We start from the raw sequence: 288,358 nt of genomic DNA on the forward strand, positions 1-288,358 counted from the left end.
ACTTCTAGATATGTGACTATTTTTTCTACTTTGTATATGCTATCTGCAGTGCTGCCATAGAAACAGAATGAACGGGCAAGGGCCCCAAGAAATGAAGGGCTAAAGGAGAAGAGCCTCAAAATATGAAGCTCAGATGGGAATCTATCTCTACGTTGGAGACTTGACTAGGGAATGCTAGTTTGGTGCCTTTGCTATGCTACCTCCTTACAGATGAGGTCCTTTTGGAATTAAGCCACTTTATGCCCCAATACTGAACATACTAGGTACATGTCATTTCCCTCCAATAAGATGTGGTAAATCCTCTGAGGACAGAGACTGTTTAGTTTTTTTTTTTATTGTGAATGCCTAATGTACCAGATAAGTTGCTCCAAGTGTTGAAGGAAGGCTTTGACTATCATGAATATAGCAGTTTTTGAGATAAGCAGTACATGAATCCTGAATACAAATATAAACTCTTTCCCTCTCTGCATTTGTGTTTAACTAAAATATTGTAATTCTCTGCATTTCTTCTACAGATCAACTAGAATTTCAAACAACATAGATAAGGGGAACAAAGTATATAATCTAGTATATGATGTGTGCACTCTATGCCACAAAAAAATTAAAAACCAAACCCAAAGAATTACTTAAGAATCACCAGTTAGATGTGCTGATGACAAAGACAAGAGATAAAACATGCAATAGATTAACTAGGATCTTTTATTGTCAGACTTCCTTTGAGCAAATATGTAATATTTCTTAAAGGCTGTGGTTTGTTGCAAAGGCCCACAATGGCTTCCATTCATTCTTGTAATGCACAGATTAATGTTGATGTAAGTTTGTCTTATATTACAACTTTTCCATACAAAAATAAACGTCCTTAACCAGATTTTCTTTCTGGTTATAATTGCTTATTTATTTACAGGTGCTTGTCAAGACCACTATTAAGAACCTGGTATAATGTATTTTAAAAAATTAAAACAACACAATATAATTTCATGCTCCTTTAAAAGATCTCTTCCATTTTATAAGAGTTTGATCTTTGCCCCAACCCCAACAGGGTGCTTTATGTAATTGCTAGCCGGAATTTTATAAGATAGTGCCCTTTAGAATACCATTTAATATTTAAAACTTTTAAACTAAAGATCCACACATATTGCATAGGGTACTGAAAATCATTTTTCTGTATGAGGGTAGTGTATAAATACAATTTTATCTTATCAGCCACCTATCTGTATATAATACAGCAGATACAGAATGCAGACTTGCTACATATAAAATAAAACTGTCAAAATGTGGTTTAGAAATACAGTCAAGACAGGAAAATCTGGAACTTTGATTTATTAATAAAACAGCCTTATAAAGTAACCATAAAATTGAAACAACTATAACTCTGAAGAACTATTAAAATGTACAGAAGGACTGTTTACACCATTGCACATCATTATTCCCTTTGCTTTTAATGCTCAGAAATGAAATAAAATTAAGAGTTTCTATAACATGCATATATATGCAAGTACATCTCCTTAGAAGAATAAACAAAACAGCTAAATGTCTGTGAAGAAGGCTGCCAGCAGCACTCCAAGCAGAATAGACGGGTCTGGTTCCCTCCCTCTCCCTCTCCCTCATCCCCCAGATTCCTCATTGTACCACTAGCAAAGGAAGTCTGGCTGGGAGGTTAGTGCAGAATTAGATTAACTTCCCCTCTTCCATGTTTTCTTAACTTTTCTGAATGGAAAGAGAGGTTTTCTCATCAGGAGCACAGTTAAGGTCAATTAGTATTGGTTTACAAGGTGAAGGCACTTTTCGCCATCTCAGTGGCAGCTCGCTCGCTCTCTCTCTCTCTCTCTCTCTCTCTCTCTCTCTCTCTCTCTCTCTCTCTCTCTCACACACACACACACACACACACCTCTCTCTCTCTTTCACGCAAGTACACATTGCTTATACACATATTTAAGGCAAGTATCATCTAAAGTAATAAAGCTTTGGAAATTTTGCAGGCTGTGAAGCTGACAGTTTAATACAGGATTTTTCAAGTTGGCATTGGTAAGGACTTGTGGAGAAACCTTCCCCTGCAAGGGTCTTCTACAATGTTCCGTGTTGCTTTGCTGATGGTGGGAATCAATCAGCATGGCGGAGCCTCTGGGACAGAAGGTGATATGTTCAGATGCGAAGGTCCTGGTGAGGGGCCGGCTCCTTATCGGGAGCTCCCCTGACTCCCATGGCTGCTCACCGACCGTGAGGTACTGTAGCGCTTCTTCACAATCATGCTAATGTAGGCCTTCATCAGTTTGGCCACGTCTACTACCTGTCCAATGACACAAAGGGAGTCCCGACCCGATGGTGAGTTTTCCATAATGCACCAACTCAACAAACTATTCAATGATTTTCCAACCAAATGGACATTCCAATGCTCGTCACTGAACAAGAAACACTAAGGTGTTCAAGACCTGAAATCACTGATTCTGACTTAGCTCAAACTTTGGATGGATTGTTGGCAAAACCTTAGTTTTTGTTGTCCTAAGCTGAGCTGAAGGGAAAATCATGGTCATGCAGGAAACATTCTCCCCACTTGGCACTATCATATTTAAACTAACCATTAAGCACATTCAAAAGAATTGAAATAGAGATATTATAGCTCCAATGATATTAAAATACATGGGAAATACTACATGTTCAGGTTCAGTTAATATACTATTTAACTGAGCAATCATGTTCTAGGGACATGAACATATAGATTTCTTTATATTATTTTCCTGTTTTTTGCATTGCTCTTTCTACTCACCAACTTGAATAATAATGTTTGCTCTTTAGAGTACATACTAAAACAAAGATCTTAATGACTTTTTTTTAAAAGATGAAATATATTTAAGTTCAATGATTTGGTCAATGCTAATGCAATGAATTAATTGTAAATGTTTTATTTCATCAAAAACATTTATGATTTTAATACTTATTGTCATTTCTTACCTCACTGGTTTCAAAAAGCAGTTCCCTCTCATCTACCACGATCTTGTATGTGTTTGCCAGCGGTGCCCCAAAGGACAGGATATGTTCATATTGGAATACCTCCAGAGGTCTTCCCTCCCCACGCTTGTATACAGATACGGCTTCAGCACTGACTCCCAACCAGAGCTCTTGTGGAAAGCCACCTTCTTTGCACTATCATAAAGAGAATAATAAGGGAGTTATAGAGTCATGATTATTTAAATATTGTGATTCCCTCTGAAGAATTTATAAATGTTTTATATACATTAATGAGCTTGTTGGAACCTTATTCTCTTAGGGAAAACTGGGAGATGAAAGGGAGACTTTTACAAGAGTTGTTGAATCAATCATTTTGATGGCATATTAACATTAATTCAGTCAAATAGTCAACTAATTCAAATGATTTTTTAATTTTGGTGGTGAGGGAGTAGTTTTGTTTTACTGAATCTAATAGTTGTTTGATTAAAACTAAGCAATTATTTTGGCAACACAATATGATTTGCCAAGATTCCCCCAGTGAACCAAGGAACAGGGATTAGAAGGCAGAGTTTCTGGCAGAATTCACTGCATAGATCCTTGCTTAACAGATTGTTCCTCAAACATAAAATCTACAGGAAGAAGAGCACCAAAGGACACTTCCCCAAATAATTTTGTAATTCAATATTTGAACTTTTCTTGAAATAAGTAGGTCTAAGTGATCTTTGTGCATCATATTTGGGATGATGCTTATTCAAAATATTTTCCATGTCAAATTAATAACATGCTCAGCTTGTAGTTTACTTCGCCATAACTCCCTTATACAGATGTTAAGGATAACTAGTTTCATCTGAAATGTATTGGATATATTGCAAAATGGATGTGCACTAATGAGACCTGACTATGACCAGTAAGTTTTAAAAAATTGTTTTAAAAATAAATTAGCAGTTAACTCACTTTTATATGCTATTTTTTTAGAGACTGTGATTAAAAGCCTAAGATTCTTACTTAGATAAATCAGATGATCTAGGACATTATTAAGATCCATCGATTACTTTAAGATATTAAATGCTATTGGATTAATGGTAATAACGAATTACAAAGCTAATAAAAAAAGAAGTATAAAATTCAGGTATACAATTTGTGGAAACATTCAGAGGTAGGGTTTGGCTTCTAAAAACTATGACTACATTGGAACTACTTGAAACTTCTAAGAGAAAAAAATCAAATATTATTTTAGAAAATATTTCTTTCCTCACGAATTTATTAGAACTAAAGAATTCTTTTATCCAGATCCACTTAGTATTGGCAGAACAAACTGTTACACATTGCTGTTTTTTTAATCTACTCAACTATCTTCCTTTATTAGATGAATGTATTCTATTAACCTTGAATTACTCTTACCATGTTTCAAGTCCTTAGCTGTACATGATCCTATCTTATGCTCTCAATTGTCATCTGTCATTTGTACTTCCTGAATAGTATCTAGAATCCTACTGTTTCACCACTCCCAGCCCCCTTACCTCCACATCAAAGAGTGTAGATCCATATCCTGGCCACTCTTTAATCAGGGCCATGTATTTAGCCATGGCCTGTTCTTGATTCATGCCCTGTAATTTTTTCCACTTATCAATGACACTGGCTCGAGCAGATGAGACTTCTTCCTTAATCCACATATCCAACATCTGTTCTTCTTCAATCTTTTGTCGGCTGACAGAGCCTGTCCGGAAGCTTCTTCTCAGTGTACCTTCTAAAAAGCTAGTGCGTCTTTTCTCCATCCTTTCCAAAGGTGAGAAGGTTTTAGTGGACTGTGTAATGCGAGACTTAAGTTTTTGTAATGGATAGACTTCCTCTAAGGCTGGGACAGCTGTATGCATTGTATAATCTCCTTGAAGGTATTGAAGTCTCAAGGCAGCAAGAACTTGGAGGTTTTCTTCAGGAGCTGGATAATGTCCTCGGATAACTGCTTCATGAGCCTAAAAGGAATGAGAGCAATGCAAGAGGCCCTATATTGAACACTGAAACATATTTAACATCTTTCACTTGATCCTTCTTGCCCTGAGACCAAGCTCTAGAGAACCTCTCCCTGGGGTCAGGTTGGCTTTAACTTTAACTGGTAAGTATCTTTTATGTTCCACTATATTCCAAATATCCGAAGTCACCTTGCCTTCTATCTCACATGCTCATATACATGTAATTCTCTCCAGCTTTCAATCTCTGGAACTATAATGAAGTTAACAGTATCATTCCTTTTTTTTAATTAAATTTTTTTTTAAATTCAATACTTTATTTTTACAACTACATGCAATAGTAATTTTCAACAATCATTTTTTTGGCAAGGTTTTGAGTTTTACACCCCCCCCCCCGACAGAAAGCCAATCTAATGTAAGCTATACATATATAACTAAGCTAAACATAAATCCATAGAAATCATGTTGCCACTACCATTCTTATTGGAAATGTTTGTGTTAAGACAATATTCTAAGGTTCTCCTTTCTACTCTTATGAAGTCCTTGGTCAAAGCATCTCTCCCTGCCTGTAACTTCCTTACATGTAGTGACTTCTATTAGAATCTAAGTTCCTAGAGGCAGGGTTCACCTCACTTCTGAGTTCTTAATCCTGTCCTTTACATTTAATGGGTTTTCTTTCATTCAGCTAAGCCACTAGGTAGCAGAGTGGATCAGAGCACTGCACCTGAAGAAGACTTGAGTTCAAATTCAGCCTCAGACTAGCAGTGAGTTTGACAAGTCACTTAAGGTATTTGCCTCAGTTTCCTCAACTGTAAAATGGGGACAACAATAGCACTAATTGTTGGCACTATAGAAATGCTTATTACCTCTCATTATTCACCTATTGATTAGTAGTTTATTAGATCTATCTCTCTATGGGATAAATTAGCAAGGTTTCCCATTCTTTGCTAAGGGATGAAAACTATCTGAAAACAAACAAACACTCTCTCTCTCTCTCTCTCTCTCTCTCTCTCTCACCTGTTCAAACATAAATGCAAATTCCACACTGTCTTTTGGGACGTTATCTGTGTCCAAGAAGCAGTAAAGTTTGAAGTAGAACTTCCAGGGTAGGTCGCCGACCTCTGAAGTGGCGGTAAGTCTGCAAGTACAAATGAGGATATGCTTTTAGAGATCAAAATAACAGTCAATAGCTCTCATAAATATTTTTACATAACAATTATCTCCTTATATGCCTTTATCAGAATCATCTTTTATTAAAAATAATTGTCCAGTAAAACTGACCAATATAGCAACAAGCTATAATGTACTCCCACCAGGCAAATTAAGAATCTGACAGGGAAAGGAGAATGAGATGTACAAGTGAAGATGAACATTTTTAAGCCCACTGCCCCCCATCCCTGCCTTAGAGGAGTTTTTTCTATTAGCTGTTTTCTAGAATCAATATTTGATTTCTTTACTTTTAAATCAACTTTACATGGTTATCATTTCACACAGTAAAATTTTAATACACACATATCTTCATGAGATAAATTACACACACACACACACACACACACACACACACACACACACACACACACACAAAAATGGTACAGTAAAGAAGATCATTGTGTCTAGAGTTAGGGAAACAGATTCTAATCTTTCCTTGGATACTTCCTAGGTGTATGACCCTAAGTAGGTCTCTGCTTGCCTGAGATTCATCAAATGTAATATGGTGATCATATTAGTACCTAGCTTGTAGGGTCAACTCTGAGGAGCAAATGAAATTTGAATGAAATGAAATCAAATGAAAATTGAAAAATTGCTCAATGGGGTTGGATATCTAGTAGGTGCTATGTAAATATATATTCTCTTCCCCTTCCTTCTCCTTTCTAAGACTTTTGTGACCCCCTATCTATCTATGTATCTATCTACCTATGTATCTATGTATCTATCTATCTATATCTTAACAGACATTATCTTCTCATGCATTTAATATAAAATAATTTTTATTGTTATCAGTTTTCAAAAAATAATACTTAAAAAATTTAAATAAGTATTTCTTGAATACATACTATGTATTTAGCATTCTGTTAGCTATTGGGTCTATAAAGGGAGCAATTAAATGGCACAAGAAAACTAAGAATGCTTCTCTTTTATTCCTTTCCAGTTTCTTTTAAAAAATAAAACACCTCAATCATGTACCCTAGTACATTAGCATAGGGTTTGTATTTTGGTAGTTTATGTTTATTTGCTCTGAATAAAGAACTTATGGTAAGTTATAAATCTGATTTGAAGTTATCTAAAATTCAAGCAGAGGGACAGGGGCAGCAATTAGCATATTAAGTATAGCTTCAAATCTAATTAATACAGAAAAACCAAAATGAGATCAAAAGAATTTTGAAAAATTAAAAGAAGCATCTGGATGTTAATAGAGTGCTGAGAGAAGTATGTCTGGAGGAGGGACAGGGAAAGGAGAATGAGATGTACAGATGAAGATGAACATTTTCAAGCCAGAAAGACAGTTAAGTTATGACCACTTAAGACCAAAGACTGCTTAATTTCTGTCCTTTGTATTTCTAAACCCTAGCAATGTAAGGCACATAGTATCTTCTAATAGATCACCAATTATTAATAATAGGAAACAGGGTAGCATTAATGGTCAAAAAGGTAAATAAGATATTCAAGTTATTTGATGTTCTGAAGGTCATAGATGCATACAAAGTTCAAATTATTGAGTTTTTTTTGGCAAGGCAAATGGGGTTAAGTGACTTGCCCAAGATCACACAGCTAGATAATTATTATCTGTCTGAGGCTGGATTTGAATTCAGGTCCTCCTGACTCCAGGGCCAGTGCTCTATTCATTGTGCCACCTAGCTGCCCAAAATAGGTGACTTTTAATCACAACTACAAAACCCTTATAATATAAGATATGACACTGTATATTTGGGATACATTCAATTTCATAAAAACCGTATCTCCACCCCCAACTCTTCTCCTACAGATCTTTCATATAAAATATTAAAGGTATATAGTTGGTTATTAAATTACCCCATTTAATATTTATATGATTTAGAAAATTTATATTACAGCATGTATGAGTATATCATGAGAATTGATTAGATGACAGAAGTATGATTTTAGTGTCATTTGTGAAGAAAATTAGTCAGCATCTCTTGGTTAGGAAAATAACTTCCTATGATAATATATGGAAAAATCTGAGTTGGTACAGATTGGAAAACTTGATTATTAAGGAAAAATTAAGAAGGCAGGAAAGAGTTATAATGTCACAATAAAAATGTCAGTAAATAAATATTTTCAGAATAAAGCAAAATATTTACTATTCTATTTAATTTCTATATGATACCAGTGTATGTAGCTGTATTTTATTTAATGGCTATGCAATTGGACTACAACCAACTAACAATGAACCAGAAAAAGTAACATAATTAGATTACTACATGCCAGTTCATTTTAGATTTGCTATTGTGAAATTTTTAAGGAAACTTACTTTTCAAATTTGGCTAAGACATCAGCTACTATAGTTCTGCTTTCAATTGCTTTATCAGCAGTCCCATTGTACTCAAACAGAGCAAACATGTTTCTGCTATCCTCCATGGCCAAACCTCTAATTAATTTTTCAACAACCTGAAATACAAAAATTTGACTTGTTAGTGTCTTTAAGTTCTCCAAGTTGTTATTTAAAAACTGTAATAAGCATACCTTTAACTGAAATTCAAATTAATTGGTACCTCAATTTAGAAGCCATAACACTTTTAATTTTTTGTTATAAGGCATCTTTGTTGGATATGGGAAAGGAAAGGAATATTTTCAGAAATTAAGATGTTTTTAGTTATATCTAAATCTTGACCCTATGAACCATTGCACACCAGGACCTTAAATCCTTCACTTTATCTTAAAAGTCTGTCTAAACTCACATTCACTGTTTCCACGAAACTATCAATTAATCTCATTCTCTGTTGTTCCCTTTTTCTTTTGTCTTGTTTTGTCTGGGTCTTTTCCTGTCTTCTCAATATGTGTCCAAAGTATTTGTTTCAGCACCTTCAGTACCTTCCAGTGAATAGTCTGAACTAATTTCTTTAAATACTCTCCTCGCTGTCCAAGGGACTCTCAAAAGTCTTCTCCACAATTTGAAAGAGTTGATTCTATGGTTCTCAGTTTTTCTTCTAGTCTATTGGGAAAAAACCAAAGCTTATGCTACCTGGACCATTGTCAGCAAGGTGATTAGTTATATTTTTTAGTATGGCATTCCTATTTGCCAAGGGGCAAGTGTCTTTTAATTTCATGGTTGTAGCTTACAGTGATTTTTAAGCCTCAAAAGAGAAAATCTTACAGTGCTTTCATTCCTTCTCCCTGTATTTACAATAATTGATGGGACCAATTGCAAAAATCTTAGGGTTTTATTTATGTTGTTTCGATCCAGTTTTTACACTTGCCTCTTTCACCTTTATCAAGAAGCTTAATTGTTCTTTACTTTCTGCCATCATAGTGGTATATTCTATATGAAGGAGATGGTTGATATTTCATCTGACAACCTTAATTTCAGCTTTTGTTTCATCCATACTTGCAGCTGCATATAAGTTAAATGAATAAGGTGATAATATATAGCTTTTTAATATTCCTTTTTTTCAATCTTAAACGATAAGTTGTTCCAGGTTTGTTTTTAACTAATGCTTCTTGATCTGCACACAGGATCCTTGTAGACAACTAAGATAATCTTTACCCCTATCTCCTTGAGGTCTGCCACATTTTATTTAATCCACACAAAGGCTTTGGTGTGACAATGAAGCTTAAGCAGATGTTTTTTCTGGAACTCCTGTTTTTCATAATCCAGTGAATGTTGGCAATTTGGTATCTAGTTCCTCTGCTTCTTTGAAAACCAGCCTGCTCTTCTGGTAATTCTCAGGTGACATTTTGCTAAAGCCTAGCTTACAGAATCTTAACTCACTAGCATGTGAAATAAGTGAAATTCTTTGGTAATTTGACCTACGGTAATACTCTTCTTTTGAGTGCAGAATCATCACTTAGAGCTCAGGTGGAATTCTAAGACTTCTACTAATCTTACTGTAAACAACTAAGGCCCACTTCTCTTCATTTTTCCAGGATATATGGCTCTAGATCAGTAACCATGTCATTGAGATTACTTAAGACCTTTCTTGTTTGGTTCTTCTCTAATAAGTTTTGCTGTCATTTTTTAATCACTTCAATTTCTTTTAAGACCTTACCATTTTTGTCTTTTATTATGTCTACTTTTTCATGAAACATTCCCATGACATCTTTCACTTTCTTCAAGAGATTTCTTGTCAATTCCATTTTGTTTTCTTTTGCATTTCTTTGAATTGCTCATTCAAGAAAACATTTTTATTTCTCCTTGCTATTAGGAATTCTGCATTCAATTGGGTATTCTTTATATTTCACTTTCCTTTTTTCCTCAGCTACTTAAAAAGCCTCATTAGACAGATAGCATTTTGCTTCCTAGCTCTTCTTTTTCTTTGGAATTTTTTTGGTTGCTTCCTCCTGTACAATTTTGTAACCATTTTTCAGACACCTTATCTATTTTCTCCAATCCCTTAAATCTATTCTTCATTTCCACTTATATTCTTAAAGGATATTATTGAAGTAATACCAACACAGTCTGATGGTTTCCCCCTATTTTCTTCAATTTCAGTCTGAATTTAGCCTGATCTGAGCAGAGTTAGTTCTTGGTCTTGTTTTAACTTACTCTATAAAGCTTCTCCTGCTTTGGCTGAAAAAATATATAATTGATTGAATTTCTATATGGATCATCTGGTAATATCCATGTGTTCAACAACCTTTTGGGTTGTTGAAAAAAATTGTTATGATCATCAAGTTATCTTGACAAAACTCTTATTATTCTCTGTCCTGCTCCATTTTGTACTCCATGGCCAAAACTGCCTGTTATTATAATTATCCCTCCTTTAGCATTCCAATCCCCTATGACGAATGATGTCTTTTTTTTTTTTTGGTTTTATTTCCTTGATGTTGTAGGTCTTTGTAGAAGAGATCAACTTTGGCCTCTTTGGTGTCAGTAGTTGTAACTGTATTATTGTGATGCTAAATGATTTGCGTTGGATTAGAACAAATGCTCTGCTTATCATTTTTGAGACTATACCCCAGGACTGCATTTCTTTCTCTTTTATTGACTATGAGGGATACTCTATTTCTTTGGAGGAATTCTCCATCCCCTCCCCACACCTTGCCTGCTTTCTAAGTTCTGAAACCATAATGAATCAATAAAGCCAAATCCTCGAAAAACCACATCAATCTATCCCCCTATGTCTCTTATTCACTAAAACTGTAACTTTCTAAGCCAAAATTCTTCTCCTTGGCCATGTTCCCTGTTTTAGAATGCATGTTCCTTAAGGGATGGGACAGTCTCTTCTTTTAAATTTGTATTTCCAGTGCTTAGCAAAAAGTAAGCACTTAAAATTTTTGTTCCTTCCCTTCTCTTCCTTCCTCCTCCCTTCCTTCTGAGACTGTTGATGTCATAGTGGGTAGAACACTGGGACCTAGAGTCAAGAAGATTACAAATTCAATGAGGGAATCTGGAGGGCTGTCTTCTATCCACTAAATTTATTAATTTTAAGGAATTTTAGTAGCAACTTCAGTGAGTTCTTTGTGAAACATTTCCTGTATATTGGAAACCATTATGGATTTTCTATTGCTCCTTTGCTTACTTTTAAGATTAAATGGAAAATGTGGTTATTGGCCCGCACATCCCATAGCTGTGGTCACTGAGATGACAAGCAAATATTTATATTTCTATGCAGATATGATATAATGAAGTTGGGCTACATTGTACCATTTGTCAGTACTATTTGGTTCCTTTGTAATTATAGAAATTCAAATATTCTAAGTTATTTATTGACTTGGCACATTAATTTTGAGAACATAGTTTGCCATTCTTTCTACATTATCCTTAGAGTTTTCTCCTTCTATCTCTAATAAGTATCTGACTTTTGTTTACATTTGGTTAACTTCAGGCACTCATTTCTAAATCCATTAAAATTAGCATCTTCTATGGATGTATGATAATTTAATACTATAGACCTGCATATGTTAAAATAACACTGTAAAAGGAGAAAACAACACAGAAGAATGTCTCACCTCTCCAGCTGTAGTGTGAGAGTTGATTGTGATCTTGCAGGATCCTCCACCATGGCAATAAACGGTAGACGTCATTTCCTGCCTATTAATGAGGGCTTCTATTTCATCCCGGGAAGGCACAAACTCTCTACATTTGGTTTTTTTAAGAGATTCATAAACAAAGGCAGCATACTTTTCCATTTCTGTTCCTGGAAACTGTTCTCGTATCCTAGGAGACAAACACTGGCCTTTAATTATAAGTTTTAAGGAAAAATCTTGATGGAAGAATTGGTATCCTGTGTTCCTGAGGACTTCTCTTAAGATCCAAAAAATGCCAAAGGGCGCCAGAGGCCACCAAGGCCAGCACAGGGACTCTGGCATGCTGTCTGTGACCATTTTATATGAAATTAATTTAAACAAGAGAAAAAAGCCAGAATGTTTAAAGGAGTACAATTTTTATTTCAGCTCACCTTTGAATCATGGTACTTGCCCTTTAACACCTGATGCTCTCATTTAAACACAAACACATGGGGAAAAGATAAATACCGACAACCTTCACTCACAGTAATATAAAGTAAATAAAAACAAGAATCAGATCTTTCTCTGTGCATTATGAAATGCCAAATCATTTTTCTTATTAAGTGGCACAAGTATAGGCTACACTCACTGATATGATATACTGCCAGAAGACAATGTGAAAATGAAAATTACAAAAGTATTTCTAAGACTGTTTTTTCTTCTGCATTCTTCATATTCTTGTACTGAGGTCCTGAATACCCTTAACTCCCCTCCAAATTCTTATGCTTTGACTTGCCATTGCTGGAACTTCCCAATCCAAAATACATCTCCCCTGGTCACCCACCCATTATTAGAAAGTATAAACTCATTGAGAGAGAGGGCTCTTTTTTTTTTTTGGCATTTTGTGCTCTTAGCACCTCACAAATTGCTTGCCAGAATCCTTAATAAATGTGGATGATTTTTCTTTTTTTAAAAACTTTTAAAAAACATTTTATTTATTTAAGGCAATGGGGTTAAGTGACTTGCCCAAGGGTCACACAGCCAGGCAATTATCAAGTGTCTGAGGGCCACATTTGGACTGAGGTCCTCCTGACTCCAGGGCTGGTGCTCTATCCACTGCATCTCCTAGATGCCCCCAGACTTGTTTTTTCATTCATTAAGGGGGCCTCAGAACCTGAGGGGAGCTTAGGCATCTTCTTCAGGGCTCTCCATCTCTTTGGAATACCCTGCTGCCTAAATGAACTGATACCTGCATTCAACTCTTATTTGGGTGGGGCAATACAGAGATAAAATGAAAAACCACCTAATAATACAACTCTCTTCACCCCCCCCCCCCACAATCACTCTAAATAAAGACTTTTTCTGCCTTTACCTTTTCAGATGGAACTTTAGATACTTAAGAATCCCACGACTGGGCAGGAAGGTGCAGCTAAGACAAGTCAGAATCTGCCAGCTGTACAGATTCCCAACACTGCCCGGGTGGGGTACTTTGTTGGTCTGTTTAATAAGTTGACAATAAAGCTCATCTCGGAGAGGTCGGAGGTCATGTCCAGTCTGAAGGATGCCTTGAATAATAGGGATAGGATCTGACATGGACTCAAGTTGTTGGAGGGAATTGAATATCTTGATAGCTTCATCCTGAAGAGTTGTATAGCCTTTGTCTTTCAGCACTGGAAAAACAAAACAAAAATTACGAATAGTTTTTAAAAAGTTTTTAGTGAATATATAAATTGAGCAGTAGACAAATTATGTGGAAGCTGACAAGATTAGGCAAGGTAGTTGCAGTGAAAAGCATGTTGAATTTGACAGCTTTGGGTTAGGGTTCAAAACCTGCCTCTGATTATTACCTGTGTGACCCTGGGCAAGATGCTTATTTTTTCTAAGATTCATTTCCTCATATATGATTTCTCTCTCATCACATTCAATCTGGATCAATGCATACCATGGAAACAATGTAAAGACTAATAGAATGCCTTCTGTGGGAGTGGGGGGGGGAGGTAAGATTAGGGGAAAAATTGTAAAACTCAAAATAAATAAAATCTCATCTATAAAATGGGGGAATGAGACTAGAAGACCTTTTGAATCCTATCAAGTCCCAAAATCTAAGAAGATAGGTTAGATTAATTTTTAGGAAAAATGTCATGTCAGGAATAAATAATATTAAGAATAAATATTAAAGATGTAGATAAATAACTTGTGGATTGTGTAATAAATTCAATTATAAAGAAATGATGTATCTAATCTCAGTACCATATAGCTTTATGTAATTCATCTATTTTTCACAGTATCAGAAGATTAAGTGATAGAAGGTCATCTTAGAGGTCATCTAGTTCAACACCTTCATTTTACAAATATAGAAACAAAGGCCCAGGGATGGTAAATGACATAGGGTCACAAAAGTAGGAATTAGCTTATATTTAGTATTTGGCTTTTCAATCTGCTTTTAATAGTTTTTGGTGTGTCCTTTCAACTCTAAAAGTACCCTAGTCTAGCACTGGGAATCTTTTTTTTTTTTGCAAGGCAGTGGAGTAAAGTGACTTTCTCAAGATCACACTGCTAGGTATTAAGTGTCTGAGGCCAGAATTGAACTCAGGTCCTCCTGACTCCATCTAGCTGCCCCAAGGTTTGTAAACTTATTTTTAAAAATATTTTTGATAGTCACTTCAATATTTTGATAACTGTATTATAAAAAAACTTTGTTTCTTTTGTAAATCAATCTTTGTGACTTTGTATGAAGAAAGATGTAAGAATGCAGCAGACAGCAATATCACAAGTGCATTCTAAGCTATATAAGAAATAAGTATGACCCTGTATAAGTGAAGTCTATAAATATCATATCAGTTCTGATGAGTGGACCAGTCAGTTGAACGAAAGATGATTCTTATAATGTAATGTTCTTAGAACAACACAACAATTGAGTATGCTGCCATACCTTGCATCATATAAATCTAAAAACCACATGAGATCACACTCAATTTAAGATCTGGCTCTAGTTTCTTTCAGATTATCATTTTTAATAAGGGAAGCATTATAAATTCTGATGTCCAGGCATCTAGATTTACATTCCCATTTTTCTTTTCATTATTGAAACTGGCCTCCTTGCTGATCCTTGAAACAGATACTCCATCTCTTAATGATGAGGGTTTTCATAGGTATCCTCCCAGACCTGAAATGTTCTCCTTCTGCTAGGTGATTTTCCCTGGCTCCCTTCAAGTCCCATCTTACCCAGAAAACCTTTCCTAATGCTCAGCTCAGTATTTCTAATTCAGCCTAAGTATCTTGTTTGTACGTAGTTGCTGTAAGCTCCTTGATAGTAGGGATGGTTTCTGATTTTCTATGTATCCACAAGACTTAGCCCAGTGTCCAAAAGTTAGTAACTGTTTAAGTTAGTCTTAAAAATACACAAAAAATGTCTTTGAATATTCTATATTTAAGTCTCTACTTACAGTTCAGATTTATGTCCCCATATGGCAAGGGTAGAAGTGGTGAGTGCAATGGATGATGAGTATAACGTAGAATGGGGTTTCTCTTGTAAATTTGCTCTACTACATCCGAATTCAGGCAGTTCTCCTTGAAAAATTTTTAAAAAATCATTTGCATTTTATTACAAAGAAATTACTAAAGAGTACAATGTATGTACTTAAAAAAAAGGATTCATTGCTTATTAAGTCTTTGATCACAAAAAAAGACTTTAAGAAAATCAACATTTAAAAACACGAAGAGAGAAATTATTTGCCTTGGAAAACCAATTCTCAATATGAATTTTTTTAATACCTCTAATACTATTCCATATTTATATATTACATACTTTCCTTTCTCCTACAGTGTAAAAATATATTGGCAGAACAACACATATAAGTATTTTAACCATGCATTTATGTAATAATATACTGTATTTCCATTGGAATGATGGAAATCCAGTTATTTTTCCCTGCTTCAGTTTTCAAAAGTGGTGAAAAAAAGCCAATGAATCACTTCATCACAGTCATTTTAATATTTTAGGAGGGTTTTCTATTAGTATTCCTTTGTCAAATGTTATTCTTTTTATCTAAAAAAAGTAAAATGAAAAGAAAATCATCATCATTTCTTAAATTCTTTCAAATTTGAAAAAAATTTAACTTCTTTATAAATCTGTTTATTGAAGAAAAAGGATAAATGGTGACCAATATTTAAAATTAAATTCAACAGCTCATTTTATTTTCATTGCTCATAGTCAAAGATCTTCAAAAATAATGAAGACTACCACTGAAATTAGCAAATCAGAAGTTCTAATAACAATTCCTGGTCCACAGATAACTACAAAGTTTCACAGAATGTTTCCAAAATTCCTGGCATTTGGCCATCAAAACCCTTAGACCATTTTGTTATCTTAGAGTGCACCCACAAGAAAGTAAAATATGGATATAGTAGAAAATTCTTTTAATTAACCCTCTTTAGGTTCATTGGAATGAAAAGTAGTTTTAGGAAATAAGGGACAAGTCCCAAAGGTTAAGTTTCACTAAGGTTCCTGTTAAGCCACCAGCACATCCTCTTGATTTTGCTTTAATAAAGCAATCAGGCCAGAAATTTTGTTTTTATTTACTATTATTTTCACATTTTCCTTTTAATATTTTCCAAATGCATGAAAGTCAATAAAAATATCCTGTTATTAAAAACAAAGAAATTTAATTAATGTTCAGCTTTGGTTCAGAAACAGGTAAGCAAATCATCTTATACCTTCCTTCTGTGGCTGGATTTCTATGTCTGAGAAACATGGATAGTGCTGCTTCCATCCTTTTGATTTCACAAAAATGTCAGGAAAAAAGATTTGACTTAACACACCCATGAAAACTTGCTTTTGGCCTGATAGGTACCAGAGGTACAGAGGGATTCTTGCATATTTTAAGTAACTGCCCATGGATCAAAAGGTTCTGTATTCAGTTGGGAAAAAATACCAGTAATGAAATATCACCAGTGCTTGATATTTCAGAATACAAGTGCAACCGATAAGTTACAGCTGAAACTAAAAGGCCTTCCAAACACCCAATGTGGACTTCTATCCTTAAGAAGTCCAGAGAGTCGGGACCTACAGAACAATAATGGAAAATTTCACACATCTTAGAGAAGATGGGCTTAGCAGATCTCACAATTTTATATATCTCTGATATCAAAGGTCATTTCAGTCAGCATGATAATGTTCAAATTGCCAATGAAAGTCTTATAGTCAACTTTGTCCAATCTTGTCTAAAGTGTATATTTTTGGCTGAAAGATGGAAATTCAGATAAAAAGTAATTTCATTTTCTTCTTTAATCAATCAACTTATCTATCCTAAGGTTTCTGATCAAAGACTAGTAACTGAGCACCATGTGTAGATACAGAGTCTTTAAGCCAAAGATAAGAATATAAATAAAATTCCTACTGTGTGTTTATCTTACCTTGATATCCTGTATAAGCTGCTGGGTAGGAGTGTCAATGGGAGCTTTGGTCTCAGTCACATTTTGTATGGCACTGGACCACCGGGTGGCCTCATTGAGCAATTTGGTGTAGAGCCGGTAACAGTGTTTTCGTCCATACACAGTAACATTCCAGTAGCCTGAAGTATCAGTGAATGAACAATTATAAACCTCTCTGAACTAAGGAGTCTGAAGTCTGTCTTGAATTAATACTTCTGTGGGAAAGCTATCCTCACAAACGTGAATAAGGGTCCTAATCCTCCCTCTAAAATTAAGACTAATACTCTTGGGACCACTGATAGCTGGGAGTGGAAGATGGACTTTTCCTTCAATTTCTCATTCTATTCCATTAGACCCACTTTAATAAACGAATATGCCAGGCAAGTTTGTATGGGTAGATGCTGCTTAAGTCTATTTTCTTTCTATTCCCTCCCCACTCTCTTCAAACTCTTATGAATTTAAGACAAAAAGAATGAAAAGAAAAAAAGATGACCACCAAAATTAAAAATAAACAAAACAAGAAAGGTTACTAACCCTCTTCCTCAAACCCAAAGAAAAAAGTTTCTTCTGTATATCCTTATACATCTTGCTTTTCTACTAGATAAATCTCACTGACAGTTGGGACTTTGTTTGCTTCATGCTGCATGTACCACTGATAATTATGCTATATATTTTTTAACGAAGATGAATGAATAAACACAAGAATAGATGATTTAATCTCATTGCATTTGTAAGAGAATTTGCAAACTGTGCCGTGTCAATTATTCCTTCTCCCACTAAAAACTAGAGCATCTTTAACTGACTGCTTTCTGAAGATAGGCAATACTGATGCATACTTTGTTCTCTAGTGGAAAAAAGACAACTGCAAATTTTTAAATTAAATAATTATTCTTTGGCCACAGAAACGGATAAAACTCAATGTAATCCTTACATAAAATAGTATGTAAGAAGCTGTATGTAAAGGGACACACAGGTATGATACATGATATAAAGAAAACCTGTCAAAATTTGCTTCTATACTACACAATCTTTACATCAATCTGTTAACTTAAAATTAATTATAACTTAGCTACATCTAATGGCATGTATCATTAACAGGTATAATAAATAAAACTGATGCTTATGGACAGTGTTTAGAATTTAAATCTCAGAAAAACTTTATCCACTCCTTTTCTTGTCTTTTCTACAACTCAGATAAATAAAAAAAGTATTTTGCATCAAACCCACAGAAATAGTCTAAGAAAATGCAAAAGGTAGTAAAGAAATTTCTGAAGAGAAAGACGAGACCACAGTCCAATGGTAGTTTTAATAAGAGGTTATAATGTAAATGAATCAGTTACCTGTTTCTTTGAAAATTTTTTCATCAGGTGGGACAACAGAACAAAGGCTATTTAGGACCAGGGTGCCCAATTTCAGAGCATTCTTCTCTGAACTTTTGTAATAATCCAAGGAGTTGTGTGTTAGAACAAACCAGCGCTTCTTTAGCTTGAGTGAAGACACCTTGGGGCTGTTTTTTACTTCCTTGTGTAGCCATCCTTGGGAGGAAAAATTATTTATATGATAAGCATTAGATGTCTTGACAATCAAACATAACAGTTTGAAATTATTTTTATACTTTCTTGTGTTAAGAAGAAAACTTTGAAAGACAAGAAAATGAGTGTCAAATTAACTTTTAGACAATGCCACAAATCAAAACACTATTAAAGAACACTTTTATAATACGTGTATGCTTTGAGAAATATTTTTCCAATCCATGATCATTACCTCTCACAATAAATTCTTGCCCCTCGACACGAGTATCTCCTTTTGACCTCTGCAGCAGAGTTATCCAGTGGTGCATCTCCTCTGGTGTGTCGGCATTACAGTGGAGGACCCGGTTAGCAGTGATGATCACGAATGAATTAGGCCTATGCCCAGGGAAGAGAAAGTGGAAAAATCTTTTAGTTTGACTGTCAACATAACCTTTGTTTGAACCACAACTGAAATGACTTTTTCCTGTCTTACCAATCATAGGTATAAACATTGCAATGCTATTTGTATTTTATATTAAAGCAAACACTGCTCACTTTTGGAGCATTTATTTTAAGCTTGATTAACCTTTCCACTTGGAGCAACATATTCTGAAGATTCTGGGAAGGGAAAACATTTTTTAATTCAGAATTTTCCAAATGAAAACTTGGCTAGTTCTGGGAAAGCTAAATAAAGTGACTTCTTTTGGGGGGGGGGATGATGATTTTTACAAAGTCAACTTTTTCTCTGCTTCTTTTGGATTATATTAGTGTGCATTGGTAATTAATAACAGGCTAGTAGTACCACTGATATAAGTAGATAAGGAAAAAAAGGTAAAAGAAGTGAAATGTCTTGACAGATTTTTCTAGTCTTCTGTGAAATATATTTCATATTAGCAGTGGGATGAGGTCAGGAAGAGGGGTCACAATGACAGATTGTTTCTCTTGTACTTTTCTGTTCTAGAATATTCTGATTACTACAAGCCTGTGTTACTACTGATGGACTTAGTTTAATCTACTCATTATGCTAGCAAATGAGTCTACACTCAAATTGCTTTTATGTTTTCAAAAAGAAGAAAATTATTGCTTGAAAGACATTACTGTGTAAAGAGGTAGAAAATGAGATGCTGTTTTGTATACATACTTAATATACTCCATTATTACTAAATTATTGTAATATATAATTTGTTATATTACTTTTTATTATTATTGTTTTTTCAAACAGGATCACTATCTTAATAGCAATATTCAATTAATATAGAAGCAGCCAAAAAGAGAAGGAAACACGTTATTTTTAGATTTTTTTTGAAGTGAAGAAATAAGAAATAATAAGGAAATGAATTCCAGAAAACAATCTGCAATACAAAATTGTTTTAGATATCAGGACTAATATTAAAAAAAATAAAATACTTTGATTAAATAAATACTCTGAATGGTTAAAATAATTGACTGAAACTTCCCTAGTAAACAGTTTTATACACAGTCAATATACAATGAGTATTTGCTGAATATGAGTAAAAGATTTCACAGATTAAGTCTTGTGAATTTAATTTGGTTGGTTGCTATGGAGCACTAAGAACCATGCTGGATCCTTTCCTTTAATTATAATCTAATTGGGGAACTAACATTTATAGATGTCAAACTTATAACATTAAAAAAAGTGGATCATGCATTATAATGTAATAAATGCTACAAAATTTAAAGGAGGAAGAGAAATGTGAACAATGGGAAATGATTTCATGAAAGTGTGAAACTACTAAGCACTATATTCAGAAAACAGCATCACTAAATGCTGTCTGAATTTGAAACTCAAAGCCAGGAAGACCTGGGTTCTAGTACTGTGTTCAAGACACATACACAGGTTAGGTGACTGAGCAAGACCAGTTCTCAGAGCTCAAGACAACACTCTAAGGGAATAAATTGCAGAGATGGTATCTTTACTAGTAAAGTCATCCCTGACTCCCTACCCTGAATGCTACTGGGGGACGGATGAAAGGTAGAAGGAGCAAGGGAATGTTCTACAATGAGCAACTGTACAAAACTGTTGAGAAAACTGTGAGATGGGTGGCATGAGTAAACACATCTTACTGGGAAGCAGCAAAAAAAGAGATAAGGTTGGATGGGTAGAATAGCCCACATTTTGGAGGTTGCCGGGTTGACAGTCCTCATACCTCAAAAAGGGTATTCCAATCTAAATCTTAAAACTTCTCCAAAAATATCCTGACTGGGAATAAATTATAAGATAAATTCCATTCCCTGAAAGATCTATTATTAGAAAAACTAATTTCACTTTATCTTATTTTATTAAAGTTTCATTTTCTGAAATTTTATCTATATACCCTCAAAGAAAATTTCTAGGCAGTAGGGGAAAAAAAGATGGCCATAATTTAAAAATCTATAGAATATCTCTCTAGGGAATAAACAAAGTTTATTCCAATTACATAAAGAAAGTTATTTTTCCAAAGAAACTTTTTCTTTAAAGGAACTAGAAGATTAAAAAGGTTAATGTCCTATGTTATATAAACCTCGCTATTTGTTCATTAAAAGTAAAACTTATTAAGGGAATGGATAGATGGAAAGGTGGGTCAGGGAAGTCCAAAGTAGTACTTGTTCCAGAATGGTTTTAAATAATTTATAAATCCAAATTCAGTTTTACTCATGCCCAAAAGGAGATAGTAAAAAAACAGAAAAAAAGAACACTATATTTTCAAGTTTATTAAGATAAGAAAAAAAGATTAAAAAAGAAAATGGTTTAAATTACCTATCTGGATTGTCAGAAGCACATACAGAATCAATCAAGCCTACGTCCAAAGTTCCCTGCAAGGGAGTATGAGAGAGGGAATTAGTCAAAAAAAAAAAAAGCATTAAAGTACTCATGTACAGTAGTTTGCATATTTTAAATAAAAAGATATCCCATCCAAGAGGTATTTAAGCTTTCAGAACTCACCCATAACCTCTATTTATGCTTCACTTCTGAAGTCCTCCCAAGGAAAGAAATTCTGAAATTTTTATAAGTTCATCCTTTCATTCTAATCTTGGTGATGAAGAGGAATTTCCTGATTAGCTTAAACTGGATGCCTCCTCTATGAACATCCAAAGTAATACCTAATGGGTTATAACTGATTTTAGGTAAGGTGATAAGTCATTAATTCAGCTCTTTGGGAAAAAAAAAATTACTGTATCTTTTTCTAGTTCATTCTTTTTTGTTTTCTGCATGATTTTCTGGTCATCAGTTCTACTCATTATCTGTTAAAATTACAGATCCATCATTAAAGATAATGGGAAAGCAGTTATTATCTTTGGCACAGCCCAGCATCATTTTTATCATGTTATCATCCTTTTATGTTCATTAAGTAAGAGACAATTGTTTTCTTTTATTTCCTTCCTGTTTACCTCAGCACTGTGAATTTCCTCCATCTATGTTAGCTGCTAAGACAAACTTTTCACTCACCACTGCATTTTGGGGATTTGCTTGCTCATCATGCATTTCCCGAATCTCCTGGTCTGTGGATGCGTGGACCTGACTCAGCACACTGAACCAGTGACTGTAAGAAGGAAAGAGTGGGTGTCATTTTTTTAAAAAGAAAGGTCAAACTCTGAATTTATAAAAAGGTTGAACTAGAAGCAACTTCTTGGAAGGGGCCTCTGATTTTTATTTCTATTTCTATGTAACATAGAAAATCACCAGCAACAATTTATGTTTTATGGCTTGTTTTTGTGTTCAGGAGCACTAAAAAATATAATCAATGGCTTTTAGGCCCCCATAGCCACAATTGCAGGAGGTTGAGACTTCCCTCTTCCCACTCCCCCACCCATCCAATAGAGATTATTCAATATAGCAGGAAATACACAGCAAAACAAAACCAAACCACATGATAATCTTACATAATTAGTAAACTTGGTAAAACATTTTCTTAGTCATTCCACTGAAAATTTTTTTTATCAAATATATTTATTGGATTTTCTTTAAAAATGAGTAATAAAAAAGAAAATGAGTACAAAAATATAGCAACACAAATGAATATCTTTGTAATATGTAAGGATGGAATGGGGATACCGAGTATCTTTTAAGTGTTCAGAAATATTCCCTCAGGATAACTATTTAGCAAAATTGTATCACTCCCAGGCCATGAGTTATCCTGACAAGATATATTTTAGTCAAGTGAGTCAAATTACTTTACCCTAATACTGTTAGAAATATAAAATTATTGGGTTGGTTGAAAGCACATCTCTAATGTTATGTTATAACACAAAAGTTCCTTAGAACAGGTTCAGCTTTAAAATGTTTTTCTGCTTAAATTATCATCAAAAGCAAAAAGGGATCTGAGCCTTACAATCAGTTTGTTCCATTGAGTTAAGAGGCTGTGGGGGTGTTTAAAGGTGTTTGATGGGCACTATCTGTTCTGTCAAAATAAAAGGTTATCAGTACCTTAAAAACAAAACAAACAAAAAAATCCAGGAATATAAATATGGGACCCTTTACCAAAGTGCTATCTAGTTTAATTTACTTGGGGGGTGGGTGGTGAGAGGGTAAAAGAGAAATTATGATAAAACAAGCCAGTAAATGCGTAGTGTCATCCAAGTGATGCAGAAAGTCAATGCTAAAAGAATTTAAGGGAGTATTATAGAATACGTACATTTATATTTTTATGTAAAAATATCAACAAATATGTAAAGAAATGAAAAATATTAGCGATAAACAGACACAAAGGGATAAAATGAAAGAATCTTCACTGATATTTCCTAAAGGAAAGATACTTGACTAGGAGCATGAAGTCTCAGAAGACATAAGCTTGTAACAATAATTAACTCAATGAATTTCTGAACTAACCAAGGGACAAAATTTCCAAATAATTTATTTACAATGCTCCAAATGCTTTTACACAAATGTAGGAAAACACATATGCATTTCAGTTTTAAGCAATTAGATGAATATTTTCAAAAATTCAAGATGACAAGGGAACGTATTGTTCTTTCATAGCCTCTGGAGAAGACACTGTTCAAATTACCCATATATTTTTTTTTTTACTCTTAATCAAATATAATTTGGGACTTGAAAAGTGCTGAACAACAACTATTCTATGCACTGGTCAGTGGGAGAAAGAAAGCACTTGGATGAAACATCCACAAGGTTAAATTTAGCTGATTCAATATGGTACAAAGCAAACAAGGGAAAGTTGCCAAGGGCAGGGGCTATAATTCCACTGAGGAGTTGTGGTCATTTTTGTTATCCACAAGAAACCACATGCAGTCTCCAGGGCCATGAAATGGAATTACAGGACCATAATTCCAAGTTGGTTTGCTTTTCTGTTTTATGTATAATTTATGGATCTAACTGAAGTTAGAGTCTATTCCCATGGGAAGACTTCCCCCCCTTCTGTCCTTTCCCTTCATGGCTGCTGCCATGGTGCTATGTCAACTCAAGATTTTTTAAAAGGGCAAGTGGTAGGATGAGACTCTGAGAACTTGTCACACTTACTGAAATCATTTTCAAGTAAAAGGGAGGAAAAATGTAGGCCAGGGGATGTTATCCTTAGGAATTATAAGCATGACAATTTTGGATCTTTATTTATCAGGACCATATTTATTTTTAATGTAATTCAGAAAACACCTTGAAAGGACAATTCATTTCTAAATAGCAGCACTCATACTATCTTATTCTTTGTTTTTAGAAAACTTTTATTTTGAAATGATCAAAACTTTTTTTACAGAAATTATCTAGCTGGTTAAAAACAAAAGTCTTTGAAGTTGTCAGGAGTCTATGTCATGGACCCTTTTGGCAGTTGGGTCAGAATGTTTAAAATGCACAAAATAAAAGACAAAATATTCCTAAGAAAATAAAATTATATTGAAATACAATTTTAAAAAGAATAAGGAAAAAACCAAGTTCACAGGTTGACCCCTTTGGCATATGCTAAATCAGTCAATGGTGAAGCCCAGCCTTTCAAAGGTGCCTCCTAAAAGTCTAAGTGTGAAGGTTTCTACTACTGTGGTTGTTGTAACACACTACCAATAACACCTAACTTTTTCCCACCTTCTCTAACTGTTGCAATAACATGAAAATAAGATGTTAAAATTCACCTTAGTTATCATAATTTATATGTACTGTGTAAATCTATCCCTTTATAGTAACCCTTATCTTCCTCATCTGAAAGCAAGTAAAAGTTGCCCCCTTGTTTCATACCAAGATAGAGAAGGGGTAGCTTGCTTTCTTGCATACCTTTGCCCAGTGTTGACTTTCCCAGACGTGAAAATTCATGTCTTTTGTCTCGTGTTCAATTTCCTCAAGTCCAATTAAACATTGACTCAACTAAACACTTTTCTATGACTATTAGAAAAAGTAATCCATATGACAACAATGATTCCAAATTATCAGGGATCTCATAGAAACAAAGCAATAATTCAGACTTCTCACCTGGCATCTTCTGGGGATTCAGCAATCAGATGGAATACTCTGTCAGTCATAATAATATCTATTCCATTCTCTTTGCTGGTGTTATCTATGATCTCTCTGAAATGAAAACATGAAACTGATTTTAAATCAGGAGCACTGCAATGTTAATAATATTTAATGAAAGTATGAGTTGGAAATGATCATTTCAAGACATTTTATAGTTAGTCATGCTTATTTCTGATGTCTTAGAAATAAAAATAACAAATTCACAATTCATACTATGGTATGTACATGATAATTTTCGGGTACTGATTTGTTCCAATATAGTGAGTGAAAGACATATACAATCCCACTCTGCTCCTATGGAAGGTGTAGATGTTGAGGATTAGGGGCTGTGATAAGGTGGCAAAATTTTTTATTTCATCTTAAGGAGATTCCCTCCCAAAAGAGCTCACTCCTACTCCATGATTTCTAAGGACATATTCCTTACCTTAGCAAAGGCAATAGTGATAATATGATCTCATTTGATCCTTGCAACACCTCTGGAGCTATGGCCTATAATTACCATTTTACAAATGGGGCAAATGAGCCCAAGGGAGGATACATGAATTGTCCAAGGTCTCAATGCTAGCAAATTCCTAGGGCATGATTCAAATACAGATTTTGCTCCAGATCCAATCCTCTGTCTACAGTTCCATGCTGTTTCAGGGTTGAACTAGGACAATGTAGTAAGATCATTCTGGTAGCCCAGGAAACAAAAGCAGTCACAGGCAAGTCCTAAGCAAAACTGGGAAGTTGGTGTAATCTGTCTCTGGTGCTTTTCCAGCTCTCCTCAGTGACTATTTCTTTGGTGTCTTAGGCTCCCCTCAAGTGGAGAGGTCTCTTTTCTACCCCTGCTTCCCCTCTATAGAAACACTTTTCTCTATCTTATTCCTTAGGAACCAACTCTCTATAGGATGGTTTGCTAATTAATATGATCATGGTAAAAACCTGATGAGTTAATAGATACTGGTTGCCTAAGTAACAATATATGCATTTCAATAAAGGTTTTTCTGGAAGCAATGACTGTATCAGAAATAGTTACTTATGGTGAGACTTTAAGATATCATGGAAGGCTGGAAAAAGAAACATTTTTTTAAAGTAGGCTGAACCATGCTGCACTCCAGGCAACCTACTCTGAATAAAACTAGTGCTTATTAAATGGAAAAAAAAAACTTTTCTCAATCTGTAAAACTTTTTCTTGGGAAGGATCCTTTGCGGTAGAAATAGGGGGTCCAATTATCTTTCCTTCAGGGAGAAAGATGGAAGGTGATAGAACAAGGTGGTGAAGCAGTCAAAGGACTACTGATTTCATATGGGAAGCCGAGTAAGAAAATGGATTTATTCTGAAAATATCTTCAGGTGGTCCAGTTCCCTCTCAATTTAGCAATCAGTAGTCAAGCTTTTGTCAGCCTGGAGGTTCTGAAAGTGATATGCTGAAGGATGAAATTGTTAAAAAGATCCTCAACCCAATTGATCCACTTATTCACACCATTATTTCTGAGTGCAACTAATTCTATTTCAAGTTGGCTAATTACAAGTCCAACTGACTAGTCTTTGTCTTTTAATTGAGAGTCAAATGGCTAATTGTGACTACAAAAAGTCTATTAAATATAGTTATGCACAGATGATAACTTCTTTCCAAGGCTATCCATGAAAGCATAATCTGCTAATAAGAACAGCAGGGGTCCTTAAATAAAGATCTAGTCCATTGAATTAAGTTCAGTTTAAAAAAATCATGCCCAAGTTTCCATGGAAATTTTAGAAGAATATTAGAAGTCAGAATCACATGCATGTCAGAGACCTCTATTGTTATTACTATTTATTGATGCCCACCATGTGTAAATGGTTAAGAACTTATAAAAAATAATAAAAGACTGTACTCATTAATGGTATACATAATTTAAACACTGGTTTATGAAAAGATTATGTTCAATAACATACTTGGCAGTACGGACTTCAATTGTGCCCTTTAACTTCTCCTCACTGTCATTTTCAAAGTACATTAGTTTAGACTGCCGGAGGACAAACCAGCGCTTCTTCCAGTTCCTCCTGGACAGCGTGGATGATCCGCCACCTTTTTTGTGCAGCCAGCCCTGTTTAAGGGCCTCTTGCTTGGAGCGGAACCACAAAAAGGTCTCATCCTTGAGGACACACCATCGACGTTTCCATGAGTTCATCAAGCCTCCTGTTCCCCAAAGGGCAGAGACAAGTTAAGAAAAAAGTAGAGTAAAATAAAGCTGGATTGTAAACATACTAGGTTGTGCCTTAAAAATAATAAGAGCATCTTGTTTCAGCCCAAGTTTGTTTGTTTTTTTAATCATATATATAACTCTTCCCAAACAAACCTGTGGTGAATCAAATAATAGCCTAGGGATGGGCAATCACAAAACAATATTTAGTTGAATTTTACAGGATACCAGGATTTCTGGTGAACTCAGACTGTTTTATTAAATAGGTTAGACTATACAATGAGACTTCAAATCTTTCTTTCCTGTGACGTGATGATAATGATGATGTTTACATGTCTTAAGTTCTTGTGTCTCCGATAGGGGTTTTCTTGGCAAAGATACTGGAGTGGTTTTCCATTTCATTCCTCCAGCTCATTTGACAGATAAGGAAACTGAGGCAAACAGGGTTAAGTGACTTTTCCATAGCTAGTAAATGTCTGAGGCTAGACTGAACTCAGGAAGATGTCTTTCTGAATCCAGACCCAGCATTTCTACCCATTGTACCTCCTAGCTGTTCTATCTGCCCTATCAGTTTTGCTATAAACACAAAGCATGGTGTGGAAGAGGAGCTGAACTGTGTCACAGATGCTGTTCTGTATGTCGAAGAAAAATCTTTGAATGTTACATGGATTTCTGCATTAGTTCATGCTTTTTTGCAATTTCCACAGATTTTACAGATTTTCCCCAGAACGACAATTTAAGATATTTTTCCAGTCCCCTCTACTTCTTTTCTTTTTAGGTTTTTGCAAGGCAAATGGAGTTAAGTGGCCAAGGCCACACAGCTAGGTAATTATTAAGTATCTGAGGCTGGATTTGAACTCAGGTACTCCTGACTCCAGGGCCGGTGCTCTATCCACTGGGCAACCTAGCCACCCCACTTTTTTCTTAAAAGAAGTTACTTTCTGAGGAAGTTGGAATCAATATTGAAATTTGGTAAAAACTTATATAAACAAAACATACATCTGCATAGCTTTTGAAAAAAAAAGACAAATGTTTCTCTCAGAAATTTCTTCTTATTTGTTAGGTAAATGATTTATGTTACAAAATACAGCTTTTAGCAAAATCCAAGGGCAGGTTTAATCAGTATTGATACTAATTATAACTCAATTATAGTTTGGTTAGTGGGAATAAAACATAGAGCTAAGATAAATTTGCTGAAATGTCTTTCAAATTTACATTTACATTTCAATTTAAGATTCATAAAACCCTTTACATTTTTTGCCTCTATCCAAAGTGCCTAGTAAAGTAAATATTGTTTTAATATTGCTTTAAAAAAAGCTTATTTATGTTGGTGGGGCTGTGAACTCATCCAACCTTCCTAGAGAGCAACTTGGAATTATGCCCAAAGAGTAACAAAACTGTGCCTACCCTTTGAACCAGCAATACTACTACTGGGCCTATATCCTGAAGAGATTATGAAAAAGGGTAAAAACATCACTTGTACAAAAATATTCATAGCAGCCCCATTTGTGGTGGCAAAGAATTGGAAATTGAGTGAATGTCCATAAATTGGAGAATGGCTGAACAAATTGTGGTGTATGTGCCTTATGGAACACTATTAGAAATCAGGAAGGATGGGAATTTGGGAAAGCCTGGAAGGATCTGCATGAACTGATGCTGAGCAGGACCAGAAGAACATTGTACACCCTCTAACAGCAACATGGGGTTGATGAACAATCTTAATGGACTTGTTCATTCCATCAGTGCAACAGTCAGGCACAATTTAGGGATATGTGCAATGGAGAATAGCATCTGTAGCTAGAGAAAGAAGCGTGAGTTTGAACAAAGACCAAACTGTTACCTTTAATTTAAAAAAAAGAACAATATCTTATTATATAATTTTGCTATCTCTCATACTTTATTTTTTTTCCTTAAGGATATGATTTCTCTCTCATCATATTCAAATTAGATAAATGTATACCATGTAAACAATGCAAAGACTAACAGACTACCTTCTGTGGGAGGTGGAGGGGAGGGAAGTGAGATTAGGGGGAAAATTATAAAATTCAAAATAAATAATTTTTTTAAAAAAGCTTATTTGATTGAATTAGTAACACTAAGAAACTTCTTCTATCCTAAAGAAATAATTCTCTCTCAGCTCTATAAATTCTTAAATCAACAAGGGTAAAAGCTTTATGGTCATTTTTCCTGATTTATTAGTTTATTTTTTTTAGGTTTTTTACAAGGCAAATGGGGTTAAGTGGCTTGCCCAAGGCCACACAGCCTTATTATTAAGTGTCTGAGGCAGGATTTGAACTCAGCTACTCCTGACTCCAGGGCCAGCATGCTGGCGCTCTGTCCACTGCACCACCTAGCTGCCCCTTCCTGATTTATTTTATTGAATATATTGAAGAACACAGCCCAATGATTAAATATAAGATAGGTACACTTGTTTTTCTGATAATGAATGAAAATAAAATAAATTCCCTTCTTTCTCACTTAAAACTTTTTAAAGATACATAAAAATGAGATGTAAAATGTAAAAATATAAAAATGTAAAATACATATAAAATTTGGATTTTCTACAGTTAATTAACTATTGGTTGGCCATTTTTAAAGAGAATTCCATAATGGAAAAGGGGGAAGAGTATCTCCCAGTTGTGTTTGGGTGATAACTATAGGAAGACACTGTTCAAATTAAGGCCCACGACAAACTAACTAAATGGCAACTCAATCAAAGTATCTTGTACTTATCTAAAAGAGGAATCTAGGAAAATGCCAAGCTAAAGAACTGTTTCCTACCAAAAGCAAATAAGTGGTATTAGAAATAAATATGAGACTCATTTTTCTTATGGAATAACTATAGCTATCTCAGATGTAGATCCAGAAGTAATTGTATTAAGTAGATAATAAAATTTATCATTTTTTAAAATAGAAGTATAAAGGTTATTATGAACTAACATAAAATTTAAAGTACCTAATACAACTTCCTCCTAAATGGAATGCAAAGTGGCTTTCAGATTAAGTAATAACACTAAATTATTAGTGCTTCTGATGTTAATGTATTTCCCATCTCTAGGAATTCTTTCTCCCTTGATATTTAATATGTACACATATGACATAAAACAAAGGTGAAGTCATAATTATTCTCCTAATTGGACACATTTTCTTTTCTTTTTTCCTTTTTTGGTTTTTGTAAGGCAGTGGGGTTAAGTGACATGCCCAAGGTCACACAGCTAGGTAATTATTAAGTGTCTGAAGTCACATTTGAACTCAGGTCCTCCTGACTCCAGGCCTGGATGCTCTATCCACTGTACCACCTAGCTGCTCATGGATACATTTTCAATAAGTAACTTTGCTGATAAAATTTAATGTCAAAAGAGAGTAGGATTGAAGCACTGTGATTTTGTTATCAACTGTTTCTTTAAAACATTTTTTTCCTTTTCTCTTTTAAAGAATTGATGTACTGAAGAAATATCACTGCTTCACTGTGAAAGGAGATCAGATTTCCAAGTGTTCTTTTCTTGATTACTGATAGTTTTAAAGCTTTATTTATCTTGCCTTCTCTTTGCTTCCAATTATTTTAACTTGACTATGCAAAATAAAAAATTATATCATGGGCAATCTAGTCTCATTGACAAACACATAAAAGCTGCATACTATATTCTCAGTCATGCTGATTCTATTTTGTAAAATGGGAATAATCAGAACCACAACTAGAGAATCTCCAGGTGCCTTTAGAATGGCATAGAGCCCTGACAAGGATTTTTTAGGCTTGCTATAATACTGTTAGTCATTTTTAATTATAGCTGTCCTTCAGAGAGTTTGTGACTTATTAGGTCAGTTGGTTAGCAGAGCTTTCCAATTTTTTTCATTCTGTGACACACCTCTAAAGTTCTAAATTTTCCATGACATATGATACCAGGGTTGGAAGGGATAGGAAGGTATCTCCTTGAATCAAATCTGGTATGAGGTTAGTTGTGCCCATGCTAGTGTGACGGGATAAAATTAGGAATGAAAGACTTTGAAGAGCACATACTTATCTGAAGTGTTAGTGTGAAAATTAAAGTGAATAAAGGAAATATAATCAAAGAGAGGAATTAAAAAAGAGAGATCAAAGAATAGGGAAATGGCAGGTTCTATACTGGAGTAGAAAAGAGAAAAGTGGAAAGTAGAAGTAAAGAGAAAAAAGATGAAGGAGAGAGATGAAAAAAGAAGCCCCCCCCCAAAAAAAACAAAAGAGAATCAATAATAAAAATTGAAGAGAAAAAAGGAAGAGAAGGAAAGAAGAAAAGGGGAAGAAAGGGAAAGAGAAATAGGAAGAGAGAGCAAAATAAAAAAATGAATGGGGAAAATGATAAATGAAAAGTAAGTGGGGGAAAAAAAGGAGAATAGCGAATGAGGGAAAACAAGTGGAAGAAATACAACAGATAGACAAGAGAAATTAATAAACAGTTTGTTTTCTCTTTTAAAGAGAAGACTAAATACTTTAAAGCTTTAGGCCCTGGAAAATTATACTGATAGAGGACCAATTCTGCAATGCCACCACATTTTAAACTTACTTTCACCTATCAAAGGCAGCTAGGTGGCACAGTAGAAACTGTGCAAGTTTGGAATCAGAACGACTCCACCTCCTGAGTTCAAATCTAGCCTTAAGACATACTAGCTGTGAGCTCCTGGGCATGTCACTGAACCCTCTTTGCCTTGTCTTCACATTTCTAAAACGAGCTGAAAAAAGAAATGGCAAGTTACTTCAGTATCTTTGCCAAGAAACCCCCAAAGGGGCTTATGACTGAAATAACTGAACAACAGGTCTTTTAACTTGATAAGTTTCACTCCAATTAGATTCTGAAGGACAGTACTCTGATTGGGGTGAAGTCTAAGTGAGGTTTCTTTTCATACTGTGTCTTCTTCCTAGTTCTTTTAGGCCTCAGCCCCCACCCTCTGCTTCCTAGTGATTCTGTGACAGCGCAAGGAGTTCACCTCACCTTTCTTGTCCTTTTAGTACACTTTTCTAAAAGTATTTCTGTTTTACTTCTATTTAAGAGAGAAGTGATCTCTGCAAATGACCTCCCACCTTGTAGCAAACATTCATAAAAAATGTGAGCAAAAATATTTGGTAATTCCTTAACAGTGAATTCAAAAAACTGTCTGTAAGGCATCCTCAAGACCAAAATCCCACCAGGGCCTCACAAAGGTGACTGATATGGGTGCAGCAAAGTCATTTAAGTAATCAGGGCATGCCCTTTCTACTACCCACAGCTGCCACACCCAGCTCTTTACTCCTTTGTCCACCTGTGAGAAAAAGGAAAATACTAATAATCAATGCACCTGGCCTCCAAGAAATTTTGTGTGTGTGTGTGTGTGTGTGTGTGTGTGTGTGTGTCTGTCTGTCTGTCTGTCTGTCTCTGAGACTGATGAGAAAGATTTCAGTATTGACCTGAGTAGAAGACTCTAGAAACCACCTCCTGACAGGGAGAAGGGAGAATTCAGGTCTTATACAATGAAGGCAAGTCACCATCCCAGCTGGGCAATCTACTGCTCTATTCTAAATCATAGAATTTGGGTGACCCGAAACATACCTTTCATATACAGAAAGCTGTGGAAGTATGGCAGGCTGACACAACTATAGACCGAGTCTCTTCTATAAGAAAGTTCATCATCTGTATCAAATCTAGAATCAAAGTCTTCTTCACTGTCTTCAAACTGCAGAAAGATGGAAGGTATCAAAACTCAAGCATAAAAGTATGCGTGAACAAAATCATGATGATAGGTCCATGTGAAGGACAACTTTTTTTTTTTGACATTCATCAATGTACACATATTAAGTAGGGACAAGTGTTTATAATAAAGTTAAAATGGGTATCAACATTCTGAATTCAGGTAATTTGTTGAACTATTCTAGAACATACAGACTGATTTCATATAATCTGGAGGTTGTCTATCTTAATATAAACATAATACAATCTTGCTGTTTAAAGGATAAAATGATACTTAAATTAATTTAAAAGTTAATTTATCTTAAGTTACTATGCTAAAAACATTTAAAGATCTTTAAGAGATGAATATATTTAAGACAGGCAATAAAATGTAGGAGGAACTTAATTCATGAACTTAGTATAAGATGAGGACTAAGGGAAGGGGAAGAAATCATATTATTAACCAATCTAATTAAGAAAAGAAGTTGACAAAGCAATAAAAACTAGAGTAGTTACAGCCCATTTCTTGTCTTTTTAACATTAGAAATATTATTCTATTGAGTGAAATGTGAAGTAACTCTTCCAAACTTTTCCCTATGTGCCATTGGCAATTCTGGTGCTGAATGAAGGTATCTCATTTCCTAACTTACTACAAAAGCCCTGGCTGACATTGCTCAAGCTCCAAGTAAACATATGTGCCAGTTTTATTAGGCTTCAGGCAAAATTTAGTAATAGATGTGCATGTAGCTACATACAGAAGTCATTATCAAAGGCTTCTATTTGCTAATGAACATCCTCTTTGAAAAATTAAAGGCTTTAAGAACTTATTATTGTTAGGTAAATAATGAATTTTGAATCTTTGTCAATTTTGTATTATTTGACCTAAAGAAATTGGTGCATGGGTGGGTTGAGAAAGTGGAAAAATTTCAAAACTCTGCACTTAGTAATTACAAAACAGAAGCAAGAGGGACTCACTGAGGACTGGGCTCCCTCTGAACTAAAACGATAGGCTCCAGAACTATTGTATGTCCCCACAGAGCAGCGATAATCAGGGGACCACTGGCTACTGTGAGAGTTGGAAAAGGTCACACTGCTGCCTGAAGTGATGGCCCCGTCTTCATAGTCATCCTGGTCGTAGTCGTAGTCACCATCTGGGGCAATAAGGTCCCCAGAGTTCTGGGGCATGCAGTAGGTAGACTCCCCACTTGACGAGTTGTGGAGACTCGCAGAGTCATGGACAGAGGGGGTCAACAGGACAGTGCTGTCGGCGCTAGGGCTTGTAGGCACCACTGTTTCATTCATGTATGGATCCTCCTCTGAGGAATCATCGCTGGTGCGGATGCCGCTGGTTCTCTGGTCAGAATGGCCATGCTCACTTGGGTTGGGCGAATCTTTAAAGGCATCATCATCAGCCTCGAAGCCCTCATCCACCTCCTCTTCAGGGTACGGCTGGCTGAAGTTGAAACTGGGCTTTTCCCCGCAGGCATTGTCGGCCAGTTCACTGAGCCCAGCAGAAAAGCTGCTGCCCACAGAGAGGGACCTCTCAATATTCCTGACACATTCATCGATCTCATCGAAGTTGAGGGACTCCAGGAACTCCTGGGCTGCTCGGCAGGCTTCATCTTCCAGCCTCCGGAGCTCCTGGTCCCGCAGCTGCTGCAGTCTTTGCAAGGAAGCCTCTGTCAAAGAGAGCTCCTGCCGCTCCTTCACCCGCTGGAGATCCTCTATCTCCTTCTCCAGGCGTAAGATCTCTTCCACTTGCTTGTTTTCCTTCTGCTTCTCCATCTCCATTTTCAGCTGTTCTTCCTTCTGAAGGGCTTCTAGTTCTCTCAGTCTCCTTGCCTCTTCAGCCTATTCAGAAGGGAAATGCAAGACTTCAGTATAGTTCAATATCATGAAGTGATGAGGTGCCGTTACATTTTATCATATGCAGTGAGGATCTAAAGTGAAACATTTCATTGAATGGTGTAAATTAAATGAAATTCATAATGAGAAACTCAAAAATACAAAGTTTTTCCTGATTTAAAAAAAACCTGGAGGAAAGTCCCATGTAACATTTTTATTGACGTCACTTTCTTCTATTTGTTGACTGATTTCAATTCTAAGAATTGAGCACATTATCAATTCAGTGCTCACTTCATATAAGGATACAAAGATGCCTGATGATTGCGATCCCTGTCTCCAAAAGAGCTTACAGTAAGGCAGAGACACAATGAAAAATAAGCAAATAACCAGTGCAAATTATAATAATATAAGCAAAGGAACAGAGAAGTTAGGATAGATTTAGGTGAGGAAAGATAATCTATACTTAGTGATAATCAGAACTAATTTTATATGTGTTAGGCTAATTGAAGTCCTTGAATAAAGGTGGCAGGTTTCCAAGGTTCCTTTTAACTCTCAAGGGCATTCACCATCCTTCTATTCCCCAGGCTGTGAAATCAGTTCAACTTTGACTCCTCACTGTCTCTGGCTACCACCACCTCCATTTGTCCAATTGGACACAAAGACCTGCTAGTTTAACCTTTGTATCTCTCAAATATATCTCATGAATAACCCTTCCACCCAACTCCCCATTTCCCTGATGCTGCCACTACCCTGTTGCACGTGCTCATTTCCTACATCTAAACTATGACAATAGACTGATAGTGGAGTCTACATGTTACAAATCTCTCCCTATTCCAGACCATCCCATGCTCAATGTCAAAGTGGTTTTTCTTAAGCATGAACATGACCATGTCAAACATGGAAATCTGTCCCTAGTCAAACAGCAGTGGCTTCACATCATCTCCAGGATCAAATATAAAATTCTGTTTGCTGTTCAAAGTATTTCAAAACCTGTGCTTTTTCCCCATCTTTCTACTAAAACTCAACATGTTCTTCCCCTGCACATACTCTTCAATCCAGGCTTTAACAAAGCATTCCATCTCTTGGCTGAAGGATATTTTTATTGGTCGTCTTCCATATTTGGAATATTCATTTTCCTAGTTTTCTTGATCTCAACTAAAAGCCCATTGCTAGAGGAAGCAGGTCCTAATTCCTTTATAGCCATTCCTCTGTAGGAAATTTATCTTGCATTAAGCTAATATGTATATAGTTGTTTTCATATGTTGTCTCTCCCATAAGATAGTGAGCTCCAAGTACAGGGCTGTCTTTCCTTTTTTTTCTAGCCACCAGCCCTTAGCAATGTGGAGTATATAGTAGGATCTTCATAAATGCTTATGAATTCCATAATGTATCTTTGAAGGCATGTAATATATATCCCTGGAAGAAATGAAGAAACAAGGGACTAGGGGTGTTTTAAGGTAAGAACAGGAATGCAAGACTATTCACAAAAGGAGTTTTAAAAAAAGGTAGAATAAGATTAAAGAATAGACACTTTTCCATTTTGGCTATCTGTGCACACTGTTTTGAATGCTAGGCCAAGGGATCTATGGTTTATAAAGTCAGCAATGAGGAATTATTGAAAATTTCTGTTCAGAGATACAATGTGTAAGACCTGTATTTTGCAAAGAATAATACCGTACTGGTGCAAAGAACAGGTTGGAAAGAGGACACACTGGAGACAAGGGGATTAGGCAGAGATTATTCCAACACTTTAGGTAATGAGGGCCTTAACTAGGATCACAGCAGTAGAATTAAAAAGGAGTGGGGAGATGGAAGATAGATTGCTGAGGTAGAATCCAAAGTATTTGGCAATAATTTTTATGACAGAAGAAATGAATATAAGTTGACTCCAATATTTCAAGTCTAAGGAATGTGAGGATATTGGTGGTACCATAAACAAAAGCACAGAAGTTAGGAGAAGGGCATTTTGAAGAAGAATAATGACCTCATTTGGACAAGTTACCTTTTAAAACAATTCAATAGATTAGTTGTTAGGAGTGAAAAAACAAAACACAAGAAAAGAGATAAACAGGGAAGTTGTCAAATCATTCTTTACCTTCTGGGCAAGAAGCTCAGCTTCCTGTCTCTTCCTTTCTCTTTCCCTAGAAAGTTAAGAAAAAAGAATGTGAACATAACAAATATAACTTCCCAGACAACTGGGGCAGCTAGGTGGCGCCCAGTGTATAGTGCACAGGCCCTGGAGTCAGATCTGGGCTCAAATGAAGTCTCAGACAAAGTGAAACTAGCTATGTGACCCTGGGCAACTCAACTTAACCCTCATTGCCTCCCCACCCCCAGATACCATAATGTAATAATTATCAAAATTTTTTTTAAAAGAATGAAGGTTATAACTTTTATCTTGAAATGCCCTGACCTCCCTCATGTCAAGCCCTGACCTAACCCCATGATCATGGGTCAGCTTCTTTCCCTCCAGTGGGTCCAGCAGCACTCTAGGTTATTGATTGTGACAAGCATCACTGAGGGAAATTTTTTCTATCAAAAATACTCCACTTGGAAGAAATTATAGAAACTGATTCCAACCCATCAAAAAAGAAATAAATAAAAACAGGCCTACTGCTCCAAGGCAGGACTAAGCTTACTCTAGTCTAAGAAATTTACATACTGACCCACATTCAGAGAGGAATGATTTATAATTGTTGTTTTTAAAAAGATCTGAAACATTTACTCTGAATGTATGCTCCAAAGGATGTTCAGAACGAAATCTAAAATATGATTTTTAGTTAAATCAAAGTCCTAAAGCCCATGGCACCTTTCTTGCTCCTCCTTTCTCCTCTTCTCTTCTTGAATCCGTTTCTCTTCTAGCATCTGTCTGTAAATTCGTCGAGCGATTTGGCCCCTCAGTTGTTTCTGCAGAACCACAGCTGCTTTCTTCAGGCCCAGGAACCTTCTCCTCACAAGGAAGGCTCTGTAGTTCTTTTGTATTATAACTACATGATAAAGGACCTTTCTGTATTGCTTCCTGAAGGAAGAACAACCAATATGGTAAAGAGGGTCAGATGAGTCATGGAAATGGAGGTTTCCTTGAGAATTGTTTGCTTTTGATTTCAGGATGGCCAAAGAATAGAAGAAGCACCTAGCTTTGCAACAATCTTTCCATTAATAGTGATGCCTTCTCCATTGCTCCTCTACTCCAGCCCAGAGTACAAGGCCCATTTTGTGAGGAAACTAACATTATCTTGACAAAATAAGGGTACGCCACCTAGTGCTACATTTTTTATGACTCAACAAGAAGATACTCTGAAATGAAAGGAGGTTTGATGTATCTCCTGCTTCTATAAAAGAAATTACCACAGCAGGATAGCTTTGTCCTACGGAAAAAGGAATGCATGGTGTTTCATGTGACATATTGTTCTGTATATGTGGACAGAACTAATATACACATGAAAAGAAACAGCCTCATTATGCAAACTGCTCCAGAACAGGCCTCTATTGAGTTACCAAGCAAATACAAAAGTAAACAGATGGGTTGTACTACTAGGACTTTAATCCATAATGCATGAACCTAGGTAAGCAAATTAAAACATTTCAGCAGTCACTTAATGTCATTTTTTTTTCTTTTTTAATATCAGCGATGGGCTCTTTTCCCTTGTTTTCATCAAGACTGCACTCACATGACTCATTAGAGCAGTGGTTGGAATTACTTGGGGCTTGGGGGAGGAGGACAGCAGCAGGAACAAAGTTCACTTTGCTCAACCGTTTCTTTCAGAGTCCCAAAGCAATTTTAAATTGAATTCACATAATTATTCAATAACGTTATACAAAAGCAGGAAAAGCATTTATTGTGTATTATGGTTTAACAGGTTACACACACCGTGCCAGATAGCCAAGGATATGAGCACGGATCACCATGGCTGCTCGAAAGACCTCCTCTTCCCGCTGTTTCTCCAGCTTCTGTTCCAAGGACTCCCGAAGGAAGACCTGCTCAAAGAAAAGTCAGATGTCAGGACCTACTAAAGACTAAACTGCCAGAAAAACAGGTTATAATTCAAGGAATAACTCAGAATCAGAGAAGAGAACCTATTGGAATAGAATGAGTTATATTTTGGTTCCACATACACAATATGAAATTTCTGAATCCTTAATAAGAAGCAAAAGATACATTTTTTAATGTAAGGAAATAAAAGGAAATGATCCTCTCACAAAGTCATTTTCCCAAATGTCACTAATGTTTAGCTAAACATTTGTTTTGATGTTGTTCCATTCATTAATGATTATTAAATGATAATGACTAACTCTGGTTCATATCTATTTTTCTAAGAGCATGCATTCACATAATGATTTAAGATTAAGAATTTAATCCTAGAAAAGAGACTTTTGGAGCAAACACCTAAGTGGTTTATGAATTCCTGGTAAGTGATCGAAAGAGAGAAAACACTTTTGATACATCACACTTCTTGGGAAGACTCCTGAAGATAATTCCTAAGTATGTTGCCTACTCTGTGGGGACAAGAACACAAATCCTCCATTGACAACAAGTATTATGTATACTTATCAAATAAAAAATAATATTCTTTAACTAGTAGAAGAAATTAGGCATCATGGATAGTTTAGTGTAAATTTTACACTGTGAATCCTAACTTTTCTAAAGAAGAACAAATATTATGGCTGCAAATAAATGTCATTTTCCTCTTTATTTCTTTTTTCAAAATGAAGGCATAACTCATAGGTCCTAAATTTCTCTCCTAAAAAAAGAGGAGAAATATATCCCTACCTTTTGATTTAGGGGTTAATTTGTAGCCTTTAGAAAAAATTTTGATTAAGTTCTAAACTTCCTCACACAGGACCTTAATTTGAGTGCCTCCCATGAGTCACATAGTGAGGTACACTAAGCCCTAAAATACATTTTCTTCCTGCTTTCAATAGCTTTCAAGTAAAAATATAAACAAACCTCAAAAATCACACTAAGTCCCTAAATTTTCTCCTGAAACATTAAAAATAATACATTATATGAGAAGTTTTTAATATTCTAACATTGGGATGCTGTTTCATTTCATATATAATTGGATTAAATATCTAGTATATTTAAGTAAAAGACACACGACAAAATCTTAAGTAAAATAAATAGGTCCGTTTAATTGTTTGTATTTCCCCAAAGAGTAGTCTCTTTATTACAATTTTAGACTAAAATTAGATTTCTTCATAATGTGACAGCATGCCAACTTATTTTCTTGGTCAATATACCCAGCCCCTGAATCTTTAAGCCTGATTTCCATTGCTTTGTTCTAGAAGTTGTTTAAAAGAAACTTAAAGTACATTCTTTCAGGGGACATAAATTAAATATAAGTATGCACACAAGTAAGCTTTAGCTTTGTTAAGCATGGAGATAACAATCTGGCCAGTCTATTTCCTTTTAAGTGGCATTCATCCATTATCAGAACAAACTCCTCCCCAATACCTCTTTTTTCATTTAAAAGGTTTTTTTTGAGAATACAGAAAATTTGTAAAAAATAAAAGGTTTTTACTTAGAACGTCCTACAGTTTATTGGAGAAGAATATATGCCATATACAGATTTGAAAATTACAATTGAAAACAAGAAATACAAAAAATCTACAGGAAAAAAAAAGGATTATCTCCATTAAGGATCACACACTATATTTGATATTTGTCATGGTTCTGATTTCAATGAGTTTTCTTTTTTAAAATTTCTTTTAATTTTAGTAAAACAAAACAAAAACCTTATTTTAAACAAAGCACTGAAAACTTTATAAAATGAAATTAAGTTTTAGGTAAGAGACTTAATCATGAATTAATGTAACTATAAATGTTATATCAGACATTTCCAAAACTCTGCCCCAGATTGGGGATGATGTGACATTCTCCATGAGAATAAAACCAAAATAATCTGAAGATATGATGTTTCTCCACAGTCCCCAGAGAAATGAAGCCTGAACAAATTTTGGTTAAATAGCTTGGATTCCTCTGGATTTATTGTCAAATGGGTATAACAGCCCCTATATTAACAAAGAGGATGCTTTCCATCTATCCCAAACTGATACAATAGGTATAAGTACTATAGTATGTCAAAGAATAGAGAACTGGAAGAGACCTGAGAGAATCTTAAACCCTCATTTTACAGATGAATAAACTGAGGCTCAGAAAGGTGAATAGACTCCCTCAAGAATAGAAAAATCAGAATTAAAACTCAGTTCTTTGACTAAATAGTCAGATCTTCCTAGTAGAAGAGGTTAAGTATATTTATTTCTCGAAGATCAGAAAACAAATATGACAAGTAACCCCTTCAAAAAACTAAGATATGATCACATCATCAGTAAGGTTCCATTAAACTCTAAAATACTTTTATTCTATAGAAATATTAGAGCAGGGGAATAGGTGGCAGAAGAGAATTATAGATCTTGAAGGAATTTGGTTATATGATTACCATGATCCAAAAAGAGATTTCAATAGACTAAAATAATAGGTCATATCTAATAAAATTTGACTTGATAAAGACAAATGTAAAATCCTATATTTGTGTTAAAAAAGTCAAGAAAGTACAAGATGGGGATGGTGTACTCTAAGTTAATAGTTTGTGTAAAGAAAGATCAAAGGATTTTGTTGAGACTTCTAGCGTTATGAAAATACAACTGTATCAAATTGCAGCATTAAAAGGCAACCTCCAAATCTAACAGCCCCATTAAAAAGAGGCAGCGTCCAGAAAAAAGCAGGTTGATTACCCTACTAGCCTTAGACTCTGACAGATCAAATATGGAATATTTCGGATTGAGAGATGACACATTTTAGAAAAGAAATGAAGAAGTTGAAGTTCATCCAGAAGAGGGTATAAAACTAAAGTACAACTCTGAAGAGGGTGACCGGGTTGATGAAGGGACTAGAGAATGTATGGAAAGGGGATCATTTGAAGAAAATGGAAGCATTTGACCTGGAGGAGATCTAGATGAAATATAGAATTTGATGGGTTTTTGTATAGAAGAGAGATTGGACTATTTTGCTTGTTATCAAGAGGGAAGAACTAGGAATGGATAGAAATTGCAGAGAGATATATTTAGATTTAATCTGATAAAAACTTCCAATAATCAAAGTGTTCACAAATTAATCTAGTACCTTATGAGTGACCAGTATTTATATAGATGTTTCCCATCCCTTGTTTCTCTCCTGAGTACCAGTTCCACATTTCTAATTGCCCTTTGGATGGATGGTAAGTAAGTTGCAAATCTTGTCATTTCTATATTCACAATGTCCATGATATTGTCTCTACTCACATAGCTATGAGCCTGGTTCAATTACTTTTTACCCAGATTATTGAAAAAGCATACTACCAGGTATCCCAGTCTCAAAATTCTTCCCTCTCAAATCCATCTTCCACACAGATACCAAAGAGCATTTCCTAAAGTAACAACTCTGACAGTGTACCCCTCCACCAGCTCATCACTGCCTCTAGAATTAAATATCAAACTTTTGGGCATTAAAGTTCTTCGTGGCCCGTTTCCTTCCTACCTTTTTTCATCACTCATGAATCTTCAGACCAGTCATACTGGCTAACTTGCTGTGCTCTACATGTTCCTGTTTCTGACTCTTACTGTTTCTGCAGTAAGAGTATAACTTGTTGTTACTACAACTTAATGTTCTGAAGCTTGGAGGGTTAATTTACTTCTAGAAGGTAGAGGGCTATAGAAGAAAGAGAACTAGATTAAGAACCAGGAAAACTAGGGACTAGTCTAATTTGTGCCCCTAACTAGATGAATGTCACTCTACAGATGTCATTTCACTTCTTTGTCTTCTGTTTCTATAATTGTTAAATAAAGAAATAGTTTGAGATGATCTCTAAGATCCCTTTGGTGACAATAGTTTTGGAGGAAAATGAATGCTTCTATTATTTCTTAGGAAAATAGTAACTTAGTATATCAGGTGGGAAAGAATTTAGTTATTTTATTTTAGAAACTATGGGTGGAGTGGTGGAGAATGAAAAGAATGAATTAGAAAACAGATATCTGAATAGTCACTATGTGCAGAATGGTTCCGTTGAGGGGAATGGGTTTGGAGACTGAAGACCTGGCAACTTCTAACACTGTCAGTCTGATCCCAAGCAAGTCACTTAAACTCTCTGATCTCAGTTTCCTCATCCATGATGTTGAAATATATAATCTGAAGTCCTTTTCTACTTCTAAATCTATGAAACTACCTACAACTCTCTGTAAAACTATGCAACTCCTTGGGAAGAATTATTTAAAACAATTTTTATAATTTGGAAGCCCTTTTTTAAACTCACTCATCACTCCTCAGTGTATGCCCACTCTTCTATGTAAATAGTCTCCCTTATTATACCCAAAACATAATTCACCCATTAGATGGGACATGATAGCCATGTTTAGTTTTTGAAGAACTTTCATATAGAAGAGAGATTATTTTACTTGTTCCCAAAAAGAAAGAACTAGGAATGGGTAGAAATTGAAGAGACATATTTAGATTGAATGTGATAAAAACTTCCAAATAATGAAAGCTGTACAAAAATTAATCTTGTACCACTGTGACTTTGCTAATATTATTGTCCTACTTTCTCCCTGAACTCTGCCAAATTTTGTATTTGTCATAATCTAGCCACAGAGTTACTTTATTTTTACTAACTTTCCAGATTTAATATACTTAACAATGGCCCTTTTACTTAGCCTGAAATTCTTAAAACTATATAATCACTATAATGCTATTAATACTTGCCTAAATCTTGTCTCTAAAAGGAATTTATAAACTTCTCAAGACAAAGCAAGGACTGTGACCAATATCGTTTTTTTGGCTCCTTAGTATTTTGTACTATAGTTGACTGAAAAATGCCTTCCATTGATTTGTGTCAAACAAACTACAGATATAATATTTCTTTCTGAAAAAGTGACCTAGGAACTCACTTGGGTAATGACAGACAATCTGAAAATAATATGAGTTAGTCAATCTTTTCATACCTCTTGTAGCTAAGGGGATTCTTTGTCTTCCAATATTTTAAGCATGTTAGTCTACTCATTCATCCAGATTAGTGCTTACATGACACAATGAAAACATAGGATTCAATCTGAAGTACATGAAGAGTTATGAGGGAATAGATTGGGAAAAAAATGTAATAAATAAAGAGAAAGAAGATTTGGGGTTACCTAGTATTTGATTTCTAAATAGCCTGCACACTCCAATATACATATTTCTCTTTTCCATTATGGTAAAAGCTCTTTGAGAACAGGGACTATTCTATTTTTGTTACAAATAAAATATGATTATTCTAATATTCTATAACTCATTCTTTTCTTGTTTTGGTAACAGGGAGAAGACTGGAGAGCAGAAAGACATAGGTATCTGAGGGGTGCTGTGTTGTCAGGGAGACTGGGGGGGGGGAATGGAAAACAGAGAGAAAATGAAAGCTGCTGAAGACATTCAAATATCCAAATACAACATCAAATTTTTTTTGGGGGGGGTTGGTCCTGTTTAAATTCAACTTGTTGGCAAAGAAAAGTTATCACAGTTATTTCTATCCTGCATAACTCTATAAATACAGAGGTCATCAGAAACCATGTTGTATCACATCCCAATATTGCTTTTCACAAGTCATTTTTGTTTAACATAGACTCCATCATGAAATAATTTCAATTCCCTGAGTATTCACAATCAGTGTATCATGGTATCTACACAGATTCAGTCTTTATTTGATACTATAATTCAATTCAACTTTTCAACAGACAAGAAATGATTTAACTTTTAGTTTATACATAATGATTTACAATGTCCATAGTGACTTATAAATATAATTTTTATTAGCTGTTTATTTTTTGAGACGAAATGATTAATGCAAAAGCTTCAATAAGCTCTGCAGGCTCTTTTTAGTATAGTCTAGTTTCAAAGTAATGGATAAGCTTCAAAATTGACAACAAAAGAAAAATCACCTTAATAGGTCAACTGAATTTACCTAAGTATTACAAACCATTTCTTTGCTAGTGTTCTTTTAGCATGCAGAGTTGGGTCTAGTAGTACTCAGTTTACAGATATAGAAATGAAAATGCAGAGATAAAATAAAATGGCATGAATAAGAAATCATGTATAGAAAAAACAGGGTGAGTTTTCTTTTTTAGGTGTGTTTAATAAAAGCAACCATTTCAACAAACAGAATAGCAGAACGCTAGGCTGGGTGGTGGGGAAGATATATAGCTTAGATAAGTAACAATGTCTGTTCTCATGAAGCTTAAGAGTAAACATTTAGAGAAAAGAATAATGGAATCTTCATGGATTTTAATTAACAGAACACTGACTTTGAAGATGTGAAAGATGTTATAAGCATAAGGCACAACCAGAATAACTCTTACCTTCGTTTTTCCAAGCTGCCATTCACTATTAGTGTCATCATAATGATGAAGCAGAACAGTGCATTTTCCTTTGACATCTTCAGGAAGAGTCAAATTTTTCATCAGTACTTTATACCTATGAGGCAAATCTCATGTTTAGGTAGTATAATGAATTTCCAATAACTTTCCATTCTCCAAAATCCACTGTAAATAATAGGATACAATGTACTTCAAAAGTCCACAGAACCCTTATTTACCTTTTGCAAAAATCCTGAAAGGGTCTTCGGACAGGAAAGCCAGCTTTTCTTATCCTCACAGTCTCTAGCATCCCAGAATATTTAAGCTGGTTAAGCACTAATGCTTGATCAAACTGATCTGGCATCTAAAGAGAAATGAGTAAACTTTAAATAAGGTTGACACCATTAGACTATTTTACAAAGCATTTTCCTCAAGAACCTCAGAGGCTATCAGGATACCACCTAATTTTTTTGTACCTGCAACCTAATATTAACCTTGTCACTATAGACAAGGAAATTGGGGCCCAATTGAATCATCTATCTTGCATGGCTAGGGTCACAGCAGTGATCTGTTGGAGGGCCAGAAAGAGGAAAAAAAGGACATTCAAATATTTCTCAATTTCCGGCCTGGTGACCAACCTACCTATTAATCTCAAGTTAATTACAGTTATCTATACAGAGAAGAAAGTAACATGTTTATTTAATTAAAGGCCTAAGAAATCAAGCCAAAAGACTTAAAATTAAAACTTAAGGCCTTAAAAATTTTTCCCCATATCTTTTCAGTTACTAAAATACATCCTAAATTCTGACCAAATAGCAATATTTCTACAGCATGAAGCAGACTAGGCAGCCAAGCAAGTTAAGTGCCACATTTACAGTGTATTAGTCAATGGTTTTGTTTGTTTAATCAGCCTTTCCCTTTCATTCCTTTGGTATCTTGCCACCATCATTAACTCTCTCTCTAAAGAGAACTATGGGGCAGCCTCAAAAAACAGCATTAAAAAGTATGAAAAAAGCAGAAACTTATTCTGACTTTGTCTTAAACTAGACAACTAGACGAACAACTTTTTCCAGAGACAATGAAAATAAATAAAAAAATAAAACCTCGAGTCTTGGTGTTTCAGATAAAATAATTGTAAGTTCTTCAATCAGTAGAATATTACATTTCCAAGAAAAGTTATTATCTTACAAAAACAACAAACATAATTCATTTTAACCAGAACAGTCATGTAACTGGCAAAATCTTGAAAATAGTCCTGGTCCTACAATTTTCACTATAAATTATTTAAAATAGACTTAATAAACCAAAGAAAGAAGTAGAAACATAATTATCATTATAACTTAGGAGTCTAAATAGATTTTTCAAACTCAGTTTTTTAAAAGAATCTTATTTTGTGATGCCAAATATCACATATCAAATCATAATGTCTAACAAACTCTTCTTCTTAAGATAGCTATAAAATGTTTAATTGGTTATATATTTCTAATGTTTTCACTAGAAAATTTAATTTGACCAGAAAATTATTTATATAGAAAATTAAATTGGCTATTTACCTAAATAAAAACTATTTAATAACAAAAATAGTACAATTTTTAAAAGACTAAATGATGCAGAAACATAAAGCTCATAATTTTATTAACTTTAATTTCAAACAAACCTTTCAAAAATAAAGATAATAAATCTGATATCCAAATTCTTTGGGAATAAAGTATCATGCTTGGAAAAGGCTCTACACCTGACTCATACCAAGAAAAAAGGCATATACCACTCACTAATTCTCTTTTCTTTCATTCTACTTTTTGTACTCTACAAAGTAGTTCTGCAATTATCTGGCTGCAGAACCAAGAAACCCAACTAAAACAAATTACTCTTACCAACTTCTAATGTAAGGCTCAGAAACACTTACCATCTTACCTTCTTCTAGGTAGTCTCTATTGCCTTCCCTTTGGCTTTCTGGCCAAAATTCATATGGAAAACAACAGCTACACACTGACCTTTTCCCCAGGGCTAAAGACACTGAACAATAATGAACACCATTCCTGTGCTTTAAAAAGTGCTCAGTCACCATGGCAACCCCTCCCATTCTGGGGATAATTAGTGTGGTGTGGTTGTAGGATTTGATACAGGAGAGAGAAAGAACAAGGCAGTGAGATTCCGCCACCAAACACTATTGCTACTTCCAATCTCCCATTGAGAATGTGTTTCTGTCCCCTTTCATAATAATTTAACTGGAGGAAAGGGGAGAAAGGTCTATACTGTATAGGCTGATTGCCACTGTGGGCAACATATATTACAATCATGGCAGAAATATTGCATTTTTAATAGCAGTGTTCTTTCTGCTCTCAACTTTTTTTTTCTCTAGTGAACTTCATGCTGAAAGAAAACACAGTTGGAGTCAGAACAAGAAGCAACTTAAAGGCACTTGGTCTTTCAAAACTTCTCAGCTATGCATTGGTCTTGACTAGTAACTAGTTTTTTTTTTCAGAACAGAAGGCTCAACTAAAGAAAAGTCTCCAGCAGGGAAGAAAAGTGGAGTTTTAGATAGGGACAAATGGGTTAGTTTCTGAGGGGATGGTTGCACGGGAAGCCTATATTCACTAGCTTCAAGTTTCAAGGGTACATAATAAATATCCTCTAGTGCTGATTTACTTCTCTGGTAGCCTGAATTTCAAGTTGCACTTTCAGCCCAAAGGCAGCCTACAAAAATATGTATGAAGCTCACAGGGTAATATAGAGTGAATCAGACCCAAATTTCAGGTTCAATCAAGTCATGACCTAGGCCTATGAAACCTTTTTCTGTTTTTCTTTTGAAAGATTTGATTTCAGTCAAATTTCCATTAGACAAAGGAGTACTTATTAGGACTATGCTTCTATGAACAAGGTTCAAATTTTGAGAATGATTTAAAGGAAAAGGGTTAAGTCAAATTATTGTTTGCTTTGAAATTTTACCTTTATATATACTGATTTAATAATTTAGAGGAATTCATTCAAGTCTTATATAAGATGTGTGCCTGTCTCCGTGCAAGATCCACGGTGAAGCAAGTAAGATCAAGAAATATTGCATTTAGTTAAAAAAAAAAAAAGAACTGATACCTGCATCTTTTATGTTTCAAACTGAGGGGGTGGAGGAGGTAGAATTAATGATAACTGAGAAACTAACCTTAGGATGAAATAATACTTTTGTTTCCTGATAACATGCAACTGTCCCCCAAATTCGTCCTTTCACAATTCTTCAACTTCAATAAGGTAAATGGTACATTCTTATGTTACTGGCTAGTCATTCTGGAGAAAATTATTTATCCCAAGTATATAACAGTTTCTAAGTCTAAGCTTTTAAAAACAAAGTTTCATAGAAAAGTGCTTCCACCATTAATCAACTGAGACTGCTTTCAATGCCTACATTTTCCCCCCTGGCTCTAATATAGCAACTATCAGACATCTTCAAGTACCTCTGTACTGGGCTCAGTTTTATCAGGGCAGTTATTAAATTTAATCAGACGAACCTAGTACCTTAAATGGTTTTCAGTCCTGCCCATTAAGGAAGTTGTGCCATTTTTTTGACCTTCAAAGCACTGGACAGAATAATTAGGCCAGCAAAAGAGTTCATCCCATACTCACAGAACACACCTTCCATGTGCTCCAGACAAGGAGCACTTGGGGGTCTTGAGGCACTTGTGGAAAGGAGGCAGAAATGAACACTCTACTTTCTCTGTCTCAGGAGGATAGAAAGTGAGGAGGAGGAGGGTCACATGACTCTCAGGGAAAGAGCACAGGGTTTCAGACCCCAGTCCTTTTTACATCAAATAAGGCCTTTAGACTGAGCAAATCATCAAGTGATCAATTCACAAGCACTCATTAACAGCCTTCTGTGTACCAGGGTTACCAGAGCAGAGAATAAAGCAATAGTTCTCACAATTAATTGATCTGAGGGGCAAAGGGGAGGAAATGGAAGAGAAGAGAAGAGGAAGAAGAAATACAGATGGCCAAAATATAAAGGGAATGAATACAACTACATACAATGTAGTTAAATTCAAGGTGGTTTAGAAGGGAGGACACCAGCAGCTGCAAGAGTCAGGAAGCCCTTCCAACATAAGATGGTACTTGAGCAGCAGCTTCCGTGTGATTCTGAGGGTCCCTAAAACCCTTTCAAGGAATCCTAAAAAATCAAAATTATTTTCATAATTAAGAAAGCAGCTCAGTGGTTTACTTTAAGTCCCAACTAAATTCCCAACTTTTGGAATCCTTCCTTAAACCCTCTTAATTCAATGTTTTCCCTCTTAATTATTTCCTACTTATCCTGTACTGAACTTGCTTTGTATATTTCTGCTTGCATGTTGTCTCCCCTATTAGACTGTAAGATGCTTGATGGCAAAGACTCCCTCCTTTTGCTTTTTGTATCCCCAGGGCTTAGCAGTATTGCTGGGACCTATGAGGTGCTTAATAAAGGTTTACTGAAATGAAGGATCAAGTTGCATTGGTACAATAGATTGAACAATAGGTCTGGATTAAGGAAGACCTGAGTTCAAATCTAGCTTCAGGTAGTTATTCACTGTATGACCCTGGCAAGTCACTTAACCCTCTGTTTGCTTCAGTTTCCTCATCTGTAAAATAAGGATGCTAATAATTTCACCTATCACAGGTTGCTGTGAAGATCAAATGATTATAGTATTTATAAAGTGCTTTGCACAGATACTTAAAAAAAAGTGATTGTTTCCTTCCAAGAGAGTTATTTTCCTATTAAAATACTCCTTTCTTTTTCAACTATATACATATATATACGTGTGTATTTTATATACACAAAACAATGTATTACTGCAGATTGACTATGTAAAGCAGATGAAAATCCAGTTCTCTTAAGTCAGTCACTAAAGAAATATGCAAAATATTTTTTAAAATGCCATTTCTCATTGCATTTTGGTTTTGGAAAATACTCAAGGTTTAAAGGAAAGGGGATTCCATGGAGTAGAAAGAAGGAGGTAGTGTATTCTAGGTATTAGAGGAAATGGTTAGTAAAAGGCAAATAGATGAATGAAGAAATGTTTTGAGTGAGGAACAGAAAAGGACTCATGTTCAGTGAGGATGGAAATATAGGATGGGGTCAGTTTGCATAAGACATTAAAAGCTAAACTGAGTTTACAGTTTATAACAAGATATGATTGGATATATGGCAAGAAGTCACTGAAGTGATATAATACAAAGTCATTGGAGTAAAATAAGTAGGGGAGATATACAGTCAGGTCTTCACTTATGGAAAATGAGAGGGGAGAAATTGGGGAGAAATTTGAGACAGAGATAAATTAGGAACTGATGCAATAATTTAGAGAAGAAAAGAATCTTTGGCAATTTTTTTTGAGAGGAAAGGAGTCAAATGGTGTCATGAAGGTGACAAAATTTGGCAACTGGCTGACCATAAGAGATGAAAGTAGTGAGGAGTCAAAACTAATGCTGAAGAAACAAGACCTTGGACAGAATGCAAGATAGTGGTACTCTTGGCAGAAATAAAGGGAGGGTTTGGGAATGTGGGTAGGAAGGAAGATAAGGGGGGACATGTTGGGACACGTTGAGATTTAGATTTCTTCTGGACATCTGATGGTGAGGTGAGAATAGACAGTGAAGTTGAGTGTGACACTGATGAATATACTTGTGACTATTTTATTGACTATTATTTATTATAGATTACATATACATACATATATATGCCATATTTACTACAGACCTGAGGAATATAATTGGAAACTTCAAATGATGTCTAATAAAAAGAAAAACTTTACATCTCTATATGTAATAAAATCTGAGGAACTTTGCTATTGCACACAGAGCACCTGTTTGCAAGTTCTACCTCTGATACATAGTATCTGTGTGATTTTGAGCAAGTCACTTAGTCTCATTAAGCCTCAGGTTATTCAACTGAAAAGAATCTGGAGCCAGACTAGATGGTTTAAATAGGTCCCTTCCAAACTCTACATCTATAATCTATTATATAAATTAACCATTTTAAAGACATTGGTTTTTTTCATTCCTGGTTCCAACATGAGACAGTTAATAAAATATTTTTTATAGTTACAAGTCCTCAGCAATTTAAGTGTATTTGAAAGTAAGACTCATTACAATCTAAACTCACCTTGCTGCTAACTTAAGCTTTGACCAACATCAGCTTCCTTACCCTCCTTTCCCCTAAGTCCCCACACTGTGGACCCCTCCTTTGTCTCCCTACTCACCCGCTATTCTGCCTCCTTTTTTGGATTATCTCCCTCCATTATTTCTTTTTATTAATTACTCATTTAGCAATGTAACTGGCTAACAGGCACTCAAAAAATGTTGACTGAATTGGACTGAAATTACATAAATTCTTCAAATGGGAGTCATATGAACTCAAAAGATAAATGCTGCATTCAAGTTAATTTACCAACTGTCCTACCTGGCTATATACTAATACTGACACTGATACTTTGATGTGGTCCGTGTAATCTTGATATACCCTCGAAACAACAGAATACATTAATACTAAAATACAGATCTTAATATATTAGTGTTTTTGCTAATGAAAATTAGAAAATTTTGGCTTTGGAATAATCCTTAGGGAATTAAAAGTTTCAGACAACTATAAAGCAATAAGAAAAATGCTACAGACAGCTATCTATCTACATATGCATAGATATAGAGAGGTATATTTATATAGAAACACATTGCCCAAGTGATTTTTCTTAAAGTGTAGATCTGACCAATAAACTCACCTATTACCTCTAAGATCAAATATAAACTCCTCTGTTTGGCATGTAAAGCCCTTGCCAATATAGCCCCATCCTACCTTTCTAGTCTATATTATATTGCATTCTACATGGAGAGCAACCAAAGTAGCCTTCTTAAAGGCTCATGACACAGTTGCCCCTATAGTAAATGTAACAAATTCCTCTCTTATCTCTCATCTCAAAACACTTTCATCTCTATCTCTGGTCTCTTTCAAAACACAATGCAAACATCATCTTTGACATTAAAAGTATTTCTTGACTCCTCTAGTTTACTAGAACTTTGTCCCTGTCAAATAACCTCATAATTATCTTGTATACCTTTGTGATATGCTTATGTGCATATGTGCATGGGTATATATTTGTGGGCCCCCAATAAAGTTTAAAGTTTAAGCTCCTTGAAGGCAAGGACTAACATTTGGATCTTTTTTTCTCTTCACCCCTGGCACTGTGTTTAAGTGCATGTGAACACTATGGATGTGTTATGACTCATGAAATATCCTGTCTGCAAAAAGGTGTTTTTACCCCTTAATTGAACAGATATATTTTTATACAGTCTTTTCCCAAATTATGAGCTTCATAAATCTTTAAAGATAAATTTAACTTCTCAACCAGTCAATCCAATGAGCATTTACTAAGCACTATATTATCTATCTACATAACTATATGTTTGGGAGCATAAGATAACAGCTCTGGTCTCAGGAATCTTATACTTAGGAATCTTTAATCGACATAGTTAGATTACAAAGTAATCTGGGTTCAGTGTGGATTTATCAAAGTGGACATAATACAAATTATAAAGGAAAGTTATCTTTTAAGATCAAATTTCAGAGTAAAAGTAAAATATTACTGAATATATTCCCCAAATGCTCAATATTTGTGCTTAAACGCTTTTTTGAGGCAACCTACCTAGATTTATCAAAATATTTACCAAGGCAGCAAGTTCCCTGAAGAGAAACCAACTTTGAATCCCTCTCCAATATAATAAATTCAAACAAATAATACTGAACCAAATGAGTACCTAAAACAATTAAAAATAAAAGTAACTGGACAAAGTAAACACAGCTATGATATGAAAATGAGTGGTTCAAATAGGACATGGAGAAACTTTACTAATATTCATAGAGGGATATGCAGAGCAAGGTCTTGCTGTGTTTCCTGCAAGTACTCACATGTAGGGAGTGTTTAATAATTTACAAAGAACTATGCTCACAACAACTGGTTATAAATAAAGTTGGCAGGGTGTATATTAGGATTCCCATTTTTCAGATAAGCAAACAGGCCCAGAGGGATTAAATGATTTATCCGTGATTGCATTGTTAATAAGTGGCAGAACCAAGACATGAACAGTTCTGATTTCAAGTACAATATCTTTTAAAAATCACAATTCTGAGGTGGCTAGGTGGCGCAGTGGATAGAGCACTGGCCCTGGAGTCAGGAGTATCTGAGTTCAAATCTGGCCTCAGACACTTAATAATTACCTAGCTATGTGGCCTTGGGCAAGCCACTTAACCCCACTGCCTTACAAAAAACTAAAAAAAAAAAAAATCACAATCATCCTTTTCAAGGCACTTAGGGTGATGAAATAGAGCACTGGACTGGGAGTCAGGAACACCTGACTTCAAATCTTGTCTCTGACTTAATCATATAATCTTTTTCTACCTCAGTTTCCTAATATGTAAAATAGGGATGCTGATAGTACCTCCCTCCCAAAGCTGTTGTGAAGGGTAAAATGAGACAATATTTATAAAGCATGCTGCAAAATGCAAAGTACTATATAAATGCTAGGTGCTGTGGCAGAAACTGAAGAACATATAAAGTTATTCACTGTTCAACTTTTTTTTTCATGTTACAAAATAATTACATATCTGATCAAAGTCAAATCTCAAAAATAGGCACAGGTTTCTGACCTAGAAGGCAAGGAAATAATGGAACAATAGGGTACAAAATGATTATCAAACATGTAGATTAAAAAAAGAACAGAATAAAAAGAATCATTGCCAAATGATTGTTTCCTAGATATTTAGACTCTCTAATCTACTGTCATGAGTGATCAGCTACCTTTTTTCTAAAACTTCTACAAAGATGTCATTCAATTTCCTTCAGTTTTTGATGTGAAAACTTAGGCCTAGAGAAGAAGCAAAATAAATTCCCAAATATCACATACTTAAATAGCAACACAGGAGCACTCACTGTTCATGCTATGAGATCACATTATAGTTGAGTGGATGCTAGGGTCAGAGATTTAGAGATGTAAGGAAGCTTAAAGGGCATAAAGTTCAAATCTCTCCTTTTAGAGATGATGGAGCTGAAGCCAAGCAAGGGGAAATGATTTTTCTCAAAGTCTTATAATACATATTAAGAGTTGATATGTGAATGAATTCTACTGATGCTATGGCATCCCTACTACATCTCATTTCCAAATTCCAGACTAACAAGCTTTCTTCTGTTCCATGTACATATTTAAGTCTAACAAAAAATAATAACTAGTCACTCATCAAAGAAAAAAAAGAAAATATAAAATGATGAGCAGTTAGTTAATAGGTACTATTCATTTGGCACGTAACTCTGGACATGTTACAACCTTTTCTATACTCAGTTTCTTCAACTTAAAATGGTAAGGGATTAAACTAATCATCTCTGTAATTCCTGCTAGCAATAAAATTCTAAGAGTCCTTGGTCTCTGATTCATAGAATTAAAGATTTAGAGTGGGAAAAGGCATCAGTGGCATTCTAGTCTAACTCTATCATTTTACACATGAGGAAACTGAGGTCCAGGAAAGCTAAATGGCATGAACACAGTCTATGAATTAGAATTAGATATGGGAATTCTAATCATTTCAATGAAAAGTCTAAATATTTATAGAGAAAAGATATAATTCGTCCTATATACGAGATATTCATTCCATAATCACCTATGAATTTACAAAGATGACAACAGCCAATGTTACATGAATAGAAGAAATAGAAGGAACAAATTGGAGATGAAAGCTTGTTCTATTCTTCTTTTGTTTTAATTCATTTGCTCATTTTTTATAGGACCACTGTAAAGTCAAGAAAAAGACTTAGAGTTGAGACTTAAATATTATCTGTTCCAATCTCCTTATATTAGATCTGAGTCAGAAAGATGATATAGCAATGTCCAGCAAACATAAAAGAATATTATGAAGAATTTAGAATAAATTTATAATATAAAGTTAAAACATAAAGTACACTCACAGATATCTATTTCCTCCCCTCCTTCCTCTTGATATACGAAAATATTAGAAGAAGGAAACTTTTTGAGGGCAGGAGGTAGAGGATGGAGACGAAGAGATGGAAAAGGAAGATAGAGATAAAAACAAGAGTTCACTGTCACACAAATTAAGACAGCAAAGATTTTCAAGGAGGAAAGAATATCTGACAAGTTCAAATACTGCAGACAGTTGGGAAGGAAATGCCTTGAGAAAAAACTCTGGTGATTATGAATGGTTATGCTGTTCTTACAATTTAGAGCATATATTGTTAAAAGTCTAATGATGTTAAATTTCCCACCATAAAATTTCTTAGACCACCCAGGGGTCAGGAATTCCATTCCTAAATAAGAATGTGAAATTCAATTGACTAACAGATGAACTGAATAAGATGCTTTAGGTTTCTCCTTATAATATAACAAATGCTAATGGAAAACATAAATGGACAGTAAAATCACCAGGGTACCACCAACCCTGGATCAGCAATTATCTAAGTAAGAGTTCTATTGAGAATTCAACTCCTCAAAGCAGAAATTTCCTATTTTTTTGGTAGGAAACAATACTGGGAAGACATCCTTTGGTTTTTTATTGAATTGACATTACCTGAAAAGATTTTGTGCCTATTTTGTAATTAAAGGGTTAACTAGTGGATTCAATGCTGAGTCAGGAAATTATCTGTTGTAATCCTGTCTCAGATAACTCACTTGGTCTCTCCAAGCCTCAGTTTTCTTCTCTGTAAAATGGAATGTCAGCACTTACCTCATAAGGTTGTAGAGAAGATCAAATGGGAATGTAGTAAAGTATATAGAATCCTTAAATCTTACAGAAATTATTAGTATTAATTATATGGTACATAATACACTAATGGAATGAAGATGTTATAAGGTGATATGGCATATGAGAAGGAATAATTTACCACTTATAATTTCAGAGTTTGAGTACAGTCTCTGCTATTACACAGCTGTGATTTGTGATTGGGCTAACTTATTTTCCTTGTCTACTTTATTTAAAAAATAAAAATGTCAGAACCCCAAAGTTCCATAACACAATAACATTTCATGAATTCTAAATTCAGGATGGGTGAAGTATGGCTAGAGCACATTTTTATAAAGGGGCATGTAGGATAAGTTTTAGTGGTATGTAATTTTAGTTAATAGTGAGACACTGCAGCCAAAAAAAAAAATGTATTCTTGGGTTGAATTAAAAGGATGGTATCCAGAACAAGGGGAAGTGACATTTCTATTATACTCCACAGCTAGAGCATTTTGCTCCATTCTGGGCATCACATTTTAGGGAAGGTACTGAGAAGACAGAGTCTGTCAATATGATGAGCAAACTCAATTCTATCTTTTGATGAAGACTTGAGAGGAGTAAAAGTGAGGAAGAGGAGAGGGACTGGACACACAACTTTCTTCAAGTATTTGAAGGACGGTCATAATGAACAAGAATCAGACTTAAACTACACAATCTATTGATGTTTGATCTTCACTTTAAAATAAGAGGGCTAGACTAATGATCACTGAAGACCCTTCTAAATCTGTAACCTTTTGGATTCTATGATTTACTAAATCAAAGTTGCATTCTCACCAATATTGGGGGTTCTGTATAGTGATGAAATCACAGATGATTTAATTTCAGTTCTGAGCATATCATATTTGTTGGTCATCCACATATACCAGGGATGCATGCCTCCTTCAACAGAATGTAAGCTCCTGGAGAAGATGGACTGTTTTGTTTCTGTCTTGCTTAATAAATGCTTGACTGATTGTATATAGATAAATATATTTATAATACACAGAAAGTTATAACAAACTCAGTGATATCAAAATATAGGGGCTTATGAATTATATGAATTATAAATTAAACTACAATATAATTATTAATAGTTACTATGTAACACTGAATCAGACAACTTTTCTAACATGATTTTTTTTCTTTATAAAGTACAGTCAGACTTGTGACAAGTAAACAACAATGTTCTTCAAAGTAAAAAACCCATACAAGCTTAACAACAATATGAGGGAAGAAGGTGGTCTTAGAAATGACCATGGGGGAAATATAGCGAAATTTGGATGGATTCAGTATTCAGTTTTGGGGGTAAATGAATCATTATGCATATTTTATGAAGGAGGAAAAACATCATCTACAGAAAAGAATAAAAGCTTAATGAGTAAGCTTTCACAGGAGATGCACTTTAAAGATTTTTTATGAATAGAGAAAATAGGCAGGGAGACAGTGAGTTGAATAGTAGTTTGGTCTGGCAAGACTGGGCTGAAATGCAGTCAACCAAATTTTCTTCCAGGGACTGAAACCAAATTTCAGCCAAACACTATCCACACCTTTTCCTCATCCTTTGCAAACCTCTTTGTACTTTACTGGACTCAACAAATAAAAAATGTGATAGTGAATTATGCATATTAGAAATCACAAAATGAGAACTTGAAAGTTCATTGTCTTATACAGTCCCTTTGATTCATTTGCCCTTTGATAAACCTGAAATGCTTTGCTAATGAACTCTTATAGCAGGAAATATTTTAAACAGTGGCAATGAGACAGGCTACATAATTCTAAAGACATGTATCTTTAAATAAAATTCAATTTTACATTACAATATATGCAACTGTTATTATGTAGATGATGACATGTAACAATTTAGTTTTATAGAATCTTATGCTTGAAACTAAAAGAAATCTATAGGCTGAGGTATACATTGTGATAGATGTTTGAGAACTATACATCATACCCACTCAATAGTCTTACACCTTAAGTAGGTTTTCAATTAATACTTTTCAAGTGAATGAATGAATAACAATCAAGACCTACCATTTAAAATATAATATTGAAGATCAGTGTTATTATCCCTGGGAAATATGTAGTCAAAATGAAGGGTGAAGGTTCCAAAAGTTGCAAACACTGACGAAAGGATTTTCCAAGCATAGAAGAAGTTATTGTGACCTGAGAAATGCCAATATGGCAGCAAGAAGATATCTGGGTTTGTGACACTTTTCTCCAACTCTAAAAGGACTAAGCACTGGGCAGCCTGACCTCATCAAATCTTAGGAGGATTTTTCTCATGGGAAATTTTTCTAAAGCTATACCTCTACAATTTGACAGAGGTTACTGGAAAACTAGGGTTTCTTTTATGGTCAACTTTTCTCAGGTACTAAAAAAAGAGGAAGAAATCCAAAAAGAAATTTCTCTGATTTTCTTATCCAAAAGTAATTATTACAAAGATGACTATTACTTAAATATTCATTCACAAAGGAAAAATGAGGACTTCCCCTCCTTCTTTACAGATATGAAGGATTATGCAGACCTAGAAAACTGTAAATATTGTCAAACTTTTTAAATATTAGCTTTACTGAACTATGTTTTCCTTTCTTTTTGTCCTTTGTTAAAATAGATGGTTCTTTAGGAGTGGGAGAAGAAAGAAATATTTTGGTAAATATAGACTATTTAAAAAGGAAGATAGCAGTAAAAATTTATTAAAAGAATTTTCCCCCAATGTAATCTTCATTAGGATCACAGATATAATAATGATGAGGAGGAGGAATATTTATATAGCACATCTAATCACCAGGTACTATGCTAGAGTTTTACAAATATTATCTCATTTAATCTTTATAATAACTCTGGGACATAGAAGATAAGGTAGATCAAAGTTACATTTTTTTAGATAGTTATTACTTGAAGACATATCTCTCTCTCTCTCTCTCTCTCTCTCTCTCTCTCTCAATAAACAAATAAATAAATCAATCAATCAATCCACTGGAAGCACTGAAAAGCCAAAGTGACATCACATTGATTAAGTGGTTTTCAAAAGTTCAACGAAATATAAAAGGGTTCGACTGATTTAGGACATATTCAAATCTCTTTTGAGACTCACTTAAAATGTTTTTTAAAGAGAAAGGTTATAGAGTGGAGATATAAAAGAGAAAGGTATAGAGTAGGCTAAACAAATAGTCTTCTCTGGAAAAGGTGACAGAAGGTTAGACTCAGCACAGCTCCCATCTGGAAATCTCCACAGAACCTCCCCTTTCCCAGTTGTATAGATGTAGTCTGTTGCATTTTTTTTCCTAAGGAAGTTAATTAAAGCTTTTAATCTCATCAAAATAAAATTTAATCTGGCTTCTCTGTCCCTTACTGTTTCCCTCTGTCCACCACATTGTTAAGTGGTCAGCTGTATTCACTTGTACTATAGTTCCAGACAGTATGAAAAGTCATGCTGTGAAATACTAATTAAAAGGACAGCTGTCGTTTGAAAACTGTCACAAGAATGCCCAAATCAAAGTCACTAAGGCCTTATTTTAAGCACTCTGCCAGATGCATAATCATTCTGGTTAAAAGACAACAAGTCCCATAAACTTAATTTTTCTCTATAATGATAGTTATTTATAATATATACTTATATATATGTATGTATGTCTATACACACACATTCTCTCTCTTTTCTCTCTTTCTCACTTATATTTTTTGAGAATTTTTTTCCAATTCAGGTAAAATGAACACAGAAGAATTTAAAAATCATCATAATAGGAACAAGTAGAACTTGCAGTAAGAGTTTAAATCTGGGGGGGGGGAGAAGGAGGGAAGAAAAGAGAAAGATGAAGAAATGAACAAGATGATTTCAAAGAAGGGAAGAAATTAAAAAGTAGCCCCTTCAGTATTTAAGAAAGTTTTTTCTTGAGAAAAATGTAACTTAAGATGTCAACCTGTCATTGCTACATTTGCTTTAAGTCATGTTATTAGATATCTAAATCTAGTAGTGATAACATACATGCACATATGTGATAAAATACATATACATATATGAGTTAATACATTTAATTTTCTTTAAGGTCCTCAAGTCTTCTTTATAGATTCTGCCTAAATAATCTGAAGATAATCTGTAAAATTGTGAGAGCATACCTACTTTGCTAAAATTCAAAAACTAGGCATCCTAAACCATAGGAGAAATATGCAACTGGGGGGCACCAGAGACCCCTTTCTGTTCAAACTCTGAGATATGAGGGTACTGATATGTATTTGGTGAAAACCAGCTACTACAACAACAAGTATTTTATTCTTTATTTATCAAATAGATATTGAGTGGTATTTTGGTTTAAAAGGCATTGTGATTGGTGACTGTTGGATTGAAAAGAGAAGTAACATTCAGTGCCTCCTCTCAAGACTCTTATAACTTGGCAAGGATCATCTCAGTTTGGTACTCAGTTGTGCTAAGCTTTATATTCATCTATTTGAATATTCATGGGGAGTGGAGGGAGAGACAAGATCAACAAAAAAGATTTAGTAAGCAGATAGGAGGGGACAGACAACAGAGGACAGATACACTGAGTTATTCAGAAAAAAAATCTCAACTATGATCATTCTAGGTGTCACCAAAGAGCTGACAAAGATTTGAAAGAGTAATCCTGAATTTATTAAAATTTACAATTATATTTTTTCACAAAATATAATTTAAATCATTAGAGTTTTAAAAATACAATTTTGGAAATCATCTAGTCCCACACTAAGCTAAATACAAAGGAAAAAAATAGGTCCAGAAGAATTAGGTGCTTACTCTTCATTTAAGCCTATTAAAAGGTAATGAATGCCATTTATAAATAGGTTGCAATCTGAACATTTTAAAATATGGTACAATTTTTTACAAAATTTGTGGGTCTACATATTAAGTCTACAGTAAGAGAATAAAGTAGATTAAAGTTAAATTACTGATAAATTCTACTTTAAAACAAGGGGAGCAGAGATTTGGAAGGCAGAATGCAGCTTCCTAGGAATCCTTTTTCCCCCTTTTTCATGTATTAAAGTGACTGCCCACAAGCCACAAGGGGAAATTAGTCAATTTTAGATCACAGCCAATATCTGATAAGTATAAATTAGGAACACCACAAAATATTCTACTGAGCAGCTCTGGGTTGCTAGGAAACGGGAGGGTAGGCAACATTCAAAGGCCGGATTATTCCCATCCTCTAGTACACTTATAGAACTCTATTCATTCTAAATTCCCAACTCTGTGGGTGCAGGGCTGCAAAGACTGTGACCCAGCACTCACGGACCCTAATTGTGATTCTGGTCTTCTGAGTTCCATGACACTGTCCTCACTGAACTCTGAACAAATCTGAATTTCTTTTCTTTCCCCTTCTCTCCCCAATCCCCCTGTCCCAATGTTCCAGTTCTATGATTCCATGATACTTTTATTTGTTACTTGGCAACTTTTCACCAAGTTAATAGCTCTTATGAGTCCATAAGAAAGAATAGTTTTTAAGGTGCATAGCAACTCATGACATGATTGCCAAAGATTTTAAGAACATATTTAAAAATTTTTTCTTAAATGAAAAAGAAAAATGCTGATTATTTGTGATAAAAAAGGAACAGGATTTAAAGGAAACAAAAGAAGTCAATCACCTGGCTAGCTTATAATGAAAAGCTATACGTCAGTTACTATTATGATTTCTATTATTGTATGAAACAACAAGCCATTCTTAAATATGTATCTGGCCAATCTGCTGATATATTTTAAATGCCATTTCCCCCCTGTGGCTCATCCAGTTGAGCCCGTTTAAATTCTTTATTTTCTTGTATGTAAAGAGGAATTTGACAACACTTGAACGACGTGGCCTCCAATTCTCCCATATTTCAAAGCAAATTCTAAAGAATATACTTTAGGATGAACCATTTTCTTTTGTGAAATGAAGGACCTTGTTTATAAATATTTACTAAGAACTTACTCAGTTATCTTATGAAATGAACGCATCCCAGCATACCCACATGACTAGGAATTTTCTGAGTTACATATTAAATCTCTTTACTGTATCTTTATTAATTTTTCAACCAAGTTGAATTCTAAATAGCTTGGGGTCATTTATAAGTCATAATAGTTCTGTTTTAAGGAAACTAAATTATTTAACCTGGAGAAGAGAAAACCTATGAGGAACATAACTATCTAAGTATTTAAATGACTGTCATCCTATGGGATCCAAGAGGATTAGATTTATTCTCTTAGATCCCATAGGACAGAACTAGAAGATGACTGGAAGAAAAAAAGCTTTTAAGAGTTATATATAAATATTCAACTAACTACTTGCAAAGAGGATTTTAAAAATATTCTTTTTCAGTGACTAGATGGTTACTAAAGTCTATCTTAATTCTAAAATGCTATACTATTAGACAAAAATTACATAATTCCATAATAAATTTATTATTTAGAGGATCATTAGATGCCATCTTCAGAACAGGTAGAAGGACATATATACACACAAACATACATACAGAGTAGGTAATGATTTTATGGTAACATAGTAAATCAGAATAGATTTAGAATTAGAAAGGGACATTCCACTCCCTTGAGTTCTAATGCTACCAGTCAAACCAAGAGTATTACAGAATATGTAATGAACATGATTAAGAGATAAGATTATGATACCCAATTTGATTGTTGTCCTTTGTAATCAAAGAAAACTATGACATCAAATGAATGATGGCAGAACACAGTATAGTGATTTTTTGGCAACAACCCTGAGACAACACAGTATAATTTGTTTCTCAATGATCTAATCAACAGTATGGTACATTTACAGTTTTGTGACAATGCAGTACAGCTAGCCTGTCCCTTGTCGGTCTAATCATTATTAAAACTGAATTGTTGGGGTGGCTAGGTGGTGTAGTGGATAAAGCACTGGCTCTGGAGTCGGGAGTACCTGAGTTCAAATCCAGTCTCAGACACTTAATAATTACCTAGCTGTGTGGCCTTGGGCAAGCCACTTAACCCCGTTTGCCTTGCAAAAACCTAAAAAACAAAATAACCCCTGAATTGTTCTAGTTAGCTCTGCAACCATACTCCCCCAGGGGAAACCTAAAGACTGGTTTCCTGGAAGATGCCTGGCAGGTCATGGGAATAACATCACTGGATTGCTAGTCAGTATCCTTTGTGGTCCGAACTAGAAGGTATCTGATCATCTTCGAACCTACAACTTTTTTTCTTGATAAATGAAACTGCTCTGGTCCACCTTGCATCAATTCAAGAATTTCACAATATAATCATGGTTCCAGTTCTGAAAACCAACAAGATAGAATCGGGGGTCCAAATCCAGTCATTCTCTGCTTTGCTTTTCCCTCACTACTTTTAAATAAATCTATTTCTAACTTTCAGAGTGGTTATGAGGATCACATTTGTCAAGTACTTAGACTGGCAGAAAGCAGGCACTTCCTTCTTCTTTCTCTTAACTGATCTATTGTAGCAGGGATTCTTGGTTGGATGAGATGATCCCAGAGGTCTCTCTATCTCTGATATTCTGCAGTCCTTCCCACTGCTGAATGACATAATGCTCAACATAGTGAATAAACCTTAACTGGGATCCTGAATGGCTACTCAAGTAAAGAAAGGATAGAAGAAGCTTCTGGTGGCAGAGCTTCCACATGCTTTAGGAAAAGGAAAAAAAAAATAGGTGAAACTACTCTGGGGCAAATCATGATGGTCTTCTGAAAACAATCTCATCTCTACTTTAACTTGCTACAACGTCATAACAATATAATTCCACCATCAGATAAGGATTTCCTTCCTTCCTTCTTTCCTTCCTTATGGAACTTGAATGCCTATTTTATATCAGCTATTGTTTTATTTGAACAGGAGAAGGGGAAGAATTTTAATAATATAACTGTTGGGGGATGTTATTTGTGTTAAAACAGGAAATACTCCCAGCACAGCTTCAGAGCCAAGGTTAGTTTTTTTCAAAAGGGCTGACAAAAGGTAAGGTCTACAAATACAATGGCTATAGATCCAGTTAATATGAGATAGATTCTATATGGAAATGTTAAATATATAGGATCACAGAAATTAAATCTTGGGTGTTCATCAGATCTACCCCTTAATTTGATAGAAGAAATGGAGACTCAGAAATCAAGTGACTTTGCTAAGTCACACAGGCAAAGTATTTCAATGCCTGTCCTGACTCCAAATCTTTCTGAATTTGCTCCCACAGTGTCCAACAGGGACACCAAGCATGAAATTGCTAAATCAAAGCTGTGTTTCCTTAATCTCCCTACATGTGAAGCATGTGAAAATTGTTTTTGTAATCAGTATTTTATAAACATCAGAGACATTTATTGATATCACAGTGATATGTATTAGATTGTATAAAATGCTTTATAAATATTAACTCATTTGATCACCATAACATCCCTAGGAGATACATGCTATTATTATCATCCCCATTTATAGTTGAGGAAACTGGGGCAAACAAAGTTGAGTGATTTGTCCAAGGTTACAAAACTACTAAGTGTACAAGGCCAGATTTGAACTCAAAACTTCCTGACATCAGACTCAGAGCTTGCTTCATCTACTGAGTCACCTCACAGTCTAATATTCTTTAATGAAAATAATGGAGTGTATTAAAAATAAAATACATCATTATCAGGCAAAAAGAGTCCAAGAAAGTGAAGGGCCATGCAGCTGTATTTTATAGTAAAACTGCTTAAAGATGTCTGAAACAACTCTAAAAATGGTCATAAAAAATGTTTTCACCCTTACTAGCATGTTTTTATAAATTCAAAACTTGAACTTTTCCAAGTCCTATTACATAGTATATAAAACAAACTGCTCAGAAATATTCATTTCTACTCTAAAGACTGTAAGATTAACTGGTAAGATTCAACAGATGAACTCTGACAATTTTTTAAATTGATCGTGGATGTTTTTTGTCTTTCCCTCACTTCACTCTCCATGTTAAAACCAAGACTGTTTTTTAAATGAGCATTTAAGTAAAACTATCAACACAATCACTACCCTGCAATGACATATCTAAAAACTTCTTCTAAAATAGGTTATTTTGACACATTTCTTTGAAAAACCATATTTTAGATTTCAAAATAAACTGCAACCTTACTCATGAGAGCAACATTCTTCTACAACTTCTCATTCTTTAATGTTTTACTTAGGATTTTTATAACACTATAACCTAAGGTCTAGACAGTATTGTCTTGTAGATAAAACAGGGATGAATGAGATATGTAACATACCAAAAATAGTAGGGATGGAGAATGACAGCAGATAGTTTGTTCTTTCAAAGAGGCTGAATCTGGGACAACTATTCATCTGAGAAAGGGGATCTCACTAGAAAAGCCTTTCTTTCCATCATTTCTACTAAATGCATAAAATAATTACAACAATAACCTGTAATTATGGCATTGTAAGGTTTAAAAGTGATTTTCCCAATAGTGCTATGAGAATTTGTAATTTCATAAATGCAGTCTTTCAACTATTCAATGGTGTAATAATGATGATGATGATGATGATGATAATAAAAGCATTTCTATAGCTTTTTAAGTTTTACAAAGCACTTTCTAAATATTGGCTCAATTGATCTTCACAACAACTCTGGAAGGTAGGAGATCTTATCCCCATCGTGTATATGAGGAAACTAAGGTAAACAGAGGTTAAGTGACTTGCACAGGCCACACAGCTAGGGCAAATCATTTACTACTGTTTCTGTTTTCTTATCTTCAAATTCCTTGACAATACATATAATGTGGTTGATGTGAAGATAAATAAAGCAGTTTGTAAACAATAATAGATTATATATCAGTTTGTGGTAGTAGAAGCAGAATCAACAGTAGCATAGCAGCAGTAGGGGTGGTTTTGCAATGATGATGTTTGTCATTTGTTCTCAAAGAAGACCATGGTATCAGGGAAGTGATACCTTGACAAGCACATGAATTGGATTTGAGTGAGGGGCTGTACTAAGCCACTAGCCTCACTTTCTCCTCCAGGGTCATCTGGGTCCAGCAGCCAGATATGAATCAGGAAAACTGGAGGTCGCCCTGGATGCGAGGCAGTCAGGGTGAAGTGACTTGCCCAAGTCACACAGCTAATAAGTCTCAAGTGTCTGAGGCCAAATTTGAACTCAGGTCCTCCTGACTCCAGGGTCTGTGCTCTATCCACAGCAACACTTAGCTGCCCTACTGATTTACCCTTTTGCAATATTATGGTACTGTCTACCCAAAACTGTTGAGGAAAAACTACTACTATCTGAATCTGAATGGGAGGAAACTGATAATTGTCCACCTAAAAGCTGATAATAGTTTAACAAATACTAGTACTAAAACTGAAATATTTTATTTTAAATATTTAGACTAGAGTTGTATTTATACTGCTTTATTTATGAATAAAAATATACATTTAATATGAAAGGGGATTGTTTCTTCTATTCAAAGCAAGTATATTAAATGCCTACAAGCAATGTAATAGAAAGGATACAAATAAAACAGTGTCAACCCTTAAGGAATTTCTAATTTAGTTGGGGAGAGAATTCCTCTAAAGTTTAATGCATGGTTAAAAATTACTTTGGAAAGTTTGAAGAGAGAGAGAGAGAGGGCACTTCTTGGAGATTGATGGACTTGGATGGAGTGAGAAAAGGTTAGTTTGATAAGGAAAGTATTCACCAGACAGGAAGTATCTGATCTCATGGGGTACACATCATGAACAAAGGTAGTAAGACAGAAAGTAGAGGCAGCAAGAATTCAGGGCACATTCAAACAGAAAACAGTTCAATTCAGAGTGTAGGTAGTTAAGAAGGTAGTTGGGCAGCTAGATGGTACAATGGATAGAGCCTTGGAGTAGATAGGTGCCTTGGAGTCAGGAGGACTGGAACTCAAATTCAGTCTCAGATATTAACATTTACTAGCTATGTGACAATAAGGCAAGTCACTTAACCCTGATTACCTCACATTCAGGGCAATCTCCAATCATCCTGATTCAAATCTGGCCACTGGACCCAGATGGCTCTGGAGAAGATGGTGAGGCTGGTGACTTGGCACAGCCCCACCACTCAAATCCAATTCATGGATTTGTCATGGCATCACCTCCCTGATTGTCATGGTCTTCTTCGAGAACAAAGGACAATTGAGAAGGCAAATCAGCTGAAATGATACCAGAGAGAAAATAGGACCAAATCATGGCAAACATTAAATACCATGCTAGAGTTTTATAAGGAACAAAAAGTCATTAAAAGTTTGTGTTTTTTTTAAGCAAGTGCTACTGAAGAAGAGTGATAGAGATGTAGGAGAACAAAGTAAGAAATTATATATATATATATGTATATATATATATATATATATATATATATACATACACATATATATATATGTATATGAGAAAGCCAAAGAAGATAAGTTTCAAGAAGGGATCAATAAATTAAGTGCTAGAGAGGTCAAGGAGGAAAAAAGACTGGGGCAGAGCAATCAGAATGACACTGGTAATCTTTTAAAATATAATTTCAACTGATAGCTAGTAGAAATTGGATTATAAGATGGCAAAATCTGAGTATTGAAGGGAGGGGGGCTAGATGGCTCAGTAGATAAGAGAACTGGGCCTAGGGAAATCCTGAATTAAAAGATGGCCTCAGACATTTCCTAGTTGTGTGGCCTTGGACCAGTCACATAACCTCTGTATGCCTATGAGGCAATCTACTGGAGAAGGAAATGGCAAACCACTCCCAGTATCTTTAACAGAAAAATTCAATGGGCTGTATGGTCCATGGGGTCATCAAGAGTTAGACGTGATTGAACAATTGAACAACCACAACAAGGTTTGAGGAGATGGCTCATCAAAGACTCCATTTTTGAGACTTCTGGTAATAAAAAGGGAGACAGGGTAATACATTGACATAAGATTTTTATTTTAAACAAGGAAATCTTGGACAAATCTAAAGATGGAGGAAAAGGAGCTAGTGAAAATGGAGAAACAGAATTTAAGAAAGTGAAAGGTGCTGACTGAGGAGTAGAATGGGATCAAAAGCATATGGCTACCTCTTCAAAAGAGGAAGGATGAGAAATTCTGAGGCAGAATGGAATGCTTAGCCCCAAGCCAAAGAGCCCCAGTTTCATCCCTTATTTCACCCATAAGCCTGACCCTCAACTCCCTGGACCACAAAGAATTACTGTTAAGGGGTTGGGATTAGAAGAACTCTCAAGTTAGTCCATCAATCGGTGAGTATCAAAATAATATAAAGCAATATTGGGGATCTGGAATCAAGAAGCCTTGGGTTGGATTTCTGTCTCTGTTCCAACATTTAGCTAAGAGACTACTGAACTTCAATGTGATTCTGAACCTTAGTTTCTTCATTTATCAAAAAGGGATAAGATCTAGAGTATAATTATCTTACAAGGTTACAGGGAGGATCAAATGAATAGTAGGTTAAGAAAACATACTGTAAAGCCTCAAAGTGCTATGTAATTAAACTATGAGTGAATATTAGATAGGAGTACAGAGCTGGGGGCCCAAGGAGCCCAGGCAAAGCTACAGCAATGGAGCTGTAAAGTGTAAAAGACTGTAAAACAATTTTTGTTTGTTTGATTTTTGGTAAATCATTTTTCTCCATTACTATTTCATTACACTGTTTTACACATTTAAAATTGATCAATTAGACTTAAGGAATAAAAACTATACTGCTGAGCAAAGAAGAAATACAAAAATAAATAAAATGGTATATAAATACTCTAATGACTTGTTCAAATATATAGATTTAGTCATGTGGTAATCTAAATGTGATACTATATTTAATCCCAACAGCCAATTTCAAATTCTGATGAGAATAAATTTTAACTATATTCAGATGTCAGGTTTGTATAGAATCTTGTTTTATGTTTAATGTAAAAAATCTGCACATTTAAACCACCTATTATTTGTAAGGGTGAAGTTAGTAATTGAACAGAAGGCAGTGATAACCCCTCAAGCTATATTCATTCACATGTCCATCTATAAATTGAGATTTCACACACTCCTTATTATATGTTTTCTTTAACAAAAATTCTCTTTATGATTCTTACTGAACTGGAACAAGTGAATCTCAACAAAATGTGCCTCATCAGGTTTCTCCAGTAGGATTGCAAAATTCAGGCATGTATATGCATGTGTTAAGTAGGCATATGACATGTAACAGATGATTGTTCAACTAAAATCCTTTCCATATTTCAACCTATGAAAAATCTTTCATTAAAATAGATTTTAATAAAAGAACATTAATGTTATTTTTTTAAGTGTGATTCTAGTTTCTTTAAAAGTTCACATAATGTAAAAAGCTCACATAAAGTACTAAACAAGTCAAAAGAAATTGCATGGTACTCTATATTGGCTTAAAAATTGAGAAGGATTTCTTTGAAGTTAAAAGATTCAAATAAAATATTCTCATCAAAAATTATCTATTTTTTCCCCATACTGTCAGTATCAGGCACTGTTCTGTTGAATTAGCAAAACGATTTGCTTCAGATTCAAACACAACTTGAATATTTGAAAAGGGTTTTCCAGTAGAGTAAACTTCTGCAGGCAATTCAAATCTTCACCAACCACTCTGGAGGAAACAGCGAGATTAGAAACATTTCCAGTTCACTTTGAAACAGCAACTCCGCTTCACATCCACTCACTTTCACAATTCCATTGCAAGTAGTTCCCACAAGTCAGATAAAAATCTTTCAAGTCCAGAAATGAAACAAAGCCCTTACCTTTGGATTTCTTTTGCTCCTCTTTCAGTTCAGATTCCCTATGAAGGGCTGCATCGCTAGAAGGGGAAGCTGCTATGTCGTCTGCACTGACAGAGGCACAAAAACGGGCTGTCTTGAGCCTGCTGGTATTTCAAGCCTTTCATGTGGTATCTTAAGCTGCGCCTGTTTAATTCATTCCTGCTTCTACTCAGAGGAAGTCATGCCTGCTGAGGGCTGGCTCAGCAGAACATGCTGAAGATATTTGTGACTGGCTCAGAGAAGGCAAATAGCCTTTTATGCAGCCGAAATGCAAATATTTTAAAGCCAGTGAATTCTAAAATTTCAATAGATCAACTACACATATGTATGTATGTATATATGTATGTATATATGTATATGGACCAGGATAAAAATAAAGTTATTCAGTTTCAATATCAGAAAATTAACCAGAGTTCTAGACTCCTCATTTCAGCTGCACTCTCTGAGCTGCATTTGTGCCTATTTATCAGGGTCTGTGTCTGTACATAGCTTTGCTGAATAGTTACCATGACAACTTAGTAAACAGGATTCAAGTGACCATTGAGAGAGGCTTGGGGGGGATTGTTCTATTTAGTAAGTAGAATGGTCTCTCTTCAATGCCTTCTTTACTGAAACTGCCTGAAAAGGTAAAATTGTCTCTGTGTTTGAGATGTTCTCAAAAGGCAAAGAATAAAATGTTGGCAGCTGATGCACCTTTGACTGGGCACAAACCCACTTCCACTGTGCTAAGTCTAAGAGCCCAACAAAAACTAATAGCAACGATAGAATGAGGGTGGAATGCTTAAAGGTTCCTGAACGGACTTTTTCCTCTTCCATATTAGTGCCAGGTGGGTATTTTTTCAGTAGGAAAAAAAAGGTGGAAATAAACTAATTCTCATAAAGATAGAACGATCTCAAAGACAGAATGGAAAATGAGCCAGGAGGCTGAACTTCTGGGTAGTACCAAGTAAGTTCTAGTTCTCTCTCAGTTTTTTTTCTTTCTTTTTCAAACTTTCTTCTGTAGAGAAGAATAAAATTCACATTCTCTAACATCCACATATGAATTTTGATGTTTTCCCTTTAGAAGTTCTCTGATATGAAGTTTTATTGACCAACATTATTAATACGATAATAAACAGAGATAGTTCTCAATTTATGTAAATGGATTCTTTATGTAAGTGGACACAGACTTCTATGGAAAGTGATTTTTGCGTAATTTGAATTTGGCCAAGGATATGGGAAAGAGAGAGATGTAGGAAGAAAGGGGTGGGTACATGGATCCAGGACATGGTAGGTTGAGACAGAGGAGGAAAATGTGGGTTAGGGAGTCATCTGGGGGTCTGGTCAAAATCCTTGAGGAGGAGTCTTGTGAGGGGAGGAAGATGAAGAGCAGCACAGAGGGGTCTGGACACAAATACATTTAAGAGAGAACAGTGAAAAGTAAGGGTGGGGACAGACATGGTACCTAAAACAGAAGCCAGATAGGTGAGGGTCTGACATGTGGGTGGGTAGACAGAGTGAGACAAAAGTCTCTATCTCCACCTGAGATCTCAAGCCAAGTCCCCAATTATGGGCAGGGATGGGGTGGTATTTCTATCTCTATGCCTCCTTTTGAGAGTGTGGGAGGTTAGTGAATGCTGAATGGAGAGGCAGGAGGAAAGAAAGAACAAGTGTTGCACGGTTAACATAGGTGAGTTTTTTGGGAAATGAAGATTTCTTTAAGAATTTTTTATGTTGGGGCAGTTAAGTGGCACAGTGGATAGAGCACTGGCCCTGGAGTCAGGAGGACCTGAATTCAATTCCGGCCTCAGACACTTAATAATTACCTAGCTGTGTGGCCTTGGGCAAGCCACTTAACCCCACTGCCTTAAATAAATAAAAAAATTTTTAAAAAGAATTTTTTATATAAAGCTGAATTTGCACTGTGAAAATTCACATGAAGTGAGAACTGTAAATATAAGAAAATAGAGGTTCTAAAAAGAAAACTAAGCAGTTAAGTGATCAAGGACAATAATGAGAGACCTGTTATGGAAAAATGTCACCCAAGTCTAGAGAAAAACTTCTGGAATCTGAATGCAGAGCAAAACATACTGAGAGACAGTTGTGATCAAGTCCCAAGATTTCTTGCCACTGGCTTTTAGTTCTAGCCCCTGCAACTGTGATAGAATTAATCTCCAACTTCTGGTTAAGGTGACAAGGGGAAGAAACATTCAAGGAGTCTAGCTCTCATTCACATTCTGCTCTGAAGAAGACTTCAGAAGAAAGTACGCCAATGAATGAATCCCATCTCTCCCATAAAAAGAAGCAAGATGACTAGAAGCCAGCAATGACTGTGATAAGGATCTGACCAGAAAAAGTCTGTCTATACTCTGTTGAACTAACCTGAAGCTTTTGATCTTGGGGAAGGCACTTAACTAAAAAATATTGAAACAACTACTGTACACAGTGAAAACTGTGAATTAAGAAGGTCAAGAGGGAAAGTCAGATTAAGAAAGCAACAACAAAACAAATATTAGCCACCATAACAAATAGTAAAGCCAGTATTTTCTGGGTTGGTCACAAGTACAATAAGAATCGTGGAAGAAATGAAGCAAGAGGTCTTAAATAATGAAATTATAATTGGAACAAGAGCTCCAGAGGGGAAAACTGGAAGAAAACAATTATAAAAGAAAGTAACCTATAGGCTCCCCAAAACTCAATGTATCCATGAGAAAACAATTAGGCTGAAGATCAAAATAGCAGAAGTTTCAAGGAAAAGAAAAAATAATGCAAATAACTATAAAGAAAGAAAGTTCAAAAACAATGGATCATAGAAGATTATACTTTAGATAGAAGAGAGAAAATCTTGGAATAAACTCTTACAATAGGCAAAAGATAAAGGATTATAGCCAAAAACAGTTGCCTATAAAACTGGACAAAATCCTATAGGGTAAAAATGAACCTTTAACAGAATAGAGGATCTGCACAAAGTCCTGATGAAAAACTAAAAACCATAGCTGAATAGAAACAGTAAAATGCAAAGATAGAAAATTATGAGAAATCTAGAAATATCTGTGAAGAATTAAAATGAACTAAATGATGTATATTTTAATAGGGGGAAATGGGACAAGAATTCCTTCAGAATCTCACTGTCCAAGAGAAACAGAGAATGTAAAATAAAATATAAATTACAGGGAGATTGGACAAATCAAGATTTCTTCAAATAAAGATCTAGTATGGATCACTCTTCTCTTTTACCAAAGTCTTAATAAAGAGCATAAAGGAGGGCAAGCAGGAAACAAAATAAAGCAATGGAATGACATACTCAGCTAATACATAATTGTCAGTTGGGAAGTTGGTCAAAAATAGAACAGGATAGTAGGATAAATCGAAATCTAATTCATATGAAAAACTTACACTTGGATCATTAAATATATGGATAATGCCTGAGAGAATTTGTTGGAAAAGAAGGACATATAGGTGGTATATTTGCTTCCTATTTCTTTTGCTACATTCAAACAAGGAAAGATATTCATCAGCAATGTTTAATTTTCTTGGGGAGGACAAAAATATAGTTTACTTAATTGTACATTAAAAACTCAAGATTAAATAATACCTTCACCAATGTAGTACAAATGTTTAGCAGCCTAATGAAGCAAAATAAATCTAAGTGGATTAAAAAAAAAAGAGGAAGCCAAATCTTTTACTACACCCCAACCACAACAGGTTATTGGGTCATATGTTCCCACTACATTTTTCTTAAGAATTTATTAATCCTTTCAGAATACAGCTTTCCTGAGATCCTATTTTTAAAGGTCATGTGTGTGTTTAGAATCTAATTTCTTCTTCATCATATAATTACTCGGATACAAAATCAGAGTGAAGTATGGTGAAAGACATCAGCAGTCTAGCCAATAACACTTCCCAATAATGCAAATTCGTCTTTCAAAAGGTAAGTAAAATTCATCAGTAAAAGGCAATAGTAGCATTGTTTCCCTAGGGAGAGAAAAGAGCTCTGATAAAACATAAAATTATATGTTCTGGAAACTCTGAGAGACTAGTTAGTTCTTGAGCTTATAGAGATTTTGTGATAGTCACCTCTATGTTCCCTTATTTAAATCCATCTTAAAACCCTTATAACCCCTTAGGCGATTTTGTTGAGGAATGTTAATGAGAACCTTTTCTGTCCAAAACTCATTTGCTTAGATACTTTATAAGAAAAGATTGTATATGCCTGACTTTCCTTAGGAAACTGTTCTAAAGAGTTTGCTAAAGCCTGTTTTGAAGGATAAATCTCCTGTGGTTTTATTATATATGGTAGATTATTCTTAGCTGTTAATGCAGCGCATGCCAAAATTATAAATTAAAATACAAAACGATCACTTTTCCATTCCCAAGCCATCTAAGAGCAACAATAAGTGAGGTCTTGTACTTCATTTCTCATCAAATTCTACAGAAATCTTTATATTTCAAACCAGCATTTTTTAAAGTACTTATCCATAGTGTAGGGCACTGGGGAGTGATACAGAAATAAAATGAATCATGGTGTCTACCTTAATGGACTTTACTACTTCCTAGTATAGAACAGGTACACAAATCGTTATGATGAATACTAAGTACATTAGAGAGGCACAAATCCAGTGTGGCCAAAGTATTAAGGAATGAGGGTACATGGAAGGGATGGATCATTCAGGGTTCATTACTAACCAGAAATCAGGAAGAAATTCATACAACAGAAGGAATTGGGACTAAGGAGAGGCAGGATTTCAGCAAGTTAAGATGGAACATTATGTGAAGGTATTGGGGAAGGACAGGATGAAATTGAGAAGTGCACCAGATGACAAGTTGTTCAGGTCAGTTTGGATGGCTTATAGCCATGAGGGAGACAGAACAGGAAAAGTAGGATGATTCTTGGTGACTAAATCCCTGAGTGCCAAGCTAAGGCGTTTGTACTTTATGTTAAGAAACAGGAAGTCACTGAAGAGTTCTGAACAATAGAATACAATCAGATCTGTGTCACAAGGAAAACTAATCTGAAAACATTATGGGAAAAAAATTAGAAGAAGAAAGGTTAAGAAGACTAACCCATCATGGCAAAGGACTAAAAGTAGTAGCCATGATAAGGAAAATTTAAAAAATAGTCATTACCTAACAGCTAGGAAGAAATCTAATATGGGTTTAGAAAGCACACTCTATTCATAAAAGTGGGAAAGTATTCTCTCTCTCTCTCTCTCTCTCTCTCTCCACACACACACACACAAACGGAAAATATCCTATCTATCTATTTGTAGCTATATAAATATATATATGAAAATAATTCAATGACTATGTAAGGAAGAAACCTGTCATTTCCAATATGCTCTTTCTCTACACTTAGAAATAAATACTCTCAATTATATTAATTAGATCAAACCCTCACTCCAAAAACAAAATCAAACTATCTTCCTCCAGGCTCTCTTCATCAAAATCCAAGTAAACTTTAAGAAAGGCAAGTTCATTTTCCCATAGAGAAATCAATCAATATCACCCCCCCCCCCCCAATGGAAACTCTGGATTTGGTCACTGTTCTCAATAACTGGGAACACTTACCAACATTTATCTGTGAGCATAACTTTGTACTTGCTCTGACTTTTTAAGTCTGTTGATTCTAAGGGAATTGAGAAAATAGTACTACCATTCTCTTTTCTCCATATTCAATAAATATAAATTCTTCATAGAATCACAGAGTCAGAAAGGAGCTCAACAATAAGAATTCTTAACCTGAGGTCCATAGATCCCTAGATTTCAGAGGGTCTATAAACTTGGAAACAAATTTTTTCAACTCTAACCTTAGTTTCTTTGAAATCAAAATTATTTTATTTTTCATTTAAAAACATTATTGTAGGGGCGGCTAGGTGGCACAGTGGATAGAGCACTGGCCCTGGAGTCAGGAGTACCTGAGTTCGAATCCAGTCTCAGACACTTAATAATTACCTAGCTGTCTAGCCTTGGGCAAGTCACTTAACCCCATCTGCCCTGCAAAAACCTAAAAAAAAAAAATCCTCTTAAAAAACCCCTTAATTGTTAGAAGGAATCCATAGATTTTTCCAGATTGCTGAACTGATATTGACTCTGCTTCTTTCCCACTTCAAGGAATACATTTCAATTTGGATTATTCTAATTTATTATAAGATTTTCCTTAAATCAAGCTGAAATCTTCCAGCTCCCAAAAATGCTTCTCATTCTACCCTTTAAGGTTAAAAAGTGAAGAATGGGGCAGCTAAGGTGGCAAAGTTAATAGAGCACCAACTCTGGAGTCAGAAGGACATGAGTTCAAATCTAGCCTCTGACACTTAATACATACTTAGCTGTGTGACCTTGGACAAGTAACTTAAATCCATTGCCTTGCAAAAATAAAAAAAAAAAGAAGTGTAGATTCTCTTCTACGTGAAATCCTCTGAAATACTTATATGATCACAGATTCAGAGCCAAAAAGATCCTTAGACTCCTATTACCTAGTCTAGGGTCCTTGCTTTACTAGGAAGATCAGGCAAATTAAGTAATGAAAATTTAGAGTCACACAAGTAATAAACAGCAGAACTACTTAGCAGTCTGTGGAAGTTCAATCTTTTCTAGGTTAAACATCTTTATTTCTTTAACTCTTCCCTGTATGGCAAGATTCTGAGGTTCCTGCCCTGGTAAATAGCGGTTCTCCTAATCTTTCAGTATGTTTTCTAAAGTGTGGCTTCAAGAACGGAACACAATACTGCAACTTAGCATCAAATAGCTTTGGAAACAGGCAACAACTTATTTTTTTTTCCTCTTTAAAGTTTTATCTTTCACATTAAGATAAATGATGAAACATTCATTCATAAAAGACAATTCTGAGAGATTCTTAAATGCAGAGATTGTTTTTGCTTTTCTTTGTATCTACAATAATCAGCATAATGCCTGGCATTAATAAGTATTTAATAAATACTTATCGATGGATTCAAAGTGAACCAAAGGGGAAGTTGCTATACAACTTACAATAATTTATCAACTTTTTTACAGTTTTAAGTAAGAGGCATAAATTACTTTCTGATTTTTACCATCCTGATACTCAAAATTTTACTCACACACTGGACTTTACAAATTGCTAATATACACTTCTTTATACAAATCTGAAATATGTGCTTGTACTTGTAGTTTGTGAGAACCTTAAAAATACAACAAAATTATTTATAAATTCTTCCACTATCTATAATTCTTCATAGAATTAATAACTGACTACAACAAATGAGAAACCCATGAGTTAATGAGATAATTACTGGAAATTATGGAATAACCCTGGATATGTTTTTTTTAAAGAAAATGCAAAACAGTGGCAATTTTTGGAGAAATAAAAATAAGCATAGAAAAATAAGCTAAAACTGAAAAAGGTCACTGCTTTTTACATTGCTGAGATAGAAATACTTTCAACAAATTTCAAGGCTTTCAAACTACTATTTGCATCAGCTATAATAAAATATTTAGAAATATTTTAAGGATTACTGCAGTTTGAAAAACTATATGAAGGAAGTTTAGGCTCCATGATTGAATATTTTCAAATCTGGCACTTTATTTTAACATTAGAAACTATGCTGAGATATCAATTTCTGTATGGATGATTCTGCTAGAATTTGAGGTATTTATAGCTGATCCCAATTACAGGAACCAAAAGAAACTATATCTAAAAGGAAAATGTTCTAATTACAAAAGAGAAATACTGATTGCTTAGTAGTAGTAGTAGTAGTAGTAGTAGTAGTAATAATGATAATAGTTAATTTTTACAAATGCAGTTGTCCTTGAACCTTTGGTCAGTCCCTTTTCTCTACAGGCTTATGGCTCCCTTTCCCACTTCCAATGGCAAATTTTCATTACATAAAAAAATTACTTTACAAAGAGTTTTGCAGAATGGTCTACTTACATAAAGAGAACTATTTATTGCTTACTTCATGTGAGCACTGAGCTAGGCATTCTACAATTATTATCTCATTTGATCCTCAAAATAGCCCTGGGAAGTAGGTACAATTATCACCCCCCATTTCACAGATAAGGAAACTGAGGAGGATAAGAGTTAAGAAATTTGGTCAGAATCACACAGGTTAATCATCACCCCCATGTTGTTATTGGGGTATACTATGTTCTTTTGGTTCTGCTCAAGCTAGATTTGAACTTGGGTCTTCCTGACTCCAAGGCCAGGGTTCTATACACTGGGTCACATGGACAAGAAATTGCTCTTGATGAGCTAATATTCGGAACTGAATTTTAAAGAGTTAATTTCTACAAGTTAATGATCCCTGGGACAGTTAGGTGACTGAAATGGATAGAATTCCACCCTGGAGTCAGGAGGAGGACCTGAGTTCAAACCCAGTCTTAAACACTTAATACTCACATTTACTGTGAGACCTTGGGCAGTCACTTAAATCTTGAAAAAAACAAACAAAAACGTTAAAGATCCCCAAGTGAAGCATAATAGTGGGACTGTCTGGCATAAATTATTCTACTTCAAAGTATTACTAAAAGGACAAAAAGCTTCATTTCATCATAGGTCACTGTTAGGTTCCAAGAAAATATAGTCAGAATATCTTGATGTTATGTGAAAACCCAATTGAAATAATAGTATCACATAATCAGTATCAAGTAATACAAAATATCCTAATCAAGGTTTAATGGTAATTTTCAAAAAAGTTTTTTGTTTGAGCAATAAGGAAACGCTTTACATGATTGTACATATATTACCTATATTTGCCTGCTTGTTGCCTCTGAGAGAGGGAGGGGAAGGAAAGACAGAATTATCAAGTAATTGGGGAAAAATAAAATATATATATATTTAAAATTTTTTTTAAAGGTATTTGTTTGATACTTGGAAAATTTAGCATGGTTGGGCAAGGGAAGACCATGCCCACAATCAAAACTTCATTTTATTAAGTATCTGAGGCAGGATTTGAATTCAGGTCCTCCTGACTCCACAGCTCTCCTATCTGCTGCGTCACCCATAAAACTTCATTTTAACATGGAATGGAAAGTTATATGGAAACATTAAATCATTACAAAGAATGTTAGCTTTGTGACCTATGTAGAAAAACTTTTCAAAAAATGCTGATGCCTTTAAAAATATTTATTTACATACCAAAAATATTATAGAAAACCTCAATGTTTTTTATATTATGTATTGTACAAACACTAAAAAGGGGCAATACAAGACAATATTTTTTAAGAAGCTACATATCTTAGATCCAAATTTTAAAAAACCTCCATAAACACCTTAAAGAGGTATATCTGCTTAATTTATCAAACACAGAAATATTACACATGTGCACGCATACATAAAAATTTAAGATTTTATACTTATATGACTATAACAAGATCCTATGAAAAACTTGTTTATAGGTAAAATTGGGAATATTATGTTTTCTCTTTTAAACTAAATTCTTTCTCCCCATTTTAGTTGCCACCCAGTTGTCAAGTTCTATCCAGGAATTTTTAGTTATAAGTCAACAAACTGAACAGAATATTCTTTTGCGCTGTCAACAAACTGAACAGAATATTCTTTTTGCGCTAACACATTTCTTTAGAGTATACAAAGAATATAGTAAAACTTACTCTACCTTCTTTTTCAACCCATATGAACATCTAGAATTTACTGGAAAAGGTGCCTTCCAGCCACAAAAAGGGGACTTCCAAAAATCAGTTTTCCCAAATCAAACTAACCTCCAAAAATACCAAAACAGAACTCTCTGATCACTTTGAAAAGCATCTCACCCACAACTTTAAATTTCTCTAGTTAGCTTCTGCTTTTCTTTCTGAGCATTTCCCTTCATAGTTACTAACAAAGTAATTATTTTGGACAACTAAAATCATAGGATCCAGATGAATATCAAGCTGATCAAACTGTCTGAAGGTGTTCTATAAAAACACAGATTCAGGTTTGATTTATGAACAAAACAAACATTTCTATGGTACATACAAATCCAGAGGTAATACAAAGGAGGCTGATTAAGAAATTTAAAAAAACCTTTAAAATTGTTCATTTTATTACAACTGAAAAACTTCTCTGAAATATAATGACATTTTCCCAAAAGGAAAATGGAGTTTTGCTTCTATTTTCAGAATAAAAGTTTCCACTTAAGATTTGAATAACACAGACTGAGTATAGGACAAGCATATAATACATTTAAATACATTCCAAGTGACTTAATAGAAACTAAAATCCACCCTCCCACTTTTACCTCCTTCAGAGACTCTCATTCCAAATAAGTCATCTAGATCTGAGAGTACCTTAAATCTTACCTTCTGCATGTTTGGCTTGATACATCGAACAAAGAAAGGATTAGATGTGCTCAATGTGGCCATTAAGGAATGCAGAGAATCCTATTGAAAAAGGTAAAAAAAGAAAAATCTCTTTTATTTAAGTTTCCTATTATTTTATCCTTTTGGTGTCTAAGCACCCCAGGCATTTCTAATAGCAACCTTAAGTTGACAGAGACTAAACTTTTTTTAAAGGATTTTCATTTTAAAAGTCTAAATGAAAAAGAAATCTAAGAGATATCATTATATTATGAGGCAGAGAGAAAGTCTCATAGAAGAAGTCTCATACTATAAAAAAGTATATTACCAGTACCAGTCCAAATAATTATTCTACCTATATACAAAACTAATTAATTTCTTTTTTTTTTTTAACAAAGGAAAGTAGTAAAAGCAAAGCATTTTTTTTTAAAAAAAAGGACAATTGGGGCAGCTAGGTGGTGTAGTAGATAAAGCACCAGCCTTGGAGTCAGGAGTACCTGGGTTTAAATCCAGTCTCAGACACTTAACAATTATCTAGCTGTGTGGCCTTGGGCAAGCCACTTAACCCCATTTGCCTTGTAAAAATAAAAAAGGACAATTTTCCCATTTTAGCAATGTTTTCTAATTTAGTATTTTTCTTCAGAAACATAACTTTATTCTACTTATGAGGAATATGAATAGGAATCTCTGGGAAGAGGATGACCTTTTCAATTGCTCTTTTAATTTTCAGGAAATGGGTATTTTGTTTATAGTGTAAAGCCCATTAACACCTTAGCCATCACAAATTAGTCTGCTCTCTCTCTCTACAGCTTTTTAATTATATTTGCAACTCAACACTTGGCTTTAGTCATACTAGACCATTCCTCATACATTAACTACCCTCCCGACTCTGCTTTTGTTCCTGTTATTTCATCTGCCTAGAATGTACCTTTCACCACTTAACCCTGATTGCTTCACATTCAGAGCCATCTCCAGTCCTTCTGATTCTTATCTGGGCATTGGACCCAGGTGACTCTGCAGAAGAAAGTGAGGCTGGTGATTTAGCCCAGCCCCACTCACTCAAAACTCATTCATACTTGTCATGGCATCACCTCCTCGATATTGTGGTCTTCTTTAAGAATGAAGGACAAACAATAACCTTTGACCACTTAATCAATAGAATTTACTCCTTCTTAAAGGTCAGCTCAACTTTTGTCTCTTGCTAGAAAATTCCCCTGACCACCATAGCCTATGGTACACCTCTACATTTTCTGAATTGCTATGAGTGGGTCACTCATTTGGGACTCAACATATGTTGTCTTGTTAATACTGAATAAAGGTTTGTTGACTGTGTGTGTGTGTGTGTGTGTGTGTGTGTGTGTGTGTCTTCTACCTCCAATAAGAATTTCAGTTCTCTAAGAAAGGACAACTAGCCTTTTATATCTATAAATCTTCAACTGGTAGAAATCATAGGACCATAGATTTAGAACAAAAATGGATGTCAGAGGTTATCTAATCTTACACCCTTTCTTCAGATAAAGAAACTGAAGCCTATGGAACTGAAAGGACTTTCTAAGATCACAAAGGAAATAAGCATCAGGGGTAGAATTTGAACTCGGGTTCTCTGATTCCATGCTCAGGTTTATAAATGAGCTCATAAAACCAGAGCCAAAAAAAGTATACAATAACGCTATTCCACATTTAACTTGTATAATTTTTTTAACCTATTGTTTATGTTCCACATTGCTATTTCTACCATCACTAACATTTGCCCTATTATCACTATGAACAACTTGTTTTCTATGAGGTTCATGCCATTTTCTCCTATTTTTGGTTACTGTCATCTATCAAAATCTTGATTACTTTCTCATGGTTCTCTGTGATTTTTGGCAGCTGACTCACCTATAACCCCTTTTCATCCCATTAGTCATAGAAATTTCTATACAATTTTTTTTTTCTAATACCCTTCTTCAGTTTTCTGAGGTCAGCTATGATGAACTCCATACATGAAACAAAATCTTAAAATTATGCTTCCTCTGAGCCCCTGAACTTTCTCTACCAATGATCTTTGTCTTCCTTCCTTTTTGTTATCTTGTGGGCATGTGCAGGTTTTTTTTATTCTCTCAAAATATTTTTTTTTATTTCTCTATTACTTTAGGAAGAAAGAATCATGGAATCTCACAACAAAAAGGAAATTTGATGCCAGAGTTTAGTCAATAAAGGAATAAGAATAGTTTCTTTTTTTTAAAGGAGAATTATTTTTTATTTTGAATTTTACAATTTTCCCCCCATTCTTGCTTCCCTCCTCCCCCACCCCCCACAGAAGGCAATTTGCCAGTCTTTACATTGTTTCCATGGTATACATTGATCCAAATAGAATGTGATGAGAGAAATTATATTCTTAAGGGAAAAAAAATAAAGTATAAAAGATAACAAAATTACATAGTAAGATAACTTTTTTTTTTTTAATTAAAGGTAATAGTCTTTGGTCTTTGTTCAAACTCCACAATTCTTTCTCTGGATACAGATGGATACTCGATTGCACATATCCCAAATTGTGCCTGACTGTTACACTGATGGAATGAGCAAATCCATTTTAAGGTTAATCATCACCCCCATGTTGCTATTAGGGTATACTATGTTCTTTTGGTTCTGCTCATCTCACTCAGCATCAGTTCATGCAAATCCTTCTAGGCTTCCCTAAATTCCCATCCCTCTGGTTTCTAATAGAACAATAGTGTTCCATAAGGTGCATATACCACAATTTGTTCAGCCATTCCCCAACTGATGGACATTCACTCCATTTCCAATTCTTTGCCACCACAAATGGTGCTACTATGAATATTTTTGTACAAGTGATGATTTTATTCTTTTTCATTATTTTTTCTGGGTACAGACCCAGTAGTGGTATTGCTGGATCAAAGGGTATGCACATTTTTGCTGCCCTTTGGGCATAATTCCAAATTGCTCTCCAGAAAGGCTGGATGAGTTCACAGCTCCATCAACAATATATTAGTGTTCCAGATTTCCCACATCCTGATCATTGTCCTTTCTGGTCATTTGGCCAGTCTGAAAGGTGTGAAGAATAGCTTCTACAACATGAACTGGTCATTCAATATCTAATGAGTATCAAAGATTACTGATTTCCCTCTAGTACAACTCTACTTATTTGTAAGTTTTTGTTTTTTCTTTTTCAGAAAACCTAAATACAATCCACCCACTTAAAACCATGGCTCTTGGTCCTGCTCTTAAGGGTTGTCTTCTGTTCCCTTCCCTTTTACTTTTTGAATGTACTAGAAAAAAAAAACAGTCAATACCCCACTGCCTCACCTTCCAATTCATTCCTTTATCCTTTGAAGTCTGACATTTATCCCTATAATTCCATTGTCCTTGAAAGCAAGGACTTTTTTTTTTCCTTGAAGAGATTGGGGTGGGATTTCTTTGTGTTCCCAGAACTTGATTAATGCAGAATCTTTTGTTTTTCAATTGAATTTTGTTATTATTTTTTTTGGCACAAGGTAGATACTTAAATATATCCTGGTTAACTAAAAACTCTTCAAAGTCACTAACTGGCTTAGAATGGTTTTTCTCTCTCTTCATCCTTCTTGACCTTTCTATAATATCTGACATTATGGAACATATAGATATCCATCTTCCTTTCTCTGGTAACAAAATACTACATTATTTTTATTCTCCTCCAGTCTCTTTCACTAATCCTTCCTGGCCAACCATCTACTGTCTCCACAGAGCTTAAAGAACCCCACTGTCAACAGACTGTTGGAACCTCAAAAACAAACAACAAAAAAAATTGAGTCCATCATTTTCTCCCCTAAATTTTCTTTTCCTCCTATCCTTCTGACTTTCTGTTAATCCTTTCAGGCTACTAAGTTCACAGGATTTTATTAACTTACTACCTTTTCCTTCACTCTACACATTCAAATGATCAAAATCTATTGATTTTACATTTGTAGCAGATTTAGCATTGATTCCCCTCCTTTTAATATCCATGGAAGCTATCATAGTCCATGTCTTCATTTCTTCTCACCTAGACTATTATAATAGCTTCCTAAATCAGTTATCTGCCTCTAGTCTTTCCCTACTCCAATTACTATCATCCAAGTAATTTTCGTGATGCACTCCTATTATGATCAAAGACTTTCAGGGAATCCCATTATTTACTCCATAAAGTATAAACTACTGAAATTGTCATTTTAAGTTCCTCTTTAACTTTGATTTTGAGTTACTTGTACAAACAACCTTGGCTTCAATTTATCTATCCCCTTCACCAGTGAAGTTCCAGAGTGAAATATTATTTGATCCCCATTCTTCCTCCCCCCTTCCCTATCCTGGCTTTCATGACTAAAACAGATAACCAGAAATGGCAACAGGAACTCTTCCCTTTGCACATAACATCCCCCCAACTTGAAAAAATATCCACTGAAATTCCTCTATTCTACTCCAGTTGAAGACAGTCTAGCTTTTCCCCTTCTCCTACACTAGCAAAAAAGGGATTTCTTCCTTCTCAAATTTCACAGCAGTTTTTCATCATAGAAAATTAATTAATGCCTAGTGAATTAAAATACTCTCTCTTAAAAAACTATCAGTTAACTTCTTTTCATCAGAACATTTTTAACACATGAAGGAAAAGGAGATAAATACAAACATAGAAAGAAACGTTCCCCATGTTCAAGTAAAGTACTTTCATAAACAGCACAAGCTGGCAATACTACTTTGACTACAACTAAAATAGTTATCCATTTTTCTTATTAAAAATAAAAGGATTTTACTTCTACAAAACATTCTAGTTTAAAATTAAAGAATTTTTTAAAAAAAAATTGTAACTTTCCTAATGCAAACACACGAACCAATTTTTAAAATGACACTAAAAAATAGGATATCAAAGATACCTTAAACTAACCTTGAACTGTGAGCTGACAGTGGGCTTCTTGTGTTTACTTCCACATTTCAGGGTTTCCTGATTATTTCGGCTTGAAACATGTTCAAATAGATCATAGATGAAATCAAGTCTAAAAGAAACACAACAAAGCTTTCTCAGAAGTAATCATAAAATTATTATGCTTCATCTTCCTATGATTACAACCCTTTTTTCCATCTGATAACTCAAAGTTATTTACTCTAGTCTAAGTTAACACTACTTTCAAAGGCTGCAAGCTTATTATCAAGAACAGGTTAGCCATGGGAATCCTGATATGGTTCATCTGTGTTGAGATGACATTTACTACTTCTGAGAACTTGCTTAACTTCACAACTCCCACTGGCCTCAGTTGACTAATCAGTACAATGTACATCTGTACAAAATGGTTTCTGATGTTCCTTTTGGCTATAAATCCATGATCCTTCCAAGTCTAAAAAAAAGGATTGTGCCCTCATTTTGTGGGCAGAAAACTGTAATTGTGAATCTCAGCTGCAATACTTACTACCTGTGTGTCCTTGGGCAAATCACATCCCCCAAATGGGTCGATGTTTCATCAGTAAAATAATATGGGAGAGAGAAGGGAAAGGATTGGGCTGGATATTACTTTGTGTATGCTTTGTATAAATCTTTGAATACAGTATCTCCCAATACCATGCAAGAAGGGACTATTTGATTTTATCTTCCTATAGTACTCATTTATTGAAGAAAGCACAGCAACAGAGTGAATAACATCTACTTGGTAAAATCAGATAGATCACTACATATAAGGCTATGTGGTTCTGGACATGTCCTTTATCCTTTCACTGACACAGGCAACTCCCCAAGAGAAGTAGTTGCAGAACATGTTGATACCTGCATTGATAAGGGAGTTTCTTATAAGGTAAAGAAAAATCTTGCACATAGAATATATTTATTTTGCCATTTATTGAAGACAATGGAAAACAAAACAAAAAAGTCAACTCCCGTACCTAAAAACAAGAGGAGTAGATCCTTGGAACCAATGTGAATCAAGTAAGATACTACTATCCTATGATACTGTCCAATAATTTTTATAGCTAGGTGGCACAGTAGACAAGAGTGCCAAGCCTAAAGTCAGAAAGATTCATCTTCCTGAATTCAAAATAATGTACAGAATATAATTCAGTAGTAAATCATAAGTGGAATTTGGGGTCTATTACTTCTCAGAAAGTGGTGTTACATACCGGCTTTCCCTTAGTAAATTAAGAAGGTCATCTCGGAAAGTATCTCTATTCTTCTCCAAGATTCCCCTAACATCATATTGCACCTGTTAAATCATCCCCAAAAAGGGGAACAGAATTTGGGGAAAGGGTTGTATAAAACAGAGAGAGGGAGGGAGGGGGAGAGAGGGAGAGAAAGAGAGAGAGAGAGAGAGAGAGAAGCATATTTTATAAAATATAACAATAAAACATAATATTCCTATAGAGAAAACAAATACTTCTTCAAAAAGTATTAACAGAGGGGCAGCTAGGTGGCAGAGTGGATAGAGCACCAGCCCTGGAGTCAGGAGTACCTGAGGTTCAAATCTGGCCTCAGACACTTAATAATTACCTAGCTGTGTGGCCTTGGGCAAGCCACTTAACCCCATTGCCTTGCAAAAAAACAACAAAAAACCCCCCAAGAAAAAACCTAAAAAAAAAAATTCTTCCATTGAAATCCTACTTTGATAATGTACAAAGCAGAGATTACCCTAGGTTCTCAAAAGTTCTGTGCCAGCATAGTACTGGCAGCTCTTACAGAGTTGACAAGGCTTGGAGAACAGCTCCTGTGACAATCAACTTTTTGTCATCTTCATTTGTCATCTTCATTTTAGCCTAGTTCAGAGAAGCTCATTATAGGAAGGAGAGTTACTAAGTGATCAGTTCTTCTTTTGCCCCTAATCCTAATCATGTCTACAAAAGCATGGAGAAGCTGTGATCTGTGTTAACAAAGGAAATACCCACAATGACAAAACTATGGCTCTTTTGAAACAAAAATATCTTACCTCTCCAGCATAGTGTTTTACTCCAAAATTATTAACAGCAACTCTTGGCTTCACATAAAAATGGTTATGCTAAATTAAAACAAAAAGGAGAATGAATAATTCAACAAATATTTCTAGTATTTTTTCTATAGCGAACATTATAAAATACAAAGTTTAGATTTTAAAAATTTAGCTCTGACTTCACAGAGCTAATTGTCTTATAAGGAGATAGGGCACACCTATAGGTACCTACAAAAAAATTACTTAAGTGTATAAGAAGAGTTGTAAACAAAGAACTATGTCAAATCTGAGGAGGGAGAGGTTATTTTCTGTTAATGAAAATCAGGAAAGGCTTCACTGGTATGTGACTTGGGATGAACTGCAAAGATATGTAGAAATGCAACAGTGTGAGACAAAAAAGAAGGCATTCCACATACAGAACACAGTTTGAGTAAAGATAATAGAGGTGGGACCTACAAAAACCTATGAAGATAAAGGAGCACCAAATGGAATAAGACTCAAGAAAGTTCAGCAACATGATTCATATGTCATCAAAATTCCAGTTACCACATACAAAATTAGAAGTGCTGATATTCTAACCTAAAATTTACAAGGTTAGCAAATGTAATTATTTTTATTACTCTCACAATACTGATGATAAAGACAATTGTGTGGTAATGGATCAAATATGAAGAATCCTATAACTATAATAGTCAGTTTAAAGTATTTGTTCGGTGAATGGCTCAAAAAAAGTATTCAGTTTGGAAAACAGATACATTGGTGGTCCCTAAAGAAATACTTTGTTTTCCCAATATCAAGTATATATTTATTCCAAAGATTTGTTATTTCAGATAGAAAAATCTGGAATGATCTTTGACATACAGCATGCTGAGCGTGTAATTTCTCTAATAAAGTGGTATCTGTGGCTTGAGGAAAATGACTTTCTTCATTGATAAGAGCTAGTAGTCCAAGTTTCTAGAGAAGAGGAAGAAGAAAAAAAAAGATTTTTTTTAAAATATAAAAGATAGACAGTTTTCCTATCAAGTCTTTAATTATTTGTGCCTTTCTGTACCTTCACTTATACCACAATAGTTATTTCTAAGAATAGTAAAAACAGCTTTTAATCCCATACTATAAAGAAAAAAATTAGATCATACTAATGGTTTCATTTAACATATTTTTAGGGGCAGGAACAGTGGATAGAGTACCAGGACTAGAGTCAGGAAGACTCATATCTCTGGTTTCAGACACTTACTAGCTGTGTGAACATGTCACTTAATTTTGTGCCTCAGTTTGTTCATCTGTAAAATGAGTTGAAGAAGGAAATGGCATACCATGCTAATATTTTTGCCAAGAAAAATTCCAAATGGGGTCAAAAAGAGTTGCACATGACTGAAAAGAACCGAACAATGGTTTAAAAGAAAAATGAAAAAAAGAAGTTTGAAGGGTTACAAATAACAGTGGGCATGGAGTCAGGAAGATCTTGGCTTAAAGCCTTCCTTTGAGACATACAAACTGTCTAATTCTTTTTCTTTTGGGTTTTTGCAAGGCAAATGGGGTTAAGTGGCTTGCCAAAGGCCACACAGCTAGGTAATTATTAAGTGTCTGAGGCCAGATTTGAACTCAGGGACTCCTGACTCTAGGGCCAGTGCTCTATCCACTGTACTAGCCAGCTGCCCCTGTCTAACTAATTCTTGACAAATCACTTTAACCTCTATGTGCTTCAGACATCCTTTGATTTTTCTTTAAACTACAGATGGCTGGAGCTCTACGTTCCTGGCACTGTCCCCTCACCTCTAGCCTCCAACAGATTCTTGAATTCTATAAAATAATTTGCACTTATTTTCATTAGTTGAAATTTTGGAATTTATTTTTTTTATTTTTTGTTGCATTGCACAGCACTGGCATTGGAAAAAAATTCCAAATATCAAGTTATAATGTAAATTTTAATAAATCATAACCAAATCTATCTGGTGCAAAAACATACATATATGTTCTCTATGCTTGTATATATGCAAATATACACATGTATAATTAATTATAAATATAAATAATTTACATATATATCTGCAAATTTATATTTATACCAGAACTTCAATTATATTGAAATTAAAATCAAAGCAGAAAGTAGGAAATGCTACTAGGATCACAGAATCACAGACAGTCAAAACTGGAAGGTAATTCTAATTAGAATACATTAGACAATTTTAGCTTCTTTCATACCTTTAAAGTACAAGTTAGCACAAGCTATTTTGTTTTCCTAAGCACAAATTTACATAGCTGAGCACCCTGGGGAAGATAACACATTCTCCAACAATGGATTACCTTTTCAATCAGATCTAGACATTCTCCATTGTCAATCCAGTCAATATCTTCCCACACTAGTCCTTCTCTATAATAAAAGCAGATGGTAGCATTTTAAATTTCAAATATAACTTTAAAATTTTGAATTTTTCTTTGCTCATTTTGGAAATGATACTCTGAATCTATGATTACCTGCTATATTCCAGTTGTTCCAAAGAAAAGATGTGCTTATTGAAATATTCCTGAAGTTTTTCATTTGCATAGTTTATACTGAACTGTTCGAAATGGTTAACCTGAGAGGAAAGAAGAAGTATTGGGCAAAAATAGTCACAAATTTCTCATTCATAAAATGTAAGTTAAGAAGAGAAAGAACCAAAATCCACAATGAGTTTCAAATTTGAGGAAACCGAAAAGCAATAAAGTTGCATGTGGAAGAATGATTGAATACCCATCTTCTGAAACATACCTCAAAGTTTTCAAATCCAAAGATGTCGAGGATTCCAATCGATTTGAAGTCTTCTTTGCCTTTGATTCTACTGTTAATTTTCTTAATAATCCAGGCAAAACACTGAGAATAAAGTGCCATGGCCATGGAATCCCTACTATCTTCTGCCTGTGGGTCAGATTGGACACAGTGAGCACACTATTTCTATTTCATGACTTGTTTTTTTCATCAGTAGCAGACATAGTATGTATGAGTCTATCCCCCCTCTAAACAAATCAACGGAGCCATTCTCAAATCTGCCAGTGGATTGTTTCAAAAGTTTGTAACTTGTTACCCTGTAAACCTGTAGGTTCTCAAGTCAGTTCCCAAAATACCTATTTGATATGGATGAATTTAACACTAATGGTCCCAGTTTGAATGTATGGTCTTAAAAGAAAGTACATAGTAAAGGAAAGAAGAAAACATAGGAAAATAAGTTCTTTTTTTCCCTTGGCTCAAAATCTCAGTTCTAAGCAAAATGTTGAAAGGGCACAAATTAGTAACTGACATCTCCCATTTCCTAATATGCTTATCTCAAGGTCATCCCTTAGTGCCCTCCTGCTGCCCACAGCCTTCCCTTCATTTTATAAATTGCCCTAAAAACTCAGTAACTTTCGCAAAGAATTACTTGTTGTACGTTGAGAGGTGTTAAGATCTCTTCTCCCCTGAGTATCATTGACCTCTGTGTCAAGGCATCAGTTAGCTGTGTTGAGTCCAACCCCAGTAACTCTGCAGATCTACCAAGAGCTGCCAAAAAAGGAAAATGAATGAGGAACAAGGAACAAGTGACTTCTTTGTGATGTGACTTGAGGTAGCACTAACATATCCTAAGATATTTAAGCAAGTAATATTCATGAAATGATTTTTCTTGGAAAATACATAATGAGACAAGTAATTATTCCTATAGACTTATGCAATTATATTGAGTGATTGAAACATTTGAAAAATTAATTTTTTGGTTGGAATTATATTTCTATCAGTTAAGACCACAAAAAGAGATAGAATTGCTATCCTGAAACAACCTTAGAAATCATCTATTCAAAGCATCTTAGACTAAGAAACATTTTGAATCCAAAGAGTACCCAAGCATACAAATCCTTATTTCAAATCCAAAACTTCTGATGACTCTAAATCTAGCCAAATCACTTCCAAAAGATGATACTCAAAATATAACCTTTTACTTTTATTATAGAGGGCTAGTATGGAAAGATATTGACTGGATAAATAAGAGAAAACATCTAGATCTTACTGAAAAGGTTGTCCCATTATTTTAAATTATTTTTATAAAAAGGAGATTCTAGAATTCCTCACCTTAAATCATGCTAATTACTTAATATTTTTTTAATTACTTAAGATCCCCTCTTAAAAATCCTTCTGCTATAGTTAAATAGAAATGCTAAATAGGTTAAAGGCCAATTATGGGGTCTTAATATATTTAAGATGGAAGAGATCTCTAGTCTCCTACTTTAAGATAAAGGAGGAAGAGCCTTTAGTCTCATCATTTCCCTAAACACACATTTTTACATATCAGAGAACTGAGATTTAGAAGGGTTAAAAAAAAAACATGTCTAATAAGAGAGTAGAGTTGGTTTAAAGATCAGGTCTTCTTGCTATTAGAAATCCAGCAATATTTTCAGGATCAAAATTTCAAACATGGAAGTTCCTCAGTAGTTGCTTATTTTTTTGAATAAAGCAACCTCACCTGTTTTGAAAGAAACTTGTGCTCCACCAGCAGTAATGAATTCTATGTTTCCAAGATGTAAAATACCAGCAAGTAATCTAAGAACTTCCCGAACTTCTTCTTTGCTGAACTGCATGACTTCCATTGCAGTCTAGAAGAGAAAAAAAATTCATTTATGGTACCTCCTCACCCATTAAGGTGAAGAACTTGTAACAGTTATCATAATCTAATAATGTGCAATCCATATTGAGATCTAACTTCTATCACTGTCATGAAGCAAGTCATTCTTAGATCACAAATTATAGGCACATACACAAAAAAGATCAGATTAGACAATAGACAAGCCTGCAAAGAGAGGTGTATATAATAGCCAGAACAAAGTGATAGCAATCCATATTATTTAAAAACTTTTTTTTAATTTCTGAAGACTGTGTTAAGTTACTATAATTCAAAGTGGTAAGGCTGATGTCAATTAAAACATCAACCTCAACAACCTTTTATTTGTCTATTTCAAAGCACAGGCAAGAATGTTATTTCCACTACATAGTATTAATGTCAAACAAACTTGGGTATAGAGAATTCCATTAATATGTTTCAGTATGAAAATTTAGTAGCTTTTCTCAGGTGTTAAAATAAACAGAAAGGCAAATGGTATAGATAGAATTATTCTCCAGATTTTGGGGCTTTGAGAAAGAAAAGAACAAGACCACTGACGATAAAAGAAAATTATTTTATCTCTTACAATAGCAAATTCAAATAAAATTTAAAGCACAGATTAGGTTCTAGTTCTCTATACTGTAACTTTAATCATTCTAAGAAATATGTATGGTGCTATTCTCATCATATTTGAGGACTGAAAACAAATATGCCACAATGTTTAGGGAAAAAAAGAGAAGCATTTGAAGGTCAAAATCTTGGATCCAAAAGACATGAAATTTTTGTGCATAAATGGTTTCTTATTCTTAGTGAGTAAATACAGTGATTAAAAAAAGTAGAACTCAAAATGCATGAGCAAACATACAAAAGAAAAAGCATGATACCTACTTTATATACCATACTTTAGGATGCTGACTAGAAAATGAGTACACAGTTGACAGACACTTTATAAGTTAACATTTTAAAATATTAACAATTATGTCTCATTATAAACAAATAAGTCTTCACTCAGTGCACAGCACATGAAACAGCAATGTCTATAATCTAATTTCAATGGATATTTGTGATGGATTATAATTAATTCAATATAATCAATCAGACATTTATGAAGTGTCTACTTCTGTGCAATACCCTGTTGAAATAGGTTGAAATGTTTCTATCAAATGTTTATATATGAAATATTCAATTTTTTAGTTAACACACAGATATGATTATTATTTAAATATTTTTCTATAATGTAAAAAGCTGTCCAAGCTGTTATTTGTGACTAGAAAAGATAAGTGGAACTAGGATGGCAGAGCAGTATGAACCTGTACAGTGCACTCCACTCCAAAAAAGTCCTCCAAAGAGTTCTAGAAAATCTATCACCCTGAATCCTAATGGGAAAAATCCAAAAGGAATCCAGTTTAGCTGGCAAAGAGGTCTTTGGACATTGAGGGCAGACACTAGGACACCAGGGAAGGGCTGAGCCTCAAAGATAAGAGGAGTCAGAATAGTTAACCTTCTATCACATACTGGGGGGCACTAAGGTGGGGACAGGTGCCAACTGGAAGCTTTGTTGCCCAATACCAGTTCTGGGCCACAGATTCAGAGCACACTGAGTAGGGGACCTGAGTTCTCTGGTAGGGTGTTCCTGGGCAGTGTCCCAAGAAAAGAGAAATTCAGATGCTGCAGCTGTAGTAGCTGTGTGACTCAGAACCAAGTCTCCCTGAATACATCTAGGTCCACTGCAGAGGAATAAAACAAAGGTAAAAGAGTCTATAACTGTCATTTTGAACCAACAGAGCTTTCCAACTGACTGGCAGCTATTTACTCTTGCATAGACCCAAACACACGTCCCAAAATTGAAGAGTTCAGATCAAGGAAGAGGGATGAGGAGAGAAGCATCAAACTTTGACTGAGATTAGATAACCTTGGGAGCATAGAAAGGTGGCAGGTCCCCAAGTCTTAATACCCCAAGATAAAGGACCTGATCAGAACTTCCTTCCAGAAGTGCAACACAGCCAATTCTAACATCAAATCTTTTTTTTTTTTTTTTGGCAAGACAATGGGGTTAAGTGGTTTGCCCAAGGCCACACAGCTAGGTAATTATTAAGTGTCTGAGGCCGGATTTGAACTCAGGTACTCCTGACTCCAGGGCTAGTGCTCTATCCACTTCACCACCTAGCTACCCCCTAACATCAAATCTAAGGGTAAGAAGTAAGCTGGAAGGATGGGCAAAACAACCGAAAAAAAAAACCCCACAATAAAGAGGGTTAGTAGGGAAACCGAAGACACAAACACAGAAGAAAAGAAAGACTACAAAACATCTACAAGCAGTGCCTCAGAGTAAAACACAAATGCAATTAGAATATCTGGAAGAGATGAAGATTTTTTTTTTAAGTTGAAAAATGTTTTTATAATTGGAATAAGAGATTTTGAGGAAATGGCACTGTCAGGAAGACAAGTGTTCTACTTGCTGTAACATGCACCCTAGTGGTCATAGAGAAAATTGATTACATGGATGAAAGTAGAAGGAAAAGATAGGGCTAAAATTAGGATTTAGATAGTAATTTAAGGTTTGTGACGTACACCTATTATAATATTTCATCTTGACAACAATCCCATGAAGTAGGTATTATTTATTATTATCCTTCTCATTTGACAGACCAGGAAACAGGCTAAGAGAATAAAAGAGGTTTATCAAAAGTCATACAGCCCATCAATGTCTGAAGCAGCACTTCAGCTCAGAGCTTTCTGCTTCCAGGTCCAAGATCTATTCCTCTCTAGCATCTTTTTTTGGACAATGGACTGAGAAGATGATTTTAATAAGATTTTCTGACTATGGATATTACTAAATGATGGAAGGGGTGGTTGAGAATGATTTATCAATAAAAGTGCTTTGTAACAAAAGGTTTCTGAAACCTAAGTAATGAAATTCTCTTAGTTAAATCTATTTCATTCAAGTTTTGCTTCACACAAATATTTTATTATATATACTTTAATTCACAGTAAATGACAGAGCTGGGATTGGAACTGAAATCTTCTGACTAAATTCAATGCATTCTGGAAGACTTGGAATCAAGTTCAAAACTGCACTGACCAGTTAGAAAAGGAATTCTATAAATAAGAGGACTGAAAAAAAATGCCCACTGATAAGATATAAATGAAGTATGCATTAGTAATATTATGTTTCATAATAAAAACTCTGCTGGTAAATTATTTTATCTACATATTTTGCAATATTCAGACTTTACTTAATGTGTCCAGTTTTAATCACTAAACTTGAAGAAGAAGAGAAACTAGGAATGTTTCTTATAAGGTTGACAAAGATGATTAAAAATATAGAAGAGTTCGTATAAGGAAAAGTTACAGAATAGTCTTATTTAAGTTGGAGGAGTCCTAATGAAAAGCTTTTATAATCAAGGTATTCATTACTTCTTCAGTTTATGGGTGATTGGATATAAATTACCATAAAAATACAGTAATTACCCATAAATGGAAAATGATTGTGTCTACAATAAATAGAATCTAAGTGGGAGACAGGAAGTGATTGAGCTTACAACAAAAGGAATAAGGATAAGGACTGGAAACTTGATTTTAATGATTTAAGGAACTCCTAGATGAAGAAACTCTCTCTACCCAAGTAAGTGAGCAAGTTATTTCAGAGTCTTAGAGAACTGCCTCTGGGAGTGGGAATTTAAGTAACTTGTCCAGGGTCACCCAGCCAAGTAAAGTCAGAATCGTCTTTCTGACTCTGAGGCCACCTCTCCATCCTCTCTACTACATTGCCTCTTCTAAGCTCAAAGGAAAAGGAGAAATTTCAGAAATAAGTTTTTGGTCTACTAAAGATGAGAAAGTACAGAAATGAACTGAAGTATGATTTTTATGGCTATAAAGTTTTCAACTGAAAATAAGAATATGCTTGTCCAGAAGAATTCCTCTTTTAGTACAATTTTGAAGGAAAAGCATTGGTCTCCTATCAGAAGACTCGAGTTCAAGCTTCAACACTTATTAACCCTATGATAAGAATCATTTAATGTCTTTGTGAATTAGAATCTTGGGGGGGGGGAATGCTTATGTAACTTAACTGGTTGTATGGAAAATGTACAGTCAATTACAAAGAATGATGCAGATATGAATATTATTATTAAAACAGCTCATTATCTATCAAGGTTCTTGCTTTCAATGACAGATAAGAATAATTATTCAACCTTTACAGGTAAATTTAAAGTGAAAGGGGGGGAAAAAAAGGAAATACTTGCCTTTGAATGCTTGTTGATGAGTCATTATTTCAGTTTTTACTTAGATAACTGACAATACACCAAACCAGAAAAGTTAAAAAGTTAACTCTAATTAGGGAAGTAACTTACAATGACATCTTTGAAGGAATCTTTATCATTGATTGTCACATCTGCTACACACCCAGACTGATTCAAGTAGTGGAAATTTTCTGGCACAGATAAATAAAATTCTTCTGCAATATAAAAAGAAAGAAAATTTTTAAGTCCACAATTTTAATTTGGTATATTTGTCAATGCAGTTTTGAACTTGATTAACTTAGGAACAACACAACACAAAAGGATTACCTCCTACAATTAAAAAAGAGAACCAATTATACCTCACTGCCATCTCCCCTTCGCAGAAACAAAAATGATTTAACTTGTATATTTTCATACATCAGAATGATGTGTTAAAGTTTAGGATTAAAAGCCAACTCTAAGCTGGTGATACAAAGAAAAAAAAGAAACAGTTCCTGCCCTCAAGGAGCTCATATTCTACTAGGAGAAAAGAATCTGCATACAAAAACCAAAATACAAAATATATATCAAGAAATTACTCAAAAAATGGTGCAAGCATCTAGAGGGAGGAAGGGAATAGGGAAAAGTCTTCCTTCTTTGAAAGAAGCTAGGAATTTTAAAGGTAGAAGTACATCTCAGGCACTGAGTATAGCCTGAACAAAGACGTGAAGGTGAAACATGTAATAATCCTAAACAGTAAGCAGACCATTTTAGCTGGATTGTAGAATGTACAAAGAAGAGTGAGCAATTAATCATGGAAATGAAGACTGAAGATAGATCATAAAGGAATTTTAAATGTCAAATAGTCCTTTTTCCAAAGACAAGAAGGAGCCAATGGAGTTTCTTGAGCAGGACAGTTACTTGAACAGACTTATGCTATACAGAAGTATTATTCTGGCAACTGTGTGCAGGATGCATTTGAGAGGGAAGAGACTGAGGACAGGAAAGTAATTAGGATACTCTTTCCATGGTCCATGAGAGAAGAAATGAACACTTGAATTAGAAAGGCTGTAGTTTGGTGTGAGGGGAGATAGGAGGAGTGAAACAGCGTTGGAAGTATCTGATTAGAGATGAGGCAGCCGGGAAGAAGCAAGAGTTACTGATGACTCTAAGAATAGGAGGAGCAGTGAGGTGGCTCAGTGGAGAGGGTGCAAGGTTTAGAAACATCGGAGAAAGAATGGCAAAACACTCCACTGTCTTCACCAAGAAAACCCCAAATAACAACATTAAGAGTTGTCCACAACTGAAAATGACTGAACAACAACAACCAAGGTGGTGAACTTAGGTGTCTGGAAAGATATTGATGACTTAACAGAAAGAAATCTGTTGGATTAGATCTCCTATTGCCTAGTATCTGGGTGACACTGGGCAGGGTACTTCTCTGAATCTGTTTGCCATTTCTTAAAATCTATCATTTTTTTCAAAGTGCTTCTACATGAAGCCTTTACACCCCTACACCCCTACTCCCCACAAAACCCCCTTCACCACCTTCCCCAATTTTGTTCTTAGACCCAGGGCCTAGCACAGAGCTTGATGCAACTTAATGTATGTTGTTAAACAATCAACTATTATTGGCACTACCTCACATATAGTATTGCTGTAAGGAACAAAAATGTTTTTACAACTGAAAAATATAAAGTAAATATCAACTCTTATTATCAGAAAATGACAAAGGGATGTACCCACTAATTAGAGTTGGGGGTTTTTTTTTTTGGTTCCTGGAAATATTGGAAAACATCATTATTCATATTTCATACCAAAAACCCCGCAATCAATTTCAACACTTTTCTTTTCAGAAAGATCTTCTGAATTAAGAGATATATACAAGAAAGGTTTTCAGATTTTTTCAGAAAAAGATTTCAGATTTTCTACCTGTCTTCTTCACCTTACATTATTTTATATACTTCAGTAAATTCAATTTTCCATTTATTTTGAAATAATAACTAATTCCATATTGTAGTTTATTAATCTACCCAACACAATTCATAGTGTTTACACATCTCTTCTATAATTGATTTAAAAAAAAAAAGGAAATTGGTTACAAACACATGTATACCTACTGTTTCTGTCACTCACCTTTATCTTCATTTTCTAGTCCTGCCAGCAGTGCATAGAATATATGATAATTCCTTTCTCCTGGATTCTGTCTTACTACTCGGTTCTGTAAGGATATATAAAATTTACAGTTTTTCCCTTGTTAATTTACAACATCCCTTGTTAATTTACAATTTCTCTTGTTAATTTACAATTTATTTTAAAAACAAAACAAAATGCACATAATCAAAAATAAACTTACTTTTTCTAATAAATCTTCATTTTGAAAAAAATTTCAAGTCAAGGAAAAAAATCAACAATTTTTAATTGTTTTATCTACCATCTTCTGTCCTTTATTTTTCTTTAATGCAGTCTCTCTGATGTGCTATTTGTGTTGCCAGAACACAAATGAATCTAAGATAAGACTGGTTCATCCAGATTTAATTACAAACATGCTAAATACTAGAAAGTTGGAAGCCAAATTATATGACAATAGATTTCAATCACCTATGTTTTTATGGTTAATTATGAGCACAAGGTTTAAGATAATGACACTAGCAACTAGAGCTTTACAAAAACCAATTTGTTCAGCAGCAGGTTCTTCCTCCTTATCAAGGTTAGAGTGAGAAGAAATGAAAAGGAAAACAGGATACAATCTACAATTCTTCCTCCTTGAATATTTCCCTTCTCACAGATGTTCAGTTGAATAAACTTCCCAAAGCGACTGGAATTGTTGTTGTAAACAGTCTTTGCATTACCAAAAGCTTCCATAATTGGGCTGTGAATCGAGAGGGTGACAGAATGGGTTAATTAAGAATAGAAGTAAAAACAATAAAATCATTTCCCCCCTCCCAAATGTCATCTCTACAGAAACCAGGAATAAATATTACCCTTACACAGGTGCTGCATCCTTTAGTCAAATCTAGACATGGCAATTTTTTTTTTCTTTTCTGGTATGGATCTGTGATGCCAATATTAAGGAATTCTCCATGTGGAAACTCCCTTCATCAGTACTATTGATGACTCGTCTGCAATTTAGTCTTAAGAGAGCTATGTGGGACACCCAGAGGTAAAGTGATCACATTGTTGGTGTGTGTCAGAAGCAAGACCTGAAGCTAGGTATTCCTACCTCCAAAGAGAGCACACTATACAACATACTATGTTGCTTCCCAGTGAATATTCTATTTGGAGAAATAAGGTAATTAGACAGGATTTATAATGAGAATTATTTTGATTAAGAAGTATTATAGTTTGAGAACTCATGAAAAAATTCAAAAGGGCAACTGTTTTTCTAAATAAATTAACCTGTTGACTTACATCATGAAGGAAATAACAGAGTAGACATTTTTTAGTTTTTTTTTTGGCAAGGCAATGGGGTTAAGTGACTTGCACAAAGCCACACAGCTAGATAATTACTAAGTGTTTGAGGACAAATTTGAACTCAGGTCCTCCTGACTCCAGGGCTGGTGCTCTATCCACTGCGCCACCTAGCAGGCACTTTTTAAAATAAACATTAACAGTTTAAATCACTTTTAAAATTCTGACATGGCTTAACTGTTAATACTGATAAATGAATGGAATTTATTTTTTCATACATGCAACAAATATTTATGACAATATATGTACTTCCTCCTATTAGAAATTATAGTATAACACACAAAACAAGCATACAAAAATATACTATGTATACATGCACAACAAGGTATAATGGTAAGGTTCAATAATAGAGGTACAGAAGAATAAAATCCAAGAATATTCCTGGCTTGAGGGATCAACAAAGTCTTTGTCAAGGAGACAGGATAGGTAGGAATTGTATATTTGCAGAATGAGTCATTTTTACTCTCTCTGTAGATGTGTATACATGTACCTTATGTATGTGTGTATAAATAATATACACAGAGTCAATAAGTACATTTATTTTCCTTCATTATGAGTATCTGTTACAAGGAATTTACTGTTCTTTTCTCCTTTTCCCAATATGGTGGGAAGTAGAAGTGAGAGAAAATAGATTTCTTTTCAATTTTTTAAAAATTAAAAACCACAAGAGGGTAAGGGAACTGCTGCAGATGTGTAATGTTGCCAACACTTTCAGAGAAGTCCCTATACTGTCATTGCTAAGATCTTTTCAGGTCTGAAGCTACAATTATTAGATAAGGAAGAAAATGCTTCCAATTCACATGGTATCTGATTATAAAAAATCTATCTTCCTGCTAATGTGTATCAGTGTCCTTTCACATAACTGGCTGCTCAATAATTGCAATATTTTGCTTGTTTATCTTATTCTTCTTGAAACATTAAAGAAAACAAGTTGGTAGTTTACATAGTAGCTACTAATAACAAAACTGACCAATCTTTCTAACAGAAAGGAGACAACTCTCAAAACTGTAAAGCATTTTACTATTAAAAGAGTAGAATAGGGGCGGCTAGGTAGCACAGTGAATAGAGCACCAGCTCTGGAGTCAGGAGTACCTGAGTTCAAATCCAACCTCAAACACTTAGTAATTACCTAGCTGTGTGGCCTTGGGCAAGCCACTTAATCCCATTGCCTTGCAAAAAAACTTAAAAAAAAAGAAAATAAAAGAGTAGAACGGGCAGCTAGGTGGCACTGTGAAGTCAGGAGGACCCTAGTTCAAATTTAACCTAGGACACCTCATAATTACTTAGCTATGTTGTGATCTTGGGCAAGTCACTTAATCCCATTGCCTTGCAAAAAACAAAACAAAAAAACTGAGTAGAATAATTAAGAAATACCTGCTTTCAAGAATAGCTTGTTCCACACAGGCTGTCTTTTCCTTTATTGATAATTCCAAAGAGTGTTGGCTGATGACAGATAGAAACTTGAGGATCAACTTAGTGCTCTCTGTTTTTCCGGCCCCACTTTCACCACTGAAAAACAAAATACATATAATGAAAGATAAGGTACTATACTAATCACTAATAATAACTACAATATAGTGTTAAGCAGTAAAACTTTATTTCTACAACTAATCATATAGTTCTTATTTTTTATATTTTCTTTTATGGTCATGAAATTACTATCTCAATAATGAAAAAGGTGATACTATGGAAACTGAATCATATAAAAGCAAAACTTCTCTCCTCACCCTCTTCCTCCACTGTGGCCAATTCATGTACACATGAATGTACAAATATATTTAGGAACTTGAGAAATAAAGTACAAACCATGATTTATGAATTCAAAGGAATTAGAATCCAGTTGCATAATGAGATCAACATATATGAAATACTTATCAAACAAGACAAGAGTGCATGAAATTCAGTACTAAAATTGAACAGTACATTCCTCAAGGTGAAAATATCCAATAGCTGTTGGTGGTGTTAGGATTAGAGTTCAGGGGAGCCTTAGAGTTCAGGAGAACCTATCTTCTTTTTTATGAACCTGGAACACTTTTTTTAAATCAAATATTGGATTAGTTTTAATACTGAAACAACATCAGAAAAATTATCATGAGAACATTCTATATGTTAGGTGACAAAGCTTTTTGCATTCTTTAATTAGTTTTATTTTAAATAATATTTTTATTATATAAAAATAATCCATCAGAATGATATACAAAATGGGAAAGAAAGTCAAACTGTTTCAAGAAATTAACTCCACAGAGGACAGTAGATCAGGAAACTAGACCAGGAGGGTCTTCTCCTTATCATTATTAATCTTTCTATTTTCTCCATTCTCCCAGACTTGTTTCCATGAAAGCAGTTTCTTAAGCCCAAGAAATAGGAAAAAGATAGGAAAAACTTTGAAATAGGAAGGAGAAAATGGGACTGGCCTTAACTAATATATCTTTCAAATACAAAACACTTCAATCAGTACACTCTAGAAATCAATTCTCAATTTAAACTTTTGCTTTAAGAACAAATTCTCCTCAAGAGTTCTTTGATGGTCCAATTAAAATCTGCAAGTAAGTTCGGTGGTTACGTCTTTTTTTTTATTTTTATTTTTGCAAAGCAATGGGATTTGTCCAAGAATACACAGCTAGTTGGTAGTTTACATAGTAGCTACCAATACAAATGATCAAGATTGAATTTAGGTCTTCCTGACTCCAGGGCTGGTGCTCTATCCACTGCGCCACCTAGCTGCCCCCTAGTTACCTCTTTCTATCAAAAACCTGCATAAAAGTCCAAGAACAGTCTTGGTTGTTAGAAAGTTTCAGACAGTTGTGCACTACCATTCTCAACCTCTTCTAGCAAGTGGACAGGAAATATTATTAAGTTCAGTGGCTAGTGGCTGATTTCTCAATAGAACGTCCAACCCAAGGATTTGTTGTTGTTCAGTCATGTCCAACTCTCTGATCCCAATTAAGCTTTTCTTGGCAGAGATACTGGAGAGCTTTGCCAGCTTCTCCTCTAGCTCCAAGGGTTAAGTGGGTCACACAGATAATAGCAAGTGTCCAAGAATGCATTTGAATTCAAGTCCTCCTGACTCAAGGTCTAGTACTCTATCCCCTGAGCCACTGAGCTACCTCAGCAACACAGAATTTTGGCAAAAAAAAAAAAAAAAAAAAAAACAATTCTTACTCTTCCTAATTACCTCTAAAAATAAAAATCTTGACAGAACCTATGTCAAACTCAACACCAGAAATTCTTCCAGCTAACTAAAGGTTGGACAAAAAAGATCTTAGAGAAGAAAAGCCTCAAAGAATGATGAAGATATGTAGGGCAATTCAAAGAATATTTAATATTCATTTAGCGGCTTACCTCAAAATCCAGTGCTATGCTATATATGTATATATTACAAGTCACCTCGGGGGGGACAGAGGAGGAAGACAATATTCAAAATGTTTAAAAAATAAGTAGAAGAAGAAAATGAGCGGAAGAAGTACTCCTTCATTAAAGCCAGTCTAACTTTTCATTTAATGAGATTGATACTTTTTTTTCACTTTAATCATGAATGTATTTCTCTGCATGTATGTTGTATCACCTAAACAGAATGTAACTTCCTTGAAGAAAAGGACTATTTCATTAGGGGTTTTGCATCACCACTATATGGTTAAAATATATGACACAGACTGAACTTTGTTGTAAATTCAAGTCAAGTTATTTCAACTTGCTGGGCCTCAGTTTACTAATGTATAATCTATGTAAATCGGGTACTTTTTACTGTGACTAATCATTTGTTTGTTAAGTCTGTGATGCATAGCAAGCATGTGAGAAATAAGGTGAAAGGAAGATGCTTTTAAAGAAACAAAACTAAGTCCACTAGAGGGCAGTCTGTTATTTTAAAAGATTATATTTTTCATCTCAAAGAAAAAGCAAAAGATCAAAAAGAAATTTGTATTAAGTAAAATATCCTAATTTAAAATTTCTCCTGAGTCTGAAAGTTTACTGTACTTTATTTAGATAAAATTTTGACGTTCACATTTCCATTATTTAATAGAAGCTTTCTGTAGTTGTTCTATGTGCAATATTTGAATTACACAGGGATATGTACAATAAGCACCTTCTAACTTTTCCTCTAGAGCTCCAAAGCTGTCAGATAGATTTGTAGCCTCTCTTTTTTCCCCCTCTACTGAAATCAATAATTGTTTATTTAGGTATTTAATAATCCAAGACACAAATATAATTGTACTCCAAAAAGCCCTGAACCAATAATCAGGAAGACCTGCGTTAAAATTCCTATTTTGTTCCTTAACTGTATGGTTTTATTTCTTAAATTCTGTTGAATTAATTTTCCTCACTGGGACAGCTAAGTGCCATACAGTAAGACAGAGCACTAAGCTTGGTTCTAGAAGATCCATGACTAACTCTTGCCTCAGATACTTTACTGACTGTGCAACCTTGGATAAGTCACTTAACTCTTCTAGTTCAGTTTCCTCATCTGTAAAAGGAGGGGAAAGACAGCATTGGTTGCCAATCTTAAAATTCATCTAGAAGTAAAACAGGCCAGATTAGCTCTTCTGAGTATCCTTTAGCAAATATTATGCTCCCTGACTGTTTCAGCAAACACTTCAGACTTAACATGATAAATTCACTCTTTAACACTATGGAATGAGATTCAATACTAGGCAAGAGCCAAACCTGAGCCAAACGGTCTCATTCAGCATATGGCTCCAATATGAATAACTGAAATTAAACTTTGATGGCAGTCAGATATAATAAAAGAGAAGAAACCTAGATTTGGCCAGGGGCAAAAGGTTGGTGGGAGTGGGGGGTGTAAGAAGAGTCTGTGGTTTGTTTTCAAAAGACAAGCATTATGGGATTTTGAAGGAAATATATTTTAGTCACTTTCAAGTTCAAGGAACAACCTACATTTCAGGAAATTTTCAAGAGATAACTGTTAGGGGGCAGCTAGATGGTGCAGTGGAGAGGGTGCAAGCCCTGGAGCCAGGAGGGTCTGAGTTCAAATCCGGCCTCAGACACTTAATAATAATTATCTAGCTGTGTGACCTTGGGGAAATCATTTAATCCCATTGCTTTGCAAAAAACAAAACTAAACAAATTCAAAAAAAAAAGAGAAAGATGTTTGTTTTTACCAAAAGAACACTCTATAGAATCAAGAGCACCCATTTTTAATAGTTTATGGGCCAAATTTTTTTTCCCCTCCCACCCTAAAGTAGATCTCATAATAATTATTAACAAATGCCTTTTTCATTAGGGTGTGCTTAGTAAACCTTTTTTTCATGGAAATAAAAAAAAAGTTGAGAGGCAGTATTGTACAGGAGAAAGAAAGTTTGGTCTTGGAGTTCAGATGGCTTGGGTCTGAGTTTTGTCTTTGACATACACTGACTACTGCACGAAATCAGATAATCTCTCAGGGACCCCAGGTTAGGAAGAATATAGGGGTGATCTGCATTGGGTGAGGGTTGTTTTGGTTTTTTTTTAAACTAAACCTGTGATAATCATTGGTGTAGAGTAGGTCTGGTGAGGACTCTCCCTCCACAGATACAGATCCAAAATTATTCTGAAAATCTGCCCTTCAACCCTATGCTAAGCCAGGTAACTAAAGATCACACAGAGTCCTATTTAGTGGAGTATTATTGAATTGGTAAGGCACCTTAGACCAAAAACTTAAATACATGGCATTTTGATTCAATTTAACCTGGGTGGTAAAATAGAGGGGGTTAAGGACATGGATAAGAAGAAAAATGAGAACTTATGGTTACAAAGCTAGACTGCAAGTACATGGTTGAAACAACTCATTTTATTGAGGTGGTTTCCCCTGGATGAAAAAAAGATGAGAGGAAGTTTCATGGATGAGACAAGGGAACTGAAAATAGTTAAATCAATGTGTGTTAATAAAGGTATTTGGCAATCCCTGAGTACCAAATGGCTTTCATTCTGTTTTCCTGACTAGGCACAGTACAGGCAAGCAAAAATCAATGAGATGAATGTTTCTAAGAGAGTAGAAATTGACTCTATAAGAATGAAACACTTTCAACTACGAAGAGCTAGGAGAATGACAGTATTGAAGAGAACAAATGGAATACTACTTAAGTCCTCATAATATTAAGAGCAATTGAAGTCAAACAATGAAAGAAATAGGGTATATAATTATCTTTATATATACCCTAACAAGTTTCTTTCCAAATAAGCTCCCAGAAGTTCTTTTTGATAAATGTAATTTTCAAGCCTAGTAAGATTATCAGACTGTTCAAAAAGGCATACCCAAGTTTAAAAGAGGAAAAAAAGACATTTATAATGAAAGGAAGTAGTCATTCAAAAGGCAAATAGGATGTGGAAGTAAAATATTTTTTCTACTAAATTATTCTATGAAGTATGTAAGCAAAGTATGTTTTCTTTCACAGGATAATAGGAGGATGTGATGGCACTGCATCCTCAGAGACCCAATAATGAAATAGATTTATGGGGAAATATACAACTAGTATTTTTCAGCTAACTTCATTTCATTCTTTCCTGTCAATCCTTTCCCTATTGCCCCAAACCTCCAAATCTCTGGCCTTTTTCCCCCCAGTCAACATTATAATGATGCACTCACTTAGTCTGTTTAAGGCATATAAGTAGAATCATTAATTATTAAACATCCATTTACCTGATGAGAACACATTGGTTGTCATGACGTTTCCATAGACAGCGGTAACATTCATTAGCAACTGCAAAGATGTGAGGTGAAATCTCCCCCATATGGTGTCTGCTGTAGTGCTCCATTGTTGACTGATCATAGAGGCCAGGAATGGTCTTGTAAGGATTCACCGAAGCAATAATGGAACCAATATAGGTCTGCAAATACAAAAAGAGAGAAGAATCACAATGACTGACAGACAGACTTGCAGGTGGCATATTAACAAATTTTGTTCTCTTTTCTTGAAATAATTTCATAAGAGAAAGAATAAGGTGGCTTATGTAAAACATTTTACAAACTCTAAAGCATTATATGAATTTTAGGTATTATTATGAGAAAAGCAAGTAGGAAACAAGTTAACCCTACAGCAATTTTATATAAATTCTATCTCCACATTATAAAAATCAGATGTAGGATGAACACTCATAACCTAAATAAAGAATGTAAATTGTACTACTACTGAAAATGTCTTTTGTATTTTGTATATAATGTCAGGTTTATTTATTATCTACTATTTTCAAAAGGTATAATTACATGTTGTACTTCCTCTTAAACTCATCTTATGCCAATAATTTTTAAAAGGTGCTTAGCTAAATCCCAGTCCAATGTATACATACCATCTAAAACATCTCAGGAAAATGTCACTTACTAGCTGTGTGACCTTGGTTAAATCACTTAATCCCAACTACCTCCCTCCTCAAAAATAGTCCATTCAGTTTCTTATTTAAAATGTCCAGTGATTTTAATATCAATAACTCACAAGGAGCTCAATCCATTGTTGGACTGCTCTAACAATTAGAAAGTTTGTTCAACTACGCCCAAAGGGCCACAAAAAATGTGCACACCCTTTGATCCAGCAATACCACTACTGGGTCTATACCCTGAAGAGATCATGAAAAAGGTAAAAACATCACTTGTACAAAAGTATTCATAGCACCAACCTGTTTGTGGCGGCAAAGAATTGGAAATCAAGTAAATGTCCTTCAATTGGGGAATGGCTTAGCAAACTGTGGTATATGTATGTCATGGAACACTATTGTTCTATTAGAAACCAGGAGGGATGGAAATTCAGGGAAGCCTGGAGGGATTTGCATGAACTGATGCTGAGTGAGATGAGCAGAACAGCAACATGGGGGCGATAATCAACCTTTATGGACTTGCTCATTCCATCAGTGCAACAATCAGGGACAATTTGGGGCTGTCTGCAATGGAGAATACCATCTGTATCCAGAGAAAGCACTGTGAAGTTTGAACAAAGACCAAGGACCATTACCTTACCTTTAATTTAGAAAAAAACTGTTATCTTACTATCTGATCTTGCTATCTCATACTTTTGTTTCTTCCTTAAGAATATGATTTCTCTCTCATCACATTCAATTTGGATCAATGTATACCATGGAAACAATGTAAAGACTGACAGACTGCCTTCTTGGGGGGGGGGAGTAAGATTAGAGGAAAATTGTAAAAATCAAAATAAAATCTTTTAATAAATAAATAAATATAAAAAAGGAAGAAAGACCACTAAAACATAAAAAAGAAAGTTTGTTCATATATTAAGCCAAAATTAGCCTCAATGTTACCTGGTTGCCTTTTCATATAATTTCTAAGCTGTCATCAGCCTTGAAGGCAGTTGGTAGATAAGAGTGGTAGGATAAGGTTCAGGAAGACCTGAGATCAAATCTAGCCTCAGTCACTTTTTTGCTGTGTTATCCTGAGCAAGTCAATCAATGTTTGCCTCAATTTCCTCATCCGTAAAATGGGAGTAATAATACCACCTCTACCTCCCCAAGTTGTTTCAAGGGTTAACTAAGATAATAACTATAAAACATTTCCTTGGCACATAATAAAAGATATATAAGCACTAGTAATAAAATATGGTCTTAAGTGAGCAGAATCAGGAGACCACCATACACATTAACAGCAACATTATGAGATAATCAACTATCACAGTCACAGGTCCTCTCAGCAATTCAGAGATCAAGGACAATCCTAAGAGACCTGTTATGGAAAATACCATTCACATCCAGAGTAAAAACTGGAATGAATGCAGAAAAAAGTATATAATGTTTACTTTTTAAAATTTATTTTATGTTTTTTCTTCCTTTCTCATGGTCTCCCCTCCACCCCAGTTCTAATGCTCTTTCACAACATGACTAATATGGAAATTTGTTAAACATGATTCTACTTGTACAACTTATATTAGATTGCTCACTGCCCTGGAGAAGGGGGAGGGTATTAGAAAAATGTGGAACTCAAAAGGATGAATGAAGAAAACTACCTTTACATGGAATTGAAAAAAAAAAAACAAATACACACACACACACACACACACACACACACACACACACACACACACGAAAATATGAACTCTGGCCTTAGATACTTAATACTTGACCTTGGGTAAGTAAATCACTTTACCTCTGCCTCAGTTTCCTCAGCTATAAATTGGGGGTAATCATAATATCACTTCTCAGGGGTGTTGTATTGACCATATGACATAATACTTGTATAAAGCACCAGATATGTAGCAGGCAATATAAAAGGATTTATTTCCTCCCTCCCTTCTACCTTTACCCATTTTATCCTAGTTCTTACTTTTGGAGCTACAATCAATATGGAATCTAATCTTTTTTCAAATCTTCAGGAAAGGCAAAAAAACCCCCTATGCTCTACTCTTAATTCTTCAATTAAACCAGTGGTGATTCCTTAGGTATGTTTCTGTTTGTGATAAAGTGAGTGGATAGTACTAAATGGTTATCCCCCAAAAGTCCAACAATTCAAATTAATGCTGTTTTATTTAACTAACAAGTTAGTAAAAAGACTGGTCAATCTTAATCAACCATTCTGTACCCGGAATCATACTAGACCCTGGGGATTAAAAAGATAAAAATGACCCAAAGATTAATGAATATTTTAGAAGGAGAAATAATGTATAAATATAAATAAATACAAAATATCACACTAGATAGGATGTGCTAGATCAGTACTAGATATCATATTAGATAGGTGATGCTAGATCAGTACTAGATATCATACTAGATAGGAGGGGTTAGATCAGTACTAGATATGCTAGATAGGAGGTGATGTTAGATCAGTACTAGATGTCATATTCAATAAGGAGTTGAATTTTGAGGGAAATTAGGATTCTAAGAGGGAAAGAAGAGAACATCCCACAAAGAGGGGGGCATCCTAAGCAATATAGAGCACTAAGATGGAATAGTATACAAAACATTCATGAGAAAAAATGAGAAGTCAGATCTATATTCACTAGATCATAGACACATGGGGAAAAAGCAACCCCCTCTTCTGAAAAAAAAAATAGTTCCAATAAATGTTTTTAGAAGTAAGGGAGAAGTAATCACTGGGGCTTTCTGGGTTAGTTATGCTTTGACAGATATGTGGAGGACGGCTTGGAGAAAGACTGAGGTTAGGAGATCAATTAGATTATCACTGTAATCCAGAGAATTAAGAGTCTGAACAAAGATGGTAGTCACATGAGGTGAAATCACAAGATTTGGCATGAATGACTGAGGGAAAATAAAGAATAAAAATAACTCCCAGGTTTCAAACCCGCAATAGAAATGGTCAAGTTCAAAATAGAGTAAGCATGTTAAATCTGAGTTACTTCTGGGACATTGGCAATTTGTGATCAGGAGAGAACATGGCACTGGATACATAAAACTAGAATCTGTAAAAAAAAGGATAACTGAAGCTGATAAAGTCAACAAAAGAAGAGGGCCCAAGATAGAGAGCTGAGATTACACACTCATATATATAGCTACAGTTGACTGATTAGAACAAAAGTTAGACTGCAAAGATTGGGAAGTAAGATAAAGAAGGAAATGGAGACACAAGAAGAAAGTTGAAAGAGAACAAATAGTCAAACAAGAATTTTTTAAGTATACTGGAGACACTGTGATATGTTTATAGGGCATAGGGCAAGCACCAATGGGAAGGGTGGAAGCAATATGTTGGAAGAGAACAGAGCAGGGAGGCTAAGTGCCACAGTGGATAGAGCACCGGCCCTGGAATCAAGAGTACCTGGGTTCAAATCCAGCCTCAGACTCTTAATAATTACCTAGCTGTGTGGCCTTGGGCAAGCCACTTAACCCCATTTGCCTTGCAAAAAACCTAAAAAAAAAACAACAACAAAAAAAAGGCAGAGAATGGAGGAGTTGGACTTGGGGTATTTGAAGAGGGATTGACCTTTCATTAAGGGACACCTCTTTATCAACACTGCAGTACAGGAAGGGAGAAAGGGATTTCCAAATATAGAATAGGGGAGAGATGGAAGCTCAGGGCAAACATCCCTTTACTCAGCAAGGTATAAAGTCTGCCAAAAAGCAAAGGGGGAGGGATGGTGTGGGAGGCTTAAGGAAAGAAACAAATATAGGTCATGAAAAAGAATTCAAGTAAAGAACCTAACAAGAATTGTCTTTTGGCAGTGAAAAACTTGTTAAGACTAGATAATACATTTTTGTGGACAAAGTCAATTAAGGTTGTGTGACATTCTCTAGAACTTTTCTGTAGTCCAGAAAGGAGGAAGTCCAGGAGGAAGATAATGGTGATGAGACGTTGCAAAAACAATACAAGGTTGGAATTTGACAAGGTATGAGCAACACCAAGACCAAAACATAAAAGATGAAAACAAAAACAATCCTCTGTGATGTGTAAAATGTATTTTCCCTGTCATGTTAAAAGAAATAGCAAAGGGGCAGCTAGGTGGCACAGTGGCTAGAGTGCCAGCTCTAGAGTCAAGAGGATCTGGGTTTAAATCCAACCATAAACACTTAATTACTTAGCTGTGTGACCTTGGGCAAGTCACTTAACCCCACTGCCTAGCAAAAAAAGCAAAAAAAAATTTCATCTCTTTTCTAGAAACAAGTGACTTTTTTTTGTATCTGACAAGTCAAATAAATGGGGCTGATCTTTTTTTTAAAGCCATAATTTGATTATATGTTTATGATGTCTCTAAAAAAGGCATAGCAATATTTTAAAATATTGGTTTGGTTTACTATAACTGCTTTCTCTAAAGTAAAAGTGTCTTTTGAAAAGATTTCCTTCTTTATGCTATTGTAATCAATTTATCATATCACATTGCCTATTTTTAAAGAATATCTTCAAAATTTCAATTGATGAATTCTGAATACACATTGAATCGTCATTTTTCCCTTTTTATGGTATTTTTTGTTGTTTTTGCAACATGGTTAATATTGAAATGTTTTATATGACTTCACATTTGCTTGAATTATCAGAAGGTGGAGGAGGGGCTGGTTCAAAGGAGAGAATTAAAAATTAAAAAAAAGTAAAGTTAAAAATAAATAATTCAACTGAACACTTATTTTACTAATCAATTCAAACAAAAAAAACATTTAAGTGCCTATTGTGTGGATGGAGATGTGGAGAGGCATGTTGCTGCTGCTCAGACCTGAACATTTAGGAAGATCACACTGATAGGTAGCTGAACTGAGAACAGACTGGAATGGGAAGAAAGCTGGGGCAGGAAAATTGACTAGTGGGCTAATAGTCCAGGGATGAGAATCTGGACCAAGACAGTGACAGTACCTGAGGAAAGAAGGGAATATATGAGAGAGATACAGCATAGGACTTGGCAAGTTACAGAATATGGAGGATGGGAGAGGGTAAAGATTTGAAGGTGACACCTAGGTTGTGAGTCTGAGTGACTAGGAAAATGGTGTCCTTGGGATATCATGCCTCAGGGTAAAGACAATGAAGTCAATTTTGGATGTATCAAACTTAAGATGTCTATGGGATATCCCATTTGAGATGTCCAATAAACATTTAGGTGAGTAGAGTTGGTTATCAGTAAATTTGAGAATCATCAGTACAATGATGATAATAAATCCATGGGAGTTTATATGATCACCAAAGTTGTAAAAAGGGAAAAAGAAGAGGATCCAGGACACTGGGGAACAAGCACTTTTAGCAGGTATGAAGATCTGAGCAAAGTCCAACAAGATGGAACAGATGAGGAAGATAACATGGAAAAAAGAAAATGATCAAAATCAAGAAAGAAGAGAATATCAAAGAGAAGAATGTAGTTGACAATAAAAGGATGCAGAGAGATCAAGGATAAGGACTGAGAAAAGGAATCACTTAATTACCTTATACAAATATCTCTCTCACAAATTGTTCATTGAATGCCCAAGTATTTGTAACTAGCAAGCCATAAAATAGGGAGAGACATAGACTTGCCTGTTTGACAATATTTTGAAAAATGATCTGCACAGAATCAAAACAGACTAATGTCAGAGTTATCAAAGGCTCTTATTCACAGATAATATTGTATTTAATTGAGTGAAGTCATCAAATACTATAAGGTTTCCTAGATGAGGAATATAAGATTTTTAGGAATCAAAAGTTTATTCTGTTCCTTTGCTATTTTAACATTGGTTATGAGAAAAGACTTTTGTAAAATGTAAAGCACAATAGAAACATAAGCTATAATTATAATAAAAATGATTTTATAGACAGTATTTCACAAAGGGGCTTGCTTTTATGCTTGCCATACATAATTTTGAATGTAAACACACCAAATGTATTCTCATCATACAAAATACTCATCCAGATAACAATGTATCCAGAAAAAGATAAATTAATAACTTATTCATTTTACAACCTTTGAAAAGATGTTTACCTTATATTTTTACATGAACCTGAAACTCATATTTTAAGCACCAAAATTTTTTTTGGATGTTATTTTCTTTAAACTTTCTAAAAATGATGACCTACTGCCATTCTTTAAACCTTGTACAAGAAAAGAAAACATTCCTGTATTGTTATAAATAGTTCCTTATATTTATTTGTATGGCACTTAGTAGTTTATAAAATAATTCTGCACATATCAGTTCCACTGCACTGTGAGGAAGAAGAGGGGAAAGTACTATCTTCTTTCTATAGATAAGCAAACTGAAACTTACATACAGAGGTGAAGTCATATACAATTCAGTAGTAAAGATCAGTCATTTAATAATCAAATCACTAATGACCTCTTTATTATCATATCAAATGATTTTTCTCTTATTTTTACTCTCTTTAGTTTGTCTTAGTATATATCAGAATGTGGATTATTCTCTTTCTGGATATCCTCTTAGTTTCTATGAAATTAAGAGTCTCAGGATTCTTTTTTTTTCTCTGTATATGAACCCACAGTCCAATTTGTATTATAACTATTTATTTGCTAACACTACTACATAAGGAGCTCCATAATTACAGGAATTGGATAGTTAGTACATCATTTTTTATATCTCAACCACAGAGCAGCACAATGCCTTTGACATAAAAGGCTTTAATAAATGTTTCTTTAAGGTCTTCAAACTGGATTGCTGTGGGTCGTTTCTCCCTGTATCTCTGACAAAAACACAGACAGGCAGACACACACACACACACACACACACACACACACACACACACACACACAAACACACACACGACTCTCTCACACACAGTCTTATTTTCTGAGTCACTTTATTCAGTAGCCCCATCTCCCTCCATCTACTTCATCTGTTATAAACAATCACTTCTGAGAGCTTTTGATATAGGTCACTACATGAAGAGGAGTTAAATGTAGTTTAACTGAACATTTTCATCAAATTTCTTGAAATGTGAGTGTTACATTCACAATACTAGAGTGTCCTCAAGTTGGAAAGGGATCTAAGCAAGCCATCTATTTGCTCTTTGCCTAATAAGTATCTTCTGCAGCATCTCTAAAAATTGATAGTCCAGTCAATCTCCTTCAGCATCTCCAATTAAATATAAGTCTCATCATAAATTAAACTGGCTCTGTGGTCCATACAATATAGTAGCATGGGCTGGGGAAATGGTGAATCTAAGGCATTATAGAATATCAAAGTGAAGGTGTTTCTAGAGTAAGATCTAGGTGGGAGGACTGCTTTTATATGTGTATAAAGCTAATTTGAACAAAATTATCCTTAAGTGGAAACAATGCACTCCTATAAAATTTTTGGACAGAGGTCTAAAATGTGTCAACTCATTCAGATAATCAAAGTAAAAACATGCTTACTTATTGGCAAGTAAGCTCTAAGAAAAATCAATATTGTATTGAACTAAAAGTAAGAGAAATTAAAGAGGATAGATTTTAATAAAAAAACCCAAAAATCAAAACAAAAAAATAAGCATATTATCATACCTTAAATATTCCCCTAATTCATATGTAGTGAAAATAATCTGAAGAAATAAACAGATTCAATGTATGAAAAAGCCATGAAGGTGGAAATATTTAGCAGTCATTTTAAAAATCAAAAATTTAATTGAAATAGTCTAAGATCCTTGTTCCTGGTAGCTTTAGAATGTATATTTAGCTCATATGGTAAAAGGATGACTTGATTTTATTCTTTTAAAGAATGTGTTTTGGTTATCATAAAAATGATAGAGTTATCATATTTCTGAGCAATGTTTAATTACAAAGGAAAGCTTAAAGTAACATTTTAAGTTTCACCATTTATTTTTGAATTCTCTTACCTTACCATGTCAAAGGAGAAAGAAATAACTAGTTAATTTATCAAAAGTTTTACAAGTCCTTCACATTAGACACCTAATAAGAATTTCATTTACACTTTTAGGCAAGAATTAGACATACTAATGTGTTTTCCAAATACTGTAATACATTCCTTTGCATAGGAGTAGAGGCACAGATATCTTTCAGGTGTAACTTTTATGAAGGTATTGCCCATGTATATTCACTGTTCCTCTTAGAGAGAAAGTTAACTCTAGATGCCAGTGTTCAAAGATACTCTTTGTTCTAAACTCAAAAGTCACATTCTTTTTTAAAGGAAAAAAAATAGTATTTACCTAATGACTATTTAGTATTGCTTCATTTCCTTCTTGGATACATTTCCAACATGGAAAAAAACCCAACCAAAATATACAATGGAGAAGAGGGTGGAATTATTACCTTCCCTAGGGCATCTATACATTAACTTGAATATAAGTATGTATAAAGATTAAACATATTATCCTCTTATTCATTCACTTAAATTCTATTAACTAATTTTATTTTTCGAAAGCAAACTAAATCTTATTGTCTTTAGAGTCTTCTATTTAATTCACTTAAGTTTTTCAATTTCTTCATTTGAAAATAGATGCCTATTCACTTATTATCAAAATATTTCATTTTTCTCTCTCTTATTTTTTAACCCAAATGCCTTTCTCATGTACTCTGCAATCTAGAATTCTTGGAACTTAAGAGGTAATAATAGGAAGAATACATCTCAAGTCATAGAATCTGTGTTCAAATTCTATCTGTTACTTACTATCTAGAAAGCCTCAGCTAAATCACTTTTTCTCTAAGTATATGAGCTTCCCCTTTTGCAGAATGAGATGACTGGGACTACTTTATCTTCAAGACCCCTTCCAATTCCATTCAAGGAACCATATCTCCATATTTAGATATCTCTTCTGCTTTGTCCATTCTTCTTGGCCCATTTATCTGCCTCAAATGAGAAAAATAAGGGAGGAAGGGACCAAAGAAGGAAGGAAGAAAACTTTAAAGTAATCTTCAACACTGAAAAATGCAAATGGTAAATAAAATAGTAAAAAGAATACAGATTCAACACAACTCATTCAAACAAATAAAGTAACCCGAATTACATGTCAATTTAAGACCTCTTTCAACCTTCTTCTGGGACTTTACCATTTACTATTCTACTGTTTGCTTTCCTCAAGGCAATGATGTTAACACTAACTACATTAAAAGATACATCAATAAGATACTCATTAAAATGAGAAAAAAATGAAGCTGGAGTCTGAAGAAAAACCATTTTGAGAAATGAATTGTTAATTAAGCCTCAGGAATCAAGGCTAAAATTTAAAAAAGATGAAATATCATTGAAATTGTGTGTTGAATGCACACATTACTTCTTCCTCTACTGAAAACAGGCAATACAATGATGCTCTATAAGAAGACCTAAAGCACACATCCTCCAGCACATATATGTACATGCAATGTTACGTAAACCACCTGATTAGTCACATGTGAACTCTGAATCCTACAATTGAAAGTAACTTGACAACTTTATAAAAACTACTTTATAGTAACAGAAAAGCCGAGGTAATTTTGAAGCACATAAAGAAACTCAGAAGTTTCTCCCAATTCATCAAAACACACACACTTATCTGTTCTGTTAATTTTCTGCACAGCTAAAGGCCATGCTGGGAAAGGCTCTGGGGAGGAACCACTTTGCATTCCTCTTACCATGAATACTATACCAATGTGAGATTTGTAAGCAGCATAATGGGGTACTACAAAGCCCACAATTCCAGCTCCAATTTATGTATACTTCACAAGAACCATGGTTCCTTCACTTTGGGTATCCCCTCCAACAATGCACATCTTTACCCCTTAGAAGGAGTATTTCATAAGTTAGAATGGTCAAAAATAATCCTCTCCTGATTCTCAACTCTATGGTGATAAGGTTCTTCAAACATAGTTGTTAGTTATAAGAATGAACCCCAAAATTTGAAATAGTTTAAAAGGAAATTTATTGGGCAAAGAAATGAGCCTAAAGAATGGGAGACTTCCTCTCAAGACTCTGAAAGGTCTATATATAAAGGGTTCAGAGTGCCAGCATAGGAACTGCATGTGTAGTAATTAAGCTATTTTGTAGAGAGGGAAGTTCCCAAGCAAGGTCCTAGATACAGATATTTTATCAGCAAGCATAAATATTCAAATTGAGAATGAGATATAAACATAAACATAAACACAAACAAGGGGTGAACCAACGCTCAGGTAAGACCCAAGCATTTCCTGAAGCTATCTGGCTTCCCAGAGGCCACTTGGATCAGCCTGACCTCAAGAATAAGCTTCTTAATTAGACAATTTCTAGCCACATAAAACTAAGTTCAAATACTATTTATAAATAGTAATGTCAAGGATGGCAGTGCTCTGAGCAGAAAATAGGGAAGTTAGGAAGAGAAAAGAGTCTGGGAGGAAGGGAAGATAATGAGTCCAATTTTGGCCATGTTGAATTAAAGCTATCTATATGACATCCAATTTGAAATGCCCAATGATGATATAGGGTTGAAAAGTATAGGACACATTTGAACAGAATAAATAGACAAGGGATATAAACTCATGAAAGCAGATGAGGTTGCCAAGAGAGCATGGAAAGGGAAAATCTAGGATCCTATAAATATAGATGTTTAGCCTAGAAAGAAGATTCAGTAAAAAGTGGTCATATAGATGGGTGGCAAACTAGAGAGAGAACAATATAGCTGAATGACTTTTGGGAACTCCTAGAATCTCAAAAGATGTGTATCTAACATTCAGACTCATTTCCCACAAATGATATATTATGAAAAAAAAACTGTAATAAATCAAATGATCTTAAATGCATAAGAACCCAATTATTTAAAATCCCCACCACATATTTGTTTGTATACTTGGGTATTTTCTAAAAGAATGGTATACCTGTTAAGTTGCACACATAAGTTTTGAAAAAAAAAAACATTGTTAACAATAAAAATCCATTTTACTAATAATATAAACTCTGGGCAGCAATGAACAAGAATCTCAACGATAAAGATAAATAGTGATATGTGTGTGTGTGTGTGTGTGTGTGTGTGTGTGTGTGTGTAGCACTATACATACATTATCTTATTTTTATCCTTTTGTCCTCTGTTATGATCCTTATTTTACATATAAAGAACCTGAGTCATATGTTTAGGCAACTTGCCTAATGGGTCAAATAGCTAGTAAGTACAGGAATTCAATTCCAGAGTCCTTTTCACCATCTCATGTTGACTATGTAATTCCCCTAGCTAGTACCTGAAGTTTGAAGGGGAAGTTAGGTGGCAAAATATAGAAAGAGCACTTCTCTGAGGTCAGAAGGACCTACACTCAAATATAACCTCAGATATTTGCCACTTACTAGCTGTGTGACTTTGGACAAGTCACTTAATACTGACTTTCTTGCATCTAGGACCATCTCCAGTCATCTTGATTCATATCTGGGCACTGGACCCATATGAATCTGGAGAAGAAAGTGAGGTTGGTGACTTGGCACAATATCACCTCACTCAAATTCAATTCACATGCATGTTATAACATCATTTCCCTAATGTCATGGTCTTCAAGGATGAAGGACAAACAATAACAACAAATAACACCTGCAGACTGGCTTCAGTATATCATCAAGTATTCAATTACGAAATTAAATTACTTCAAGTGATTTTAATATTTTAATGTGAGTCAGCAAAAAGAATCCTTGTCTAAAAATTTAAGAGGTCTAAATTAAAATTCCATTTTCAATCATCAATGCAGACAGAAGTATGAAAAGCGTTGATTCATCTTTTCTTTCTCTATCACTTCCCCTAAATCAGGAGTGTGAACTTTTAAAATATTTATTCTGAAAAGTCTATTTCAATAGAACTGAGTTCTTTTGTAATTCTATGCATTTTATTTTATGCCTTTATTCTGAGAAGACTTCAGAACTATCAAAGGGACCCATGACAACACAATAGTCAAGAACTCCTGCTCCATATAATACAAATTGAATGAAGTTTCTTAATAAACAATGATGTTGAAAAGTAGTACTAATAGCTATTAACAGTTAATCATGAGTATATACATTCACAAACACATATAGTCATAGGCACATATTAAATGAATACAGATGATGGAGAGCATGATTTGGCATCATATCCATTAAATGATAATATATATTATGAGATTTCATGATAATATTTATGAAACTTAAAAAGAAAATTAGATTATCATTTAATTAAAATGTTTTACAAAGATAGAAGCTAATAAAAAGCATTTATTTTTGCCAATAGACATAGCTAGATCCCCAAAGGTTAGTTATTTGCACAGTTAAAGAATTAGAAACTTTGAAAACTTTTTCTCATTTAATTTGACTAAATTAGGGACAGGAAGAATAGAGGGGAGAAAAGAGTTAGAAAAGGAGAGGGGGGAAAAAGGGGAAAATGGGAATGGGGAAAATCATGATAACAGAGCTACTGATTACCATCATTTTTAAACTAATGGTACAGAAGTAGCTGCTCAAGGGCATAAATGTTTGGTGAAGTTTAAAAATACATATTGTCTGACAGATGGTTACAATCATTTTCTGGCAGAGCTTGGGTCTTAATTTCAGATTTTAAAAGCAACAACAAAAAAATAAAAAAAAAAAACCTTAGACCCATATTTTGTTATTCTTCCCTCCCAACTGACCACCTGCCAAGGTTGAAGTAACTATCTGACCTTTTGTCAGCCTTAAGGCCATCTGAAAAGAACCTGAATCAATGATAGACACCACTCCTTGGCACTTCCATTGGAAAGGAAAAAGAGAAGAAGGGCCTCAACTTGGAAAAAAAAAAGCTCTACTTGGAAAACTGCATGGGAAATGAAACACAGATTTAAGACTACATGTCCAAAACAGTAAATTTCACCAGTGTGTTCAAACCATTCTAAAATACTAAATGGAAACTGTAAGTGGTCATTTCAATTCAGCTGTCCAGTAAATCTACATACCTTTAAGTGCCTAGTCCCTTTTTACATTTTGCTTGTCAAGAACCTGATTCAATATTTAATTCAAGAAGAGAGTCAAATGCAACTGCAGACTGTGCTTAAAGTGCCACCGAGTCAAATTTCTGACACCTAAAAATGTAGGGGATGCGAATACATTCCTACTTGACCAACACTTATTTTTAGACACAAGCTCAGTTCTTAAATTCCAGTTTACTCAACTCCTTTTTGTTCTGTTTTTTGAGCAAGTTAACCATTTGACAGGGTGGAACAGAAGTCATTTCCTTTGGGGTCAACTTCAACACCATAATTTCAAGTAAACTGTGCTGTACCCAGATGTGTACCTAGTGATGTGGTTTAGAGTCAGCCCTCAAAGACTGGGAGAGTCTCCTTTATTGTGTACTAAGTTTAACTATAATTTTCCCAAGAGGGAATATTTCCAAATTGCACTAGGACATATTTTATTTCTGATAAATTTTTTTAAAACTGTTATTGACCCTTCTTGTCCATTCATGTAAAAGCTTTTGATAACCAAAATTCTCATCTCTCTCTCATGAGCTCCATAGAACTAGGCAAGTGGGAGCTTGAGAATCTAAGTGGGCAGATTGGCCCAAAGTTGGACTCATCAATTATGAATTTAATTCTTGTTTTTCCCACCAGTTAAGCTCAGTACTCTCTTCCCTCCTCACCAGTACTTATACTGATTTGTATATGTGTTGTGTCTGCTTCCCCTGCTCCAAAAGAGAATATACAATCTTTGAAGGGAGAAACTTTTTCACTTCTCTATGCCTTACATTTAATAAATGCTTGCCCATAATACAGTCTCTTTTCGATACTACTGCAGTAACCAGTGCTACCATTTTCAGATTGCTTAGCATCAAAACCTTAGAATTCATCTATGACTCATCCCTCTCTAGTCACCAATTAACATCTAGTTTGCAAACTCTCTTTTTCATTTCAATGACATCCACCACTCTGGTCCAGATCTTATTACCTCACTCTAAAATGTCTACTATCTTCCAATTATTATCCCCCAATTCTAAAAAGGGGTTTTGTTCACTCTTCTGACTCCATCTTTCTCCACTTAGTTCTCTTTTACATTGTTGAACTTCTCAAAAAGTTATCTAATCTGATATAAGGGTCTTGTCAATCCTTCTGACTTTCTGCCACTTTATTGACTCAAAGGTCACCATCACTCATCTAATCTTCTCCTCAATCTTCAAATTCCATAACTACTCTGAATCATCAGGGAAGGTTATCCACTCTTCTAGATGTTTCTTCCCTTTAGTTTCAGAAACAATGTACATTATCCAGGTTCTCCTCCTATTCAGCTTGAGTGCTGTGCTAATTACTTGGGACAAGCAATAATTCTGTTACAGCTTCATTTTGATCATGAATGTACACTTCTGTTAAAATAAGGATGACTCAGAACCAGAACTCAGAACTCAATCACCTTCACAGACATACCTGAATCTGTTTTCTGCCGCTTTTGGTTAGTTCTGTCACTTGAATGCCAGATTCATGTCATATACGCCTTTTGTTTCATTACTATATTCTTAATTCTATTTTAATGAATGGACATTGTTTCAAAGAAATATATAAAAATTGTAGTATTCTTCAAAGACTGTTAGATATTGCAGTGAATATTTTCTCCAGGCTAAGCAAATCCCAAGAGAGGAATTATGCACCAAAGATAGAGCAACTACAGTTTTTTCCACAGTAGAGGAAAGTAAGAAGCCAAGAAAAGAAAGTTTTATGACTTAACAGTGGAAAATACTAATCCCTAAAGTATTCAGCATCCCTCTCACACTCTGTCAGGGTCTACAAACCAACTCCCTGGCTTATGCTCTGGGACTCACTCAGGGATTTCCTTTCTTTTATAATCTCTGCTGGTTCAAAATATCCCTTCCTTTCTTCTAGTTCTGTGTTGCAACATGCAGCGAGCGGCAAACCTCCGCTCAGCCAGTCATGTAGTCTCCTACAGGATAAGGTGCCAGCACTTTCCTATCTGCTGGAGGTGTGGAGCATTGGAAGCTTATGTGTCCCCACTCCATCCTCTGCCACAAACTGGTAGATACACAGAAAAGGGGTGACATGACATGGACTAAGGGCAAGTGTGCAGGCTGCACTTGGGCTGAAGGAAAGGAGGATGGAATCTAGGACCAATACTCTCCTCCCAGAGGCTACTTGGGGAATCAACATGAAATGAAGCTGAGACAATTCTGAGGTCTAGGCACAGAGTGTAAACTCACCATCAAAGGGAAAGAGTTGGAAACTGAGCAATAGGAGAACAGAAGAGAAAAAAAACAACTAAAAATCTCAGAAGGAACAAAGTTCAGCTAAAAACCTAGACCACAAATAGATCAATCAATAGGGAAGATCATAAAATTTAAATGAATATTAAGCCATCTTTTCGATTACAAATCTTTTTAACAACTATTACAAGACAAACTTGAATCAACAGAGTTCTGTGGATTCCCAAGAGAGCATTCCTGATCTCAGCAGAATATTCCAGAATTGGTTGAAGAAAGAAATAATTTAGATGTGAATAAATGGTAGAATTTACAGTCTGCAAGGCAGAAATAATTATCAAAATAGAAAAGTCTGAATCTACTTATATTTTTCATGATAGCTGGAATAGTCTTCTTCCTGTTACTTGAATACTTTCAAGTCAAATCAAACTGTATCTTCTCTTTTTTAGCCTTTCCTGATTTCCCTTCAGTAACATCTTTTTACCCTCAGAGATCACCAATAACTTTTATTGACATTTTTGAAGTAGATGTATGGGTTAAATTATGCCATAATTATTTGTGAATGTGACAACTGTTATACCTCCTCCTTACCCCACTAAACTCTTAACTCCGAAAAATAAGAGTTTCTTTTTTAATCTAATGGAAGCTCAGTACCTAACAACAGTGCTCTGCATAAAATAGGTGCTTGCTCAATTTTTAAATGTTATTTCTCTGCTTGAAACACCTAGTTTCTTAGTTAAGTCGTTTCTTAGTTAAGTCTAAACTTCTTGGCCTGAATTTTAAAAATCCTTATAAAAAATCCAACTTATAAATACAACTGTATTTTTCTTTATTATGTAAGTCTGTACTCTAGCAAAGTCACTCTCCTCAATACCCCATCACCAAACTATACTCATTGTTACTTCTGCACATTCACTCATATTATTCTCCTCCTCTAGAATATCCTTCACTCTCTTCCATCAACCTAGTCAAGCCCATTCCAAGAGTATCGCAATCCTCATCTGTGCCACAAAGCTTTTCTTTATTAATCTAGCCTAAGCTGATTTTTCTCTTTGCTGAGATCCTATCATACATGTAGTCCAAATTAGATAATTTAGCATAATTTAACATCATCTTTTATTACCATTATGTTTCAGATGAGTTGGTATCTCACCAACCAGAATATAAGTGTTATAAGAGCAGTGTGCAGGTCTTATTCTATTTTTATATTAACACAATACACAAGAATGAGTACAATAAATAGTTAAAGAGTAGATAGAAGGTTAATGAAAGGAATGCTGTAGGACTTTCTGAACATCATTTCTAAAAATTTACAAAATATTTCACATTTGCTGACTTCTCTTGAATATAGCACAGGTTAAATAATAATGACAAAGCACAGGATAAATAATAAATAAAAGATGAGCTTTTTTTGAGACCAGACTCTTTTGGAACCCAGTATTTCTTCTACAAGACCATAGACTCTAGCAGTCATTGATTAGATTTTAAGAAGCCTACAATATTAAGGATATGTAATGTATACCATTCTGAGAGCAGAGAAGTTTCAAAATAGAAACAACAAACCATGGAGAATGTGGCTGGTCCACCTATACAGAAAGTCAATACTAGATGCCATTGGCCTTACCATAAGATTTCCTTTTCCTGGTCTAGCCCACCCACCATTCACATCCCACTGAATGGGCATCCAACTCTATTGCCAATGTCCTCTTCTTCTTTCACACTCTAGACCATAAAATGAGCCTCTATGTTCTTCTCCTTTTCAAAGCCCCTGCTCTTTTTCCAACCTTGGGTTCATTTTTCCCCTTCTCAATCCATGAATCGTTCAGTAATGCCTCTTCCCCCCACCCCATCACCTGCAACATGGATGGCAGATATGACTGTTGTCCTTGGATAAGCAAGGAGTTACTAACTACAATCTTTCTGGTAAAATGGAGGATAACTAGGCATTCCCCAGTTGGAAATGAGAATCTAGGTGGAGCAGTGGATAGAGCAAGGGGCGTAGAATCAGGAAGAACTAAGTTCAAATATGGCCATAAACAATGACTTCTATGTGATACTAGGCAAGTTACTTAACCCATTCACCTATGTTTCCTCATCTGGAACATGAGGAAAATAACAGCACCTATCCCTCCTAGGATAGCTGTGAGGATCATTTGAGATAATAATTGTAAAGTTCTTATGATAGTACCTGGCTCTTATTAAGTACAATATAAATGTTAGCTGCAGCTGTTTAGTCATTTTTCAGTCGTGATCTCATTTGGGTCTTTCTTGACAAAGAAATTTGAGTGGTTTTCTATTTCCTTCTATTTCCTTCATCCTTTTACGGATGAGGAAACATGAGGCAAACAAGGTTAAATGTCTTGCACAAGGTCACACAGCTAGTAATTGTTTGAAGCTAGAGCTGAATTCTGGAAAATGAGTCTAACTCCAAACTCCAGGTCTATTATTACCTTATGCTCTGTTACCATGTCCACCAAATCTCTAAGTATTTCTAGCTGGCATAGACTTTAGTAGGCTATACTGACATACATTGAGAGCAGGACATCTAATGGTCCTGTTGGTCTCTCCACCCATCCTGTGGATGAACATTCCCTTGAGTTATCTCCCCCAAGTAGAATGTGAGCTCCCTCACTTTTCTATTTATACCCCTAATGTTTGGCACATACATTAAATATATATGCTTCTTCACAAATTCATCCAAATGTCCCTTTTGGCATTTAACTTTCTCATGATCTGTCTCCAAGCTGTTCCCCCTCATATACTCTCTATAATCAAAGCTGGTCTACTCAGTACAGATAAGATTCCATCTCCAGTCCCTGCTTCTACAAAAGCTCTGTCTCTACTGCCTAAAATGCTATCTCACAACAGTCTATGCATCTTGGTGTGTCCCTTGCTTTCCTTTAAGATTTCATCCTAGTGTCACTTTCTATGTGATGCCTTTCTAGTTGTTTCAGGTATTTCTCATCAAAAATTACTTTTGCATATACTTTGCATATTTAGCTGTACATGTTAGTTGTTCACCAGCAGAATGTGAGCTTCTTGAGGACTGAACTTGTTACATTTTTTTTAACTTTTTATCTTCTATCTGGCATAAATTAGAAAATAACAAATATTTGATTTTATCTTCGTCCTTAGGCCACAGTGCCATGAACATTATTTTCCTTGAGTTGGAACCTACTGTCAATAGCCTATAAATTGGTGAACTTAAATTTTATAAGACCCTTAATGGCCTTTCAAACTTTAGTTTTCTCCAATACCCGACTTAAGAAATGTTAAATGAATTGAATCCACTTTTAGAATGGAATAGAAATTTAATCTAGTTAATAACTACATGGCCTGTCTAAACTTATTAAACAGTTAATAGCCACGAAGTAAAGAAAATACTTTAGCATCACATTCTTTAAACCACCTTGAGTAAACCAGTTACATTTGTAATGATGGGGTTTTCCCTTTTAAATGATGGAGGCAAAGGATGCTCAGTAATCTAGTAACTTCCAGATGAAAGAGGGAAAGAAATAAGGCTTGTGCTTGACATTGGCTTTCCCTGCTGGAATTCTTGGCTAACTTTAAGCTGTGATGAGTGAAGAGACTGATAGGCCTTGGCATCCATTATAAATATATTTACTCTAATGAGGAAATAATAGTGGCTACTTTACAGATAATAATATAATTACCCCAGACTAAAATCAGGCTATAAAGGCATAATTAACTGAATTGAGCTGCAAATTGAACTCACACAAACATCAGATGAGCATCTACCTCAGTCTGAAAGGGCAAAGAGGAAGTGTTTTATTACAGAAGCAAAAACAAAAGGACCATTCATACAGTTTATTAGGAAGTTTACTGATCGGTGATCCCAAAGTAAGATAAGAAAACTAAGTATTTTTCCCTAAAGATATTTTTTCCAACTGCTTAGCAGTATTTTTTCCTTTAATCTTTATTTAAAAATGAAATTTGAAAATGAATATGTGACAGCTTACAGGTACTTTTCTTTAAAAAAAAGGAAAAGTATAAATGCAGAAATTTTACTCCATGAAGAGCTTCTCCAACAGGAAACCAAAAATTTTCCTTTATATTTTACAGGACATATCTACAGAAAGGTCTTCTGATATGCACTGCAATGCATTTTTTTCCAAGTTTACAGATACTGGTACATAGTTGCCATATTTTAAAAATAAATATCACCTTTACAAAAGAACATATGGAAAACATTTTCACTTGCAAAATTTTGCTTAAGCCAAGCTCAACTAGTCCAAATATGATAGCATGATTATAAAGTTTATTCTCTAGACATCATTGTTTAAAAACATTTGGAAAACATTTAGGTGAGTCTGAAAATACTGTCATTTCACAATATGAAAATTAATGCAAATGACTTTCCTAGAAATATAAGCATTGACTATGATTATTTGTTACAAGGTATTTGCTTTTCTTTTTCTTTTTTCAGTGAGAAGATGGAAGAGATGAAGAAAAAATAAAATCAAAAAATAAAATTTAATTTTAAAAAGTAGGGGAAAATGAAATAAAATATATTTCTAAAAGGAGATAAATCATTCCTAAAAACCAAGAAATGCTACATGATCTAAGGAAATTCTTACCCTAAAGTCTAAAAAAATAAGATTATATAAAAATAAGTTGTATTATATAACTTCAACAGATCAAACACTTGGAAACCCAGCCTGTCTTTCTCAAAAATTTAAAAATATGAAATACTTTAAGAATAAAGCAACATTCCACCAAGATCTAACTTTTTTTTCTTAAAGATTTAAAAATAACTTACATATATTTGAGTTTTCTGATACCGCTGGAATAAATTGTGCAATATGGAGCCCTCATGGAGGTCTATTAATGTAGCCATATTTTCCACACCTTCTTCATTTGATGGATGCATAGCTGTTACCTTTTGCTGTGTAATCGTATTCTGTTTGTAGGTGAATACCTGGGGAGAAAAAATTTATTAGATCTTTTAGTTATCACCATCAGTAAGTTAGCTTTACAAAGGAAACTGGAGATCACCTGAACAATACAGTTGTTACTTAGATCATTTAAAAAAAATTCAAATATTTCACACACTCATTCTGGACTACTTTACATAGCACTTTCTTATTTATATATATACATAATTTCATTTAAGGTCTGTGAATTAAGGCTAGTCCTATCCATATTTTAGATAAGAAAAATGAGGCTAAGTAAATTGCCTGTGGTCACCCAGCAGGACTTAGTATTGAAGCACCATCCACTACAACACATTCATGGAAACTATTAGGATATTTGGATAGGAAGATAAGCTTTCCTGACAATTATTATCAGATGTTTCTGACAGATATTGGTTTAAATGCTGATATCCTCAGGGAACTACAGAAATTGGGGGTATTATAATCTACTCCCTTGATAATATCAGATTAAAACACAGGTGCTTTGACTTTTCAAAGTGTTCTATAATCTCTAACACAATGTGCATGTAGAACTACAGGCCATATTTCTAATAGTTATATTGAAAATAATAAATATAAATGTGCTTGTAAAATTCAGGACATGCAAACATCACAGAAATATTTTGAAGATGTTCTTGGAAGATGGTCTCGGCATCTGGGCTATAAACTTTGAAGTGTTCTTTTGACAAAACTAAATTTTAGATCTAGGGCATGATGAATTTAGTTTTCCTTAGTGGACTTTTGTTTCCCCATTTCTTTCTTAAAGTTCACAACACTGATAACCAGTTGCTCCAAAAGCTAAACAGTTTATTTTTTTCCACTGAAATTTGTTTAGTGGATAAAAATTTCTTTTTTTGAAATTCCCTTTTTAAATGATTATGGTCAGGATTAGCCATACAATGGTCATATTAAAGAATGTGATGTGAACAAATACATAAAATCTGTGCATGGCAAGATATTTCATAATGAAACTTCATCAACTTATGTATCATTATTACTGACAAATTTTATATACCAGCAATATCAGCACAAATAATTTTAAAAAGAAAAGATTATTATTAACAAGGAACATAAGTTTTTTTTTCCCAAATGGCTAGAATAATACTTTTACAAGTATAATATTTACTGGAGATAATAATAATTGGCAATTATTTTTAAAAATTGAGAACCCTATATAGTAACAAACTGCTTGTTACTACAGGAAAGAATGACACATTAGCATACTCTCTGTTACCAAGTGTTATTAGGAGAAAACAAAGTACTGATCAAATGAGTTTTTTCCAGAACATTAAAAATGAACAAGCTTCTTCTTAATCTTTTTTCCCTTCCTATCATGAACCCCCTTAGGCAGTCTGCTCAAGCTTATAGAACCTCTTAGATTAATGGTTTTTAAATTAATAAAATAAAATACAAAGAAAACCATTATTCCAATTCCAATAATATTGAAATTGTTATCAAAATATTTGTAAAAGTTCATAGAACTATGCCAGCATCCTTGAAATTTCAACACTAACGTTTTCTACCACACGAAGACCAAGAACTGCTCAAAACTATTTAAAAAGGGTTGCCCCAAACCAGGGCAGAGTCTGACCCATGATGATGCCTTCTGAAGAAGAGTTACTTTCCTGAAGCAGCCTTCAAGTAGGAAGGAAAAGAGGTCCTTTTTGTGTTCTATACTTGTGTATAGTTGGGTGGGATCAGAAGTACCAGCCGTATGTGCTCTGCCTGGCCATCTCCTCTGTGGTGACCAATGTCAGAGGAGTGCATTGAAGATCCAGGCAATAGACCAAGTTTGTTGGGCAAGAAAAGAGAGCTATGGGGCACTGCCAACACTGCCCACAGTGACAAGCTATTGAAGAAAAGAGCAAGATATCAACACTTAGCACTTATAAGAATAAAAGAATCAAGAAGCATGTTTCATGGATAATGGTAAGAGCAAAGAAAACACAAAAGAAAGAGCAGAAAAAAAAAAGCAAAGAGACTCGGGCATTTGGAACAAACATGACGGTAGGAAATAAAAAGGACTGCTGTAAAATGCCTCCAAGTTACACTCCCAAATCCCTAACTAAAGCCCTACTCTGTTATCTCAGTAAGGATAAAGAGGTGATGTTGGAACTCAGGTTCTGGTAGGTACAGAAAAGTTTCAACACAGTGCATATCCATAGTGATAGACAGGACTAACCAATCTAAGTTTCAGGAAGCAACACTAGAAAATGATTTTTCTTTAAAAAAAATGAACAAAATATCAGCATTTAGAGATTGCCACATCAATGAAATCGTAGCTGGTCTGACTGTTTTTTTTTTTTCTTTCCAATCAGTGGTTTTATTTTTGAATGATTTTTTTTTGTGTTATCCTGAACTCAAACATCAATGAACAGAAGCATTTCAACATAACAAAGATGATCAGATGTTCCAAAGAAGGCAGTGACTGAACACACTGAAGTAAACAAACAGAAAGTTGATTTAGGGCCTACTGGTGTCTGGGACACTTTTAAGAGATTGTGACTGTACTCACATTGTGCTTGTTTAACTTAACACATGAGTCCCTATACTTACTGACACTCAAACTATAACCTTGTGTATGTATCAGACAATGTAATCATCGTGTCCAGCTAAGCTCTCGCTCCTGGAAGCAATATCTGTCCTCTGGTTGCTTTTCGTGGTAAGTATATATGGAAGAGATAATAAAGAATGATATCCTCAAAAATAAATCATAAAGAATGTGTTCAAATGTTTTATGCTCTAGGAATATGGAAAATGTGTATGACTGGAGTGGGGAAGACTCCCTGGAGGCAGGGAGACACCAACCAGAAGGCTATTTTATTAGTCCTAGAGTGAAATGATAAGGGTCCACTGTACCAGGGTGATGGCAATGTTAGAGGACAGAAGGAGGCATAAGAGAAATAATAGCTAGCATTTCTATAGCACCTACTACATTATCAGGCACTGTGCCCATCTCATTTAACTTCCACAACAATCTTGGAAGGTAGATGATATTATTAATCCTCATTTTGCACATGAGGAAATGGAGGCAAATACAGGTTAATTGACTTGCCCAAGGTTGCTCTGCTACTATCTGAGATCAGACTGGAACTGAGGTTTTCCTGTCTCTAGGCCAAATACTCTTATCTACTGTACCAACTAGCTCTCCCAGAGATATTCAAAAAGGAGAATCTATAGGTTTGGAAAACTGATTGCATATGGAATATTATTAATGAGAGTGAGAAGTTGAGAATGACAGCTAAGTTTTGAGTCTGGCTGTCTAGGACAGTGATGTTCCCAACTAGGAAAGTTAGGAAGGGGTAGAGTCTTCAGGGAAAGAACATTAGTTCAGTTTGAATACAGAGTATAGTTATCCTTTCCACATCACAACTTTCTCCATTGCAGTCTCAATACAGTGCAGGATCAGAGTAAAAATTAAATGGAAAATTTGGGGGGAGTTTTGTGGAAGTGGAAGATGACATGTAAAGACCAGAAGCTGACGTGGTCTATGACCAAATATTTAACCCAAATTTTACAATAAGCTACAGAAAATATTCCATAAAAGAAAAGAAAAAATTCAGAATTCTCTGGTACAAAAGGAAGACATTTACTAGTACCAGTTACCATCTAAGTGACATGGTGGAAAGAGCAAGAACTGAAGTCAGAAGGACTCAAGTTCAAATCTAGCCTCATATACCTGATTCTTACTAGCTGTGTGATCCTGGGCAAATCCCTTAACTGTTACTGTCCCCAATTCTGGGCCATCTCCAGTCATTCTGATCCATACCTGGCCACTGGACCCACATGGCTCTGGAGGAGAAAGTAAAGCTGATGATTTTGCACAGCACCCCCACTCAAATATAAGTTACTTGATTGTCACAGCATCACTTCCCTGGTGTCCTGATATTCTTTAAGAATGAAGAACAAACAACAACAACAGCAATCGTCTAGGTTAAGGCACTCAGGAAGGCTACAAATGACTAGGGTTTGCTCTAAACCTGCCCACGGAAAACCAAAGACTGACCATGAACTGGTAGAAAGGTTAACACATTATTACCGATGTATAAGCCCTATTAATCATGTAAGCTGTCAAAATGGTATCATAATCCAAGAAATTTTGCTTTTAACCATCATATGTTTTCACTTATCTTTTCCATTTGCTTGCTATTCAATTTTACATAAAAGAACAAGATCTTTTTCAAGAAATTATATCTTTTTAAAAAAAACTGTCACATATTGGCATTTTCATAGAATATAAAATCCAATAGGCTCTCAGTTACAAAGTAACATGAATCAAGAAGTATGATGTAGGGGAAAGGGCATTAGTTTGTAGTCAAGAGCCCTGCATTCCAGCCTAGGTCCCGTACTTACTAATCATTACTCTATTTTCTAGTCATAGGTTAGCAAATTATTTAAATTGACAGAGCCAAAAATGGGACAGTTAATACACATCCTACATTATGAAGCTGATGAAATATCTTACTTTGTGTTATTATTTTTAAGTCTTCTTAAAATCATTTAGATTTCTAAAAGAATATACGAACTTAAAATCCTCATTCAACTGCCTTAAGAGGAAAGAATATACTATATGTGTGTGTGTGTATGTGTGTATATGTTCTTCTATTCACAAATGCATACTAGATATGTCTTCTCTATTCTGTGCTTGTTTTCTCATTTACTTAAGGAAAAGAAATCCTTTATACCTATATGGTATAATACTACCAGGTCTTAAAACCCCAAAAGATTACATAAAAGAGTTAAAAACCCATATGTATAAAAATATTTATAGCACTTCTTTTTTGTGGAGGCAAAGAATCAAAAATTGAGGGGATGTGCATCAATTGAGGAATGGCTGAACAAAACTAATATATGAATGTGATGGAACACTATTGTTCTCTAAGAAACCAGGAGGGACAGGATTTCAAAAATAGACTGGAAAGACTTGCATGGGGGCAGTTAGGTGGCGCAATGGATAGAGCACTAGCCTTGGAGTCAGTAGTACCTGAGTTCAAATCCAACCTCAGACACTTAATAATTACCTAGCTGTGTGGCCTTGGGCAAGCCACTTAACCCCATTTGCCTTGCAAAAACCTAAAAAAAAAAAGACTTCCATGAACTGATGCTGAAGAACATTATACACACTAACAGCAACATGGAGTGATAATCAAGTACGATGGACTTGATTGTTTCTTTTTTTTTTTTAGAAAGATTTTATTTATTTTGAGTTTTACAATTTTCCCCCTAATTTTGATTCCCTTCCCCCCACCCCCACAGAAGGCAGCCTGTTAGTTTACATTGTTTCCATGATATACATTGATCTAAGTTGAATGTGAGAGAGAAATCATATCCTTAAGAAGAAGAAAAATAAAGTACAAGAGACAGCAAAATTATATAATAAGATAACGGGGTTTTTTTTTCTCCCTAAGTTAAAGGTAATAGTCTTTGGCCTTTGTTTAAACTCCACAATTATTTCTCCAGATACAGATTGTATTCTCCATTGCACATAGCCCAAAATTGTCCCTGATTGTTGCATTGGTGTAATAAGCAGGACTTGATCATTTCTGCAGTACAATAATCAAAGACAATATTGAAAGATATGATGAAGAATACATCCATATCCAGAGAAGGAACTGTGGAGTTTAAATGCAGACCAAAGTTTACCATCTTGAATTTTTAAAAAAAAATTCCTTATGAATTATTTCATGTTTTTCTCTAATTTTTTTCTTCTTTTTGGAGGATTCTTCTTTCACAGTATGATTAATATATATCTATATTTAGCATGGCTATAGATATAGAACCAATATTACATTGCCTTTTAACAGGGGAGAGAAGGAAGGAGAAAAATGTAAAAAAAATGACTTGAAAAATTACAGCTACATGTAGTTGGAAAAATAAAGATTCTAAAATCAACAAAAATTATATGTATAGCTAGGTAAAAAAATGAACTGGAAAACCTATGACCTACGACACAAAATAATTTAAAAGGTAATTGCATTTCCTAAGATATAGGTTTAATTATGGAAATAAACTATGAATGAGAAAACTCCTCAATCCAAATAAGAAATATTTGACATATATATGATTTTAACATACTCATTTATCTAAATAATATTGATGGAAATGAGTGTTTAAGGGTAAAATATCTAAAATTCCAACACTATTGTAATTCTTTCTCAGAAGCCATGTAGTCAAACTCATTCCTGAAATCCTAGTGTTATCAGTATTTTTCCTAAAATGTGATTCCTGGAGTTGAACAAAATACTCCAAATTTGGTCTGAACAGGGTACAATGCAATGAGATCATCAGTTTCTTATTCTCCTAACAAAGTCCATGTGTTTTCTGTGATGCTGGATTATTTCCCACCCAGCTACTTTTCATCCATCTGCTAGGTGAAATCAATTTAGAAATGGACACCTCCTAGGGCCATTTTGAAACCTGCTGAATGACTTCATCATGCAGTTTCTCTTTACACACTGTCTCCCCTTATTGAACTGTGGGTTCTTTCAGGGCAAGGATAAAACTTTTAACTTTTCTTTGGATCCTCAGTATTTTAGCATAATACCTGAAGCAATAGGTGCTCATAAATGTTTATTGACACTTTGACTAAGAGTCAATTCACACTGTTTGGCTTATATTTCCAAGTCAGCTCTTTTAAAATTCCAGATCTTTTTCAGAAAAACTAACTTTATCTATCTAGTACTTAAGATGATTTTCCAGAATATGTTTAAGATTTCATATTTATCTCTATTAAATACAATTAGTAGATTCATCATAATTTTCTAGCCTACAGAAATCATTCTGGATCCGGACTGTCATTCATTGTGTCATCTGCAGCTATAATATAGCTCTTATTTGAAAATATACATACATAGACAGTATAATACAACCAAAAATCTTAAATAGCAGAAACTGTCACAGAAGTGTGGGACACTACACTAGAGGTCTTGAGTTGTGGAATCATTTAAGATTACTCTGAATCAAGTCAGTCAACCAGTTCTGAATTCATCTAACTATACTATCATACAGTCTGCCCCTCTCCAATTGCCCGGTCTACCTCTCTCCAACCTGTCTATATGAACAACAAAGACACTTTATCAAAAGCTTTGCTCAAATCTTAAGTAAACTCTTATCTACCACATTCCTCCAATTTATGAATTTGGCAGTCCTGTCAAAAGAGGAAATAAAGTTAGCCTAGCATCATAATACTTGAGGAAGATATGTAATCTAATGCCCTGAATTATATAGCTAAATATTGCATCCTCTAAGAGACTTCCTGAAATTCAAAACCATAACATAAGCACTTCCACAAATGAATGCTCACATATAGCACTTTCCACCAGAGTTCATCTTTGACTTCATTTCCAGAGAGTCTATAGCATAGAAGACTGAGAGTCCAGAGAAGTCCTGACTTGGGAGTTATCCAGGAAACTTACTAAGCTTTCTGACCTGAAGATAGTTTTGAAAAATAGAGATAAGAAAGAACTCAGACTTCCTACCTTAAAAGGTGGCTGTGATCAAAATATTTACATATCCTATAAATCCTATTAAAGATGAAAACTCGTGTTGTTTAGTCAGTTTTCAGTTGTGTCCAACTCTTCAGGACCCCATGTGGGGTTTTCTTGGCAAAGATGCCGGAGTGGTTTGTCATTTCCTGCTCCAGCTCACTTTGCACATGAGGAAACTGAGGCCAGCAGGTAAAGTGACTTGCCCAGGGTCACATACTTATCAAGTTTCTGAGGTCAGATTGGATCTCAAAAAAAAAAAAAAAAAAGGAGTTTTTCTAACTCCAGGCCCTGCCTTCTATCCACTATGACTCCAATAGCTGCCAAGATGTCAACTACTTTATTACAAATAAAAATTTTCTAAAATTAGAGGCAGTATAAGATAGAAGAGTAATCAATGTTGAAGTCAAGATGGCCTGGGTTTAGTGGATGTGGAGTCAGTTTTGGTCTTAGGTTTAAGTCCTATCTCAGATATATAGTGGCTGTTTGATCCTAGGCAAGAAACTCAACTTCTCAGTAGTTAAAATTGTCTACAAATTACAGAACTCAATAAACTCAATAAATTTAAGTGGTTCTACATTGCTGGAGGAAAATTCCATATTAGAAATTCTCTATGCTAATACCACCACATGTCTACACAATGTTCTGAAATATTGCTTTAGGGAAATAATTTTCCCTAATAATAAATTTCCCTAAAATTTAGGGGAAATAAATACCATTAAAATGAATTTCCTAATTTTTAAAGACTCATTATTTTGCCCAAAAGATCAAATCTATCAGCATACAGCACCATATGCATATTCCATAGTAATATACATTCATCCACACATACATGCAAATTTGAACTTAAGTCTTGTTCACTCAGACTTAGTGCTCTATCCACTATCCCACCTAACTGCCTCTGAAAAGAAAAAGTATCTTCATCTTTGTATCCTCCCCACAACAACTCCATATAGAGCCTAGTACATAAAAGGCACTTTAATAAACAGTGATTGACCAAATGAAGATAAATATTACTTTCACTGCTATCTATGATGAGACCCAAGTTCAAATCTTCCCTCTTGCACTCTGCCACTATATGATCTTGGACAAGTCATTGGCTTTCTGGACTTTAGTTTCTTTTTCCATAAAAACAAGAGAGAATATTTTATTTTCAAAGGTCTCTATTTTTGTTAAAAACCAAAACCATCCTTTCCAGCCTCCCAAGTACACAATCCTCATCCTCAAATGCTCTCCCTTTTCCAACCCATTCTCCATACAACTGCCAGAGTAACTCTCCTAAAGTGCAAGTAAATATTACTCTCTTATTTAAACTCAACTGAATTATTAAGGAGAGTGACATGACTGTAACTCAAAGGTTTTAACTCATAGACTAGTTAAATAGGTATATTAAAATCTATGGGAAGCCTTTCCCAATCCCTCTAAATTCTAGTGTTTTTTTGTGATTTTACTTAATTATTATAAGTAATAAAAATAACAATAACAACACAGGCATAGGCACTTTTAAGTTTCCCAATCAATTAAGTAAATATCTACTATATGTCTGGCACTTTTCCAGACCCTCAGAATAGAAAGACAAAAATGAAATCTCTGCTTTCCAAAAACTTAAAATTTTCTTAAGGGGGGGGAATATACATGTATCATAATACAGATATATTCACATTCATGTACAAATACATACAAATAAGGCAACTTTGAGATGGGCGGGGGTACAAGGAACTGGAAGTCTGAATGTGGTTTCTCAGCTCAGTCTTTTTTTTTTTGACAAGGAGTTGAGTGATTTCTCACCCAGCCAGTAAATTGTCAAAGTATCTGAGAACATATTTGAACTCATGTCCACTTATCTCTAGCTCAGCTTAATTTTTAAGGGGACAAGGGATTCCAAAAAGCAGAGACAATGAAATAAAGATCATTGCAGGTATAGTTCTCTCTGTTAATGATTTCCTACTTATCTTGTATACATGTATTTGCTGTTGTTTTCCCACTTAGACTGGGATCTTCTTGAGGGAGCTTTTGCCTCTTTTTGCTTTCTCACTGCTTAGAATGGTGCCTGGCACCCTAATGTACACTTAATATATTTAAAATTCCAAATATCCCCAAGGATCTAGGGGAAAACATTTGATGGATCTGTATACCATGAAATGTAAATATTTAGTATGTAGGATGAAAAAAAATCATGAAACTAGAAATGCTGTTAGTCTTCTCTAAAACCAGACCACCAAGTTGTATCTTTTCCTAGCATCCCCGTTTGTCTTATCTTGATCTTCATTCTAACCACTACCCCACAGAAAATTAAACTTGATCTCTGACATCCATTCATTCTTATCTATTTGTTCTACCAAAGGGCAGTAAAGTCCATAGGCTAAAGCCATACTCCCTAAACAAGCTGTACTGTACTTTACTATAAAGTCATTTGTCATACTGTCTTATGAATAATTTGAGGAGTAAAATTCTTATTTCTCTATTTTCCTCAATAATCTTGTACTGGAAACTATCTGATGAATAATTTGGGGCAAATAAGGCTATCTGAGAAATAATGAGAGTGAGCCTGAGGGAAAGAGGAGGGAGACCTGGCAGTTCCATGGTTAACAAGGTGGACAAATAGGACAATCTGATAGAATTACAGGTCATAAGCCAATGAAAATAATATGTACTTGATCAAAAAAATCTCTTCTATAACACACCAGCTCTCTGCTAAGAAAGAATCCACTATATCATAAAGGAATCCACTGCATTTTTGGAAAACTCATTAGTAGGTTTTTTTCTCCTTTATCTAAGTATTCCCTTTTGCTGTGAACTGCCTGGCTTAGACTTGGACTGATTCCTCATACATTTGCTGACAAAATACCTTCAATTTTCTCAAGATTTTCAACCATGCCACTCTTGCTTACAACATATTCCCAAGTCTTTCAACAATAATTAATGGATGCAGAATTAGAAGAACTAGGAAGTGTAATCATTAAAGGAAATGTTAGAAACTAGTATAAGATTTAGAGTTTTCTTCCAGAAATAATTACAAAAGACTAAAACTAGGCTCTCTCTACATTTACTTTTTAGTGTGTGTGTGTGTGTGTGTATATATATATATATATATATATATATATATATATATTAGAAATATCTTTTGATCTGTAATAATTTTTTGTTTCTAATTTCCCTATTATCCCTTCCAGTGAGCCCTCTCTTCTAACAGTTAAACAAAGTCAACAAGTGTAGGGATCATTCTGGAAGGATATGAAGCATTCCATCTCTGTAGTCCCTATTACTCTGCCAAAAAAAAAGGAAGATGCTTCCTCACTTTCTTTGAGGTTCCTATTAGTCACTACAATTATTCACTGCTCAAATACATTTTAACACTCTTTGGATTTACATTTTTTTAGTCATTTACATATATTGTTCTCCTAATTTTGTTTCATCTGTGTTACCAAGTTTTCTGTGCTTCTTACACTTGTCATTTTTTAATGATGAAACAAAACTACATTTCATCTGTTGATATATTTATCTGTTTGCTTTAGTTATTTCCTAAATGATAGTCACTCATTTTATTTTCAGGATTTTTTAAAATTTTTTTTCTTTTTGCTATGATAAAAGCTGGTGGTAAGATTATTTTGGTGTATAAGGCTTGCCCCTTGTTGCTGAAGGTTGAAAATTTGTCTTTTACAAATTTTTCTTATCTAGTAATATTTCCTAGTCACATTAGTTATTACTCTCTATATATCTTAAATATTTGGCTTTTATTAGAAATATGAGACAAATCAGTAAAAATCTACATAAGGATTTTCATCCTATTTAAATTTATATTTCAAAGAGGAGAAAGGTATATTAGAAAAAAAAAAACCACTTAATTTTTGATGGATTTCCATCTCACTTACTGGCAGTGTGACTTTAGATAAGTCATTCATTCTCTGAGAGTCTCTTTATTTCAAAAACAAGGGAGAATGAACTAGATGGTTCCTGAATTCCCATTTGTCTCTTAATTTTAATTTCTTCTTACAAGAAACAAAATGCAATATGGCAAACAAATGAAAGAGTTAAATGTGACTTTTTTTTCCCATTCCTTCTAGAAACAAAGCTGTTTCTGTAGTGGTAAACTATAATAATCTGTCTCTGCTGAAGAATGCATTTTTCAAGTCATTAGAGGGAAGTTAATGGTGCTATGTCTTTTCCCCCAAAATTTATTTTAAGGTCTTATTTTTGCTTTTTTAAAAGTAATCATTGAGTTAAATAGTAATCAAATGCCAAGAGTGAGACAGCAGACTTATAGTCAATGTGATACAGACTGAGGTACTGAATAGATCTAGTTGTTCAAAAGTTTAATTTACTATATAACACTCCAAACTTCCTGTGCTTGTAATATTTTCACATCAGATAATAAGGAGCAGCATTGTTTACTTTGTATTTTATAAGCAAGCCAAAATTTTAATAAAGTTCCTCATTCCCAAGAATCAGAACAAAAAGCTTAAGTTCGTTAACAGGAAAGGGAGGAAGAAACTGCATTTTACAATACATCTTTTAACACTATTATTGCTTATTAATCTGAATCTACTGCTTGTTTTTTTTTCTGGGAAAGTTACTATATAATAAAATCTCTAGCAAAACTTGGTAATTTCACTGCATATCCTAAGGCAGAAATGGAATGTCTCAATTGCAGTCTAAAACTAAATTATTCAAAGACATCACTTAGATGACCATCACAAAGGAAGAAAATAAAAATAGTTATCTTATATTCTTAAGAAGATTAAGTGATTTAGGTTTTAGCCTTTAACTATAACGTGAAGCTTTGTTGCTTGTTAGTTCCTCACAAAATATCTTGTGTGTGTGCCTGTGTATACACACACACACACACACACACGTGTGTGTGTATGTATATATTCTCACATACACACATTGAGAGAGAGAGAGAGAGAGAGAGAGAGAGAGAGATTAAATAATTAGATCACCTGCATGTATCCTGGGCTTACACTAAGATCTCCCCAACTCTTAAATAATGGAATTTCAAAAGAGTTTCCCCAAAATAAGATCACCAATCAACAGTCAGGAGATCAACAAGAGGAAACAGAACAAACTTTATGACTACTATCTTTGTTTCTTTGCTCTCTGCCTCTCAAAACTCTTTTCCCTTGATCTAGGACAGTGAAGATTTAAAAGGAAGATTATAATAGAATAGGAGGGAGATAACTTATTTTCATTATAGATCAGTCACTGGCCATCAAATGGACAGATTGACCATAAAAATACCCATACACATATACAAAATTTTCATTTATCCCATATAACATTTGTTTGTACACAGTCATTTATATACTATCTCTCCCATTGGATTATAAATTCTACAGCAGGAAGAATCTTTTCAAGCCAGTCATTCCATTTTTCTTAAGCCCCTTCTATGTGACAGTCACCATGCTAAAGTCTGAAGATTAAAAAAAAAAGACCCAAAGACAGTCTCGAGGAGTTATTCCTTACAATCCCATGTAAATCACATAACCTTTGCATGCTACAACTTCTTCTATTAATCTAGCTTCACTTATTTGGCAGGGAAGTTGTAAAGGCAAATGTGATTGATGAAGTCTTTGGAACAGATAAGTTATTTTAACATTTGGTACCTGGATAAAATGGTCCAAAAAGAGTATTCTCAACCAGTGATGGCAAATTCACCCAGATAAAGGGGTCACAAAACTTTAGCTAAGGCTTGGTCTTATATTGACTAATAAAAAACCACCTATTAACATAATCTACATTCTATTGTGCTTTTATATATTTTGTTAAACATTTCCCAATTATATTTTAATCTAGTTTCACAGTATTGCGTATGGTGTCTGAAACCTCCATTCTATACAGAAAGTCTTAATAAGGCACGTTGCTGAAGACAATATAATGTACAGGTAATTTCCTTTGCATATTCATGGTATTTCTGAAAGGTTTAGCTTACTTTATATTTTTAAATGAATTAGAACCTGCTATTTAGTAGAATCCCGGTTAATCATTTTTTTTTTTTGCTTTTATTTGTACACATAGTACTTTTGTGAAGTTGAGGAACATTAGAGTTGCATGAATGTGTATACATGTATATATATATATGTACATATATATATATTAATAGATAAAGATATTCACTGGGCAGATCTCCTGCAGATTATAAAGAAGTGAAAAAAGATTCACAAAAGAGGAAGAGTATATGGTAAAAGTATTTTCCAAATATACTAAATTTTAGCATGCTTATTCTTTTGCATATTTTCTCCCTAAAGGAAAAGGACATTTGAGGTCAAAGCCAGTTAAGGAAAAAAACTACCTTATGTAGCAATAGTTCTCTTGACCTATTCGTTGTATGATACAGATACCTCATTATAGAACAGCATCCAACAGAAAAGTTATCTAGTTAATCAGCTTCCTGCAGGTCTAACACACCTTTCATCAGAGATGAGAAAGTGTTAGTCACTAATCTACAGTTAAGCTGTCAATATTTTGTCAGTGAATTACAGTATGCCAACCTACTCTTTCCTCAAATTGTTTATAGTTATCCTATTGGGACAGAGAGCTGGTGTCTGAGTAATGGTTGAGTCCTGTGGCTAGTTGGCACAGATTGGTCAACCCATAGCCAGGAAAAGTCAACCTCCCAGTGCCCAGGCAAGTCCCGATGAGAACAAATTGTAGAGGAGTGGCTAAGAGTTTCCAGTACCAGTGAAATCACATGTCAGACCAAAAGAAAAGACTTCCTTACTCCGTCCAAGAACTACAAACCTCCAATTATATCGACTTACTTGAAATTCCTCAAACAAAATGCTCCACTTTCCGGATTCCACTCTTTCTGTCTTCCATCAGCTCTGGAATTCTCTACCCTCCCACCCTAGTCATGTTTTCCCCAGAATCCTTCCTTCAAGACTCAGCAGCAATCCTTTCCTGCTATCCCTGAACTGCTAATGTTTCCTCTTTCAGATACCTTTCTCAGTATATATTTTGTATCATCCAATAATATACATAATACTTGCTCCATTCGAATGGAGGTGCCTTGAAGGAAGGGGTTCATTTTAAGGGGGGGGGGCGTAAAGGTTGAGTTCATCTTTCTTCGTATCCCCAGTACAGAGTACCAGAAACAGAATAAAGTACTAAATAAATGCTTATGTATTTACTATTTGATGATGGGGGGGGAGGATTTTTAAAAATCTATTTGAAATTTATTTGGTAAATTTATTTTGGCAGAAAAAAAACCCAGAAATTCAGGATATTGGTTAGAGAACTGACAATTAAAATAAATTTTACTGGATCATTTTTAACAGCTGAAACTGAGAAGACAAAGTTTCTTATTCCCTTCCCCCCCACCCCCAACTCTGAATAATTAGGGGGCAATGAGTATGGCATACAGTCCATGATTTCAGGCTTTTTCTATGCAATAGTTAGTTTTTCTGAACTTTTTCCTGTTTTCTATTCTTTGTTATGGGCGAAAAAATAGAGGGGCAAGAGTGATATATATTGAGAAATGTAAGTGATTTTAAAACAAATTATATTAATTTTTTAAAGTGAGCTATTATCTAAAAAGCTCACTGAAACAAAGATCCATTAAATCTATGCAGACCTTTCTTGTTATTCAATTCTTTCAAACATTTTTGAGAAAGTCAAAGATATGCTACAATTATAAAATATCAACATTATTATTAAACTGAATGAAATAAAAATTGAGAAAACCTAAACTTTAATAACTTTTGCTATTTTCAGCTGCTGGCTTGGCAAATTTCTACAGAACAGGTCAAAGTTCATGATATGGTGGATGAAATAGTGGATTTTGGATCAGAAGACAAAGTTTGAAACTAAGCTAAGTCACTTAGCTTCATCTGACCTTCAGCAAGTCTCAACCTCTCAAAAATATGGGGAAGTCTCAACCTCTCAAGCTATGGGGAAGTTTCAACTTCCCCATAAGATGAAGATAACATTTACACTATTTTTGGGATTGTTATGAGAATCAAATTTAACTTTGTAAATATTAAAAATACCATAAAATGTGTTATTCTTTCTTTTATTAAGACACAGTTTGATTACTTTCTATGAAAATCCAGAAAGTGTTGCAAAAAACATCCCTTCAACACTAGAACTGAAATAAAGGAGGAGACAGGTGAAACAGGGGGAAAAAAAGATTCCTTGGAAAAAGCTAATAGTTTTTAAGAATGGATGCAAGAAAATCAAGCACCTCACTGAGATATAATAAAATAAAAGAATAAGAAAGAACTATGATTCTTTTTCTAAAAAAGCTTTCAACTATGAATATTTCTGTAGAATTATGTTTAGTGAACCCAAATAATATTAAAACCAAAAAGTTCCTAAGGCTTGACCCTCAAGTTTAACAGAAAAAAAAAATGGTCAAATCATCAAGGTACAATGAGAGCACTTAAAAGTTAAAGGGAAATTATTTAAATAAGACCAAGACATCCCAGTGGTTCTTCCAGGAGTAAAAGTTACAAGAAGAATATAACTATTCTTCTGTTTTTAATCAATCATTTTCCCTTAATTTTCTCCCTTAGCTTACAATGAATTGTGAGTGAGGAATCCAAACTTTCTGGTGGCATCTTAAAGGGTAAAAAAAAAAAAAATACAACTTTCAAATTTTTACCTAGAGCACAGAAGTAAAGTATCACCAAACAGGCACAGGAACCAAAATGAATTGTGAATTTCACTTTTGGGCTTGAAAAATAAATGACTTCCTAAGCTGTCATACTGTGCAAAAGCAATACCAAGCACATTTGTCTTTTGATACCTCCACTCTCATATGAACCACACAACATGGCAGTAAACATGAAAAGGAGTCACTCACCTACAATAAAAAGTAAAGGAGTGCTAAAAAAAAAGTAAGGGATTGACAAGGAAGAGCATCTGAACTAAACAGATTTTCATTCTCAAATAACATGGAAAGGTAATGAAAAACAAAACCAGTTAAATCATATGCATACAGTTAGTAAAAAAGGAAGGATGAAGAACATATGTCCAAGTGTGTCCATATCCAAATAGGTTAAAAATATACATAGTAAAAATATGTTTCAAAGAGCTACCAATTAAATTCATGTTTCAGGTTTTTTCAAACAAGCCTAATAACAACCAGTGAATAGAGTCCCATTAATGGAATTTAAATTTGGGTTCACCAAGATGCTTACCTGGGAGTCTTTAGGCAAGTTACTTATGCTAAGCCTCTAAGTGGGCTCTTGGGTCTCTTTGAGATCTAAATCTATGGTCCTGTGATTGTACAATGCAGTTGGGTGTCTCATGGATAGTGAGCTGGGCATAGAATCAGGAAGATTCATCTTCCTAAATTCAAATTCGGTTTCAGATACTTAATAGTTGTCTGATCCTGAACAAGTCATTTAATGCTATTTACCTCAGTTTCCTCATCCATAAAATGAGCTGGAAAGACAATGGCAAACTACTCCAGTATCTTTGCCAAGAAAACCACCCATGTTATCACAAAGTGACAGACATGACTGAACCAAGTGAAAAATAAAACATGATTCTGCATGCTTAGATCTAGTTTAGATCATTTTTTCAAATGATAATAATCTTCATTTCTCTCATTCTCCTCATATATTCTTTTGCTCTGGGGGACAATCTGTCTCAGATCCATGTATCACAAGACAGTCACAAAGAAGTTACAAGGGGAACCACACAACAGCACAATAAATGTGAAAAGGAATCACCTAAAATATAAAGTAAAGGAATGACAAGGAAGAGCATCAGAATCTAAGTAGAGGACAGAGATGTGATTTCACATATAGCACAATAACTAATTCTCCTCAAGATTTTACAGTTAAACCCTGAGGGATTAGAAAATTGCTCTAGAATTAGTGCTCATGGGTGATGAAAAAGGAAAAACATCACTTGTAAAAAAATATTCATAGCAGCCCTGTTTGTGGTGGCAAAGAATTGGAAATCAAGTAAATCTCCTTCAACTGGGGAATAGTTTAGCAAACTGGTATATGTATGTCATGGAACACTATTGTTCTATTAGAAACCAGGAGGGATGGGAATTCAGGGAAGCCTGGAGGGATTTGCATGAACTGATGCTGAGTGAGATGAGCAGAACCAGAAAAACACTGCATATACCCTAACAGCAACATGGGGTAATGATCAACCTTGATGGACTGGCTCATTCCTTCAGTGCAACCATCAGGGACCATTTGGGGCTGTATGCAATGGAGAATACCATCTGTATCCAGAGAAAGAATTGTGGAGTTTGAATAAAGACCAAGGACTATTACTTTTAATTTAGGGGGAAAAAACTGCTATCTTATTGTCTAATCTTGCTATCTCTTATACTTTATGTTTCTTCCTTAAGGATGATTTCTCTCTCATCACATTGAATTTGGATCGATGCATACCATAGAAACAATGCAAAGACTGACAAATTGTCTTCTTGGGGCGGGGGGAGGGAAATAAGATTAGGGGGAAAATTGTAAAACTCAAAATAAAAAAAAAATCTTTGAAAAAAATAAAAATAAAAAAGAATTAGTGCTCATGACCCTCTATCTTATATGCTTCTAACTCACTGATAATTAGCTAACAAGAATTAGTCTTTAGAAAAAGGAATTCACTAAATAGGGACAGTAAATAAAGTTGTCACAGAAACATCCCCTCCAAAGAAATAGCACATTCTCCCTTTTTTACACAAAAGGTCCCAGTGCTGGGGGAGTAGGGATGGTGGTGATGAAAAATGAACAAAATCACCTTCTGTGTACAAAGGGTAAACTCACAGTTCTTAATTAATGGAAGTCCTTTTTCCTCTTCATAAAAGCATCATCATGGTCCTTCTTAGGTCTGTCTAGCTGTTGACTTGGACTGGTACTCTTGTAGAATCCGGAGGATGCTTCGCTTCACTGTGTCTAATTTATACTCTCTCAGCTTCCTTGCTGATGCATTATTTGCTACTCATTCAATTTCACTTATGACAAGAACAATGTGATGACAAGGGCAGTGTGATCTTTCCCCCATCTCTTGTCCCCTGTGCCTTTCTATGGGTAAAAGAATCAGTCTCCTCAACCATTCCGGAAGCTTAACTTCCTCACTTCTGGAATTCTTGTTCTAATATACATAAAATCAGAAGTTTTATTCTTCTTTATAATTCTTTCAATAAATGAGAGGCACTTTAATATATGTAATTCTGTCATTAATTACAAGTTTCAATGGTTTGAAATGTTAGCTTTACCCTAATTTTTTTGATCCAAATTTTTTCAATTGACAAGCATTTATTTACTTTCCTTCCTAATTCCATCCCATGGGAGACAGGAGGAAAGGCAAGAGAGAACAAAACCCTCATAATAAATACAGTCAAGCAAAACAAATCCCCACATTATCCATGTCTAAAATACATGTCTCATTTTTTGCCCTCTGTTGAGGAGGTGGAGAACATTTTTCATCATTATCAATACTCTTATTCTAATTTAAACAGATTTTCCTGTCAGTGGTCTATGTTAAAGCACTCATAAAAGCACTCATATAAAGTCCAAATCTGTCTTTGAAATTATATACTGCCTTGAAAATTATATATCATACTATATCATTTTTCTATAAAAGGACTCTTGTGGATGCCTAGGAAGTTTATGTTTGGAATATAACAATAATAATAAGCAATTATATAAAGTTTTAAGTTTTTAAAACACTTTACAAATGTCATTTTTTCTTCAAAACAACCTTAGAGGATAGATGTTTTTAATATCTACATTTTCTAGGAAACTGAGGCAGAGAAAGGCTAAGTGAATAGTGCAGGGTCACATCTAGAAAAATGTCTGAGGCACAGTTTCAACTCAGATCATCCAGATTCCAGTTGAGTACTGGGTATTCTATCCACTCAGCTACTCTTAACTCCTCTTCATTGTCTGCCATCAGAATGGCATAATCTGAATATCTGAGATTATTGGTATTTCTTCCAGAAACCTTAATTCCAGTTTTTGATTCACACAGCCTGGCATTTCTCATGATATTCTCTGCATTTAAGTTAAATAAATAAGGTGAACTTTTTTTTTTCAATTTTAAACCAATTATTTCTTCTATGCTTCATTGTCACTGTTGCTTCTTGGTCCACATACAAGTTCCTCAGGAAACAAGTAAAATGATTTGGAACTTCCATTTCTTTGAGAACAAGCCAACTTCTGTGGTGACCTATACCACAAGGTTTTAATGTAGTCAATGAAGTAACAGTACTTTGTTTTTCTGGAACTCTCTTACTTTCTCCATAATTCAGTGAATGTTAACAATTTGGTCTCTAGCTCCACTGTCTCTTTGAAAACCAGCCTGCTCTTCTGATAATTCTTGGTTCTCATACTGTTGAAAAACATTGTGTAGAGCACCAGCCCTGAAATCAGGAGGACCTGAGTTCAAATCCAGCTTCAGACATTTGACATACTAACTTGTGACCTTGGACAAGTCACTTAGCCCTGTTTGCCTCGCATGCAGGGTCATCTCCAGTCATCTTGATCTGTATCTGGCCATCCTAGTGGCTCTGGAGGAAAAAGTGAGGCTCGTGGGGGCAGTTAGGTGACACAGTGGATTGGAGCACCAGTCTTGGAGTCAGGAGGACCTGAGTTCAAATCCAGCCTCAAACACTTAATAATTACCTAGCTGGGTGGCCTTGGGAAAGCCACTTAATCCCATTGCCTTGCAAAAATCTTAAAAAACAAAAAAAAGTGAGGCTTGTTGAGTTAGTACAATCAAATTTAATTCATGTGCTTGTCATAGTATCTCTTTCCTGATGTCATGATCTTCTTCAAAAACAAGGACACTGTGGGAACCTAGGCAAGTCACTTAACCCCAATTGCCTCACAAAAAAAGGAAGATAAAAGAAAAAAAGGACATCATCATCATCATCATCAAGTTGAGTACTGAGTATTCTATATCCACTCAGCTAGCTGCAGTGAAATAATAGTAAAGTCTTACTGCAGGGATGAATCCTAATTTTAGATTTTGGAGGATCTGTGATACTAGTGCTCAAACAGTTGCAATAACTAACTAGGCATCCAAAGAAATGGCACCTGCCTCCATGTCATTTTTTGTAAGCAAAGTGCATAAAATAATATATTCCCATATTTTCATAATGATCCTGAAAAGTACATGAGGCTAGATTAATTTTATCTAAAATAAATCAACTAAGAACAACAAACATATTGCAGAATATACAGGATATAAAACATTGCTAAAATATCAATACAAATGACTGCTGAGAAACTCCACTGAATTGATAATTAAGAGATCACTGTTGAACTGCGAAAATTTCATAAGAGAAGAAAATGGGATCAAGAATAAGAAAAGTACAGTCTAGATGCAGCAGGTAACAGAAAGTTTGCCTAAAAAAACTAGGAAAGATATAGGAAGGGAATTAAGAGGGGACAAAGGGGCCAAGGGAAAGCTATAACAAGAAAGGAAGCCTCTGGATATCAGGATAAGTTAGAAAGGAAGAGGCTGTTCAGGAAAACTTGTGTGAAGCAAGTCATCTACTCAGGTATCTAACAGTAAATAGATACCTCCACATATTTAAAATGCAGTACAAGATCTGAAAAACTAATTAAATCTTTAGTTATACTTTTCACTTTAATTATACTTTTCACTTTACACAATCACTAACAACACTTAATATTTCCCATTTTTGAGGCACCTGCAAAGAGTTTTTATAGGAATCTATTGGTACACTGCCAGTTCAGTTAAAAATACATGTACATGGTAGTTGGCCATAATCTGAAGCATTTTAAAAACAACTGCTATAAATAAAGCAACAAGCCCACAATAAAAAAGTTTAGAGGTGGAAAATAAAGTAAAAGCCAATAAATATGGAGTAGTAATAAAAATTTTCAGTATAGAGAAAGAAAAGAAAAAAGATTTAGTTATAAGAAGCGGAATGGGCTATTTTGAAATTGTATTCATTAGAAATTATAAAAGTAGAATGGTGGATTTTCATAGGCAGAGCTGACTGATAGACAAATAATACAAAAAATATATAAATTTTGTAGTCAAATGCTATTACTTGTCTGACAGGTTTATTTTTGTACAGATTAGTATATTACTAAACAAAGCCCTTTTTAAATGAAGCATACATTTCCAGATAAAGGAAAATTCAAATAACCAATCAAGCACAGTTCAAAACAACACTAACAAACTATAAAAATGTACTCCCAAAAGATCTACTTGAAAATTTTTAATTGGGAAATGAGGTTAAACTTTTTCTCCAATTTTTAAAATTATGAAGAAAAACACAAAATTAGAGTATAATTTCTATCTGTGATTTTTTTAAAAAACCAAATCAGGAGAAAAGGTTGTAGTTTAAAGAAATCTCTAAAACCTACTTTTGTGCTTCAAGACATTAACAACTAGCTCAACCTTTCCCTTAAACAAAGCACAGTGCTATTTGAACTTTTAACAATGGAAGTTGACTTTTCTGCCAAATTTTGTTGCAAACTGTTTTTCATTAATAAGCTTTTTAAAGTGCATCTAATAATAAAATCCACTGTTCCCTTTGTCCTGGCCTCATTATTCTGGTGTCTTGCTGGGCTTGGTCTTTTGAAATGGTTAGACACACATTAGCTCAAGTTCCCAACATGCTGGAAATCCCATCATCTTACCTATTGAAACTAGCTCAGGAACATCATAACAGGACAATGAATATTATATCACTGAAGACATGAGCTTTTCTAGGGGAGGAGGGCAATGGGAAAGGGAGGAGAATGAAAGAGAATATAAGAGAAAATCTGATAACAAATATATGAAGAGTTTGTGCATTTTAGCATGATATTGATCAAATATGGCAGAGTTTTATATAATGCCAAAATTAGATTTTTAGAAAAATGTTCCTTAAATAAAAACATTCAATATGCCAAGAAAAATTGAGTGGTGACGCTAGACATAACAAAATCTTATGGAAGTATGAAGTATGGTATGTGTATATCCGTTGGGTATTAAATTAGTAATAAAGAAATAAGGTATTAAACTAGTCAGTTAGGCAGTCTAGCTTTATCAGCCAGTCACACTGACTTATAGCTGTCAAACTAAAAGGCCAGTACTGAGAACCCAGAGAACCAAGAACTGGCTAGATCTGTTAATATGATCAAAAAACAAGTGACTTTCCCTGTCTCAATTTTTCCTTTCTCAAAAAGTAGACAAGTAGACAAAGTAGATTGTTATGAAAAACAAATAAGATAACAAGCTATGAAAAGGTGGTACTAAAAACACATGAATGATAGTGTTGTTCATATTTCAAATCAACTCTGCTCAAGCAATTTCAAATATTTATTCCTTTAAAAACTATGTTTTTTACAGTTATCTTACTCATTTTCTACTTACTGCTTGTATAAAAAGGGGGAATTTGAGGTTGAAGGAGAAAAGAAATTGATGGGGAATCCATACAAGTAACCCCAGTACTCTGTTGACAATGGTTCTTAAACTTTTTTCTTTGTCATGGAAGCCTTTGTGGTTTTGTTGTTCGATGGGATCTGACTCTGTGACCCCATTTGGAGTGTTCTTGGCAAAGATATTGGAATGGTTTCCCATTTCCTTCTTCAGTTCATTTTATAGATGAGGAAACTGAGGCAAACAGGTTTAAGTGACTCACTTGGGAAAATTGAACTAATTAAGTGTCTGAAGTCAGATTTCAAAAGTGAGTTTTTCTGCCTCCAGGCTCAGGACTCTTTCTACTGTGACAGACAGCTAAAGGCTTGTGGCAATTGGCTAAAACTTAAGGATGAATCCCTTCTCAAGAACAGTATTTTTATTTTTTAATTGAAATTTTATTTTTCCAATTACATGCTTTATAGTAGTTTTTCAACATCCATTTATTTGCAAATCTATGAATTATACATTTTTCTACCTCTCTTCCTTTCTCCCTCTCTCCATGGTGGCTAACAGTCTGATAAAAGTTATACATAAACTTTTGTGTTTAAGATATTTACATATTAGTCATTTTGTGTAAGAAGAATTAAAATTACTAGGAAAGGAAGAAAAGCATGAGATAAGAAGGGAAAATGTAAGAAAAGTTTTTAAAAAGTGAACATCAGTATGCATTCAGATTATGGGGTTTTTTCCCTTTGGATGTAACTGGCATTGTCCATAGCAGGTCTCTAAGAGTTGTCCTTGATCTCTAAACTGGGAAGAGCTGCACATATCATAGTTGATCAACTCTTAATGGTGTTACTGATATGTACAATGTTATTTTGGTTCTGCTCCCTTCATTCAATATCACTTCATGTAATTCTTTCCATGTTTCTCTAAAGTTCTACCACTCTTGATTTTTTAGAAAACAATAGTACTCTACAACATTCCTTTAGCATAACTTGACAGAACAATATTTTAAAAGCATAGAAACAAAATATAGAATATTAGAGGAAACTAATTATATTAAAATTCATTTATCAAAATATTTTTTTAAAAGCAACCTCTTGGATACCAGGTGACAATTCCAGTCTAGAAGAGTCACCTGAAGTCTTTTAAGACCAGACTTCCACAGGTGAAAAAAAGTTTTTTATAGTGGAGGGGTGGGAGTGAGTGGAAGGATAATAGCAGATTATCTACAATTTCTAAAGTTTCTGGACTCATCAATGCTCTTTAAATAAAGGTATCATTAGTGTTTCAGGAATTAGTTCAAGGATAGGTTATATGCTACAAGGGAAAAAGAATAGGATTTTAAGTCAAAGGACATGATTTCAGGTCCTTCCTTTGAGGCTTACTTCCTGAGTAATCTTGATCAATTTACTTAACTTCAGTTTCCTCATCTGTAACACTAGGGCAATTCAATCCCATCCAATCTACATCTAGGATCTATTTTTTCTGTAGCCTCATGCAAATCTACCAAACTCCTATTCTGTAAGCTCTCCTGAACTGAACAAAATAATTTTTCCACCTGTATCTTTTAGATCTGAAAAATCCCTCTCCTTTAACATAATAAGAGGCAGTGTTACAGAAAGAGATTTAGAGATTTTCTGCAAGCAACAATGCAGCTTTGTCAACTTTAAATCACACCAGAACAGTATCTTTGGTGGCCTCTAAAAACTACTTTGCTTTTTGAAATTATATGTTCTAATAAACTACTAAAAATATTTTATGGAATATGTTTTTAAAATAAAATGGAACAGAAATTGACTTTGTTTTCAAGATTTCCACAATAACATACTTTGGAAATAATTATTTTTATACTCTCTTGCAAAATATAGAGAAACCACAACCATCTGAAAAATTATTTTGAAAGCATTGACCATACTGGCTTTATTTCTTTTGCACTTATAAATTTAGTACCTTTTGAAAAACTGACATGTTTGAAAACTTGGTCTCATTTTAAAACTGGTAATTATTTGCCACAGAGGGAAGATTCAGAAATAAATAAGAATTCAAACTTACCTATAAAGACTCAAGTTTTTCTTCACATCTATGAATGATTCCCAACTGGGGAATAATTTTAAGAAAATGAAGAAACTTACATTTAAAAAATATTGATAATAAAATAGGCATAGAATTTTATTAACACTCTCAATTAATGCTTGGAATATTACTGTTCCCTAAATAACATTTTGGACAATTTTGTTTTAAAGAAAATCAAATTAAAGTAAGGTAATATTTTTATCAGAATACATATTTGGGTTCAATTAAAGATTATTAAACACATGGTGACCAATGCTTTGATTTTTTTTTTTAAATAGGGGTAAAGCAGTCACTGACAAAGGAGCAGTGAAAGCAAATAAACAAAATCTTTTTTAAAATGAATCAAAGCTGTCTGAGTTAGTATACAGACCTAAGGAGATGAAGTAAATACCAATAAGTAATTTTATGAGTATAAAGAATTCCAACTACATATTACTTTATTAATATTTATAACATCCTCCCAAAGCAGAAAGCTGACCTGATTATTCACTTTTTACAATGAGAAAAATGGGGTACACTAAAATGTCCCAAAGTGTGGAGCCAGTACAAACTCTACTGAGAATAGTACTTCATTGAACCAAAGTTCCTAAAACTCAGCAGCTACTGCCTCACATTTACATAAGGTTTTCACTATCAAAAAACAGTTTTTCACAAAAATAAGGTAGGTCATTCACAAGAAAAAGAATCCAAGGAATGGCGACTATAGTGACTATGTATTTGTAATTATATTACCTTTAAATTTCCTTTTTTTGACTTCAAAAAAATTCCTTTTCTGTTACATAAAAAAAAAACACTCAGCAAGCATAAAGTCAAATGAATAGTTCTATATAGTGCACAATGGGAGGAAAAGGATTTTGTTCCCTTTCCCCCAAAAAAAGAAAATGGAAAAATAGTATCATTCAAGAATTAACTAGACAAATGTATATTTCGGAAACTGGACGGTCTTGGAGAAGATAGGATACAGCCAATAGTATTCTAAGTTCTGATCTGAATCCAGTCAAGTTTGACCTTGTGCACTAATTTCCTTTCTTCAAACTCTGTGAACCCAACTGTGAAATGAGGTGAAGTTTGGCTCCTGCTAAAGAATTCATGCTTATTTAGACTAAACTGTGCTAAATGATTACCTTACAAAATCCAGAATCGTAACCTGCTTTTCACAAAAGCTATTCTCCTAACCAAAAGCAGCATATTTACACAAAAGTGATAGAAGAAAATAAATAATTTCTAACTACATGTTGCAAAATTCACCCATCAACCCACTAATGGAAGAAGTGTATGCCTAGAAATTCCAGTAATCTGTGAGTCCCCTTGATCCTGGTGTCAGTTATACTAATGTGACTCTAACAAATGCTAAATAATGACTGACTTGGCAAATTATTGTCAGAGTTGTAAATAAAATTAGTTTTCAAAATAAAATTGACTGTACAATATGATAAAAATATAGGCTGTAAGATACTGGGAAAAGTGAACAAAATCTGGTTTCTTTCTCATCAAACCTTCCAGTAGAGAATTAAAAATGACCATATGGTACATGAAAAAGAATAATCATTTCTTGCAGTCAAAATTCTTTTCAATAAATTGTCCCCTTCCTTCTTTCTCTCACTTAAACACAAAGGATAATATCCATCTCCAAAGACTATATAGCACTCTAGAAGAAACTTTGCTATGTGATCAGTACAGAGAATAGACTTTAGTGATCAACCTAAAATCTCTATATTTCACCTTTCTTAATTCCAGTGTCTTCTTTCTGATAATTCTCTATTTTATTCTCTATATGAATAGCTTTGTATATGTCTGCTGGATGTTGTCTCCTCTAATAGATGGTAAGCTCCTTGAGGGCAGGGACTCTCTTCTGCCTCTTTTTGTATCCCTAGTGCTTAATCAATATTTATTGATTAATTGATGTTTTGGTAGTCATCTTCAATTTATTCTGTCTGTGTCTGTCTGTCTCTATTTATACACACACACACACACACACACAAATATTGCATTTGTCTTTTCTATTAAACTGTGAGCTACTTGAGAGTGAGTACCATTTCTATACTTTTGATGTTTATCACAATAAGCACTTAATAAATGCTGGCTGTCTGGTATTTGAAGCAAGAGGATATAAGGAGGATGTTAACTATTAGGACTGAAGATCTTCAAGACAGTTTCCATAAAAAATATGTAGGGAAAAGACACAAATAAGGAAGATTAGAATGCATACCTTTCTTTTATAGTGAAGTATACCAAAATTTCTAGATCTTTAAAAAAAATACTCAGTTCCTCCCTATCCCGCTTATTTAGCCCTTGGTTAAATATGGTTTAGCAGAATATTGTAGGAAAGGGCCATACATATTCCAGCAAACCAAAGCTCACGCATGCTTATAGTCAACAACTTCTTTTAACAGACCAAAAAGTCCTCTAATTTTACTTGCGTCTAGAAAAAAATAAACTTCCTTAAGGGTGTGTGTGTGTGTGTGTGTGCGCGCGCACGCGCGATTTCCTCGTCTAACATTTCTATATGTTAAACCACCAAAATTATGACAAAGCTTTCTTTAAACTCTTTCACAGTAGAATCCAATCTCAGGCTTTACTAGTCTCTATAAAGAAAAATACTGAGCACAACAAAAAAAGCTTTTAAGCTATATTGGGGATAAGAACAATGAAAGATTCGTTCTGGTCCTGGGAGCAGATAGGGCTATGATCTCACAGAAAGGAATTGGATCATCTCTGCCTCTGCTATTTTGCTGCTGCTTTCCCTATCAAGACGAATGCTCTCCAAAGGAAGAATAGACTTAAAACACATTACGAAATTGAAAACCAAGATAAGTGGGGAGATAGTAAAAAGGCTACCTGGCTGTTTTAGCTAAGTCACTGGGCCTGTACAAATTACATCTATGGTGCAGATGTGACAGCCCAACAGCCATCCTTTATGTCTGAGGAATGGAAGAGAATGGGAGGTGTTCCAATAGATCAAAAATAGGAAAATGTACTGATTCTGAAACTGGGAGAAAAGGTATATCTGTAGGCCACAAAATAATACTAAGATGACTGGCATTAAATAGGTGGGATTGCAGGCCCCTTGGTTTATGAAGACTTAAAAGCACCAGAATGATCATCATAAGCCAGAAGGATGAATTCATAAAGAACCATGTGGTAAAATGGGGTAGCATTTCCATTTTTGATACATAATAATTGATTAAAGAATGTATATAAGTCCAACCATTCTGGAGAACAACTTAGAACTATGCTCAAAGGGACAGCAATACTGCTAACTAGTTCTGTGATCCAAAAAAAGGGGGAAGGATCCATATTTACAAAAATATTTATAGCAGCCTTTTATGCTGGTAAAAAATTGGAGACTGAATGCCCATCAACTAGACAAGTTGTGGCATATGGTTTTAACAGACTACTATCGGACTATAAGAAATGACAAAGGGGATGATTTCAGAAAAACCTGTCAAGACTTATGCCCACAGTAATAGCAAGCTTGTAAAGACAATCAATTGTCAAGGACTTGGTAGGGATTCACCAGAACTTCAAAGGATTCATGACCCATGATACAAAATTCTATATTAACTCCACACAATCACAAATTTGTGAGTTCTAAGGAAACATAGCCTCAGAAGCCATCTGGTCCAACCCTTATTCAAAAGAATCTTCAGTTTAACATGCAAAATAAGAGGTCACTCACAGCCTCTCCTTAAGGAGTAAGGAGAACTATCTCCTCAAGGCAGTCCATTTTACATTGGGTCATTTCGGGGTGGCTAGATGGCACAGTGGATAGAGCACCGGCCCTGGAGTCAGGAGGACCCGAGTTCAAATCCGACCTTAGACACTTAATAATTAATTACCTAGCCATGTGGCCTTGGTCAAGCCACTTTAACCCCATTGCCTTGCAAAAACCTAAAAAAAAATGACTCTACATTGGGTCATTTCAAATTATCTAACATCAAATTATTTATCTAACATCAAACCTAAATTTACCTCCTTGCAACCATAACTCATGATTATGCCTTCTGGGGCCTATCTCTCCTCCATATGCTGTTGTTCATTTTGTCCAACTCACTGTGTCCTCATTTGGGGTTTTCTTATCAGAGACAATGAAGTGGTTTGTTATTTCCTTCTCCAGTTCATTAGACAGATAAGGAAACTGAGGCAGAGAACTAAGTGACTTTCCTAGGGTGATAGTTTTACTAACTGTATCACCCTGGGAAAGTATTTGAATCAGAATTTGAACTCAGGTCTTCCTCACACCAGACCTGGCACTCTGTTCATTTCTCTACTTAGTTGCCTCCATGTCCTCCAGAAGACAGCCCTTCAAATTTTTAAAGATAAGTATAAAGTTTCCCCCAAAGTCATCTTTTATACAGGTCAAACACACCTGGACCACTGAATCCTTCTGACTTATTCTCATATATCATGGACTCTTGATCTTGACTGTCCTTCACTGTTCCTAGAACTGAACTCTTTAAATCATGTTGCCCAGAAATGAACACAATACTCCAGATGAGGTAGACAAAGGCAGAGTACAGTGGAATTGTTCCTTCTTCCTGGTAGGTATGTCTCGCTCCTAAGGCAGCATGAAACATTAGATTTTTTTTTCCCTCTATAGTTGAATCAGCATATTATTGCCTTTAAAAAATCCACAAGATGGAGAGATAGATGCAAATTAGATGGATCCATGGGTACTTCAACAACCATACTCAAATATTTAATCTCAAGTATTAGACAGAGATTAAAACAATGAAAAATACAAAAATGAGGGAAGAAAGGATAAAACAGCAATCTATGTCAAAAAAGATTTGAGAGAATCCAGTGGAAAAAAGCTCATGTGAACTTAAACTATATTGAGAGAAGTATAATATACAAGGAAGACATGAGCACTCTACAAATATTTAAGGTGTTCTCAAGTAGAAGAGAAATTAGAAATGGTTTTACTTGGCCCCAGAATACAGAGTATGGATCATGAAAAAAGACTTTAGTTTCATATCAAGTCAACTTAGGAGGTCTTCCAGCAAGGGCAGGATATGTATTATGGGGGAGGAGAATCCTGAAGAAGTTCACTTTAGGAAATCCTAAAGAAATTTCAATTAGGGGTTAGACTGGATGATTTCTGAGTACATTTCCAATTTGAATTCTGTAACTCTAAGTGTACACATGAATTGCCATTCTATTACTAAAAAAGAAAAATCAAATGCACATGCATGCTTCAAATTGTAAGTTGGTAATGAACATCTGAAAAATGCATCTTTACCTGCAGGAACAAATGGAAATCCCAGTCTAGTAAAAATTATAATAGTGTGGGCGGCTAGGTGGCACAGTGGATAGAGCACCAGCCCTGGAGTCAGAAGGACCTGAGTTCAAATCTGCCCTTAGACACTTAATAATTACCTAGCTGTGTGGCCTTGGGCGAGCCACTTAAACCCCATTTGCCTTGCAAAAAACCTAAAAAGAAAAATTATAATAGTATAATCTTATGTGTTATAATCTTAGAGAGCTCTAGTTCAATTCTCTTAATTTTACAGATAGGGAACCTGAGACTGAGAAAAGTCGAATGACTTGCCTAAGGTAAAAAGGTCATAAATAGCAAATTTAGGATTTGGGTTCTAGAATTCCAAATCTAATGCTCTTTTCCTTTGCCATCATGACTGACAAACATGAGATCTATATAGAAATACGTCATGTAAATTAAAAAACCCTTTTAAATTAGTTTAATGTTCTGATTACAATGATGTCAAACTATGTAATCATAAGGCTCAGAAGGTTATAAAGCTGGTTATATAATTATTGGCATGTTTATTTTTTCTTATTGAGTTAAATACATCTAAAAGGGAAGATAAATTCACATGATGCTCATGTCTATATATGAAAAATTATTAAAATTCTAAAACTTGATATTTTTATATTAAATAATGACAATTGGATGAGTTTGCCATCTTGACAACAAATCTCCCTACATAATGGATAATTCACTAGGTTTAACAAGTTATCAACTATTTATTAAATACCTGCCTAGGCAAGGGACACTGTCAGATGCTAGTGCTACAAAGGAAAAAACGAAGCAGCCCCCTGACCTCCAAAAACTATATTACAAGAAAACACTATCTTTACACAGGTGTGATATTTAATTTTTTCCAATTATTTTTATAAGATTGAGTTCCAAATTTTCTCTTTCCTTACTCCTTCCCCAAGACTTTAAGAAATCTGATCTGTTATAAATGTACAATCATGTTAAACCTATTTCCACATTAGTCATATTGTGAAAGAAGAAACAAAAGGAAAAAACACAGAAAAAGAAAGTGAAAATAGACATCCTCAGTTTTTTTCTCTGAATATGTAGATCATGTTCCTTTGAAATTGCCTTGGATCATTTTATTGCTGAGAAGAACTAAGTCATGATTGATGATCACACAATGTTGCTGTTACAATGTACAATGTCTTCATGGTGCTGCTCATTTCACTCAGCATCAGTTCATGCAAATATTTCCAGGTTTTTCCTGAAATCTGCCTGTTCATCATTTCTTATAGCACAAATAGTATTATAACATTATATTCATAGACCACAACTCATTCAGCCATTCTCCAAATGATGGGCATCCCCTCAACTTCCAATTCTTTGTCCCCACAAAAAAACTGCTAGAATATTTCTATACATGTAGGTCCTTTTCCTTTGTAAAGAAATAAGTAATTTCTAGAGGGAAAGAGCACTGGTAATGAGGATGCATGGAGCAGAAAAGGCTTCATGTTGGAGTTGGCATCAGGAAAGATGTTTAAGGAAGCTAGATTTCAAAAAGTAGAAATAAAAAGCAAATATATTCCAGACAAAAAGAGACAACCACCTCTGCAGAGGCACGGAAGCAGAATGGCATGTTATGAATTGGGCACAGTTAGTAAGCCAGTTTGATTAGAAGTGAGTACAAGAGTAGAAAGAACATTATATATGTCTGAAAAGGCAAATAAGAATCAGATTTGGGAGAAGTACCAGCCTATCCCTACTCTAGGGGCTACAGGGAATCATTGAAAATTTTTAACCATGAGTAGAGATATTTCTGTGTCTTTCAGTAATATCAGTTTGGCAGTTGTGTGAAAGATGGAATGGAGATGGAGACCAGAAGCAGGAAAACTAATCAAGCTACTGAAATAGCCCAAACAAAGAAGTCTAAACTAGAAAGACAGCTATGTGAATAGAGATGAGAAATGCTAGGGAGATGGGATTGGTAAGATTTGGCAATGTAATAGAGAACAAGGAAGAGGGGAAGGATTGAGGATGACTCCAATATTAAGAAACTGAGTGAAAAGAATTATTCCCTCGTTATAAATCTGGAAAGATGGTGATGCTTTCAACTAAAACTGGAATTCCAGAAGAGAGATTTGGGGATGAGGGAGAGGGGTAGGGAGAGAGGAATATGAATTCAAATTTCAGGCACAAAAAGTCTGAGATGTGGAGGAGATAAATAAAAGGTAGCTGGGAATGCAGGATTGAATTTCAGGAAAGTTTGAAGCTGAATAAATAGATTTAGAAAGTGTCTGCCTGGAGATTATCACTGAATCCATGGGGGCCTGATGAGATCACCAAGGAAGAAAATAGAGGAAAAAAGGGCCGAAGAAAAACTTTTAATACCCATATTGGCTCTTAAGAGGTGAAAGATCATCTAACCTAATCCCAACATCTTACAGGTATTGAAACTAAGTTCCAAGGGAACATTAAATGTCATACTCAAGATGGGAGATGAATTGAACTGCAGGACAAGGACTAAAATCCAGATCTTCCAATTCCTTCCACTATTTTTCATCCTACAATATTATGTCATTTCTAAGGACTCAGATCATGCTTATATTTTTATTTATCACTCAATTCATTTTAAAAAACCATTTGCTCATGATAGCATTTTTACGGATGGTTATAGACAAGCATCTGATCATAGTTTATAAAATGGTCAGGAATGGAAGTTACCAACTGGTTTCCCCAGGATCACCTCCCCCCCGCCCTTGTATCTCACATAGTACTTTTTTTAAACATCACAAATGAATTAATCATACTACTTCATATTATGAAGATACCACTTTACTAAGTGCAGGGGTCATATCTGTGGCTTTATTTCTCCCAGCAGCCAGAACAATGGTCTTCAAACAATTTTTGTAATGCATTGTATTATATAACAGCATCTTATTTCTTGTAATAACTTTCTCCAAAAAATAAAAATGACAGTAAAATTATACTATAATCAATTCAAGAAATCTTTATTAATCACATAATCATTATACTCTAAATTAGGTCTTAAAAGCCAGGGATATCAAGACAAAAAAGTAAAAAAGACAATTGCCTTCAAGGAGCTCATATTCAACTGGAAAGACAACAATATGCACTGTTGCAATTGTTGCATTTTTACAAATATAAATGAGTAAGTATAAGGTAACTTCAAGAAGCTGTAGTTATTACTGTACTACAGTTTAAAAAATATAGGAACATCTATCCACCTCTGGGGGGGGGGATCTCTTTACCCCAAGACTTCTATCCATCATGACAATTGTCCTTAATCACTTTGCTGGCTCTATTTATGACTTGTTGGATTTTAATATCATGCCCCAGTAGAGCTAGCCTTCTCCTCCACTCTTTTTCAGTTCCCTTCTCTGTTGTCCCCCCCATTAGAACACAAGCTCTTTGACACTATAAGCTATGTCTTTCTTTGCACACAGATACCTTCACACTTAGTACAATATCTGGAATATGGTAAGCCTATCTGTGATAACTGTGGAAATCAAAACCATTTGACAACAGTTTAAATACTACTAAATCAGACAAAGCAAATATTTTTGTAATGATGTGTCCACACATGATGGAGAAATAATTAAAAACTACTTATAGAGAATTGTCAAGGTCAACATTTCTAAGTAAGCAAAAATATCTGTATCTGGGTTATTATAATAAACAAGTGAGAAATAGAGAAAAAAGTAGAGATTCCTAGGAGAAAGGAGGAAAGGACTGGTTAAGGTGGAAAGGTGGTGATAGAATTAGGAATTTATCAGCTTTTGTTACTTTGGAGAAAAAAAAGTATATTATTACCCTATAAAATACAAGTAAGCTGTTAAATGTTATTTCTAAATCTAATATATTTTTCCTTTTTAAACACAAAAATGAATAAAAATCCTCTGTAATTCAGGCATAATCTTAACATCCCATGAAACTGTTTAGCAACAAATTTAGATGGCATGTTAAGTGAAATTAAATCTATTTAATCCAAAGAATATTTACTATTAGGCAAATTTGGTAATAAAACATTTATTTTTCTTCTATAACTTGGGTCTGAAATATTTTCAACATTTGCAACTGAAAGCTGCAAAGAAAATCAAACCCATACAAAAGAAATTAAAATGGCAGTCTGTGTACATCTGCTTTAACCTAAAAACAAAAGCCATTTTGCTCCCTCTTCAGTGCAAGCATAATCAAAGCACAAAAAGCACAGATGGTTTAGATTTTCTTTATAGAGAGTGACTGAGAAGACTAACATCTTCAATATTTATACAGGCAAGACTGATCTTAGTGGCATTTTTTAACCAGGAATTTCTATAAGACAAAGGGGAATTCTTTTAAGCAACTAAAAATTAATTGGGCTAAACTGATATTCCACTGAGAATTAACTGACTCTGTTCCATAGCACCACAGTAATAAGACAATGAAACTCAAATCACAACAGCATTGTAATTTCATTTAGCAGTTTCATTCCCAGACAGATACAATACACAAAAGTCACAGGCCTTGCTCTTTAAGAGCTTCAAAAAAAAATGTTTTTAAACAGTACAACAAAGCAACTTGGTTAAAATGTATATGAAGAGATTTAGTCATTAGCATTCGTAAACAGAAAAAAAGAAAAAATAATTATATGATCTGATCTATTTCTGTGACATTATCTAACTTTATAACTTGGCTCAATATAAGGAAGAAAGAAGAGACATGAGTGATATCTGACTTAACCAAGTCCAACAATGCAAAGATCACATGCCTCTTTTCATATATTTTTGTATATATATGAATGCATCTTAGGGAAAAAGTTATAATAAATTTGTTATGATCATTTTCTCTTTGTTACATCATTCACCATATTCTTTACAGATACTTACCATGTAAAATTTATTTAATCCAAGAATGGACACTTGGTTTTCTCACCAGCAAGTCCCTAGTTTCCTTTTTTAACTATGGCTCTACATCCCAACTCTTTTATTAGACATGCATTCCCTATGTTTGTATTAGAAAAAAGGGGAGGGATGAACTTTTTGAAAAATTTAAAAGAAGGGAGTATTTAAGTCAATAATAAGCATATACATGGTCCATTCATGAATCCTACATAACTTATGTAATCAGTCACAATCTAACCTATCCTTCACAGTTCTCAAATCTTTTCCTTTAGGTCCCTGTTCTAAGTTACTTTTCTTTCTTAATTTTGTAAGATTTTAGATATTACCTTTTTGCTCCATCAGGTAAAATGACATGTTAAAACTTTTAAAAACCACAATACATTTTTACATTATCATTAAGATCACTGATCAAAATGACCTGATAAAACAATTCTAAGTATTAAACTCATCAAGGAAACAAGATTTTTTTTTCTGTCATACAAAGTCTTTTGCACTAAAGTGCCACATTATAACTTGAAGGAAAACGGACTCTCAAAGACTATGTCAATAGAATACAACAATTTCTGACTCCAGTGCCAAATAGGAAAGTATCCAAGTACAGTTTATGCATCTGCCTGTAGGTCTCTCTTCTGAAGATCATTCTAGCTAATTTAGGAGAAACTCATCAGTGTATTGGTCAGCCAGTGATTAAATTTTGGCTCCAGCAACTAAAGAAACATGAGTGTCCAACCTGCATCCACAAAGTCGTTCATGCTACCTGTAGAGTGCAACTGGAAAATGAAGGAACAGGTGAATGCATGCACTAAAAATGCAATATCACAGACTAGCTTAACCTTTAACTAATATGGTTCAACTTTTTCACCTAAACAATGTGCTGTCTCTCAGACTATCAGAGTTGTTTTTTTTTTAATGAAAGATAAGCATAAGGGGGCAGCTGGGTAGTGCAGTGAATAGAGTACCAGCCCTGGAGTCAGGAGGACCTGAGATCAAATCTGGCCACAGATACTTAATAATTACCTAGCTGTGTGACCTTGGGCAAGTCAGTTCACTGTCTTAAATAAATAAATTTTTTAAAAGATATACAAATAAGAAGAATTAGGATCTTTATTTTAAAATGTGACACTGTAATTGACAAAGAATTTTATTGTATGCAGCATTCATTAATTGCTATTTTGTCACAAGACTTTGAGAATAAATTTCAAGATTTTAGAAACTGCTAGCTGCATGTCACTATTTACTACTCCATTCTCAGTTGACCTAAGTAAGAGCTTACAAATAGAATATATAGAGTTGTGATCTGACACGTAACGTGTTTTTATTGTGCTTTTATGAGTTGTACCTGCTAAGGAAAAAATAATCATCATTCCACAAATATGTCCTGTTCATAATGTCTCTTTTAGGGTGTTCATATATTTGCAAGCAATTTTTTTCCTGTTTGAAGCAATCGAAAAGTAAATATAAAAAAATTTTCAGATGAGCATCTTGAAAATATTCTTTGCATTGTTACAACATTTATCAAACCAGATATAGTTGCATTGGTATTGAAAAAGCAGACTCAGTGTTCAACATTAAAAATGACATGTTTTAGGGGAAGCTAGGTGGTGTAGGGATAAAGCACCGGCCCTGGAGTCAGGAGTACTTGGGTTCAAATCCGGTCTCAGACACTTAATAATTACCTAGCTGTGTGGCCTTGGGCAAGCCACTTAACCCCATTTGCCTTGAAAAAAAAAACCTAAAAAAAATGACATTTTTATTTTTTATTTAAAAAGTAAATGCTTTATTATAATACTCATTAATTTTTATTATTATAGTTTATTATCCTTTATTACATTATTACATTTTATTGTTACACTAATTGTTACTATGGGTTACATTGTAGTCATAAATAAATATTAAATTCTATTCATGGACCTTAAGTTTTTGCTGGACAATATGGCCCATAAGAGCTTAAAAGTCAGATGATACACCCAATGATAAAATTATGGATTCCTAAAATAAAGATGCTTCACTTTGTATAATGAATTGCAGTTGGAATTATATTCCTTTATATTATAATAAACATGAGATATAATTCTATATGTTATATATGACAGCTTGTGATGCTGGCAATTCTCCTCTCATCAGTGATAATTACTGAATTCAGGCAGAACTCACCCATTTTAATGATGAGCAAGCCAAAACTTTAGGAGCTAAACCAAAGTCTTGTGTAAATTAAAACTACACACCAATCAACCTTCCAGGCCTATCACTATGTCATGGAAGGAAATCAGATTGCAAAGAGTAAATCCTGTCTGACTAAAGGTATGCTTCCTAATCTTCCTAGAACTCGGTCCTCTTTTTCCTATGCTACAAAAGTCCCATGATACAAAAGCTTCTTGAAAACTGAGACCAGCATATGGTGTCCTATTGTTTCACAAGTGTCTGTCTCTCCATGTTACCCAGTTAACATCTGTCATTTGTTCTGTTTGTAAGGATATAAGCAGATGCTTGGTGAACTTTGACTTCTGACAAAGATGGACAGATTTGAGAACAGATCATTCCAAAAGAGTGAAATACTTGCTGATTTCTAAAGAGTTAGCAATTCACCACTCTCTTTGAAAAACCTAAAATACTGGAATTTCTGAAAAAAGTATTATGTGAACTACAATGCACATGTCCAAATAGATTAGTTCTAATTTTATATTTTTTGGAATTTTTTGGAAGATTATAGCTTGCCTTGGTCTAACCTTGATCTTTTCCCCCTGAATATGTTTTCCTCTGAGGCTTTATTCTGGGAGAAAAAAGTGATATAACCAGAATTCTTAGAAATAAAAGAAAAATCATCATTCTGTTGAATATTTTACATTTAAAGCAATACTTTATTCTTTATAGACTTTTTAAAAAAAAAATCTAAGACTATTAAGTATACATATCTACTCCTCAAATTTTTATTAGCATGTCAGATGATCTGGGTTCAAAATCCTGACTTTTGTCACTTATAGGTGGTCCTTTCATATTACTTGGCTAGATGACCTCTAAATTCCCTTCTAGTACTAAATCTACATTCTAATATGAACAGTTCTAAATTTAAACATTATGTTTGCATGATTTCCAACCAGACATGACCTGGATAGAAAAGGGTAGAGGGTTAACACACATAGGGGAAGTTAACAAAGACCACTTTAAAATGTTATTTCTTAAAATGACAAACACCAGAAAATTCCATTTTTCATTTATTTTGTGATAGGTTGCATATGTTACAGTAATTGCTCAAAATCTTTTGTGGATAACAACCTCTGGAGGTGATGTTTTCAAATGTAAAGATACAATTTATCAAACTTTTTCTAGGTTGCCCAAATACTATAACATGATTCAACTTCTAGTCCAATGATCTAACCATAAGTCTGTGGTCAATTTTGTACTTTGTTTTTCTCATGTTACCGCCTGTGTGTTATATCATGGAAAAGTCTAGATTGACTTATTCGGCCTAAGTATCAGGAATCTCCAAAGCTGAAAGTGGGTTTGTCAACAGTTTATTGTATTGGCTTAGGATAACTTCTTGTATACTTCAGTTCCTCATTTATAAAATGGAGAAAACATTGATGGGCTTGATAGGGAAACTGAATGAATCAACAATTTATGAGTGCTTTTCAAATTGAGGTAGTTGCATTTTATCATGGTTCATATTACACAGTAACTCCAGGAAATAAAACAAGCACATTCTATAAGTTTATAAGAACTTTATAAGAACTCTAAAAGAATTCACAGTTGAAAAACATTCTCCCAGAACTGAAAGGGTTGATTGGGGTAGGTGTTAACTCCCTCTAGACAAAGTACAGTACTTTTGTTGTAATGAACATAAAACACATGTCTCTTTTCTGTTCTCACAGTGTCCAAGTGCCCCAACAGATCTGTATTAGGTTAAACTAACCCAAGAAAAGTACCTTTGTTACAGACAAAACCACTTACAGGTGCCAGTTAACACAAAGTTAAGGCTATGTTCTCTTTACTGACAATACTATACTATACTGTGAATGATTTCTTTGTGATAGCAAATTCAAAGAAATTACATTTGACTGACAGGGTTCTTACCTGAGATATTGACCATCTGTGTTTTGAAAAACAACATCACTGAGATTATATATCAGCTGCTTCCATTTAGCACATGTTTTGTCTTTTTTATTAGTCTTAAGTAAAGGAATAGGTAATTTACACATATTTTTTGTGTTGATGATACTAATGAAGTTCATAATAATCACTTGAAGTATTTTCTATCAAAATCTTTCTATTTTTTTCACCAAAATTTTCAATATATTTTAATAAAAACTGTAGAGGAACTAAACTGAGAGTCAGAAGATTTGTATATTTTTTTTAAGATTTGTATTTTTAATCACAGTACTACCACAGTTTATACAACCTTGGTCAAGTCATTTAACTTCTTTTGGTCTCTGTTCCTCCTCTGTAAAATAAGGAGGTTCAAATTCTAGGTCTTCTTGAATTCTTTTATTCAGTCTTTAGAAGAAAGTATTCAGAACTTTAGAAGTTCTTTGGAGAGAACAAAGAAACATTTCCAAAAAAGCTATATGCTAAGAGATAATTGATCTTAAATACAATGTTAAAGCAAACAGCTGCTTTCAAAATACATTAAAAATGAAAAACATTGTATAATTTTTACCAGTATGTTCATTACCCTGGGGGGGGGGGGGGGGAGAAAGTGGGAGAAAAATGTGGAACTCATAAATTTGCAAATGGATGAATTTTGAAAACCTTTGCATGTAATTGAAAAAATAAAATGCTTTCAACAAAAATCTAATGCTATTTAAAAATTGAACATAAGAGACAATTTTTCATAAGATCCAATTTAGACTTGAATTGTCATGTCCAAGTAGTTGTTGAAGCAAACTTCCTATTTTCATTATTGTTATTAGTTTTGTTAATAAATGGTGCTATAAGGCAGATAACATCTCATCAGAAATAATATAATTTTTTTTTCTTACTCAGCTTAGAACCTTTCAAGGACTTATTAGGTTGTCTTCATGAGTTTGTGTGGCTTCCTAAGTGAATCAAATGGTCAGGTATCTATTGTGAAAACATTTTAAATTTTGCTGGATAGTTCTGAAACAAAACCCATCAAAGTGTGTGTGTATATACCAACTGAGAGTAGTGTTCAAGAACTGACTCCCACACTACCACAACTGAATGAGACATCACAACAAAGTTTTACTGGAGGTTGTAAATAACAGTATATGCGATTTAAAACAAATTTAAAATTGTGTTTTTAATACTGTACATAAATATACTTGAATTTCATATATTTTTCATTAAGGATATAGTCTCAAAATCAGTGTTTTAATATATTAGTAATGAAAATAAAAATATAACTCAAAACTTAACAAATGATTATCCTATACAATAAACCTACAAACCAAGTATTCATGAGTTTTCATATTTTTTCCTTACTGTAGGCATTGGCTCCTGTAAATTATAATATATTATTTTAAGGGTAAACGTGTAGCAGACTTACATTCAAAATAAATTAGCTGCTTTTAAGAGAAAGCTAATGTGTGATAATAAAATAAAACAATATATAAGAAAATACACATTCCTTTACATGGAACATTAGTCAATTCTGGTGTGACATTAAGGCAAAGGGGCAACAGGACAGGGCCAAAACTTTAAATTCAGTTATGTAGCAGGAGTCTGGCAGAAATTGCAGGTCTAGACAAGTAATAGTTGAGCCCAAGGATTCAATTTGTACAAAAAAGAATGAATAAGTAGCATAATTCCAGGCAGGGAAACAGATTTTTCCAAGTCCAGGAAGACCAACAAAGTGAGGGAAGGACAAATGAATCAATCAGAAGTGTACTAGAAAAAAGAATATGATTTCTGATCCCAGGGCTGATGTGTCAAGATTGTCACACTCTGGCAAAGAACAAGTTTGTAGCCAGGGAAGGACAGAGAGACCCCAAGATAAAGTCTAATTATGGCAGAGTCAGAGAACAAGATCTTCAGGTGTTAAATCAGTTCTAAATCTTTTGTGTCACAGTCCCCCTTTGGCAGTGTGGGAAGTAAATGAACCCTTTCTCAGGGGAAAAAAAAAGCCTTAAAATTCATAAAAAGTAAACCAATGATATTTAAATATAATTATGAGTTTAAAAAAATCACCCAAGTTCAAAGACTCTAGATTAAGAAACGATTCTAAATTCTAAACCAAATTTGGGACATTACAGGTCATATCTAATGCTGGAACAGTGGTTAAACACATGCAAAACTTCTACCGTTTAAGATTTTATATTCATACCTAAATGTGTTGAAAAAAATCCCAAGCTTCCTTTAACACTCAACTCAAAAAGATCCCTGTTCCAGCATTCTCACTCAAAATTGCATATACTTATTTTGTATATATATTCAATATATATATTTTATGTACAAGTCTCCTTAAATTTAAACTCCTTGAAGGCAGGCACTATTTCATTTTTGCCACTGTAACAGTGTCTGGTATATCTGACTCATGATCACAAGGATTACACTGTTCCGTGAGGAGTTTCCTGATAAAGATACTGGAGTGACTTGCCGTTGCCTTCTCTGGTGTCATACATCTAACTGAGTTTGGATTTGAACTCAGCTCTTACTGACTTCAGGCCCACTAAACCACCTAGCAGTCTCCTAGGCAGAGATTAAGATTTGCCCAAAGTTACACACCAGTAAGTTTCTAAGATCAGTTTTGAACCCAAGTCTTGCTGATTCCAGGACCAGCACTCTATCAACACAGTCATCTAGCTGTCTGGTACACAGTAGCCATCTCACAAATGTTTATTAATTGGTTGTAAGCTAATACATGATTTCAAATAATATATATATATGTATATGTATATGTATATGTATATGTATATGTATATGTATATGTATATATGTATATGCACTTCCCTAGCATATACCTGGGATCACATTTACTTCTCTGAACTTAATCTTGAATTCACTGAGTGGTAGGATTAAAACTGCAATGGCCAGAATCATCCTTGAGTATCATATGTAGCATGTGAATTTTTGACATGAGAAGAAGGTTCTTATTTCTTTACCTATTAATATATAATATTTATGTAATGCTTCTGTTTGGCAGTAATTGCATGTACCCTGAGTCACTTAACTAAATTCGGTCAGACTAAAACAAATGAGTATTTCAAAACAAAGAATTAAAATTTATAAATGTTCCTATTTTCAACAATGGTTAGTTATGCCTAATACACAAATCTATGATCTTTTTAATATTATTCTTAGAAAAATTTTATGACAAAAATATTACTTTAAATCTTTAGATTATAAGACTACAAAACCAACTCCTTAGAAGATTCAATATTGTATGCTGAATGAACATGCACACTCATTATATGTATTATCAACTTCAATAGTCTCTACAATAAAGACTTGTAGAAGTGGTTTTAAAGAAGAAACAGAATCTTGGAGTGATGGTTTAATTATGATCTTCTGAGAAGGCTGTGAGAGGTCTGTAATGGTTGTGAGAGCTGGTGTTTCTGGAAAAACTGTTAACTATGAAAGCAAAAGAGAAACCAGGAGAGGAGAAAAGCCTAAGAGAGAACTTGCTCCTGAGAAAAGTGAGTTTAACTCTTCCTTTGAAAGAAACATGAAGAGAATTCTTGAGATTTTAACTGGGTATCATGAGAGAACCTGAATGGTTGGGGCTGTATTTCAAGAACTGAGAAGTCAACAACTGTAGAGTAATAATTAAAGGTAATTTCTATGGTAATCTCTCATAGTTGATATACTGAAATATTCATGCCATTATTTTACTGTTGGCTACACTTACCAAATAGAACTGTTAAGTAACTTTAGTGTTTATTTAATCTGAAGGGTTTGAATAACTACAGAACAAGGTGAGCAAAAGATTAGGGGAAAGAGGTTTCTCCAATTAAATAAATGTAATAAAATTGGATCAGGGTTCAGCTATAAGTGACAACATAATATAATGAGATTTTAGTCATTAAAATTTAAAATAAAAGTAATATGCTCCTTAGTTGCCTTAGAATTTTGGATATGGAATGAAGTAGGTAGAGAGAAGTTCACTTGGTGACATCCAAACAGCTACAGTTCTTTTTACTTTGATCAGTTTATATCTAAGTTTATTAGAAGGTATTGTATTAGATATTCACTCACATTAACTATTTTCTATTCATTCTTACTTTTTTACATAGCTTTCAACCCTGCAGGGAAATACACCGAAACTCAAATATTAATTCAAATAACTTGCTAAATTAAGGGACATTTAAAAGTTGGTGCAGCAATCAAACTGAAGTCATGTTGGGAAAGTTTACAGAAGACTTTTTAAATGGGAGCAGAAAGAAAATAGACAATTTCTCAGTTCCAGACTGGGTTCTTCACAGTGTGACTGCCTTTTTTGAGTTAATTCTCTGAACAAGAGATATTCACAATGATTAGAAGCAGTAAAATCCTATTACAAAGCAAAATATAAGTAATTTGAGGATTATCTCTCACTTGGGATCATCCACGGCTAAATTCATAACCCTAACTGAGGACTTTCAAGAATCAGATTAGGAGATTTATTTCCTTTACTAAATTGTAATGCCACAAGCATCTGAAATTCAAGTAGAAACTTACATTAGTTACCAGATTCAAGAAAAATTTAGTTGAATGCTTAATTTCCTAGGAAGCTGTGGAGAGGGGTTTGGGGAGATTGATCAGAGGCATATACATTTAGATTCAACAATGTTCAGGGAAAAAGAAGTCAAGGACAAAGGACAATTAAAAAGAAAGTCTTTTTAGGATTTTTTGTTTTTGTTTTTTGAAAGGCAATGGGTTTCAGTGGCTTGCCCAAGGCCACACCGCTAGGTAATTATCTGAGGCTACATTTGAACTCAGGCACTCCTGACTCCTGGGTCAGTGCTCCATCCACTGCGCCACCTAGATACCCCCAAGAAAATCTTCATTAAAAATTAATTTTAAACCCACAAATTTTTACTTTTAATTCTTTTTTGGAAATTTTTTACTTTTCCTCCAATCACAGCAAACCCTTGAGACTAACTTTATTTATTTTTTTTTTCAAGGCAAATGGGGTTAAGTGGCTTGCCCAAGGCCAAACAGCTAGGTAATTATTAAGTGTCTCAGACTGGATTTGAACCCAGGTACTCCTGACTCCATGGCTGGTGCTTTATCCACTGCGCCACCTAGCTGCCCCGAGACTAACTTTATTAACTTCTTTTTATTTTTATTTTTAGCAAGGCAATGAGATTAAGTGACTTGCCCAAGATCACACAGCTAGTTATTATTAAGTCTCTGAGGTCACATTTGACTCCAGGGCAGTGCTCTATCCATTGTGCCACCTAGCTGCCCCACAGACTAACTTTAAAAAGATCCATAGAGCAGAATTTTACCACCACCACCCCACTCCCCACCCCAGTCAGTTGTACTCTTCAAAAAATGTCAAAATTTTGCCAGTTATATTTCATTTTTTCCAAAGGACTGCAGATTTGTCCTATTTGATAAAGATAGCACAAGTGAGGAATAATGAAAAAAGATTTTTTTTTCATCTTCAAGGCCAAATCATAGTTGATAGGCAATACAATGAAATAAAAATGAAAGTCCAAAATGTAATAGAGAAACAATTTATTAAAAGACAAAATAAAGATGTGAGGCTGTAGGGGGTAGAGGGATTGTCAAAAGAGATAGTTTTAGGGTTTTTTTATGACTTGAAACACTTTTTTTTTCCAGATATACATATTAACATATTATAAGGAATGTATTTTCAATAACTCCTCTATCAAAAAAGTAGTTTGAGGAGGTGGTGGTACATTAAAACTAACTTCAGTTTAAGTTTAAGCATGTTATCTTACAAACTTGAAAATATGTCTAGAAAATTTTGTTTCTCACTTGAGTGGGAGTTCAGTTTCTTGTGATAAGAATAATTTTTATCTTATCACTAATGTTATCTACAGATAATTTTTTCTTCCTTGCTAACTGTATTTTAATCCATTGCTTTTTTCTCTGCCATGTTTCTCCTCCTTATTTAGTCTCTCTTCTAAGACTTCCCCTCCCTGCCCTACCCCATGTCTTACTTTTCCTCTATCCTAAAATCTATAGCCTGTCACCTTTCAGTTTAAGATGGAACATGTTATTAATTTAAGAGAGCCTCCAGTCTCCCAAACTGCTTGGAGTTCTGTAGAGCTGAGCTGCCCGTTATTGGTTTGGTGCATATTTGAGAAGCTTATTGTTAATAGTTTCTTTCTGCCGCATACATTTCTGTTCACATGCAGCTGGCTGTTAAGGGAACAGCTGTCTCTGCATGGAAGGTTCTGGAATTCAGTTTAGGTTGCAGCTAAAAGTACTGGGGCATCCCCAGGCTCCCAAGACCCATCAGACATAATGTTTCCTTCCAGAGGAAGCTCTTAGTCCAAGAACCTACTGCTGAGCTAAAATGTCTGGAGTCCTGTCATTTCCCCTCACTAGTCATATCCTTTCTCTTTCCACCTTAATGTTCCAAGTTCACAGTTAGTGGTGGGAAGATACAAAAAGGTCACAAGGTTGTAACATATTAGCATCAATTTATTTTTAAAAGGAAAAAATGGCACCAAAGAAGCAAAGAATGAAGGGGGGGGGGGGAAGAGACAGTAATAATGGATGAGAACTTATGAAAAACACTACTATGAAAAAATTACACTAATTTTTAAAAATCACTTAATAGTTCATTAACTCCAACTACTATATAAAGGGACAAATGGGGCCTATATTGTGGAATGTGACTATAAAGCAATAGGACTCATTTTCCTGTGGGGCTGGTTCCATTACTTTAGTTTCTCCTAGAGTTAAAAAACAAAACAAAACTGAGGAATGAATGAACTTGATTGTGATTTTGATTTTTTTTATGAAAAAAACCTCTTTAAAATTTTTCTTTTTGAATCATGCCTAATTATACTAGATGTGAAAATATTAAGGTAAAAAAAAGTTCTGTGGGAAAGCAGAGGCAGTAATTTGTAGAAGTCAGTAATTAAATCATTGGAGAACAAAAAACAAAAATTCTGTAGGACAGCATGCAGAGACAAGACATCAAGTCATTTCACATGCCAAGAGGCTTTATTAAGAAAAAAACAAGTGAGAAGGCTAGGTGATACAGTGGATAGAGCACCAGCCCTGGAGTCAGGAATACCTGAGTTCAAATCCGATCTCAGTCACTTAATAATTACCCAGCTGTGTTGCCTTGGGCAAGCCACTTAACCCCACTGTCTTGAAAAAACCTAAAAGAAACCCAAAACCAAGCAATTCCTCAAGAAATTTCTGTGCCTGAAAATTTGCTATTTTCCAGAAAGTGAAGCATTAATTTCTCAAAAGCAAAATATCTACTTTAGACTTACTTACAAAAAATAACCCACTATTGCCTATTCTTTGGTTCTAGATGGGAATTATTTCTAAATATGCTTTTCCAATTTTTCTTTCATGTTGCTAATGTCACTTTCATCCTCCAAAATAAGACTACTAATCGGATCGGCTAGGTGGCGCAGTGGATAAAGCACCGGCCCTGGAGTCAGGAGTACCTGGGTTCAAATCCAGTCTCAGACACTTAATAATTACCTAGCTGCGTGGCCTTGGGCAAGCCACTTAACCCCACTTGCCTTGCAAAAACTTAAAAAAATAAAAAAAATAAAAAAAACCAGGCACAACTGCTCTTTGATTTTTGTATTCATGTACATAGGTATGGTAGATGAAACCATGATGATAGAGAAGGAAAAACGTTAGAAAATATCGACTTTAGGGGGTTCAACTAAAGTCTAATAAGTATTTAATAATTGCCTCCTCTGTAGAGATCAATGGGAAAGATGGGGTTCATCTAAGATTTAGATAAAACAGATAAGATACAAATATAGAATACACAGTATTAACTATACAGGGTGTCTTAAACAGGCTGCTTTAAGTTTTAATAGCTTTGAAGATAAGCAAAACACAAAGTGCTATATGCGATTTGAGAGAAAAGAACAGGATTCATGAAGTAGAGATCAGATGAGCAGGAGAAAAGGAGAATATTCCAGGATTAAGGAACAATGTGAGCAATGGTGTAAAGGCTGGAAAGGACAAAAGACTGTTTGAGAGGCGGAGTAGTCCAGTTGTTCAAGTGAGTTGAAATTTCAAATTCTCAGAAAGCAGAAAAGGGATAAAGCTGGAAAAACAGTGATGCCAGAATGTGAAGGGGTCTTGAGTGTCAGGTAAAAAATATCTGAATTTAACAGTCAAAAAGGAGGCCCTGAAAATTTCTGAGTAGTGGAGTGACATGAGAACAGATATTTAAAGGGTCAAAAAAATGTTAAGCTATTTCAGGGACAACATGAAAGCAAATGATGTAGGTATGATTTTTAAAATGAGGTTACACAAAAAGCCCAAATATTTTGTGCCAGGGTGAGATTACATGGCTCAGGGGATAAATCACACATTTTGCTGTTCAATCAAAGAAACATTGTTAACCCCTAGTTCATCAAAGAAGAAAAATCTTTTTAAGCAAAAATCTCTCAAAATTAAGCTTGTGACATAGAAACCAAAGATCATGACCTAGGGAACCAAGAATGTTATGAAAATATGGCATGATGAACCAGAAATGTGGGTTAAATGAGACAAGAAGAGGCTTTAGGGGATGAGAATGGGGTCTGAAAGAACAAAGGTCCAAGTCAAGAGTCAGGAAGTCTAGGAAGAGTTCAGCACAGCAGGGTCAAAGGCCTACACAGGAGTCAGGTCAGGTAAGATTTCTTCTGGCTTTGTCCCTCTGTACTTGGACAAATTGCATTTCATACCCACAAAGTTATGAGCATCTCAGCGGGGGGGAAAATCCTTTGTTAGTTTTGCAGTTCAGGAAAAGACAGTCAATGTATACTAACCAAAACTTTGTTCCCACTTCCTCTAACTATTAACTTTCTTGAGTCATACTGATTGGCTGACCTTTTGTTCACAATTATGCTACTTAGTGTAAAATTGTATTTCAAACCATAATTAAAACATTTATTTAATGAACAATTTTATAGTAAATCTGTCTGAGGTCGGCTGTTCCAGGACAATCAAAAGTTTAAACTCCATTATGGCCAAGTAAATCTTTATTTTTTTTAAAAGTTCTCTTTAATGGAAGAGGAAAAAAATGAAACACTGAGCTAAATTATGAGTACATGGATTAAATTTATGTATATATATCCATCTAATATTCTTGGTGGGGGGGGTTCAAATTTCTGGTTATACATGTCTATGTTTAGAGTCAACCACCATACTGTACAAAGTCATTAATCCAGCTTTCATCAAGTGGAAGACCATTTTCCACTAAGCAGCTCAATCATTATTTCTCTCCACAGGGGCTGGAGAAGACCTGACTTGTGATTTCATTGGTATGGACATCTCCCAAAAGACCAATGCAGAGCAACCCCTCTGCAATTTAGTCATCATGTGTTACCCGAAGCATTCAAGAGGTTAAATGAATTGTTTTGGGTTATATAGTTATTAGGTGGCAGAGAGACTTGGTCTTTTATGCCATTTTTCTATCCACTATATTAAATTACTTCTCTCCATAGTACCTTTCTCTATAGTAATGACAAACAGCATGAATCCTCTCTTTTTTCAATGAAAGTACATGACAATACTAAATTCCATATCATTCTAAGATGCCTCATAATACTAATTTCACATAAATTATTATCAATCATTAATTACATGAGCTAAATTTTACAATGAAGGGGAAACAATTAAAATGACTAAGAATAACCATGCTTCAAGGCTGACTCCACCCATTAACTCTCACCTGAGAATATTCTAAAATAGCAGTTCAAATAGCAGTTCAATCAATCCCTCCATCCTGGACACCAAATTTAAATCAAGATGCTCTGGATTGGGGCAGATAGGTGACTCAGTGGATAGAGCACCAGCCCTGGAGTCAGGAGTCCCTGAGTTCAAATGCAGCCTCAGATATTTAATAATTACCTAGCTGTGTGGCCTTGGGCAAGCCACTTAACCCCATTGCCTTGCAAAAACCTTAAAAAAAAAAAAAGATGTTCTGAATTGACTGATTATAAGTCTGCTGGGACAAGGGAGATCCCAGCTTGAGCTACTAGGGGAATTAACAAGAGAAGGCATAGTGAGAACAGGCTCTAAATCCTAGGCATATGGTACTATTAACACAGAAGAATGGAAGGAAAGGGTCATAAATAGAAATGAGTAAGGATGATAGAAAGGAAGAGGTACAGTTGTGGGCAGCTATGAAAAAAGCTAGTGTTGCTGAGAAATATCCCCCCACCCTCCCATAGTTTATGGCTAGGGGATTAATTGGGGATTAATCTTGTAATTGATAGAAAAGAGACAATAGATACATCCTCTGGTCCTAGCTTGACCCAAGAACCTAGAAACAACTGAAGCAGCTTAGTCTTCCAACATAATTTCAAAGGCAAGAATAAATATTCTCTATCATATCAATTACTCATCCCACTCTTATTCAGCCCTACCTGCTTTCTTAACACCACAAATCCTTAGGAGTGTTAACAAGCTTGAATCAAGTGAATTTTCAATCACAATAAAAATAATCATATTGCTTTGCCCTATTCCAAAAAAGAGAAAAAAAGAAAAAAAACAGAACTGAGAGTCTGAGGGAAGAGGTCCAGTGGGGGGATGGGGGAGGCTTAGCTTCCTGACAGTCTCTGGCAGTGCTGAGATGACTACTAGGTCATATAGAGGAATAAAAAATTCCAACTATATATGGAGCCTTCAGACTTGGTGACTGCAGAAAACCACAGGAGTTGTCATATCCTGAACTGATCACTTTCCATATTGGGGAAGGGGAAAGGGAAGGTAGAGGCAAATGATATAAGCTAAGTGCCACTGTATCTGTGTTTGTTAGTCAATAAACATTTATGAAGAGTCTACTATGTGCTAAGTCCTGGAGATACAAAGAAAGGCAAAAGATAGTTCTTGCCAACCTGATGATGTGTATTATTGTTGTTTTTGGGCTAAGTAAACTTGCTTTTATAACTATTCAACCACACTATGAGTACTTCATTTGTCTACCCAACACTGAACTTGACCAAATAGGTTTCCAGAACATGCTTCGGCCTGGCTCTATTAATGCATTGTCTTTGCATAAACTACGTTATACATTTAGAAGGACATTTTGAAATCCAAGAAAGGTTTAAGTATTCTCTAAACAGTAGGTTGTCAACTTTTTTTCCCAATTCTCTATTTAAATTTTTATTGCCTATTAAAGGAGGAATGGGTGTCATCTCTTTTATCACTGTCCTCCTTAGTAAATATGCACAGTAGTTGAATCTCTGAACCAACAAATATAGACATTTTAAACAATTTCTAATGTACTAGTTTTGTGGGTTTTTTTTCTTTTTAAATTATCTGTTGTAAGGAGTGGCTTTCTGTGGGAGAAGAAAGGTAGGAAATACTAGTAAATGTAGGTGAGATAAAAACCAAAATAATAACAATGCTTAATTTTTTTTTTTAGGTTTTTGCAAGGCAAATGGGGTTAAGTGGCTTGCCCAGGGCCACACAGCTAGGTAATTATTAAGTGTCTGAGGCCAGATTTGAACCCAGGTACTCCTGACTCCAGGGCCGGTGCTTTAACTGTGCCACCTAGCCGCCCCAATGCTTAATTTTTTTTTAACAGACATGAATGTTTCAGAGTAATCAAGGCCAAGCACAAACACATTGTCTATGTTATTATGCCTGTAATATTTATTGTTGGAATAGATAAGGTTGTTGAATCCTGCAATCTTAGGATGGCTGCGATGCAATGAGTGAAATGATTAGGTGTCCACAGTAAGTCTATCATCCCTATGATAAGCCCAAAGGAGCTAGGAGCCACCTAACTGATCAAAGAAGGGAAACAGGATGAGGTGAAAGCTCTCATAAGAAGTTCTTGTACTTCCATAACATGGGTCAGATAAATAGACCTTGGAAAAGGGAGAAAAGGAAGAGGGAGAGAAAGACTTGTAAAGTCCTTTCCCACTCTAAAACTACATGAGCCTATGAACTACTTAAATAAATAAATAAACAAACAATTAAATAAATAAATAAAGGGCAGATGGGTGGTGCACTGGATAGAGTACTGGCCCTGGAATCAGGAGGACCAGAGTTCAAATTCAGCCTCAGACAGTTACTAGCTATCTAATGCCTGAACAAGTCACTTTACCCTGACTGCCTCACATCCAGGACAACATCTCCAATTGTTCTGATACATTTCTGGCCACTGGCTCAGATGACTCCAGAGAAGAAAGTGCGATTGATGAATTAGCATAGCACCCCATCACTCAAATCCAATTCACATGTCAGGGCATCACCTCCCTGATGTCATGATTTTCTTCAAGAACGAAGGACAAAACATCAACGATAACAACAAAACAAAAATATTTGGGGCTATTGGCAATTTAAATTTAATCTGAAAGGAAAATAAAACATCCTTGAAATTATCATGAATAAATGTGAGAAAAATGATTAGAAAACCAAATTGCAAAAAGCTTTTTAGAAGTTATAAAATTCTTATTATGAAATAAGGCAGACCTATAACTATGTTTTCTAGTCTATCTTTTTGAAAAGATGGCACTGTATCAAAAAAAAATTAATGGAGAAGATACAGATGGTGATATGGCCAAATAAAATCTAGAGAGAGAAAATGCTACACTCATCATTTTCAAAAAGAAGCCTCCAGACTCAGGTTAAACAAAACAGCTTATTCTGCTACAACCTAAGAGAGTTCTAAAACTAACACATAGTAGGCATTCAATAAATACTCAATGGTACTAAGACAACTAGATAAGATAGCTACATCCTAGGGTCTTGCTTTTCCAGTGGCTTTCTGTATGACCCCCCCCCCAGCATATAATTTTTGTATTCCAACTTTTCTAGGAGCTAAAAGTAAAAAAATCATTATCACCAAATAATTTTTGTAAAATCATTCAAGAATTTCATCTAAAGAGAAAATCATGAAACTAAATTAAAATTGACAGAAAATTTAATTTATATCATTTTGAGAAGTATGACTTTTTTTAAAAAACACCAATTTCTCATGAATTAATACAATATAGAACACTAGGAACAATGGGGTTAAATTCTCCATTCCTTCTTTAAAAATTCTGATTCTTGAGGTACTTGTTTATATGAACTCTGGTAATCTGATCTTGAAGCATTTATCCTGACATACCAATCTGGAGACTACATTCATAACTTTTTTATGTATATAAAACAACCTGATTAGGAAAGGACTATGAATGATAGGAAATGGAGACAAGTCATGAATCAAGAATGAAGGATAACAGATGGAATGCCCAAATGTTCTACTACTACTACTACCCAGAAAAGGTAAAAAGACCAAGACTAGAAGGAGGACTTAAGTAAATGAGTAAATTCCCTAAGACTTCTCTACAAAAGAGTTTAAGGATCAGAGTCAGAGCTAAAAAAGGGATTTTAAAAGGTATCAAGTTCATCCCTTTATTTTATAGATCAGAAACTGAGGCTTAAAGAGGCTATATGACTTGTCAGGATCACAAAGGTAGTAAACATTTGAGGGAGGAGCAGAACCCAAGTCTTGATTGCCTCTAAGTAAAGGATTCTTGACCTTTTTTGGTGTCTTATGGATGCCTTTAGAACTCTGGCAAAGATTATGGTCTACTCAGAATGATGCTTTTAAATGAGTAAAATAAATAATATGCATTTAATTTCTTTATTTACTTAAATGCATAAAATCAATTATGCTGAAATATAGTTATTAAAAGATATTTTTTAATTACTTGGAGACCAAACTCCAAACTCTTGCTCTATGTTACAGAAAAAGCCAAACTCCAAACTCTTGCTCTATGTTACAGAAAAAGACTGCAAAGGTTAAGAAGGCATAGATAGATTGTCATTTTTACTTATGGAGATAATCTCAGATTCTAATAAGTATTTAAACACTGGAAAGTGATAAAAGTGAACACATATATGGTTTCAAGGCTTGCAAATTAAGTCATGTGATATCTCCTCTACTCTATTTTCTATCTCAACATGAAAAGAAGATTCACTCCTATTCTAAAATTGTAATACTGCCTATAAGAACAATATGGAGAAAAATCAGATCTAGAAACTTTAAAGTCTATAATATAACCCAGAACCATAACCAGGGAAGGCTCACTGGCATTTTACTCAAGGACACCAGAATATAAAAGGCAATGACATTACTTGTACTCTAATATCTGAGCTAGGGAATTCCTCCTGATGAGGATGAACTGATGAGGACTGATTAACATAAATCAGAATCTATTCTGTACATCATAGTGTAAGAGAGATGCCCAGGATACTAAGTGACTTATTAGCACTTTGCATAGTACCAATCACATGAATAAAAAATGCTAAATGCAGTGTTACACCACAAGTCTATGTCCAAGATTGGGAATGAACCAAAAGATTCTGACTCCAAGGTTAGCTATCTATCCACTACAAAGGGGTTGCCTTATTAATAAGTTAGTTAAAATAGTTAGCCAGGAGGTGTTAGCATACCCCCAAGAGAATTCCTTCCCAACTTTGACCCTTTCTTCTTCACCCTTCTTCCCCAGTCCACATATCTAAATGTCCTAACTCTCTCCACACATTGGGTCCTGTGTACCAGAATATCCATCCCCAAATTTATATGAAGAAGTTGATTTGCTGGCAAATCTGGCACAAAAAGTGCTGCTATAGCCCAGACAAAATAGAATAAAATCTGTTTCCAGGTTCAAAGTTTTAATTATTTGATATGCATAAGATCAAGGAGAAAAATAAAATGAATAAAGCCTAATCTGGAAAATGAATACCCAATCAGGTATCTAATAATAATAATAAGCTAGGCTGAGCTTATTATTAATGAACCATATTTAATAAAAATAGTTAATATCAATGAGTATCACTCTGAAGCCTGGTAGATACTCAAGGCTATTTATTGATGCTCTATAAATATAACAGAGTGTAGCCAAATGCCCTCCTGTCATATTTTGCTTATTCATTTTTGAGACTTCATTTGGAAGAATTTTAGTGGATCTAAGACATCTGCACCTCAAACTCTGTATTTCTCTTTGGATATTGCTCAATCAGTGGAAAAACAAATTTATACATTTTCAAAACCACAAAAAAAAATCCCATCAAAAAATAGTCAATTCAGCCAGATAGTAAATTACAAAGTTATATGTCTTCTCCTTACCTGACCATAATCTGTCCTGAAGACAACAACTCCCTCTGCACAGGAATTTACAGTACTTGGAAAGTGTTGGCCATTTTCTCGCAACCAGACTCGAGTTCCCTGTAAACAAAATGAATGTAAGTAAGCTTTAAACCTGAAAAGAATTTTAAAACAAACTCACTATTTCCCCAAATGCCATTTATCACTACTTACCTTTCTCTAATTAAAAAAAAAGATCATTTAAAAAATTAAGATATTACCCATTGCACTTCTCTTTCAAACAATATCCTACATTAGTCTCAGGACACAACCATGGCTTTGGGAGAGGAGGAAGAATAGATCTTGCCTGACCAAATCTAGACACAGCAGCAAATACCTATCCTCTCAGTGAACTGGGCAGGCTGAGGTTTCATAAAGGTTATCTCTCTTGAGTTTGGACACTCAGACTTTTGGTATTAATACTGTGTGCCCAAGAGCTGTGTGGGCTACCAGGCTAAGAAAAACATGAACCAGTCCAAATCAGAAGTGGATGGGATTGAGTCCGTGAAGAGTACATGTACTTTTAAACTGGACAAGATTTAAAAAAAAGTTGCAATCTTTCTTTTTAAATTATCTTAATTTCTAGATTATTTCTCCTCAGCAATTTACAAGATGCAATTTGCATCTTGATTTAAAAAGGAGGGGAAAGCAATTTCACATTGAAAATGACTCTATAGGGAAAAAATGGAAATAGGCACCTCTGTAGCTTACTCTTTCTTCTTAAATAAAAATTTGGAAACATTTGACTAAAGTGTTCCTAGGCCAAGATTTTGAAGCCAGAATAGTAAAGGCTCAATAAATGCCTACTGGTTACTTAAAACAGTGATTCAAATGCACTGATTTATTTCCCATTTTAAATTCCTATTTTACTGCTTCATATTTCTGAGTTTCTTCCACTATTTATTTACAATATGGAGTCAATGTGCTCCACAGCTGAGTGTAAGAGTCACAATATTAAATACTTTTTAATCCCTTTCTCTATTGAAAAGTAATTAATAGTGTGGATTTATATTGCTGATTTGGAATACACCATTTTAGCTCATTGTGATTTAGACGAACAAAAATCCATTTTCATATGTTCTATTATACACTTTGATGGTGTCTGGATATTAATTTTCCACACAATACAAAAACAATTGTGGACTGATAATGTTTTAAGAGTAGTTATAAAGTATGCTTCCTGTGACAGAAGGTCACCATGTAAGAGAAGAGATAATACAAAATCCAAGAGGTCTTAATAAACTCAGACTCAGACTACTCATCTTCATGGTTCACAGTCATATAATTTCTGATGCCAAAGTGGAACTGACCATCCCTAAACTGATCTGAAAACAGTACTACATTGATAAAAATGACATATGCAGCTGCCTATCAACTTTAGTCAGTTATTAGAAAACAGCTGCTGTCAAAAAGCCTCCTTATAATTCTCCTCCAATTTCTAAATAGCTCCTATTAGTATCTATGTATTATTAGTAGAATTTAACTTCTCTTTAAAAATATCATGACTTCTTTTTATGCCATGTACTTTTTAAAAAAATTATATGTACAAATTAGAGATCAGATACATTTAACTAAAATCTCAGATACTTCAAAAAAATCTATCAACTATAAAAATTTATTATTTTAAAATATATATTTAAGAATAAATAAAAATAAATTATTATATTTGGTTCTCACTGACATCTGCATTAAGAAATCCAAAACTCCTGTCACACCATGATATGACAAAATAAAAGGATTTTACAGAGAGAGTAGTCTCTAAGTTGCTTTGAAAAAAAGATTTTGATATATAGAAATGGAGAGGGAGTGAAATCCAATCTAAAAAATATTTATCAAAACTCCTGTGTTTAAGATACTCTGTTAGATACTGAAAAATACAAAGACACAGGAGAAACAAACCAAGACCATACAAAAGTGTATAAAGCCTAAAGACCTTACCAAGGTCATTTCTTCATCAAGAGATGTGCAACAAGTAACCATCTAGTCTCTGCTCAAAGACCTCCTAGAAGCACACAGTTCAAAAAGGGAAGAAACTCTTTCCTGACCTCATGTTTAATTAGTCCCTTTACAGATTTCCACTCATTGTACCCGGTTCCATCCATATGACAACGCTTTAAATATTTTAACACAGTTCTGTGGTCACCCTGACTCTTTGCCTCACCCCTGCTCAATCTTCATGGAACTAAATTACACCCAGCTCCTTTCACTGATTTCCATATCAGGTATGATGATCTTAATTGTCCTCCTCTGGTCACTGCAGTTTAGCGATGTCCTTCTTATAATGTGGTGCCCCAAAATAATCACAATGTTCTATATGAGGTCTGAAAAGGAGTAAAAAGTAAGCTACGGTAACCAAAATTTGCACCCATTTTTAAATTTTGGTTTTGGGGCTGCTATATCATACTGCTGATTCATATTGAGCTTGCAATTGCTAAAAATCCTATATCCTAAAAGTGAAAGTTTTTGGAGTTCTTTAGCAGTTTAGCTGGAACACAGGAGTGTGTGAATTCAATTCAGCAGTCATTTTTAATTTTTTTTGGTGGGGGGGTTTTCTTTTGGCAAGGCAATGGGGTTAAGTGACTTGCCTAAGGTCATCTAGCTAAGTATGTATTAAGTATCTGACGCTAGATAATGGTTAGTAGTCATTTTTAAGGTACACAGTAGGTAATGAATAAATTCAAAAAATAAACAAAAAACAGCTTTTAAGGCCGAAAAGGTAGGATATAATCACATTATGACAGGCTGAATTTTTAATCATATCCCACACATACAACAGGAAGCCAAATGGGCTGTTTTGGTAAGTAAAGCAAAAAAGAAAAAGGACTTCTAAGATGAGGGAAACAAAGTCAAAAAACCCAACTGGGCTCAGTCTTCTTTCTTAAGAGTTTATTCTGTACAAGGAACAGGATTCAATAGACCCTCAATAGAGAGGATCTTCCTTCCAACCCACCCTCATACAAAACAGGCAGCAATGACCCAGTGGAAAGAATAATTTCTGGAGTTATGACTCCATTTCAAATTCCTTCTCTGCTATTCATTTCTTCTGTGACTTTGGGCCTCTGGATCTCAGTATCATCTGTAAAAATAAAGGTTGGACTAGAAGACCTCTAAGATTCTCTATAGCTCTAAATCTATGACCCAATGACTTGGCAATTGAATGGGTGAATGGAAGGAAGAAAGAGAAAGAGAGAGCAGAGTCCAAGATGACTATGAAGTTTTGAGCCTGGATGGTTCAGAGAATGGTAGTGACCTCAATAGAAAAAGTTAAGTTGGGAGGAGAAGTGGGTTTAGGAAAGGAAAAAGAGAGGGTTAAATACATGAAGAGCTCAGTTCAGAATATCTGGAGTCTGAATGTTGATGGGATATCCAAGTGGCTCTGTCTAAACAGGTAGGTAGAGATATGGAACTGGAATAAGGGAAGAAAATAGAGCTGGAAAGGTAGATTTAAGGGCTGCATACAGAGCTCTGATTAAAAAAAAAATCCATAGTAGCAGATAAAATCAACAACAAATAAGAGTATAGAGAAATTAGAAGGTAGAGTGTCTTGAGAATACATACTTAAAAGCTAAGAGTAGAACAGTAATTCAGCAAGATCACACAGATCAGACAGGTGGGAGGACCAGAACCAAGAAAAATAGTGGTAAAGAAACCAAAGGAAAAGAAGGAAGTGGTAAAATTGATTTTTATTAGATTTTATTAGATGGCCTAGAGGCACCAAAAACTCTTTAAACCTTCTGTTCTCCAAGACCAAACAGAGTAAGTCTTTCATTATAAGCACCCCTCAATTCCTTAGGATAATAGAACTGGAAGAGGCCTCAGAATTCATAGAGTACCATCCTCTCTACTAACAGATGAGGAAAATGAGGTTCAGAACAGGCATTTATTATATAATGTTTTATTTGTGATTTCAACATTGTGGGTACTCCCAGCACCAAGAGCTGATTGAAATTCCTTAGAGCTTAGTAACAGTTTTTTATTGAATTCTGTGAATTTCAACAAAAATTCATTGAGTGACCATTCATTGTCAAGGTCACACTCAAAATCTTTGTAATCTGGTAGGTAGAGCATATAGTATACTTTATATTCTGAAGGCATATCCTTCACTCATTGAGCCATTGGAGGACTATGAGACATTGCCTAATAATAGATTAGACTTTCTGTAACAAATAATTTCATGTAAAAAAATCATCTCAGTGGCTTATCCCTACCAGATCTAAAATTATATTATAAAGCATCAGTCATCAAAACTGTCTGGTAGGGTCAGCTATGTGGCGCAGTGGATAAAGCACCGCCCTGGAGTCAGGAGTAGCTGGGTTCAAATCCGGTCTCAGACATTTAATAATTACCTAGCTGTGTGGCCTTGGGCAAGCCACTTAACCCCATTTGCCTTGCAAAAACCTAAACAAAACAAAACAAAAAAAAAAAAAACCTGTCTGGTATTGGCTAAGAAATAGAGTGGTGAACCAGTGGAATAGACTAGGTGCAATAGCAGGAAACAATTATAGTAATCTGCTGTTTAACAAACCCAAAGAGTCCAACTATTAAAAACTCTCTCTGATAAAAACTGCTGGAAAAATTGGAAGTTAGTTTGGAAGAAACTTAGATTTAGACCAACACTTCATACCCTATACCAAGATAAGATCAAAAAGGATACAGGATTTAGACATAAAAAAACATATCATAAGGAAATTAGAAGATCAAGGAGTAGTTTACTGTCAGATCTATGGAAAGGGAAGCAGTTTATGACTAAGGAAAAGATGAAGAGCATCACTAAAAACAAACTAGATGATTTTGATTACATTAAATTAAAAAGCTTTTGCACAGACAAAACCACTGTAACCAAGATCAAAAGAAATGTAGTAAACTGGGAAACAATCTTTACAACTAGTATTTCTGACAAAGGACTCATTTCTAAAATATACAGAAAACTGAGTCAAATAAAAAAAAAAACCAAGCCATTCCCCAAATGACAAATGGTCAAAGGATATGCAAAGGCAATTTACAGTTGAGAAAATCAAAGCGATCCCTAGTCATATGAAAAATTGCTCTAAATCATCATTTATTAGAGAAATGCAAATTAAAGTATCTCTGAAATACCACCTCACACCTCTCAGACTGGCCAATATGACCAGAAAGGGCAATGATCAATGTTGGAAAGGATGTGGGAAATCTGGGACACTAATACATTGTTGGTGGAACTGTGAACTCATCCTTTCTGGAGAGCAATTTGGAATTACACCCAAAGGGCAATAAAAATGTGCATACTCTTTGATCCAGCAATACCACTACTGGGTCTATATCCTGAAGAGATGGTGAAAAAGGGTGAAAACATCACTTGTACAAAAATAATCATAGCAGCCCTGTTTGAGGTGGCAAAGAACTGGAAATCAAGCAAATGTCCTTCAGTTGGGTCATGGCTTAACAAACTGTGGTGTATGTATGTCATGGAACACTATTGTTCTATTAGAAACCAGGAGGGACAGGATTTCAGGGAAGCACTGCACACCCTAACAGCAGTATGGGGGTAATGATCAACCTTAATGGACTTGATCATTTCATCAGTGCAACAATTAGGGACAGTTTGGGGCTATCTGTGATGGAGAATATCATCTGTATCCAGAAAAAAGGATTGTGGAGTTTGAACAAAGACTAAAGACTATTACCTTCAATTTAGGGGGGAAAAAACTGTTATCTTATTATGTAATTTTGCTATCTTATACTTTATTTTTCTTGCTTAAGGATATGATTTCTCTCTCATCACATTCAATTTGGATCAATGTATGCCATGGAAACAATGTAAAGACTGGAAAATTGCCTTCTATGGGGGGTGGGGGGGAGGAAGCAAGATGGGGGGGGAATTGTAGAACTCAAAATAAATAAAATCTTTAAAATGAAAAAAAATCATCTTCTCAATTATTGCAGTTCACCAGCCTCATCCAAATATTTCTTGGTGGTTTTGGGTCATTTAACAAAACAACTCACACATTATCATTACTAAAATAACTAAATCTGTCAACTGATGGTTGGTTAATTCATTTTGACTATTTCCATTGACTAGTTTCATTGCTAAGTAGGGGGCCCCTTACCTCTCTAGCCAGTAGTTTTTCCCTCTAAAAAAATGAGAATGGTCTTAATGACCTCTAAATGACTCTTCCAGTTCTAAATTTATAATCCTCTGATCCTAAAAAAAAGAAAGCTCATTATAGTTAGTATTTTCTGGACTGTTCGGTAATATCCTGTTAGGTGTTTTAGGTGTTTTGGTTTAAAGTTTAGGTCTCCTCCTCCAGGCTCACCCCTCCCCTGTAACTGCTGGCCATTCAAATTTAAATAGTGTTGACATAGCCTTACAGGATCCAACAGAAATACACACTCCTATATTTCAAAGGTCTTTTGGCCAGGTGTGAATAGCTGCTGATAACAAAAATCTCCGGAAGTCATGATACTACCTGGTACTACTATTTGCCAGCCTCTTAAGTATCTTCTGGGCAAGGAAAAGTTGAAAGCATAAAACACAAAAGATTAATCTTTTTGTTTAAGTGTTCTATTTTTTAAATTAGTTTACTAGTGATTCCCACACTTATTTTTTAAGGTTTTTAAAAAATGTTTAATTTATTTAAGGCAATGGGGTTAAGTGGCTTGCCACACAGCTAGGTAATTATTTATTAAGTGTCTGAGGCCAAATTTGAACTCAGGTCCTCCTGACTCCAGGGCTGGTGCTCTATCCACTACACCACCTAGCTGCTCTATCCACTCTATGCACTACACCACCTATTTTTTTTAAGACAGTCAAATTGCTGTATTTTCTTTGAGTCCAAGGCTTTATACTTTAGTACTTTCTATTACTACTAACTTCAGAAAGCAGGTTCCCATAATAACTGAAAAAGCATACAACAGGAACAAATTTGTTGAAATATTCAAAAAGTTTGGGTGAAGAACAAGAGTTGTCTACCATACCCAACCTCTTACTCTGATACTAAAAATATGGCTGCAATGTCATAGACATTACTGCATAATGACATCAGGCTAGGGAAAACTCAAGAATTTTCCCCATTCAACTGGGGAAAATGACATTAAAATGTGTAATTCTATTTCAAGGGGGAAGGAAAGAGGACTAGCAATATAAGACTTTTTGAAGAAGGTGCACCTAAGTTAAGTTAGAAGGAAGCTTCAAATTCTAGGAAGCAGAACCAAAAAAAAAAAATTATCATTCTACCGTTGAAGCTCAAGCTATAGATGATATCTATATCTATCTATCTATCTATCTATCTATCTATCTATCTATCTATCTAATGGGTTCAAGTAATAGAAGGATAAAACCCAGAATGTAGGAGAGGGGTAACACAAAATTAAGTTTAAAAGGAAGGCCAGTGCCAAACTGTGAAGGACTTCAAACAACTCTAGGATAAAATTCAAAGTCATCAGCTTAGCAATAAGGCACTAAAGAAGTCTTCAAGAGGGGAGTTTACATAATCAGACTTATGCTTTTGGTAGCTGTGTGCAAGGTGATTTAGAAAGAAAAGATTTCAATTAAACAGTATAATTAGGGAGCTATTACAATATTCCAGGAAAGAAGTAATGAGGGCCTAAACTAGGACAGAAACTAATTTGAGAAATGCTAAAAGGAAGAAATGAAACTTGGTAATTTGAGTGATCACAGGAGTGAAAGACAAGGAAGAACAAAGGATTAGTCAGTGGTTGGGGGCAACTAGATGACACAGTTGATAAGAGAGCTGGACCTGGAGTCAGAAGATCTGAGTTCAAATGTAACAAAAGACTTCAATAGCTGTGTGACCCTGGGCAAGTCATTTAACTTGTTTGCTGCTTCAGTTTCCTCAACTGCAAAATGAACTGGAGAGAAAACTGCTCCAGTATCTTTGCCATGAAAACTTCATGAAGAATCAGATACAACTGCAATGAATGAACAACAAATTTTAGATAGTACCTGTAATAAGCACAAAAACCAGTTCCTGCTTTGGACAATGACTCCAAGATTGCCAACCTAGGTGATTAGAAGAATGATGGTACCTACAACAGGCAAGTTTGGGAGAAAGAAGATAATGATCTCTAGATATATTGAATCTGAGATATCTGTGATATCCCAGGAGGAAGATGTTCAGAAAGGCAGCTTGTATAGCTCCAGAGAATTATTAGAGCTAGACCTATAAATTTGGGGATCATATGCAGAGTCTAGAAACAGAAGGCAGTCTGCAGTCCAGGACAGAGATTGGGGAATACAAAGAGGGCAGTACAGGAATTATGAGTCAGCAAAGAAGCCTAAGATAGAGAAGAGAAGAATCAGGAGAGAGTATCATGAAAGTTAAGAGAGAGGAGAAAATACTGAGAAGACAGTAATGGACTGTGTCAAATGATACAGTCAAGAAGGCCCCAGATTCACCAGATACCGACAACTAAGAGGCTTTTTTGGGGGTCAAAATATCTCTTTACATATAGGTGGGAGAGAGAGAGAGAGAGAGACCACAACTACACTCTCTAAAAAGAGAGTCTTGCCACTGATTATTCATGAAACTTTTCTTACTTTTACTTGTCAAATTTTACTTGCCAGAATCCTTCTTGGATTCAATAGTACTGAATGAATGGTATTTCATTGTGATAGCCAGAATCCTGAATCAGCCTGAACCATCATATACTGTGTATAGTAATTCATCTGATTTATCCTTACATCTACAAATCCAATTAATCTAATTCTTCTTATTCTTCAAAAAAAAAATAGAAAGTGAACTACCTAACTGTATCCTCCTAGAGATCCAAAGTTCTACTTGTTTTACAGGTGAATATAGATTTAAATATATTAAAATCTTGCTCCAGTTATTAAGTATGTATTAAGAAAATCTTGAGCTTACACAAAACAAACATGCACAGAAGCAAAGAATGTTATTATTAAATGGGACATGAGAGGCCATGGATGAACAAAAATCCCCTCTTAAACCCACAAGTGGTCAGTCAATTTATTCTCTGCTTGAAGACCTCTAGTAAGGAGAAACCCAATACCACTTGAACAAATACATTTTATTCTAGGGTAGTGTTGAAATCTGTTTACCTTCCTTAAAAACCTCTAAAATGTGGTAACTGGAACCATGTATACTACTCCAGACATGCTTCTGACAGTTTATCTCCTCTATTGTCTGACCACTGTGCTTCTCTTAATGTAGTCTATGATTGAGAGTTTTTTAAGCTACCATATCATACTTTTAAACTTGCAGTCCATTATAATCTCTTTGAGGAAAACTAACCATTCCTTAAAGGTGAGTTGATTTTTTTAACTTAAAATTAAAACTTTGCATTTACTCCTATTACATATTTCATTTTATAATACTCAGTCCATTGTTTGAACTTGTCAAGATCTGTTTTGGTCTTGACTGACATCCAATGTGGTAATTAGCTCTTTCTCCTAGTTCTGCAACATTTACAAATTTGTTAAGTATACTAACTTTGCCTATACCCAAACCACTGATAAAATCTGTAAACCACTAGGGCCAAAGCACAGATCCCCAAGGTGGTCCAAACTGTCAAACTATTTACTGACAATTCCAAGAATATAATCATTCAAGCAGTATTCAATCCATCTTTCATCTAAAGACACATCTCTTCATACCGTACACAAGAACATGAGACATTTCAAATCTAAAAACTCTCTCAATCTACCAGCAACCCCATCAAGAAAAAAAAAGTAAATGAGACTTAATTCATTGGGTCAGTTTTTTAATGTACATATATTTTTTAAAACTATGGCTTCACATACTGATTCTTCAAGGTCACTAGTTAATTTTTCTAAACATTCACCAAAGTATACCCTTATTAATATTTCTTAGAATGTTGTCATAACTCAGAAGTCAGGTTCATTGGGCAATTATATACTTGTACTGCTTCCACATTTTCAATATTTGTTTTCCCATTTCAGGTCCAAGTCAGAATGGGAAATCTCCAGCAGAAGAAAATAATTCTCCTATGACCCTAACATAACTGTATCCCAGTATATTGTACTTAGTTCGTGAAGATACAACATATAGGTCTACTCTGTCTACCACAGTAACACTGGAACAGAGTGAATCCAAGGGACACTGCATGACCATAAAAAGCAAAACAAAAGTCACAACTATTTCTCAAATAATTTACCCATCTTACTTTTGAGCAGATATGACAGAAGTTAGATAATCTCATGTTATTTTTATAGTTTATAAGAGACAACTTAAGTTTTACTGTTTTAATAATTTTTAAAAAGAATTCCAAAGACACATTTATATGCAAAACTTTAAAATTAGTGCTGGAAGCACTATAGGAGCCAATTGGTTCATCCTAGGTCATCTAAGGAGGGTAGGAAAGGGCCAGCAATTAAGCAAAGGCAGCAGATGGGGAAGTGGTAGACTTGAACTGTTGTCAGGTAAAGAAAGGGGTAAAGAAGAGTGCTGATATGACAGAACTCTCAGTATTGGGGAAGGCCTGGAAATAATGGTGTGAATAGACAAAATTTCTAGACACCTCTAAGAATGAATAAATGAATGAAGTATTTATTAAGTGCTTAATAAGAGCCAATCAAGTAAACTATACCTATCCAAAGAAGCAGTAGGCTTCCTGGGAATAAGATAGGTTAATAATGAACTCCTTCCACTCTCAAATTAACCATGATCAAATCAGATTTACTGAGAGGGAAGCCAATATTAGTCTAATAATTTCTTTAGTCACTAATTTCATTTCAGAATTAGAAAGGGCTTTCACTAAAACTTATTGTCATCAGTTCATGTGTAATATGTCAACTAATGAACCTGTTTAAATGACTGATTACCAGATCCTTCTTGATTGTGTTAAAAGAAATTGAAGTCCAAAAATTAAAAGAGCTTTTATATAAATGTCCTCAATTAAAATAATTCTATCAGTAAAGAAAGGTATCACTTTTTCTGTTGCCTACAAAACAGGAAATTTAAGGTCCTGTAAGGATGTGATTTGCTCAAGTCATGGAATTCATAAATACCCAAGTGAACAGTAGAAGAAGCCACTACAAAGCAGGAGAAAAAAGGGTAGAGAGAAAGAAATTTAGTGATATGAAAGAAATTGCTATGGTGACCCCCTCATTTACCTTCAACTGAAATAGAATGAATATCAGATATACATGAAGATATCTTTGTCCTACAGATATAAAGCAAATCAATAGTTCTGATTCAAATGATTTAATAATATCCAAAAAAACTTAATTAAATGGTCAACTCTACATTTAACAAAAGCATCCTTCTCAAGAAAATCAGCTCTTCAGGCTACACTGTATAACTGAAAACACTCATTGGAATAACAGAATTTGGAAGGGATTTGAAACAAAAGATGACTGCCTACAGTATGAAAAATATCTTCCTAAGTCAAAAGTGGGAAGAGGGAGGGCAAGAAAGCTAGAGAAGAGGAACAATCAGGTACTGACCCCCCTGGGCCAGAGGTGCCCATTCTCTTTGAGTCTTCAGTCTTATTTAACAAATAATTACAAAGGTTTTTTTTCAAAGTGAAACATCCTGAAAAAACAAGCATGACTTCTTTCTAAATATAATACTTCTATGTTCTGTGGTGCTACCCGTGGAACCAGCTATGAAACTTAAAATATGACTCATCAGTTAATAAATGCCTCGGGCTTGAATTAATTGTGGCTCCTTGGGTTGCAGCCTTCTCCCAAGATGATTCCAAGCCTGTTTCAGTGCTCATGATCAACAGCTGTCTAATAACCTTTATGTGAGTCCCATTATTCCTGTTTGAAAAAATTAAGTACTGAAATACACTATCTCAGCCATTAAGCAGTTTTTTTAAATCTCTGTTGAAAAGCTCTCACTACTGGGATGAATTTACAGGAAACAAGGGAATAAGAACAACACAGTAAGCAGTCAATGACTCCAAAAGAAGAGACCAGGAGGCTTTTAAAACTACTGCAACATATATAAAACTACCACTGAATGTAATTCATGTTGTATTTGCACATTTGTAATCTATCTTGGCTCCTTATGGCATAGGTGGACACTGACATATGGAATAATTCTTCTAAATACCAACTGACTGGAAAAGCAGATAGGAAGCGTGAAATTATTTGGTGGGGAGCTTAGAAGGGGGGAAGACAATATTCCTCTGAAAATCAAAACAATGGCTGTCTCTCATTTAGATTAGCAGTTTTTGATATGCTATCTAACTTTTTAACAATAATTCTGGATAATTCTAAAATATGTTTAACATTTCATTTTCTCCCCACCCTCCCCTTTTTTATCACATTCATTTGGCTTCATATATCCCTCCCCACAGCACTGGTATTGCTGTAACTCCAAGATCTCCCAGACAATTCTAAGCTATTCTCTTACATAATACAGTATTATGTAATACTGTATAGGTGTGAGCTAAAATAATTAAATCTATTCAGACCTGTCAAACAAGGGCAGACTTTGAAATGAACTTCAAAACAAAATGTCACAAGGCAATCCTGGACAGATATGAAAGATAAGTAAATCTTTAAGACAAAAAAAGGAAGAGATATCAATTTCATTGTGAATTTAACCTTAATTCTTTCTTTTCAGGAAATGGGTTTAATTTTTTTCACGGGGGGGGGTCTTTTCTACAAACTAGCAGAAGGAAATTTTAATTAGTAAAAACACTGAAAAAGTAGCCAGTTAATTTGAAATGCCATATTTTATGGCATGTTCTACATATAACATAGAAAAAAAGAATACAAAGAAGCCAAATAAATAGGTTAGTCAGAAGTTAATTGCCTATTTGTCCAATAACAGAATTTCTCATGGTGTATGGGATAAAGCAAAGACTAGTTAAGGCTTGGAGTAGAGAACTTTTAAAGTAAAACATAAAATAATGCTATTTTTATGAAGAATACTCTGAAGGGATAGGGAATGTTTTTTTTTTCCCTCTCATCTAATATAATATAAACTCCTCAAGCATAGGAATTGTTTCTTGTCCTTAAATAGGACATCCTTTTCTTATGTGCTTTTCCCCCATCATTGTTATCAAATAGAAATAGTAGGCTTTAAGTTTATTAGATTTGATCGTTTTCAAATAGTAACATTCAAATTTATTTACTACCAGATACAGGAATATGTAATGTTTTATATTAGTGCTTTCCAAGCTTTTAACTCTTCTGGGCTGCATACCCCAACAAAACCCCCAAGGAGCTACATACAGAATTCAAAACCCATTCATGAATACAATGCAACCCACACCACCAACTGAGCACAACAAATGCAACAGGTTGGACACACCTGTTTCATAGGGTTAATCTAGATATGTGTGGTTTATATCATTTTTCTTAGACCATCCAATGAGTATCTTATTTGAACATAATCTTCATTATCTAAAACTTGGTAATGTATGTAGTTTTCCAACATAAGCTGAATACAATTGACTTTGACTTTTGTGATCTTGAATTGCAGAGAGACTAGGTACTTGGGCAATATAATCCACAGTTTATATGTCGCCTATAACATTTTATTTATATATGTATCTTTCTATGTAGATACAGATATGTATAGATATGTATATATCTATACATACACACAAATACAAAATCCGTTATATAAAAATAAAGTATTTATCTGCATAAGTTTAAAAAAAAGGACAACTTAATTCTCTTGGTTTTATACTGAAAAGGAGCTAGAGATGTATTCTTTTATTCTCCTCTGCAATTCTGTTTATCTTTTCTCCACCCCATTTGTTCTTTCATTCTCAAGTTTTTACTTTACTTGCAATCAATAACAGACAGATAGATCTCCCTCAAAAAACAATTTATTTCTGGGATTGAAAATAGTGCAAAGCATTCAAAACTACTGTTAACCAAGATCAAAAGAAATGCAGTAAACTGGGAAACAATCTTTACAGCTAATGTTTCTGACAAAGGACTCATTTCTAAAATATACAGAGAATTGAATCAAATTTCAAAAAAAAACATTCCCCAATTGAAAAATGGTAAAAGGATATGCAAAGGCAATTTAAAGATGAGGAGATCAAAGCAATCCATAGTTATATGAAAAATTGCTCTAAATCATTATTAGAGAGATGCAGATTAAAGCTTCTCTGAGGTACATGACCAGAAAGGATAATGATCATTGTTTGTGGGAAATCTGTGACACTATTATATTGTTGGTGGAGCTGTGAACTCATTTAACCTTTCTGGAGAGAAATTTGGAACTATGCCCAAAGGGCAACAAAAATGTGCATACCCTTTGATCCAGCAATGCCACTACTGAGTCTATAAGCTATAAGAGTTGGTGGAAAAGGGTAAAAACATCACTTGTACAAAAATATTCAGAGCAGCCCTGGTTGTGATGGCAAAAAATTGGAAATCAAGTAAATGTCCTTCAATTGGGGAATGCCTTAGCAAACTGTATTACATGTATATCATGGAACACTACTGTTCTATTAGAAACCAGAAGGAAGGGGCAGCTAGGTGGCGCAGTGAATAGAGCACCAGCCCTGGAGTAAGGAGTACCTGAGTTCAAATGTGACCTCAGACACTTAATAATTACCTAGTTGTGTGGCCTTGAGCAAGCTACTTAACCCTATTGCCTTGCAAAGCCAAAAAAACAAAAAACAAAAGGGATGGGAATTCAGAGAAGCCTGAAGAGATTTACATGAAGTGATGCTGAGTGAGACGAGCAGAACCAGAAAAACACTGTACACCCTAACAGTAACATGGGGGTGATGATCAACCTTGATGGACTGACTCATTCCATTAGTGCAACAATCAGGGACAATTTGGGGCTGTCTGCAATGGAGAATACCATCTGTATCCAGAGAAAGAACTGTGCAGTTTGAACAAAGGCCAAGGACCTTTAATTTGGGGGGGGGGGGGGGAGAGAACCTGATATCTTATTGTCTGATCTTGCTATCTCTTATACTTTATGATTCTTCCTTAAGGATATGATTTCTCTCTCATCACATTCAATTTGGATCAAAGTATACCATGGAAACAATGTAAAGACTGGAAAACTGCCTTCTGTGGGGGGGGGGTGGAGGAAAGGAAGTAAGATCAGGGGAAAAATTGTAAAACTTAAAATAAATAAAATCTCTTAAAAAAGAAAGGAAAAAATTAGTGCAAAGGAGAAGGAAAAGTGGCATGCAAGAGGGGAAAAACCATAAAATGTTGATAACAAGGGTAAAGAAATCCCTAGAGTACAGAGCACTCTATTCTGATCACATCCAAAGTGCCTGGGGGTTCCAGGAGCTCCCACTGCAGGTGGGTGGTCTTTACATTCCACAATATAGAAACAGATGCCAATGGGCAGGAAAATGGAGCAATTAATTCCTTACAATTCATTTTCTTGTCCTGTGGACTCCTGTGTTTCAGGCCTACTTTTCACCACCGCCTTTTTGGGACAGCTATATGTAGGTTCTGTAAAGGAAAACCTAAACCACAGCCTACATCTTCTCACTAAAATTATTCGAACTTTAAATGAAACTTGGTTTGTGCTAAACTGCAATTTCAAATGACAAAGAACTGGATCTGAAGACACCAAAATGGTATGGTAGACCTGGTCACATGCCAAATATAGGGATGGAGAAGTGGTAAGCTGACAATCTACATAACAATTTACCATTAAAACTTGGATGGTATAGCCTGTTATAATACGTTAGAAACATTGGTTTAGGGAGTATACATTTGCACCATCTTAACAACTGGTCATGACATAAATAGCTATTTCTCCTTCCCCTAACTTGATTATACTATTAAAATATGAACAAATAATTATAATTTGCCAATGAGCCCAACATCCAAACAGAGGTCCCTATTCTCACCTTAATCATATCACTTGCCAGTTTAGCCTGCAAAGACAAGGGGAACATATTCCTTTTGCTGGGGTGGGATGAGTGAGCACGGAGGAAATTGAGGAGGAATTTGTCCCAAATTCAAACTCAATTCTCATTTTCCCATAGGTGCTACTTTCCACAGTGTTATAAATGGTAGTTAAGTCTCCTGTCTCACCCAAAATATCTCCAGAATGTTACTGGAAGACACACATTTGAATTTTAGGGCACTTTTCCTATTATTTTCCACAGTAATCATACAGCATTTTGGTCCCAATGTGGGTTAATGAATAATTTGTGTGTGTACACACACACACACACACACACACACACACACACACAAACACAAAATACAAACATGCATATTTCTAAAGGTTAAGCTTTTGATAAATCATTAGAAACACAGATATTTAGATGGAGATAAATAATATCTACTAAGTAGATATATGTAGATAAGTAAATATACCATATACATATATATATATCATATACACATGTATGCATATGCCTATTTATGTATACATATATACCATGCTTCTACTGTACATAACATTGCTTTTATGGAAATATTATATATGGTAAAATTCATATTTGCTTCCAAATGGTCAACTTATAACAGAACTCTTGGAATACAAACCTTTAAAATGTTGCAGACAATCTATATTTCTATAAACTTTACACTGGAAAAACACTTCAGAGAAAAATCATCCAAACACAAAATCCCCATTCAATGTCATCAAGCTTGCAAATGCCAAAACTTTTTAAAACAGAATTTCAAGTGTATTTTCACCTTTTTTTAAGCTAGTTAAATAATAAAGTGGATGTTGGTGATAGATGACCAGGAGTCATCAAACAACTCACTGCTCAAGAAAAAGAAACACATATAGGAAACCACTGAATATAGTACAAAAAAGAAAGAAAGATAGAGTTAAAGGTGAAAATTATTCAACAAAAAGGGCAGTTCCTCAATGTTTAAGTCCTCAATTCAAAAAGGCAAAGACATTCCAAGGAATAAAGTGACCATTATCTGCAAGACAGTCAAACAACAAGCTTGTGGCTTTGGAAAAATTTGTCACTATTATCACTCAGGACTTGCCCCCATAACAAGTGTTCTTGAGTCCAAGACAAGTACCTCTGTCCAAATCTGCTTCTTAACTTGTCTATAAGAAACTCTTTACTCCAATGGTTTTGAGTTTTTACTATGGGAAACAACCAGAGGAACAAGTAAAAGAGGCAAATAAAGGATGAGATACTACTCTGGAAATAAAGAAAACATAGTGACACCTTTGTGAATTTGATAACAGTTTTATGTTGCTCTGAAATATATAATTACAAAAATGAATGATCTGAGAAACTGGAAGATACATAAAGTGAATTTCCTCATCTGTCAAGTAAACTAGCCATGACAAAAGCATATGCCTAAGTCATTAGGAAGAAATTAAACAATGGGGCCTACAAAGAATCAGTTAGCTGGTCTAAAATAAATACAACGAAACAAGCAACAATAAACATGTATTAAATGATTAGCCGGGTTTACAAAGACGAAGGTGATATTGCACCAAATTGCTAGCAAACAATCTAGTAAGGGAAATAAATGGACAGGCTCGATATATTCTCTCTCTCTCTCTCTCTCTCTCTCTCTCTCTCTCTCTCTCTCTGGAATTCATAAGTATTTCTCTCTCTCTCTGGAATTCATAAGTATTGAAGGGAAGTAGTACTGGGAATTAGAAACAGGAAATAATAAATGTAAAGGGGAAGGGGAATGTAATTTTGTTAGCTAAACAGAAATGCAGGGAGTACAATGACTTCTGGAAAAACTAATTGCAAAGCTGAAACAAAACTATTCTAAGTAATAAAGAAGCAAGTATTATGAATTATATGTCCTCACTGTTGCCTTTAATAGAAGCAATAACAATAAAGCATAAGACAATTAGGTTAAGAAAAAAAAGATTCACAAAAAAATTGTTCTCTTTGGGGACTATAAAATAAGACGTTTTTCCTATCTTTGATGAGAGCAATTTTTTTTTTCATCTTCAGAAAATAAAAGCAAACCAAAGTTAACAGGAATAATTTCACGCATTTTGGTCACCCTCTGTTTTGTTTTGTTTTTAGGAAAATCCCCCACACTCAAATTTGCTCATAATAGTTTTTTTAAACATGTTTTCATATTCATTCAATATTTATTGATTGTATTCTTTGTTAAATGACTTATAGACTTATAAATAAGCAAAACTCAAGATGATTATTTCTCATTCCTGTCCCACAGAAAAAGATTAGTCTTTAGCTGAATTTTGTAAAATTTCAAAATAATCTCACTTTAAGCTCACCTTAACTAAGTGTTCAATTTTTTTTTTGTGGGCCCAAAGAATTTTAGAGGAGAACTGAAATAATTTAATCTAAATCTCTTTTTTTACAGATGAGCAAAATAAGGCCTATGAATTTCACTATTCATAGATGCCCAAACCCTCTTGGAAGTTCTACCACTGGTTTAGTATTATGGGAATTTGCTCAATTCCCTCAACAAATGTAGTCTGATCCTCTGGCTGATGGGGTTTCCCCCAAACTACTGTAATAATCATTAATCTTTTTTTCTATCTATTTTGACAGCTTTACAAATGTACACATTAAAAAGTATTCTCAGGAGTTCATCTTCTGTTCTCTTAAGGAGAGACATCTCCCAGATAACCTCTCATGACTCTAATACCCTTTTTCTTTAATGCTTATCCTCTCATGGCAGCTGTTGTTGCTGCAAATCTTTTTCTCCCTTAGTTTCTGCTAAGCACAGTAATACATAAATTTTTTTTGTTCCTTAAAAAAAGGGAGTTTTCAGAGCAGTTACATGGCACAGTGGATAGAGCAGCAGATCCGGAGTCGGGAATATCCGAGTTCAAATTTGACCTCAGATATTAGCTGTGTGATCATGGGCAAACCACTTAACCCCAAAAACATCTTTAAAGTATTATCACCCAAAATCTCAAACCCTAAACATATATATATATTCTAAAAAGTCATCATATCAGTTAATTCTCTGTAATTTACTGACATCTGTAGTTTAGATTCTTTAAAAACAAAGAATTTGTGCTTTTAATGTCTACAAACAAAAATATGTTTTAGAATGCCACTTGTACTACATAGGGTGATCTTCTTATATAGTCCATTTTCAATTATACCAAAAAGAAAAGCCCATTTATTTTATTAATTTCTTTATATACTTTAGCACCACATATCATGGTTGCTGACTTTTAATCAAGAAAGAGTTCTCAAAAGGTGATAAAGGGACTATATGAAATAAGATGAGAACATTGGATTACAAATCTGTTAAAACCTGGATTCCAAGATTGGGTTCCAATCTTGACTGCCACTTAGTACTTCCAGGCAAGTAACTTTACCCATTTATCTGTTCCTTAGTTCTTCCATTATTAAAAATAAATTAGAAAAATAAAATAATTGCTTTGACTTTGACATGGTCATGACTTTCACAGTTATGTGATGCTAAAAGTGGATAAAGAACATATGAAACAACTACTTAGTAAAGAGCAAAGCTCATTACAAAACTAAGGAGCAGACAGATAATGTCTGTACTTTCAAATTAAGCATTTCAAAGCATCTTAGCAAAAATCCTTCTGGGTTCCTTTTTTATAAAAATGTACTGTTTTGATTTTTCTCCCCCTACTAAGTGGAAAAGGGATGCAACGTAGGTAGATGGTCACTAAGGATCTTTTGAGAACTGCTGTTATAAATTAATGATGTGACAACTGAAGTTGGTGCTCCCAATGAAATAAATTTGAAACTTTTTAGAACTCCTAATTTCAATGCAAAAGTATAAAAACCCTTATTTTTTAAAAATTACTTGTAAGTTTAAAATAAAAATAAACCTATATTTAAAAAATTACTTATAAGTTTAAAATAACAATAAACCCATATTTATTACTATCAATAATACATGTTGAGGTGGCTAGGTGGCGTAATGGACAAAGCACCGGCCCTGGAGTCAGGAGTACCTGGGTTCAAATCCGGTCTCAGACACTTAATAATTACCTAGCTGTGTGGCCTTGGGCAAGCCACTTAACCCCATTTGCCTTTCAAAAACCTAAAAAAAAAAAAAAAAAAATATATATATATATATATATATATATATATATATATATATGTTAGCATGAATAACACATTTTATGAAAAATAACTATTTTCCAAAGCAAAAAACAAGCAAAAACAGCAGGGGTTTTCCCTACTTTTTCAAATTTCCTTAATGTCTGGCTTCATAAAAGACAACTGGGTTCTCCTATCTGCTTGTGCATTCAATTTGTTGAAATATGCTATTTTGTTTGAAGAATGTGAAGAAAATCTGGAGATTTTCAAAGGCAGCATTAGTACTAATATATCTTAGAATTATTATAATTTTTTTATTTTATAGGGTGAGACTGTCATTGTCCATAAGACCACAGTTAAGAACCTGTTTTAAACCAGTCTGTTACATTTAATCACAATATTATAAAAAAAGTTTTACTAAAAAAAAATCTAGAATACATGGTCAGCATTGAAGTGAAATGGCAAAATCAGTTGTACAAATAATTTACAAGTATTAACTAGATGTGTTGAAGATGTGTGTGGTGGGGTGGAGAGGGAGGAAAGAGAAGGGAAGTTAAAATGGAGAAATATTCAAAGTAATCTGTGAGCAATTAAACTTAACAAAAATCTATTGAACACTTTTTTAACTTGCCAGTTGATAGGGAAACAAAGGTAAAAATGAAACAATATACAAGGCAAAAAGAAATTATGTTTTAGTATTGAAGAGACAGTCTATACAGGAGTTAAATAATGAATATCTACTAGATAATCTGGGAAGGATTCAAAGAGGTATACCTGAAAAAAAGAAAGCCTCACAGGACCATAAAGGTTCAGAAAGAAAGAGTTGAGAATTGTAGTATATTCTAGGTCTGCCAGGGAGCTTCTGTGTAGGCAGCTGCCACAGGGGATGGAATTCAACAATTATGGGAACAACTAGTAATTCAATCTGTAGTAGCCAAACTGGGGAAAACCTTAACTAACCAGTCTGAGCTTATATTTTATCCTCAGGCCCCTAACTTTAAGATTTTGCCAACCGCATCAAAATGGAAAAGAGAATGTTTGATTGGATATGGAGAGGGGTAAAGTGAGAGAGAGAGAGAAAAGCCTCGGACAACTCCTAGGGTAGGAAATACTGTTAAAAAGAAATAGAGAAGGGGCAGCTAGGTGGCGCAGTGGATAGAGTACCCGGCCCTGGAATCAGGAGGACCGGGGTTCAAATCCGGTCTCAGACACTTAAAAATTACCTAGCTGTGTGGCCTTGGGCAAGCCACTTAACCCCATTTGCCTTGCAAAAACCTTAAAAAAAAAAAAGAAATAGAGAATTTCTGGAAAATGGTCAGGCTTAAAGGAAGATAATTTCTTTTTTTTTGAACATATTGAATAAGATAGGGGGAAAAAAGGAGAACCAAAAATATAAATGAAACTGAGAAACAGAGTATTCAGGAATGGGAGAGGAAGGGATGTATGACCAAAAAAAAAGTTTATAGAGGCTAGTATAAAGTTGCAGAGGGCAAAGTAGAAAGTAGAAAAGAGTACAAAGGAAAATAGGAACCAGAAATATAGTTATGTTAGCATGTAGTATTAAATATTGGCTTACTGTTATTTTGAAATGAACTGATAGGTAATTTTTTAAAAATATCAGTTTTAATTTCTAACAGCAAGAATGTAAAAAGAGTACTGAGACTAAAAAGTTTAAAATTCGTTTCAATGGGAAAACTACCAGTAATTTTTCAAGCCAAGCTACAATGAGAATAAAAAGTAATCACGAGGAAAGGTTCAGCTTAGCAGAAAGTAACTATATCACAAGAACCAAAAGAAGAGAATTTGACAGTCAGAGAAAACGGGATATTTACAATGGAACAGGTTAAGCCACTTTTTACTCTCCCATTTCTTTTCCTCTACCCACCATTGCTTTCTACATAAGTCAGGTCCTGGACTTTCATCGTACAGTTCTGTCTGTAAACAATCTCTCCCTCCCCAGATCCAAGCTGATGAAAGGAGCAACTCATAGGAAGTATCTTGGATTTCATGGTTCTTTGTAGACTTTGTGGAAATGGATTATTTTGCGAAATGAATGAATATTATGAATATTATGCGGGACAAGTTCAACCCTGCAGGTTCATTGAACAGTGCCTCAATAGAGAAGACAACCATGATACACCATCCTCAACTTAGAAACTGATGAGGAGCTAAATTCTGACCACCCTAATTAAAGTGATCCAATTGAGTAAGTAAAGAGGACGTGTGGAATGATTCATGGCCACTACCTCCTAGATGTTGGAAAAGTACTGGCAGGGAGAAAATGACTATTGTCCCTGTGTAGATGGTGAAAACCAGCCCATGTTGACCACTGGACTGTCAGATATCTTCCCCAAGTACATGGATGCTTACAACTTTCTAGAACCTCTAATGATTTTTAGCTTAAATTAAGAAGTCTTTATTATGATGGTGTGGTGGAAGTATGAAGAAAAGTGGAGGAAAAAAGCCAACAAAAAAAAAAAGGTTAGTGCCAATGGCCACAAAAGGCAATCTCTAACTCTGGGAAGCCTATATTCATTTCTCTCCACCATCACTCTCTGCCACAAGTCACTGAAGTACAAGTTTATGAAAAAGATAAATTTCTAAGATAGTGGTGTATCTTGGAATACATCTATGTCTGACTGACTGGTTCTTCCAAGAAAATCATTTTAAAGAAAACACCAGATCAGCCCTCCTGTTTTCATTCTTCTTCCAGTGTCTGCTCCAAACTCTCCAGATCTTATCTACTACATTCCAACACAGAATACTTACCCCCCCCCTTAAGTCCTTTTATGTAATGTCTTCCCTCATTAAGCTCCTTGAGGGTAGATATTTTCTTCTTGTATTTGTTTTCCCTGGGGCTTATCACAAAGCCTAGTATAAGGTCAGCACTTAATAAATGCTTGCATAAACTCAGAGTGCAACTATTGGAATAAAAACTTTGTCTTCCATTAAAAGCTGTTGGGAAAATTGGAAGTTAGTATGGAAGAAACTTAGATCAGACTAACACCTCATAGCCTATACAAAGATAAGATCAAAATGTCTGACATTAAAATAAAAAATACAGGATTTAGACATAAAAAACAATATTATAAGCAAACTAGAAGATCAAGGAGTAGTTTACCTATCAGATCTATGGAAAGGGAAGCAGTTTATGACCAAGGTAGAGATGGAAAACATCATTAAAAACAAATTAGATAATTATGATTACATTAAATTAAAAAGCTTTTACAGACAAAAACCACTGTAACCAATATCAAAAAAAAATGTAGCAAACTGGGAAACAATCATTACAACTAGTATTTCTGACAAAGGATTCATTTCTAAAATATATAGAGAACTGAGTCAAATTTTTTTTAAAAAAAAACCAAGCCATTCCCCAATCGACAAATGGTCAAAAGATAAGTAAAAGCAATTTACAGATGAGGAAATCAAAGGGATCCATAGTCATATGAAAAATTGCTCTAAATCATTACTTATTAGAGAAATGCAAATTACAGCATCTCTAAGGTATCACCTCACACCTCTCAGATTGGCCAATATGACCAGAAAGGACAATGATCAATGTTGGAAGGGATGTGGGAAATCTGGGACACTGATACATTGTTGGTGGAGCTATGAACTCATCCAGCCTTTCTGGAGAGAAATTTGGAATTATGTCCAAAGGACAACAAAAATATGCATACCCTTTGATCAACAATACTACTCCTGGGTCCAAACCCTGAAGAGATGATGAAAAGGGGCAAAAAATATCACTTGTACAAAAATATTCTTAGCAGCCCTGTTTGTGTAAAGAATTGAAAATTAAGTGAATGACCTTCAAATGGGGAATGGCTTAACAAACTGTGGTATATGCATGTCATGGAACACTATTGTTCTATTAGAAACCAGGAGGGATGGGAATTCAAGGAAGCATGGAAGGATTTGCATGAACTTATGCTGAGTGAGATGAGCAGAACCAGAAGAACACTGTACACCCTTGATGATCAACCTTGATAAACTTGCTTATTCCATCAGTACAACAATCAGGGACAATTTTGGGTTATTTGTGATGGAGAATACCATCTATATACAGAAAAAGAATTGTGGAGTTTGAACAAAAACCAAAGACTATTAACTTCAATTTGGGAGAAAAATTATCTTATTATGTAATTTTGCTATCTCTTATACTTTATTTTTCTTCCTTAAGGATATGATTTCTCTCTCATCACATTCAACTGAGATCAATGTATACCATGGAAACAATGTAAAGACTAATAGACTACCTTTGTGGGGAGTAGGAGGAGAGAAGCAAAAATAGGGGAAAAACTTTAACAATCAAAATAAATTAAAACTTTCTTTTAAAAAAGGGGGAGATGCATGACTCTGGGTAAGCTGCAACTTCTGTAAGTCTCAGAAAATCTCTAATATTTATCTACTATATTTCCAGCCACTGCAATCTGATTCTGTAGTCTAAGGGAGAGTTGTATGATTGGTATTTTTTAGGCTAATTAAAGACCCTCTGCTTGGTAAGAAAAAAGATAGGATAAGATTGAAAGAATTTGGAATTCTACTATAATAAGGATATTGGTAATATCATCATATCATACCTACAATTTAAAAATGATTGTCATATTTGACTTCATATATTTTATCTGCCATAATTACAAAATTAAAATGATTTAGCAAATAACCTCAAAGTGCCAAAATAAAATTCCTCTATTTTCACTAAAAAAAATGCTTGCTATTGATATGATTTAATGATGGATGGCTAGTATTTTAACAGATTTTAATGTCAGATAGCAAGTGACAAAAGAGGCAACTTTAGAACTGATGATATTTATGGTAAACAGTTCACTAAAATTAACTCATATTTCAAAGTTCTTTCTCATTTCTCCCCATACTCATAGCCTCATCTTGGGTTCCAAAGGAATTTTGGAAGCAACTGAAATATGCAAAAAAAAAATCTTACTGCTGTAGAACCCTCTTTAACCATCATTTCTTTACTCTTTGAATTGATTCATAATGTTCACTACAATCCAAATATTGGCTCATATGTGAGATCCTGCTCCCTCAGTCCTGGAAGGGTGAGAATTTCAAACAGGAAATCAATCTAAGGAACAGATCTCTATGATTTCCCCAGTAGAGTAATACAATGCCAACAAATCATGTGAACTATGAAAGGAAAGGAATATAGCAAAGATGGGGAATAGAATCTTAATGGAAGGAAAGATAGATCAAAATAAGGAACTGAGCTATTATACAGAACAAAACAGGAGTATTAGAACTTGGATAGAGAGGGTATAAATAAGTCAGAAGCAAGAGAAGGGGATTATGTTAAAAAATATAAAATTTTGTATTTTACAAACCAAAAGCCAAAAAAGTAAACCTTCTGAAACTGAATGGTCCTGCATGCACACAACATAATAAATTCCTTTAACTCCTCTGTCAGACAAATAAGCTAAAAAGGGAACAGATCCTTTATCATGAGTTTGTGAGACTTCCAAACACAGACACTCACACTTGGGCACCAGCCAATAAGAACAAAACAGATTACTTTTCTTATACTCTAAGCATCATAACTGAATAGGCAGGTGGAACCCAAAACTAATTATCATTACAATCTTTACTTTTCAGGTTGATTTTTCTTGATACACTCAGAATTCACTAAAAGTTTCTATTTAGAATTATTCATTTAAAGCTGGGAATCAACATAGAACTAGAGTTCATAAAGTCTAAATTCCCCATTTTATAGATGAGGAAACTGGAGCTAAAAGTAGTTAAATGACTTGTTCAAGGTAGTCATAAGAAGAATCAAAGGCATGATTGGAATTCAGGTCTTTTAATTCCAATAAGAGATCCAGAGAGAAAAGATTAGATAAAGACATGAAATTATGAGTGCCAAATACAAGAATGGGACAAAGCTGACCTGGTAGGCAGGAGGAGAAAGAAGAAAGCCTACACTACATGAGTTAGTAACTTCATAACATGTCTCCAAGGAATTCTCTTTAAAAGCAATATATTTTACTAACTCTGGTTTGACACTGTATTCAATTTAGCTACAAAGCTGTATTCTTTTGTTAGTTATGTATTTGTGTCTGGTTTTCTCTGAATGAATTCTTACTGATGCAGCACATTACTAAAGGCACAAAAAAGTAACTAACAACTTTCCAGAACTTTTGACAGTGAATGACACAACTACATTTTAATCTGTTATCTTCTTTCTCATTCCAAGGTGAAAGGAGTAGGAAGGAGAGGAGATTTTTGTTAAATAACAATAATAATAATAATTTAAAACTTATCTTCATATGCCACAGATATTTGTTGAGGGAAAGAGGAAGTAAAGGAGAGAATTTAAATTTTTCCCTTACTCAGTTTATCCTATACTCCAGCTCATTTCTTTTTTCCCCATTTATTTCTTATTTTTTAAATGGTAATTTTTCCAATTATATACAAAGACAATTTTTAGCATTCTTTTTTGAAAGAGTTTGAGTTTCATATTTTTCCCTTCCTCCCTTCTCCTCTTCCTAAATAATTCAAAATGTGTTCTCACACACACACACACACCCACCATAAAACATTTCCATTTTAATCACAGTTGTAAAAGAAACAGACCAAAAGGAAAAAAAAATGAAAAAAATAAGTGAAAAATAATATGCTTTGTTTTGAATTTAGAATCCAACAATTCTTTATTGGGAAGTGAAGAGTATTTTCCTTCATGAGTCCTTTGGAATTTTGTCTTGGATCATCATATAGCTAAGAGCTAAGACTATCATGATTACTGCACAATGTTGCTTTTAAGATGTACAATGCTCTCCTGGTTCTGCTCACTTTACTCAACATCACTTCATGTAAGCCCAGGTTTTTCCTGAAATCTTCTGGCTCATTATTTCTTATTACACAGTAGTATTTCGTTTTACTCATATACTATACTTAGTCATTTCCTAAATGATTAGCATCCACTGAATTTCCAAAATTTTGCCACACAAAAAGGGCTGCTATAAATATTTTTGCACATGTAGGTCCTTTTCCATTTTTTTATAATTTCTTTGAGATATAAACCTAGTAGTGCTATTGTTGGATCAAAGATTATGCATAGTTAGGTTGTCCTTTGAGCAGTTTTAAACTGCTCTCCAGAATGGTTAGATCAATTTACAACTCCACCAACAGTGTGCTGTGTCCCAGTTGTCCTACATCCTCTTCAACATACATAAAACTCCATTTTTGTCATATTAACTCAGACTCATTTCTTACTTCCAGTCTTTTCTTCCTAGAACTCCTGATAATACACCCTGAAGTCTGAAAGATAATGTAATTCCTTACTAAAAGGGGTTGTGCTGGTCAGCTATAACTAAAATACTCTGCCCATAGCCTGTTTCTATAGGACAAATGGTAAAGGACAAAATGTGGGCTCCATTTTAACAAAATAGTACTATGATAAACTGAATTAGATTGAGAAAGACCTGGACCTACTGACAACACATGTTTGGGGAAAATATTAAATTATATATATACATATATATATGTAAACACATCTATATATGTATATTTATGAGGCTTCAAAGTATGTATAGTGAATAGGGGCTGCCTTTGGAATCAGGTTAATCTGGGTACTCACTGGTACCACCTGATACATACTGGTTGTGTGACAACAGTCAATTAATCGACAATAATTTATTAAGTACGTACTATAGGCAAGCCTCACATTTTAAGAGGAGAAAACATGCAAAAAATTACACATATAAGATAGAGACCAGTGTAGATGGAAGATAATGTGAGAAGGAAGGCACTAATATCAAGAGGAAAAGCAAAAGCTTATTGCAGAAGTTGAGGTTTGAGTAGAGACTTAAAGGAAGTCATAGAAAATAGGTTGCAGAAACCAGGACAGAGAGCATTACAGAGATGGGAGACAGCCAGTATAAAAAGTACAATTGGAAGATGGAGTGTTGTGGACAAGGAAAAACAAATAGGCCAATCTTGTTGGATTTTATAATACTGTCCAAAAGGGAGTCAAGTTTAAGAAAACTGAAAAGTTACAAAAGGTCAGTTGACAAATGGCTTTAAAAACCAAAGAATTTTATATTTGATCCTCAAGATAATAGGGAGCCACTGGAGCTTATGGGGGAGGGGGGAGTGGAGACATGATTAGACCTGCACTTTAGAAATATATTTTTAATAGCTAAGTGAAAGACGGGGTAGAATGGGGAGAGAACTGACAAAGAGGGACCAATCATAAGGCCGCTGAAATAGTCCAAACATGAGGTGAAAAGTTCCTGCAGCAATCAGAGTGGAGAAGAGGAGATGCATATGAAAGATTTAACTTCTCACTTCCACAGGCAACTCTTGAAAACTGTAAATTGCAGAAAAGTTGCTAATTTGCACTGATAAGTAAGTCTCCTCACCAGGACCTCCACACACTGATGAAATCCCAAATCTAGCCCAAATAGATATCACTCCTCAGCTTGGAACATATAAAAGACGTACTAGTAGGCTAGGCTTGTGAATTTCTTATGTGACAACTGGGATTTAGACATCCCATGTAGTAAATCCAGCTTGAGACCTACAAGCAAACTTTTCAATTGTTAATACGAGCCTTTGCATAAACAATTTGTATTTTTCAGATAGATTTCCATGAGACATCCATGCCCTCCTTCAACTACTTACGTTACTTAAATCAAAAGGCACTATATGATATAATTCATTAAAAAAAAAACTCATTTTTTTTGTTTTTGAAAAACATGACCTGGGAAAACTGCCAAGGAGATTTGTCAACTGACAATGTAAATCTTGGGAAAACAAACCCTGTCTTGCTGTATTAAAATTCTCTCTAGTGAGGTACAGTAGTATGAGAAGTCAAGATACTAGAAAGCTTCCTAAAACGCTCATTTTAAGTGTTCACAGAAGAAAAATGAATAAGGACAATTATTACACAATCAGTTATAAATACAATTCTAATTTCAAAAGCAGTCTGAAGTTAACAATACTACCAAGTATTTCAGAAGTGTGACTGACGGTTCACAGATCTTACTAATTTCAAGAACTCCTTGAACTTTTCCCTGCTCCAGGAAGAGTTGACCTACAGACTGATTTGCCCTCTAGTTGTCGTTAATCACAGACTCCAAAGATAAGCAAAATTCTAAGTTCTGACTTCTAGTTGTGACAAAGCAAAGAAAGATGCCCCACAGTTCTCCTGGAAGTTATGAAAGCAGGAAATATGCAAAATGTGCTTACAGTTCACAGATAAAACCTTTCATTAACTCCCTTTATCCCTTATCTTTATCAATTCCATAGAAACCCATCTCACTCTTGAATAAATCTTCTATTTGACATCAATTTGTGAACTTTATGTTGCACATGCCTCCAAGGCAAAAAAAAAAAAAAAGCAAATCACTTCATTAATGGAATGTTAAAAGAAAAGAAACAAGACCATTCTCTCTGAAAGAGTAATTCCCATACAGATTTATCACATTTTTTTTTTGTGGTGTTCTGGAATCTTGTGTGCTTTTGTAAGTTTAAAAGCATCTACTCAACAACTTCTCAGATACCGAAGGATTCATCCACCACGTTCCACCTTGTTCAACCCTAAGCCACTGCCATCGTGGTAAAAAGGAAAATCCTTTCATATACCACAGAGAAAGTGCCCAAAGACTTGTCAGAGGGCAGCCAGTAATAAACAGAGCACCAGTCATGGTGTCAGGAGGACCTGAGTTCAAGATTGGCCTCAGACACTAGAGACTAACTAGCTGTGTGACCTGGGACAACTCACTTTACTCTCCTGCACAATCAGGGCACCCTGATTCATATTGTTCTTATCCATATTTGGCCACTGTACCCAGATACCTGGAGAAGGAAAAGGGGCTGGTGACTTAGCACAGCACCCCCTCACTCAAATCCAACTCATGTGCTTGTCTTGGCATCTCCTCCCTGATTTTGTGATCTTGTCCAGTACAAAGGACCAACAATCATCAGTCAGGTGATCCTAGACAAGTCACTTAAAGCCTAACTGCCTCCAAGGGGGGGGGGGGGGGCAGAAATGGGATCAGTATAATCAAATGAAAGTTTTACGATTAAGCTAAAGGAATTCTTCATACATAAATATTCTTCCCTCATTTTTAACTAGAGAGGAAAATGAAACTAAAAATCATTACTTGATTCAATAATAAATATTTTTAAATTTGTGCTCGAATGATAGGGGTAGCAGTGGATGGAGTACTGGACCTGTAGTCAGAAAGATTCATCTCTCTGAGCTCTTATCTGGCCTCAGACACTTAATAACTGTGTGACCCTGGCCAAGTCACTTAGCCCTTGTTACCTACTTCCTCATTTGTAAAATGAGCTGAAGGAGGAAATGGCAAATCACTCTAATAACTTTACCAAGTAAATCCAAATGGAGTCATGAAGAGTTGAAAATAGTTTTTAAAAATGACAAAACAGCAGCTACTACATACCAGCATAACTATAGTTAAAAAAACTAAAATAATAAAGTGCCTACCCTCTTAAACTAACCAAATATTTGAGATGATTACTAAGAAAAAGTTTTTCAAAGATCCAATTACTGTATCCTAAAATGACTCCTCTTTAACTGGAAGTTTCCACGAACTATACTTTAGAGATGGAAGTAAAACAGAGAATTACTTTCATGTATTATATGTCATTTATTCCCTGGAGCATAACTTGAAGATTTACCTAATATGTTATGAATATGCTGAGCAAGCCAAATTAACTTTCCAATCAGAACCCAAATCCAGCCACTCTGGGATGGTTCAAATCTCATCTACAAGAGTTACCAAAAATAAGACTTTAATCAGGCCATCTTTCTTCTTAGGACAAGATTTTTCCCCTTCATTCCAAATAATGTGTCAAGTTAAAAATGTTTTGTATTTTAGTACTGTTCTCCTTTCAAGTACTTTAAGCCATGAAAACTGAAAAAAATTTTCACACTCTGACAAAAAAAAATCTACTAATATCCATTTACTTTTAAAATTTGCTTAAAATTAGTGACCAAAAAAATTTAGTAGCAAATTAGTGGTCAAAGAAAAGTTTCCCCCCCCCCCTAATTTTGATATAGTGTAGTAATCTAGGTGACCTTGGGTCAGTCACAGTCTCCCTAACCCTCAGTTTCCCTTATCTACAAAGTGAGGAGGTTGAATGAGATTTTCTCTGGTAATACCCAGGTAACTACACCCTTCCAGCACAGGATCTAGGATTTAATGGGTTCATTAACATATTTCAAAAATGTATTTTGTGGTTGAGTGAGTTTGCTACTAGTCCTCTGAAACTCTGAAGAACTACAAATGCAATCTTATTAAGGGATCCCTGACTATTAACTTGCTGTATATATGCCTCTTGACTGCAGATTTCTATACCCAATTTCTATTAAACTTATTTTCTGCCTGTATGTGAATTCTTTAAAAATGACTAATTTGAGACATTCCTTAGATTTGCACAATATTTGAGCACTCCACCATCGTAGACCCGCCAATTTCTCACAATCAAAGCTAGTACATAATGTGCTGCTGTTTATTAACAGATTAGATCTGCCAAGAGCACATATGGTTTCCTCAAACTGTCTTTTTAATGTAAAAACTCCATGAGGACTTATCTTCCTTGAAATGAAAACACCTGAAAAACAGTGTTGTTGGAAATGGAGCCCAGTTCTGCAGAGTACTTCCACCACAGAACAGCTCAACTCTCCTTTAACTTGCTGTTTCTTCTTTACTCAACAAATGCAACATAATCCTGGGAATCTTGTGGAGTTAACATTTTAAATCACTTTTCCCTCAATATTCCTGAGTTGCGTATTTGTTGCTAAACCCTATTCAAGAAAGTCCTTGAATAGATTATTTACTATTTATTACACTAAACTCACAAATGTACTGCCCCTCCTCCTCCCTTTTTATTTAGTTCATTCTGAAATAGTACTTTATTTTGAAGATAATAATCTTTACCCTCACTTGACCTTGAAATCTCCTCTCCCACAGTGCTACAGTTTTCTAAGTCTGCCCTTGGAGCAGTTTGATTGTTCTCAGTTAAAGAGAAAAGGGGAGTGGACACCAGCCATCCCAGTGACCAGTGAGGTCTCATTGCAATCAGAGAAGTCTCCCTGAAACCAAAATCTCCTCTGTGGTTGCATCAACAGCTACCACTGTGCCAACATAGCACCATTTATTATTACTCATGACTGTCATGGGCCAATTATAATCTTCTCTTTGACATGTGTTACAGAACTTGAAAGTTCACTTTCTAAGGTCTGCAAACCAGAGAACCCAGAATTTTATCTTATAAATGAAACTCTTTCAAATATATTTTATAGCTCCCAGTAACAAAAAAGGCATCATGTGATTTTCTTCTATTTGCCTTACAAGGAAAATAGTCTGGATTATCAGAATAACTAAGAAGAAACTTAACTCTTGGTTTACACAGCAAAGTATAAATTGATAACCCAAAAACTCATCATATGATCAGGTCATTGACAATGAAGTCATCAGGGCTAAAAGACGGGAATGAGTTAATTTGTTAATAGCCAAATACAAATTATCTGCACAAATACAAGGAGGGAGAAAAAAACAAATTGATTTGTGGATCCAATTTCTTATTATATATATGTTTTTATACTTTAAGGACAGTATAGGGTCAGAAAAATCAAAGGAATAGAAATATGAGAGAGAGAGAGAGAGAGAGAGAGAGAGAGCGAGAGAGCTGAGAAAAAGTCATCACCCTCAACAATTAAGAGGTCATTGGTGACTTTAAGAGATTACAACCTCCCTGCAAAGGCTTTTGCTGAAAGAAAGGCTTTATGCACTTTGAGAGTTTGGTTCATGGTTAACTTGGATTGATCTATGTTCTGTGGAACCAGTGTGCTATGAATAGGGAAAAGTTTTTCCAATGAAATTAAAATGTCTATCAAAAGTACATGTTCCACAAAGTAAAGACTAACAAGACTGCCTTCTGTTGGGAGTGGGGGAGAGGAAAGTGAGATTAGGGGGGAAATTATAAAATTAAAAATAAAGAAATAAATAATTTTTTTTAAAAAAGTACATGTTCCATGTAACTCTTTGGGGGGGGGGGTATGAAAATGAACTTAATTTCATCTATTACCCTCCAACATACCCTGCCCCCCAACACATACTTTTTATCCCTTTGAGATTTCCCCATTTTAGGACCTGGGATCAGCATCTGAGAGTTCAACAATTTATTTCAAACTCAGCTAAGCAAGTCTGTGGCTTTTAAGTGATCTGATACCTTGAGGATACAAAGCCAACTTTATTAAGGGATCTTTTGGACTATGATAGCTTTGAGATCTAATCTTGTTACATTAAAAACCAATATAAGACTAATTTAGAATGTACCTGACAAACTCAAATCTCTGGATATAATTATTATGAAAAAGAATGAGTTCTTAGTTTGACTATTCTAGAATCTAACTACAGCAAAAAAGAAAAACAAACATCACAGATAAATGTAAAAATATATTTACATAGTATATAAAATATTTATTTTCTTCCATACCTTTCCTTTTTAACTTAGTGTTTAAAAAAACTTACATTTACTACTTCTATTAAGAATTTTGTTCCTCACTATTGTGGGAAGCCTGGAAGGATTTGCATGAACCAATGCCGAGCGAGATATGCAGAACCAGAAAAACACTGTATACCCTAACAGCAACATGGAAGTGATGTTCAACCTTGATGGACTTAATCATTCCTTCAGTGCAACAATCAGGGGCAATTTCAGGCTATCTGTGATGGAGAATACTATCTGTATCCAGAGAAAGAATTGTGGAGTTTGAACAAAGACCAAAGACTATTACTTTCAATTTAGGGGAAAAAAATCATTATCTTATTATGTAATTTTGCTATCTCTTATACTTTATTTTTCTTCCTTAAGGATATAATTTCTCTCTCTCATCACATTCAATTTGGATCAATGCATACCATGGAAACAATGTAAAGACTGGCAAATTGCCTTCTGTGGGGGTGGGGTGGGGAGAGGGAAGCAAGACTAGGGGAAAAATTTAAAACTTAAAAACAAAATACTATAAAAGACAGGAACTGAGGCGGCTAGGTGGCGCAATAGATAGAGCACCAGCCCTGGAGTCAGGAGTACCTGAGTTCAAATCCAGCCTCAGACACTTAATAATTATCTAGCTGTGTGGCCTTGGACAAGTCACTTAACCCCACTGTCTTGTAAAAACTTAAAAAAAAGATAGATAGGAGCTACTATTGTATATAATTGGAAAACAAATGAAATATTTATATTAAAAAAACTGCCTATTTACATCTTTTGAGAATTTCGCAAGTTGAATAAATTTCTATGAATCTAGGAAATAAAAAAAAGAATTTTGTTCATGTAAGTCATTGATTTTTCAAAGTTTTTGAAATTGGAAGAAAGATGGCGCATATCTATTCTTAAAAACTTGAATATCACTTTAGGTTATTTTGGGTCCAGAATATATATCCACTTCTGCTTATATAGACTTAAACCTGAAAATAGAATGTTTAACCATATAATGACTCCTATGTTAAACCACAAGTATGAAATCAAAACAAGAGCGTGACTAACCTAGTTAGATATGGGGATAAAATTCTACTCTTAAACTTGTAGTGATGTTCTGCAAAGCACAGAGAAAATTCTATTTGAAAATGACTACTAAAAAAAATGACTACTAAAAACTCCCTTTTTAATTTGAAATCAACTATTTTTACTGTCATCTATTCTGATAAAATTAAAACATAAGTACAAAGAATACTAAGTAAGAATTGATTTATGAACCGAATGATCTCTGGAAAAAAATTACAAATGTTTTTTCTAATACTTTAAAAATATAGGGGCGGCTAGGTGGCGCAGTGGATAAAGCACTGGCCCTGGGGCCCTGTGGGTTCAAATCCAGTCTCAGACACTTAATAATTGCCTAGCTGTGTAGCCTTGGGCAAGCCACTTAACCCCATTTGCCTTGCAAAAACCTAAAAAAATAAAAATACTTTAAAAATATGGCCTCAACTTTTCTATAGCTTCTTGAAAACTAACAGTAGAAGATAAATTGCATTTCTCTCCAAAAGACAAGTCAATTCAGGTTCAACAAACAGTAATCATTTTCAAATAAAGTGAGAGGATAAGAGAATCACTAAGTTCAGGATCCACTCCTAATAAACATAAATCCAACCTAGATCTTACACTTATGACATTGATTCAATTATGAAATGATTATTTTTAAAACAACCTAAAGTTAAGACAAGAAAATCCCTTATTTGAACTGCTTCTACTGCATTAAGGAAGCAGCTATTTCTTTATGAGGTGCACCTAGGTGGAGCAGGGGATTAGAGTGCCCCGCCTAGAGTCAAGAATACTCATCTCCCTGAGTTCAAATCTGGCCTCAGACATTTACCAGCTGTGTGGCCATGGTTAGGCAAGTCACCTAATCCTGTTGGCTTCAGTTTCCTCATCTGTAAAATAAGTTGAAGAAGGAAATGGCAAACCACTCTAGTATCTTTGCCAAGAAAATTGCAAATAAAGTCACAAAGTAGAATATCACAGAAAATAATTCAACAAAATACAGCATCTCATGCAGAACATGTGTTCCAAAAAGGATAGTTTGGGTATTTTTGTGGGTTTTTTTTAATGTATCATCCTGTATATAATGTTCAATCTAACTTTTTTTTTGGTGTAGTGCTAGGGCAATGGTGACTTGCCCAAGGTCATACATCTTCTAGTTAAGTATCCAAATGTCTGAAGCCAGATTTGAAGTCAGATCTTCCCGACTTCAGAGCTGGTACTCTACTCTATCCAATGCACCATCTAGCTGCCCCCATGGTAAACTTTTCAAAAGAAAGTCTCATTGTTCAAGCAACGCTCTGAAATAAATCTTAACTCAGATTTTAAAAAGTGATTATTTGGGGGTCAGCCTTAGTTGGGTATGACATACCCAAGTCATACCTCAGAGTTTGACCACATGGCACAATGAAACCTTAAAAAAAAAAACTGTTCTTTCTTTAACTACCCAAAGTTCCCAGTGAGTAATAAGCATTCTATTTTTAGTCAACCCAAGTTATGGTTTCCAGACAGACTTTTCCCTACAACATACCACCTTCTTAATATTGAGTTTCAGCCTCAAGCAGTTTAGTCTTTTTCCGTTAGTTTAGTTTTGAAGGGTTTTTGAACTAGGGGCAAACTTCTTGGCTTTTTTCCAAAAGAATACCGGAGAGCACAGAATTTTTCCTTCACTTCAAGAGGTAGATTCTCTTTCTTGTTCTCTGTCTTTGCTTCACCATCCCCATCCCCTGCCACACAAAGGTTTTATTCCATGGCAATCTATTTTAAACCTCATATCCCTAAGTATCCTGTTTATAAGTGACAGAAACTGTCTTTCTTTTCTAGTTTAGTCTAGTTTTACACTATCAACTTTATTTGCTTAAACTCAAAATTAAAAAGGACAAAAAACTCACAATGTAGAGTAAAGCCACAATGAGCATAGGAAGTTCTCAATACTCAGCCATCTCCTGTGCTGGTCCAATAACATTAAATTCACTCACCTGGACAAACTCCACTCCATAGACTTAATGGAGAAAAAAAGTGAATCAGTTCAGGAGTCATCCACTTGTAGAGACTCAAATTCAGTAGATAATAGTGCAATGTTCAGTTTATGTGGTTGCTAAAAAACATACTGATGAAAAATAATACTTGATTGATTTACTGAGTAAGGATGTTCTCATACTGAAGAGAGATGATGCTCCAACATGTCAGCATAAAGACTGTTGACAACAGTCACAGATTACAGAGCTAGGAGCCAGGATTAGGAGATCTAAAGCAAAATTGGCAACCCAGAAAAAAATGTGGGCTTAGACCCAGAGCAAGATCCTGATGGTAGGGGAGTCCAAAGCTGGGGACAAATTCAATGACAAGAGGTTAAGAGAGGAGTCTTGAGCAGCTTCAGAACAAAAAAAATCAAGTCAGAATTGGAATGAACAAAAAGGTAATAAGGGGCTAGAGCAGAGAAAGCTAGGTCATGGGCAAAAATCATAGCCACAGGATGAAGACACAAGGGAGCAATGTAAATATCTATCTTTATAGAAAAACACAATTTTTCTGTTATATATGTCTACCTTCTCTTTTTTTCTTTTGTTTTCATAGAATTTCTATTCATAAATGTTGAGTTCCTAGAAGAAAATTTCTCCGGGAATTAAAATTAATTCTGGACATCACTCCCACAGTTTGTATATTAACCAAGAGAATATCTTTGGGATACTTTGACACCACATTTGGACAAATATGATGATTACATAGTAGGAATTATACAGAAAAAAGTAGTGAATGGTGAGACTGAAGTCAATAATCCCAGAAACCAGTTCACAAAAAAATGTATGTAAAAGCTAGGAAAATAAAGTCAGTCATTACAATAAGTTGATAGTCTATACTGCTATGATATTTATGACATGAATTTGCATATAGATAAAAGAATTAGGAACTGCTTCAGAAAAGGGTCTGAAGGATTCTCAACTTTTTATTTTACAGAGCCCTAGGAAGTTTGAAGAAGCAAGCCTAAATTCCCCTTTCTCAGGATAATATTTTTAGATGCATAAAAAATAAAATACATAAAATTACAAATGAAACCAAATTAAAATATAATTACCTAAGTTCAGGTTTCCAAGTTAAGAACACTTCTGCTAAAAGTATTATCATTGTATATTATTCATGGTATTCTAAGCTCGCTCCCTCAGTCAATAACATTTTACTGTATAGTACAGGAGAAATCTCAATATGCATTAATGACTATGGGTTTATTTTTATACTTTTAACTTATAGATCAGACTCTCCCAAAGCCAGCTTTCTTGCTAACCAAAGGCTGTGCTGGCACTCGAGTCACTCACAATTTTTTTTTTTATGATCTGGTTTCTGAGATTATTCAATACTCTCTCACCATTATTAAAGACTAAAGAATGCTCAGTGAAAGTTGGTTATTGATCAAAGATGTTGTTCTATTTGGTATAAAGTACCAGTTGTCAAGATCCTTTGGTAAAGCCAGTGGTAATCATTTAAAGACTGGTGCCTGGGCCAAATGATGGCCCACAGGTGGATTATACTGACACTTCAGTGACCTTGTTCTGGCTCTATGACAGCCGAGTTTCACAAGCTACTTCATTCAGCAGATTCATTTCACTTTACACTGGAATCTTCTTGGGGGCCAAATATATTGACTGAGAAAAAACACCTCAAAAAATGCTGCAGCAATGATACTGTCTCATTTGACCCTTGTCTTAAACCAAGTAAATGCTTCATATGGATCCTTTCAATTCAATAAATATTTCTGAAACATTTACTATATTAAATACTGGAAGTATAGTCTCTGTCCTTAAAAGCAATAATAATTGCTAACATTTACAGAGTGCTCTTTAGTTTCAAAGCAATTATTAGTTCATTTAATCCTCACAACAATCCTGGGAGGCAGATACAATCACTATCCTCATTTTGGAGATAAAGAGCACAGAAAGTTTACATGGCCTGACCAAGGCTAGATAGCTAATAAGGTGTCTAAGGCAGAATCTGAATTCTAATCTTATTGAATTTAAGTCTAGTGCTCAATCCATTGTAAGTACCTAATTGCTTAATATATCCCAGAAGCACAAAAATGCCAGAATGGGGCCTCAACAGTCCAACTCTTATACCAAAAGAACCTTCACTATAACATACCCAAACAATGGCACTTATTGACTTTCTATTCTGAAACTTTAGTCTCAATACCAGGGTGTTCTTTTACTGTTTACCCAATCAAGCTGATGAAACCTTTTTCATAAGTGATGATGATCATACCTCTTAATTTCTGCTCTAGCAACAGGGCAATCTGTTGACAAATGACAAAAATAAAGAAACCTGGGTTTACCAAAAATTGAAGGGTAAAGAGGAACTATGAAGGCTGAAGGTCGTGTGTAGAAAAGAAAGTGGATAGAATACAATATTTCATTCTCACGTTTTAAGAGGGATGTATATCAAATTTTCAATGAGTAATATCTGAATTTTGTATATGACTAAAACAATGAAAACAATACTAACAGTATAACTACAGAAAAAATCTTGACATAGACTTCCTGTTTTAGTCCTCATAAAGAAATTGTTTTTCTATTCAACTGTGGCTGTCTGTTCTCTATTTCTCTGACACTTTGATAAGTAACGTCCATAGCTAAAGAATGAAGAAAAGTTTCTCATCTCTTATATACAATCATTTGATGAGTCTTGGGTCTATTTCCACAATCTCCTCTCCTCTTGCACAATCATCAACCTAATTCAGCCCATCACCACCTCTTTCCTAGACCACTGCAATCACTTCCTAATTGGTCTCTTGTATCCCATCATCTCCAGTTCATCTCCACACAGTTACAAGATTGAAATTCCCAAAGCACTGGTATGATCATGCTCAAGAAACTTTCTATTGACCCAAGGATAAAATATAAATCCCGTCTGGCATTTAAAGACCTTCACAGTGTAGTTTCAGCCTACTTTTCAAGGAGAATTCCCACATTACTTATACCCATTCCAGTCAAATTGACCTACCTACTGATATTATTTCTCACAGGCTGTCTCAATGTCTGCACTACAGTCCCTTCTTCTCCTCTTCCTCAGAGAACCCTTAATGTCCTTAAGGGCTTGGCTCACACACCACATATACATGATACATCACACATGTCAATTCATTCCTTCTTAAATTACTGTATATTTATTTTGTAGTCACTTGTTTGTGAACTGAAGAAACTTCATTATGTCTCCATATTTACCTGTATACTACATAGTTCAGTTTCTGGCGAATATAGTAAGATCTCATTATTTCAAACATACACCAGCAACCAAGGTTCCTTTTTTTAGAGGAAAAGTAAGTCACCACAGAAAAAAAAAGATGACAATTCCTTCTCTAACAACAAAAAAACAAAGACAGTTAACTCCTTTATCAATATTCTTATTCCACCATTCCATTCATGATGTGCCATCCATCAGGAAAAGGTTTCTTTGTTGGTGAGGACCACATTAAACACTTTTTTTTAAAACACTTTTAAACACTTTTCTAAGTCCTATTTAGGACACGGTTATGATAGAGAGGAACATTTAATCAACACAAGCTACTTGACTTCTATCACCTTTGCAGTTGAGAAAAAAATAAAAGTAACCCTGGAAGGGGAAGTTTCGCATATTGGTGTTTTAAATGCCAGAAATTTCACACAGTAAGTCCATAGATTTGTCATTCTGATTAAAGAAAGTTTCTACTCTTGGCCCCAATGAAACTATGATTATTTCTTAAGCTTCCCTGGGTTTTTGTTTTGTTTTTCTCTAAGTCTATAGAGTTGCAACATGTTTAGGGAAAAGTATGCTAGACCTGGGGTCAGGAAAAATATGGGTTGTGAACCAAGGGTCTACAGTAAAAGGAAATTTGGAGATAGAGGAAAGTTTGAGGAGACAGATAATGAATATCATTTTAGACATGTTGACTTTAAGATGTCTATTGGATGTCCAGTTCGAGATGTATGAAAAGAGATTGGACATGTGAGACTGGAGGTTAGCAGAGAGATCAGAGCAGAATAGGTAAACAGAAATAAGAAAGCAATATGACATTATTAATATAGTACTATATTAATGTTGCTGTGGATAAAGCACCAGGAGGACTTAAGCTCAAGTCCAGACTTAAATACTTGACACTTACTGGCTGTGCTACCTTGAATGAGTCATTTAACCCTGACTGCCTCGAGTGTTCAGTCATCCTGATTTGCATCTGAGCAATGGATCTAGATGGCTGAGGAGGAGAAAGTGAAGCTGATGACTTAGCACAGCAGCCTCCTCACTCAAATCCAATTCACCTGTTTGTCTTGTCATCACCTCCCTGATGTCATGGTCTTCTTCAAGAACAAAGGACTAACATCATCATCATCATCATCATCATCATCATCATCATCATCATCATCATCATCATCATCACTTATGAAAAGGACTCTGATAGCTGTAATTACCAAACAGTCCCAGAAACATATCTATATCCTTTAAGAAAAAAGTATGGAACTGGGGGGAATGTCGTGGATCTAGTGACTAATGTCATCACTCTAAGTTAATGTTTAATGACATTTTGATACTTCACAAGTAAGGATTCAATGCTAGGAAGAAAGAACTTAGAAATCTGGTAATTTGTGACATTATAAAGTTACATGCTGTAAAAACTTTTTTCATGTTTTTTTAAATCAACTTCATAAAAAGAGAATGTGTGAAGCCTGGTTAGATAGAAGCTGTAGCTAAGGAATAGTGGAAACATTCTTTACAGTCAGAACTAACCAACTATGGAATGGACTAGGTTTTCAATCACAGGTTGGAGATAACCAGTTATTAAGTATATTGTAGATTAGAATATTCTTTTAACAGGTACATGTTCAACTAGTGTCCACCGATGTTGAGGAATGCATACAGGTGGATGCTGGCTTAGGAGACAGTAGACTCAAATTTTGCCTCAGAAACCTGCCAGACTCAGCTTCTTCATATGTAAAAAGAGGGGGTTGGACATGATGACCTTCAAGTACCTTCCACCACTACAACTTGAAACTTACCACATCTTTAAGTTTTTTTTAAAAAACATCCTAAAATGGATTAAGGTTTGGGTATATAAAAAATGAGGTGGCTAAACCAAGACATGGTTTGAATAAGCCAAGAATTAAGCAATCAATAAACATTTATAAAGTGCCTTCTATTTGCCAGGCACCATGTTAATCTGCTGCACCCCACCATCTTCCATTTTCTCAGTAAAAACCATTCAATCTTTTTTTTTTAAGATTTTTCAAGGCAATGAGGGTTAAGTGGCTTGCCCAAGGCCACATGGCTAGGTAATTATTAAGAGACAGATTTGAACTCAGGTACTCCTGACTCCAAGGCCAGCGCTCTATCACTGAGCCACCTAGCCACCCCAAAACCATTCAATCTTAAATCCTATGTTCTGGCTTCATTTCTCTCCTTTAACAAATAATCACTCATCTGGACAAGCATATACTCATGATAAAGTAAGTTTCTTATAAGATACTCTATGGTGATAAGATGATAGATTCTAAACTATGCTATGATGTTAAACTGGATGATAAAAGTATTCCATTCATCTTTTTTTCCCTTCAACATGTTCTTAGTAACAGACTCTGGGAACTAATCAGAGCAAATCCCTACAAAAATTAACAATTAATCTAGAAAGACATCATTAATCACAGACTTTTCATATCTGAGGCCACACATTCCTTCAAAAAAGTCCTACTTTGATGGCTCATCATGGTCCAGGGCCAAACCTAGGTTCCTGAAGGTTACTGCAGTGATTTATAAGTTCTGGTCAGTTCTACCAAGCTGGAAAGACACAGTATATGGAACTGACAAGAGACTAAATATGGATCATCTCAGGACTAGAGTAACTAAATTTTGAAAAGTTTATTACCTGCTTATGTATAGGTGATCATTATTTTGGCCACAATTACTCATGAATACCATCTACCAAAATGGTTACAATCTGCAACAGTGATTGTGGAGGACCCACAATCAACAAAGTCATTATGTTTCTTAAAGTGTTTGCATATAGACAGGTTCTCACCTGTAACTCAGATCTCATCTTCACTCTGGAATTTGTAAATAGAGACAACAGTGAAAATCATTTAAGAAGTTAAAAGCACTTTGATTTTTTATGGACCTAATACCAATTTCATTTTCATAATATCACTTTCATTCCTGGTTCCATCACTGAAACAGCATATGACTTCAACAACGTCACAATTAGTAGACTAACTAAATATAAGTTAACTTTGTGGTTGTGCTTCAGGCCCAACAGTACTCTTTTGAAGAAAGGTGTCAAATTGAGAAATATATTTTCATGATACCACATACCTCCTATCTGAGATCAGAACCTGGCTCTTATGTAGCAGAGAAAAACATTTCCATTCCTCTCTCCTGCACTCAGCAGAACTGTTCACTCATCTGTTTTAACTTTTCATGGTAAAATGCTGGAAAATAATATATATCATGAAAAGACAGCTGCACAAATTGTCCTTCACAACATATACAACAAGCATTTGACTTGTTTATTCTTCAAATTGGACTATTTAATATTGTATGGCAGAATCTGGCTCTCATACTTTTACAACAAAGAGCTCACTTCATCAGATTTTCTTCTGGTATACACTTTGAAAAGCAAAAGGAAATGCCAACTTTTAAATCTTTTATGGAAAAACCACACTGGGCCGTTTTCTGGAAGAAACCTGAATGAACATGGCTCCAGTACTTAAAAGATAGTAAACTGAACTCCACAATGTTTGAAAGAAGTAAATTACTAAAGTTAAAATCACTAAAGGTTCCGATCTGTAGCAATTTAAACTTTGATAATTAAAAATACACATAACATTTTAAGAAAGCTCAAAAAACCTTCAATTGTTTTAAAAAGTAAAAAATAAGAATCAGAATTTTCTATATCTTAAGATGACCAGAGAATTTCATTCTTTCTTTTTTTTTGCAAGGCAAATGGGGTTAAGTGGCTTGCCCAAGGCCACACCACCAGATTTGAACTCTGGTACTCCTGAATCCAGGGCTGATGCTCTATCCACTGTGAGAACCTAGCTGCCCCGAGAACTTCATCCTTAAAAATGTGGAACTTGTCTACTCTGAAGAGGTTCTAAGATTCAACTGAGAAGTTTTTTCCCAACCAGGGATCACAAGAGTGACCCAAAAGGTCACTAACAACAAGGTGGAAGGCTGAATATCCTTAGGATCTAAAACATAAAAACACTGAAATGCCCAGGAAAAAAAAAAAGTATTTTCAAACTCTAGGTAGTCCAAGGGAGAGAGAGCAGGGGTCTAGAGTCAGGAAGATTTCCCAAGTTCAAATCTGGACTCAGACACTTAATAGCTATCTGAATGACCTGGGCAAGTCACTTAACCAAGTTTGCCTCAATTTCCTCATCTGTAAAATCAGTTGAGGAAGGAAAAGGCAAACCAATCCAAGATCTCTGTGAAGAAAACCCCAAATGGAATTACTGAAAATACAACAACAAATAATAAACCCCAAACACAACTTCACTTTTCAAGTACCAAACCCTTCAACAAGAGTCAGGGAGACAGCATGCAAAAGCTGTGCCAAAAGCATGCCTAAGCACTAATTCTGAAATCAAAGGACTTCTGTTTCAAAGCCTATCTTTGTGATCATGGGCAAGTCAACTAAATTAGACAGGCTCAGGTCCTTATCTGTAAAGTGATGAGAATAGACCAGATGGTCTCAGAGATCTCTTCCAGATCTAGGTTTATAATCCAAAATCCAAGTCACTTAAACTCCCTAGGCCTCAGTTTCCTCTTCTGTAAAATAAGAGGGATGACCTAAGTTGTCCTCTGAAGTGACTTTTGGTTTTAAATTTATGATCACAAAACCATATAGTTACACACACCACTTGTATTTCTAATATGGATTTCACATTATGACTCCTGCCCTTTAGCTGAGCACTTTGCATTTTCTCCTACAACCATGGCTCTGAACAACCAACCTGATGCTTCTAGTTATATTCTCCAAAAGAACTTTCTGGCTCCTGCATCTGGCATCCAAGGAAAGATGTTACATTATAATGAAAATCTGTCTAAACTACATTAAATATTAATAAGGCAGTGGTGTATTTACACCATTCACTAATTCAGTCACAAGTCTAATGAAAGAGAAAAGCAAATCTACATTTTCATTAAATACCTCGGTTTCCACATTCCATTTTTGTTCAAATGCATGGTTAACAGAAATTGTTTAAATCAAGCACTAACATGGAGCTAGAATCCATTGACAGAATAGCTTTGGCAGAAAAGTGGACTTACTGATCTTATGTATTTCTTCTGTATTTCTAATGCTTAACTATGATCAATGATTCACCAAGAGTCATATAAAGGCCTACCAAATACTAAGACTCTCCCTTCCTTAGCCAAGTCTGAACTCTTACGGCAAAGTTGGAATTTTTTTTCCCCCAGAACCTAGTTTAGATAAACTTTTCATCAATTTTATTTGAAACAAGTCTCTTATGTTTTCTACAGAAAGTAGAAGGGAGGGGTTGAAGAGTAAATCCTAAAAAGTTAGTTGGTCTGAAAATATTCCTAAGATGAAATAGTCAACCTATGCATAAAAATAAAACCAAGATGGTTTTGATCAACAAAAAAGGATAGAGTCTCACAAATGATTTGGAATGGACTCTTACTAAGGATTTTGAAATGTAGGCAAGGTTGAAATACCAAGCAAAGGAAGAGCTGGGGAGCTAAGAGAAGGAGAATGAATGCATTTGAGGCAGCAGCTTAATAACAAGTCTCTACTGATAAGACCCTGTCAGGACCCTGTTGTTGTGAGACCTTCTTAGTGCCTCCCCCCCCCCCACACACACAAACACACCCCAGGTTCCAGCTAGCTAAGCTAAGGAGGTGGCATTATGACCACGAGCCTGAGAGAAAACAACAGAATGTGGAAGTATTACAATTGATGACGAATATGCCATCTTTAGCAATGGGACTTGGGTGGATATGGAGTTGGGAATATGACAGTTCAATATGAAAGTCTCTGATACTTAGCAGTTGAACCTGACTTTTAGCTTCAGTTTCCTTCTCTATGAAACAGTGATAATCACACAGTAGCATCTATCCAGGGGGATACTCAAAGGTTCAAATTAACCACACATGATAGCACATGTCTATGATCCCTGAGACCGGAGAGGACTGAGCCTGGCAAACCACTTGAGCTCAGGAGATCTAGGTTGCAGCAAGGCTAGACCTGATCAGTGTCAACACTAAGGTCAGCATCACTGGTAAGCCTCCAGAAGCATGGGGAGGAGGAGGGGACCAGTTTAAGGGAGAGACAAATCAGCCCAAGTCAAAAGTGCCATTCCACAGGAGGATCAGGCCATGAGTAGTTGGAAAACACAGAGGGGAAGTGACAGGAAGAAAGGGAAGAGGGAAGGGAGCAAGGGAGAGGAAATGTCCCCTCAATAGCCTACAAGAGTTCCTTAAGAGAAGGTTCTGAGCAGCCTGCATAGAGCCTGGGACACACTAGGAATTTAAATGGTTGATGATTGACTGAATTTCTATAATAAACATTTGAATCTTTTTCCCTAATCCTATTATATACTTTCCTCCTATCCTTATTCTTCACTGTGCAAGTTAACATAAAAGCTGTTCATTTTTTTTGGTTGGTTTGTTTCTAAGGGGTAATGAGGTCAGAAAGTTAACTTTCTGACTCTTTTCTTAAATTTGTAAAAAGTGGTATATTAAGACAGAGTGAAACTTTTCAAAATGGAAATAAATTCCTTAAAATAGAAGGATCATAGACCATCATTACTTCAGAGAAAAGTGATTTCCGAATCAATAGGACTGGTAAACTCAGTGGCCCAATGAAGTGATAGCTATCATCAAAAAAGCTAATTTTGTCAGTGTCCCAAAGAGTCCTTCAAAATCCGCAAGTTTACTCTATTCAATTTTCACATTTCAAGATATGATATGAACTTACAAAACTTTATGGATAGGTGCGGCTAGGTGGTAAGTGGATAGAGTACAGCCCTGAAGTCAGGAGTACCTGAGTTCAAATCCAGCCTCACACACTTAATAATTACCTAGCTGTGTGGCCTTGGGAAAGCCACTTAACCCCATTGCCTTGCAAAAACTAAAAAACAAAAGAAAAAAAACTTTATGGATACATTCACATAGGATAGAGGAATTCATTCACAGAATATGCAATTATTTGTATACAAAAGTCTATAGAAACAATTCATTTCCCATAATATTATTTTATAACCCACAGAGATCAAAGAAATCCTTATAATCTGTGTAATTAATAATACCATTTGAATTGTGGAAGATCTGACCAAATCCACCTAACATAGTCAAGTGAATAAAGAGTACAATCTTGGAATCAAAATTATTATAGTCAACACCATTACTAAAAGAGGGGCAATAATAGTACCTACAGCTAAGGACATACTTTCTAAGAAAAACAGAAACTAGGAAAAAATTCTAAAAGAAAATTCTCAGTTTATTATCAAAATCATTACTAGCACTAGGATAAGAGCCAGATACTAATAAAACCACATGCCAGTAGAAGACAAATAACAAATAAAATGTAAAATGCAAATTCCTTGAGACCAGGGAACATTTTCATTTTGTCTTTGTATTGCCAGGTCCAGATGGGGTTTAATAAACACTGTTTGAATTATAGGGAAAATAGTAAACAGAATCTACCTTAAAGTCTCACATGACATGTTCTCTGGAAAATTAGCAACTGTGTAAATGTGTAAATCTTAAATTAAATAGATGAAACATAAAGATGGAGAGCTGTACCTAGTGCAATAAATAGCTGAAGCTAGAGCAGATGGGAAGAACCAAATGGACTAGCCCATGCTACTGTTTTCAAATGAGCTTCATTCCTGACAAATCCCTCTAATGATGGAATGAAACATAGGCTAATAAACTCCAAATGAACAGAGGACCCGAATTCTAAATGCAATGTTTTAAGTCAAATAGTGTCTACTTGAAAAAATTTGATTTAATTCAACAGACATTTGTTGGGTACCTATTATGGGTGGGTATGCAGTAGGCTAGAAAAATTAAATGGCTATCACAAGGAAGAAAGGTTAAGTCAGAAGAAAAACAACAAAATTCATCTTGAAAACAGTAGGAAAGAAAACAAATACCTGGAAACACTTAGCCTGTGGCCAACATGAGTCAACCCTGGAACAGTATTGCAAAACAAACAGATTGCCTAAATGTGAAAAGAAGTTCTCAGGGGCGGCTAGGTGGCGCAGTGGATAGAGCACCAGCCCTTGAGTCAGAAGTATCTGAGTTCAAATCCGGCCTCAGACACTTAATAATTACCTAACTGTGTGGCCTTGGGTAAGCCACTTAACCCATTGCCTTGCAAACTAAAAAACAAAAAAAACAAAAAAAACCCCAACAAGTTTTACATGTGAGATGTATACTCATAGCATTACCTCCTCATACTGACTGAAGTTTAATCAGATGAATAAGCATGTCCAGCTTAGGGTAACACATTTTAAAGATGTGCATGTTTTATGGAGGCACAAAAAAAGAACCATGGAAATAATTACAGATCAAGAAAATAGGGTGTAAGAGAAAAAAGATTAGAGTTCAATCTACTGGAATCAAAGAAATGACTGAGGAAGGATAGAATAGCAAATTAAGTATAGTTTACCAGATAAGTATGTAAGCGATAATGGTTTACTTAGTAGAGTTACTGGGGCAAATGACAGAAAACTAAAAATCTAAGTGACAACAGAATTTTAGGTCTAAGTATCAGAAAATTGGTACCTACAGGTTATTAAACCATCCTCATTAAAGGTTCTATAAATTGCATATTAGGATGATCTTGAATTTCTTGTGTCATGAATTCTTTTGGGGAATATGGTAAGGCCTATGGGTGGCTCCTTTTCAGAGCAATGGTTTTAAATGCATAAAATAAAAAAAATAAGATTACAAAGGAAACTAATTATATTGAAATATATTTATGAAAAAAATTTTTTGCAAGGACCCCAGATTGGGATGAGTTAGAGCATAATTTATCTTAAGTGACAGACTAAAAGGTGGGAAATTAATCTACTTCATCTTGAATTCTAGTTTTTATTAATCTTAATTAAACACCTACTTTGTGTTGGTGTTGGGGATACAAATAAGAGTAAGATAACACTGCCTTCAAGGAGCTTACATTATACTGGGGGAGACATATGCAAAATAGATAAAGGTCATTATGGGGGGGAAGGTACTATCAGCTGAGAGATTTGAAAAGACTTCTGGTAGGGGGTTCATGAGATAAGTCTTCAGTGGTAAAGATAATGAGGAATGAATTCCTTCTAAATGAGATAATTATTAAAAAAGCATACAGATGATGATGACAACGATGATGATGGTGATTTGTCCGTGTTCTTGAAGAGAAGATCATGATACCAGGGAGGTGATACAAGTGAACTGCTGAGTCACCAGCCTCACTTTCTCCTCTGGAGCCATCTGGGTCCAGTGACCAGATATGAATCAAGATGACTGGAGATGGTCCTCAATGTGAGCCAATCAGGGTTTAGTGACTTGTCCAAAGTCATACAGCTAGTAAGGGTCAAGTGTCTGAAACTGGATTTGAACTCAGATCCTCCTTACTTCAGAGCTCATGCTCTAGACACTTTGCCACCTAGGTGGAAAGGCTTGTGTATGGTACAGGAAAGTCATTTGGACTGGGTCACAGAGTGAAGGAAAGGGAACAAAATAAAATATGGGTGTAAAGTAATTCAGGAGTCAGATTGTTTTCTTTTGTTTTGATTCAACAAGCATTTACTGAAGGTTGAATATGTATGAAGCACTATTCTAGGTTCAAATTGAAATCTTAAGTCTATGTACTATGTATGACTAAGGATAATGAGGTGAAAAGGGGGAAGGAAGAAAGGAAGGCAAAAGTTCTTGGGGCAGTAGTTATTATGTCAATTAACCTCTGCTTACCTCAGTTTCCTATTCTATAAAAATGAGGATAACACTGGCACCTATTTCCCAGAGTTGTTGTGAGATAAAATGAAATTTTTGTAAAGAATTTTGTAAACCTTAATGTATTCAGAAATAAAAAATAAAATTGCATTTAAAAATGTATTTATTCTGCCAGAAAATGCCTACTGTATGCAAAGTACAATGTTAGATATCAAAGATAAAAAGATTAGATAAGACAAGAGACAAATTAGATAAGACAACAGTAATATCTGCATTAAATGACTGACAGGAAAAGTAGATGAATAAGTCTATTCAACAAGTATTTATTTAACCATCTATGTACAAAGTCTTGTGATAAGAGACTACAAAACCAATGTTGATCATTTTAACTGAAGGAAAAATCTTTACATTTTAATTTCATTAAACTCAGATACTTCCTAGAAGGGGAAAAAAGAATTTCTCAAAGTTAAAAAAATCATCATTTAAAAGAAAAACACCCTTTCTGGGACCTTCCAGTTTACACATGGTAGGTACCATGAAGGCAACAAAATGCAATGGAACGAAGGATTAGAAAATAAATCCATTAAAACATTCCTACAACAGATGCTTCCCTTGCCTCTTGCCAAGGGATCGCTTGTGTGATTTCAGTCTCCAAAGGGCACTAGCCATGGGAATGGCATGCTCTGTAGACTTGAGGAGGATGTGTATGTATGTATGAGTGGCTTACACTTAATAGTGGAACTGTCTTGCATTCCTGCTCACAGCAACTGGTAAACTTTATATTTTAACCCTACTTTAGCTAATCAAAATATTTCTCAAAAATTCTAACCCAAAGTCAAAAGGAAAATTATTTAAGCATAATAATTTGAACATAGATACATCGACTCAAAATTAGTACTGTCTCTGTTGCAATGAAACTGTTCTGAAGAAAAGAACCATAAATGTTTTGGCACTAATTTAAGAGTGCCACAAGAAATGTAACATGTATTTTGTAAAAACTCCAAATTTAGCAAAAGTATTTACTACCCATATACAAAATAAGTCCTAGAAAACTGACCTACTTCAAGCACCTATGAAGCTATAAAACTTCCACTTAGACCAGTACCAGAATGAGAAATTTAATTCCTTCAGCACTTAGCAATATATTAATGGTAGAATCAGATCACTTTAGAAAAAACTTATTTTAAATAGATGCTGCTGCACAAAGTAACCTCCTGAGTTTGTTTCCTTTAAACAGATATGTGCCCAAACACTCTGCCAGGTAACAGATGTGATGGATTACATTTTCAGTAGATGGTAATCCCCTTATTTCACTGACCACAAACAGGACAATATAAAAAGAATGACTGTTCCATTTTCTCTGTGGAAACATCTGTTAATGGCTAGAACCCTGGGCTTTGAGTCCAGACTGAGGCAGAGGTTCGAACGTGACTCTGACACTTACTTGTGAGTCTCTTAAGCTCTCTGTGTACTTTAGGCAATTCTACTAAATTATAGAAGAGTTGCAATTTTCAAAAAAGGATTATTTACTTTGATGAAATCATAGATTCTTCAGTATTCCAGTATGGAAATTTAATTCAATAAGAATTTGTTAAAATGTATTGAATGTAACACACTATGTTTGGAAAATGGGAGTTAAAAAGTCAGAGAACTGAATGTCTGTTCTTAAGGCACTTAGACCATACTGGAGGGAAATGGTACACAGATAATTGAAACACTTTCTAAGAAGGGGGGGAAAGTTTATTTTGGGTTGGGCCTAAAATTACTTAAAAAAAACTAGTGTAGGCACAATCAATATGGAGGGAGGGGGGAGTTGTGATTAAACAATGAGGGGAGGAGTGATGAAACAGTAGGGAATGTCCTATGCTCATTATCACTTAACAGTAAAGACATAGCAGTCAAAAAAGCTAAGAGTAAACCAGACTTCACCCAGAGAAGCCCGGTGTTGATGATGACATGAGTAATAAATAACTCTTGCCTTGGGAAGTGCCAGACAATGGAGGTCTTCACCTGGAGAATGAATATCCACACTGTAGAGAGGATTTCTACTCAATCTGGGGGTTGAACTAAGAAGGAAGAAATAGGCATTTATGAACACTTACTAGGCACCGTGATAAATTATCTTTTTAAATCTCTCAACAACTCAAGAAGATTATTAACCCCAGTTTACAATTTTTTACTATCATTATTATTATTAACCCCATTTTTAAATTTGAAGGAACGAGACAAACAAGGTAAAATGAATGACTTGCCCAAGAGGCAGCTAGGTGGCGCAGTGGATAGAGCACCAGCCCCTGGAGTCAGGAGTACCTGGGTTCAAATCCCACCTCAGACACTTAATAATTACCTAGCTGTGTGGCCTTGGGCAAGGCACTTAACCCCATTGCCTTGCAAAAAAAAAAAATGACTTGCCCAGGGTTACACAGCTAGTAAGTGTGTGAGGCTAAATTTGAATTCTAGATTTCATGGCACTCTATCCACTGTGCCACCAGCTGCTTCTTTAGAATGCTAAGATTCTATTACTCTTAAATGAAAGTTTGACTTGAACTGGGCCTTGATGTAGAGAGAGAAGTGAAGGGAAAAGAGGCATTCCATTAATCCATATAACAAACATGAAAGAAAAGGGGGGGAAAGGTCACTTGCCCATGAAGAAATTAAGGAAAGCTTACTCAAAGATGAGACCATAGATGAAGAAATAAGTTAGACTACTATCTGGGGATGAAACTGGGGAGAATAAAAGAAATAAAAAAACATAATTTTTCACATCATTTATTTAAAATGCAGATAGGTGCACTGTACAAAGCTGAGTTGTATGAGTTATTCAATGAAAGCTCAAACTTCCAGTGGGTTCACACAGGGGGGGTGCAATTTTCAAACCTTGACTAGAGTTGAGAATATTTTCAATAAGGGAGTGGTGCCCAAACTGCATCTTGAAACCGAGAATTTTAAAAGGTTGAGATGAAAAGAAAGAATGAAGTGAGAAAAGTCATTGAAACAGGAAAATACAGGGTCAGTTCCAGAAATTCCAAATAGCTCAGACCAGCTGGAACACAGGATATGTGAAGGCAAGAAGTATGATGACAAAGTTGGAAAAGGTGATGGAACCACAGCAAGGTGAGGCCTGCTTACAGTGCAGTAAAGGCTCTGAAGGAGGAGGACCTCAGCTTAAATGTCTCTGACATTTCCCACCTAGGTGAACTTGGACAACTCATTGGACATCCCTAGACTTTCCTCATTTGTATGATTAGGGAGTTAGATTCAATGGCTTCTGAGGTCCCTTCCAGTTTTAGCTCTGAGAGCCAGTGATGCTAAAGTGAGCATGAAGGGAGTGCCAGCATCAAGACTTAGGGAATCTCAAATTTCTCCTTTGGGCAATGGGAAGCTTTGCCTTCTGCTTACAGAAACAAATCTGGCAGTAGGATATAGGGTAGATTGGAGAGGAGAGATTATAAAGAGCACTAAAGAATAATCACAGGCTGAAAATTAGAGCTGATTTGATGAAAACATAAAGGAAAGGGAAGGGGTGGGGAAAAAAAAAACTTGCCAAGACAGAATTAACAGGATAAAGTAACTGATTGCATGTGAAGGAAAAGGGAAATGTCAAAAAGTTAATGAGGTTATTCTAGTCTGGGTAACCAAAAAGATGATGGTCCATAATCAAAAAAGAGAAAAGTCAGGAAGAAGTAAGTTGAATTTGAGGTGCTACTGGGATATTTAGATACAGACGTCCCATAGCCAGGAAAAAATGCAAAGTCTTCATTCTCAAGAGTGAAGTTGGGGGGGGCACATTTGGGATTCAGCAGAAAGAAGCTAGTCACTAAAGTTGTGTGGTTTCCCTATTCACAAACTATCATAAACACTTGCCTATCTATAGATTGCATTGCTCCATTTGAGAACAGAAACTAGCTCTATTTTTGTATATTTTCTCCCAGGGCCAGTACAATTCCTGGTGCTTATTGTTTACTGCTGAATATTGCCAGGAGAGAGATGAATAGAGAGAACACAGTCAACCCCAATAACTTTTGGAAACTACACAAAACCTTAAGGAAAGCTTCTTTTGAAGCCAGAGAAAGAATTAGAAGAATGAGAGAGGGAAGGAAACTGTTTTGTTTGATTGTAAAAAAAGGGTAGAAATTCCAGAAAAATATTTTATTATAGAAGTAAAAGGAAGCAAGCTGCACACATTACAGATAAGACTCAAAGGTTGCTGCAGATGCTAAATGTCATTGTTCAGCCATTTCAGTCATGTCTGACTCTTTGTAACCCTATTTGAGGTTTTCTTGGCAGAGATGTTGGAATTGTTTTGCCATTCCCTTTGTTAGCTCATGTTGCAGATGAGGAAACAGAGGTAAATAAGGTTAAGTGACTTGCCCAGGATCACAATGCTAGCTAAATGTCCAACATCAAATTTGAATGAAGGTCTTCCTGATTCCATGCAAGTTGCTCTATAATCCTGGGCTAGCTAGGACAATTGTTGAGGGGGCACAATTTTTACTCATTCCCTGAAGAGCACAAATGTCTTGTACTGCCTAGCACCAGATCTAACACTCACCAAGGGTAAAGAGACCAAGGAGAATAAGGACCACAAAAGACCACTGTATAGGCAAAGATAATTTTTTTAAAGATTTTATTTATTTTGAGTTTTGCAATTTTTCCCATAATCTTACTTCTCTCCCCCAACCCCCACAGAAGGCAATTTGCCAGTCTTTACATTGTTTCCATGGTATACATGGATCCAAATTGAATGTGATGAGAGAGAAATCATATCCTTAAGGAAAAAACATAAGTATAAGAGAGAACAAGATCAGACAACAAGATATCACTTTTCCCCCTAAATTAAATGTCATAGTCCTTGGTCTTTGTTCAAACTCCACAGTTGTTTCTCTGGATACAGATGGTATTCTCCATTGTAGACAGCCCCAAATTGTCCCTGATTGTTTCAATGATGGAATGAGCAAGTCCATCAAGGTTGATCACTGCCCTCATGTTGCTTTTAGTGTGTACAATGTTTTCCTGGTTCTGCTCATCTCTGTGCATCAGTTCATACAAATCCCTCCAAGCTTCCCTGAATTCCCCTCCTGGTTTCTAATAGATAATTTCTAAAAGATAATTTTTTTAAAATTTATTTTTATTAAAGATATTATTTGAGTTTTACAATCTTCCCCCAATCTTGCTCCCCACCCACAGAAAGCACTCTGTCAGTCTTTACTTTGTTTCCATGTTGTACCTTGATCCAAATTGGGTGTGATGAGAGAGAAATCATATCCTTAAAGAGAAGTCTAAGAGGTAACAAGATCAGACAATAAGATATCTGGTTTTTTTTCCTAACTTAAAGGGAATAGTCCTTGCACTTTGTTCAAACTCCACAGCTCCTTACAGATGGTACTCTCCTTTGCAGACAGCCCAAAATTGTTCCCGATTGTTGCACTGATGGAATGAGCGAGTCCTTCAAGGTTGAACATCACTCCCATGTTGCTGTTAGGGTGTACAGTGTTTTTCTGGCTCTGCTCATCTCATTCAGCATCAGTTCATGCAAATCCCTCCAGGCTTCCCTGAATTCCATCCCTCCTGGTTTCTAATAGAACAATAGTGTTCCATGACATACATATACCACAGTTTGCTAAGCCATTCCCCAATTGAAGGACATTTTACTGGATTTCCAATTCTTTGCCACCACAAACAAGGCTGCTATAAATATTTTTGTACAAGTGATGTTTTTACCCTTTTTCCTCATCTCTTCAGGGTATAGACCCAGTAGTGGTATTGCTGGGTCAAAGGGTATGCACATTTTTGTTGCCCTTTGGGCATAGTTCCAAATAGCTCTCCAGAAGGGTTGGATGAGTTCACAGCTCCATCAACAGTGTAATAGTGTCCCAGATTTCCCACAACTCTTCCAACAATGATCATTATCCTTCCTGGTCATACTGGCCAATCTGAGAGGTGTGAGGTGGTACCTCAGAGAAGCTTTAATTTGCATTTCTCTAATAATTAATGATTTAGAGCATTTCTAAAAGATAATTTTTAAAAGAGTTTTCATAAGGAGGACTGACCTTGAGGGATGGGATAAGAAAGTAAAAGCAACAAGTACCAACTACCTTTTTGAAAAGTCTGACAAAAGAATGATAAAAAATAAGAAGGTAACAGAGTTGAGGACATTTGTTATTGGCGGGGACAGTGGAGTCTTTTGAGAACGGGAGAAACTTGAGCACATGGAACAAGTAGGAGTCAAGAAAGACAAAGATATTAAAGATGAAATTGCAGGGAAAGGGGAAAGCACTATACCAACCTTTCCAGCCTGGACTCTCTCTTATCTCTAACAAGAGGGGACATATTCAGTGTTTGAAGTTACACTGTTATTTTTGTGCCTGTGCTCAAAATTTGTATCACTAGACCTGAAACACTCTCCTTAAACCTGTATATCCAAAGGACTGGAACAACAAAGACAGAGTTAGAATTCAGTTAGAACCAAAAAAGCAATTTTTACTGCCTTCTACATGCAAAGCACTGTGCTAAGCTTCAGGAGATAAAACCCCTGCCTTCAATGAGTTTAACTTCGAATAAGGGAATAAAAGAGAGGAAGCACAGAGAGTAATCCAGGTTGGCTAAAGCACAGAGTATAAGAAAAAGATTATGGGTTAAGACTGGAGAGGGGGGGGGGGGGAGAGGCCTGAATAGGAGATAAAGGCTTTTGAATTCAGTATGCAATTAAAAGATACTAAACTTTTTTTTAAATGAGTGATTTGACTTGTTCCATGTCTACAGGATAAGTGTATCAACAATATAAAGAATGAATTGGAAGTGAGGGAGGTGAGATTTACTAGGAACACTCTAAGTAGTTGATATAGTGGGGGGCCTTGCAAGAGATACTGGAGAAAGAACCCCCTGGGATTTGAATGCTGACTGGCTACAAAAAGGTGAAAAAAAACCTCAGATACCAAGACTTGTGAATTCAGGAGACTGGAGCTCAAAATGCAAATGTGAATGGGGGAGGATGAGTTGTAGAGAATTAAGTAGCGGATTCAAGAGAGAGATAATATACATAGTAAGAGATAAGGCTGAAAAGACCGATTAAGAGATCAGAGTTTTCTTTGAATGCTGGAACTTTGGATTTGATTCCTGTAAGTGATTAAGAGAATCATGGAAAGTTTGGGGACATCAAAGTGACATGAAAGCAGACTTTTGGGGAGAGTCATCCAACCACTGTGCAAGGGACTGGATGGGAAACTAACATTTCAATGACTGGTATGCTTCTTTAGATAATAATGTTAAATGCTATCAGATTTAAGTAAATGCAAAGGCACATGATCCCACACTAAAGTATATAGCAGAACTTTTAATTAGTCTTTAATTCTACTCTTAGTTTAAAAAATAAATACTCTTCAGGAGACTTGAGAACTGCCTCCTCTAGATGGCATATATATATATATATATATATATATATATATATATATATAGAGAGAGAGAGAGAGAGAGAGAGAAGAGAGAGAGAGAGACTCCAGCTCTCTGAGGAACAGCTTGGAAAAAAATAAATTAAGTTTTCCATAAGTCCCATTTATTTTATCCAATACTATGAAATGATTATGTAAAAGACTAAACCCAATTTTATATTCCACTTTATCAGATGTTTAAAGACTAGAGGTTCTGTATATTCTATAATCATATAAGCAGAGGATGTGCTAAATATCCCAATTTTTAAATCTAATGATATTTTTAAAGTCCTGCAGACTTTAAAACAAAAACAAAAACATTATCTACACCTACCTCACCTCTCTGGTTAAACAGCCAAGATGCTGGGACACAATGGTCCTGTCAACATCAGTCAGTATTTTAGTTTTACTAGAGAGCAATAAGCTGAGTCAAAGGGCTAAAAGAGAGTATTTGAGAAGAAAAGTACTTTCTCGGGACACAGGGGGTACTTTCTCAGGACACGGGGCAAAAAGTATAAGGCACCATACTGTGAGCAGAGAACAAATGGGTATGGACTGCCCTTTACTCACATGGAAGTCTTCCACTGATGGCCCAGATGTTGCTTCCTATAGATAGCTGTCAACAGAATTGCCCCAGGACACATAAAAGATGCATTTCCTACATGCTTCCTTTCTTATATAATTGCAGACTACTGTCTTAGAAAAAAACAAAAAAGTCTCAAACCTTTTTTTCTCTAAAGGAAAAAAAAGAAACTATACTAGGATATCACAAACAAATGCTTTTTTAAAAAGTGACTACAGTGAAGGAAAATTAATATTAGAGAAAGACATCTCAGGTGAAAGATGTTATTATCATCAAGACAAAAAAAAGGAACAAAACCCAGAATCAGTTTCACCTCTTCAAGCTGAGTTTCTAAAAGGTTTCAACTAACATTTTTGTTTTCAATTATAAAAAGTTTTAAGACAGGAAAGCACTTGTGAATCATGCTATCTAATATGTATTGATAACTTTTTCCATTAGAATTTTATACCCTGAAACCTCAATAGCCTTTATGTACATCAATAGAGTCAAAATCAAACAAATGATCCTGACTAGTTGCATACTGACTTCTAGAACCACACATCATCATTATCTATGTGCTAAGATCCTGGGCTTAGAGTTAGGAAAATCTGAGTTCAAACCTGTCCTCAGAGGTTCACTAGCTGTGTGAACCTGGGTAAATCACTTAAACTGTCTGCTTTAATCCACTGGAGAAAGAAATGGCAAACCTCTCCACTATCTTTGGAAAGAAAACCCCTTAGACAATCCTGGTAGGTTATGACAGGGTCACAAAGAATCAAAACTAACAGCTACAAGAATATTTTTATTTTTTAAAACATTTCTCAGTTATAATGTAGTTTGGGTCAGGCTGACACTTCTGATGTATATTACACAACTATGATTTGAATGACAAAAAAATACTCTTTAGAATATCTCCTTAACCATTCTCATGGAAAGAAGAAAATTGACGATGTGAGGTTTAAGTGAGCTATATTTTTGTTTTACTCTCTTAGTTAATTTTCTGTCAAGTCAGTCTAAACTTAAGTTTGTCATTTTTTTATTTGATTTCCACAAAAAGTATTTTTGTTGCATTTTGGATCCCGGGTACTTGGGAGGATGGATTGTATTCAACTTTTTTTTTTTAATTACTTCGGGCTCTAAATTTAACTTTCTGCCTGAAGCAAACTTTCAACCATTTATCTGAAATACTGAAAAAACAGGCTCCAATGAAACACAGACACAATGTATTATAGTTAAGCAATAAGAAAACTAATGAAAGTAGTGATGAAACTAAAACTTGATGGGGGAGTTTTACCCGCTTAGGGTTTTTATACTGTTTTTTTTTTAGTCCTGTAGTACATTTTGAAGTCAATAGCTGTCAGATGACTGGCACAAGTTCTTGCCAGTCAATGATAAGATCCAAGGTGTTATTTAAAGCAGGCAAGTATAGACAAGAATATAGGGCCAGTAATGCACATAGAAATTAATACAATTAGGCTACTCCTTAATGTGAAGACTCTAGTACATGACATAATATGTGCTAGCCTCAATTAGTTTCCATTTTCTTGTTATCAAGACACTTTAAAGGTAAAAAATGCAAACGGAAATTTTAATATCTTTCAACACAAGCTTTAAGTTGACTATCATCCATCAAGCTATTACCTTGTAATTTAACTTGAAAGAAGCTGCCCAAGAGAAAGCCCCCCACAAAATGTTCTTAAGAAAAAAAAAATCTACCTAGAAATACTTAACTCAAATTTTTTCCAGCTTTCAGTGTAACAAAATATTACAAATATTTTTCTACTCATCACATTTCATATGATGACTATTCTATTAAAATTAATTCTCAAGACAAAGCATTAGCAAGATTTTGCTAAGAGTCCTCCAAAAACCCAATACATTTCTAATTTATCACGCTTTAACTACTTGACACAAGACTTACATATTTGCCATTCTAAGCAGAAAAGGAAACCAGTTATTCTTATGGGTGGAACTCTGGATATAAAATAAGGGCCAAGTTGTAATACTAATCACATAGACTGATCAAAAGATTCAAACTACAAACTTTGGGGAAGAGAAGAAAGCCATGAGAAATGGAAACTGGAAGTCAAGGTGACCTGGGTTTTAGATACACCTTTACCAACTAGCTCTGCAAGTATTCACAAATTACTTTCTCTGGGCCTCAATATCCTCACCTATAAAAAGAGGGTCAGTACGAGATCATGTCTAAAACCTTTTCTAGTTGTGAGTCCATAGCTAGATGATATCTAAGCATCTTTCCTGATTATTCATCTTGCTTTCTTTACAGATCTGCTGAAAGAAGAGCACTTTGTAAACCAGTTGTATATGATCTTAACCAAATCACTTAAAACTCTGGGCCAGTTTCCTGTAAAAATGCAAGAATCCAACAAGATAATAACTGACAGATAACACTTTAAGGTTTGTAAAAGACTTTACAGGCATTATCTCATTTGAGCTTCACAACCTGTTTAGAAGTTCTATTATCACCGAGATATTACTGATGAGGAAAGAGATTGTGACTCTCCCAGTGACACACACTTATTGAACTCACATTTCTCCTGACTGCCAGTCCAAAGTTCATTGCACTAGACCTTTTATCATTCAATGATCTTCAAATTGCTCTGAATAGGAAGACAGCCATTTGTAGCAGAAAAAGCAAAATTCATTTTTAAATGCTGCCTTGTGAAGTCGGACAAACCTTTTTCTGGAAATTACTTCGTTTTCTCATCTTTCAAATGGGGATAATACCTACAATGAAGCTTATCCTTTGCTCTGGAAGAAAATCATGTCATCAGGGAGGTGATGCCATGTCAAATAAGTGAACTGGATCTGAGGGGGTGCTGTCCTAAGTTACCAACTTCATTTCTCCTCTGAAGCTATCTGGGTCCAATGTGCAGATATGAATCAAGACAACTGGAGATGGCCCTGGTTAAATGACTTGCCCAAGATCACATAGCTAGAAATGGCAAGTTTCTGAAGGCAGATTCGAACTCAGAACAAGGCAACCTAGTAAGGTGGGTGCTGCAGATGCTATTATTCCTACTTCATATATGAGGGACCCAACTTACCTTTCAGCACACAACTAATAAGTGTCAGGGATGGAATGTGAACACCAGTTTTCCTGACTTCAATTCCCTCTATCCACTAAAACTATGCTATTTCATAGACAACTAGATGGCTCAGTGGGTAGAGTTCCAGCCGTGAAGTCAGGAGGACCTGAATTCAAATCCAGTCTCAGATACTTTCTAGCTATATGACCTTGGACAAGTCACTTAACCCTGCTTGCCTGGTATGCAGGGCCATTTTCAGTGGTCTGGATTCATTCCTGGTCACTGGACCCAGATGTCTCTGGAAGAAAAAGTGAGGCTGGTGACTTAGCACAGGCCCCACTAAGGAAAATGCAAGTCACTTGCTTATCTTAGACCTGATGTGATGGTCTTCTTCAATACTACTTCACAGCACTACACTTGTGGTTGAGGGCATGGAGGAAAAAATGTCATGTATTCTAACAAGATGATTCTTGTGTACCATTCTATTATTTAAAGTGGAAGAAAATATTACTATCTTTTCACTATTTTTTTTGTTTGGAAAGAAGTTAAAGTAATCTTTCTTCCTAGAAAAACAAATTAACAAGGTGAGGAAACACTGATTTCCAGTAGGTTTTCCTGCCATTCTCTCCCAATTGCACTAGGGGCAGAACATTAACTTTCTTAGAATATGAATGCAAATGAACCATACAGTTGACAAATGCTAAAACCTGTACTGTTCAAGACAACCTAGAATTCTAGTAAGAACCACAATAACCAAGACTCTCTTTGCTTTTTTTTCCTCAGGAAACAGGGGAATAAATGCTGTGAATCTGGAAAAGTATTAGTCTTAAAAGATTATGAGTAAAGTCTGTATTTAGAGTTGTTAGTTGAATTTTGCTTCTCAAAACACCTGTATATATGGTTCCAATTGTTACTCTGGCCATTAAAAATGCTGTTTCCATGAATAGGATAAATATATATCCTGAAAACAGAATGATTTGAAGACATAAATTTTGCAACCAGTTGAGCTAAGTTTGAAAATGGTACGATATATACTTTATTGCAAAACCATTCATTCCGTTGCTTTGACTTAAGAGTCTATGGTGGAAATACCCTAATTTCATCAACTCTCCCTTGAACCTAATGGAAAACCACATTAAACTGACTCATGACATACTTCAATCTGGGTTTCTTCAAAACTAAGATCTGAGAAATATCTAAAATCAAACCCAACTAGAGGAATAAACTCCATTCTAGAAAGTCAGCTAATCCCTTTCAACGAGAGAGATGTTTTAAAATAAACTTTGGAGGTTTAAGAAAAAAAAAACTGCCGTCCAGATATGAACTGGGTGCCATCGTGTATGTTTTTTAGATACGCCGCTCATCTTTTACCTTTCTGCTAAATGAAATTTTTTTCCAGCAAAACATTCACAACCTCCGACAAAGTGGTCAAAGTTTAAAAAGAGCTGCTTTTCTGGATCCCGTCTGTAAAGGCTCCGAAGCGTAAAGAAGCGAGGCCTCGGCGGCGGGGAGCCCTCACAGGCCGGGCTCTGGGGGCCTGGGGCAGGGAGTCCATGCGGGCCGGCCCGGCCCGGCCCGGCCCGGCCCCCTCGCTTTTCCAAGGAAATGCCAGCGCCTTTCGGGGAGGAATCGGGCCCTGGGCCGCTCCCGCCTTCCCCGGCCCACCCCGAGGGTCTGCCTCCTGGGCATCCCGGGCGCCTCCCCCGCGGAGCCGGCGCGCACGCACAACGCTTCGGGGTTCGCCCCTCCGGGCGCCCGCGCGGTGCGGGCCCCCTCAGCCCGCTGCCCCCCGCCCCGCCGCAACAAGTGGTCCCGGGGCCGCGGGGGCCCGGTAACAAAAGCGGGGCGGGGCGGGCGCGCCGACGGGGCGGGCGCGGGCGGCACTCACCTCGCGGCAGAAGTTCTCCATTGTTCGGCCGCGGAGCGGAGCCTCCGCCTCGCGGAAGTCAGCGGCGCCCCGGGCCCGGCTGCGGCATGCGGGCGCGGCTGCTCAGGCTGCGGGCCGCCCCGCCGCGGCCATCGCCGCCCGCGCCTCCTCACCCTCGGGGTCCGGGGTCCCGCCGGAGCCTTTGTGTCTTCCTCGGCTCTGCTCAGTGGCGGGTCAAGCGGCGGCCGAGGGGGCGCAGCCGGCGGCGCATGCCGCGGCCGCTCCGGGGGCGGGGGCGCACACACACGCGCGCACACGCGCGCACAGCCGGGCTCCCCCGGGGCGCGCTCTGCGCCCGCCGCACAGCCACAGCCCGGCTCCCGTCCCGGCCGCCGCGGGCTGCTCCGCCGGCTGCTCCGCCTGCTCCGCGGGCCGCTCTGCCGCCTCGCGCCCGAGCCCCGGCCCCGCCGGCCCCGCCGGCCCCGCCCCGCCCCGCCGCCTCGGCCAATCCCGGCCCCGCGCCGCCCTGGAGTCCCGGCCCAGCCGGCGCGAGCGACGGGGGCGCGGCTCCTCCCCCGGCCCGGCCCGGCCCGGCCCGCCGCACCTCCGGCCGCCCCGCCCTGCGCTTACCTCCGGCGCTCCTCCCGCTCTGGGGCCCGGGCCGCCCCCCACGGCCCCGCACGCCCGGAGCGCAGGCCCTCAACTTGTGCGGCCGTACTCGGGCTTGGGGCGTCCTGCAGCCGACTCCGCCGGGATCCCGGGGACGCGGCATCTGCAGACGCGGAGCCGGAGCCCGGAGCCGGAGCCCCGGAGCCCCGCACTTGAGTGCGGACTCGCGGGGAGCACGCGGGCTTCACCGCGCAGCGCTGTGCGCTCACAAGCGCCCAACAAGTTGTGCCCCCCCCCCATGCACTCACTCAGTCCGTCTGCGCCCCCGCGCGCGCTCCGAGGAGGACCGCCGACCTGCACACCTCGGCACGCGCAGCTCGCGCCCCTGCCCCGTCTGGCCAGCGGACACACACTGGCTTCCACCGTGAGAGAGAGACAGAGAGGGGGAGAGAGAGAGAGGGACAGAGAGAGAGACAGAGAGGGGGAGAGAGACACAGAGAGAGAGAGACAGAGAGAGAGAGAGGGACAGAGACAGAGAGAGAGACAGAGAGAGAGAGAGAGAGAGAGGGACAGAGACAGAGAGAGACAGAGAGGGGGAGAGAGACAGAGAGAGAGAGGGACAGAGAGAGAGAGAGAGAGAGAGAGAGACACAGAGAGAGACAGAGAGGGGGAGAGAGAGGGGGAGAGAGAGACAGAGACACAGAGACAGAGAGACACAGAGAGAGAGAGAGACAGAGAGAGAAACAGAGAGGGGGAGAGAGAGGGGGAGAGAGAGGGGGGGACAGAGAGAGAGGGGGGACAGAGACAGAGAGAGACAGAGAGAGAGAGAGAGACAGAGAGAGAGGGGGGGACAGAGAGAGAGAGACAGAGAGAGAGAGACAGAGAGAGAGGGACAGAGAGAGACAGACAGAGAGGGGGAGAGAGAGACAGAGAGAGAGAGAGAGAGAGAGAGGGACAGAGAGAGACAGAGAGGGGGAGAGAGAGACACAGAGACAGAGAGACACAGAGAGAGAGAGACAGAGAGAGAGAGAGAGAGAGAGAGGGACAGAGAGAGAGAGACAGAGAGAGAGGGACAGAGAGAGACAGAGAGAGAGACAGAGAGAGAGGGACAGAGAGAGACAGAGAGGGGGAGAGAGAGACACAGAGACAGAGAGACACAGAGAGAGAGAGAGAGAGAGAGAGAGAGAGAGAGAGAGAGAGAGAGAGAGAGAGAGAGAGAGAGAGAGGGACAGAGAGAGACAGAGAGACAGAGAGGGGGAGAGAGAGACACAGAGACAGAGAGACACAGAGACAGAGAGACACAGAGAGAGAGACAGAGAGAGAGAGAGAGAGAGGGACAGAGAGAGAGAGAGAGACAGAGAGAGAGGGACAGAGAGAGACAGAGAGGGGGAGAGAGAGACAGAGAGAGAGAGACAGAGAGAGACAGAGAGAGAGGGACAGAGAGAGAGAGAGAGAGAGAGAGAGAGAGAGAGACAGAGAGAGAGAGAGAGACAGAGAGAGAGAGAGAGACAGAGAGAGAGAGAGAGAGACAGAGAGAGAGGGACAGAGAGAGAGAGACAGAGAGAGAGAAAGGGACAGAGAGAGAGACAGAGAGGGAGAGAGGGAGAGAGAGAGACAGAGAGAGACAGAGAGAGAGGGACAGAGACAGAGGGGGGGGCAGAGAGAGAGAGACAGAGAGAGAGAGAGGGACAGAGAGAGAGAGAGACAGAGAGAGAGGGACAGAGAGAGACAGAGAGAGAGACAGAGAGACAGAGAGACACAGAAAGAGACAGAGAGAGACAGAGAGAGAGAGAAAAGAAGAAAAAGAAAGAAAGAGAAGAAAGGAAGAAAAAGGAAGGAAAGACAGAAAAAGGAAGGAAGGAAGGAAGAGAAAGAAAGGAAGAGTATATAATATAGAACTTCAATCACTTTTAAATGATTTCCCAGAATAAATCAGTAAGATTAATATTATTGCACTATTTCATAGACCAGACACTTGAGGCATTGAACTTAGAATATTTGCCAAGTATCACAAGAAAACTCTACATTCAAAGTGACCCCCCCCACCTGAAGTCTGGAAGACTCATCTTCATGAGTTCAAATCTAGCCTTAGCCATTTACCAGCTGTGTGACACTGGAAAAGTTACTTAACCTTGTTTGCCTCAGTTTCCTCATCTAGAAAATGAACTGAAGAAGGAAGGAAATGACAAACTACTCCTGGTATCTTTGCCAAGAAACTTGCAAATTAGATGAGGAAAAGTTGGACAAGACTGAAACCATTCAAAAACAGCTTCTCTTACAAATCACCTCACCTGAACCCTAGTACTTGATCCAATGAGTCCTATCAGAGATCCATTGTCTCATAAATATAAACAATACCTGGATATAAGAGGAATTGTTAATGGAGTCTAGTTTGATAAATATGGCTTAGTTTCCTGGATCCAGGCTGCAGACTGAACAGCTGTGCAAACTTGGGCAAAGTCTGAGTTTACTGTCTAGAATATCGAAATATAAGAGCAATTATGCCCCCACTTCTTTTCTTCAGTCAACAAACATTTAATAAGCTCCTATTGTATACAAAGCACTCTGCTAGGCACTGTGAGAGATAACATGTAGATAGATACCCATGATCTATCTCATAGGGCCTTTTTTTCCCCTCCCCAGACCTGGCTCCATTTGGACAGAAACATCAACTGTGTAAATTTCCTCCACTGGGAAGCAGATTGGCAAGTCCCATCTTAACTCAGTCCTGAAGACTTGCCTCAGGTACTATCCACAATAGCAAACTGATTCTTTTGGAGTTTACAGCCTAGTAATGATAGTGTAGCTAACATTTATATAGCTTTTTAAGGTTTACAAAATGCTTTGTATGTACCATTGAATATAATTCTCTCAATAATACTGAGTTAGGTACAACAGGCATCCCCATTTTAAGGATTAGGAAACTAAGACACAAGCTAAGGGACTCTTTCATGGTCACTGGAGTAGTGTTAAGACATAATTGCGGGGTGGCTATGTGGTGCAGTGGATAGAGCACCTGCCCTGGAGTCAGGAGTACCTGAGTTCAAATCCAGCCTCAGACATTTAATAACTACCTAGCTGTGTGGCCTTGGGCAAGCCACTTAATCCCATTGCCTTGCCAAAAAAAAAAAAAAGACATAATTGCAAAGCAGATATCTCCTCATTCCAAAACTAGCAGTATTTTACATTGCCTCCTACTAGGGGGAGAAATAGACCCAAAGAAATTATTTTAACACACCTTGCATGATAAATACAAAAGAATTGAAAAACAAAGTGCTATCTATAAGATCTAGGAGGATCTGGAAAAGTATCCTGAAAGGGGTGGCATCTAGTTAGAAATTCAATAGTTCAAGAGCTAGAAGAACTTCAAAATAAAGATATTAATGTGATCAACAACAACAAACTATGGCAAAGTATATTCTGGGAACAAAGAGTAGACCAGTTTGATTGAAGCACAGAAAGAATTCAAATAGTGTGAAACAAGGTTGGACAATTTGTATTTGTAACAGGTCAGTTTTAAGCAATAACTTAGATTCCATCCTCCTAGTGACCAGGGACCCCACAAGATCATGCAAACAATAACATTTTGCACTCCTTTTTAAAACTTGACAACTATTTTAGCCACATGTTCATTGTAAATTTTGTTTGGATACAAAACACACAAGAGCAATCATGCATGACTTTCACTTCTAATTTCCCATCAACCCTTATTAACACAGATTAGTTTACTCAAAACTAATTGTTTGCCCAGTTTTGCCCACCCCCAGGATCAAACTAGATGTAAGCAAGGTAGGCAGTCAAGTTCAGTTCAATCCAGGAAAGGGTGAATAAAAGGACATTACTTTGAATAATATTTTTTCCTAAATGTCCTTTTTGTCTATAAAATTCCATTCTTTTTAAAACCAGCTATTCTGAAATTAAACATCGAAAAAGTACTTTTATACACAGTAGACACAAAAAGAGGATTCTCTATGAAGTCTTCATGAATTTACATTTTGTATTATCTTTTTTAAGTAGGTAACAAATTTTATATATAACTTTTTTTTTTTTTTTAGTTTTTGCAAGGCAAATGGGGTTAAGTGGCTTGCCCAAGGCCACACAGCTAGGTAATTATTAAGTGTCTGAGGTCGGATTTGAACCCAGGTACTCTTGACTCCAAGGCTGGTACTTTATCCACTACGCCATCTAGCCGCCCCCAGATATATAACTTTCAAAATGCTTCCTTCTAAACTGCTTTTTTGTCTACTTATGTGCATTTTTAAGATGTTACAATGGCCTCCCCTTTTTTGCATCATTTTTGACACTCTTACCCTTTAATCTTCATTCCCAATTAAAAACCAAAAGAAATAAAGAAAAATAAAAAAATCATGAAAAATAAGCCTGGTCAAGCAAGAGTAAATGCAACAATGGCCAAATCTAAAAAGATACACTTCTTTCTGCACATTTTGTTCATTCCCCTCTGTCAGGAAGAAGACAATATCATGTCTCCACTGGAGATATGGTTAATCATTACACTGATCAGAGTTAAGTTTTCTTCCTTTCTTTTCAATGTTACCATTCTCATAAATTGTTCTCCTGATTCTTCTCATTTCACTCTGAGTCAATTCATACTACCAAGGATTCTCTGAACTCATCTCTTTTTGTATTTCATGACATTTATATACCACAATTTGTTCAGCCATGGACTCCAGTATCTAAGAGACAATCTAAAGAACCTTCCAGTTATTTTCTCTCTTTTTTCTTTCCCCTTCCCCTTCAGTATCAGGAAATTTGTTTTACAACTATTCCTTCACCAATTTTTCTTCACCCTGCTTCCAATTCCCACTTTTTTTCCCCTTGGGTGTAATGTGTTCTGCACTAAATTGTGTATAGAGGTCAACTCTCCTCTACTGATGCCCATTCATCCCACCCAGCTTACATTTATGCATACTCTTCTCAAGCATCCCAATTATAAGAAAAAAAAGCAAGTTTCAAAAACCCCCTCCCCTTCCTTTTAATCTTCCCTTCTCTTTCCCTTCTTAAAATCCTCAGAATAGAGCCAATCCATCCCAGGATCTCTGTTTTTCTTATTTAACTCCCTCAATAACCTTTAAAGATATTAAAGGTCTGATGTTTCTTCTCCTATTAAAATGTTAGCACTATGTCATCATACAACTATTTCCACTTGTCAAATAAATTAAATTTTCTCAAATTTAATACTCAGTTCTGGTCTTTTCATTAGAAATGCTTACAAGTTCTCTTTTTCATTAAAGGTCCTTTTTCTTCTCTATATTATTATACTCTTCAGGGTAAGTTATTCTTAATTGTAAGCCTATATATATTTTATATTTTGCAATGTCAAATTCCAAGATTTCTTCTGTATTTGCTTTTGTAGAAGCTGCCAGATCTTATGTTTTTCAGATTGTAGTTCCTTGGTGCTTGAACTTACTTTTCTGTATACTTGCAGTATTTTTTTTTCCTTTTACCAAAGGGGTTCTGAATTTGACTCTGACACTCCTCGAACTTTTCAAGAATATTATTAGCATATTCTATCTTCACTTGGTTTTCTGATTCTAATAGATTTAGACAGTTTTCATTGTGATTTCTTGAAATATAGGTCTGCTTTTTTATTTCAAGGATCATGAAATTCAATGTTTGTTAAATCATCATTCTTTGACCTATTTTGCAAGTTGTTTTTCTTATTAGTTATTTTACATTTGCTTGATTTTTTAAGTCTTTTAATTTTGTTCTGATGTTTCTTGCTATCTCAGGAGGTCATGATTTCTATTTGGTATAGTCCAGTTTCCAGGAAGTCTATTTTCTAGGTAAAATTTACTTCTAAGTTATTTATTTTCCTTATAATTCTTCCCTCCAGAGCTTTTAGTTCATTTTTTATCTTAATTCACTTCTTCTAGATGTGCATATATAATCCTTGTAGAAAAGCGATTTTTTACTTCCAGTTTCTTACAGTTGTTATATAGTTATTCTCTCCTTCCCATTTGGGAGATCACTACACTTACGATACTGGTTGCTATTTTCTTTGATTGACTCATCTCTTCTTTCTTCCTTCCTAAAATGGGACTTTGTGACAGAACCAGGCTCTAGGTGGGTGGTTGGTGCTGCTTGGTCTCTCTCTCTCTGGCTCTCCTGTGTTCTTATGTTGACCTCTACCTCCCAAACTTAGATTTTACTGATGCTCAGAGCACTGGATTTTCAGGGCCTTCTCTGGCATCTCAGAAGGAAGGTTTAGTAATTTGAGAGATCCTTAACCTCAGGTGTCAAGTTCTAGGCACTGTGGCATCATGTTGGTTACTTTTTACTCCCTATTACTGCTTCTAAGGTCCCCTCCTAGCGTTTTCTTATATCTGGTACTTCTAGAGGATCCCTCTGAGCTTGATGCCTCTGAACACAAAGCCTTGTAAGCTACATGTCTTTCATCTATAGTCACAATGAGAGGTTGCCTTACCCTGATCCTAGTTTTACTACAGAGAAAATGGATTCTTATTGCCTATGAGTTTCTGGCTGCATTTTTTGTGTGATTCTAAGGTGGGAAAAATGACTACTTTATCACTGGATTTCATAAGAGTATTTGTTCTGATGTGAACTACATAGCTTTGCTGGAGAAGTTATGTGGGAATTCAGTGATCAGCCTTGTTTCAGACAGCCAATGTAGCAAGATAAAACTCTTCTCTTAATCATTCAATCAATCAGTCAACAAGCTTTTACTAAAAGTACATACTATGCAACTGGAGCAGGTATTTATAAAAAGAGTCCTTCTGAATGCTAGGCCAAGCTCTGCCAATAGCTTTCAGGATGATCTCATAAAAATCAATTTCTCTCATCTGCTTTCAGTTTTTTCATCTAAACAATGAGGAAGATGAACTAAATGGTCTCTAAAGTCCCTTGAAGCTCTAGATTATATCATTCTATATAAGATCTAAGAGAATTAATGTACCCATCTAAGTAGTTTTTTCTAGAGATTAGCATTTTTTATTCTCTAAATCACTATTGATTAGAGGGAATGCAAATTAAAACAACTCTGAGATACCACCTCATACCTATCAGATTGGTTTATGAGACACAAAAGGAAAATGATCAATGTTGGAGAGGATGTGGGGAAACAGGGAAACCAATGCATTGCTGGTGGAGTTGTGAACTGATCCAACCATTCTGGAGAGCAATTTGGAATTATGCACAAAAGGCTATAAAATTGTGCATACTCTTTGATTTAGCAATACCACTACTGAATCTGCATCCCAAAAAGATTATAAAAAAGACCTATGTACAAAATTATGTATAGCAGCTCTTTTTGTTTTGGCAAAGAGTTTGAAATTGAAGGAATGCCCTTAAGTCATGGAATGACTGAACAAGCTATGTTATATGAATGCTATTGAGTACTATTGTTCTCTAAGAAATGATGAGCAGGTGGACTTCAGAAAAACATGGAAAGATTTGCATGAACTGATGCTGGGGGAAGTGAGCAGAACTAGGAGGATGTTTTACATGGTAAGAGTAACAATATGAGATGATCAGATATGACACAGGCAATGCTTCTCAGTAGTTCAGTGATCATGGACAATTTCTGAGAGAACTATTATAGAAAATGCCATCCACATCCAGAGGAAAAACTATGGAGTCTGAATGCAGAGAAAAATATACTATGTTCATTTTTTAAAATTTTCTTTTATGTTTTTTCTTTCTTTCTCATGTGTTTTTTTACTCCTTAGTTCTAGTTTATCTTTCACAGTTTGACTAGAACATGTTAAATGCAATTTTACATATTCAACCTAAATCAGATTATTTGCTGCCATGGAGAAAGAGAAGAGAAGGTGCTACAAAAATATGGAACTCAAAAACATGCAAAAGGATGAATGTTGAAAATTATCTTTGCATGTAATTAGAAAAAAATAAATAGTTTGGAAAAATAACACTTTAGGTTTTAGGCATGAAAGAAGGAAATAGGCATTTATTAAACATCCACTATGCACTGGGTACTGCTGAATGTTTTATAATGGAAGGGTCCTAACTTATTTAGAGCATGTACAAGCACATTTTTATCCTTTATACTTCATTTATCTTTTATTTCATTTACAAATGCATAGTGCATTTGTTAGAACTTTTCAGTTGACTGCTGACCTAGTACTGAATATACACCCAAAAAGTTCTAATGAATAAGCATTATCTCTTACTGCTATCTTTTTTGTGTGTCAATGTGTGTCTATATCTGTGTTCCTCTCTATCTCCCTCTCTCTGTCTCTGTCTTCTCTGTATCTATGAATCTCTCTTTTATTTGTCTACATCTCTCATTGTGTGTGTGTGTGTGTGTGTGTGTGTGTGTGTGTGTGTGTGTGTGTGTATTGTTTATCATCTTGATGACTCTGGAGTGATTAGAAACTACGGTGGGCTTCCTAGTTGGAGAGTGATTTCAAGGACTTCTCTCACTGGATCTCCAAGAATAAACATTGCTATTATTTGTTGAAGGGAAGGAAGGAAGGAAGGAAGGAAGGAAGGAAGGAAGGAAGGAAGGAAGGAAGGAAGGAAGGAAGGAAGGAAGGAAGGAAGGAAGGAAGAAAGGAAGAAAGGAAGAAAGGAAGAAAGGAAGAAAGGAAGAAAGGAAGAAAGGAAGAAAGGAAGAAAGGAAGAAAGAAAGAAAGAAAGAAAGAAAGAAAGAAAGAAAGAAAGAAAGAAAGAAAGAAAGAAAGAAAGAAAGAAAGAAAGGAATTGTGGGTGGATTTCAGAGAAACCAGAAAGATTTGTATGAACTGATGCTGAGTGAAGTGTGATGCTGTACACATTGTACACATTTACAGCAACATTATGAGATGATCAGTTATAATTGCTCTTCTCAGCAATGCAAGTGATCAAAGATAATTCTAAGACTTCTGTTGGAAAATGCCATCCACATCCAGAGAAAGAACTGTGGAGCTTGAATGCAGATGGAAACTTAATATTTTCACTTTAAATTTTTTTTTGTTTTTCTTTCCTGTGGGTTTCCCTTTTGTTCTGTTTTTTTCTTTTGAACATGAATAATATAGAGATATGTTTGACATGATCATACCTGGATAACCTATATTAGATCAATTGGGAAAGGGGGGAAAAAGGAAAGAGGAAGAAAATTTGGAACTTAAAATCTTGCTCACAAATGAAGAGATTAACATAATTACTCACATGTCAAATATTGATAATACATTTTGTAAATCTTATAGTTCTTTACATAGGACTGTATGCTGGTAAATGTTTAACTACTGGCTCTCCAGGAAAAACAAATGTGCTCACAGTTCACTTTTTTTTGTTTGTTTTTTATTTTTGCAAGGCAATGGGGTTAAGTGACTTGCCCAAGGTCACACAGCTTGGTAATTATTAAGTGTCTGAGGCTGGATTTTGAACTCAGGTTGTCCTGACTCCAGGGCTGGTGCTCTATCCACTGCACCACCCAGCTGCCCCACTGTCACTTTTAAATTTATTCTGAATTACTAACGTTCTCCATCACTTTCTTAAGTCTAGGTAATCAATAAAATAATACATCAGGTTCCAATTTGTAGCAGCTGCTGGTTTTCAAAATATAAATACTCCTACCAAAGTTTAATAACTGTCTCTCAGAAGCCAGTCTGAACTATCTATAGAATACTACTGAATATACAGTAATAGTTATTATTGTTATTACTTCTACTAGATAACAGTACAGATATGTACAGAAAATTAGAAATTGCATTTACCTGGTGACGATTGGTGAAGTGATAGCCAAATTTGTCTATTTATGTGCCAGAGGAGGTAAATGACCTACTTTGACTATAACCACAATCCTAATTAACCTATTAATACATACTCTCACTTCTATTTTGTGCTGTGATATTTGGGAAAACCCATTTTAGAGGACTCTTTCATCAATATCCAAATCAAATCAAACAATATAAACTAAGATAACAGGTCTTTTTCTTGTGTGATGATCTCAATGTATCTTTTCAAATTAATTTGAAATATATTCAAGTAAAAGGACTGTAGTGACCTTGCCTGAACTACCTTTGTATCCTAATTCCCCCTTCTGCAAGCATACCTAACAGTTATTTATACATAAGAGATATATAAGAATGGCATATGAATGAATGAATGAATGAATGAATGAATAAGTAAATATGGAGTATCAAGTTCAGGTCTAGGTACCACATTTTATCAATGGCATTGATAAGTGGAGAACCATCAAGTTGTAAAGATCCTTATAACCATGTCACATGAAGGTTAGCTGAAGGAACTGCTTTTTGTCTAGCCTAGAGAAGAGACTACTCTAAGGTGCCATGGTAGTGTAGGGCTGGTTCTTCTTAACCCTATAGGGCAGAATAAGGAGCAATGAAAGGATGCTCCAGAAAGATATATATTGAGGAATGATATCATTTATCCTTCATTTTCAAAGAGAATCAGATATAAAGTTTTGACTTTCAAGTGAATTGTCTTAAATGAGACAGAGTTACACAAAGATATCAGCCTCATTGTCTCTTCTAGAATCATCAAAGTCAAAGCCAAAATGACCTGAGAGGCAGTGGATGGCAGACCAAGTTCTAAGTGCTCTAAGGTGCCTGCTTAAGCCTTCTTCCTGATCATTGGAACAAATTGTTCTCATCCACCCATTCTACCAGAGAAAGTTTTCATTTACTTGAGGTAGAACACCCCCTTGATTCACTGGTGGGTTTGAGACCTGTGGGTTACCCTCAACCTGGTTAACCAGAGAGAGTTTACTGGGGTATGGTTGCTGTGCCTACTACAGCTTCCGGGAGCCACAGGATTAATGTAAAGAAAAACTCAGAAACAAATAAAATTACTCAAAAATAAAATGGCTGCCTTAGGTCAGAGTGGGTTACCATTCACTATAAATTTGCAAGCAAAAGATAATATCTTAGAGATAGAGAGAAAAATTTTTTTTCAGATTAGACTAATGGATCTCATCTTTCTTCTGATTCTATGATTCTGCAAGCAAGAAAAAAGTCATTAATAAGGAGCATAGATTATATGCATCCTTTATAGTAAATATATGGCAACACTCAACTATAGCTATAGAATAGGGCTTTTCTGGTTCACTGAATGTCTTAAAAACTGAAGGTTAACTTACAGTGTTCCCCCAAAATAAGACTAGGTCATATATTAATTTTTACTCCAAAAGATTCATTAAGGCTTATTTTCAGGGGATGTCTTAGGTTTTTTTTTTCATGTGCAACTATCTATATTTATTCATTTACTCGTGTACAAAAATCTACATTTATTCAAATATAGTCATATCATCTTCTTCTGGAACATCATCATAACTTTTCAAATCCTGAATACTGACCTGAATTTCTTACAATTCCATTTCCTATAGAACCATTGACCCCAATCCCTCATGTCTAACAATAGAACTTCCTTAAATGAGCACTTCTTGTCCATGTAACATGCTACTAGTTCAATGGCAACACAGTTATCAGTGATTTTATCCCATGAATTCTTCATCCAAGTCACTACCTAGTCTTCATAAAGTTTCCATATTGATTTCTTTCCATCCTATTTTCATTGTAGTCATTGATTTCCACTTACAAATGATCCTTGAATGGCTTGTTTATTGCAATATCAAGACTTCATAGATAGGCATAATTCCTGTGGGAATCATTATTTGATCTATTTTTCTCTCTGCAAGGAAGTTCTTAATGTCTTTAGTGCTGGGTGTTGACTGAATCCCAAACTAGCAGACCTCTTTGACCACCTTGAAACACAAGTGGCAGCATGACCCACTTCCTTCTAACTGCTTCTTTGAACTATACTTTTTCAGTTTCAAGAACATAAATGCCTCAAACTGGTTCAATCTTATCTTTCTTGTCCTTAGTGATGATTAGAGGCGGCTTTCTTTCTATCCAGATATTATGAAGTATGCATATTATTCCTGTATTGTGTCTGTACTCTGGTCATTTGGTAATAAATTTCAAATTTATTTGTTTACAAAGGCATTTACCTCTTGTCTAAAGGTGTCTGGGTATTTACAAATAATTATGATTTATATCATTATTCATATTAAATATTAATGCCATAAATAATGTCAGTAATATTCATTTATATTTAATATTATTATTTTATAATTCAATCCATCCATTGAGAGTTGCAGTGGAAGAACTAAATGCATCCATCTGGCTGATGATATTAACTGGGGCTTATTTTGGGCATAGGGCTTATATTAAGAGCATCCTGAAAAATTATACTAGGATTTTATTTCCCAGTTAGTTCTTATTTATTGGAAAATAAGATATATTCTCTGATGGAACTAGTTAAGTACAAAGATGCTTCCAGTGTAGAACAATAGAGCTCTGCCCTTGAAACTCCTTAAAGTGTATTTGACCTATTTCTAGCTTGTATTGATTGAACCTTCATAAACAACTATAGTTCTCCACAGGTGTAATGGAGTCCCTTGGAGAGTAGAGTTCCCCATCTCAGGAGAACATTTGTTAGGAATGCCTTTTCAGATAGTTTCAAAGCTCTCTTTCAATTTTATGATTTTTGTGCTTCCTTGATATAGGTCAATTCATCTGAATGTCCTATAAATGAAAAATACTTCCCTGAAGTATAGGGGTTCCTGATTTAAGGTCTAAGGCTCTGCAAGCATTCTCTGAAGAGATTTCAGGGGCAGGGGGATAAGTATTTATATAGCACCTACTCTGAGCCAGGCAGTATTCTGAGTGTTTTTAGAAATATTATCTGGAGAGAATTCTGGGAAGATGGTGGAATAGATCAGAAAAGTCCAAGCTCTCCAGATTTCCAGCATAAACAAGGCAAAAAAGCACCTCAGGGTTAAGTGTAAGCACCTAAGGGTGAAGTGTAAACACCTCCGGCTAATTCCCTGAAACAAGAGGCAGCCCTGGGGGCAGCTGGTGTGGGAGGTAGCCTCTACCTCAGCCACAGGAATCTCACCTTCTCAACAGTGTGGGAAGTCAGTGGCAGAGCTGGAAGAGAGGGAACCTCTCCTGGGAAGGGATACTAGGCTCCAGTTCAATATCCTTAGAGTTCCAAACATAAAGACATAGATGTGCCCCCAGATAGGCAAGCAGTTTCAAAATCTAAAAGGTATAGTGAACAGAGAACAGGACCTGGAATCAGGAAGATTCATCTTCCTAAGAAAGGGAGAAAGGAGTATAGAGGTTGATCCTAAAAGAAAGCTCCCGAGGTCAGAGCCATCATCCCCTATATCCCAGGACCAGAGGTAAATATAACACAAAACTGCTAAAAATAAAATTGTTTAAAACTTTTAAAAAATTAAATTGAACCAAAGGAGGAAAAAACCAACCCTAGGATAGTTACTATGGGAATAGAGGGTTTGTCTTCAGAGGAAGATATTGAAGCAAAAAAAGTCTCTCCAACCCCAAAGAGTAGCATCAAATGGTTACCTGCTCTAAAAGAATCCCTAGAAGAACTCAAAAAAAGACTTTAAAAACCAAAGAAGAGAAATTGAGGAAAAATAAAAAAATTAGAACAATTCAAAAAAAAAGAAACTCATGAAAATAAAGTTAACCAACTCAAAAGGGAGATCCAGAATCTCAAGGAAGAAAATGACTCCTTGAAAATTTGAATTGGACAAGGGGAAGCTAGTGAAATTATAAGAGACCAAGAAATAATTAAATAAAATAGAAAGAATGAAAAAATAAAAAATAATGTGAACGTTTTTCATAAGAAAAACAACTGATATGAACAACAGAACAAGAATAGAAAAGATAAGAATAATTGTATATATAAATGCGTATATGTATGGTTGTATATATGTATATGTATATATGTAAGTATGAATGTCAGTGTATATGTGTATATATGCTTATGTGTATGTGTATATGTGTATATGTGTATCCACACTTAATTGTAACTTTCATGGGGTTGTTGGTAAAGAAACTAAACAGTGTGGGGGGGCTAGGCAGCACAGTGGATACAACATCGGCCCCGGAGTCAGGAGAACCTGAGCTCAATTCCGACCTCAGATACTTAATAATGACCTAGCTGTTTGGTCTTGGGCAAGCCACTTAACCCCATTGCCTTGCCAATAAATAAATAAACAAACAAATGAATAAATAAATAAATAAAAGTAAACAGTGCACAGCAGAGAATAAAAGAAAATCTAAAAGGAAACAAAGAAAAGATGGACAATTCTAAATACTACCCCTAATATTTTATTATCTTGGCTTTCTTGAAATGAACATTTACTGATTTATATTTTTAATCCTCCCATGTTTTGCTAGATATATGACAATTTTTTCTTATTTTGTATTTCAAAGTTTAAAAAATTTAATAAAAAAGAATAGAGAGGGGGTGGAGCCAAGATGGCGACATGAAGGGATGGAGTCTTAGGAGCTCTCTGATAAAAACTCATAAACTAAGGACTCTAACTAAACTTTTGAGAGAGAGAACCCACAAAGGGACCCAGTGAGGCAGTTCTCCTACTCAAGGTAACCTGGAAAAGAGCAGAAAGGCTCTGCTCCCCGGGGTTGGAGGGGTGGCCCACCAGAGGGGTGGCCCGCCAGAGCCAAAGAACTTCAGCCTCCGGGAGGCAGCCCCAGGGCACTGGGAGCCGAGGCTCACAGCAGCGGGGGAGTCTCCTAAGCTGCACACCGGGGAGCACCGGCACAAAGTGGGGGAACAGCAGGAGACCTCTGCCAGAGTGAGCATATAAAGCCCAGCCGTCAGGGGACACAGCCAGCAGCCTGGTCTTTCAGCAGCCTAGATACAGGAAACAGAAGCAGGCAGAGCCAGTAAGCAGGAGCCCCCAGGGCATGAGCCCATTGAGCTGAGGGAGGGGAGTGAAGAGAGAGAGAGAGAGACTGAGGAGCTCTGTTCTCTGCCTCTAGAACAGGACTCTGGGGCTCTGACCACATTCAGATCCTGATCCCAGTCTAGGCCCCCCCATAGAACAGCAGGGCCCCCCTCCACCTCAGCCCCATGGCAGAGGGGAGCGCTTATGGTCATTCACAGACCAGGAGGGAGGACAGAGCCTCACACACTGAGACCCTTGTGGGAGTGTCCCCAAAGCTCAGGAAGCACCCCCAAAACAGGCTTAGGCTGGGAAAATGAGCAAGTAGAGAAACAAGAGGAAGACCATTGAGAAATATTTTGCAAATGAGCCCAAGAAGGATCAAAATACTCAGTCTGAAGATGAGGAAGCACAAGCTCCTGCATCTAAAGACTCCAAGAAAAACAGAAATTGGGCTCAGGTTATGACAGAGCTCAAAAAAAAAAAGACTTTGAAAAGAGTTAGAAGAAAAACTGGGAAAAGAAAGGAGAGAGATGCAGGAAAAACATGAAAATGAAGTCAGCAGGTTAGTCAAGGAAATCCAAAAAAATGCTGAAGAAAATAGCATGCTAAAAAACAGCTTAGGTCAAATGGATAGAACAGTTCAAAAAGTTATTGAGGAGAAGAATGCTTTAAAAAGCAAAATTGGCCAGATGGAAAAAGAGATAAGAAAACTCTCTGAGGAGAACAAATCCTTCAGACAAAGAATAGAATTCAGGGAGATTGATGAATTTACCAGAAATCAGTAATCAATGCTTCAAATTCACAATTAGAAGAAAATGTGAAATATCTCATTGAAAAAACAACTGATATGGAAAACAGACTTAGGAAAGATAATTTGAAAATTATTGGAATACCTGAAAGTCATGATCAGGAAAAGACATCATTTTCAAAGAATTACTACAGGAAAATTGCCCTGATATTCTAGAAGCAAAGAGCAAAATAGAAATGGAGAGAATCCAACGATCCCCCCGAGAAAGAGATGCCAAAAAACCAACCCCTAGGAATATTATAGCCAAGTTCCAGAACTCCCAAGTCAAAGAGAAAATATTACAAGCAGCCAGAAGGACACAGTTCAAATATCGTGGAGCTGCAGTCAGGATCACACAGGACTTAGCAGCAACTACACTGGAAGCTCCTAGGGCTTGGAATACAATATACTGGAAGGCAAAAGAGCTTAGAATGCAGCCAAGAATGAACTACCCAGCAAAGCTGAATGTCCTCTTCCAGGGAAAAAGATGGACTTTCAATGAACCAGGGGAATTTCAAAGGTTCCTTTTGGAATGGCCAGAGCTGAACAGAAGGTTTGATCTTCAGATACAGGACTCAGGTGAAGCATGGAGATTAGAGGAGAGGGTGGAAATATGAGGGACTTAATGAGGATGAACTGCATGTATAGAAAAATGATACTGATAATATTCATATGAACCATCTCAGTTAATAGAGCAGGTAGAGGGAGCTTTTATAGTTGAAGCACAGGAGAAAGTTGAATTTGAAGATAAAATATGGAGTCAATAGGAAAAATGGAGTCAATAGGAAAAAAAAGGGAAATGGAAAGGGAGAAAGAAAAAGGAGAGGGGGAATAGTCGAAGATATTTCACATAATAAGATTTTTTTTATTACAATGAGCTATTGCAATGATATGGAAGGGGGGAGGCAAGGGGGAATGAGGCAACCTTTGCTCTCATCAGAGATGGCTAGGAGAGGAAACAGCAAATATACTCAATGGGGTATAGACATCTGGAGTAAGAAGGAGGGGAGAGCAGGGGGAAGGGGTGGGGATGTGAATAAAGGAGGAGAGGATGGACCATGGGTGGACAGTGTTCAGATATAACACATTTTCTTTTTAACTTCTTGCAAGGGGCTGGGATTGGATGGCCTGCCCAGGACCATAGGGCCAGGTGGATTCTGGGCCCAAGGGGTGGTATGGGGGCTCAGGGCTTCTTGGCCCCAGGACCAGGGATCTGTCTGCTGCGCCACTCAGCGACCCTACAGCAGAGTCAGAGTGAAAGGAGAGAGAAAATATAGTACATGGTAGTGGAGAAATAAGAAAGGAGGGAGTTGCGATCAGCAATGGCAACATTGGAAATATATGGAAGTAACTTTTGTGATGGACTTATCATAAAGAATGTGATCCACTCACGACAGAGTTGATGGTGTTGGAACAAAGACCGAAGCACATTTTTTGTTATTATTATTTGGGGGAGGGTGCAGGGCAGGTGGGGCTGGGTGGCCTGCCTGGAGCCACATAGCAGAATGATCTTTGGGTGTCTGAGGCAGGATTTGGACCCAGGTGCTCCTGGCTCGAGGGCCAATGCTCTGTCTGCCACCTGGCCACCCCTACTATTATTACTATTTTATTTTATTTTGGGTTTTTTTTTTCTTTTTGGTTTTTGCAGGGCAGTGGGGATCGGGTGGCTTGCATGTCACATGGCTGGGTGATTGTTGGGTTTACGAGGCTGGATGTGGACTCGGGTGCTTATGGCTCCAGGGCTGGTGCTTCGTCCATTGCGCCACCTGGCCATACCTACAATTATTACTATTATTTTTTTAATTTTAATTTTTTTCTCTCCCTTTTACCTTTTCGCCCAAGCAAGTCTATCTATATTCATGGGGGGAGGGGTATTTTGTTTACTTGTAAACAAGTATATTTTATTAATGTAAAAAAAATTTGTACAAAATGAGAATAAAAAACATTAAAAAAATAAATAAAAAACAAAAAAACAAAAAAGAATAGAGAGAAAAAAAGAAATATTATTTCATTTGATCTTCACAACATCTTTAGAGGTAGATACCTCAATTATCTCCATTTTACAATTAAAGAACCCAAGGTAAATAGAGGCTAAATGACTTGCCCAGGTCATATAGTTAGTAAGTATCTGAGACTGGATTTGAACTAAATCTTTCTGACTCCAGGTCCACTACTTTATTCACTGTGTCACCATTTGGGGAAGGGGAGCCTGGTGAAATTTGGATGGCAAAAATAATTATATCTTTATTTTCACTAGTGTGTGATTTCCTTTGTAATCCTAGCTATTTTGTTTTATGCACTTAAAAACATTATTCTGAGAAGGGTTCCAAGGCTTTACCATATTGCCAAAGGGGTCCATGACAAAAAATTAGGAATACCAACTGAAACAGAAAGGCAATTTTCATTTTTGTTTTGTCAGGATTATCACAGAAGCCTATTGAATTGAATCTGAGTACAACCAGAATTATCTCTGAAGCTAGTCTATTCCAAGTCAAACTGTGAATTTCACAGACCAAGACAATTCCAGGGTATCCAAATTTTTTTTGAGTCATACCTAAAATCAACTCTTATCTTGGTGTGTGACAATTCTCTGATTCCTGTTTACTTTTTCCTGGGATAAATGAATTTGTTTGCTATTCCATTTGTAGGATAGTCTTTGTGTAACTAATATTTGAGGGAAGGGAATCAAATATTTGGAGGTTGCTTGTGGCCTTTCTTCCTCATTAAGTGATAGCAACAAGGATAATGATTTAAATCTAAAAAGTATTTCCCCTAGACTAGTAATATTTAGAGAGGCAGACAGATAGAATTCTGAACTAGTAATCCCCTCTAAAGAAAGCAGAGTGAATCACTTTTGTGCCCTAATCTCCTGCTTCCAATCAAGCAAGAATCAAACTTGGAGAGAAGATGTCCCAGAAATAGCTATTCATATCTCTTTGAGAGTCACATTTAGACAGATATAGACATACACATAACCTATACAAACAACATATATCATATTTATTTTTTACCTAATATTGAATAGTTTATCAGAGGAAATCATGGTTAATCAAATGAGATTCCAAGTGATTTGCAAATTTTAAAACACAATCCTTATTATTACTAATTCCTATAAGCAACTATAATGGGGACAAACAAAAGCTCATTCTGTGCCAACTGTATGTGTTTCAACTCAGTTCAGAGGGACTTGGAGTCCCTTGGAGTCCCTAGCAGCAAATCCCTTGGTTTCCCCTACAGCTTAAAAAGAAAAACAGCTTCTGTTCTATTCTTTCTCCTCTTCTCCTTTCTCTGTCTCCTGCTCTCCTGCTCTCCTCCTCCTCCTTCTTTTTCTTCTTCTTTTCCCCTCTCCTTTCTCTATCTCCTTACTTCCTCCATTATATGCCTTGGAATCCTTTTCTGTGTTACTGCAACCTCCCTTTTCTCACCAGAAATGCCTGCTTACATGTGGTCATTAGAGAAGGTGTTCTGCTCAATGAGTCTGTGGAAGGACCTTAAGGTCCTAACAGCCTTTTTTGCTTTTTTTTTTCTTTACCTGAGTCAGTTTTCCTGAGTCAACACTGACTGATGGACCCCAAACATCTGGACCTCTTGAACACGTAGAGTTGTCTCCAAAGCTGGAAAAGTCCATTTCACAAATGCTGTTCAGTTACATCTGCTCACCCTTCATAGGAAATTTCAGGAAGAAGAATCTTCAAGTCCCACATTCAGAGAAATGGAAAAAGGAGAAAATAAAAGTTGTTTCTCCACATGTCTGGAGGAGGGGAACCAAGGCACTGCCCAAAGTTTGCTGCATCATTCCAAAGTTCAAGATCTTTTATACTAAGCCACTACCCATATGGTCCAATAGTGGTCCAGAGTCCAGGGTCCCACTGTGGAGCTTACATGTCTGTCCCTTCCCAACACACAATAAAATAACACTTGTCCTCAGCTTCTCAAGCAATTTAAATCAAATTCCTTAAAAATGTTCAATAACATTTACAATTCTTTTTTCTACTTTTTTAAAAATTGTATTAGTGGCCAAGGTGGATTTCACTAGATTGTAAACTCCTTGAGAACACAGGCAATGCCATATTTTTCTTTGTATCACTCTAGTTCATAAGTCCATGTACAATACAAAATAGGACCTTAACAAATGTTTGTTGCATGAGTTAATAATCTATTTACTTTTCAAAAAAAAATCTGGCCTCAGTTTACTTTACCATAAAAAGAGAAAGATCAACAAAGAATGGAAAAAAGAATTACATGTACAAGAATATACAGAAACTAGTTTTGTGGTGGCAAAGAACTGGAAATTGAATGGCTACCCATCAGTTGGAGAGCAGTTGAGCAAGTTGTGATATGTGAATATAATGCAATATTATTACTCTATAAGAAACAATAAGAAACAGGAAGATTTCAGAAAAATTTGGAAAGCCTTACATGAAGTGATGATGAGTGAATTGAGCAGAACCAGGAGAACATTATATACCTTTATAGCAATATTGTGTAATGATCAGCTATGAAGGACTTAACTCTTCTCAGCAATACATAGATCAAAACCAAGTCTAAAAGACTTGGGACAGAAAATGCCATTCATATCTAGAGGAAGAACTATGGAATTTGAATGCAGAGCAAAGCATACTATCTTCAACGTTTTAATTTTTTTTTTTTTGCTTTTCTCTTCTTGTGGTTTTTCCCTTTTTGTTCTGATTCTTCTTTCAGTGTGACCAATATGGAAATATGTGTAACAGTACTTTACATGCACAACCTATATCAGATTATTTTCTATCTTAGGATGGGGGAAGGGTAGAGTGGAAGGGAAAAAACTTTACAAAAATGGATTTTGGAAATTATTTCACATATAATTGGAAAAATAAATAAAAATTTAAAAATAAAAAGATCATCTATTTTTAAAGTTACTTTTTTATTCATCCATCCCCTTGTGTTTTTTCTTTACCCCTTCCTAGAGAGTCATCCCTTATAGTAAAGTTTGAAGAAAGAAAGAAAAAATGTCACAAATCCAAATAATATATATTTTAATCTTTTTTAATTTTATAAAGGTTTTATTTATTTTGAGTTTTACAATTTTCCCCCCAGTCTCGCTTCCCTCGTGCCACCCCCCCACCCCCACAGAAGGCAGTTTGCTAGTCTTTACATCATCCCCACAAGTATGGATTAATCTAAGTTGAATATGATGAAATTTATCACTAGGACAATACATTATGACCAAGTTGGATTTATCCCAGAAATGCAGGGTTGGTTCAATATTAGGAATAATTAATTATATGTCAGTATAATTAATTATATCAATAACAAACCTATCAGAAATCATATGATTATATCAATAGATGCTGAAAAAGCTTTTTATAAAATACAGCACCCATTCCTACTAAAAAACACTAGAGAGCATACGAATAAATGGATTGATCCTTAGAATAATAAATAGTATCTATTTGAAACCATCAACAAGCATTATATGCAATGGGGATAGGCTTGAGGCATTCCCAATAAGATCAGGGGTGAAACAATATCGTATTAGAAATGTTAGCTTCAGCAATAAGAGAAGAAAAAAGAGAAGAAAAAGAAATTGAAAGAATTAGAATAGGGAAGGAAGAGACAAAACTCTCACTCTTTGCAGACAACATGATGGTATACCTAGAAAATCCCCAAAAATCATCTAAAAAGCTACTAAAAATAATTTGCAACTTTAGCAAGTTTGCAGGATATAAAATAAACTCTCATAAATCCTCAACATTTCTATATATGATTAGCAAGATGCAGCAAAAAGAGCTAGAAAGAGAAATCCCATTCAAAGTAACCTCAGACAATATAAAATACCTGGGAGTCTACCTGCCAAGGCAGACTGAGAAACTTTTTGAAAACAATTACAAAATACTTCTCACACAAATAAAAACAGACTTAAATAACTGGGCAAATATCAACTGTTCATGGATAGGATGAGCAAATATAATAAAAATGACAATTCTACCAAAATTAAACTACTTGTTTAGTGCCCTACCAATCAAATAATATTTTTTTAAAAAGTCTTCTTATATTTCTTAGGGACAGCTAGGCAGTGCAGTGGATAAGAGTACTAAGCTTAGAATCAGGAAGACCTGAGTTCAAATCAGATCTTAGATGTTTACTAAGCTTTGTGATCCTGGGAAATTTACTTAACTTTTTCTGTCTCAGTATCCTCATATGAAAAAGGGGGATAATAACACACTTACCTCCAAGGACTGTTGTGGGTAATATTTGCAATGTGTTTGACACTTAATAATATTTTGATCATTATAATTCTGCAGCATTAAATTTAATTGTTGTCATGACCATTGCACTTAATATTTACATTGTTGTTATTGTGCATACTGTTTTCCTACCTCTATTTCTCTATGTCACTTCCTATTCTCTGTATTCATCTTGTTCATCATATCTTAGAGAACAGTCATATTTCATTACATTCATGAACCTCTATTTATTTAGCCATTCCACAATCTAGAACAGTTGTCCAACTTTTTAGCTCTACTGGGCTGTATTATCTAACAAAAACAAGTCAAGAGTTGCATAAAGAGTTTAGTATTTATTTATGAACAATGTAACTCATATATCAATGAGTATAATAATAAAATATAATAATGAAATAAAGTACAATAAAAATGAGTATTATAATATTTTATTTATTTTTTTCACAACATGCTATTTTTTTAAGCTCTAAACCTGCTTTTTCAAAACTATCTGCTTTGATAGAGGTTGTAGTAATGAGAAAAATATTTTCAAGATGTTATCTGAAATTTTTATTTTTACTTTTTATATATTTCATATGAGAAAAAAGTTACTAGCAAATATATATATTTCCCCAAAGAGATGTCAGGAACAGAACATACTTGTGAAATGCTGGACATCTTTCTGTAGGCAGGTAATACTTTAAAAAGTCCAATAAAGACACTTGAATAGTTTTTTTCTTTAAGTTGTGTATTTGATTGCAATTCTTTACCTTCTCTTTGCAAGTCTGCAGGCCACATGTTGATATCAACTGAGAATGGAGTAGCAAATATACTGAAGTCTAAAATCTTGAAATCTATTCTCAAATCCTGTGACAAGATAGCAATTAATGCTGCATACAAAAAAAGTTGTCTATTTCAGTTATAATGAATTATCATATTGATGATAGGGCCTTCCCAGAGATCAGGGTTCCTTAAATGGAAGACTCACCACTGAATCCGGAGGTGTAAAAGTTCAGATTTTTAATTCATATATATTACAGACTAAGAGCAGTTCACAGATTTAATTCATCTATAGAGATAGCAAGTTACTTGAGGATGGTATGAATAATAAAGGAGGAGATAAGAATACCTGAGGGAAAGAGGAAAGGAATCAAAAAACAGTCATAAGAAATATTTGGCTTAGACCAGCCTTTATTAGGCTGGTCCCATAATTGTAGTCAGGAAATAAGTAGTCTCATTGACAGAGAAAAAGAGAAAGTTAGATCAACATAGGTACAAAGAAGAAACTTAGAGGAAAGAATGAAGAAGGAACCGGCAGGGAGCCCAGGAAAGGAAAAGAGAGGAAAAGTTTAGATTAATATGGATCCAACCACAAGGAGCTGGGGTTCTATTGTTCTAGTGATATAAGCCAGAGTTCTAGGTTAGAAGGAGAAAAAGAGCTGGCAGGTTGAAAAGAGAATTACACCCCGTGGATCTTTGCTTAAATGGATTTCCATGCTGGGTGGGACAAGGGTGATATTTGGGGAGTGGTTTAACACCTGGCTCCAGGTATTCTCCAATGTATATGCCACAGGGGCAGTCCCCAAGGAGTGGCTAAGAATACTCTATATATTTGTCTTTCCTGTAAAGGGTGTGAACTTCAAGTCCAAAGTAATAAAAGATTATATACTATTTCCCTCCTTCAATATGATGTTTTAAAATAAAATTCTAATTCCTGTATATATATACACACACACACACACACACACACACACACACACACACACACACACACACATATATATATATATATATATATATATATATATATATATATATATATCTTTTGCAAAAAAAAACAAACAGACCATACAAACGAAAAAGAAAACTTGCAGTAGATGAAACCATATAATATTAATGTTAGTTATGTGAAAAAGTCAACAAAAAAAATCATGTTAGTTAAGGGTTAATCTGATCTGTAATGTCGCTGTGTTTTGTATGTGCTCACCTGGGAAAATGCAGAATCATAAGCAGATCATGAAAACAGGGATAATACGCAGCTGTACCAATTTTTATTGCATTTTTGTTTGGTTTTATTTTTCTATCCAAGATTGAGTAGATAGGTGGTACAAGGATAGAGTACTAGCCTGGAGTCAGGAATGAGCAAAGGCACTGAGGTAGGAGATGGAATGCCAAGTTCTAAGAACTTTAAAAGGTCGCTTAAAAGACACTAGAGAATAGATGAAAAGGAATAATGTGAATCAAGTCTGAGCCAGATTTTGTAGCCAAGCTGAAGAGTTTATATTTCCATTCAGTAAAGTCAATATGCATTTGTTGTTCAATCTTGTCTGACTCTTCATGACCCCATTTGTGGTTTTCTTGGCAAAGATCCTGGAGTGGTTTTCCATTTTCTTCTCCAGTTCATTTTACAGATGAAGATTGAAGCAAATAGGGTTAAGTGACTTGTCCAGGGAGTACAGCTAGTAAATTTCTGAGGCCAAATTTGAACACAGGAAGATGAGTCTTCCTGACTCTGGGCCCCACACCTCTGTTCACTTTGCTTTACCACCTCGCTAGTTTGGATGTGAGGCAGGTTTAGCCAGAAAGATAATGATGTCTATTTTGAACATATTCAGTTTAACTGCCCTCAGAGAAAATTCAGGTGAAGATATTAGTAGACAGTTATTGATAATGTAACTCTGGAGCTAAAGAGAGAAATTATGTAGAACTGAGTGAATTCTTTATATATAACTGAGTGAGAATATATAGGACTGGGAAGAAATAATAAGGTAACATAAAAATGACATCACTGTGCAGAATGTGCAGGGAAAGAAGAGAAGAAGGGCTGCTACTGAGACCTCAAGAACAACTTCAGTTGAAGAGGGAGCCTGGTTGTGATTTAGCAAAGGAGGAGTGGTCAGACAGGTAAGAGGAAAACTAGAGGAGAAAAGTATTAGAAAAATTAAGGAAAGAAATATTACCTAAAGAATAAGTTTGAGGCAACTCATTCCACTTTTGGACAATTCTAAATATTAGGAAATTTGCCTCTTTGAAATTTCCTCCAAGTACACAATTTAAGGAGGGCACCCAGGAAATTCTCACCATTTAAAACCTAGAACTCATCTCTTAAAAATCCATCAATCCATACTAAGACATCAATTCTGAAATATATGTATCCTCAGCTTATTTCCCAAGCTGAAGTGGTTGCCTGACTTCATCAGTCCCTAGCAGCACCTTCCCCTACACCACTTCTCTGCTTCTTTTTGCTTATTGTTATTGCTTATTGTATCATGAGCTCGAGAGGACAAGCTCGAGAGGACAAGGACTATCTGTTAAGCCTTCCTTTGTAAGCTCAGAGTATAGAATAGTGCCAAGCACTTGGTGGCCACTTAATATTTATTGACTGACTCTGATTCTCCTAAATTCTGCCCTCCAACAAATCTAATCTTTCTTTCATCTTAGCCCTTCAGAAACTTGAAGATGGCTTGTTCTCTTCACTAAGCTATAACAATCTCCACTTCCTTCAGCAGATATTTGTATGACATAAACTACATTCCTTCACCATCTTGGTTTCTTTTCTCTGAGCATGCATCACTTTGTTGATATCTGCCTTAAAATGTGGTTCACAGAAGTGAACACCTGTCTATTATTTCCCTTTGTGTGGACATTAAATATCTCAATAAGGTTTAAGGTTATTTTCCAGTAAGGATGTCTAAGCTTTTAGTTCTTCTGGGTACATAACCCAACAAAAATCTCCAAGGGCTGCATATAGAATTTAATACCAATTAATGAATACGATACAACCCACACCACCTACTGAATACAATGATAAATGAGGGAGGGAGGGAGAGGAATAAGCTCCAGAGGTTCCATGAGGCTCTCAGGCATCAGGTTGGACAAGCCTGCTCTAGAAGGTGGAGGAAACAACAGGGAAAGCTGTTAAACTGAACTTGATTCCAACCAAAATGGACTGCATGTTGAAAGAGAACTTATGGACTCTTCTTGGATGTAGAAGGGGGTGGGTCAATGAGTCACCACATCACTTTGAAAAGCTGAATGCAGATCAAAGACTACTATTTTCACTTTCTTATTTTTTCTTAAGATACTTAAAACTATCAGCAAGCATTATTTGTAATAGAAGATCAAGAGAAAAACAAAGATGCCCATTATTGCCAATATCATTCAATATTGTCTTAGAAATATTAACAATAGCAATAAGAAAAAAATTGAAGGAATCAGAATGGACAATGAATTAAGAAAAATTCTTTTGCAGATGATATTATGATATACTTGGAACATCCTAGAGATTCAATTAAAAACATAGTGAAACAATAATTTTAGTAAAGTGGCAGGATGTAAAATAAATCCAAACAAAGCATCAATATTTCTGTATACCATCAACAAAATCCTGCAAAAAGAGATAGTAAAAGATACCCCATTTAAAATAACTGTAGATTTTATAAAATACCAGGAGTATGTCTACCAAGATAAATCTAGGATATAATCATAAAATATAATTATAAAATACTTTCAAACAAAGTCAGATTTAAATAATTGGAGAAATACTAATTGTTCATGGGTGGGCAGGACCCTTCTTGGAATTCTTGGATTTGTTTTTGTTTTTGCAGGTCAATGGGGTTAAGTGACTTGCCCAAGGTCACACAGAATTAGTAAGTGTCTGAGTTCAAATTTGAACTCAGGTCCTCCTGACTCCAGGGCTGGTGCTCTATCCACTGTGCAACCTAGCTGCCCCCCCTTTCTTGGAATTCTTGAAAATTCTACCTAATCTACTTATTCGATGCCATCCCAATTAAACTACCAAAGTATTATTTTATTGATCTAGAAATAAAAATAATAAAATTCAGTTGGAAGAACAAAAAGCCAAAAGTATCAAAGGAGTTAATTTTTTTAAGGTATTTTAAAGGTAAAGAAAGGAGGCTTAGCACTACCAAATTTTAGACTATATTATAATATTAAGTATCGAAACCGTCTGGAATGGCTAAGAAAAATAGTGGTTGGTAGAACTGAGTAGACATAAAATACACAATAGTAAATGATTATTGTAACCTTATGTTTGACAAATGTAAAGACTTAAACTTTGGGGATAAGAATATACTATTTGGTAAAAATTGTTGGGAAAATTGGAAATCAGTTTGGCAGAAATTGGGTACAGATCATTTACAAAGATAAGGTCAAAATGGTTACATGCCTCAGATATAGAAGGAAATATCAAGAAAATTAGAAGAACATAGAAAATAATGCCTTTCAGATTTATGGATAAGAGAATTTATGAATAAATAAGAGAAAGCATTGTGAGATATAAAATAGATAATTTTGGTTACATTAAATTAAAAGTGTTTTGCATAAATAAAGTCAATGTAGCTAAGATTAGAAGGAAAGTAAAAAATTAGGGGGAAAATTTTGGAAAAAATTGGATAAAGGTCTCGTATTTCAATATTTAGATAATTTTGTCAAATTTATAAAAATATTAGTCAATTACCAATTAATAAATGGTCACAGAATATGAGCCAGCACTTTTTCAATGAAGAAATCAAAACTATATGTTGTCATATAAAAAACTGCTTTAAATCATTATTGATTAGAAAAATGCAAATTAAAACAACTTTGAAATATCATCTCATACCTATAAGATTGGCTAAAATAATAGGAGAGAAATAACAAATGTTGAAGGTGATGTGGAAAAGGTGAGACATTTATACTGTTGTAGAGAATTATGAATGGAGCAGGAAACAAAATCTGTGAAATGGGAGGAGGTTCCTGCTCTTGAGATTCTGCCTCCCTTGGACACTGTTGATCATATCTTGTCTTCCCTTGACCCTTCACCTAACCTTGACTATAGACACTGGGTGTTGAAAGGACAGGAAGGAACATTGCATGGTTTGCCTTTTGGAAAACAATCTGAAATTATGTCCAATAAGTTAGTAAACTGTATATGCCCTTTGACCCCAAAATACCACCATAAGGTCTGTTCCAAAGTTGATCCAGGGGAAAAGGAAAAGAACCTATATATTCTGAAATATTTATAACAGTTTTGTTAGTTTAGTTAGGCAAAGAACTGGAACTCATAATCTCTCCTTTATGTTCCAATTACTCACAAATCTACACAATGATTCAATTAAGAATTTTGGTAGAAATTGAAATCAATCCTGTCAGTTTTTATTTTCCTGAATGACCTAGGTTTTTATTATAGAGCAATTTTTATTGTAGAGTGTTTGAGACATGGAGGGAAACAAAGGTTATCTTTATTTTACTCTAGTTCTAATCTGTTCCTGGTTTCTTTCCACTTTCCTCTCTCCCCTCCACATCTCCTCTGTAAATCTAAATATGACTAAGTGAAAGGATGAAGTAATAATCGCTGTCTATTTTTTTTAAAACCTCAAAATAGAGAGAAAAATAACATTGGATTTAGATTCAGAGAATCTGAGTTCAAATCAAAGTTCTGCCCTTATTCCATGTGTGATTTTACCTAGTCACTTAATCTCTCTAGACTTCAGTTTCCTCTTCTCTGTATAATGAGGAATTTGGAAGAGGTGATCTCTAAGCTTTACATCTATGAATATTATTTTAGAGTTAGACTATATTAGACCCAAATGAATTAATTGCATTACATTAATAAGAAGATCCTGAAGTAGGAAATATGCAATTCATTGTATGAGGTTATCTTTGAGGATATAAGGAAGTGAATTTCAATATTTTTCTGCTCTTTTTATTTGGATGAGGTCTGGAGTGGGGATTTAGCTAGTAGAACATAAAATACTCTCTCTCTTTTAATCTTCTGGTCTCAGGAGTCAAAATGAGTTAAATATAGTCCAAAGATGACATACCACCTTGAAAATTTAGCAGCAAATTCCTTCAAAATGCAAGAGTGCATTCCTTTGCTGTTCCTTGGGCTTTCTCTCCTGACAAATGGCATTGCTGTGAAGATAGAATCAGACACATTTTGTTCCACTTCCTACAAGGTCTACTCTCAGCTATCTTGACTGACAGAGGAAACTCAAAGTTGTAGGTCAGTGAGGAAACTTGGGAAATCACACACTTCTAATTCTCTCTCACCAGGGAATCTCTGCTTTCCATTTAAGGACATATTTAGCATTTAAAGAGAAGGATTTGTGTGCCTCTCAGGAATTTAACGCCTTGTGAGAATGACTTTAGAGCACTTTTTTAAAAAAGTTAATTTTTATAGTGGTTCTTATTTTATTGTTCATGGTAATATTTTAACCTAGCACATTTTCTTTTGTTTTTCACTTAAATTGATGTAAAATGTTTAATTTTAGAAAATATTAAAGGGATAAAAATTTTAAAATATATTCACTAATGGGATGGCAGTACTCAAATATACCTGCTATTTTTAGATACAAAGATAGAACAAACATGGGGCTATTATAATTTCTACAAATTATTTATGTCTATCAATATATTTTTATATCAATTATTTATGTGGTCATAAAATGCCCAGATTCAATTTAGGTCAAAGTTCATATTGTCCATTTCATTTGGGTCTTCCTTTTTCATTCTTTCTCCTCATCAGTGAGAAATTTCATTATGCTACAAAACTGAATCTGCCTGATACTCATATCTCTTTGGTACCCTCTGCCCCACTGACTGGAATCTGTTTGAGTGCAGGGCCTGGGGTTCTGACCTCTTATTAAAGTGGGAGCTCTACACTATTTTTCTTTCCTTTTCTCATCAGTTAGACTACTTTTGGACTCCCTTCCCCCTTTTCAGGGTAAAGAATCCTGAGAGCTATGTATTTTATATATGAAACTAATTCCCAAGTTTCTTTCATTTCTGTACTATCTCTTGAAGAGCATTCCTATATGAATCATGGTTGATTATACTCCTCCTACAATAATACTATTCTTTTTTCAGTAATACATCTCTCTACTCTCCTTTTCCCCACAATATTGGCCCAAAGACTATTATACTGTGTTAATCATGAAAACTTTGTTGGTTGTTCGTTGTTACTCTGTGGTAATGAATAGATGAATAAATAAATGATGAAAAAGCATTTATGAAGCAGATAATAGTATATTTATACATTTGTATAATATTTTAAGGGTTATAAAACTATTTTACAAGTATTACCTCATGAGGTAGGTACTATAATTATCCCTAATTTACAGATGAAGAAACTGAAGCAAAAAGAAGTTAAATGACTTACCCAGGGTCACACAATGAGTAAGTGCCTAAGGCAGGATTTGAAGACAGGCCTTTTTCCCAAACCCAGCAGTATATTCACTGTACCATCTAATTGACTTTAACAACACTTGTTGTTTAGTCATTTCAGTCATATTCAGTCATTGTCTCTTTGTGACAAATTTTGGGGTTTTCTTGGCAAAGATATTGGGGTGGTTTGTCATTTTCCAGCTCATTTTATAGATGAGGAAACAGAAGAAAATAGGGTTAAGTGACATGGCCAGAGTCATACAGCTAGTAAGTATGTGAGACCAGATTTAAATTGCTCTGTACTCTAGCCACTATGCCACCTTCTATCTAACAATGATATCACTGTTGCTTGTCCTTCATTTTCTTTTTTTTTAAAGATTTTTTTTGCAAGGCAAATGGGGTTAAGTGGCTTGCCCAAGGCCACACAGTTAGGTAATTATTAAATGTCTGAGGCCAGATTTGAACTCAAGTACTCCTGACTCTAGGGCTGATGCTCTATCTACTGTACCACCTAGCCGCCCCCTTGTCCTTCATTTTCAAAGAAGACTTCACTGGTGGATGAATCATATTTAAGTGAGGTAGAAACTTATTGGTCTCACTTTATTGGAAGACTCTGGAAAGAGTGGCAGGGCAAAAATCAGGAGGACTGGCAATGGCCTGGGCTGCAGTGGATGAGGTTGGCATCTTCTAGGTGTGGCCAAGCTCTAGGTGCTTCATGGCTATTAGAACAAATTGTTCTCAACTGCCTATTCCAAAGGGGGAAATTTTCCCATGCTTGAGGTAGACAGTCCTCTAGCTCACTGACAGATCTGAGGCCATCCCATCCATTGATCTCAACCTGATTTAACCCACCTCCCAAGACCTTTTACCAGGGTGGCCACTGTGCGGGCTATAGCTTCTTGAGTTCTGCACAGGCTCCAAAGGTGGATAAGCCACCCTGAAAAGGCCTCAACAGCCTTCACACACCAGAGGTGCTACTTCTCTCTGATGGCCCCACATCATGACACTAACATTACAGAAAACATGGAAGAGTCAAGACTCCTAAAGCCCTTCCTGCTCTGCTATTGGGTCCAGATCTGTTTTTCTTTAGACAAACTTGGGAGTTAGGGGCTTTTGACACTTTAAGAAGTAATTTCTTATTTCTTCCCAGTCTTATAATCACTAGGTAGGGAGTTCTCTAGGAGGGGAAGAGGGCATTTATAGTAGAGCCCTCAGGAAAGCTAGTTGGTGTGGATGGAGCACAGCACCTGAAGTCAGGAAGACTCATCTATCTGAACTCAAATCTGGCCTCAGATACTTATCAGCTGTGTGACATTGGGCAAATCATTTAATGCTGTTTGCCTCAGTTTCCTCATATGTAAAAGGAACTGGAGAAGGAAATGAAACATTTTTGTATATTTACTAAGAAAGACTCAAATGGAATCATGAAGAGTCTTTCATGCCTGAAACAACTGAATAACAAATAATCCCTAGAGGAGGATGAGGTTTATCATACATGACTTGTACTCCCTCTCATTCCTTCTGAAACAAAGAAATTGGTCAATAGACCTGTTGCATTTCTTCCCAGGAAACCTATCAGTGGGAAATTATACTGCAAAATTAAGTCTGCCTGGTATTCTCATTTCATCAGTACTGATGCTCCTCATATTGAACTCTGCCTGGAGGGTAAAACCACCATGGGTTCCAAGGGCCTCTGTTTAAAATGGGGGAGGGCTCAATATAACTTTTCTCCCCATTTCCCTCCAGCTTGAACTACCTCTCTCCCATCATTGCAGCCCGCTCCTTTTTAGCATGTTTTTGTGCATGGTCTTTCCCTGTTGAATTTTAAGATCCTTATTAAATTGTAAGGTCATTGAAGGAAGGAACTATCTTCTTTTTATTTGCATTTCCTACATTTAGTACATAACATAATAAGTGATTAATGAATGTTTATTGACTTATTGATGCTAATCACCTGTAAAGTGGAGTATTTTTAAAAAATGATTTAAAAATAAATCTGAGTGTCTGTGCTCTTTTCCAGAGACTGTCTCATTTTTGTCTTTGTATTTTCACCATAGTGAATTATAAATTCAATCAGCCAATCAGCAACTAATAATCATGTGATAAATATTTACTGATTGGTTGATTGAATTTATAAATCAAAGACAAAGTTTCCTTTGACTTCTGCCAATGCAATGTTGTCTCTTCAAAGTCCTTTCTCTGTTCTAGGAAAGTGAGCTGATCAAAAGTATTCAAAAAAAGGAAGTTGTAGACAGAAGCAATTAAAAGGAAATCTCAGAAAGGGAAACCCAGTTTAAGCTTGAGTGGGTCTGTCTTCAATAAAGGAAAGTGACCAAAACCTAGACAGACAAAAATGAGAAGAGCTTCTCAGTAGTTTTAACACTGCTATGGAAGTAAAAGTCCAACCCCACAGCTGTGCCCTTGCTAATTCCATCCTAGCAGAACCCATATTTTATGTTCCTGGCCAGCCCTGAAGAAAATTGAAAAGTCAACTGTTTGTTTTAGGGATCCTTCTATCCTTTTCCTTTCCATATTCTTTTATATCAAAGCCTTCTTTTGGTGCCTGATGCCCAACCCCTAAACCCCAGGGCCTCTCCTCCCTTGTCTAGCACCTACAGAATCTTTGACACAAATTCGACTTTTAGAGACAGCGGGTCACCCTATTCATTCTTTCCTTTTATGGTTAAACAAATTGAGATTCAAAAAAGTTACATGACTATCAGCCAGACATTGAACCTAAGTCTTACTTCCCTCAATCCAGTGTTCTTGACACTACACTACAACCCTTTTCTTTCCTACCTTTCCATTTCCAAGAGCTTTAGTCATCTTACTTTACCATCCCTCGCTCTAAAATTAACTGCTCCTATACATCATCTTATGAGAGTTAGGATATCTACCTCAAGTTAACAATTTGCTAATCATACTTTGATTACCTTATCTTTTACTGTACTGAAAAGTTCACTTATCCAGGTCATATTCAATATGAATTTTTCTTTTAATCCTTTCAATCTCATTAGAACTGTTTTTCCTCACTTCCAGGTTTATTTGTATTCTTCATTCCCATGCCATCCCCAAATAATAATAGTTTCTTCTGGTTCCACTAGGTGCTATAATGGATAGAGAACCAAGACCTGGAGTCAGGAGGACCTGAGTTCACATCCAGCCTCAGACACTAGTTCTGTGACCCTGGACAAGTCCCTTAACTATTCAATGCTCTTGACAACTTTAATACTATAAAATGATAAAATAATTACTGGTCTATAGTGGGAGAAGAGCTTCTCCATCTGATCCATACCCAATAAGAGAATCTTTACAACTTAATATTTACTTCAAAAATTCAACCAGAACAAAGAACAAAAATTTCCCCCCAGTACTTCAGAAGTATAATTACCTTACACTATTTTGGTCTCAAGGAAGACAGAAATGGGTAAGATTAGATTGACATTGTAGATTGTTATTTACATAGCATTGATTCCTCCAAGTTCATGTCTAAAGTCAACTTCATTATCTGCTTTTGCAGTTCTGGTATCCTGAAATGCTTGTGTCTTGGAGTGTCACTATTGAGATGGCTGCTATATCAAGACTGACTTCCTAGAATCTCCATAACTCAAGCTCTCATGCTATTTGGAAATTCTTGTACTTAGAATCTAAAAGGAACAATAATAACAACAACAAAACCAAAGACCTATGCCTATTATTATTGAACATAAAGGAGGGTTGAAAAGGAGGAGGTCTTATGGTCTTCTCCTCTTACCATATGGTCTCACAGGCCGAGTGAAGAATAGCAGATACTTTACTCCTTCAGACAGGAATATAGCCCAGATCTGATTGGTGTTGAGTCAGGCCATTTTGAACATATTGACAGTTCTAGCCTCCCAGTCAATGGAAAAAGGTTCCTAATAACCATAAAATAGACCAATGCAGGATGACCATGTCCTCTTAATTCTCACAATTCTCTAAGAAGCAGGTCCCTAGCATCTTTCATATTTTAGGCCATTTTTTGGTTGTCTGCACATGTTCCAGACTTTCATTATACTATAATTGATTAAATCTGACTTATGACTTGAGATCCAATCATGTTAGCAGGACTTTAAAATATCCTTATACTCATGAAGGTCTAGAAGATGACAGCAGTGGCTCAAATAATTATTGTATTAAATAAGATAAAGAGTGATTATTCAGTACAAATGGTAAGCAAATGTGATTATACTCAAGATGAATTCATACCTTGACTTTCTTAATAAGGAATAATCCATCTAATTTCCCTCTCTCTATCCTTTAAGTAACTAACTAGCAAAAAATATATGTACATATATATATATGTATACATGTGTATACATATATACATATATATATATACACCAACTCTTCATGCCAGTTAATCAATAAACATTTATTAAGGAGCTGTTATGGGCCAAGACTTGTGCTAATGCTGGAGAAACAAAAAGAAGCAAAAGGCAATCCTTGCCCTCAAGGAGGACACAATCTTGTGGCGGGGGCAGGGGACAGCAAGCAAAAAAATTTGTACAAACAAGATTTATGCTGTCTAAATGGGAAATAATTTTTTAAAAGGAAGCCATTTAGAAATAAGAGGTGTTGGGAAAAGCTTTCTGTCCAAGAACAAAATCCATTTGGGATTTGAAGGAAGCCAGGGAAGCTAGTAGGCTTGAGATGGGGGGGGAGAACATTCCAGGCATAGGGGACAGTTAGAGAAAATACCAAAGTCAAGAAATGAAAGGTTTTGTTCATGAATTAGCAGGATATCAGTATCACTGGTTCCAAAAGAATGTAATGAGGGGTAAGGGATAAGAAGTCAGGGAAGGTACGAGGAGACTAAGTTATGAATGCCAAGCAAAGTATTTTACATATGATTATACACTGAAATGTGACTAGAGATAATAGATAGACTTGAACTTTTGGGAAATTGCTTTGATGTAGAATGGTGACTTTGGTGGTAGCAGCTTCAATGGAATAATGAGGTGGGAAGTTAGATTTTAAGAGATTAAGAAGACAGTGTGAGGAGAGAAAGTGCAGGCACCTTGTAGACAGCCTTTGCAAAGAATTTGACCACAAAGGGCAGAAGAGTTATAGGACAATAGCTAATGGGGAAGAAAGTATCAAGTGAAAATTTTTTGAGGAAAAGGGAGACATGGATATCTATCTGTCTATCTATCTATCTATCTATCTATCTATCTGTCTGTCTGTCTATAGATATATGTATATAAATATTGGAGAAGCCAATAGACAGAAAGATTGAAGATAAGTGATAGAGTGGAAATGACAGAGGAGGCAATCTGCTGGAAGAGACAATATGGAATGGGATTGCTTGTTCAAGTAGAATTGTTAGCCTTGGTAAAGAGTAAGGCCACTTCTTCATGTAAGATGGGGTGAAGGAAGAGATAGTGGCAGAAGGCATCCGAGTAATATTTAATGAGGAAGAGGGGAGAAGAAAGGGCTCATGAAGAATGAACTTTAACATTTGAACATATGTTCATATGTAACATATGAAGCAGAGTTTTCATTTGAGGAAGTGGGGAAGAGGGAATTGTGGTAGCCTTAAGGAGAGGATTAAAAGTTTTGGAAGAGCTGCTGCATAGAGTGAGATGCTGAACTGATAAATGAAGTTTAAAGGGATTACCAAACAGCAGTGAGGGCCTAGTGGAAGTTGTGAACTCAATGAAAATGGTTACTTGATATTTTCTCTACCATTGTTCAGTAGCTCATGTATAGGAGCAAAAATGGCAAATGGTGTGAATGATCCAAGGCTGTGCATGTCAAAGTACAATCACTGATGTAATAAGAGAGTTAGAGACTTAAGATGGAGTTGAATTATTTCAGGTCAATATGGGGAAAAAAGGAGAGAAGCTAATTCTTGGAAAATAGCCTGGGAGAGACCTGAGGAGTCTAAGACCTGGAGACCATGTGTGGAAGAAGAGTAGAATTTGATAAGAGAAGGCAGAAGAGAAAGGTAAAAAGACAATAGACTATGTGTCAGACGAGGGGATTTCAGAATTCTTAAACATGGCAGTGTTGCATTTGTGGGAAATGGCAAAAATCAAGGATATGACTATTTTTATAGTTAAGGCAGAGTGGAGGAGTAGATCATAGGAATTGGGTAGGTTGGTGGAGTGGTTATGGTGTTTGAAGGACAGTTAATATAGATGCTCTCCTAATATGAGGGCAGGGCTTGAGGAAAAGACAAAAAATTGTGAACCAAATACCAAACTCATTGAAAAAGGAAAGAGAAACCAGAGCTCTATAGCTAACAAGTATCAAAATGAAGAATCATTGGAATGTGTAGAGTATGCCCCTGTGTGAGATAATTCATCTTTGAGTGGAATGTACCACTCCTTTTCCTAAAAAGGATAGAGGCAGGGCAGAAACAGTAGCAGCATGAAATGGAAGGCACATAGACAGGTGGGCAGATGGAAGGCCTTTTTTACTCCTCGTCTCTCTGAAGGCTGGAGACTAGAAAGGAAATCATACAGCAGGTAATGGAAGTCAAACTTGAATAGGAGGAATTGAAAATCCCCACTAACTTTCTTCTTCCTCGTCTTTCAAGTAACCGGCTCAGTAGGAGATGGGAAGTCTATGACTACATGAAAGGCCACCTCTCTTTGTACCAGAGACACTCCACAAACAGCCATAACTTGTTTTATTGTATATTGTAGTTATTCACATTTTTACAAATTGAAGGCAACCATAATCTAGCAAGCCTGTTGATGTCATTTTTATAATAGCATGTGCTCACATTTTGTTTCTGTGATCCATTTTGCTAATTCTTGCGAAATTTCAAATTTTTCATCTTCATCTTCATCATCATCATCATCATCATTATCATTATTATCATTATTATTATTATTATTATTATTATTATTATTATTATTATCTGTTTTGGTGATCTGTAATCAGTGATCTTTGGTTGTAATAGTTTTGGAATGCCATAGATTGTGCCCATATTAGATGGTGAACTTAATCAATGAATGTTGTATGTGTTCTGACTCTTCCACCAGTTGTTTCCCATGCCTCCCTTTCCTTAGGACTCCTTATTCCTTAAGACACAACAATATTAAAATTAGGTCAATTAATAATCCAACAATTTTTCTAACATGAAAGGAAGATTCAATCAAGGTGGCAAATAACAATTGTCTTTTTTTTTTAGGCTTTTGCAAGGCAATGGGGTTAAGTGGCTTGTCCAAGGCCACACAACTAGGTAATTATTAAGTGTCTGAGGTCAGATTTGAACTCGGGTGTTCTATCCACTAAGCCATCTAGCTGCCCATGTTACTGACTCCAGGGCTGGTGTTCTATTGTTGTCTTATTTAAAGAATTTGTCACTACCACTCCAAACTTCAGCAACAACCATCATGATCAGTCAATAGCCATCAACATCAAGGCAAGACCCTGCACCAGCAAAAAGATTATGACTCACTAAAGGCTTAGATAATAGTTAACAATATAGTATTTTAACTAAGATATTTTCACTTTTTTTGGACATAATGTTTTTGCACACTTAATAGACTACTACAATGTGGTATAAAAATAACTTTTATATACTTATGGAATCCAAAAAATTTATATGAGTTGCTTTAGTGTGATATTCACTTTGTTGTAGTGGTCTGGAACCAAACTGAAACTATTTCTAAGATGTGCCTGTATAGATGAGAGACCAGGCTGACATCAAGGAACAATGAAAGAATATTCCCTCTAGAATTATGGAGGTCCTTAGCACTATTTAAAAAAAATGGTCCATTTAAAAGTAGTCCCTGTGGGAGATCATAAACTTTTTCCAATAATGTTCTCATTGCTTGCATTTATAGAGCTAATCTTTTTAGAAATAAATATCTGAGATGTGGGGGGGGGTTGTGTGTGTGTGTGTGTGTGTGTGTGTGTGTGTGTGTGTGTGTGTGTGTGTGTGTAAGGCCTTTTCTTTTCCTTCAATCGTTCAAGGATTTGTATAATCTCATAGGAGTTGTGTGTGTGTGTGTGTGTGAATATGTATGCCCTAATCCTATGACTCAGTAAGTGGTCTTTGAGAATTAATATGACCAAAAAACTCATCACTACATAGCCAGTCTAGTGAAGAAACTTTCTCAGTTTAGCTAGGTTGGTCTTTAAAAGGTAGGCACAGCCCATATCCCCAAGTCACTCAAGTACCATTTAAAAATTCACTATGAAACTCTATTTTTGGTGAGGAGGAGACTTTCATTTGATGAATTAGAAGAAAAGACTAGATATCATTTACTAACTACTCTCCATAGATACAACCTGAGATAGGGGTGGTATTTGGGGTAAAATAGCAAGCTTGTCATAAAAGTTTTTGGAATGAGTGTTTTGAATATCCCATGTACTAAATATTTTTACTTAGATGGTTGTATTACCTCGCCTCTAAATCAGAACAGATTCCTCCCCTCCATGTGGTACACATTCAGATGTAAAACATCTGCATGTGCTATGATAATTTAGATTTTTTTTAGCCTTCAGAGGGAAATTCCAAATTTCTCCTAATGCCAGATCAAAGACAGAGGGAGAATTTTTTATACCAGGCAAATTCCTATGTTTTTACCTCATCAGAAGCTTCACATATTTCTGGTTCTGGAAGACAGGGTAGAAATGGGGCTGTCTTTTAATTATTTCCTTCCTCTCATGCTAAACTTTGTTAGGGAACACTACTATTACTACAGGCATGTAAACTTTCTATTAGAAGGGAATATTCCCTTTCCCCACCCACAAATGCTAAAGGTTCATAGTCACCAGGAACTTCCATTAAGTCCCATGGGGTCAGTTGTCTCTCGCATAATTGAGGTTTTGGAGGTGCTGCTGTTTTTATCTGTAAATATCAGAAATTCTCAGCAGGAGATCTAGTGATGCAAAGGTCGGTACCTTATGTGTTAATAGCAAATTGCCTTGCTTGTTATCACAGACTTGTAAATGGCAGTAGAGGACAATACTATCCAAATAATCTAGTCAATGAGTATTAGAGCCATTTGTTGCAAATGAAAGCTGCCGCATTCTGCAGTCTCCCGGAACTATGTGTTCATTTATTCTGCATTGATACATTTCTTTTTGATAGTCACATACATTTCTCAACAAATACCCAAACTCCCTTATAAAATATTGTACTATATAGTCTCTAGAAAAGAGTTAAGCCAAACATCTAATGTAATGATTGCAATGATAGAACAGGCCATTCTCTTCTGTAGTTTACTGATTGTTAACATAAAAGAAGAACATATGTTTTCATTTTGGCACTAGGGTACCCAACATTGTTGGATCTCTCCTGCCTTTTGTTGCTTTTTGTTGCTATCTTCGTTTACATTGTTACAGTTGAAACCAAAATTCTGTGACAATGATCCTCTTATCAACTTTACAAAGTTTGTGTGTATCAAACTTACAACTATGTGTGTTTTAAAACATTTATGGCAATAAAACAAACCAGGTGACTTGGCAGCTTTTGTTTAAGTCTTCTGTTTTCTTACTTAGTCTCATCTTTAAATTATAAATTTGTAGTGCTTGGGCCAAATGCAAAATAAACTAAAATAATCTGAGCTAAATCAGTATGGCCAGTTTTGATAAGTCAGCAAAAATGAAAATGCATACATTGTAAAATGTTCCCAGACATTCTGTAAAAAGGATTTGACTAGTTTCTTTTTAAAGAGGAAAATGATAGATGAAGAAGAAGATGATGCTGATAATTTAAAGACATTTTTATATTTTAAACAATTTTGCAAAATCAGCTCTAAATTTTAGAAGAAACAGGAAAAATGAGTTAATTTTTAAATTAGACCACATAAGACTGATGTATAGAATGATAGGACTGTTCAAGAAAGGATCTTAGAGATAGTCTAGTTTGACCCATCATTTTACAGACAAGAAAAATTAAATACAAAGAAATTGGATGATTTGTCTGAAATCGACCAGTTCTTGTCCAATGATTAAGAGATGATCTTCTGACTCCAAATTCAGGGATTTATTCCATGATATCATGCTATATCTTTGTAAACAAGAATTATATAAAAGTAGCTACAAATATTTGTTGGTTTTATTTCCACACAATATTTAGGAAACAGAGTTCAAAAGAAAATAATTAAATAAAGATGAGTAAAGTGTGTTCTTGGAACTTTGAAAATCAACTTTAAAAAATACTAGGAAGCATATTCTATGCTTCCTTCTATATTCAAGAATAAAAGATCATCAATTCAGAAGGGACATTTGTTTGATTAGTTCAGTGCCTTCATTTCTCAAATAAGAAAACTGAAGGTTAGAGAAGTGAAATTGCCTCTCTAGGATGTCTAAGTAGTAAGTAGCAGAGTGGAATCTTAACTCAGCGCCTCTGACTCCAGGTACATACGTTGTACCTCATCTACAAGGCAAGTCAAGAAGTATTAAACTCATATTATGTTAAATGCTGGGGTATACAATATAAGGCAAAAATACAGCTCTATTCTCTAGGAACTCAGTCTGACAGGGAAAGCAATGTGAAAACAACTCAGTGCAAATAATATATATATATATATATATATATATATATAACAATATATTTGAATGAATATATGTGTGTATATAGATGTATATCTAAATATGTATATGTATACACATACACACCAGCTGCATTAGGGATAATCAACAGAGGGAAGTCCTAGGTCCTGATTAGTATAAATAATGAAAATTTCATGAAGTGGTCACATGTATTCAAATTTATATACTGCAAAGTTTTAATTATGATCATTGAAAAATATTTTGAGAAATAATTATAAATATGAATATTGATTTTAGACCAATGGAAGCTTGCCATGTGAATTCAAATAAAGTGGCCATTTCACATCATTACTCACATTCAGTATTCATTATCCACACTAAGCAGGACCTACTATGTAGCAATAAGGAGATTGGGAAGGGTGTCCTATAGAAGGTGGATTTCAGATGAGACTTGAAGCTAGGGAAGCCAGTAAGGGAAGAAGAGCATTCAAGGCATGGGAAACAATCAGAGAAAACTGCTTGGAGTCTCAAGAGGTAAACCCCTAATAATGTTGCTCTTTATGACCACCATTCTTCCACAACTTTTGAAGCATAAATTCATTCATTCATGCCTATTCATTTAGTATTCATGAGATCCCAGGTGCCTGGGGAAATAGAAAACTACATTTTCCATGGAGACTGTTATGAAACCATTCACAAAGAGAAGAACTCACAGGCACCAGTGGTTCTTTCTGACTCCCCCCCACTCTCCTTTTTGGATTGTGACTTTGGAATCAAAACCTAACCACACACTCCTGTCCTTTTAGGGAGTCCCTAGCACATCATAACATTTTCAGTCATTTACAATGCCAGAGTTACTTTGCCACTGCATAAGAAATTTCAAGGGTGCAACCTGTATAAGATAGGCAAATAAGGATTCAGCTTAGTCACAGATTCCACCAGACATGTCTCAACATTTAAATTCAACCTTTGTATTTCCTATTCCATTCCCTGGCCAACTAGTCTAACCATCTTAGATTCATGACTCATGAAAATACCAGACTTCTTCTAGTTTAGGTCTTTTTGTTTCAGATTTTCAAAGAGGCAAGTTCAGAAAATGCTTCTCATTCAGTCAGTCAATTAATCAACATGAACTAACCAGCTATATGGGAGACACTGTGCTAGGGATGATGGACACAACTATAATGAGTAAAATAATCCCTGCTCTCAAGGAACTTACCTTTTAATAGAGGAAACCACAAGTAGATTTGCAACTATATATAAATAAATAGAAAGGCAATTTTAACCGTATAAGCTTTGGCCTCACTCTTCCTCAGAGTTTAGGAGTAACCCAGAAGAGTCATAGATTTTCTATAATGCTATTGACTTGAGTTCCTATTCTAGAGTATTTCTCTAATAGTAATATATTTCCAGTTAATATCTCCCCATTATCATTGATGCTGTTGATAAGCATCCCATTAGTAATTTTTCTAGAAAACCAGAGTCAGGAAGACTTGAATTTGAATCCTGCATTTACTAATCATGTGATCATGTGTAAATCACAATCTTTCTGCACCTCAGGTTTCTCACCTATAAAACAGGAATAATAAATGCACCTATTAAGTTGTTGTGAGGATCAAATGAGATAATATATGTAAAGTAATATATATATGTATTTATGAAATGCAAATCTCAAAATAAATGCTCCTCAGAAGTAGTATCAATGTGGAAATATGTTTTGAGTGCATAATGGCATCATTGCTTTCTCAGTGGATGAGAGAGGAACTAGAAAGAGGGAGAAAATTTGGAACTCAAAATTTTAAAAAGAATGTTAAAAAAGAAAAAGAATTAAGGAATTGGCATCAATTAGCTTTTTTAAATGATATTTTTCTGGGAAGATATTACAAGAGCAAAAATATAAACATATGCTTCCTTGTGTCTGGTTTATATTTTTCCTTTAAACTGTTTGCCTCTGAGAAGAGTGTAGGCTCAAACTTCAAGTAGTTGCTACATTTTTCCTATCAAAGAGTTCCCTTCCAGGCAAGGCATAACAATACATAAATAACTCCCTTGTTTTCAGGGCAAACTTTAGATATACTTTCGATCTAGTTAGATATACCACTGGTCTGGGTCAAGCAATTTGTACCTCAAAGTTGGGCCCTTAGACTTAACTACTGGATCTCTGTTGACTTTTCCAACTTTTTGAGACACAAATAGGAGGCAGCCCCATCCCATCATGACTCATTGGCTAAATCACTTAGGCAAAGGGAACTGGCCCAGAGTTCAGAGTCATCCTTACACCTTGTGACCATCAAGAATAAAAGAATGATCTAACTGCTGATTTGTCACAGTGCTTCTCTTCACTTCTGGCTCAGCAGCCAATTAAATTTTTTTTATTCACTATAGGAAAAGAGATATGAAAGCCACAGAATATCTGTATATGCTCTGAATTAGACACAGTCCCTTTATTACATCATCACAAACTTTACTTTCTTCCCATAAACCAGGGAGATTGGTGGTAGTCAGAGTATCCATGTTGTGCATTTTTCCCACAACTGAGGTCTCATTGACCAGACTGCCCTTATATAACAAAGTTTGAGTATAGAGCACTGCAATTAAGGGGATTGGAAAAGGTTTTGTTTAGAAAGTGATGCTTGAGTTGAGTTTTGAAAGAAGAGAGGTATGAGAGATGGCTAATGCAATGGCATAGAGAGAGGAGATAGTGTCATGTGGATCATGACTGGATCATAGAGTGCAAGAGGAAGGAAGGATCCAGGGAAGAAAAAAACAAAGGCAGTGTTTATTAATAGTACTACATACTAGGCTCTGTACAATATTCTTTAAAAGTATCTCATTTGATATTTTTTTAGAAAGATTTTATTTATTTTGAGTTTTACAATTTTTCCCCCATGTTTGCTCCCCCCCCCCCACAGAAGGCATTCTGGTAGTCTTTACATTGTTTCCATAGTATACATTGATCTCAGTTGAATATGATGAGAGAGAAATCATATCCTTAAGGAAGAAATATGAAATATAAGAGCAAAATTACATAATAAGATAATGGGTTTTTTCCCTAAATTGAGGGTAATAGTCTTTGGTCTTTGTTCAAACTCCACAATTCCTTCTCTGGATACAGGGCGTATTCTCCATTGCAGACAGCCCCAAAATTGTGCCTGATTGTTGCATTGATGTAATGCGCAAGTCCATCAAAGTTAATCATCATCCCCATGTTACTGTTAGGATGTACAGTGTTCTTCTGGTTCTGCTCTTCTCACTCTGCATCAGTTCATGCAAATCCTTCCATGCCTCCCTGAATTCCCATCCCTCCTGCTTTCTAGTAGAACAATAGTGTTCCATGATATACATATAGCACAGTTTGTTAAACCATTCCCCTACTGAAGGATTCACTTAATTTCCAATTCTTTGCCACCACAAACAAGGCTGCTATGAATATTTTTGTTCAAGTGATGTTTTTACCCTTTTTCATCATCTCTTCAAGGGTATAGACCCAGTAGTGGTATTGCTGGATCAAAGCATATGCACACTTTTGTTGCCCATTGGGCATGATTCCAAATTGTTCTCCAGAAAGGTTGTATCTCATTTGATCTTTACAACAACCCTGGGAGGTAGGTTTTATAGTCAAGACAAAGAAGGGTTAAATGACTTGCTCGTGATCCCACAGATAGTAATTATCCAGGGTCATCTTTGAACTCAGGTCTTCATTATTCCCAGCCCAATGCTCTAATCCACTGCTACGTGCAAAAGGGGGGGGGGAATAAAATATGAGACTGAAAGAGTAGATTAGGGTCAACTTGTAAAGGGCTTTCAAAACTAAATAGAGTTCTACTTAACAAGATTGTTGAGGAGGGGAGGGGGTTGGGAAGGGAGGGTGGAAGAAAATTGTGTCACATAAATAAGCAAGTAGATGAATGTTGTAAAATTTTCATAACATATAATTGGAAAAATAAAATATTAATAAAATATATGCAGACTATAAAAACACACTCCCTCATTTTCCATAACCCCCCCAAAAAAATCCCCAAACACCCCTACACAGAGTGGTTTATATTTCATCCTAAAAGCAATAGGGAGCCACTGGAGCTTATTGAATAGGGTGTAACATGGTCAGAGCTGTAGTTTCTGAAGCAGTAATGGATCAGAGCGTGGAGACACTGGCAGGAAGCAATACCAATTAGGAGACCTTTGTGATAAGCTAGGTTGGATGT

At 35.3% G+C, this 288,358-nt stretch overlaps 1 protein-coding gene across 1 annotated transcript; it reads right to left on the reverse strand.

Moving 5' to 3' along the window:
* Positions 1-681: 681 nt before the first annotated feature.
* On the reverse strand, positions 682-242,826 carry MYO10 (myosin X). The gene is made up of 41 exons (XM_074200421.1): positions 242,689-242,826; positions 180,935-181,033; positions 126,634-126,792; positions 106,065-106,252; positions 100,805-100,939; positions 98,707-98,831; positions 98,316-98,329; positions 98,096-98,180; positions 96,092-96,195; positions 91,605-91,734; positions 90,531-90,649; positions 89,885-90,031; positions 89,611-89,711; positions 89,440-89,506; positions 87,997-88,089; positions 87,136-87,204; positions 86,336-86,418; positions 85,116-85,224; positions 80,222-80,302; positions 45,720-45,844; positions 45,484-45,598; positions 38,999-39,105; positions 37,937-38,146; positions 37,223-37,268; positions 34,258-35,133; positions 33,166-33,289; positions 27,357-27,600; positions 25,395-25,490; positions 22,431-22,524; positions 21,741-21,796; positions 19,236-19,378; positions 18,812-19,006; positions 17,454-17,611; positions 15,485-15,608; positions 13,411-13,708; positions 12,042-12,249; positions 8,404-8,540; positions 5,931-6,051; positions 4,467-4,919; positions 2,950-3,141; positions 682-2,287 (listed from the first exon to the last, which is right to left on the reverse strand). Exons 1-41 carry the CDS (start codon positions 242,722-242,724, stop codon positions 2,177-2,179), a joined length of 6,177 nt encoding a protein of 2,058 aa, XP_074056522.1. The 5' UTR covers positions 242,725-242,826; the 3' UTR covers positions 682-2,176.
* Positions 242,827-288,358: the final 45,532 nt, after the last annotated feature.

The sequence above is a fragment of the Macrotis lagotis genome, chromosome X (genome assembly GCF_037893015.1).
Source record: "Macrotis lagotis isolate mMagLag1 chromosome X, bilby.v1.9.chrom.fasta, whole genome shotgun sequence".
Classification (NCBI taxonomy): domain Eukaryota; kingdom Metazoa; phylum Chordata; class Mammalia; order Peramelemorphia; family Peramelidae; genus Macrotis; species Macrotis lagotis.

What these genes read in the sequence shown, in the direction of transcription:
- MYO10 (XM_074200421.1), bottom strand. Translation starts at nt 242,724, where the DNA reads ATGTTTTGCTGGAAAAAAATTTCATTTAGCAGAAAG. An exon ending in GCTTCTGACAATCCAGATAG is followed by an intron (nt 19,379 to 21,740) that starts GTAATTTAAACC and finishes CCCTGGGCATAG; the next exon opens with GCCTAATTCATTCGTGATCA. An exon ending in TGGGGACATAAATCTGAACT is followed by an intron (nt 13,709 to 15,484) that starts GTAAGTAGAGAC and finishes TTGTTTTTCCAG; the next exon opens with TGCTGAAAGACAAAGGCTAT.